The sequence below is a fragment of the Crinia signifera genome, chromosome 3, assembly GCF_055691185.1.
Source record: "Crinia signifera chromosome 3, ASM5569118v1, whole genome shotgun sequence".
Taxonomy (NCBI): domain Eukaryota; kingdom Metazoa; phylum Chordata; class Amphibia; order Anura; family Myobatrachidae; genus Crinia; species Crinia signifera.
In genome coordinates this window covers 13,275,186-13,563,543 of record NC_139219.1, presented here as the reverse complement: position 1 = coordinate 13,563,543, position 288,358 = coordinate 13,275,186, and the positions used below count along the sequence as shown (strand labels likewise).

General features: G+C 45.4%; 2 protein-coding genes across 5 annotated transcripts in view; one reads left to right on the top strand and one right to left on the bottom strand.

The window, feature by feature from the left end:
* The window catches only part of MSH2 (mutS homolog 2), a 95,521-nt gene extending 76,466 nt beyond the window's left edge, over positions 1–19,055 (top strand). The window contains exons 11-16 of the mRNA XM_083175288.1: positions 2,991–3,088; positions 7,359–7,604; positions 8,578–8,782; positions 12,517–12,764; positions 16,910–17,082; positions 18,748–19,055. Coding sequence (XP_083031414.1) covers positions 2,991–3,088; positions 7,359–7,604; positions 8,578–8,782; positions 12,517–12,764; positions 16,910–17,082; positions 18,748–18,918 — 1,141 coding nt within the window. The 3' untranslated portion in view covers positions 18,919–19,055. The remainder of the gene's footprint in view (positions 1–2,990; positions 3,089–7,358; positions 7,605–8,577; positions 8,783–12,516; positions 12,765–16,909; positions 17,083–18,747) is intronic.
* Positions 19,056–85,035: 65,980 nt separating this feature from the next.
* Positions 85,036–219,125, bottom strand: KCNK12 (potassium two pore domain channel subfamily K member 12). Of its 4 annotated transcripts, XM_083175284.1 has the most exons (5): positions 218,542–219,120; positions 217,860–217,905; positions 216,510–217,503; positions 99,727–100,618; positions 85,040–85,598 (listed from the first exon to the last, which is right to left on the bottom strand). In XM_083175284.1, exons 3-5 carry the CDS (start codon positions 216,850–216,852, stop codon positions 85,547–85,549), a joined length of 1,287 nt encoding a protein of 428 aa, XP_083031410.1. In that variant the 5' UTR covers positions 216,853–217,503; positions 217,860–217,905; positions 218,542–219,120; the 3' UTR covers positions 85,040–85,546. The 4 variants fall into 4 exon arrangements, with proteins under 4 accessions (XP_083031412.1, XP_083031410.1, XP_083031409.1 ...); XM_083175286.1 differs by having other exon boundaries at positions 85,036–85,598; positions 100,224–100,618; positions 217,860–219,125; XM_083175283.1 differs by having other exon boundaries at positions 217,860–219,120.
* Between the last annotated feature and the right edge of the window lie 69,233 nt (positions 219,126–288,358).

The following is a 288,358-nucleotide window of genomic DNA, read 5'->3' as shown; positions in this document are numbered from 1 at the left end:
GTTTCCTTTCACAGTTTATCTGAGTGTAATATTATTCTACCTTGTGTTAAAAAAAAAAATTGGTCTAGGTCTTTTGCTTTTCTGTAAAGTAAGACGGAAGCGCTTACCCAGCGTTGTTTAATCAAAAGCAGCTGCTTATGGGAGTAGTCAGCTCCCAGATAGAAATAAATAAAAATAAACAAGAAAAAGCAGCGCTGACTGTCACCAATAATTCAGTAATTATTTCATGACAATTAAACATATTAAAATACTAAAAACAAGAGTTGAGTAAAAAGATAGTTGTTATGGACCCAATTTATAGTCACCAGTTCAAGGATAATAGAAGCAGATTGGGTCCAAACAGTAAGCACCAACGCGTTTTGCAGTACTACTGACTGCTTTGTCAAGGTCAAAGCAGTCAGTAGTACTGCGAAACGCGTTGGTGCTTACGGTTTGGACCCAATCTGCTTCAAGGAAATATCCTTTCCACACCCAAGGACTTGCCCCACCTGCCTACTCATCTGATCGGATTCCCCCCACCCTTGGAAGTCTCTTGCCAGTGAAACTATGGATACCTGACCACTCGCAGTAGTGAGGACTCCCGACAAGGCTAGTTCCAACTGTACCATCGGTTGTAGTCCACTTTAACATCTTCCGGACACCATAAAGTGGCTAATAAGGACTCCTTCAAAATCTTTCCCCAGGATCAGAGCAGGTTCTATTATCCTTGAACTGGTGACTATAAATTGGGTCCATAACCAGTATCTTTTTACTCAACTCTTGTTTTTAGTGTACTGTATTTTAATATATTTAATTGGCTTTTCTGTAAAGTGAAGGTGTATTGCTCTTCCGCTTATTGTGGCCTGTCTGCTCCTCTAAGACAACACAGCATTGTACATGTCAGCACGATCGCTGTGATTTGCCTTTTGAGTGGGCCGGCAGTCAGGTGATCAATTGCTATGGGGCCCACAAAGATCTCGCTACGATCCTAAATTTCAAATGCTGCAGTCATCTAACCCTGGGGTGGTTAATCTCTGTTCTCCAATACTTCTAACAGTGTCCAGACCACCTAGCTGGTGCACAGGTGCATTCATTACTGACTGCTACATTTTGGGCCAGGTGCACTAAGCATTAAAAGTGATAAAATGGCGAGTGATAAACAACCAACCAGCTCCTGTCTGCCATTTTTCAAACACAGTCTGTGTCATGGCAGGTAAGAGCTGATTGGCTGGCTGTTTATCACTCTCCATTGTATCACTTTTGAAGCTTAGTGCATCTGGCCCTTTAAAAGAGGTTAGGTGACATATTCTTAAGTTCCGTAAGTGGCCTGGAAAACGAACGATTAGGAGAGTCCTTGAGTACTGGTTTGGCTAACCACAAGCTAAGCAGTCCGTTAGCGATAAGGATGAAGTACAGTAGCAGGCGGTTTAAGGTAGCCACATTAAATAGGTAACTTTCAGAAATTACGATTTTGATGTGAATGATGTATTTTGTTTTTGGTAAAGTTTATTTTTTATTTTTGTTTATTATATATATATATTTAAAGACTGGGAAAAAAAAGATTCTGCAGCCAATCAGATCAGTGATCTGAGAATTCACCTCATCTCAGCTATTTTTTGCTTTGTCCATTGTATTATATATTGTAACACTTGTATAAATTGGCTTTTGGTATGTTCTTACAGATGTTTTGGTTTTGAATTTTTATTTTATTTTACTTATTACTGAGTTTTTAAGGATAATTTTCAGTCCTTTTGAATGTAGGAAGGATACCTAGTGCTCATTGAATGACATTATTTGTTTTTCAATCTCTATTAGAATAAAATTTGCTGTGGGTTATGGAACTTGTTTTTCACGGTTGCATTTGTTACGCCCATATAACGTCACCTCTTACAATAATTTTACCTGTAATTGCCAATCGTGTTATCACAGCTAATTGTATTACCCCTTGTGTTTTTTTTCTTCAAAAAGCATGATGGTTTATATGGAAAACATGAAGACCCACAAATTAATGTTGGTAGAGGTTAGAAAAACGTAACTATCTTGCAATGTAAAAAAAAATGGTACTTATGTAGTATCTGGGCTGCCGATTTTGTGATTGTATGCCTTACCTTAAGGCATACAATCAGATGCGATGCGATTCGATGCGATTTTGCATAGGATTCAATGTTAAGAAGGTCCTGTTCATTTCCCCACTATCCAAGTGGGCATAGAGTTGATTTTATATAGCGTGGCGAGCGCAGCGAGCCACCGAGCCCGAAGCGTGGCGAGCGAACGCATATTTCTTAAAAAGTATTCTGTGTCCCCTCGCGGGGCTCGCCACGCTTCGGGCTCGGTGGCTCGCTACGCTCGCCACAGGTTTATATCCAACTCCATGCCCACTTGGATAGTGGGGAAAGGAAAAGGACCCCTTTTTCCCATTGAATTCTATGTTAAAATGGACTCAGACCATTTTAACATTGAATCCTATGGAAAAATCTTGACCATCGCATACGATTTGGTCGCATGCGATCCGATCCGATTTCTAAATCGGACGCCCAGATACTACATAAGTACCAAAAAAAAAAATATATATATAATTTTTTTTTTTTTTTTTTTTTTTTCATTGTTATGTTTTGTGAAGTTCAGTCATCTGGAGTAATGAAGGTATCATTGTGTGGGCAATGCACACCAATAGGTAATGATATCGATCCCAAATAAGCATAGGGATGAGTAGCCTTAATGGAACAGTCGCTAACAGGAATGAATATGGTAAGCACTCTGGGGCAGATGTATTAGGCCTTAACAAGAGATAAATGCAAGTGTGATAGAGAGATAAACATCCAGCCAATCAGCTCCTTACTGACTTTTTTCAAACACAGCCTGTAACATGGCAGTTAGCAGCTGATTGGCTGGATGTTTATCTCTCCTGATCACCCTTGCATTTATCTCTTGTTAAAGCTTAATACATCTACCCCTCTGTGTGCTGAGTTATGAGCACCTATAACATGTTTTTTATTTTTTGTCAATCACAGTAAACTGAGTTCGTACAGCGAGGATTATATGAGAAACCGGGAGGAGTACGAGGAGGCACAAAATGCCATTGTTAAAGAAATCATTAACATCTCCTCTGGTGAGTACACTGCTGGTGAGCTGTGTGTCTGGTATTGGACACCAGATAGGATGGTTGGTTGATGGGCATCACATTATGATGCATGTACTGGGAGCAGTTCCCAGTATAACCAGTGAGCTTCTGCCATTTCTGTTATGTTTGCAACCTACAAAGGCAGCCATATGATTGGTTGAGACCTCCTGTCACTCAGGTTTAAATGACTCATTACTACGAGGAGCTGTTAGATGTTGCAGCCCTGCAGCCCTTAAGTAACTTTTCATTCTTCTGAATGATGAAGAAAATCTCAGCAGGTACTAAATGAGGTTATATTACTGCAGCCAACCTTTCTGCCATCGATGTTAGTTTTTTGTGTATGTATATATATATATATATATATATATATATATATATATATATATATCTATATCCTCGCTACAAATTGGCATAAAGATGTTTGGGAGTTCCCTGCTGGAGACGCTAAATGATTGCGATGTGGGAGCTCTCGCACTAATGATCTAACGCCAGCCGTGTATTGAGATGACGGCACAACCCTCCGGCTCTGTTCCCCAGCCCGATATAGCTTTATAATGTGCGAATATCATCACAAATACAACGCATCTTAGTTTTTAGTAAAGTATTGGCAGGCGGTTTTTAAGCTAAAATGCTTTTTTTAAAATATAAGCAGGCCTGGTCCTATTGAGGAATGTGATTTGTTATGAAATATAGAAATGGGATCATTGGATAGACACCAACTAGGACGACATGGGGTTTTTCGCGTTATTTGTCCCGGATGTCGTCAAGGACACTAAAACTTAGCACCGCGTCCCCTCGCATAGCCCGCTGCATTTGCCATGCTTCAGGCACGGTGCCACGCTGCGCTTGGCGCGCACTTTTATTCTCCCACCACACCCTAGTGCAGTGATTTTCAACCTTTTTACCTTGCGGCACACAAAGATTTTTAAATTGCCAAGGCACGCAATGAGATCCCCACAGAGCAAAACACATTGGGCCCCACAGGAAAAAAACGAAACTATTGGCCCCCATATAAAAACCAATCACACTGGTCCCCACAGATAACAAAAAAAGAAAATACGTCGGCCCTTTACATGAAAAGAAGAGACCAGTAAATAACAGTTGGACTGGTGCTGGCTGTAAACTGGTTTGGGCATCTCTAGATCTGGGGGCACACTTGGGAACCGCTCAAGGCACACTAGTGTGCCACGGCACCGTGGTTGAAAAACACTGCCCTAGTGCATGGTAGGGCATGAAAAACCCCATGTCGATCTTTTGACTTTTGACTGTCGACTTGAGTTGACCTTCATGTATGTCAACCTAGTGACTGCATCCCAAATAAAACCAGTGCTGCTTTCCAGGAGGAACGCTTCCTGATCCTCTCAGTAATGACCAAATCATGGCTATTGTTCCTGGGCCAACATCTTTTTTTCTGTAAGATGTTTATAAAACTAAAGTTCAGATACTGTATATACGGATTGTACCTTTTTAGTATAGTTCTCCTTTGCGCTCTGTCTAGGTGGGGCAGGGAGAGGGAGAAAGCCCATATGAACAGGGAGCTTTTGTCTTGTGGGGCTTCCAGTGGTGTTTTCAGAGGAGGAGCTGCAGCACAGTTCAAAATTCAAATAGAGGAGCCACACCAACTGCCATTCCAAACTGACTCGCTGGCAGTGGGTGTGACTCCCGGTTTGAATTTTAACCTGTGCTGCAGCTCCTCCTTTGGAGCCGTCACTACGTGTTAGTCTTTGCTTAATGGTCCATTTGGTTGCTTGTCCTCTTTTCTTAACTGTTCAAGTCGATTAATGGAAGTCTACTATCGTTCTTCTGGACATGAATGGCAACAAATTGCGCTGTGCTGTACGTGAATACTTGTGGTTCGCATCAGTCCCTTCCCCGTGGCCCTGTCTCTTACCATCTATATTCGCTGTGTAAAGCAGCCATTTAACCTTCCAGTATCTGTTATGGAGTGTGGGAGGAAACCGAAGCGTTTATTTGTAATGTAACCTGTGAGTTCACCAATATGGCCGCAGTGCTAACCACCCAGCCACCGTGTTGGTTTTACCTTTAGCAGGTTTTCTGTTTATGTACATGATCTGTAACAGCAAATTTATATCCAATTACTTTGTAAATATAAAGATATTGGCTCTATAAATATGAGAATAAAACTCGTTAAGTGACTTGCAAAAGGATAACTTTAAAAAAAAAAAAAACAATTGTGAAAAGGTTTTCAATTTCCATGGGTGTCGATGTACTAAACCTTAGAGAAAACGGAGAGTACCTACCAGCCAGCTCCTAACTGTAATTTTTCAAACACCTGTAACATGACCATTAGGAGCAGCTTCGTACTTTAACTCTGTCCACTGGTTCTTTTTCCAAGGCTTACTTGGTACATAGACACCCATGTTTGAGAACCGCATACCGTTCCAACACCTTCAAAAATGAAATGCTCCCTTTGCTGTTAGCGGTTGGTGAATGGTCTGTTATTGCCGGTTGGTGAATGGTCTGTTATTGCCGGTTATGTTGAACTAAGGAAACTACTGAACGAGCCCCAATGACACACTATAGAAGTCTGTCTTAATGAAACAGATTCTTTTAACCCATTTTTGGAAAATAATTTTCTAATTGAACTCTTGCCCTAGCACCATCAGCCTCCACAAATGTCCCATAATACAGATCAACCAAATTAATTTAGTTACAAAATGGGCTCAAAGGAGGGTTGGCCAAACTGGTCCTCGATCTACCAACAGTTCTTGTGTTCCAGGCCACCTGTGGATCTGTAGAATGTGTTTGTTATGAATGAATGTAGCACACGTGACTGTTAGTAATGACTGCACCTGTGCACCAGCTAGGTGGTCTGGGAGACGTGACTGTTAGTAATGACTGCACCTGTGCACCAGCTAGGTGGTCTGGGAGACGTGACTGTTAGTAATGACTGCACCTGTGCACCAGCTAGGTGGTCTGGGAGACGTGACGGTTAGTAATGACTGCACCTGTGCACCAGCTAGGTGGTCTGGGAGACGTGACTGTTTGTAATGACTGCACCTGTGCACCAGCTGGGTGGTCTGGGAGACGTGACTGTTAGTAATGCTTGCACCAGTAGTGTACCACCTAGGTGGTCTGGAATATGTGAGTTAGTAATGACTATACCTGTGCCCCAGCTGGGTGGTCTGGGATATGCAACAGTTTGTAATGACTACACCTGTGCACCAGCTAGGTGGTCTGGAATATGTGACTGTTAGTAATGACTACACCTGTGCACCAGCTAGGTGGTCTGGGAGATGCGACTGTTTGTAATGACTGCACCTGTGCACCAGCTGGGTGGTCTGGGAGACGTGACTGTTAGTAATGCTTACACCAGTAGTGTACCACCTAGGTGGTCTGGAATATGTGAGTTAGTAATGACTATACCTGTGCCCCAGCTGGGTGGTCTGGGATATGCGACAGTTTGTAATGACTACACCTGTGCACCAGCTAGGTGGTCTGGAATATGTGACTGTTAGTAATGACTACACCTGTGCACCAACTAGGTGCATACCTCCCTACATGATCCATTCCAGGAAGGACAAAATGCTGTGTTCCTGGACTTCCGTGCTAGTGGAAGTTGCAGATGTCGGGCTGCAGCAGTCACAAAGACAAGTAGGAGAGCCTTACCACCTCACACTTGGCCAAACATTACAGTCCAGGACTCTGTGGCAGTTGGTCTGGCCCCCCTATGTGAATTTTAGGCTGTGCTACAGCCCCACCTTTGCAACTGCCGCTGGTAAGGAAGTCCAGGAACCAAGCATTTTGTCCCTCCCGGAATAGGTCATGTTGGGATCTATGTAAGTAGTCTGGGGAATGTGACCGCTAGGAATGACTACACCTGTGCACCAGTTAGGCGGTCTGGAAGATGTGGACTGTTGGAAAATCTCAAGGGGCAGTTTTGCAAGCCCTGCTCTAGAATATCAATCGTATTCCTTTTCATTCCTCTTAAATGTACAGAACGTTAAGTCGTAGCATACAGTAAGTTTGGATCTAAATCCATAGACTGGAGATATTGGGAACAAGAGTACAGGGGCCGCAGCTTAATGTACCTAGGAGGGGTGTATACCATTATTAAAGGGTGAACTGGTAATAGTTTCACTTGCTGGCCATGTTTTATGGTGATGTCACTGGTTCAGTTACGTTCCTTCAGCCAGCGCACAAACTTCCATTCTTGTGGAGTCAACAGGATCATAGCTATTTCTAGAGACGTTCTACCGATAATGAATACAGCAAGTTTACTTTATACCTTGTGCAGGATACGTGGACCCGATTCAGACTCTGAACGATGTCATTGCTCAGTTGGACGCGGTTGTCAGCTTCGCTTACATCTCTAATGGAGCGCCGGTGCCATATGTTCGCCCCGTCATCCTGGAGAAGGGACAGGGAAGAATCGTGCTGAAATCTGCCAGACACCCGTGTATTGAAGTGCAGGACGACGTGGCGTTCATTCCCAATGACATAATGTTCGAGAAGGAGAAACAGATGTTTCATATTATCACTGGTAATTTGTCAGCGTCTCCAGATCTCATGTCTACAACCTACTAATTAGCATCAAATTTAATTGATTTTAACGTGACCTGCTTCAAAAAAGTTGTATTAAATGTATGATGTTGTTCTGCTGGAACACGTGGTGGTGAAAGTAGATGTAGCGTAAAACTTTATAATGTGGGGGAAGTAAGAACAAGTCTGTTTTAAAAAAGAAAAAAAAATCATGGACAAAAACTCATCTACCTTTTTCATGTCTGCTTTTTCCTGTGTATGTCGACCTTTTACATGTGTCGTCCTTTTAACGGTCTACCTAGACACTGTCAACCTAATGACTGCATCCCGTTTTACATATGGATAACTGGCGGTGGGGATGCTGGTGATCAGAATACAGATGCTGGCGTAACGATGGCTGGAATATAGACAGGGGTCAGATAAGTGTACTTATACTTTACCCTGCCCCTCCTATCTGTGGTTCTGGTTGATAGCTCTACAGTGCCTAGATGGACTGTCAATAGGTCCACAAACATGTAGACACATCATAAAGTTTTTCATGATTTTTTTAAGCCAGCTTTTTCTTGAGGGAGAATATAATGGTGTAGCAAGGCACTGAGCCCGAAGCTAAAAAAAAAAAAGTGGGGAGGAAAAAAATAACCTGATTACCACCACGCGTTCGCACTTGTATAAATACTGAGCAGTAACTCGTAGATCAGCAGGGAGATTGTAGGGGATTCTGCCAGGCCCCACAGAAACTCTGGGCTGGATAAAAGAGCGAATTCATCAATGTGATCGAATGGAAGCTTTAGTTGGTGTTGCGACACCTGGTCCCCGCTGTGCCCGAGCAGTCTCATTAGCACACAAACCTGGGAGCCCGTCATTTTCAGCTGGTTTTAAAATTGCTTTTGATTTTGCGAAATTTTTCGGAAGTTCTGGAAAAATAATGTACTGTAATACCAAAGATTTCCCGTCCTGTTCTTATTTGCTGCCAGGTCCTAACATGGGCGGTAAATCCACGTATATTCGCCAGACGGGAGTGATTGTCCTCATGGCTCAGATTGGCTGCTTCGTACCATGTGACTCGGCGGAGGTGAGCATAGTGGACTGCATTCTTGCACGGGTCGGCGCAGGAGACAGTCAGCTCAAAGGAGTCTCCACTTTTATGGCTGAAATGTTGGAAACCGCCTCAATCCTCCGGTACGTAGGTGTATTTTTTGTGCAGAGACGGACTTTGTTTTTCATTCTACATGCGCTTAAAGAACCTGATAAAGCTAATTTTACACAGTAACTTCAATTAAATTGTGTATTAGTTGGAAGCAGCAGAGTTTTTTTTCTCTAAATCTGTCCAGCTTGCCTTGTTCTTCTGTCCTACAGAGCCGCCATAGCTTGAAGCGATGGTCCTTCTAGATCTTGCAGCAGTAGAAAGTCTGAGGGCTATTTCACACACTCTGGATCCTGCCAACTGGCGAAAACCCGTACGGCCAGGAAGCCGTGCAGCACACAGCAGTTTAGAATCAAGGGGATAGCCACATCCCGGCAGCCGTCCCTTCCAGTGGCGGGAACCGGCTGCAATCGGACGGCCGGGCCGTTGGACACAATAGTGTCCATTAACAACTACTGTGCTTTTGGAGTGTGTGAAATAGTCCTAAGGCAGTGGTCAGGGAACTCGGTCCTCATTACCCCACACAGTGCATGTTTTGCAGGTCTCCTCACAGAATCACAAGTGAAATAATTAACTCCACCTGCGGACCTTATAAAATGTGTCTGAGTAATTAGTACACCTGTGCACCTGCTGGGTTACCAGCAAAACATGCACTGTGTGGGGTAATGAGGACCGAGTTCCCTGATCACTGGCCTAGGGCTTGTGTGATTCGTCCATGCAATCTCTAAAATAACAAATGCCTTGTTCAAGATGCAGATTGGTAGATTCATACACAAGGCAGGTCCGTTGATCAACGATTTCACAGAAAGCCTGACTGACATGAGATGCTTTACATTTTAGCTTTTTGTACCAGGTAGAATTTGAGCACATGCCTAAAAAGCAAAGGTCTGCTGTCTGTAGTGGAATTGGGCGTTTGTTCAGTCATGCATTAATACTTACCAGAGCCACAGTTCTTTGTCATTTACTTCTGACAACAGAAGATTAAGGTTCTTTTAAGCATTAAATGTGAGAATTCCATAGGTGTATCATCCTTGACTCATGATTGGTCAGTGGCAGTAACCCTCCGAGAAGCTTAGAGTGGTGCTGAATGGTAACCAAGGTGGACTGAAGGATATACAATCAAGGATTGTATCCATAGGAGTATCCATTTAGGACACTTTCGCAGTCCATCCCAGAACATGTGATGTGACCACATCGTGGGCATGGTGGGTAGTAGCCAGGTAGCTGGCGCAGTTTGCTTAAGAAGAACACATTAGGCGCCTTTCTTGCTGCAGGGCATCCACAAGCCGGAGAAGGGGGCCACTGGGGCAGCGATGGTAGTACAACCTCGGCGCGGCTTCCTAAGCTGTACACCTTTCTGGCCTTGTATCCATTTAACATGGCACTCGTGTCTGGACAAAGGCCCTTATTCAGGTTAACTCGAACATCGCAGCTTACCTCGCACCTGAGACTCCGCCCGGCCGAATCCCCACCTCCGAATCCCCTCGGTACCATGCAAGGGGATGTGTACAAGAACACATTCCCTCGCTTGCCTCTACTAGCCGGAGAAATCATTCAATGGGCGCTGACCATCGAGTGATTACTCCTGCACTCGCAAATAATTGTCCGTAGAAACAGGTCGCTACCACAAAGACAGGGCTGGCGTTCCCATGGTCCAGCGCTGTCTCCGTCCCTCCCTCTGCGCAACGAATGGCCCGTTGCGTGTGTAAGTCACTGAAACCGTTGATTTCCGGAGTTTGCAAATGCGCTCTTGCGCAGACCCCCAAACATCGTGACTGCGCGATATTCGCCTGTTCCGAGTGAACGTGAATCAGTTTCATGGTGGGATTGTATTTCCTGGGGCTACGATCGCTGTTTTTCTGACCAAAAGCAGTATCTCCAGAAGTAATGACCCTGGAACAGGAGACCAAGAACTGCCTGTTACCCTATAACAGAAGTACAGTCCAGGGCCAGGGGAACTCCAGAGAATGTATAAAATGTTATTCTGGGCAAGGGGACATCTCCAGCTTTGATAAATCGTATGTTACATTGCTCGGAACTGGGCACGGTGATGTATGCTCTGTATAAGATAAATACCTGCTATCATCCCTGAGAGTGAGGTTGATTTGCTATTTAGCTGTCACTCCTAATGCGTTTCGTGTGCTTTTGTAATAATGTACTCAGGGTTCTTCGAGCTGTACGACAGTTGAAAGTCCACAGGTTAATGGCTTACAGGGTGGTTTCAAGATGGAAGTGGAGGCGTATAAATGTATTTTATTTCTGAATCCTTCACTGGATATTCCAAAAGTAACCGTCTGTATAAATCCTTATTACGCCAGATTACTGTACCTATCCTAATTAACTGAAGCTGCTCTGAGCGCTAAAACAGATGTTACTCCCTCGTGGCCAATTGTTCTGTAATATACATATGGCTGATGTCACAACGCTGCTTGTGTGGTTACGTTACAGCCGCAGCGATATCTGCCACCAAGCAGACGGGAGAAAATCATAGCGACGTCTTCTGTGTTATGCGCGTTACAGTACGTCCTGTGCGGCGCAGTGAACCTGCTCCGGGTCTCCTGCCACTTGTCTTACCACAAGACTTCCTCCAGAGTTATTGGCTTGACCTAATTAGCGAGCGGTGGCAGAAACGCCATATCCCGGAACCTCAAGCTGTCACAGCAGAAACCCGTGGGTGAAACAAAATGTGAAATGTTAAGCGAGTCTTTGAGTAACAAAAGCTCGCACAGGTCCAGTCACACCGCTGACATCTCCCAAGATTTATATTTTTTTAATGATGTGTTAAGCGGAGCTCTGGCATTTTATATTACCCTCCAGTGTTTGCTCTTGTCTATAGCTGCCTGTCAGTTTGCCTCAATTAGTACCGATGCCTGCAGCCGGCTAAACAAGGCTACGGGAGATTAGAACTTTAACCAGTTATAGATGCTGAAGAGAAGGTTGACTAAAATAATACAATAAGGACTCGTTTATTTAAGGCCTGGGAATATGAGCGAAGGCGATGCGCGGTTGCGCACGTTGCCATCATTGGGCCACATTTATACTGCATGCGGTATAAAGCGAGTCTCACCAGAGAACAGTGGCCGTGACCGATCGCGCAGCACACATCGCTGGTGTATCGCTGGGTACTGAGCGATTCTAAAAACAGACCGGCTAAATACGCACTGTTCTTGGCTGCATTGAAATGAGCGGAGATGGATTAGTGACTAAACCACCAATCACCTCGTTTTGTTTGAAAGCAAGCAGCAACCTAACGTAATGATTGGCTAAAACGCCCGAGCGGTGGAGGCTGTGCTGGACTTTGCGCCAGTTTACAAAGCAAATGTCGCCTTTTTTCCTTTTCAATAAGAGCTTCCTACGCACAGCAATAGCGTATGTGCCACTAGCGGAACTGAAACTGAAAAGACGCCAATGGGAGGTGATGCAGTTATAATCCCGGCGTTCAAGAATCCCGACCGCCGAAATCCCGACACTTTCTCCACGACACCCACAGAGGGAGAATAAATTAGTGTACCAAGCGTAGCAAGGCACCGGGCCCGCTGCGTGGTGAGCACAGCGAGCCCGCAAGGGGGGACGATCCACGCCCCCCACCCTGTCGGGATTTCAGCGGTCGGGATTTTGAACGCCGGGATTCCAACCGCCAGGATTTCATGTGTGTTCCCAATGGGAGAAAGTGTTCGCCTTATAACTGATCCATTTTTTAGCTTCCCGTCTGTGTCGGGCAGATGTTTACGTTACTGTAACCCCTCTTGGTATTTGTGCCCTATTGCAGGTCAGCAACTGAGGACTCGCTTATTATTATTGATGAGCTGGGCAGAGGGACCTCCACCTATGATGGTTTTGGCCTGGCCTGGGCCATCTCCGAGTACATCTCCACTAAAATCCAGGCGTTCTGTATGTTTGCCACCCACTTCCATGAATTGACGGCTCTGGCTGACCAGGTGGCAACCGTGAACAATCTGCACGTCACTGCGCTTACAACAGATGAGACGCTGACCATGCTCTACCGGATCAAGAAAGGTCAGAGGTTAACAGGCTACTTCTCTAATTGGCTGTTTTTATACGGTCTGTGGGATAGCCACGGTGCACTGACTTTGCTTCTAAGCACAAGATGCCTCCCGCTTTATCGTCCTTGGTGGTGTAAGATAAAACATCAGCCGATCTTATTGCTCTGTAAGCTTGTCCTGCGCAGTGGTGAGGGGGCTGCAGAGAGTGTGATTGGACGGTTGTTCAGGGACCAGCTGTGAAGGCAGCAGATAAGTGTAAGGGAATGGTGGTAAAGGCTGTTGTATGCGGTGTGGTAATGGGGTGGCGGCATGGACAATTTTTTATAGTCAGCTGTCCTCATGCAGAGCTAGTTGTGACTGCATTGCACGCATATATCTATTCAACTGTATAGTATAGTTTTGTGGCATCTTTTCAGTTGAAGTGTCATTAACCTTTTTTAAACGTTGACATCATCAGGTCTCGCTTGCACCCACTTGTATATGGTGCAGAGTCTGTTCCACTGGAGACCGTTTAATACCAAAATCATGTACTTGGGCCTCCTAAATCCAAAGGCTGAATATAGTATTAATGGCACTCTATTGGGAACTGCTGTGGCGGAAAGGGCACTAGGAGTCTCTATTTCAGGTGACCTAAAGGCAGGTAGGTAATGTAACAAAGCAATGAAGAAGGCAAGTCAGATGCTTGGTTGCATAGGGAGAGGAATCGGCAGCAGAAATAAAGAAGTAATAATGCCACTGTATAGCGTAGTGTGCCCAGTTCTGTATAGGTCATTGGTGCGGCCTGATCTAGAATACTGTGTCCAGTTTTGTATAGGTCACTGGTGCGGCCTCATCTAGAGCATAGCACCCAGTTCTGTACAGGTCACTGGTGCGGCCTCATATAGATGCTGTGCCCAGTTCTGTATAGGTCACTGGTGCAGCCTCATATAGATACTGTGCCCAGTTCTGTATAGGTCATTGGTACGTCCTCATCTAGAATACTGTGCCCAGTTCTGTATAGGTCACTGGTATGGCCTCATCTAGATACTGTGTCCAGTTCTGTATAGGTCATTGGTACGACCTCATCTGGATACTGTGTCCAGTTCTGTATAGGTCATTGGTACGGCTTAATCTAGAATACTGTGCCCAGTTCTGTATAGATCACTGGTACAACCTCATCTAGAATACTGTACCCAGTTCTGTATAAGTCACTGGTGCGACCTCATCTGCAATACTGTGCCCAGTTCTGTATAGGTCACTGGTGCGGCCTCATCTGCAATACTGTGCCCAGTTCTGTATAGGTCACTGGTGCGGCCTCATCTGCAATACTGTGCCCAGTTCTGTATAGGTCACTGGTGCGGCCTCATCTAGATACTGTGCCCAGTTCTGTATAGGTCACTGGTGCGGCCTCATATAGATACTGTGCCCAGTTCTGTATAGGTCACTGGTGCGGCCTCATCTAGATACTGAGCCCAGTTCTGTATAGGTCACTGGTGCGGCCTCATCTAGATACTGTGCCCAGTTCTGTATAGGTCACTGGTGCGGCCTCATCTAGATACTGTGCCCAGTTCTGTATAGGTCACTGGTACGGCCTCATCTAGATACTGTGCCCAGTTCTGTATAGGTCACTGGTACGGCCTCATCTACAATACTGTTCCCAGTTCTGTATAGGTCACTGGTGCGGCCTCATCTAGATACTGTGTCCGGTTCTGTATAGGTCACTGGTGCGGCCTCATCTAGATACTGTGCCCAGTTCTGTATAGGTCACTGGTACGGCCTCATTTAGATACTGTGCCCAGTTCTGTATAGGTCACTGGTACAACCTCATCTAGAATACTGTGCCCAGTTCTGTATAGGTCACTGGTGCGGCCTCATCTAGATACTGTGCCCAGTTCTGTATAGGTCACTGGTGCGGCCTCATCTAGAATACTGTGCCCAGTTCTGTATAGGTCACTGGTGCGGCCGCATCTAGATACTGTGCTCAGTTCTGTATAGGTCACTGGTGCGGCCGCATCTAGATACTGTGCCCAGGTCTGTATAGGTCACTGTTGCGGCCTCATCTAGATACTGTGTCTAGTTCTGTATAGGTCACTGGTGCGGCCTCATCTAGATACTGTGCCCAGTTCTGCAAAGGTCACTGGTACGGCCTCATCTAGATACTGCGCCTAGTTCTGTATACTGTAGGTCACTGGTGCGGCCTCATCTAGATACTGTGTCCGGTTCTGTATAGGTCATTGGTACGGCCTCATCTAGATACTGTGTCCAGTTCTGTATAGGTCATTGGTACGGCCTCATCTAGATACTGTGTCCAGTTCTGTATGGGTCACTGGTGCAGCCTCATCTAGATACTGTGCCCAGTTCTGTATAGGTCATTGGTACGGCCTCATCTAGATACTGTGTCCAGTTCTGTATGGGTCACTGGTGCGGCCTCATCTAGATACTGTGCCCAGTTCTGTATAGGTCACTGGTGCGGCCTCATCTAGATACTGTGCCCAGTTCTGTATAGGTCACTGGTGCGGCCTCATCTAGATACTGTGTCCAGTTCTGTATAGGTCACTGGTGCGGCCTCATCTAGATACTGTGTCCAGTTCTGTATAGGTCACGGTGCGGCCTCATCTAGATACTGTGCCCAGTTCTGTATAGGTCACTGGTGCGGCCTCATCTAGATACTGTGCCCAGTTCTGTATAGGTCATTGGTACCTCCTCATCTAGATACTGTGCCCAGCTCTGTATAGGTCACTGGTGCGGCCTCATCTAGAATACTTTGTCTAGTTCTCTATAGGTCATTGGTACGACCTCATATAGAATACTGTGCCCAATTCTGGAGGCCATATCTCCAGGAGGATATCAATACATTAGACAGTACAAAGAAGGGCAACTAAAATCACAGCCGATCCCCCTTGAGCTTCCTGGGCAATACTGCAATCTGCTTACTTGATTTTGCGCCCTCACCTGGACAGTACAGATATATTGAGGTTACAGCAGCAATGCTCAGTAGACTATCAGCCGGACTGTTTGGTTCTCTGTACATTACGTTCTGACTTCTCTCCCTTTCATTTCACTGGCTTTAAGCAGTCCACTGACGATAAAAGGAAAGACGTGCCGCTGCCGTGTTCATTGATCTGTTTGTTTTAGGAACTGCTGGTAATTGAGTTCTCGCAGTACTCCGCTACGGTGTTAGACAGTGCGGAGCACAAGCTAAGATCAAACATTGAGACTCCTTGTTTATTAAAAGTAAAATAAACAAAAAATGCGTGATCACAAATCCCTTATGTTTTTAATTAGAATTTGAGCAGCTTATGTGACGATGCTTTCTTATACATTTAGCCCCAATACGCCATGTAGATGCATTTCGAATGATTAACATTTTAAGGTAGAGATTGAGGGGCATTTAAGGTAACTGTCGGTAAGCACAGATCGCTCAGCACACATTGCTGAAACACTTGCTGTGGACTAGCGATGTGTACGGAGAGATCCGTGTTGACCAGTGTTCTCTGCTGAGAACCCCGGCGATCTGACTAGATCTTGACTACATGTACCTATACTTTTATAGCGAAGTGGCCTCAACAGAGCTCCCTACAGATCCTGCAGTCATACTTTACCATCCATATCAGGGATGGGGGGAACCTTTGACCCTCCAGCTGTTGATGAACTACACATCCCAGCATGCCCTGCAACAGATTTTGCATGACCAAATAGCAAAACTGTTGCAGGGCATCCTGGGATGTGTAGTTCGACAACAGCTGGAGGGCCCCATTCCTGATCTATATGGACACATGGGTTGGGAACGTTGCGTGAAGCGTGGCAAGAGAAGCGCTACACTAATAAGTTGGTCCATATTATCAAATCTACAAATTGACTCGGCAAAACCATGTCTACCTTTTGTACACTTTGACCTTGTCTGACAACCGATTTGATGAGGAAACTTTTCATTGGTGACCTATGAAGGCATGCTGATATTATACTCCTGTGAGTTCTGACTGGATTGGGAAATCTATCTGGTGCCACCTATTAAATGGGGGGATATGAAGCAACGTTTTCTAGTGATTTATATACGGAGTCAGCAGTCTGTGTTTTGTGCTACGTTATCCTTTTCTAGATTTGACTCATCCTTTTCTAGATTTGACTCAATTTTTTTTTTCGACTTTCGACAAATGCTAATTTGTAATTCTCTTCAAGGTGTCTGCGACCAGAGTTTCGGGATTCATGTGGCAGAGCTGGCGAACTTCCCGAAACACGTGATTGAAGCCGCCAAAGCGAAAGCTCTGGAGTTAGAAGAATTCCAGTTTATTGGAACGCAGTCGGATGATGAGGAGGAACCGGCCTGCAAAAGGCGTTACAAAGAGAAGGAGGTTTGTAGTCTTTAACTCTGGGCCTGCTGCTACAAGTGTAAAGGAGGGGGGTGGATCATAATGTAGACCAAGCTGAGGTCGACATGCATGGAGTCGACTGCTTAAGGTTGACAGGCCTTCGGTTGACAGGTGGAAAAGTTTGACATGGCTTAGGTAGACAGGATCAAAAGGTTGACACAAGCATTAGGTCAATTAAGGGACGAAGTTGCCATGGGTTTTTCACGACATTGTCCCGAATGTCGACACCGTTGACATGGACATTGCCATGCTTCGGGCTCGGTGCCTTGCTACACTCAGCACACTATTGTATTCTCCCTCCACAACCTACTGTATGTTAGGGCGTGATATGTCGCCTGTCGGTGAAAAACCCCCATGATGACCTTTGACTGTTAACCTACTGTTTGTTCGGCCTGTCGACCTTTAGTGGTATACCACGCGGGAGGGGGAGGGGGGGGGGTGTATTTAATCTGGGATTCTGACTGTTAGAATCCCAGAAGTTTTTTGTCGGATCGTCAGAACATCGGCAGTCTGTAGTCTGTATTTAATGGATCGAGTGTCGGAAAGTCCACAAATTGTCTGAATCCGCTGCAGATTGTCTGAAACCGGCTGTGAATTCGACAATCCACCGCAGTTTCCGAAAACACAGATCCGACTTTAAAAAAAAGTCAGATCTGATTACAGGTAACTGCACCATGGAATAAGCGAGTGCAGATATTTCCCCTTTTGGGAAATATCCACACTGATTGAATACAACCCCCCCCCCCACCCTACCCCCATAGAGTTGTGTACAGAATGTAAACACTTAGAAAAATCAGAAGTGTTCATGGTGATTGCGTTATCGCACAATAAAGATTGACACTGTATAGTTCTTCCCCCCCGTAATGCATGGTTTCCCTGACTCATCTGAGTCTGTTGTGCACAGATTACCTACGGTCACTGCCTAATCAGGGATCCCTGGTCTCACTCTAAAGAGAGACTGTGTTGGGCTAAAGATGAGACCGCACTGGGAGTCAAAATATTGATTCCAGACATGGATGTATAAGGGGCTGAAGACCTGGGGGGAATTTGGATTGTGCTTAGTTTGAGATTAGGTCTATGAGAATCACCGCATGCATGGTTTAGAAAGGGAAGTCTATATTTTGGTAAGCCGCATGGCACATACAGAATGGGCGTAGTGTTGATCATGGGCGTTGGCAGAACAGGTGTGTATAAACATACAGTACAGAGAACATCCTCTGCAAATACAGCTACATTCCATTCCATAGGGTTTAATGGCCGATTGTCAAGTTACCATTCTGAAACGCAGGTCACCTGTTTTCCTATAAAGCTCCTGAATGGTCTTTGTTGAGCCTTAAAATCACATGGCATACAGATCGGTCCTGTAGCATTTGAGCACTCACAGCATGTTCTCAGGTCCGGTTCCTGTGTGCAAAACAGGTCACCTGAATGTGAAATGTCGGATCCATTAATTAGCATTTCAGTGTGTAAACTCCGCAATTAATGACGAGAACCTCGAGTACTGTTTATTCCACCACTATTATATGTTTAGCGTGCCTTTTGCAGAAAGCTGTATTGCAGTCACAGTACTTGTGAATACCCTTTTCACACATTTAAATAGGAAACGGGTCATATTGTCTGATGAAAGAGCGATTCTCTCTCTTACAGGAAGGTGAGAAGATAATCCAGGAGTTTCTTTCCAAAGTGAAAGCTCTGCCACTTTCCGAAATGTCTGAGGGAGACATAAAGCTTAAACTGAATCAGTTCAAAGCCTCCGTTCTAGCGAAGAATAATAGTTTTGTCAATGAAGTTATTTCTCGCACAAAGGCGTCCTCCTGATCCGCAGCCGGAGAGGTGCATATTCCGGGGAGGGTGAGCGCCATCTCCGGCTCTTCTCTCAGCTGTTTGTAATACTGCAACAAATCTGGAAATGCTTTGTAGATCTTCTGTAGAAAGGAATAAAAGGTATTTTTTTTTGTATTTGTCTGGTTTATCATTTCATCTCCAAACAAACTCAAGCTATTGCCAGGCACGGAACTGCTGTAATTAACGGAGCGCCTTAATTGAAAAGATCTGCATCGTTTTTTCTTTTTCAACTTTCTCTTGCTTTAAAAACAACATTTAGGAAGATCTCTGCAGCGCTGATGGAGAAATGTTTTACAGCAACACTGGGGGGGAGATGGTTTGATTGTGTTACAGCAACATTATTTCCATCGTTAAAAAATAAATGAAGACCATGAGGGTGGCTTTTACCCAGCGGGATGGCAGCCTGGTAGGCAAAGCTTTTCAGCCAACCCAGCAGTAGCCAGTAAGAATCAGGTTGATGCTTATTGGCTGAGACTGTTACATGTGATGTAACAGGAGAGCTTGGTTGACAGGTGGAATGGGTGCAGGCTGGTTAGGGGGCAGTGCCGCTAACTCTGGCACAAAGACTTGGTGGGCAGTCTTGGACCCAGTGTTGGTCCAAGTCTGACTGGGACCATTTTTTTTTTTTTCAAGAATGTTTTTATTGCAAAAAGAGGAGAATTTACACGCAAGAATGTCAAAGTACAATAGTAAAGTCGTTTGCTTACATTTTCTTATCTTCATTTAATAACAATAGTATGGTTACAAAGAATAAATTTTGGACTTTTAGATGTACAATAAAGATATTTCATAAACTAAATTGTCACTACAGTGTTTTCCAATTCTCAGTTAATTGAATATATCATTTGGGTCCTAGTTAATAAAATTTTGCTTTGGTAAATTAAGTCTCTGAAGGACTTCTGTAAATGTTTACAAAACTTTTCGACATAATATTTATCAAATATAGAACTCATATAGAGGAAAAGAAGATGGAGAGAAGAAAAAGGGTGGTGATGGACCGGGAGAGAGAAAGGAAGAAAGAAAAGAACCATGAATGTCCAAGACGTCCATTCCACCATAATGTTTGGCAGTTGGTGGGTCTTGCAAGATAATGGGGACAGTTTATTATAGGGTTTATATTTTTTTTCATTGGGAAGGGGGGGCAATGTTTTTTTTTTCTCTTCCAGTGTGATGCAGTGTGTAATTCTGGGCAAGGCACTCCCTACACCCTGTTTCCTTCCTTTTTTTCGGGCGCATATCTACAGCAAGCCCTAATGCCCCTCCAGGTAGTTCACAAAAGCTTTTCAGTTTTCACATTTTATTGGCGAGGTTATACATGTGATTATTGTCTATGGTTTGATTGTTTTACTCATTTAATATAATAACTAATTTGAATGCCAATTCCTCTGAGAGATGTGCAAAATATCTGCTGAAAATGCCAGCGCCGCTCACATTTGTTATATAAATTCAAATAAATGTGTTTGTAAAAGATTATATTTCCTATATAAGGTAAACATTACAGGTCCAATGTTTGCTTGGCCCCTTCACACCTATTTTGACGATCACTTGGCATCCAAAATATCACTACAGCTGAAAGTTATGTTTTGAAATGTCTGATTAAAGCAGGAACAGGCGTGCAAACGAGATGCAGGGATTCTATTTCTGTGCGTTTTCATAATAGAATACTGGTAATAAAGAATTGAACATTTACTTTCCCAACACTACTGGGGCTCATTCGGTAAACCATGGGATGGTCTCTCGTCCTAACCCGGCACCGTGGGAGCATATATCTTTATTGACCACGCAGGGTGACGGATATTACTGTTATTAGCGGCAGAATTCTATCGCAAATGTTTCACTTTTGGCCGGTTCTCAGGCGTTTTTCCTTACGATTGCATTTCCTTACAGGCGTTGCATCTGACAGGAATCACCACTGTCAGCTGCGTTGATTAATCTTCATTCACAGAAGCATGTTGAAACAATAGACACTAAGAGCATAAGCTGACTGCACGTCCTGGTAACACCAGTGTTCAGACAAGTCAATGCAATAATTTGGCGTATGAATTAGTCAGTTCCCCCCAATAGCACTTTATGCCTGAGCAAGACACCTGCCGATGGTGCAGCAGAATCTAATTAAATCGCTGTATTGCGTCTACTGCACGTGCGCGGCTTTTACTGGTTACCTACAGTTCGAGAGCTTTTATTCAGGCTGATTATGTTCTATTTATGTGAAGGTTTCCATAACTTCTATTCACAACCGTAGAGATGCTGGAACCGAAAGGGAAAAGAATATGGTCGTAGTATCCAATCAGCTTCTATCATTTCTTAGAACACGCAAAATAAATGAAAACTAGAAGCTTGTTGGTTGCTGTGGGCAACAGATTTACTCTTTCACTTTAGAATTTTTCATGCATCTCCTCTATGGTCGGAAGTGCTGTAGCGATGCCTTTTTGCATTGTTACCATCAGGGTGGTTACTTAATGTTTGTGGCAACGTGCTACAGAAAGCATTGCCAAGTCAGGGACTGACAGCTCGTCCAGTATATAATGGCTTTTAGATCATTCACTATGCTGTATAATGCTGCACATGTCACACTGTTCTCCCTTTAGACACCAAGGTCCCCTTTGGTCTCGGTCAGAGGTTCTAAACCAGGGGTGGCCAAACCTGTCCTCAAGATCTACCAACAGTTCATGTTTTTCAGGCAACCTGTGGATCTATAGTAGGAATGAATGCAGCAGGTTTGAAAATGTGACAGTTGGTAATGACTACAGCTGTGCACCAGCTAGGTGATCTGGGGAATGTAGTAATGACTACAGCTGTGCAGCAGCTAGGTCATCTGGGAAATGTGGACCGTTGGTAGATCTCGAGGACCGGTTTGGCCACCGCTGTTCTAAACTAAAACCTCAAGTTTTACTAACAGGTCCTGTTTTAGGGATAATTACCAAGATAGATTGATTAACTCACCTGTGCATGATTAGATTCACAAAAGTGTGAGCTGTTGGTGGTGGTACTTGAGGACCGGAGTTAAGAACCCATGGTCTTGTAAAACCCATGAGACACTATTGATAGACCTCGACCGGCTGGAGATATCATCTGCCATGGTGGACACAAAGGTCAGGATGGATGTTCCCCATGTTGGTATTTGCTGCTGTAACCAAGGAATCAGTGCATATCACATGTAATGGATGTTAAACTGCACGGTTATGTTCTGTGATTCTAATGAAATAAATGGGTGCTGAATGACCGCCCAACAGGAGGGATCCTAACTTACAGGGGCTATTCTCCCTTGTGGAGCGTACCTTCTAAGCAGGCTTTCTGCAGGATGTATTGATAGCCGAGAGTGCTGCTGTCCAATCGTTGCTAGGCCGCCGTCCTGTCCTGAACAGCTGCTATGTGTATTCTCTTGTTTGCTGTTTACCCAGGAAATTTCTGCTAGTCTAATATGCTTCGCTTCTGAACACAGCAAGATGAGAAATGCGATCTCCCTGATGCTTTTGTATATTACAGTCATTCTTTTCATGAAATGCCAACTTTTCTAAGCTTCCCAAACAAGGCCACTAAATCGCACCTCAAAAACCAACCCGCAGCTGAATTGTGGTGGCTTACACCTCATGTAATGCATTTGCAACAACTGTAGATAACATGGTGAAGAAAAAAATTAAATAAATTTGGCTTGCAGTGGTTTGTAATTGGTTGTCTGCAGGCAAAATGGTGGTAGGAGAGCACACAATCCACCTTCATCATCTTAATTATTTTTGCTCAGTATTCCCTACTGAAAGGAAAGAGTGGGAAGTGCCACAAGTTGTAGGGATATTCAGAAAAATGTCATGCCATAGCCAAAGCATGACCACCCTGGCTGGCCAGGTGTGGCCGTGTCCCAGGGGGAGTGGGAACCCCCCAATAAAGGGGTCCCCCTCCAGGACAACCCTGGCTTGAGCTAAAGCCCGGAGCTGTCCCCAGCACCCCTGGGCGGTAGGCTATTGTTTAAAATGTTGAAAAAAGAGTTAAAAGGTATTGTGGTTGAACTACAAGCACCAGCAAGCAGCCATGCCACATCTGGCTTCTTAGCACTAACATTGATTAACGCTTTAGTTCTCATACTGTTGTGCTGTTCTGAGATTTCTGGCTTATGCTGACTTTTGGGGTACTGCACTCTGCATCTAGGGACCCCTGATACACAGAGAAGCTTTGATGACGGCTTGGGAGCTTATTCATATATTTGCAAATATATGTAACCAAGATATCTATGTAGTTTTTACATCTATTTACTGATATTGAGTGTGCTGGGAGAAACTGTATTTTTCTCCACTATTGATCTTATTAAATTGCCTATGGGCAGTATTCAATGAGAATACTGACGACGTGCAGCGAATCCTGTTTAGGATTCGCTGCACATTCGTCGCTGCGTTCCGGAGCCTCGCCGGCTCCAGTATTCAACGAGTCAGGGGCTCACTGCCCCTGACTGGCGAATTTTAACTCCTGCGGCGATGCCGCAGGGAGCCCGAGGACGGCGGCAGGCAGGGAGATGGAAGTCTCCCTGCCTGCCCCAGAACGTTTGTGGGGGAGAGGTGGGCTCCCCGGGTGCCAGGCAGCACAGGCTGCCCCCCGGGGGTGCCAGCAGGGGTCCGGGTATATTCACTACACCCTCATGCATATGTAATGATCGGGTGCAGTGAATATATGAATATCTAATGAGCGGCTCGGCTCCGGCCCCCTGCTGGCTGCTCTGTGTGAAAAAATAATAATAATTTAAATTAAATATATATTCATGTGCTTACTGCACATGAATAAAAATAGCATGCCCCTCCTCAGAATAAAATTCCTGATTTTTTGACACCAAATGTAAAAAACAAAACACTTTATTTTAAAAGTTCACATTCCACTTCACCATAAAAAGATAGCGATTGCTACTCGGTGAATCATGGTGAAAAAAACCTTGAAATGTATTTGCCATGTGGTCATTGAATAGGGTGATTCACCGTTTTAGTCAAAAATTCGCCTTACAGCACAAAATTGCCATAAAAACCTGGCGAATCAGCCTCATTGAATACCGCCCTATATGTTAATCCACACCTAACTAATGAATGCTATAGAGCAGTGGTAGCCAACCCTAGCCCTCGAGAGCTACCAACAGTTCGTATTTTCCAGACAACCTAGCTGCTGCACTCATTAATCACTGACACATTTTAAAAGATACACAGATGGAGCTAATTAGCTCACTTGTGATTCTGTGAGGAGACCTGCAAAACATGCACTGTTGGTAGCTCTCGAGGACCAGGGTTGGCTACCCCAGCTATAGAGCAAGAAAATGAAGGGATGCTGGTTTATTTCATTCTGGCCTCTTGATTCCCCAGCTATTCTGTACTAAGTTTCATTGCACAGTTGGACAACTGCATCTAGAGTTTAGGAGCCAACAAGAACGTGAAGGTGCACGGAAGGTGTACAACCATTGACATCAATAGAAATGACTCATCGTTTGCCTCTGGCAGCAGTTGGATATGATGCGTTGGCTATCAAGCTCCTGCGATTTGTCCTGTGCTATTGTGTAAGGTTCATTTTTAATTGGGCTGAGGCTACCTCATCGCACGTAAAAGGACACAAGGGATCCGTAGATGATGCACAAAAAGCTGATCTATTTCCTCAGGAATGAAGACGGTCTCATCCTGTACTAGCAACAATAAAGTGCACACTGGGCAAGAGGTAGAAAAGTCATTATGATATGATATGGAAGATTACGTCCAGCATCTGCCAAAATGATGGAAAAGGAGAATAAGATGCTAATGAGTAGACGGAACCAAAAAGCCGGGGTAGCTGGTGAACATGATCAATGTCTTCATTTTGTTCCTTTATATTAAGGGGTCATGCGAGATTATTATAAATCCTGTAAAAAAAAAAATGTGGTTGATTTTTGACAACCCATTGGTAGAGAACGCAGAATGAACACTGACCCTGACAGGTCAGCAGACAGAGCTTTCTTGCTGAGCTCGGCAGATCTCTCCGTGTGTAGGCTCCGTTAGATTTGGGGGAGTTATTTTGATTCTTTACAGGCATAATACTGACCGCTTTATTCTTACACTGTCATTTTAATTTCAGTTTGACCCCACCCAAATCTAAAGCCCCGTGCACACTGTGTTACCTGGCCTTTGGCTGAGCGACATGCTGCGACACAAACACTCCGGGACACCCGCTTCACGCACTGATGCTTTGTGCTGAGCGGGGCCTTGCCTATTTTTATAATGGGCAAAGCCCCACGATCTGGGGGAGGCCAGGGCAAGCACTGGCTTACCTAGCCGGTGATGCCGACATGCAGGCCCACGGATCGGCATTGCTGCAGGACATACACACGAAGCGTTCCGTGCTTCTTTTCTAAATGATCTAGATCTGGGGTAGCCAACCCTAGTCCTCGAGAGCTACCAACAGTGCATGTTTTGCAGGTCTCCTCACAAGTGAGCTAATTAGCTCCATCTGTGTATCTCTTAAAATGTGTCAGTGATTAATGAGTGCAGCTGTGCAGCAGCTAGGTTGTCTGGAAAATGTGAACTGTTGGTAGCTCTCCAGGGCTAGGGTTGGCTACCACTGATCTAGATTGTTTAGAAACGGGGCTGAAATCGCCCAGTGTGTATGTCCCTTTTACTCTCCGCACATGTTACATCTGACCCATCTGCAGTGCAGCATGGTTCTGTCCATTTTGACCACAAATTTGCCCTGCAATCAGGTCCGAATTAGGCCCAATCATAGTTACAAGAAGTACAGTATATATTTACCTACTGGTGTGTAATGAAGGGGGCAAACATTGTATGGTCGCTGTATAATATTTACTGCTTGTATTCTGTTCAATATCCTTCAGAAAGCAATAATGTATACGGATTCTCCATGTCTGGGTTATATGGGTGTTGGGCTTTTAGTACCTACATGTTTTGGCTCAAAAAGTGGAAGAAATGAGGCCTTATAAATATGTTGCCTTACTTATAGGAGGACGTAAGTCTCGCTGGGGGGTGACCAAGCTCTGCTGTTCCTCAATGCTCAGACGCAGCAATATGTGGACTGATTGTTAGGGAGCTATTTATTAAAGTGAAACTGAGCGATAAAGTACTAACCAATCTGCACCTTACTGTCATTTTTCAAATAGTAGAAACGAGAGTGCATTATAAATGTTAAATCATAGATAATACATGCAGCTCTGGGTGTTCTAGAACATCGGCTTCACTGTATGCTGTTAATAATGGGTTTAGCCGTTGCTCCGGCGTCACAAGCCGACACCCGCCTCGCTGCACTCTCATGGCCAGTGATGGAATGACCAGAAGCGGTGAAAGTGTGGCAGCAGGATATTGAGTGAGGAATCAGGAGAGGGACACCGGTATCTTGACGTGTTTCTCCGCTATTGGAGTTGCAGCGGTTTTCTCAGAAGAATGTGGAGAGTGCAGCGAGGCGGGTGTCGGCTTGTGTCGCTGAAGCAGCGGCTAAACCAGGGCTGGGCAATTGCGGCCCTCCAGATGTTGATGAACTACACATCCCAGGATGCTTTGCATTAGTTTTGCTATGTGGCCATGCTGAAACTGATGCAAGGCATGCTGGGATGTGTAGTTCATCAACATCTGGAGGGCCGCAATTGCCCAGCCCTGGGCTAAACCCATTATTAACCGCATACAGTGAAGACGCTATTCTAGAACACCCCGAGCCGCATGGAAGTAGTGTGCCCTATACAAATCATCCTGTCACTAGACATTGTACACCGGTATACAGGTACTGGAGGGTGAGCATAGTGCTTAGGATAGGACAACCTGTTTAATATCAAGTGGAGGTCACATACAATTCTATTGTACTTATATCCATCTATTCAGGAACCTCGGATGGGACTCCGTCATTTAACTTTACTCACTGAGCCGATGTGTGGTTTTAATATTGTTTTATTGTGGTTTATGGTACCATTCTTGTGGTTATTGTATTGTTTTAAAATTATATTGCGCTCTCCTGTCTCTACTCTACCTAGTAATAGGCCAGATTACTATTTGGGAGCAGCATTTAAAGCATTATACCTACTGTGCTTTATAGAGCTTTTATTTAGTATTGCTCCTGATACTGTGGTCTTCATTTCTCAAACACCGCCTATAAATTGTAAGGTCGAAGCTGATTGGCTATAGCGTTCACAATTGTATCTATTGCAGCGTAACCGCCCTAACACTAAGGTGTGTAACTTGTGTAACCCTCCCTCCTGGAAAGGATAATTATAGGAATGCTAGTCCCTCCACCCCAGTCAGTTTGCAATGTAGGCGGCTTGGGAAACCTACGTATTCCTTTATACAGTGTAGATGGTTGGTTGATATGATAGTGCGGAGCCAGATGCTCCTCACTACTATTCTTCGTTCGTTTGATGTGGTCTAGGCAACGCCATTCCTCAGACTGCTGTATAGCAGCCTCCTTCCATGCATCGTACAGATCCTGCATGACATTTTGCTGTAAAGCCTGTATAAGCTGATCTATCTTCTTATTTTGTTCCTCAACCAATTTATATAGTTGATTTTCGGGAGGGGGCGCAGTTTTCATTAGTGGGGATAACCAATTTAACTTTTGCTTGCTGAGTTTTATCTCTGATCTATCCTTAAAAACGCTATACAGTACATAAACTTATGCTGCAGTACAAAAAAAGTTACATTTGCTATAATAGCAATTAATAGCAATTAACTGGCCAGTTAAAAGTAAAAACTCATGCAATGAATTGTATTAATATTTAAGTTGGCGCACGTTGGGGCTCATTGTATATTCAGCTAATATAAATACGCTGTTTGGTTTGCCTTTCCGTGAAACGCCTAGCTGGAAGTGTAAAGTACTTGTTTCTGTGCTGTTATTTCCAGACTAAACAGCTTAAAAGCAATGAGGGAGTGGTCTCTAGCCTTGAATTCTGACCAATCTCCTATGAAGGGAGGATATTATTAATAATAATTATTCAGTTCTCACCCTTCTTGCAGCGTTGCTGAACCTATGCTGTCAGGATGCTTTAATATAGTCTATATGTTTTGAGGCAGACTGCCTGAAAAACTTTTGCATGCAAGGCTCTTCCCTCTAATATGGATTTCAATCCCTTTGTCACTCTACTTGGGCGCTGTCTCTTTCTCTCTCTCTGAGCTGTAATTAGCGGTGGGCGGAGCTAAGCTGCGGTCAATGCTCACGGCGGAGGCGTGTAATTGGAGTGGGTCTCGGCAATCTCAGCAGCTCCCAGTGCTCCCCAGCGCCAGTGTGGGTGGCGTCGGCGCCTATGTTAGGCGGAGCAGAGATTGGAGGGAGGCGGCGGATCTCACTTCCTGCAACCAGCGGCAGCAACAGCAATCAGCCTGTCCATAGCCGACTAGACAGGCTCCAATCCCGTAGAATGGAACGGCTTTGTGCAGACTCAGCTACCAGCCACCAACCACAGTAGGTTATTGAGGGTTTGGGAGGTTGTCTGCTACTTCATATATGCCCACTCTAATGTCTACAGCTGTAGGATTATGGCTCTGGAGGGTCAGTCATTGAAGGAGCGAACAGCAGTCTGTCTCTCGCTGGCAATGACAGCGTCTTTCTGCCCCAGAAAATGATCAGCTGACCAGCTCGTGTTGTACTGTTACTGACAGTTTGTTCATGCGACACAGCTGAATCCCCAGTGAGGGGATCCAGAAAGTTCCGCATGGTCACATGAGCACGACAAACAAATCAACAGAGTTGATACATTTTTCCCTTACATACAACCCACAGAGGGTTACATTTGGTGTACAGTAGGGGGCACGTGTACCCTGCCTGCAGATGTGACACAGGTGGCTCTGCAGCTCCAGATACTGCACTCTAGAAAGTGTCTATTGAATATCTCTAAGCCTTGGCCTAAGTTCTGACGCTGTATCGTTACTACTGTAGAATGCTGGAACGTGCTGAACTGCAAGCACCAGCATGCACTGGCAGCCATAGGCAAGCTGGAATTTTGCCTTTTACAAAACAGCATGCTAAAGCCGTCGCTGGATGCTAGATTTGCTGGAACTAGTAGTTTGGCCCTCCCAGCTGTTGTGAAACTACACATCCCAGCATGCCTTGTCATAGTTTTAGCATTCCCTAATAGCAAAACTGTGGCAAGGCATGATGGGACTTGTAGTTTCACAACAGCTGGTGGGGGACATAGTTTGGACATGCATGCTTTATATATAATGTGACCAGCTGTGCTTATTGTCACCTTTTATAATTGAACCCCATTCTGCTCCTGCCATTGTCCAGTCTGGGAACTACCAAAATCCACAGGCCTGAGATGCGTCACAGCTGGTCCATTACTTGGGAGGCTTTAAGTGGAGTCATTTGTCTTCACTGCACAAGGTGTGGATAGTATCAACCCTAGAAGAACGGAAGGATCAATGTGATAATGAAGCAGGTTATTGTACTGCGCTGTGTGGCTGTGACCGTCCATTGGTTGCGCTGCAGTTATAGAAGCGGAGACCATTGACATGGAGCACACAATGTTCTCCTGTTACTTGGCACATGTACTCTGCGGGGAGATGGTGCTTAGCAGAAGGTCCCTGGGGAGGAACTATGTGATATATATAATGGCAATATGGCTTAGCGTCTCTGGTATATCTATAATGGGTGTGCACATGGGCCCTTGGGTCCAAGGAGCCCCACACACCCTGCACCCACTTAGTCATACTCCCCTCTTCCTTGGTCCCGCAGCACAGTGGGAAAAATCACTGGCAAAATGGCTGCATGTGCAACAGAAGTGTCCTTGGGAATGCCGTGCTGGCTCCATGTTCCCAGAGACCAAAACATGACCAGTAAATTCTACTGTAGCATCAGAGAGGAGAGGGCCCAATCAGAGGCTGGGCATGTACCCATACCTCCCAACATGACCCTCTCCAGGAGGGACACATTGCTCTGCTACTGGACTTTCATCTTAATGTATGATTGTCATCACCTGTGGTGAAACACCTTTTATTCTCAAGTAACCTGTTCAATACAGATGAGGATAATCATGTATTAAGGGAAAGTTCAGGAGCAGAGCATTGTGTCCCTCCTGGAGAAGGTCATGTTGGGAGGTATGTGTACCCCTTCCTCTCTTAAATTGCCCCTGCTTAGCATTATCATCTCATCTGTATTTATGCTTTGTCTAAGCTTAATAATGTAACAAAAACATGGAGATGAGACCGGAGCAGTCAGGAAACCGAAAAACATTGGGTAGATGTATGAAGCAGTGATAGGGGAGGAGAAGTGACCAACAACCAATCAGCTGCTCTGTATACTTTTATATTATGCAAATTATAGAAGTTACTTCAATGCTGATTGGTTGCCATGGCCCACATCTGCCTTATCACTGCTTCATACATCTACCCCTGAGGGCCTGGTGAAGTGATAAGGTGATAACGCATCAGCCACTCAGATGTGTTTGAAAACTGGCAGTTAGGGGTTGATTTATCACTTCACCAGGCTTTATACATCTGCCCTAATGTGTTTTTAAACCTTTTCTAGGCCTATCTCAGACTAGATTTACAGCCGTACGATTATTGATAGGCTGCCCCTGTCCTGTGATAAAATCCTGCTACTTTTTTGATTGCTGGCCGCACGCCACAAGTTGATTGACAGGAAGCCGGTGTTTGTGGTTGGCAACCGGACGTTTTTCTGGGAGTGTCATGGAAATCCCAGGCATACCAAGGCGTATGAGGGGAAGTCATGTGACGTCAGCTCCGGCCCGGATCAGACTGTTTCTATCGCAGCCGCTGAGTAGTTCCAGAGCTACAGACTGCACCCACTTGGAAAAATCAAGTGTCACATGAATCAGGCCCTGTGAGGAAAGTTTTAATGCAAAGTTAACAGTTGAGAACACAATGGGGGGAGCGACGCCTGACTCTTATTTGTCCTGTTTCCAATACGCATTGAATGCATTTTTTAATCTGCGAAAAGGGTAAAAGAAAAGTAGATAGGGGTCAACAAGCCCTCAACCTCTCTGATGCATCTTTGTGCGTCCTGCTTTTGTTTTGATCAAATCCATTTTTATCCCCTCCCCCCCCCCCCCACGTCCTTTCAGAAATGTGAGAGAGAATGCGTTTTCCTCTTGGCAAGGCTGTCCGCTTATAAACAGTTACTCTTGTCCATGTGTTTGAGGAACGATTAAGGTGTTTCAGCAGGGAACAGAACATGTGCTTTGAAAGTCAACGCAACCTATTATAATGTTGTGTTCGGTCAACGCGCACCTCGTCCGCTCCGATCAATTGTAGAAAATTGCATTCAACGGATTAGTTTTCCGTATTCCCTTTAAAATGACCGTCACCCCCCACAGAGTGGGAGAGTGGGTTATCACTGGGATGCTCACGGTTGCGTAATCAATTGCAAGTACAGGAGACTGTTGCAAGGCGTCCGTGAAAAAGGGGTGTGTCATGGGCGTGACTATTGAATGATTTCTGCAGCCTTCTGGTCTGAAAACTAAGTCAATAGAAGCCTGCGTTCTATCTGGGTGTGCCGAATTGGCCCCAAAGTACAGTAGCTGTGGCTGTAAATCCGTTTTTCGGGTCGTAACGCTCTAAAATAAATCCATCACATTCTGTCCAATAATATGAATCCTCCTGTGTAATCCTCCGAGACTGTGATGTAGCACAAACACAATGATGCAGTGTACTTTTCTGTGAGCAGCTCTACGTTATATGATATTAGTTTATTTTTTGTGTGTTTTTGGCAAATCAGAAATATTGTTTTTTGTTTTTTATTATTGAGCCAAGAAATAACTGTAAACCGCATTAAATTCACTTATCAATATTGCAGAGGGAAGTATATAGCGGAGTACAGTACAGTACAGAGTACAACGAGGTCTCCGATTCAGCATCAGTATGAGCCAGAAAAAGCCACAGGGGAGAGTCACAATGGGGTAAATGTACTAAGATGAGAGTTGACTTGAACATGGGATGTTGTTCCGTAGAAGATAATATAGAATCTGATTGGTTGCTCATAGCCATGTACCTATCTTCAAATCAACTCCCATCTTAGTAAATATCCCCCAACAATGGAAACCGCTGTCGGGAACACAACAGACAAGACACGATCCTCCCCATTCAATAAAACAAAACGCAGTAGAAACTCCCATTCAGCACGATGGCTAATAGATTACCAGCCAGGGCTAGCTCATGGCAAGCAATATCTACTCCAGATCCCAAAACCGATACCAGTGTGTTGTCCGAGTGAGGGGGGTCAAAGGATATATAGAAGGTAGAGACCATGTTTTCATTACACGCTGGTTACACCCTTAACTGGCACTGCAGCGTTCCTATCAGAATAGAGTAGCTGGCGCAGTGTGGGGTAGATGTAAGAACAGGCGTTATTCAGTAGCGCACGTTATGTTCGCGGAGTCATAGTCTTCCCATGTATGACTGCCAATTACAGGGTCGCTATGTGCCCCGGTCAGTATTGGCACTGCTATCTTTTATAGGGCAGATGACTGGCGGTCAGAATACCAATGCGGGCTTCCCGAAGAAGGGAATCCTGACAGGGGTCGGGTAAGCTTAGCTAACCTCCGCCTGCCCCCGCCCCCCTAACTCTGCCTTCTACCCTTATAGAAGCCCAACCCTTCCCCCTTACAGTCAAACTCTCCTTGCTAGTGCCTAACCCCCGCACCTCACCTCCTAAACCAAACCCATCCCCCGCTGCACGCTACCCGGGTCACATACTTACCAATCGGGATGCAGGCTGTCAGTATTTTGGTGTCGGCAATCTTCTAACTGCAGTCAGGAGACAGGTGCCTGTCAAAAAAAAAAAAAGTGGTGCTCTGCTAAATTATTTTCTTTATAGGACTCTCCAAGGAACCCCTTGGATAAATGGTACACTATATACCAGTGACCTTGACACGCCAGCTGTTGTTAAACTAGACATCCCAGAATAACCTGCTTCGGTTTTACTATTTGGCCATGCTAAAACTGATGCAGGGCATGCTGGGATGTGTAGTTCAACAACAGCTGGCGTGTCAAGGTCAGCCATCACTGGTATACAGTATACAGTAGTCTGTGAGTTTGCCAGCCCCCTACAAGGCACATACTGTATACCATATACAGTATCCGTTATACTGGGAGCTTGCATATGGCAGATGAGCGGAAGCTGAATGTCAGGCTAGTGTCCAGGCAAGTGGCAGATGTCGCTGGTTCCTGGAATACTGCTAGGCCGCATTATGGTTCCAACAAACCCTGTTCCTCTCACTGAGCTGGAACAAAGGCCAAATAAATCTCGCAGGGAAAGGACCGTTAGTCTGAATGCTCTCTGCTGTCACGTATTTGTAATATCGTCCCTAACACACAGTCTATAACCTATGGACAATGCGCTCCGACATCCCTGATCATTTACATGGTATTGATAATGAATGACTGGGGCCAGAGGAGTTAGGGTTATTACAATGCATGAGGAGAGAAATGATTACCCGCCGTGTGTCTTACCGAGGACGATCTGCTGATCAGGTCAATATTCTATTAGAACGAGGAGGATGGATTGTGAGTCCAGGGTGCAGTGATCCCTGCCAAGATAAATGTCACTTTCGTGCGCATCATTTAAGTGGAACTAAACAGAAAACGCACCCGTCACCTACAATAAATGTTATTTCAGCACCATGGCTTCCTGAGCCATAAAAAAAGAAATCAATGTAGAGTAGTTTGTTATTATACATTATTTATTTTATTATTTATGTATTACCAGTTTCTTATATAGCGCACACATATTCCGCAGCGCTGTACAGAGAATATTTGAACACTCACATCAGTCCCTGCCCCAGTGGAGCTTACAATCTATATTCTCTACCACATGTACATGCACACACAGACATTCTAGGGTTAATTTTGTTTTAACCCAAATTACCTACCAGTATATTTGTGGATTGTGAGAGGAATCCGGAGTACCCAGAGTAAACCCACGCAAGTATGGGGAGAACATACAAACTTCGCACAATTAGGGCCGTGGTGGGAATAGAACCCATGACCTCAGCGATGTGAGGCAGTAATGCTATAACCATTACACCATCCGTACTGCCCCGTATATATAACACATGGTGGGGATAGAACCCATGACCTCAGCGCTGTGAGGCAGTAATGCTAACTATTACACCATCCGTACAGCCCTGTCTATATTACACATGGTGGGGATAGATCCCATGACCTCAGCGCTGTGAGGCAATAATGTAACCATTACACCATCCGTACTGCCCCGTGTATATTTAGCACATGGTGGGGATAGAACCCATGACCTCAGTGCTGTGAGGCAGTAATGCTAACCATTACACCGTCCGTACTGCCCCTTATATATAACACATGGTGGGGATAGAACCCATGACCTCAGTGCTGTGAGGCAGTAATGCTAACCATTACACCGTCCGTACTGCCCCGTATATATAGCATATGGTGGGAATAGAACCCATGACCTCAGTGCTGTGAGGCAGTAATGTAACCATTACACCATCCGTACTGCCCCGTATATATAACACATGGTGGGGATAGAACCCATGACCTCAGCGCTGTGAGGCAATAATGTAACCATTACACCATCCGTACTGCCCCGTATATATAACACATGGTGGGGATAGAACCCATGACCTCAGTGCTGTGCGGCAGTAATGCTAACCATTACACCATCCGTACTGCCCCGTATATATAGCACATGGTGGGAATAGAACCCATGACCTCAGTGCTGTGAGGCAGTAATACTATAACCATTACACCATCCGTACTGCCCGTATATATAACACATGGTGGGGATAGAACCCATGACCTCAGCGCTGTGAGGCAGTAATGTAACCATTACACCATCCATACTGCCCCATATATATATAACACATGGTGGGGATAGAATCCATGACCTCAGCGCTGTGAGGCAGTAATGCTATAACCATTACACCATCCGTACTGCCCGTATATATAACACATGGTGGGGATAGAACCCATGACCTCAGCGCTGTGAGGCAGTAATGTAACCATTACACCATCCGTACTGCCCGTATATATAACACATGGTGGGAATGGAACCCATGACCTCAGTGCTGTGAGGCAGTAATGCTAACCATGACACCGTCCGTACTGCCACGTATATATAACACATGGTGGGGATAGAACCCATGACCTCAGTGCTGTGAGGCAGTAATGTAACCATTACACCGTCCGTACTGCCCCGTATATATAACACATGGTGGGGATAGAACCCATGACCTCAGTGCTGTGAGGCAGTAATGCTAACCATTACACCGTCCGTACTGCCCCGTATATATAACACATGGTGGGGATAGAACCCATGACCTCAGTGCTGTGAGGGAGTAATGCTAACCATTACACCATCCGTACTGCCCTGTATATATAACACATGGTGGGGATAGAACCCATGACCTCAGTGCTGTGAGGCAGTAATGTAACCATTACACCGTCCGTACTGCCCCGTATATATAACACATGGTGGGAATAGAACCCATGGCCTCAGTGCTGTGAGTCAGTAATGCTAACCATTACACCATCCGTACTGCCCCGTATATATATAACACATGGTGGGGATAGAACCCATGACCTCAGTGCTGTGAGGCAGTAATGCTAACCATTACACCATCCGTGCTGCCCCGTATATATAACACATGGTGGGGATAGAACCCATGACCTCAGTGCTGTAAGGGAGTAATGCTAACCATTACACCATCCGTACTGCCCTGTATATATAACACATGGTGGGGATAGAACCCATGACCTCAGTGCTGTGAGGCAGTAATGTAACCATTACACCGTCCGTACTGCCCCGTATATATAACACATGGTGGGAATAGAACCCATGACCTCAGTGCTGTGAGGCAGTAATGTAACCATTACACCGTCCGTACTGCCCCGTATATATAACACATGGTGGGAATAGAACCCATGGCCTCAGTGCTGTGAGGCAGTAATGTAACCATTACACCATCCGTACTGCCCCGTATATATATAACACATGGTGGGGATAGAACCCATGACCTCAGTGCTGTGAGTCAGTAATGCTAACCATTACACCATCCGTACTGCCCCATATATATATAACACATGGTGGGGATAGAACCCATGACCTCAGCGTTGTGAGGCAGTAATGCTAACCATTACACCTTCCGTACTGCCCCGTATATATAACACATGGTGGGGATAGAACCCATGACCTCAGCGCTGTGAGGCAGTAATGCTAACCATTACACCGTCCGTACTGCTCCATATATATAACACATGGTGGGGATAGAACCCATGACCTCAGTGCTGTGAGGCAGTAATATAACCATTACACCGTCCGTACTGCCCCGTATATATAACACATGGTGGGGATAGAACCCATGACCTCAGTGCTGTGAGGCAGTAATATAACCATTACACCGTCCGTACTGCCCCGTATATATAACACATGGTGGGGATAGAACCCATGACCTCAGTGCTGTGAGGCAGTAATGCTAACCATTACACCATCCGTACTGCCCCGTATATAAAACACATGGTGGGGATAGAACCCATGACCTCAGTGCTGTGAGGCAGTAATATAACCATTACACCGTCCGTACTGCCCCGTATATATAACACATGGTGGGGATAGAACCCATGACCTCAGTGCTGTGAGGCAGTAATGCTAACCATTACACCGTCCGTACTGCCCTGTATATATAACACATGGTGGGGATAGAACCCATGACCTCAGTGCTGTGAGGCAGTAATGTAACCATTACACCGTCCGTACTGCCCCGTATATATAACACATGGTGGGGATAGAACCCATGACCTCAGTGCTGTGAGGCAGTAATGTAACCATTACACCGTCCGTACTGCCCCGTATATATAACACATGGTGGGAATAGAACCCATGGCCTCAGTGCTGTGAGGCAGTAATGTAACCATTACACCGTCCGTACTGCCCCGTATATATAACACATGGTGGGAATAGAACCCATGGCCTCAGTGCTGTGAGTCAGTAATGCTAACCATTACACCATCCGTACTGCCCCGTATATATATAACACATGGTGGGGATAGAACCCATGACCTCAGTGCTGTGAGGCAGTAATATAACCATTACACCGTCCGTACTGCCCTGTATATATAACACATGGTGGGGATAGAACCCATGACCTCAGTGCTGTGAGGCAGTAATGTAACCATTACACCGTCCGTACTGCCCCGTATATATAACACATGGTGGGAATAGAACCCATGACCTCAGTGCTGTGAGGCAGTAATGTAACCATTACACCGTCCGTACTGCCCCGTATATATAACACATGGTGGGAATAGAACCCATGGCCTCAGTGCTGTGAGGCAGTAATGTAACCATTACACCGTCCGTACTGCCCCGTATATATAACACATGGTGGGAATAGTACCCATGACCTCAGTGCTGTGAGGCAGTAATGCTAACCATTACACCATCCGTACTGCCCCGTATATATATAACACATGGTGGGGATAGAACCCATGACCTCAGCACTGTGAGGCAGTAATGCTAACCATTACACCGTCCGTACTGCTCCATATATATAACACATGGTGGGGATAGAACCCATGACCTCAGTGCTGTGAGGCAGTAATATAACCATTACACCATCCGTACTGCCCCGTATATATAACAGATAGAACCCATGACCTCAGTGCTGTGAGGCAGTAATATAACCATTACACCGTCCGTACTGCCCCGTATATATAACAGATGGTGGGGATAGAACCCATGACCTCAGTGCTGTGAGGCAGTAATGCTAACCATTACACCATCCGTGCTGCCCCGTATATATAAAACATGGTAGGGATAGAACCCATGACCTCAGTGCTGTGAGGGAGTAATGCTAACCATTACACCATCCGTACTGCCCTGTATATATAACACATGGTGGGGATAGAACCCATGACCTCAGTGCTGTGAGGCAGTAATGTAACCATTACACCGTCCGTACTGCCCCGTATATATAACACATGGTGGGGATAGAACCCATGACCTCAGTGCTGTGAGGCAGTAATGTAACCATTACACCGTCCGTACTGCCCCGTATATATAACACATGGTGGGAATAGAACCCATGGCCTCAGTGCTGTGAGGCAGTAATGTAACCATTACACCGTCCGTACTGCCCCGTATATATAACACATGGTGGGAATAGAACCCATGGCCTCAGTGCTGTGAGTCAGTAATGCTATAACATTACACCATCCGTACTGCCCCGTATATATATAACACATGGTGGGGATAGAACCCATGACCTCAGTGCTGTGAGGCAGTAATGCTAACCATTACACCGTCCGTACTGCCCCGTATATATAACACATGGTGGGGATAGAACCCATGACCTCAGCGCTGTGAGGCAGTAATGCTAACCATTACACCAGCCGTAGTGCCCCGTATATATAACACATGGTGGGAATAGAACCCATGGCCTCAGTGCTGTGAGTCAGTAATGCTAACCATTACACCATCCGTACTGCCCCGTATATATATAACACATGGTGGGGATAGAACCCATGACCTCAGTGCTGTGAGGCAGTAATGCTAACCATTACACCATCCGTACTGCCCTGTATATATAACACATGGTGGGGATAGAACCCATGACCTCAGTGCTGTGAGGCAGTAATATAACCATTACACCGTCCGTACTGCCCCGTATATATAACACATGGTGGGGATAGAACCCATGACCTCCGTGCTGTGAGGCAGTAATGCTAACCATTACACCGTCCGTACTGCCCTGTATATATAACACATGGTGGGGATAGAACCCATGACCTCAGTGCTGTGAGGCAGTAATATAACCATTACACTGTCCGTACTGACCCGTATATATAACACATGGTGGGGATTGAACCCATGACCTCAGTGCTGTGAGGCAGTAATGCTAACCATTACACCATCCGTACTGCCCTGTATATATAACACATGGTGGGGATAGAACCCATGACCTCAGTGCTGTGAGGCAGTACTATAACCATTACACCATCCGTACTGCCCCGTATATATAACACATGGTGGGGATAGAACCTATGACCTCAGTGCTGTGAGGCAGTAATACTAACCATTAGACCGTCCGTACTGCCCCGTATATATAACACATGGTGGGGATAGAACCCATGACCTCAGTGCTGTGAGGCAGTAATACTAACCATTAGACCGTCCGTACTGCCCCGTATATATAACACATGGTGGGAATAGAACCCATGACCTCAGTGCTGTGAGGCAGTAATGCTAACCATTACACCATCCGTACTGCCCCATATATATAACACATGGTGGGGATAGAACCCATGACCTCAGCGCTGTGAGGCAGTAATGCTAACCATTACACCATCCGTACTGCCCCGTATATATAACACATGGTGGGAATAGAACCCATGACCTCAGTGCTGTGAGGCAGTAATGCTAACCATTACACCACCATACCTCCCAACTGTCACGATTTTAGAGGGACAGTCCCGATTTTCGGGTCCTGTCCCGCTGTCCCACCCGCGGCAGGCATTGTCCCGCTGTGGGGGATGGCAGTTGGGAGACCCCCCAATCTAGTAGAATAGACGCTGTGCGCATGCGCACAGCGTCTATTCTCGTATAAAAATGAGGTTGCGGCTAATTAGCATAAGCCACGTCCTCATTTGCATACGCCCCGCCCCCTTTTCGGGCGCTCGCGCGGCGTCCCTATTTCATCCGGACACAAGTTGGGAGGTATGCACCACCCATGCTGCCCCATTATGGGGGTTATTCTGGTTTGATCGCTCACCCGCGCGTTCACACTGGGGAGCGATGTTTAGCGCATGAGCATTTATGTGCAGACGCTTGGTGCGAGCGGGCATGGTGAATTGCTTGTTCGTCGCCCCGTTCACACCTAGCAGTGGGGGGGGGGGCGCCCAAGGGAACACCCAGCGTTTCATGGGCGTTCCCATGAAACTGCTGGGCCTTGCCATGTAAATGGGTGGGGGCAGGGGGCAAGCAGCTGACATCAACGGATTTCAACTGCCTGCCCAGGGTGCTCGTACAAATGATTCCCTCACGGCACGTAAGGCTGAAAAAGGTTGAAAAAAACTCCATGTCAACCTAAAGCTTGTGTCTACTTTCTGCTGCTGTCGACTTATTGTATGTCGACCATTCTTAGGTATCAGCCTAGTCCCTGTCCACCAATAGCTGTTGACCTAGCCATTGCGACCCCCATTATCCCAGAACCGGCGGTACAGTTGCGGTATTGGAGCGCTGTGGATGGCTTCCAGTATAGCAGTTTTGTCTGTAGGTATAGTGAGAAACCTGCAGTACTCAGAATCCTCCTTCGTTCGGTTGTTGTGATTAATGAAAGATTATTGCACAGATGAACTAGAAAATTGCAAAGAAGCAGCACAAGAGTGTGTATTATATAGTGATAAAATAACTTTATATGAATGCTGTGGGATTACAAATAAATGTATTACGTAAAGATATTCTTAAAGCCAAACCGTGTGAATAGGTCTACAATATATAATGTCACCCGAGAAATAATTCAGGACATAATGAAGATTACCACCATAGCCACCATCACTATAGTCTGTTACCGATTATTCTCATAAGCTTCCATATCCGGTAACGGATCCCATCGTGAGTCATTGCCGGATCTGATATTCTTATGAAGACCCAACAACTATAACTATGAGACTTCTTGTTCTTAGATTGTTTGACTTTATCGTCCAGCATGGGCACAGCGAAGCTATCACAAGTCCAGTGAGCGATGTCATTGTTGCTATTGCTGTCTGTGAGGAGGGTTATGGTTGGATAAAGGGTTGGCAGCAAAATGGGTGTAAATTCTGTGATGCCCGTACGGTGCCCTTGTACTACTGTAGTATGCTCCTACCACTCCCGACTTAAGGAGTCATGTGGGCAGGTCTGAAATTAGAGAGAAGTGATGGGGATTGGGTGAAAGCCGGAATGGTCTGGACTCTGAGACACCGAACCATCTCCCAGCATTGACATCTGCTGCTGTGGATCTCTCTGTTTATTTTGCTTTATTATGCAATTATGTGATTATATATCAAATGAACACTAATCAAGCAGACGCCTTAAATAGTACAGAGGTGGACGTGCAAACATTGTCTTGAGAAAGTTCCCGGTCTCCTAGGGAACGAAACGCGTTGACGTCACTTCCGCTTTAAGCCCTCCCACTCCTGAGGTCACGATCTCCAATTTGGAGCCGGCGTACGCTCCGTACTCAGCCGAGCCAGCAGCAGTTATCCACAGCGTTTCCAGCTAAAAACGCTAACCCGGACTTACGGCTACAACATCAGCCACAATCCACAGGAATCCCCACTTGGGGTTACTCTACCATCTACTATCTCGGGTCAAGCCGCAGCACATCCAGGCTCCCCGACACAGTCATTACAGCAGAGCACCCGTCTGTGGACACGGCATCACTACGTGCACTGGGTTGAGCCTCCCCACCATCAGGCTCCCTGTTCCGTCCAGCAACTACCAACAAGGAGGGCGAGCATATTACAACGGACTGAGTGTGTCTCCTGACTGTTTTCTCCTGGCGTTGCATGCGCTAACAGGCTTCACGCAGCTTGTCCATTGCTCATATTCACCTGCTTTGACCTACGCCCCCCCTTTTCTCCCCTCATACCCCCTACCAGCTAACTACCTGATTCCTGCTACTAACAGACTGGCTGCTTTACTACTGAGCTTATCTTGCTCTTGGAGATACCCACTTTAATAATTATTTCCAGGTTTGTGGCCTCATTGGAGTGGGCTACCTGCTATAGATCTCAATACATCTTGTTATCTAAACCTAACTGTATTTTGAAATACATCTGCTTTTTTTAAAGTATTTGTCTGTTTATATGTAAAAACTTTAATGTGTTTTATTATATGTATAAAATTTTGCTATAACTATCTCAAGTGTGTCTAGGTGTCCTTTTGTTCAGCACGGTTCACAGGCTATTATACTAGACCCAGCAGCGCAGGTGTAAACCCCCATTTTTGTACCCTTAGTGAGACACTAGCAGTCTCATCTACATTTGCTGCAGCCGGTAACCTAGAAGTCCAAATCAAATAAAATACTTGTATTATACAAGCTACCTGTGAAGCTATACCTATTGCTTCCTTTACTAGCGCCAGGATCTGTGAACAGGGGGGACTTCAATAAGATCCCTCCCCCATTCACAGTCTTTTCTCTTTTTATTTATATAGCGCACTTTCTCCAACAGGACTCAAGGCGCTTTACAGACATTAAAAATAACAATGCACATACTGCAATAGAAAGGGTTATCAGTACAAGGAACAGGCAACAATGGCAGTACAGATATACATCAAACATACAGATATGCACAAGACACATTCTAATAAGGGACACGAACATTGGGAACATATTTACAGAGCTGTGCAGTACCCAGGCAGCCATTCAGCGGCGCCACATGGTGATTGCACAGCCAGTAACAGTACTGATATATATATACTAGATGTACTCTAATGAGGGACACAGACATGGGGAACATATAATTACTGAGCTGTGCAGCACCCAGGCAGCCAATCAGCGGCGCCACATGGTGATTGCACCAGCTACTACTGTACATATATAGAAACATAGAATTTGACGGCAGATAAGAACCACTTGGCCCATCTAGTCTGCCCCTTTTTTTAAACATGTTACCTCAAACCATATTTGATCCTTATTTTTTTTGTAAGGATATCAATATGCTTATCCCAAGCATGTTTAAATTGTACTACTGTATTTGCATCTACCACCTCTGAAGGTAGGCTATTCCACTTATCTACTACTCTATCTGTGAAGTAATTCTTCCTCACATTTCCCCTGAATCTTCCTCCCTCTAGTGTCAGTGCATGTCCTCGTGTTCTGTTGCTCCTCTTCCTGTGAAGAATGTCTCCCAACTGTACCTTCCTCCCCCCTAGTGTCAGTGCATGTCCTCGTGTTCTGTTGCTCCTCTTCCTGTGAAGAATGTCTCCCACCTGTATCTTCCTCCCCTTGTGTCAGTGCATGTCCTCTTGTTCTGTTGCTCCACTTCCTGTGAAGAATGTCTCCCACCTGTACCTTCCTCCCTCCCTCTAGTGTCAGTGCATGTCCTCGTGTTCTGCTGCTCCTCTTCCTGTGACTAATGTCTCCCACCTGTACCTTCCTCCCCTCAGTGTCAGTGCATGTATTCGTGTTCTGCTGCTTCTCTTCCTGTGAAGAATGCCTCCCACCTGTACCTTCCTCTAGTGTCAGTGCATGTCCTCGTGTTCTTTTGCTCCTCTTCCTGTGAAGAATGTCTCCCACCTGTACCTTCCTCCCTCTAGTGTCAGTGCATGTCCTCGTGTTCTGCTGCTCCTCTTCCTGTGACTAATGTCTCCCACCTGTACCTTCCTCCCTCTAGTGTCAGTGCATGTCCTCGTGTTCTGTTGCTCCTCTTCCTGTGAAGAATGTCTCCCACCTGGACCTTCCTCCCCCTAGTGTCAGTGCATGTCCTCGTGTTCTGCTGCTCCTCTTCCTGTGAAGAATGTCTCCCACCTGAATCTTCCTCCCCCTAGTGTCAGTACGTGTCCTCGTGTTCTGCTGCTCCTCTTCCTATGACTAATGTCTCCCACCTGTACCTTCATCCCTCTAGTGTCAGTGCATGTCCTCGTGTTCTGCTGCTCCTCTTCCTGTGAAGAATGTCTCCCACCTGTACCTCCCTCCCTCTAGTGTCAGTGCGTGTTCTCGTGTTCTGCTGCTCCTCTTCCTGTGAAGAATGTCTCCCACCTGTACCTTCCTCCCTCTAGTGTCAGTGCATGTTCTCGTGTTCTGCTGCTCCTCTTCCTGTGAAGAATGTCTCCCACCTGTACCTTCCTCCCTCTAGTGTCAGTGCATGTTCTCGTGTTCTGCTGCTCCTCTTCCTGTGAAGAATGTCTCCCACCCTCTAGTGTCAGTGCGTGTCCTCGTGTTCTGCTGCTCCTCTTCCTGTGACTAATGTCTCCCACCTGTACCTTCCTCCCTCTAGTGTCAGTGCATGTCCTCGTGTTCTGTTGCTCCTCTTCCTGTGAAGAATGTCTCCCACCTGTACTTTCCTCCCTCTAGTGTCAGTGCCTGTCCTCGTGTTCTGTTGCTCCTCTTCCTGTGAAGAATGTCTCCCACCTGTACCTTCCTCCCCCCAGTGTCAGTGCATGTCCTCGTGTTCTGCTGCTCCTCTTCCTGTGAAGAATGTCTCCCACCTGCACCTTCCTCCCTCTAGTGTCAGTGCATGTCCTCCTGTTCTGTTGCTCCTCTTCCTGTGAAGAATGTCTCCCACCTGCACCTTCCTCCCTCTAGTGTCAGTGCATGTCCTCGTGTTCTGTTGCTCCTCTTCCTGTGAAGAATGGCTCCCACCTGTACCTTCCTCCCTCTAGTGTCAGTGCATGTCCTCGTGTTCTGCTGCTCCTCTTCCTGTGGAGAATTTCTCCCACCTGTACCTTCCTCCCTCTAGTGTCAGTGCATGTCCTCGTGTTCTGCTGCTCCTCTTCCTGTGATGAATGTCTCCCACCTGTACCTTCCTCCCTCTAGTGTCAGTGCATGTCCTCATGTTCTGCTGCTCCTCTTCCTGTGAAGAATGTCTCCCACCTGAACCTTCCTCCCTCTAGTGTCAGTGCATGTCCTCGTGTTCTGCTGCTCCTCTTCCTGTGACTAATGTCTCCCACCTGTACCTTCCTCCCTCTAGTGTCAGTGCATGTCTCCGTGTTTTGTTGCTCCTCTTCCTGTGAAGAATGTCTCCCACCTGTACCTTCCTCCCCCCTAGTGTCAGTGCATGTCCTCGTGTTCTGTTGCTCCTCTTCCTGTGAAGAATGTCTACCACCTGTACCTTCCTCCCCCTAGTGTCAGTGCATGTCCTCGTGTTCTGTTGCTCCTCTTCCTGTAAAGAATGTCTCCCACCTGTACCTTCCTCCCCCCAGTGTCAGTGCATGTCCTCGTGTTCTGCTGCTCCTCTTCCTGTGAAGAATGTCTCCCACCTGTACCTTCCTCCCTCTAGTGTCAGTGCATGTCCTCGTGTTCTGCTGCTCCTCTTCCTGTGAGGAATGTCTCCCACCTGTACCTTCCTCCCCCTAGTGTCAGTGCATGTCCTCGTGTTCTGTTGCTCCTCTTCCTGTGAAGAATGTCTCCCACCTGTACCTTCCTCCCTCTAGTGTCAGTGCATGTCCTCGTGTTCTGCTGCTCCTCTTCCTGTGAGGAATGTCTCCCACCTGTACCTTCCTCCCCCTAGTGTCAGTGCATGTCCTCGTGTTCTGTTGCTCCTCTTCCTGTGAAGAATGTCTCCCACCTGTACCTTCCTCCCCCCTAGTGTCAGTGCATGTCCTCGTGTTCTGCTGCTCCTCTTCCTGTGAAGAATGTCTCCCACCTGTACCTTCCTCCCCCTAGTGTCAGTGCGTGTCCTCGTGTTCTGCTGCTCCTCTTCCTGTGAAGAATGTCTCCCACCTGTACCTTCCTCCCTCTAGTGTCAGTGCGTGTCCTCGTGTTCTGCTGCTCCGCTTCCTGTGAGGAATGTCTCCCACCTGTACCTTCCTCCCTCTAGTGTCAGTGCATGTCCTCGTGTTCTGTTGCTCCTCTTCCTGTGAAGAATGTCTCCCACCTGTACCTTCCTCCCTCTCGTGTCAGTGCGTGTCCTCGTGTTCTGCTGCTCCGCTTCCTGTGAGGAATGTCTCCCACCTGTACCTTCCTCCCCCTAGTGTCAGTGCATGTCCTCGTGTTCTGTTGCTCCTCTTCCTGTGAAGAATGTCTCCCACCTGTACCTTCCTCCCCCCTAGTGTCAGTGCATGTCCTCGTGTTCTGCTGCTCCTCTTCCTGTGAAGAATGTCTCCCACCTGTACCTTCCTCCCTCTAGTGTCAGTGCATGTCCTCGTGTTCTGTTGCTCCTCTTCCTGTGAAGAATGTCTCCCACCTGTACCTTCCTCCCCCCTAGTGTCAGTGCATGTCCTCGTGTTCTGTTGCTCCTCTTCCTGTGAAGAATGTCTCCCACCTGTACCTTCCTCCCTCTAGTGTCAGTGCATGTCCTCGTGTTCTGCTGCTCCTCTTCCTGTGACTAATGTCTCCCACCTGTACCTTCCTCCCTCTAGTGTCAGTGCATGTCCTCGTGTTCTGCTGCTCCTCTTCCTGTGACTAATGTCTCCCACCTGTACCTTCCTCCCTCTAGTGTCAGTGCATGTCCTCGTGTTCTGCTGCTCCTCTTCCTGTGAAGAATGTCTCCCACCTGTACCTTCCTCCCCCTAGTGTCAGTGCATGTCCTCGTGTTCTGCTGCTCCTCTTCCTGTGAAGAATGTCTCCCACCTGTACCTTCCTCCCTCTAGTGTCAGTGCATGTCCTCGTGTTCTGCTGCTCCTCTTCCTGTGACTAATGTCTCCCACCTGTACCTTCCTCCCTCTAGTGTCAGTGCATGTCCTCGTGTTCTGCTGCTCCTCTTCCTGTGACTAATGTCTCCCACCTGTACCTTCCTCCCTCTAGTGTCAGTGCATGTCCTCGTGTTCTGCTGCTCCTCTTCCTGTGAAGAATGTCTCCCACCTGTACCTTCCTCCCCCTAGTGTCAGTGCATGTCCTCGTGTTCTGCTGCTCCTCTTCCTGTGAAGAATGTCTCCCACCTGTACCTTCCTCCCTCTAGTGTCAGTGCATGTCCTCGTGTTCTGTTGCTCCTCTTCCTGTGAAGAATGTCTCCCACCTGTACCTTCCTCCCTCTAGTGTCAGTGCATGTCCTCGTGTTCTGCTGCTCCTCTTCCTGTGACTAATGTCTCCCACCTGTACCTTCCTCCCTCTAGTGTCAGTGCATGTCCTCGTGTTCTGCTGCTCCTCTTCCTGTGACTAATGTCTCCCACCTGTACCTTCCTCCCTCTAGTGTCAGTGCATGTCCTCGTGTTCTGCTGCTCCTCTTCCTGTGAAGAATGTCTCCCACCTGTACCTTCCTCCCCCTAGTGTCAGTGCATGTCCTCGTGTTTTGCTGCTCCTCTTCCTGTGAAGAATGTCTCCCACCTGTACCTTCCTCCCTCTAGTGTCAGTGCATGTCCTCGTGTTCTGCTGCTCCTCTTCCTGTGAAGAATGTCTCCTACCTGTACCTTGTTAAAGCCCTTGATATATTTGAAAGTTTCTATCCTGTCCCCCCTTTCCCTTCTCTGCTCTAAACTATACATATTAAGATCTTTTAGTCTTTCCTGGTACGTTTTGTGATGTAGGCCATGCACCATTTTAGTTGCTCTTCTTTGTACAGTCTCTAATGTATTTATATCCTTCTGGAGATATGGATATAGAACACAAAATAACAGTACAAGGTACACAGAACTAGACATAACACAATCAATGCACAATTCTTAGTACACAATAGTGCGCTGAGCGAAGCAAGACCCCAGGCCTAAGCATGCTGGGGTACGGGGGCCGGTGTCGACATCAACATAAAATGTCCACCTTTTCAGGTGTCTATATTTTTTCACAACGACTTTTTCACCATGCCGACCTATGTCCACACCCCAATAATCCTCACCCATCATTGGTTTCGGTTGATAGATCTGCAGTGTCTAGATAGACAGTCAGTGGGACAAAACTACAACCCTTACTGAATTAGGCCCCTGTGCTGGAAAAAATGTCAGTTACTAGCTGGTTGTCTGGGACTTTATCTCTCTCTGAGGCTTAGTAAATAGACTCTAGACCACCTCTATTTGTGTTCCCATTTCATGTGCAGCTATGGCTTCCTGTGAATGAACACCTCTGTAATGCATCCTGCATAACACGTATGAGCATGGTAATGGAAACAGATGAGACTAGTGCCCTGCACAGGATGAGCTGCTGGCTGCACAGCACAGTCGGTATCTGCCGGTGTCATGCACTGCCAGGTTTATGCTGGTGTGTAACCGCTTCCTTCTACACTGGAGGGGGCCGTGAAGGGCAGCTGTAGCCTTAGTATTGACGTTACCCAGACAGATGGTTTACATGGAGCCGCTAGCGCCTGACCTCAGGGCGTTTGAAGTTGTGGAACGGGAAATGTAAAATGAGAAAAAAAAAGACAATTGTTCAGGGATTTAATACACCAGTGTTCCGGTAACACGTTTCTGTTATGGAAATGTTTTACAAAGCACCCGCCATATGTTTCCGTGTTGTGATAATGAGGCTATATGTTGAGCGAGCAGAGAAATGTGCCCGTTGACCAGTTTTTGATATCTCTCATGCTTTTCCTTGTAGCTGGAGATGAAGGTAATAGAAACCTGATTACTGAACAAATGTTTTCTGCTGGGAATCCTGGGTTCAGTGGTTAGATGCGGTAAAACTTGGAGAATCGAGCACAAGGGGAACTGTTAGCTCCTCCGGCGCATCTGCTGCTCCGGCGTCTGCACTTCTTACCTGTCAGAAACTTTCTGATAAGTTTCCAGAAGTTGCAAGGAGTAGATTTTATGCTCCCAGCAGCAATGAGCGATCAGTGTGAGGAAATATTAATGCCTAATGATATCCTGTGGGTGCACCACACAAATACAGGAGCGTAGTACCTGGCTGGGATAGAACAACCGGTGAGATCACAGCAGCACAGAGTGTTTCTGGAAATACAAGCCACAACCTGCTAACATATGTGATTGTATAATTTGGAAAAGAATACCTTCCAGCTATTAGTCAAAATTGGGACCTGCCACCCTGAAGGTGCAATCATCCCAGAATCGGCGGGGCTATGAGTCATGGTCCAAGATAGAGGGGCGTGGCCTAGCACCGCAACCCCAGTTTTAGGCACTTTGAGGACATGTCCAGCGCCCCCAAAGCAGCTGGGCATCCCACGGTTTCCACATGCCATATGAGTAGGGTGTGTGGAAAGATTCCTGGACAGTAGCCCACCCCTATCATGATTTTTTTTAAATCTTTGCTTCAATTCTATTCTTGCTTTTTCACACCGTGAAGCCCATTACACATTATGCCACACACCGTGATGCCCATTACACATTATGCCACACACCGTGATGCCCATTACACATTATGCCACACACCGTGAAGCCCATTACACATTATGCCACACACCGTGATGCCCATTACACATTATGCCACACACCGTGAAGCCCATTACACATTATGCCACACACCGTGATGCCCATTACACATTATGCCACACACCGTGATGCCCATTACACATTATGCCACACACCGTGATGCCCATTACACATTATGCTACACACCGTGATGCCCATTACACATTATGCCACACACCGTGAAGCCCATTACACATTATGCAACACTCTGTGATGCCCATTATATATTATACCACACACCATAATGGCTATTACATAACATAAGTGCTGCTTACCTACACGTTGATTGCCAGGGCCTTCATGCTTGATGCCGGGGACAGGAGGCTGTCCAGGCTTTTCCAGTCACCCAGATTCCTGGAGAATCCCAGAATCCGGGTGACTAGAAAAGCGTCTGGAGGGTTGCCACCTCTCCCAGATTTCTGAGTTTCACCAGGATTTGGTGGCAACCCTCCAGAAGGCTTTTCCCGTCACCCAGATTCTGGGATTCTGTGGGACCGATGTATGAAGCAGTGATAAGGATCCAATCAGCACTGAAGTAACATCTATAATTTGCATAATATACAATTATGCAGAGCATCTGATTGGTTGCCATGGGCCACTTCTCCTCTAGCTCACTTCTCCTCCCTTATCAATGCTTCATACATCTACCCCTGGCCTGTGAGACATATGGTATCTCTTCAGCCATCACTGGCTGCTCTCCGCCACCAAATGTCCCCCCGCCCACAGGACACACTGGCACCTGTGGGAGGGACATTTGTACAATCTCCAATTAGCGGGACTGTCCTGCTGTATGTAACAGCAAAGGCTCTGCCTTACTTCCCTGGCCTTCCTCGCACATTGCTGATTTGTACGCAATGCTGATGTTATCATAATGGAACAATTGTAAGCAGACAGTACATGGGCTGCGGTTGCATTACGCACGTGCCAATGTACCCTTATGATTGCATTCACAGTCATATTTTTAACACAGAGCGATTGGCAGGAAGGATCCGTTTGGGGGTAGTAACTGGGTGTGTCAGAAATACAGGCATGGACGTTTTTTTGGGGTGCGTATATCTGCCTTCAGTTGAGATCATATACATACAAACCGTGGCACCGGTGTCGCTACTGCCGTGACCAGTCTGCGTAGCTGCAGGGCTATCTAGTCTCCTAGTTAAAGCGTATTCCGGCGCATGTGTACAGAGTTGCAAACAAGTTTGTGATGGTTCCGTTGTGCATTTATCATCTTTCCAGGGCTGCAGCGCCAGCGATGATTAGAAATTCTGTAGCCAAAAAAATCGCAGTAACTTTTCATTGCACTTGTAGACACCAAAATGTTTGACATTGGCAGTGAAGATGCTTTTTGGGACTGCCGGCCATAAGGGTGTAATAAGCTGGTCTGTTATATAAAACCAGCATGTGTGTCTGCTGTGTTACTGAAACAATAAAGTTCCTTACGTTTCAATGATCCGTCTTCTCTGCTTCCAATTTCAATCAATGCAAATGAGATTATTTGGTAATCGTGTTATACTACATAACCAATATCTGCTCCTCATTACTATCTCTCAGACACAGTTCATACATAAGTGCTTAGAATCTATTCCTGAATCCATGTCTAATGAATATTAATGGGATATGGTAATTGCTTCGTTTTAGTGCTTATGACAGGGGTTCCCAATCTTTTTTGAATCACGGCACCCTAGAGTATCAGATTTTTTTTTTCACGGCACCTCTAGGCCAAAACAAAATTAATTAGATTGGGTTTATATACGATTACTAGCGTCAGTTATGTGGTAAAGGGCAGGATTTGCTTCTGTTTGTACACATTTTATGATTGGCAGCCACCAGCACTGGTTTTGCTCATAAATAATTAACCATTAATAATTTGAGTTGGTCCTGGACCCCCAACCCAGGGCACCCCTACATGTGTCCAGAGGCACCCCAGGGAGCCACGGCACACAGTTTGGGAACCACTGGCTTATGATATAAAGAACCAGACCGCGGGCAAGATGGAATAGAGTGCAATGTTTTTTTTAGACAGCTAAATAATCGTACCATATTGCACGTTACATTTGCGATTTTTCAACCGATTACACCTGTAATAGGGTTCGATTTTTTTAGACCAAGTCAGAATTCCGATATTTTAGTAATGACAGTGTGCGGATTTGTGTTTAAAATAAAAAAACTGATAGTGATATTTGACGTACCTGTAATTGGGGGGGGGGGGGGTATGTATTTGGTAATAAGTAGCTTCCTGTGCCATGACCAACTGACTGTGCTTTCTCAGTTTCATTCTCAGTTTACATTAACGATCCCAGGAAATGACCAGCAGCATTGACCGTTATACGCAGGTCCTGTCTTCTGTACTCTGTCACGTGTACATACAGGACATTGCCATGTAAAGGTCCCCTGCATGCACAATACCTGCTGGTAAGAAATCCCCTGCTGAAGGTTGGGCTCAGTCCACTGTGAGCGGTTCTGTACTCGCTGTGGAACGCAGCGCTGGCATCTTGTACAGAACATATTTACCGCTCTCATTTCAGCTGTCTGATAATGCTAATTGGCTGTAATTGCTCGAAAGGCTCACTTCATGTGACATACAGTGATTGGCTGCATTCAGTTTGGCCGGGAGGATGATCGCTGCATATCACAGGCTTGCTTTAAGCTAACGTCTTAACCTTTCTTTCTGAACGGCACCAATTCCAACAAAATGTCTAGTTACGGCACTGCTGCTACTGGGCATATTGTGTGTATGAGGCACTACTACTATGGGCATTATACACCCTTTGTAAAGTATGGCAGGGTGCAAATTTATAGATTGGTGGGGGGGGGGGGGGGCGGCGCCGAGCATCCTAGCAACGACCCTGTCTCTCAGCTCAGATTCTGTCTATCCAGGTGACAGGTTACGTTATCATGATTCTGTTACTGACTAAACAAAGCTGCTATCTGTAGTGATATAAAGTGAGGGCCCGGGCTGTGATGTCATTGCGTCATTGATCCCTAGACTGCTCATCTTAAATGCAAGGGCGTAACTACCATAGGTGCAGGGAGTGCAGATGCTATAGGGCCCAGAGCTGAGAGGGGCCACCTTCCCTGTCACAGTTACATGTGTTATATACAGGGGTGTAACTACCATAGGTGCAGGGAGTGCAGCTGCTATGTTGCCCAGAGCTGAGAGGGGCCACCTTCCCTGTCACAGTTACATGTTATATACAGGGGTGTAGCTACCATAGGTGCAGGGAGTGCAGCTGCTATGGGGCCAGAGCTGAGAGGGGCCACCTTCCCTGTCACAGTTACATGTGTTATATACAGGGGTGTAACTACCATAGGTGCAGGGAGTGCAGCTGCTATGGGGCCCAGAGCTGAGAGGGGCCACCTTCCCTGTCACAGTTACATGTGTTATATACAGGGTGTAGCTACCATAGGTGCAGGGAGTGCAGCTACTATGGGGGCCCAGAGCTGAGAGGGGCCACCTTCCCTATCACAGTTACATGTGTTATATACAGGGTGTAACTGCCATAGGTGCAGGGGGTGCAGCTGCTATGGGGCCCAGAGCTGAGGGGGGCCACCTTCCCTGTCACAGTTACATGTGTTATATACAGGGTGTAGCTACCATAGGTGCAAGTAGTGCAGCTGCTATGGGCCCAGAGCTGAGAGGGGCCACCTTCCCTGTCACAGTTACATGTGTTATATACAGGGTGTAGCTACCATAGGTGCAGGGAGTGCAGCTGCTATGGGGCCCAGAGCTGAGAGGGGGCCACCTTCCCTGTCACTGTTACATGTGTTATATACAGGGGTGTAACTGCCATAGGTGCAGGGGTGCAGCTGCTATGGGGCCCAGAGCTGAGGGGGGCCACCTTCCCTGTCACAGTTACATGTGTTATATACAGGGTGTAGCTACCATAGGTGCAAGTAGTGCAGCTGCTATGGGCCCAGAGCTGAGAGGGGCCCCCTTCCCTGTCACAGTTACATGTGTTATATACAGGGGTGTAACTACCATAGGTGCAGGGAGTGCAGCTGCTATGGGGCCCAGAGCTGAGAGGGGCCACCTTCCCTGTCACAGTTACATGTGTTACATGCAGGGGTGTAGTTACCATTGGTGCAGGGAGTGCAGCTGCTATGTTGCCCAGAGCTGAGAGGGGCCACCTTCCCTGTCACAGTTACATGTGTTATATACAGGGTGTAGCTACCATAGGTGCAGGGAGTGCAGCTACTATGGGGGCCCAGAGCTGAGAGGGGCCACCTTCCCTGTCACAGTTACATGTGTTATATACAGGGTGTAGCTACCATAGGTGCAGGGAGTGCAGCTGCTATGGGGCCCAGAGCTGAGAGGGGCCACCTTCCCTGTCACAGTTACATGTGTTATATACAGGGTGTAGCTACCATAGGTGCAGGGAGTGCAGCTACTATGGGGGCCCAGAGCTGAGAGGGGCCACCTTCCCTGTCACAGTTACATGTGTTATATACAGGGTGTAGCTACCATAGGTGCAGGAAGTGCAGCTGCTATGGGGCCCAGAGCTGAGAGGGGCCACCTTCCCTGTCACAGTTACATGTGTTATATACAGGGTGTAGCTACCATAGGTGCAGGGAGTGCAGCTGCTATGTTGCCCAGAGCTGAGAGGGGCCATCTTTCCTGTCACAGATACATGTGTTATATACAGGGTGTAACTACCATAGGTGCAGGGGGTGCAGCTGCTATGGGGCACAGAGCTGAGAGGGGCGACCTTCCCTGTCACAGTTACATGTGTTATATACAGGGGTGTAGCTACCATAGGTGCAGGGAGTACAGCTGCTATGGGCCCAGAGCTGAGAGGGGCCACCTTCCCTGTCACAGTTACATGTGTTATATACAGGGTGTAGCTACCATAGGTGCAGGGAGTGCAGCTGCTATGTTGCCCAGAGCTGAGAGGGGCCACCTTCCCTGTCACAGTTACATGTGTTATATACAGGGGTGTAGCTACCATAGGTGCAGGGAGTACAGCTGCTATGGGCCCAGAGCTGAGAGGGGCCACCTTCCCTGTCACAGTTACATGTGTTATATACAGGGTGTAGCTACCATAGGTGCAGGGAGTGCAGCTGCTATGTTGCCCAGAGCTGAGAGGGGCCACCTTCCCTGTCACAGTTACATGTGTTATATACAGGGGTGTAGCTACCATAGGTGCAGGGAGTACAGCTGCTATGGGCCCAGAGCTGAGAGGGGCCACCTTCCCTGTCACAGTTACATGTGTTATATACAGGGTGTAGCTACCATAGGTGCAGGGGGTGCAGCTGCTATGGGGCCCAGAGCTGAGAGGGGCCACCTTCCCTGTCACAGTTACATGTGTTATATACAGGGGTGTAGCTACCATAGGTGCAGGGAGTACAGCTGCTATGGGCCCAGAGCTGAGAGGGGCCACCTTCCCTGTCACAGTTACATGTGTTATATACAGGGTGTAGCTACCATAGGTGCAGGGGGTGCAGCTACTATGGGGCTCAGAGCTGAGAGGGGCCACCTTCCCTGTCACAGTTACATGTGTTATATACAGGGGTGTAGCTACCATAGGTGCAGGGAGTACAGCTGCTATGGGCCCAGAGCTGAGAGGGGCCACCTTCCCTGTCACAGTTACATGTGTTATATACAGGGTGTAGCTACCATAGGTGCAGGGGGTGCAGCTGCTCTGGGGCCCAGAGCTGAGAGGGGCCACCTTCTCTGTCACAGTTACATGTGTTATATACAGGGGTGTAACTACCATAGGTGCAGGGAGTGCAGCTGCTATGGGGCCCAGAGCTGAGAGGGGCCACCTTCCCTGTCACAGTTACATTTGTTATATACAGGGGTGTAGCTACCATAGGTGCAGAGAATGCAGCTGCTATGGGATCCAGAGCTGAGAGGGGCCACCTTCCCTGTCACAGTTACATGTGTTATATACAGGGGTGTAGCTACCATAGGTGCAGGGAGTGCAGCTGCTATGGGGACAGGGCTGAGAGGGGCCACCTACCCTGTCACAGTTACATGTGTTATATACAGGGTGTAGCTACCATAGGTGCAGGGAGTGCAGCTGCTATGGGGCCCAGAGCTGAGAGGGGCCCCCTTCCCTGTCACAGGTACATGTGTTATATACAGGGGTGTAGCTACCATAGGTGCAGGGGGTGCAGCTGCTATGGGGCCCAGAGCTGAGAGGGGCCACCTTCCCTGTCACACTTAAATGTGTTATATACAGGGGTGTAGCTACCATAGGTGCAGGGAGTACAGCTGCTATGGGCCCAGAGCTGAGAGGGGCCACCTTCCCTGTCACAGTTACATGTGTTATATACAGGGTGTAGCTACCATAGGTGCAGGGAGTGCAGCTGCTATGTTGCCCAGAGCTGAGAGGGGCCACCTTCCCTGTCACAGTTACATGTGTTATATACAGGGGTGTAACTACCATAGGTGCAGGGAGTGCAGCTGCTATGGGGCCCAGAGCTGAGAGGGGCCACCTTCCCTGTCACAGTTACATGTTATATACAGGGGTGTAGCTACCATAGGTGCAGGGAGTGCAGCTGCTATGGGGCCAGAGCTGAGAGGGGCCACCTTCCCTGTCACAGTTACATGTGTTATATACAGGGGTGTAACTACCATAGGTGCAGGGAGTGCAGCTGCTATGGGGCCCAGAGCTGAGAGGGGCCACCTTCCCTGTCACAGTTACATGTGTTATATACAGGGTGTAGCTACCATAGGTGCAGGGAGTGCAGCTACTATGGGGGCCCAGAGCTGAGAGGGGCCACCTTCCCTATCACAGTTACATGTGTTATATACAGGGTGTAACTGCCATAGGTGCAGGGGGTGCAGCTGCTATGGGGCCCAGAGCTGAGGGGGGCCACCTTCCCTGTCACAGTTACATGTGTTATATACAGGGTGTAGCTACCATAGGTGCAAGTAGTGCAGCTGCTATGGGCCCAGAGCTGAGAGGGGCCACCTTCCCTGTCACAGTTACATGTGTTATATACAGGGTGTAGCTACCATAGGTGCAGGGAGTGCAGCTGCTATGGGGCCCAGAGCTGAGAGGGGGCCACCTTCCCTGTCACTGTTACATGTGTTATATACAGGGGTGTAACTGCCATAGGTGCAGGGGGTGCAGCTGCTATGGGGCCCAGAGCTGAGGGGGGCCACCTTCCCTGTCACAGTTACATGTGTTATATACAGGGTGTAGCTACCATAGGTGCAAGTAGTGCAGCTGCTATGGGCCCAGAGCTGAGAGGGGCCCCCTTCCCTGTCACAGTTACATGTGTTATATACAGGGGTGTAACTACCATAGGTGCAGGGAGTGCAGCTGCTATGGGGCCCAGAGCTGAGAGGGGCCACCTTCCCTGTCACAGTTACATGTGTTACATGCAGGGGTGTAGTTACCATTGGTGCAGGGAGTGCAGCTGCTATGTTGCCCAGAGCTGAGAGGGGCCACCTTCCCTGTCACAGTTACATGTGTTATATACAGGGTGTAGCTACCATAGGTGCAGGGAGTGCAGCTACTATGGGGGCCCAGAGCTGAGAGGGGCCACCTTCCCTGTCACAGTTACATGTGTTATATACAGGGTGTAGCTACCATAGGTGCAGGGAGTGCAGCTGCTATGGGGCCCAGAGCTGAGAGGGGCCACCTTCCCTGTCACAGTTACATGTGTTATATACAGGGTGTAGCTACCATAGGTGCAGGGAGTGCAGCTACTATGGGGGCCCAGAGCTGAGAGGGGCCACCTTCCCTGTCACAGTTACATGTGTTATATACAGGGTGTAGCTACCATAGGTGCAGGGAGTGCAGCTGCTATGGGGCCCAGAGCTGAGAGGGGCCACCTTCCCTGTCACAGTTACATGTGTTATATACAGGGTGTAGCTACCATAGTTGCAGGGAGTGCAGCTGCTATGTTGCCCAGAGCTGAGAGGGGCCACCTTCCCTGTCACAGTTACATGTGTTATATACAGGGGTGTAGCTACCATAGGTGCAGGGAGTACAGCTGCTATGGGCCCAGAGCTGAGAGGGGCCACCTTCCCTGTCACAGTTACATGTGTTATATACAGGGTGTAGCTACCATAGGTGCAGGGAGTGCAGCTGCTATGTTGCCCAGAGCTGAGAGGGGCCACCTTCCCTGTCACAGTTACATGTGTTATATACAGGGGTGTAGCTACCATAGGTGCAGGGAGTACAGCTGCTATGGGCCCAGAGCTGAGAGGGGCCACCTTCCCTGTCACAGTTACATGTGTTATATACAGGGTGTAGCTACCATAGGTGCAGGGGGTGCAGCTGCTATGGGGCCCAGAGCTGAGAGGGGCCACCTTCCCTGTCACAGTTACATGTGTTATATACAGGGGTGTAGCTACCATAGGTGCAGGGAGTACAGCTGCTATGGGCCCAGAGCTGAGAGGGGCCACCTTCCCTGTCACAGTTACATGTGTTATATACAGGGTGTAGCTACCATAGGTGCAGGGGGTGCAGCTACTATGGGGCTCAGAGCTGAGAGGGGCCACCTTCCCTGTCACAGTTACATGTGTTATATACAGGGGTGTAGCTACCATAGGTGCAGGGAGTACAGCTGCTATGGGCCCAGAGCTGAGAGGGGCCACCTTCCCTGTCACAGTTACATGTGTTATATACAGGGTGTAGCTACCATAGGTGCAGGGGGTGCAGCTGCTCTGGGGCCCAGAGCTGAGAGGGGCCACCTTCTCTGTCACAGTTACATGTGTTATATACAGGGGTGTAACTACCATAGGTGCAGGGAGTGCAGCTGCTATGGGGCCCAGAGCTGAGAGGGGCCACCTTCCCTGTCACAGTTACATTTGTTATATACAGGGGTGTAGCTACCATAGGTGCAGAGAATGCAGCTGCTATGGGGTCCAGAGCTGAGAGGGGCCACCTTCCCTGTCACAGTTACATGTGTTATATACAGGGGTGTAGCTACCATAGGTGCAGGGAGTGCAGCTGCTATGGGGACAGGGCTGAGAGGGGCCACCTACCCTGTCACAGTTACATGTGTTATATACAGGGTGTAGCTACCATAGGTGCAGGGAGTGCAGCTGCTATGGGGCCCAGAGCTGAGAGGGGCCCCCTTCCCTGTCACAGGTACATGTGTTATATACAGGGGTGTAGCTACCATAGGTGCAGGGGGTGCAGCTGCTATGGGGCCCAGAGCTGAGAGGGGCCACCTTCCCTGTCACACTTAAATGTGTTATATACAGGGGTGTAGCTACCATAGGTGCAGGGAGTACAGCTGCTATGGGCCCAGAGCTGAGAGGGGCCACCTTCCCTGTCACAGTTACATGTGTTATATACAGGGTGTAGCTACCATAGGTGCAGGGAGTGCAGCTGCTATGTTGCCCAGAGCTGAGAGGGGCCACCTTCCCTGTCACCGTAAAGGTGCCCATACACTAGTAAGATTTATCTTCAGATCTGGCCGGTTGGAACAAAAACATTGTTATGGATGAGTGACAGTTTGGCAGTTTTCCAGCATTTCCAAGCAAATGGTCAACTGTCATTTGCTCTCATCCATAACCATGTTTTTGTTCCAACCAGCCAGATCTGAAGATAAATCTGCGTGTGTATGGCCACCTAAGTGTGGCGAGCGCAGCAGATTACTTGACGTGTATTCCGCATCCCTCGCGGGGCTCACTGCACTCGCCAAGCTTTGGGCTCCTTGTACGCGTCCCCTCGCCCTTCAGCCCAGTGATATTTCCCATCATCTGTCAGCATACACGCTGTGTATGGACCTTTACTCAAGAACTGCATGGCATTGTCTGTAAGTAGTTTATGTTTTATACAATGTGCAAAAATAATTATTTTAATTTTTTCCGATGACTGTGACAGTCCTCAGTTTGGACCAACACGAATTTGAAGCCACTAACACAAGCTGCCCTGTCCCTATCCATTCAGAGACATCTGCAGCCATGTTCGACCAAAGGAGCTCAGGATCCTAAATGAGGGGGAGCAGTTCCTTGGCGCGATGTGCTCATAAATCATTGCAGAGGGCACAGGTTGAGACAACCCGCTCAATATCAGCAGCCATGGAGGTCCTAAACATGGTATCCTAAACCTTGACCTCAGGCTATCTCATTGCTAGTACTGCTGGGGTGTTGCTGCCAGCCTAATCTTGGTGGGCACTGGTGAACAGCAGCGGCTTGTTTTAAAGAAAACTGCTCTATGGGTAGAAAAAATTGTTATAAACAAAAGGAGGGGTGCTTGCCCCCATGCCCCCACCCTGAATCCGCCACTATACTTATGTTATTATTATCACTGGTGAATTGTATAGACACGAAAACAATACATACAGATAAGTGTTAATCCTTTATTTATCAACCTATTACATAGGACAGTGGTTCTCAAACTGTGCGCCGTGGCTCCCTGGGGTGCCTCGGGACACATGCAGGGGTGCCCTGGGTTGGTAGTCCAGGACCAACTCAAATTATTAATGGTTAATTATTTATAAGCAAAACCAGTGCTGGTGGCTGCCAATCATAAAATGTGTACAAATAGAAGCAATTCCTGCCCTTTTCCACATAACTGACCCTAAGAATCGCATATAAATCCAATCTAATGAAAATAAATTTGGCCTAGGGGTGCCGCGAAAAAAATTCTTATACTCTAGGGTGCCGTGATTAAAAAAAGATTGGGAACCCCTGACATAGGAGGATCAGGATACAGGTGAAATCAGGGGTGGCACTCATTAAGCTGGTGTCACTTCTCTACTGCATTAAGTAATCAGATTCTAGGTATGAACCCAGGAATAAACAACAGACAGACACCAGAAACATTCACTAGTTATCTAAAATCCACATCTGGAAGCTGTAAGAAAGGAAATGATCTAGATCCAGCTCTGCAGCTGTTCCGGAGACTTTCCCATAACGAAAGCTCTCGCCTCGCAGGCAGCACCCACTATGCAGAACGTCAGTACGGGGATGTATTGCCCCATCCAATGTAATGAAGGCACATTTGGCGGCAACATAAAAAAAAGGAGATATGCTCTCACATTTTATGACCCGATAAAAGGCCCATTCCCATAAGGGAATAAAACTACGCCATCAAGTCCTTCCCATATGCCACGTATATTGTCGTCTTTGGGAAATTGTGAATTACAGTGCATCGGTGTTATCAGGTATGCAGGAATAAGACACCAGAGGACAATGTATTCTGCAAAACGCAATTGCCATTGCCCATCTTTGCCTAAACTCCCCACATCCTGCAGGAGGCTCCCCTTTCAGCCATAAATCTCCTGCTGTCCTGCATTGTAATCCTAATATCCCAGATTCTTCAGATTGTGCCATGGGTGCCGCTAAGGAGTTTATTTGCTAAAAATAGTGATTTTCTGTCGCTATTCAGAAGTCCCTGCTGACGACTCTCATTATCCCCTTGTGGGAATTCCTGGTTAGTATTTTTTAGTATTTTTTCTTTAGTTATTTATTTTATTATTTATTATTTGTTTACATTTATTTATATAGCACACACATGGGCCCTTATTCAGATCTGATCGCAGTACAAATTTGTTCTCAAAATTGGCAAAACCATGTGTATTGCAGGTGGGGCAGATGTAACATGTGCAGAGAGAGTTAGATTTGGGGGAGTTATTTTGTTTCTGTGCAGGGTAAATACTGACTGCTTTATTTTTATAGTGCAATTTAGAGTTCAGTTTCAACACATCCCACCCAACTTTAACTCTCTCTGCACATGCTACATCTGCCCCAACTGCAGTGCACATGAATTTGCCCATTTTGAGAAAAAATTTGTTCTGCCATCAGATTCGAATAAGGGCCATATTTACAGACAATATTTAACCATTCACATCAGTCCCTGCCCCAGTGGAGCTTACAATCTATATTCCCTACCACATACACACATACACACACACACACACACACACACACACACACACACACACATTCTAGGTGCAGTTGGAGGGGGGAGAGGAGGATAGGAGGAGGGAGAGGACTACCTTGCCCATTCTCTCTACCTGCTGCCTTATGTCCTGACCATCCCTGCCATGCTCACTTCTTGCCTCAGGTCTCCTTACCTGCTCCTCATGTCACCTGTCTGTCTCCCCCTCCCTCTAGATTGTAAGCTCCTTAGAGCAGGGCCCTCCTCCCTCCTGTTCTCACAGCACTCTTCTTGCATTTCGATTACAGCTCTCTTACTCACCTACAATCTATACCTGCATCTCTTCTCACTCACCTCCCTATATCCCAGCTGTATTGTGTACTAAGATTGTTGCACCCAATTGTTACTTGTGCTCTGTTTTTGTTATTGTTATCTCTATCGCTGTTATGTCTAGTTCTGTTTACCCTGTACTCAGGGCTATTTTTCAGCAGGCTCCAGCAGGAACTGAGGCCCTTATTCTAGTTCACTATTTCTAACAAAATATTTCTTAATAGCCCTGCCTGTACTGTCCTAATGTGTTCTATATGTTCAGCGCTGCGTACCACTTGTGGCACCGTATAAATAAAAATATAATAATAATTCTAGGGTTAATTTGTTGAGAGCCAATTAACCTACCCGTATATTTAGGAAATGTAGGAGGAAACCCACAGAAGCACGGGAACAATATGCAAACTCGGCATAGTTAGGGCCATGGTGGGAATCGTACCCATGACCTCAGTGCTGTGAGGCAGTAATGCTAACACCGTCCCTACTGACCTGTGTAGTTAAACATATTTGTTTAATTAGAGCATGGGTCTTCAAACTGTGGCCCTAAAGATGTTGTGAAACTACAAATCCCAGCATGCCTTGCCACATTTTTAACACTCCCTTACAGCAAAACAGTGGCAAGGCATGCTGGGATTTGTAGTTTCACAACATCTGGAGGGCCACAGTTTGAAGATCCATGAGTTAGAGTTTGATTTCCACACTGATTTGTCTACTGCTATAATGGTATCGAAAGCAACACATCCAATAAATAGTGCCTACAAGTTGCACACAATAAAACAACATTTAATACACTGAAAACTTACTTATATGGTTAGGGATGAATTCACAGAAGGTTAAATTGCATTTGGAATTAATTGCATGTATTGTATACTGCGCTGAGTGAACTAAAAACAAATATAGCAAATATATGGGTGCAAACAAGAAACCCCATAGTGCAGGCAGCAATGTTAGTATCAATAATTGGAAAATATATTGTTACTAATGTTCTATATAAATATCTGGCAACAACAAGCATTTAAGCATAGACACGCCCATATGTTGTACTAGACACGCCCATATGTTATACAAGACACGCCCATATGTTGTACTAGACATGCCCATATGTTGTACTAGACACGCCCATATGTTGTACTAGACACGCCTTTGGGGAGAGGGTGACACGTCTCCTTGATGGCTTTCAAATGTGGGCAAGTACTGTGTGCTCTTTTCATTGGCTAGCTATGGACCAAGGGCTGAATCCAGATCTGACCACTGACAAGCCACAACTGACATACCTCCCAACGTCATCATTTTTTGTGAATGTGCCATGTCCCACCCACTGGCAGCTGTGTCGCCGAGCAGCAGTGAATAGCCGCTGTGTGCACAGTGGAGACAGAGGGGCAAGGAGCATGGGCAGCCATTCACAGAGCACTGACCATGTCCCCATAGTGACAGGAAAATGAGGGTGTGGCTTGCGATTGTGGCATTGCTGCAAAGTCAAGCCCCTTTTACAGAGACCATGCCCCTTTTTTGAATTTCCAAACCCAGAATTCAAAAAGTTAGGAGGTATGCAACAGGGCACATGCAGAGCGCGAAGCTGAGGTGCACGGAATGCCGATGCCGACGCATAATACCATTGGTAGCTGCTGATAATAATGATCACTGGAAGCATCCAGAACTGTGACCACATTAGGGGCCTTATTCTAGTTCACTCTTTCTGACAAAATCCTTCTTAGATGGACAAAACCATGTGCACTGCAGGTGGGGCAGATGTTACTTGTGCAGAGAGAATTAGATTTGGGCGGGGTTTTACTCCAAAGTGAGATCTATATTGCAGTGTAAAAATAAAGCAGCCAGTATTTACCCTGCACAGAAACAAAATAACTCACCAAAATCTAATTCTCTCTGCACATGTTACATCTGTCCCACGTGCAGTGCACATGGTTTTGTCCATCTAAGAAGGATTTTGTCAGAAAGAGTGAACTAGAATAAGGCCCTATGTGCGTCTCAGAATCAGTGTCGATAAGAGATATATTTAAATGACATCTTCGTCTTAAATGTAGTAAGTGGTGAGATTTCGGCGGTCCAGGCGCTGGATAGAAAGCAGCACATTTACCTCAGAAAACCCATCTCCATCTATACCCTGTCAGACAGTACGTTTGTCCTGTGATCTGTGGTTGCAGATTTTCTGCTGAAGCCGACTAAACGCGCTTCTAATTGTTTGTAACAAATGATAAACTCTTGGCTCAGAGCTGGTAGGATTAATTAGCTGACGAGGAGAAACTCTTAAGGTGCCCATACACTAGTAAGATTTATCTTCAGATCTGGCTGGTTGGAACAAAAACATGGTTATGGATGAGTGACAGTTTGTCAGGTTTCCAGCATTTCCAAGCAAATGGTCAACTGTCATTTGCTCTTATCCATAGCCATTATTTTGTTTCAACCAGCCGGATCTAAAGACAAATCTGCGTGTGTATGGCCACCTTTACTGTCTGGAGAGACCGTCCTGGCCGCATCTCATTACACAGCAGCAGACGACACGTCGTACAAATCCAATGCTCTTAGTGCTGGTTTCATGACGGTAACAAATATCTTGTGGTACTTTGATGTGCAGCCAGCGTCATGTCGTTTACTGAGTCCTTTCTTGTTAGCAGAGGGTTTATTTATAAAGATCACATATAGGGCCTGATTCAGACATGAGCTGACGCCGCGTTTGCCACCCGCATCCCCTAACTAGCATGCGAGGGAATGTGTATGAGATCACATCCCCTCATATCACGCCGAAGGGGAGAGAAATTATTCGATGGTCTGAACTGACTTTTATTTCGGATGGATATGGCAGCCTGCGTTCCCAGGGGTGCCTATAAAATGCTGTGTGTTCTCCTGCTTCAGCCCCGCAGAAACGTGCATGCTCAAACCCCGCCTCCATCGGATAAGAGTTTGTAAAGTCTTCCCCACATTTCATTGTTTGTTAGCTCAATAGGACTTGGCCATCATCAAAGCCAGATTAAGGGGCAGGGGCAAACGCAGGATTTTCAGCATTGTAGACCCCTGGGCATAGCAATGTATTGGGGCCCCTACCGATCTCCCTCTCTCTCTCATTAGTCTAGCAATCTCCCTCATGTCACCTAGCTCACATTATACTGTTACATCATAGTTACCTCCCCTACTGCATTCTGCAGGAGACTCCCTGACATAGCAGCAATCTCGCTCTCTCCCTCATTAGTCTAGCAATCTCCCTCATGTCACCCAGCCCACATTACACTGTTACATCATAGTTACCTCCCCTCCTGCATTCTGCAGGAGACTCCCTGACATAGCAGCAATCTCCCTCTCTCCCTCATTAGTCTAGCAATCTCCCTCATGTCACCTAGCCCACATTACACTGTAACATCATAGTTACCTCCCCTCCTGCATTCTGCAGGAGACTCCCTGACATAGCAGAAATCTCCCTCTTTCCCTCATTAGTCTAGCAATCTCCCTCATGTCACCTAGCCCACATTACACTGTTACATCATAGTTACCTCCCCTTCTGCATTCTGCAGGAGACTCCCTGATATAGCAGCAATCTCCCTCATTAGTCTAGCAATCTCCCTCATGTCACCTAGCCCACATTACACTGTTACATTTTGGTAATAAAAGAATAAGAGATAGATACATTTACATTGAATTATCAGCACCATTTCCCAGCACATTACCAAGTATAGTAGCTCTCACTAACTGCTTTGGGGCTCATCTACATTTGGATATAAGTCATTTTAAATTACACACCCACACTTCTAGGTGCCACGTTCCCAATCTCTTTTCCCAATCTCTCCATATATGGAACTAGATACGTCCTGGGTTGAGCATGATACCCCCCCCCCCCCACCCTCAATGGTGCGCTTTGGAAAATTATATTACCAACTATAATCTCCCTGAAACTAGTTTTCAAAAGTAGGCAAGTACAGATGTGTACACATACATCTTGGTGTTATTGTGCCATGTGTGGCCCAACTTGTGATCTTTCTACTGTGATCTAATGTGCCCACTGTGATCTTTCTAAATATTTCCTTCTCTAATCTATTACTTTATGCAAATTCTACTGCTGCAAATTGTTTTCAGAAGCCATCTACTTGCTACATTTGGAAAAGCAGCTAAGCCGCGTTTTGCATGTTGTGCCAAATTGCGAAAAATAGCCAAGATGTATGTGGACACATCTGGTATGACTCAGATGCGAACTGCGACCGTCTCTGAATCAGACCCATTACCGCTGCTTTGTTGTTCAGGTACGGCCAGCAGACACTTAGCCAACGGGCCAGTTATTCTCGTTCTGAATTGCTCAGACTTTGTATTTCTGTGACTCACATTCACAAAAGGAAGCTTTTATCTGTCTCATTGCAGAGAGAGGTTTTCTGTGCTGCTGAGTGTCATTGTATTGATCAGTTTGCCCCTGAACGTTACCATATTACGTTAATAGATTTACCTTATTTGTGTTGATTTTCTGTACAAGATATGATCTGCGTCGTGTTTAGAGTTTCTCTAAAGTATGGATTTAGTATTGCAATTATAAAGCACTGCGCTGAAGAGCAAATTGCTTGGTATTAATCCAGAATGCAATTTAAGGACAAATTCACATACTGTGGGATAAATTTACTTAACTTCTAAAAAAGGAAAGGATGTGATGTTGCCCGTAGCAACCAATCAGATTGGTTGCTATCATTTTACTATTGCATCCTAGAAAATGATAGACAGATTCTGGTTGCTAAGGGAACATCACTTCTTTTCGATTTTAAAAGCTTTAATAACTGTACCCAGGGATATCTGGGCCAAACAAATTCCCACGGTCTGTCTGGAGGTGTTAGTATATATTTTTAGTTTATTAGTTAGTTTAGATATTAGTAGTGTACTTTCTAAATTATGCTGACTAGCTTTAAAATGTCCATACTGGGCCTAATTCAAGTCAGATCGTAAGGGGCCGTAGGGGCCATGACGTCAGTGCCCGCCCCAGTTTCGGCAAGCAGCGGCTGTAATAGAAGTCAGTTTAGGAGAAATAATTAGCAAATAAACAAAGCAAGTACAGTAACTTTGTATCTGGAATAAACCAGACTGCAACGCACACCCCTCTGTCGGTGCCCCCGCCATCTGTCACCCCTGACTGTGGTCCTGCACTTAAGGCACTGTGTTGTCAATGTTTCTTGGCAGTTGACGCCAATTCCAATTGTAATTGGCTGTTGATAGTGTGGTTATTCACTTTGTTAAAACCCATCCTTTGGTGCTGTGCAGAATCCGTTACAGGTTTATATTCCTGTAGTGTTATACCCAATATCAAAGTGCTTATCTCATGCTCATCTGTTCCTTCATTGTGATATAGGCACAACCTACTGTATACCAGTAATAGCAATGGGAATGCTGTAAGAGAGGAATTCACCATTCTCCCTTGGGGCCAGATGTATCAAGCTTCTAAAAGTGACAGGGGTGAAAGTATGGTGGCACGGGCAAGTACGGTGTATCGTTAATAGATTGGCAGCCGGTACGCCGTCTGCATTGAAAACTTTAAACTTAGTAACCAAGGCATAACAATCTGCTGGTTGGCTGAGAATGGCTGTCTCTCAGCCAACCAGGGGCCTGCTACCATGGTAATGGGCGGTGATGAGGTGGAGAATCAGCGATGTTCCCAGCTGTGCCTGTCCTCGCTCTGAGCCCGGCCCCAGCGTATTCTCTCTCCAACGCTGCACCGCTTACATAGATGTGGCGAGCAGGCAGCGCTAATTAGTGTGCACCTTCCTGCTACCATTGCCCCAGCTCCCCCAGTCCCCCTCTGGGCATTGATAGTACAGCGGCATCATGGCCGTGTGTTGGTCTTTGCTGCTACCGGTGACGAGGAGCCATCCAGCGCTCAGAGAGGGCCGGACCCATGAGAGAAATCATGACAGACTGAGGGACCCCTCAGTGATGGTAAGAGACCCCAAACACATGTCATCTACATGTTTGGTACAGTGATAAATGAATCCACTCCAAAGACACCGACTGTGACAGCACATTGGAATTTCATACATGGAAATGCTAAATTAGTAAAGGATGGCCTCATGTTTGCAGAAAGTAATGTCCACACTGTCCCCCGCTCTGCTCCCTTTGTTCCCCACTCTCCCCCCTGTGGCCCCACTCTCCCCACTGTGGTCTCACTCTCCCCCTTGTGCACCAACTCTCCCCACTGTGTCCCCCACTCTCCCCACTGTGTACCCTATTCTCCCCTCTGTGGCTGATACGCCCTATTTCCCATGACCACGCCCCTTATTCCACGCGACCACGCCCCCTTTCCCCTACTTTCACCACTAAAACGGGATAAAATGGAGAGTGATAAACAGCCAGCCAATCAGCTCCTAACTGCCATGTTATATGCTGTTTTTAAAAATTACAGGTGGGAGCTGGTTGTTTATCACTCCAATCCACTTAATCCCTTTTTGAGGCTTGATACATCTGGCCCTCAGTTCTTACAGCTGCCGATTACCGCCACTTGTAGGAGGCGGTTAACCCATAGTGGGGTGGATGGGAGAATGCTGGGTGCCCCAAAGTCCAGCTCCATGGAGAGATGATAAGTTGTATCCAGTATTTGCAAATGGTGGAATTGGCCAAAAGCATTTACTGACGCGTTTCTCAGCTGTGCAGAAGCAGTTTCTTCACACACGTCTATCTCTTTGAAGAAACCACTTCTCCCGACAGCCGTGATCCAGGCCCGTTTGTGGTTTGCCCGACAGCAAATCGGCAAGCAGGTTTCAATGTCCCGCCTGCCGATCGGCAAAAAGTGGGCGTGTCCACGTAAACGGCCATGGAATGTCGTTCTGCAGCCGGGATCGCGACAATCCATGGCCGTTATAAGCAAAACGGGCCCGACAGCATCTAAAGTCGGTCTCGTTCTGCCGTGTTCCCTCTTCAATGCTGTTGGTAAAGACAGTATTTAATAGGGATCCGCCGCTATTTCCCCCATCGGGAATAGCGGCGGTACATTGAATACCCCCCTTAGTTGGAGTGTTGGAAATGACTATGGGGGTTATTCCTACCTGATTGCTGGGGTGCTAATATGCAGAACCCTGCGATCAGATAGCCGCCGCGCCAGTCAGAGTGAAATCCCGCCCTGTTCAAGGAAATCGGTATGAAATCTCGACGGTCAAAATCCCGAATGGGTCAAAATACCGACAAGGACAAAATCCCAACAAGGTCAAAATACCGACATATAGAATGTACAGGTGAAACATTCAACATGACTTTCAGTCGACAGGTTGTGAAGTCGACATGGGTTTTTTCACTGTCTTTTGACCTGAATGTCGACACAGTCGACATGGACACAGTTGGAAGTGAACTGCAGCCCCTCGCATTGCTCGCTTCGCTCGCGATGCTTCGGGCACGGTGCCTCGCTGCGCTCTCGGCACACTATTTTATTCTCCCACCACACCGTAGTGGATGGTAGGGCATGAAATACCGCCTGTCGGCACATGTCGGGTCAAAAAACAGTGATAAAACCCATGTCGACCTCGTGACCTATCGACTGAAAGTCATGTTGACTGTTTCACCTGTACATTCTATATGTCGGTATTTTGACCTTGTCGGGATTTTAAATGTCGGGATTTTGTCATTGTCGGGATTTTAAATGTCCGGATTTTGACCTTGTCGGTATTTTGACCCCGTCGGGATTTTGACCCTGGGGGGATTTTGATTGCATCCTTGTGCAAGATTGCAATAAGCTTGCGATAAATATCACAGCCCTGGTATTATCTGCAAATCAAGTGATTGAATATACAGTAAAACAGAATAAAATGATTGGTAGAGGGAAAATATATGCAATAAAATATCAGGCTAACGGGTCTATTTGCTACGCATCGGAGAGAGATAAAGTGCATGGTGATAAGGAACCACCCAATCAGCTCCTAACTGCTTTAAACAGTAAGAACATTATTAAGGGAGATGCAAATTTGTTGTGAATTTCATACACTTACTGTCATTTAATCTCCACTTTACATACATTTTACTTAATGCTTTTTACAAGACAATTTGTATTGAGCTGCATGATCTGAGTCATTTGTAAAATGTTTACCACTTAATGTACAATATTTGATTTCCATTTGCAATTTAATCCTCTATCCTTGCATACTAAACAATGTTAATGTACATACAAATTAGCATATTCTTTATCACATTGTTGACAGATTTGCGCTGTAATCAAAGGGAAGGAACATTTTTGACATAAATTAATTCTGTTATTTCTCTCTTTGAGGATTTTTTTAACCATCTTAATAAACGGTAATGGGTAAATTTAATAAGACGGGAGTTCTAATGAAGATGGGATGTAGCCAATAGCAACCAATTATATATGATCTTCTAGAACAGTGGTTCCCAACCTGGGGTACGTTGCAGACCGGTTGGGGGTACTTGAAAATAATATTGATAATGGCAGAAGAAGAGGAAGACGTCTCCCGATGGCGGAAGATGTCTCCCGTTTCCCGTTGTCATGGAGATGAACCACTTTGCGTCACTTCCGGGTCTTTATTTTCAGTGTCTCCGGCTCCAGGCCACAAAATGTATGTGCAACGATGGAGATCAGAGCAGAACAGATCAACATACAGAGATCCATGACTCTTCCCTCCAACTAAACAACAGGCCTCCATTTTACAAACTGTGGGGCAGATGTAGCCTGGAGAAGATATAACTGGAGATAAAGTTGGAGATAAGGTAAAAGGAGATAAAGCATAAGCCAATCAACTCCCAACTGTCATTTTCAAACTAAGGGGCAGATTTATGCTGCTTTCAGACTGCATAACTGACCCTGTATTGGAAAACGTTTCCAAAAACGGGTCTGCCAGGTAAAACCCCTTTCACACCGCATCTCTTAAACGGTATATTACCATTTAAGTGCCGTTTTTTTTTACCTGGCAGACCCGTTTTTGGCAACTTTTCAAATACAGGGTCTTGCCAGTGCAGTCTGACGAGTCCCTGTGGAGCTGCAGACAGACCCCTCTCCCCAGGGCAGGTCTCTCGGTGCTGCCCCCGCACCTCTCCTGTACCAATCTCTTGGCACTGGAGGAGTTAAGGGCATGCTCTGAGCCAGCGCAGTGCATATTTAATGAGCTGGTGCTCATTACATATGTGCATATGTAATGATTGTCCGGCTCATTAAATATGCACTGTGCTGAGGAACAATAGTGTTCACTGCTGCCGTTCAGACAGCAAAAAAAAACGGGTCTGAAACGGGTAGGACCCTGCTTTTTTTAGCGTTTCTAAAAATCTGTATTTTGGAAACGGTAAAATCACTCTGCACCTTTCAGACCGCACACAATACCGTTTTGAAACGGTTAAAAAAATGGCAAAATACCGGATAAAAAGTGTAGTCTGAAAGGGGCATTGTTAAGCTCAGTGAAGTGATAAAAATTTTTTTTTTTTTTTTTTTTTTATCACCGGCCAATCAGCTCCTACCTGTGAAGTTACAGGCTTGGTTTGAAAAATGACAGGTAGGAGCTGATTGGCCGGTGATAAAAACCAGACACTTTATCACTTCACCAAGCTTAATAAATCTACCCCACAGTTCATTGTCTGGTGCTTTATCTCCTTCCACTTTATCTCCAGTTTATCTCTTCTCCAGGCTTAATGCATCTGGCCCAGTGGTTGTTTCCCCCGTCCTTAACCACCCATCCCCAAATGGCACCAGACTCTCAGTGATTGAGGCCTTTTGTCGCGCATGTGCAGAAGGGGGCTTGCAAATGCACAAAGTATTGAAAATCAGTGGCTTATACTTCCGAGTGCACCTATAACGACATCTGAATCAGGCCCAAAGTATAGTAATCCTGAGCTCCTAAAGTCTTTACAATGTCCTCCCTCAACATCATCAACGTTAAATTCTCCTCAAGCACTATCCCAAGCACACTGCCTTGGCAGATCCAGAGATGTGCCCACCCCTGGATCCGCCACTGCTTCACGCTGTTCTGTATGCATCAGCAAGACCGATCATTCTCTCTTGCCATCAGAAGATTCAAACCCTACACTGGCCCCTAATATCCCCTATAGTTCAATTGACATTACTTACCTTTACCTACAGAGCTCATGAACACATCTTATATGTCTTGTTCCTGTATTCATCATTATTGTACAAAATACATTTGTTGCAGAGACTCTTGTTGTTCTCATCAGCAATCTTTGTTTATTCATGTTATCTGGATAGAGAAACGTGCTTTGAACGTCTGCAATTAGTTTTTCTTTTATTTAGTGCATCCTGATTGTGTCTTCACCTAGGCTTAGAGATATTTCTTTTTATCTATTTTTATCCTTTCATAGAAGACGTAAACACCAATTAGTGATGTTATTTTTTATTAGCGTATTATTTTAGGCTTACAAATAGATCAGCTTCCACTTCATGTTCTGTTCCAGCGAGTATCAGCTGGTGATGTTCTCATGTTTTATTATGACTGAGAAAACAAACCAAGAGACAGGATATATATATATATATACACTTGCACCAAATGATCCGGAACTCCAATAGCCTTGGAAACAAATGCGGGTGCCACAGCCAAACAAACGTATACTTCTCAGATGGGAACAGAGGTTCCCCGTGCCTGGCACTCCCCAGCAGCTCAATAAAGAGACCTACAGACGGTCTAATAGACAACGTTTCGGGAACTTTTATTATATTCCCTTCAGGTTGTCCTGACGAAGGGAATATAATAAAAGTTCCCGAAACGTTGTCTATGAGACCGTCTGTAGGTCTCTTTATTGAGCTGCTGGGGAGTGCCAGGCACGGGGAACCTCTGTTCCCATCTGAGAAGTATATATATATATATATATATACTGTACACACAGCAGTCGGAGGTGCGCGGCACTTCATGCCAGGAAAAGAAGATCAGCGGCAACTGGTTAAGGCTGCTGAGATTATTTTCCTGGCTTGGAGTTCCGCACCTTCGACTGCTGCATCTAATTCATTCCTGGGTACTAATGTTAGTTGGGCGCCCAATTAGCATACGTACGGTAACTTAGGAAAATCGCATCCCATGGGCCATTTTAAGGGTCACGCGATGCGATGGGATTTTCCTATGTAATTTATTCACTGCCCTTTTAGCCCTGGGGGATCGCTTCGCATCGCACCTCCCGCAAAATTACATGCGATTTTATAGGGTGTGCGATGCCATTACATTTGGTATACAATATAATGATTGTATGTCCTAAAAAACCTTTTACGCACCCCCCCCCCCCACTATCCACGCCACCCGAAGCGTGGCGAGCGACAGCGGAACGCGTCTATGAGGTCATGCAACCCAGGGGCTGGGTAGGGGGGGGGCATCGCCAGTGACAGCCACGGATCCAGCAAGTGACATACGCGGCGTGTATTATTAGCGGAGGCAAGTCTGCTTAAACAGAGGCAGCAGCCGCACAACCCCCTCACAGTATGTCACCAAATTACTGTCTTGCCCCGGGCGCTGGGAATCCTAGTTTCGGCCCTGCACATTGTCGTTGTATTCCTGTTTACAATGTGACATGCATCAAAACATTGGAACCACTTTGAGTGTACAGCGGGTTTTTTTTAACCCTGTATTGACAAAGATATCACTAGAAACCATTACACTTCTTCAAAATAAGACCTTAGTGCATCGACACACTTCTGCCACCGACTTGTCCACGCTTGGAAGGCGCCCCGGACGTTCTTTCCCAAAAATCCTTCAAGCAGCGCGTCAAAGCCACTTTCACCTCTGCTACGGTCCCATGGCAGCATCCTTTGAGGGCTGTCTTCACTCGGGTGGAACAGAAAAAGTCTGCCAAAGCCAGATCGGGACTGTAGGGGGGCTGGGGAAGAGTTGCGATGCCATTCCGGGCCAGGTAGTCATTGACTACGAAGCAGGACATTGCGGCTTTAAGGCTGTAGCAAAGGACACTGCAGTTTTAAGGCTGTAGAAACAAGAAGGTGAAGCACTTCCAGATTAGTACCCCATAGTGGTACCCACAGCAGGCCTCCGCGTGACAACTTGTGGGACTAGTGTACACGCAGAGCTAACAGCAGAATACCAGGAAGGAACAGGAACTGGATTGGCAAGAGTTAACCAGGAGCAGTCAGAGATCCTTACTGCATGAAGTAACCTGAAGCACTGGCAAGGCACCTGAGGGCTGAACCCCTTTTAACAGGGGAGACTGCACCTGATTTCCTGGAGAAATGCCCTGAGCACCCGGACTCTGCCTCCTAGCAAACACTGTACCGCGGCGCCACAACCACAGCACGCACCTGGTGGAGAGACCACTGGATCCAGAAACGGAGGTAAGCCTCCGAACACTTACACGGTATACATTTGGACACTGTTGGACCAATTTGGACGAAACCTACGCAAAGTGGCTTCAGCGTGGGTCAGGGAACCAAGATATGGAAAAGTTGCTTAACATAGAGGGGTTAGAGGACATGGGGTTTAAGACTAAAAATGTGGTCAGAACCGGGAGCCGACCACACCATGGGCAAGAGGAGCATATTAATGGCCTTCCGCTGGATGGATTTGGATGAGAACCTCAGAGAGGCATGGAAAATGGTCTGGGATGCCTATTGGAGTGGCCAGGACCTCTGTCCAAAGTCAAGTTGTACGCCAGGCAGACATTTGACCTGAGGAGCAGGTTCTGGGCCTTCCACTAGATGGATTTCAATGGGAATCGCACAGATGACAAATGATCTGGGATGTTCTTGGGTTCCTGGTGCGACTTCTACCAATAATTTTTACAAAATACAAAAATTATGTGGGGCCTTAACAGTTATTTGCAGCCATCCCTTAGACAACTATATATATATATATATATATATATATATATATATATATATATATATATATATATATATATATATATATTACATAGCCAGAGAATCAGAGAATTCTACATATGAAAAAGGTACAAAGAGAAATTACTAAATTTAATGAAATAGAAGAATAATAAAACCATGAACATAGAACGGAGGCTGATGCATCTATAATATATAACATATTAGACAGGAGATCAGAGAGCTCTTTAATCCGAAGCTGCCAGACACCCCTCATACATATATTTCAAACACGAACATGAATACCAAGCACACTAAGTAATCTTTATTCTTGCATTAGACGTTCCTTTACCAGCAGCCAGAAGGAAATCGGGGCTGAAGAGAGTCAGAGGAGCTGTATGTAGGGTAAACACTGCGCAATAATCAGACCACATTGCACTTCTCCGCTGTCGGGTCCAAATATTGCACAGTGGGCCTAATTCATGTGTGCAATTGAATTCATAATTGTAAGTTTTTTAGGAACGTATAATCTTAACACGTGAAATATGATAGATCCCCACTGGAGCCTTCACAACTAGGGTGGCCAAGCCCGAGATCGGGATAGGCGGGATCCCAGAATTTGGCCCCTAAAACGCCGGGATTTTGGGTTGACTGTTGACCATATTACTGTCGCTACCTTCTTTACATATATATAGAGGCAGATGTATTAAGACTGGCGAAGAGATAAAGTGGAACGAGATAACGCACCAGCCAATCAACTCCCAACTGTCATATCTCAAACACAACTGATTGGCTGGTATGTTATCTCCTTCCAATTTATCTCCAGTTTATCTTTTCCCCAGGCTTAATACATCTGGCACATAATAAGTAGGAAAAAGAATAAGGACATTCTGTGTGGGGGTAACTCTTCTGTATCAGAGATTAATGTAGTGCTAATACTGTTGATAAGACAATAATTATATTTGATAAGTATTAAAATATTGGTGAATATTCCTTGTCACAAACAGGAGATTTATCTAAAACAAATATGCTGCAAAAATATTGGTAAGATATATATATATATAGGGCCAGCAGTAGGTATTGGTGGTTTATATAGGGACCTTCATCTCACCTATCGCTGTGATCTCAGGATTGGGAGAATGTATAGGATTTAAATCATGGGTCTCTTGTTAGCCAATACAAACTTTAATGAAAGAGGGGAGGGTGATACCTGGGTAGATTGATGCAATTCGGTTTCTAGGAATATCTTATGTCACTATAGATATATGGGATGACAGATGCAGAACCTGCACCTCAAAGGTGTGTCACTTCTGCTGTTCTACTGTCTTGCCCTTGGGTATAGGACAGGGAATGAGAGAGAGACACAGTAGCATCTCTGTGGAATGCTTAATTTGCAAATCTCACTAAGGATTTGCAGTAGTCGTGATATAGAAATTGAGGATGCTTCTGTGGAAGTGCAACAGAATGAGGGGATTTGATGGTAATGAGGATATTGATGATGAGAATATTGTTTGTGTCAAAGTAAGTCATCCACCAGTAGGAACAGTTCTTGCTCGTAATAAAAAGAAGGCCATATCTTGCCTGGTCATAAGACCAAAAAGACACCACTTATTTATTTTACCCAAATCTTGACAATATTTGTGAAGGTATCTGTACCATTTGTGAGGCCAATGTTAATAGACATAGAGATGTTAACCATCGAGGCAGCTCCTCCCTGTTACATTATTTTCAGCGAGTTCATACAAGTTATTTATCAAAAGCTGAAAAAATCTCCATGGCCAACATCCCCATCATCAACCTCCTAAAAAATTATCAGATGTAATTCTTACAAAATATATGGAAAAACTGATCTTCATTAAAATGAATTCCATATTATATCAGTAATACCTGTGCCGCCAATTACAACAAACATAAACTTCTTCTGGAATGGTGCATACCAGTGGGGATGAGCTAGTTTGATGATATTAACAACAGTGAGAAGGGTGACAATGAGTCTGACATGTTACAAATGTGATAATGTGATAATGAATAATACTGTAAGCCACCTTAAGTTCATTGTTAGCTTTGTTTGTGGAGACCAACCAAATCAATCACTTCAGCCACATAAATTGCTGAAGTGCTTGTATTTTGATCAACTGCTTGTCTTTTTTAATATACACCTTTTAGGGTGTGTGGAAGGTTTTAAGGACATTTCTATCTTGGAACACTTGCAGATCAGATTTAGGAGTAAAAACTCTGTATTATTGCTCATACCCAGACTCTCTGGTGCACCACAAATGTACTACAGGGGTGTGTTCCCTATTAGGAAGATGGTGGTGGTGGAGTAGCATGGCCAGCAGGTCAGCCTTCTAACTTGGAGTTTGTAGCTCTGCAGTACAACTGTTCATTTTGTTGACTTCTCTTTCAACCCTTGCCAGGAATCCATTTCTATTAACATTGTATTACTTAATTATTTAAACTAAAGAATGAATGAATGAATGAATGAATGAATCAATGCTTTACCTGCTTGCCACTACATTCTCCACCTAAACAAATTATTTCTATGGGGGCCGTATAGTTTATTAAACTGCAATCTTGTCTGCCCCTGCTTTGCCTAAACGTTTCACAGATGGGTTATATTCTAAAGTAACTGTATGTTGGTGCCACTGTTCTGTCATTTAGCCCGCCAGCCTTTGGTTAATATTGGTGAGCAATATTGTGAGCTGTTCAAAATGTTCTGGAAATAACTAGAAATGAATGGTATCGAGGTTAATAATACTGTAGGGCAAAAATGACCCCAAATTACATAATTTTAACACATTTAAAAAAATATCTGATCCAAAACACGTAAAGAGCGGTTTTGCCAAAACCAGAAAACCAAAACATAGGGATCCTCACAAATCTCTGCTAAATATATAAACAGAGGTAATAAATAATTGAAGACATTTCAGATGCTATTGCTACAGCTCTTTATTACTGTAGTAATTAGATAATTCCTCTGTGTCCGTGTTTATATCATTTGCTGAATGTGTTGTTGATAATTCAATTTTATTCCCGTTGGTGGAGTGGTTTCACCACTTCACAGATGAATGACACAAAAAAAAGTAATTGTCATTTGCCTGGAAAACATTTCATTTGGCAGAAACATTTCCCCGGTAACATTTCCTATGTGCTTGGTGGAAGTATTGAGGTAAACGTTGCTCCTGGAGTCTCTGGCTCACGTCAGGCTGGAGCCAGGACAGCTTTTCCCCAATCCAAGTCTTTGTAATTTTCACACCTATTTTGACAAATTCACTTGGCACTCATAAGCATAATAAAGGAATTTAGATTGGGTGCATGCTGTAACAGAAGACAACAGCGAGGTAGCAGGGCTCCAAACCTCAGCAGCAGAACTGATCAGTGACAACACTTGTGGACTATGAAGATGGAAGTTTTATCATTTTATTATTGCTCTGGGTGTGGCCAAGGCCACCATAGGAAAGGACAGGCCCCAGTACAAAGAGGATGCGGCCATGAGTGGAGGAGCGGGGCCTTGCAGCACTGGTAAGTTTGAACCTCATCTAATTGGGTCACCATATATGGTGCAGCCTTCTGGTTCCATGATCTTATTTTATGTTTAAAACCAATAATGTTGTCCTATTACTTAGCACGTATTCTCTGCTGGTAGAGGTGCTTAGCGTGGAGGTAGTTAGCATTCCGGCGGTCTGGGTGCAGTCAGTCAAAATAACAATGCTGGCATCCCGACTAGAGGGCAGAAAACTGGCACCGAAATGTCTAACTTGATGACGCCGGTATCGTGACTGCCGGCACCTTCATTGTAAGTATGTGGGGCTGGTTAGCTTTAGGCGGGGGGAGTGGAGTGTTAGGTTTAGAGTTAGGCTGTGGGGGGGAGGTGGGTAAAGTTACGTTTAGACTGTGAGGGTTAAGGGGCGGGGGGTAGGTTTAGGTGGCGGTGGTGGTCTGAGTAGGCGGCAGGTCGAGAAGGCTAGGGTAAGGCACTAGTGGGGAGGGTTAGGGCGAGATGTACTAAGCTTGAAAAGTGATAAAATTGAGAGTGATAAACAACCAGCCAATCAGCTCGTAATAGCCCTGTCACAGGCTGTATTTGAAAAATGACAGGTAGGAGCTGATTGGTTGGAGGTTTATCACTCTCAATTTTATCACTTTTCAAGCTTAGTACATCTCGCCCTTAGTGTTAGGCTGCTGGGGGGGAGGGTTAAGGAGGAGCAGGAGGAAGGTAATACTTACCGGAACCATGTTGGAACTCCCTCAGGATGCCAGAGTGTATATTCCGACAGCCAGCATCTCGTCTAATGGTCATCCGTATGTATCCCGCTTAATCACTGCAGAGCGACTTTCTAAACTCCATATACTGTATAATAGAACAAGGCCTTTTGGAAAACTTATGCATCACTTGTTTACCATTATTAATTTGTCTTCATTGGATATAATAGAGGCATTTTGGGGAAAATTTACTAAGATGAGCGTTTTTTTTTTTTTCAAATGGGATGTTGCTATGGCAACCAATCAGAATCTATTTCTTATTTATTAAGCACCATCTAAAAGATAATAGATAGTATCTTATTGGTTGCCCATAGCGACATCCCATGTGGAAATATAACTCCCTTCTTAGTAACTTTTCCCTAATATCTCTCCTGGAAATAAAACATGTTATGCTACATCTAGAACAGGCATGTCCAACCTGCGGCCCTCCAGCTGTTGTGAAACTACACATCCCAGCATGCCTTGCAATAGTTTTAGCATTCCCTGATAGCAATACTATGGCAAGATATGCTGGAATGTGCAGTTTTACAACAGCTGGAGGGCCGCAGGTTGGCTACTACTGATCTAGAACATACAATTTCCTCGCCCCAGTTTTCATAAGACACTTTCAACGTTTCATCCATTCACTTGTGTCTTATAAAACCAATGCAGAGAGGTGAACCAGCTAACTCCATCTTCCGTTACCACCGTACTCCATGTCGTCATTTCCCAGCAGCCTGTCTGTGATTGTGTTCATCTACTCAGATCGCTCTTCTGGTCGCCAAGTGCTCAGACTTTGTTTCTGAATCAGAAATGCCGGATAAGAAGCTTTATTCCCATGATCTGCCCGGCGATGCGCCGCTTGGTCCCAGCATGTCATTCGCTGGCAAGATGTTTCATTACTATGATTATTTCATGAGTGTTTACAGATTTTCTTTCATCGACTTCGTGCATTGTTGATTAGAACATTGTGCGCACTCGTTCTCTCGTAACATCAGAATGACAACAGGATGGCAGAGATGTCGGAGAATGATTCGATTATGGGAGAATAACAAAGTATTCTTTCCTAGTCTACGCGGCACTTATGTTTATCCCAGCTTTTAAATCTCCAGCTCTGGACCCTGGGTGCATTATTTAATCTCCCGCTGCTGGCTGTCAATAAATAAAAATCAGCAGGATGCCGGCGAACAATCTGCACAAAGCCACTAGGTTCATTATATTGTTTATTTTCCAAGCTGTAAGTTTATTACCGGGCATGTGAATGACAGCTGTATTATCAATAGAATAGCATACTTGCCTACTTTAGAAAACTAGTTTCAGGGAGATTATAGTTGGTAGTAGAATACTGCACAGCGCCCCATTGAGGGGGCGTGTCATGCTCCACCCCAAGGGCGTGTTTCTCATTCTTTTTCCCCAAAAATGTAATGTGTAATGTGGGCTAGGTGACATGAGGGGGATTGCTAGACTAATGAGAGAGAAAGGGAGATTGCTGCTATGTCAGGGAGTCTCCTGCAGAATGCAGGAGGGGAGGTAAGTATGATGTAACAGTGTAATGTGGGCTAGGTGACATGAGGGAGATTGCTAGACTAATGAGGGAGATAGGGAGATTGCTGTTATGTCAGGGAGTCTCCTGCAGAATGCAGGAGGGGAGGTAACTGTGATGTAACAGTGTAATGTGGGCTAGGTGACATGAGGGAGATTTCTAGACTAATGAGGGAGAGAGGGAGAATGCTGCTATGTCAGGGAGTCTCCTGCAGAACGCAGGAGGGGAGGTAACTATGGTGTAACAGTGTAATGTGGGCTAGGTGACATGAGGGAGATTGCTAGACTAATGAGGGTGAGAGGGAGATTTCTGTTATGTCAGGGAGTCTCCTGCAGAATGCAGGAGGGGAGGTAACTATGATGTAACAGTGTAATGTGGGCTAGGTGACATGAGGGAGATTGCTAGACTAATGAGGGAGAGAGGGAGATTGCTGCTATGTCAGGGAGTCTCCTGCAGAATGCAGGAGGGGAGGTAACTATGATGTAACAGGGTAATGTGGACTAGGTGACATAAGGGAGATTGCTAGACTAATGACGGAGAGAGGGAGATTGCTGTTATGTCAGGGAGTCTCCTGCAGAATGCAGGAGGGGAGATAACTATGATGTAACAGTGTAATGTGGGCTAGGTGACATGAGGGAGATTGCTAGACTAATGAAAGAGAAAGGGAGATTGCTGCTATGTCAGGGAGTCTCCTGCAGAATGCAGGAGGGGAGGTAACTATGATGTAACAGTGTAATGTGGGCTAGGTGACATGAGGCAGATTGCTAGACTAATGAGGGAGAGAGGGAAATTGCTGCTATGTCAGGGAATCTGCAGGAGGGTAGGTCACTATGATGGGAGGGGGGGTAGTCCAGGGGTAATGCAGGAGACTTCCCCACCTTTCCGGGGTGGGGATTGGGCAAGATGGTTACCCAATTTTCCGGGAGTCTACCAGCCGTTACAGGAAGGCTCGAAAAGTATAAAACCGCTTGAGTGTTATAAGTTTGTCTTTATTAAGTTCAATATTTAATATACAGTCATTATGTTTGGATCAAATTCAGAAATCAGGCGCTCGGAGGCAAAATAGAGGGTAGGGACAGCGGCTTCCCGGAAACCACAGCTCAGTCCAGTTATAACCACTGCAGTGATCAGCAGGGAGCAGGTAGCCGTTATAGATGGATGATTCATCTGTGCCCCCAACCGTGACCGCTTCCATAGCCCACGGCAGGTCCGCCACCGCACTCATGGCTTATATACTACTGTTGTCTGTGTAGACAAAATACTGAAGCATCGTAACCTATTTATAGTTGATTCCAACAAAATATTTTGAGGCTGTCTATTCATGCAGAATATTCATGTTCCTTAATGTGATGTCCTTCTGGTTGAATGTAGATGCTTATTAGGAACAAGGCAGTTTTTGAAAGAGAATTTAACAGATGATTCCGTTCCTCATTATCCGTTGTACAGGGTGATACATATGTTTCTATTGTCTCCTAATCATGGTCCTTGTATATTGCTGTACAATACAATAAACCCTTGGTTAATGTAACATATGTTCTGATTTAATGTAATTCAACTGACTTTTCATTCAAGACACAGTAGAACAGAGGATCTTCATTATTTGTTGTCTGCACAGTTTAAAGCGTCAATCTCACTAGTGGCGTAACAATAGCCCCACAGACCCCGCGGTGGCGGCGTGTGGGAAAGTGTGGGCGCCGGAGGGTCTGCGGGGCTATTGTTACCCGCTGCTGCCTTCCGGGACCTGCCGCTGCCGTCTGCCGGGACCTTGCTCCGAGTCCTGCTGCCGCATTCCAGGTCCCGCAGCGCAGATATCCTCCTGGCTCTGTCTCCTGCAGTTGTAATGAAAAATTACACCACAAAATGGCTGCCCACTAATAGCAGACAGTTTTTAAGGATGCTAGAGGAGGCCGCCGCCTCCTCTAACATTCCTAAAAAACTGTCTGCTGTATGGAGGCAGCCATTTTGTTTGTCATTTTTCATTAAAACTGCAGGAGTGGGAGCCAGGAGGATATCTGCGCTGCGGGACCAGGAATGCGGCGGCATGCAGAGGGGTAAGGGGGGTGCTTAACTTTACTTGGGTGGGCGGGTGGGGGATCTAGGGGGAGGGGCGCTGTCAATATGGCCCAGGCTCCGGGCTACTAGTAACTATAGCCCCGCAGACCGGCGCCCACAGTTACTCCCCGCCACAGCAGGGGCTGCGGGGCTATAGTTACACCAATGCTTGTAGAATAATCATTTCTATCCATTTCTGTCACAGCTCATATGTACACAATACATTATTTTGCTGGATTACTGTTCATTATCCACCAGAATATTGAGCAGAGGGGCCTAATTCAGTCCTGATCACAGGGCACATTTTTGCAAATGGACATAGACCGTTATATATCTCTCCGTGCTATCTCCAAGCTTTGGGAAATCTCCTCGGAAGTCTGTTAGAGCTACTGATTCTGCTAAAGACTTAATTTGTAAAGTGCGTCTGACTCAGGTCTCCGGCGGCGGCAGCGCTCCTGTATTATACCGTATTATACCGTTCCTGGCAGCTGGTGTATCTGGCGGCCTCCAGCTGTGAGGTAGAACATCATATCCACAGCATCAGAATACTGACTGCAGAACAACCCATTTCAGGAGATGATTGTGCTTATCTTGTGGGGGGAAGTGTTCTTCCTGCTTCCTGGCATGTGATGGGGGAGCAGAGGAGTAGCCCCATACACACTAACCGACCCGGACGATATTGTGCGTGCACACTGAATGATATCGGCCATCGACATCGTTCAGCGACATCACCAGGATCTGTTAAATATGCAGGTCATTTGGCTTTATATAATTAAATTGACCCGCATGTTTAGCAGGCATCAATCCAGGGCCGGCGCCACCACTAGGCAAATCTAGGCATTTGCCTAGGGCGCCGGCCACTGGAGGGCGGCATTTCGCCCCCCCCCCCCCGTGCCGCGGGGGTACCTGTCCTGCGGCTGTGTATATAAAGCTTGCGGCGGCGGCGGCGGCAGCGGCAGGTCCCTGCAGTCAAGAAATAATGAGCGTTATCCGCCGGGCTATGCGGAAGCGCTTCTGTTGTGGAAACACTGGGCGCACGCTGATTGGCTGAGATTCAGCCAATCAGCGTGCGCCGTGCGGACAGTGTTTTCACAACAGAAGCGCTTCCGCGTAGATAGGCGGATAGCGCTCATTATTTCTTGACTGCAGGGACCCCCCGCTGCCGCCGCAAGCTTTATATACACAGCCGCAGGACAGGTACACCCCCCCCCCCCGGCACCGGGGCGCCCCCACCCCGACTCGCCTGGGGCGCTCCGGTGCCTTGCACCGGCCCTGCATCAATCATTGTTAGCGAAGCGCAGGAGCGCACATCAGTAACGATATTGAATGTAAACACTAGACGATGTAGTGAACGATATTGCTCAGATGGTGTAATGGTTAGCATTACTGCCTCACAGCACTGAGGTCATGGGATTGATTCCCACCATGGCTTCAACTGTGCGGAGTTTGTATATTATCCCTGTGCTTGTGTGGGTTTCCTCTGGGCACTCCAGTTCCCTTCCACAATCCAAAAATATACTCTTAGATTAATTGGCTCCCAACAAAATTAACCCTAGAATGTCTGTGTGTTGCGTGTACATGTGGTAGGGAATATAGATTGTAAGCTCCACTGGGGCAGGGACTGGTTTGAATATTCTCTGTACAGCGCTGCAGAATATGTGGGCGCTATATAGATAACTGGTAATAAATAATAAATAAATAGTGTGTTCAGGGCTTTATATAGGAAAAGCCGCAAAGACTCCATACAGCACATACCAGTAATGTGAGGCTCTGGCAAACTTGTGTAGATGTGTCCTCACGCACTATGGCTTCAGTCTCGCATCTTATTCAACTCGAAGTGACAAAGTTACTGCTAGATTTCACAATTGGATGTGAGACATTTGTTTATGGGACACATCTGCATATAAAGAAAAGTTTATAATCCAATTTACTGGGAAACAGTGGTGGAGGGGGGGGGGGGGGGGTGTTATCGGTAACCATATATATGTGCTGGATGGATTCACCAGGGATCGGCAGCACTATACAGATCAATTACCAAGGAATCAGCATAAGCCATCCTGTGGGTACCAATGTGATTGTTTTTTTTTCATATGGGAACCAATGGGCTAATTTTTTTGGTACTTGTTTCCTAGCATGGCTTTTGATTGTATCCATCGGGTCGGAAAAATCAGGTTGATCGCATCGCATGACAACCAAATCGCATGCGATGCGATCGACCCGATTTTTACATTGGAATCAATGTAAAATGGTCCCTGAGACCCGATTGTACATTAATTTCAATGTAAAAAGCCCCAAAACCCCCCGTTTTAATACCAAACCCCCCCTCATGTTTCAAATGCCCCCCCCCACCATTGTTAACGCCACCCCACTATTGACGCCAACCCGAAGCATGGCGAGCGCAGCGAGCCCGCGAGGTGCGGCGGTACGCGTCCTCCGACCTTTTCATACCCCTACTATCCACGTCGGCGTGGAGTTGATTTTATATAGTGTGGCGAGTGCAGCGAGCCACCGAGCCCGAAGCGTGGCGAGGGGATGCGGATACCTTCACAGGTATCCGCGTCCCCTGGCGGGCTTCACAGGTATCCGCGTCCCCTCGCAGGCTTCACAGGTATCCACGTCCGCTCGCCACGCTTCGGGCTCGCCACACTATATAAACTCAACTCCACGCTGACGTGGATAGTAGGGGTATGAAAAGGTCGGAGGACGCGTACCGCCGCCCCACGCGGGCTCGCTGCGCTCGCCACGCTTCGAGTTGGTGTCAATAGTGGGGTGGCGTTAACAATGGGGGGGCAGTAAACATACTTTTTAACCATATTCAATGTGAAATGGGCCATATTGGCCCATTTCACATTGTCACCTATGTAAAATCGGGTTGATCGCGTTGATCGCATCGCGGGCCATTATAATGGCCCGCGACCGACGCGATCAACCCAATTTTCACTTTAAAAATAATTTAACATTGTTCCCTATGGGAAAATGCCATTGATCGTGTCGGTCGCATCGCGACCCCTTATTAGGGGCCGCGATGGACGCAATCAACCCGATTTTGTCTTTCACCAGCAAATTAGCTGGTATTTGACACAAAATCGGATCCATCGCGTTGATTGTATGCCTTAAGTGCCTTAAACTTAAGGCATACAATCAACGAGATGGGCGCCGTGTTAGGAAACAAATACCATTTTATTTCCTGTGGGGAGCTAATGTGTTTTTTTTCCTGTGGGGGGACTGATGGCGTGCCTTGGAAATATAAACCCATCTTCAAACTTGGTTTGTCTCTTAAGATGATAAGGTAGTGTGCAAAGTTTGAAGACGATTAGTTAAAGTGTTCAAGAGTTATCGTGGAACATCCATACACGCACACACACACACACACACACACACACACACACGCGCACACACACACAAACATCGTTCAATCATACTTGACGGTTTTCCCAACATGCGATGAAAACCACCGGAAAGTTAGCCAGTAAAACAGTACACTTGCACAGGTTTTTTGTTACAAATATCATTTTTTATCCTTTTTTCTTTTCGCATCTTGGTAATTAGCACTTTTACAGCAATATGTTGTAATCATGCATAAAATAATAACCAACAGTTTAATTAGCATTCTCTAAATTGCATATTCATTCCATCAAGCACTTTGTGATCAGCAAACACAACAAAAAGGAGACAAACCAGGTTTTTGTACATAGGCGGATAACAAAAGGACGATGCAGTTTGGAGAAGAAAAAAAAAAATATTCTGGCTTTTGTACATGTTCCCTTTATACCTCAAGTAAAGATTTTCTTAAAAAAATATACAAAAAGAGCATTGCAGATATTAAAAATGATATGTTGTGCTTTCACATGCCGGTAGTAAGATAATATACACCTGAATATGGAATCCATGTCTAGCATTACAATAGTTTTTTATTTTTTTATGTCATTTTGACATCTTTCATTATAACAAAAAAAGAATAATAATAGTAATAAATGCACAAAATAGGAAATTAAATAAAAATTGCATTCAGTTTCGAGTGGTAGGATGTCCAAAGCACTGGTTCTTGCTGCTTGAATACCTGTTACACAAAGAAATACAGTATGATTCTGGTTTTATGTCTTGTTATGTTCTAGAGTTTTTGAGCGTATACTTTTTACGCACATTTCTGGTACTTCATAACATTTTGCAGGTATTGCTTTTTATAACAGCATGCATTGCTGAGTAAGGCCGGTGTTACAGTTCTCTCTCCAATCCCAGTATATGTGCCAGTGGCGTAAGTTTGTCCCAGTTGCCCGGAGGCAAGAGATATATTGGTGCCCCCAAATAGCTCAGTTAGTAAGGTGTCTGTCTGCAGTAAGTTATGGGCTCATAATACAGGGTGAGACACTTGTTGGGAGGGGGAGTTCGCCACAGAAGCGATACTGATGGCTTTTAGTTGTTTCAAACTCACAGAGGAGGAGTGGTGCCCCCTTGAGAGCAGGAGCCCGGTGGCAGATGACTCCAATGCCTCCCAAAGGTTACGCCTCTGATATGTGCTATGTTCAGTCCAGCTCTAGATTTTCTGTATGGGTATAGATCATCAGGTAACCAGGATGTTGGTCGACATGCATTAAGGTCAACATGCAGGAAGGTCGACATGACTGTAGGTCAACAGGGTCATTAGGTTGACACAAGAATTCGGTCGACATGGGAGTTGGACAACATTTAAAAGGTCGATATGGGGTTTTTCACAATTTTTTTGTCCCGAATGTCGACACAGTCAACATGGACATTGAAAGGTAGCACCGTGGCTTGCTGCGCTCACCATGCTTCAGGCACACTATTTTATTCTCCCACCATTCCCTAGTGGATGGTAGGACATGAAATAATGCCTGTCGGCACATGTCGGTTCATTTTTTTTTTAAAACCCATGTCGACCTTTTGACTGTCAATCTACCCCCATGTCGGCATAATGCTTGCATCGACATAATGACCCTACTGACCGAATCCATGTCGACCTAATGACTTTCGACCAATATGCTGGTGACCCAATGACCGTTTCGCCTTCTGTACAGCATAGCTCACTGTAATAATGAAAGCCATCCAAAAGGATAAACATAAATGATAAAAATAACAAATATTGACCAAAGAAAATTGTACCTGATACTTCATTTTGAAGTATATTAACATAAGGGGTGGTGTCTTGGCAGTGGCGTAAGTTCGTCCCAGTTGCCCGGAGGAAATATAATATTGGTACCGCCCCCCCCCCCCCCCCCCCCCACACACACACACACAAACCACCTTAGATAAATACATGTTATGTATATTATGTTTAAAATTAAGACAGCGTGACATCTATGGTCCTGCTAGGCGGGGGAGTCAGCCACTTAAGCATTATCAACGACTTTCAGTTAAGTGATTCCAATGTGCAGGGGAGGAGAGGTGCCCCCTTGGGAGCAGGAGCCCAGCGGTAGATGACTCCATTGCCTCCCAGAGTTCTGCCTCTGTGTCTTGGTGTGATGTGGCAAAAGTGGTTGTACAGGGGGGGTGACTGCATGGCCACACACCCCCACTATCCAATGGCAACAGTATTGTACAGTGGGGGCGTGGCTACGGTGGCTCACTCGCCGGGTGAGCTCATGTCACTCACCACCGGGAGACTTGCCCACTGTTCCAGCGGGCCGGGAGCACCACCCGATTTCCGGGAGATTCCCGGTCATTCTGGGAGCGAATGTAAGTATGCTCCAGCCTATGCAGTTGGTATGAGAATGAGCTGCCCACCAGCCACTTTTCAAATCCCACCTGCTCTGGTAAAATGTATCATAACATCCAATCAGCTTCCAGGTAGCATCATCGAGTATATTGCATAAAATCATAGGTAGAAGCTGATTGGCTGCTTGCTATGGGTATATGCTCCACTTGTCCACTTCCCGCCCTTGGCACCAGCTCCAACTGGAAATGTTTTCCCCAATGCATATGCCTAAAGTGTCCATGCAACGCCACTCACTTTGGAATACAAAAGAAATGCATATACACCGGCCGCGCCTTATGAAGGGTGTGTTATTAACGCATGTGCAGCCGGTACAGATTACATCGCGGCTTCCTGTCCTCATATCTTCCTCACGTACTGTTATAATGTGGCTGTTGTTGTATAATGCAGAGTATCATTACGTTCTACAATGAGGTGGGGTTTAATGGTTCTACAGTAAACAGACAGGAAATAGATCAACCGCATATGGTGAAAAGGTTGACACAGGAATGGTGGACGCAAGTGTTTTTTTTTTTCTTTTTGGGTGTCATTTTGCAAGTTTCTTCATATGTAACTATTATAATTTATTATAGGGTGCACCCTCGCAAGGATCGATTTGCTTATCATTATTCGGACAAGGTGGCTCGTTTTGCCTGCCAACATCCCATCTTCAATAAACTCCTATCTTAGTAAATTTACATTTGACTATCCAATGCCTGGAACCCTCTTTATTGATAATAAAGTCAGATCTCTTGAATTTTGTTAAAATACTGCAGATACACCAACACATTTGTATGGGAAACCAGTGGCGGAACTTGTGGGGATCCAGGTGCAAAAATATAATTTGGGCCACCCTCCTCCATCCCAAGCCAAGTTCACATATACTGTATACAACATGGCAGTGGGTGTCAGGGAAAGGCAAAGTGTGACAGGGAGAGGTTGAGTGTAACAGGAAGGGACAAGGGGAGAAAGGGTGTGACAGGGAGAGGAAGGGTGTGACAGGGAGAAGCTGAGGGAAACAGGAAGGGGCAAGGGGAAGCAGGGGGTGAGAGGGAGAGGCAGAGGGTAACAGGAAGGGGCAGGGGGAGGCAGGGTGTGACAGAGAGAGGCAGGGCATGACAGGAAGAGGCAGGGTGTGACAGGGAGAAGCAGAGGGTAACAGGAAGGGGCAGGGGGAGGCAGGGTGTGACAGAGAGGCAGAGGGTAACAGGAAGGGGCAGGGAAAACAGATTGCAACAGGAAAAAAACAGAGGGTGACAGGGGCAGCAGAGGGCCCCTTAGTCCCCAGAGCCCCAGTACTCTGCACCAGTTGCAGCAATGGTAGTTCCGCCTCTGTGGGAGCAGTAAATGGCTCTCCGCTTACTTCGGTGTTTCAGAAACAAATTGTGGCAGTTTTTGTTGTTGAAACAACAATTCTGTTTCATAAATATTCAAGACTTAAATAAGATGTGAACTAATTAGAAGCATGTTGACACCTACCAGCTCAGAGAGGGCCTCATTTGCATGAACTGAGATGCCTGGCTGACTGTTAATTATTGTAAGTCTGCTGACTTAATCAAAAAGCTATCACTGGAATATATCTATTATAAATCTTTGTGACATGGCACAAATAGCGTTCATTTCCCTGCACACTTGGAGTTTCGGAAGTCAGACACAGGGGGCATGTGTTGTATGTCATCTGTGGAAGAAAGCAAGATCTGTAGGCTGCTGTACACTGGGAATGACAAGACACATACCCTCCGACTGTAACGCTTTGGCAGGTACAGTACCGTTTTTTTTTTTTAATGGCCTGTAACTTTATTTGGGTCTCCAGCTGCCCATTGTAAGTATAATAACCACACCCCCTTTTCCCATGGCCACACCCCCTTTCCGAATTTGTACCTGTTTTTGCTCTTCAGAAGTTGGCGGTTATGAAGACATATGTATGTAATGATCAGATACACACCTACAGCCTAGGGCCCTTATTCAGATTGACTCGCATCCCTGTGCGTTCGCATGCGCAGATGCATTTCTGCACATTTTGCAGACGCATGGTGCGTGCACCCACAGCAAACAATCTGTTCGCCGGGAGAGGGGCGTGGGACGCCGGCCTGTCTCATTACCATATGGGAACACCGGTTTGCGACCATCAAAAGATGTGGGTGTTCCCCGCAGCATGCGAATGGATGTTTATGTTAAACACACTCTGCGATGGGGGGGGGGGGGGGCTGGGGGGGGGGCTGGGGCGGCACTCGCCCAGCAGGTTTGGTGAACAAGCAAAGCTGCGGATTCGCCCCCTAGATCCCCAATGCAAGTTACAGTTATTAGGGTTGTGGATCATGTTGTCGACCAATTGTAGGTCAACAGTCAACCCGACATGGTCAGCATGTAATTTGAGGGGGTTAGTGCTGCGCCTCTACCTTTGTTTGATTTGCCCAATGACGTGAAAGCTACAAGATGTAAATCTCATACACTCAACCCTAAGAACCAATCAGAGAAGTTTCATGTGAACCAATGAGAAGGGGCACAGCACAGAGTGGAGGGCTATTCAAACACAGCCAGAAACACCAGTATACAGCTCCCTAGAAGAAGTCTTTACACCGAAACGCGTTGGTGAACATCCCTAAATATTGGTTCAGCAACCAGACAGACATTGGGAACAGCTACAGAGAACTGCACAGCAACGGCAGGCGGTGTGTACACACTGTAAGACAACCGGAGGAAGATCGCCAAGCAGGAAGTCCCTACAAGAGGTGAGTACGGAGAAGGGGAAGCGGCAAAGTGGATTGCAGGACCGCTAAACGGGTGATTACAAAATCCGAAGCCGTGAACTCCGTAACCACCGACAGACAAGGAGCAACGTCCGGCCGATCTCTGCTGCACGGGAGGCTGCGTGATACACACAGCTCCCCGTAGCAAACAGACGGCGCACGCGGCCCCAAGAGTCCGGGACCCAAAAATACACAGAGTACCCGTGAGTACCTGATCCGGAAAACTGAAAAATAAAGAGGTACCTGAAGCTATTTAACAAACAAATTTTAATAAGACACTGTAAAAATCATCAAAAAGAGGGACGTCGCTCTAAGACGGACTGATAACTAAGGAACTTTTACTTTAGGAGACGTACACCGGCAAACCGGCACTGGCGTGCCGAACTTGACAGGACAATCAAATCTAGTGTTACAACATTTGTTTTTACACTCCATCTTCTGATTCTTTTTTTTTTTTCGTGTTTTTTTTTTTTGTTTGTTTCTGTTTGAGATTTAAACATATCGGTAATTATTCAATTGCCCCAAAGCATCATTTCTAATTTTGTAAACATATTGATATAATTCACCCAAGCAGAAGTTTATTGTATTCAATTTTGCCATGTTTATGTTTATCAAGCCTGATGTACATACTGCTAATTGCATGCAATTAATGTCAGTTAACAATTACTACAATTAAGGAATTTCATATAAAAAGTGTATGAGATTTACATCTTGTAGCTTTCACGTCATTGTGCAAATCAAACATAGGTAGAGCGCAGCACTAACCCCCTCAAATTCCATGAACCTAACGGAGACAGTGATCCGTGAGTGCGGCTGCAAACCAAACAAATTAAGATTCAGGGCGCAGGTTACCAACCCAAAAATCCATGGTCAGCATGTACTTGGATGACAGGCTCAAAAAGGTTGACAGGATCAGTAGGTCGACAGTAAAAAGGTAGACACTTTATAAGGTCAACAGGAACAAAAGATCGACACAGGTCAACATGAAACTGATAAACACAAAAAAGTCAACACTCTTTTACATTTTAGGGTGTCACGTTGTTTAACCACATTTTACCCCAACATGGCTTTCTTCACAATAGAATTACAGCAGGCAGGGCCGCCACTAGTAATGTTGGGGCCCGGGACTGACCTTCAGCCCGGGCCCCCAGCGGCACCCCCCCCTCGCGCGGCGGCACCCCGCCTCCCCCTCAATTACTTACCAGCGGTGGTGTCGGCGGTGCAGCAGCATCTTCACCTGGGACTCGGAGAACTCACTACACAGTGCAGCCTGCAGAGCGCCGAGCTCCTCTGTATCCTAGGCTCGGCGCTCTGCAGGCTGCACTGTGTATTGTGCAAGCCTGGCCGCTGGGTGGGGGCATGGGTGCGTGGGGGGGGGGTTGCCGTGCCAATGTGGGCAGCTGCCCGGGCTGCCCTCCAGATGCTGGGGGCCCGGGACATTTGTACCCCTGGCACCCCCCTGTCGGCGGCCCTGACAGCAGGATACAGTGAGATTTACAAATGGTCACACCCAGGATTAGAACCTGTGACCCGTCTCACTGGAGGCAGACACCGCACTGATAGAGCTATTTGTAGAGCTATTTGTACATATACAGATTCTGACACTAACTGTTAGTTCAAAAACATTACTATTAGGCAGAGCTATGCAGTGTAGTAACTTCAAATACCTAGAATACACAAACGAGTCCTATGTAGCAGCAAATATCTCAATCAGTAAGGTAACCGCTTCAAGTTGAACAGGTTTACTTCTAATACAGGGTATATTTAGAATAGTGAGTGTGAGGTCTAGGGTCCCGCTGGGAGGGGGAGTCAGCCACAGAAGCGATATTGACCGCTTTTCATTAACAGTTTCAAACTTGCAGAGTAAGATAGGTGCCCCCTCAGGAGCAGGAGCCCGGCGGCAGATGACTCCATTACCTCCGAGATTTACGCTTTCGCATGTTAATCTTTTGTGGTAAACCCAGACACTGTCGCCTAATTACTGATGGTCCGCACCCCTTGACCGCTGAGGGTGGCACACTTATACAATGCCTTATGCAGTATATAGTTCTTACTGAAACTAGTACTGTATGAATGCTCCCATTATACTTACACCTTTCCCGTCACCTCCAATATAAATCATTTAGAACGCCAGCTGTCCTGCCTACCAAGGCCACTTCCACCCTCGCTCCTATGCTTTGCATTATTATGCTAATGTACATTGTATTACGTGCAGATCATACATCAGTGAAATTACTCCATCATATTGCTTTTATGTCCTCTCCATAACGCATTCAAGACAATATTAGTCTTCCAAGAGCCCTTAAAGGAAGGCTAATCAATACGGCAAAGCATTCAGTGGGGAAAACTTACATCTCAGCATTTCCAATAGCCCCTGGGGGGACCCTTCCCGGGAACGCCGGCTCCATACATCATTCTTATTATTGGTGCCAGAAGTTTTTGTTACAAAATCTTTTCTCTTTGTTAGCATTTTGGGGGAAAAAATTACCCCCACCAGGAGCTGTCTCCTTGGAGTTTCAGGGGGGGGATAGGCATAGGGTGACTGATTCTATTTCAAATTCTTATTTCTTGGTTTAGCAACTTGATATGGTTATTAAAATGATAGTACTGATGTCAGTGTGTTAGCCAGTGACTGTAATATTTACTGGTGGAGTGGAATTGATTGCAGTGACTGGTTAAAAATGGAATAATAATAAAACTGTAATAATAATAAAAAGAAAGTAATATAATATTGGTGCTGTTGCTCCCTTTTTGTCCGAACTCTATTAGTCAGAATATATTTTAGCGGTTGCTACAGTAACTGACCGTTGCTATACAGTATGTCTGTGAAAGCTCAAAGTCCAAAGAAATAAATGACTGTACCGTATATGTTGCAGCAGGTTTCTTGTTTCCACACAACACGAAGGAAGTATGTAAGGTGATGAAGTGGGATATGGATAAACTACCAACCAATCAGCTCCAGACACAGCCAGTAACATGAATGTTAGTAGCTGATTGGCTGGTATTTAATCTCTCTCCACATTATCACTCTCCACTGCTTAGTAAATCCCCTTCTATGTCTGTGTATGACATTATTGGTGAGTATCAGGATTGAAAAGAAATTGGGTGACATTTAATAGGATTAGATTTTTAGTCGCTTTCCAAAATCGAACATGATCACTTTTTAAAATCGCATATTTTTTCCCTGGACTGCGCATATTTAATGAGATGCAAATTTGCGGCGATAAATTGTCATAAAGTCCGATTTCTAGTCATGAAAATGCTATTTTTAGTAGAGATGTGCAGGTTCTGATTTACTCTGATTTCAAAGCTGGATCTTATTGGCTATCCCAAATCACATGACAGTTGTTGACAGTTGATCGCCAATAAGATACTGCTTTGAAATCAGAGTAAATCAGAGTAAATCAGAACCTGCACATCTCTCATTTTTAGTCATGAAAATGGGCGAATTTGAGGACATATGCAATTTTGTGTTCAATTTATTTTTTTTTTTAAAAAAGGTCCCCCTTCCTGAGCATAACCAGCCCCGGTTCCAAAAATACAGGGGACAAAAAGCATTGGGGTCCCCCGTATTTCTGAAACCAGCCCGGACTCTTGCACCAGTCCTGGTTCCAAAAATATGAGGCACAAAAAAACCGGGGGTCCCCTGTATTTTGAAACCAGGACCAAACATGGATGATTTAACCATATCAGGCCAATGTCCACAGCCCACGGACGCTGATGACAGCCCCGGGCTTCAGCCCTGGATGGGTGTAGCCTGGGGGGGGATGCCTTTATTGGGGGGGGTCCTCACTCCCCCAGGTACCCTGTCCAAGGCTGACGAGCCACGGTGCTCATGGTACGGCCGGGGGACCTTATTTAAAAAGTGTCCCCCGGCTGTGGCATGACAACGGGCTGTTGGAGCTCGGTGCTGGTTTCAAAATATGGGGGACCCCCAATTTTTTTGTCACCCGTATTATTGGAACCAGGACCGGTCCAAGAGTCCGCAGCTGGTTTTAGAAATACGGGGGACGCCTACGCTTTTTGTCCTCCATATTTCTAAAACCAGGTCTGGCTCAATGATTCCAGGGCTCTTTTACACATTTTTTAAGACAGAACCATGCACAGATCTCAATGATCTGTGCATGGTTCAGTCAAATTGGCCTGTCAGAACCTGGTCTGCATGTGTGGCGATTTTTAGTAACATTTTCCTGAATTCGCATCTCATTAACTATGCGATTTGTATACTTTATAATGGGAAAACATCTGGATGTGAGTTCGGGCGTTACTAAAAATCGTCACCAGAATGTGCGATTTTGCGGCAAAAATGTGCGATTTGTGCGAAATGCATCACATTAATTATGCAATTTTGGGAAAAAGTGCGAAAACGGCAGTTTTTGCCCCAAAAAATAAAAAAAATTGCATCCCATTAAATGTCACCCATTGTTTCTTCTCTGGCTCTCAGATCGTTTTGGGTCCCCAAATTGGAAATCCCATACGGTACCTACAGTACTTTTGGGAGAAATTCTCATGACATCAATCCACCAATAAAAGCCAAGATTTGGCTGAAGCGGCCCTACATACAATAATGACCCTTATCCCAGTTATAAAGTGATATATTTATGTTTTCTGTAGTATTGGTTTAATAAACGAATAAACTTTTCCCGTGTGACAACGATAAAACATTTTTCCTTGAGATGATTTTGTGTTTTCGCCAGCTGTACTGGAAATTGTTATTCATGCAAAATTAATTACAGCGTTGTTTTGTACAATAAAGCGATTGGCTGACATGTACAGAACAATGGGTACGTGACAAGCCGTGCGTGGTCGGCAAGTGTTCTGTAGGAGGTATTCCGAGATAATGAAAACCTGTCCTGTCTTGGATAAATAATGACTATGTATGCATCGTATCATGTTCCTTCCCACTTGCGTGTCATAATGGGACATGAAGGGCCCACCAGGGGAATGCAGTGGTAGGTATGTAGGGATGACCATCGATGGTTTCTGAACCTGATGAATACTTTTGCCATCGATCACGGAGAACCACATTAGTTACTGCCATGGATAGTGTACAACAACCTGATGGTTCTGCTCTTTTTTTACCTAAGATATATATATACAGGGGCAGAACTCCCAGAGACAATGGAGTCACTTGCCGCCGGGCTCCTGGTCACTTCCTCCATTGTCTCCAGTTTCTCCATTTGTCCCCTGTGTCCTTCCCCCAACTAAAGATCTGCCACCTGGAAGAGTGCGTATCATTGTTAGCCGCGCTACTCCCCAGGTTAAAGTGAGGGGGAACGGGGTGAAACTGAGTCCACCACCTCTACTGGTGAGATAGAACATTTTAACCTTTGGGACAGCGTCTTTATCTCATATACAGTAAATATTAATGATAGGTTAAATATACAACATGACACCCCAAATAAGTAAAACAAAACTTACATCTATGTTTTTTGTGTGTGGATCCCCGTCATGTTGACCATGTCGACCTTTATTACCCATTGACCCAGAGTCGTCACCAGGAGCACTCTGTATTGTCACCCCATGTCACGGATGAAAAGGAGACGTGGCCATTTTCAGAACTCCAGGGGCGTGGCTTGCATCCCCGGAGATGCTGGCTTCCCTTGCGGCCTGCAGTGGCCATACATTGGTGTCACTCCTATTAAAGGAGACATACTGGGGAGGCCCCACCCTTACCCATGGTCTACCTTTTAAAGGTCCACCTTTGAACCCTGTTGACATGCATTTTGACCATATAGGGGTCAACCTAATTACTGTCTTACCAAACTGGAGGCCATTCATTCCCCCCTTTGACAATTTTTTTCAATTCTTGTATTTTGTATCAAAGAATCAAATTGGATTTATCTGGGAATTTGTTTCAACGGTCAACACAAAATACTCCGAAATGTCAATAAAACAACAAAAAAAACTAAAGATTTTTCTTAATCACACACAAAAACATATGATAATTAATTGCATTAAATGATCATTAATTGCATTAGTATTCACATAAGTAAACCATGAACCAATCAGATCTCTACCGAGGTCAATCTGTTTACTATTAAAGTGTTTCAATCGATTTAAAAGTCAGATGTATCACAGTCGTTTAGTGCGTTTTACAAGAGCTTCATTATTAAGATTAAAGAACTGTCAAAGCAAACACAAGAAAGGGTTATTGAAAAACACCAAAGGAAGGATGTAAGCAGAATATAAAGGGGTTTAACATCCCCTAGAGAACGGCCATAAAGAGATGGAAAACATTATAGCAGAGATTTGTACGGCCCGGGAACAGGCGTTCCTTCCAAGTAAGCATCTGGGAGCATTTTACGGAAGTCACCAAGAAGAGGATGGGCCTGATTCAGATCTGCGGATTTTCACGGGGGAAACCATTTGCACTTACCATCGAAGTTTCCCCGTGTTTGCAGCGCCAAATAAGTCTAGACTTACTCATCGCTGCGGTGGCTTTGGGGGGGGGGGGAGGTCGCTGCTGATGTTAGAGTCCCTCCATGGGAAGGTTGACGGTAAAAAGGTCGGCATGAGTTTTTCATGGTTATTTTTGAGCCAACATGATACCCTACCATTCACTACGCCGTGGTGGGAGAATTAAACAGTGTGCTGAGGGTATCGAGGCACCGTGCCCGGAGCATGGTGAGCACAGCGAGCCATGCGAGGGGACGGGGTAGACTTGGACGGTGTCCATGTTGACTATGTCGACATTTGGGACAAAAATCCATGCGCTCGGCACACTATTTTATTCTCCCACCACGCCCTAGTGGATGGTAGGGTATGAGATACCGCCTGTCGGCACATGTCGGCTGAAAAAAAAAACCAAGAAAATCCCATACTCCCTGAGACTTGGGGGAACTAATGTAACCAAGTATCACAAAGTCTCTTAGTATACAGCAAAATCCATACTGGAGTGGCAAAAAAAATTTAAAAATTAAAAAAGTCTGTTTTTTGAACTGGTCCAGTCCTCAACCTCAAGGATACATCTGACAAAGGCTGTTCAGCATTAGCTTCCAGTCTGATGGAAACAACTGTGAATAGGGCAGGGTTGCCGACCCTCCCGGAATTTCCGGGAGTCTCCCGAAAATCGGGTACCCCCTCCCGGACCCCGGAAGGGTGGGCAACCCTCCCGGATTCAGGGGGGACCCCCGGATTGCGGCATTAAAATGCCGCAATCCTCGGGTCTCAGAGGAGGGGGCGGAGCTAAAACGGCACAATCGCGTCATTTTAGCTCCGCCCCCTCCACGGAGATCAATGAATTAGCTGCTTTAACAACATGGGGGCGGGGCTTAGTGATGTCACTCGTAAGCCCTGCCCCCTGAGCGGCTGCTGAAACTCTCCTCTCCGGGCTTCTCCCGGAGAGGAGAATCTCAAAGTCGGCAACCCTGGAATAGGGCTCTGTTCAGAGACTGTGAAAGTCTCATAGGGACTTCCCAAATATTCCCACAGCTGTCATTGGTGGGACCTCTTCTTTTACTGTTTAATAGAAGCACCTTCACCTTGTACAAAAAAATATTATTGTATAATTTATGATTAAAATAAAATAGATTCAAATTAGGAGATTTTTGGCTCTATGTACAAAGCCTTGAAGAGCGATAACATGGATGGAAATAAAGTACCAACCAGACAGCTCCTAACTGTCATTTTCAAATACAGCCTGTACCATGGCAGTTGGGAGCTTGTAGGTTGGTAGTTTATATGTGTCCATCTTATGTCCCTACAAGGCTGAGTACAATTTTCCCTTTATTTGCTATCACAGTATGCTGTGTACAGGAATGCCATCATTTGCTGAATAAATTGCAATGTTAATGAGAACAAAAATATTTAAAAAGAAGCTTCTAAACCTTTGCTGCGCCAAACATATGGATATGAGCATTTGATATACAAGTGTTGTATTAAGACTATGGGCCAGATGAAATAGCATCCAAGTTCAGCAGCCGTGCGGGTCGCCAGCAGTGTTCCCTCTAAGCTATGAGCACGTGCGCGCGCACACAACTCGACGACCGTGCGCACAGACATTACAACAGAGTGCACAAAGCAGCAGTGGTCCCTTTTTGCAGTTGTGGACTCAATTAATGTGTGTTTCACCCATTAACTACATTGTGTGCTGTGTTTTGAATGTTTAAATGTTTAATATCATTTTGAAGTAAAGTTAACACACAAAAATTTTAATTTCCTTCCAAAGTTGCACAGCCAAAATCTTTTGCCGCACACAGCCTTTGTAAAATTAGAGGGAACATTGGTCGCCAGGACGTTTATTTTAAAGGGGCAATCATTTAGATGGCAAAACCATGCCTTAAGTTATAAATGATTGCCCCTTTAAAAAAAAGTCTGGGTTTGGCCGGCAACTCACACGACCACTGAACTCAGACGCTGTTACATTCAGCCCTACTGTATATATATATATATATATATATACCATGAAAGAGACAAAATAAGTGTCTACCTTAACTTACCCGGCGGCACGTGAAGAGGCCATGGCCACGCTCTTGGTTCAAAAGACCTCTTTGCTTTTGCCCACAACAAAAATGTTATTGTGACAATAAATGTTACTGCTGGGGGTATGTGATAATATGATTGGGTTTAAATACTCAATTCCAGGAGTTAAGGAACTTCTGCATCTGCCCAATGGTGTGAATATTATAAAATATATATTACGTGAAAGTTTGCATAAGTGGAGAGGATGGCAAAATCAATGTCATTGTATGGTAAGTATGCATTGGGTGGTCTAATAAAGAAAAGGGTGGAATTTATATGGATGAGTCCAGGGCTTAAAGTGGTCCTGGAGAGGTGGAACTGATTTCCCTCTGCCAACTAATCCGCCCCCCCCCCTTCCGCTACTCCCATTAGGCAGAGCCAGGGCCAGTGGTAGGGTTTTTGGCACCCCCTTGCAAACTATAATACTCTTCCGCTAGAATTACATTTAAGTGCCTTGCTACAAAACCGACTTGGGGGTAATTTTACTAAAGCTTCTAGAAATCAGATTTAATTTTTAGAAGCCTTAGTAAATTTACTCCTTAATCTTGGAATTTTTGAAATTCAATTTTTGGATTGTTTAATTCACTCAACAGCAGTTCGGTTTTTGCGGGCCGGCTACATTTTCCCCAAGTGCTGGATTTTATCTCAAGTTATTTCACAACACTCTAGAATTTCACAAAAGCAGAGATAGCTTTGTTTTATTTATTTCATTTATTTGGAATCTGCGAAAAAATGTAATAGCCCTGAAATATAAAATACGTATAAAAGAATTGTTTTGAGATAAAATTGCACACCATCATCATTCAATTTATGTGTTGGCTTGACTCATATTTCCCAACTGGGGCTTTGTGGTACGAAGTGCATGTGCAAACAAAGCCTCAATTTTTGTTGCAATTCTCCCCAAAACAGCCCCAAATTTTTTGTTTGTTTGTATCGCCCGTGCTAAGAAACCTGCAAAATAGCCGCAGTAAGGCTAATGCAGATTGTAGAATATTACAAAGATTTTGGAAACAGAGTGGGCTCGTTTCTCATTGTCAATTTAGGTAAAGGACATAAACATGACATTTGCCCGAGAAGAATAAAATGACTCTTTTTCTTGTACAGTATACATGAGATGTGAACAGATGACAATGGCAACGGGCTAAAAAAATGTAAACAGAATGTGTGGCTGGGCGCGTAGGTTTCCAGGAAATTTACTGTGACGGTTTGACAGCTTTTGTATTAAAAAAATATACAGAAATTTTAGAAATTTGAAAAGACTCTACCTAGAATCACTTGTTTCTGCCAACCTATTGTTCATGATGGCTAAAGCTCCGACACCTCCTGAGAAGCCATTTTGTCTTGTATTGATGCAAACAGTTCTAGGGTAACCATTGGCTGTTTCAGATAACTGTTTTTGTAATATGGCAAGAGATACTTTGTTGGATGCTGTGAGGTCTCTCATCGAGATCATCTCCCCGGACAATCTCCTGCCTTCTGTGTCACTGTCATAATTCCCATCATGCTCCATTGATAGTTGATTCCTACGAAAGCGGGCTCCGGGGGTGATGGCATTGCGGCGTCCCAGGCGGGTATTAGTTTTTTGGCACTTATTACAGCATCGGCACCTACATTTTTTTAGAATCCAGTTTAGAACTTGCTTGATTACAATCGATATGACATTAAAAAGTGAGTAAATGCAACAAACTCCCAATAGTATAAACATGAAATTTCCAAACCTGTATAATCCCTGATATTTGTACTCTGCATTTTGGCTGCTTACCAAATCTCCAAATCCAATGGTGCTAAAGGTGACAAAACAATAATACAAGGAGTCAACGTAGTTCCACCCTTCCACTGGGGTGTACATGGCTGATGCACAGCAAGAGAGGGTAATCGCAAAAATACCCAAAATAAGCATGACGTGGTAGACTGATGGCTTCCACCCAACAAGGCTGTCGACTTCAGAGATGGACGACCCTCTGCGGACAGTTGGGGGTAGAAGCCCGTTCCGCCGAAGTCGTCTTTCATGGCACGCTTTCATAACAAATGCCAAAAGGGATATTATCCTTTCCAGAAACAAGTTAAAAAACAATATGGTTCCAGCACATCCAAAGAGACCGTAGAAGATGAGGAAGACCTTTCCTGCGACAGTGACTGGCGTGGTCATTCCGAAACCTAAGAGAATAGAAGAAGTAATTACTTAGTGGAAATCAGTGAAAGTTGCAATACGTTTTCATAGATGGATTTAAGATTTAATTTATTTTCAAAATTTAAATGAAATCAACTCATTTTTGATTCTGCCTAGCTGACACCATAATCGGCAAATTTTATCATGGCATGGTTAAAAAGTGTGGGAGGTAGTTAATATTCTGGTGCACAGATCGGCTCATAAGGCAGTGTACAATCGCTACCTAGCAAGCCCCCCCCCCCCCCTCCCCGGCCACCAGTTGACAAATCCCCTCAGACCCATGCAAGGGGAGGTGTATGCGAAATACTATCCCTACAGTATCACCCCTTTTTGTCTGCCCCTTCCCTTTAGAATGTAAGCTCTAACAAGCAGGGCCCTCTCTCCTCATGTGCTTTTCAAAGAATATAGCTCTGACCCTGTTAATATTACGTCAGTGTCCACTGTTGCAACTGTCTTTTTTATTTACCATGTACTTGTCCTAATTTGCATTTGTACTGTAAATCTCTATTTTCTTGTATTGTTCTTTGCTCATCTATGTATTGTCTGCGGAACCCTTGTGGCGCCATATAAATAAACAATAATAATAATCGAAAGAGGGAATAGCAACATCGGCCAAAGTCGTTGGTGCTAATTAAAGAGGCGCAGCTGTATTTAGTTGAAATCAATGCATAAATGTTTGTATCTCAAAATAGATAAATAATAACATATTTCTAGAAGTGCACTTCATAATAAAAAAGTATATAAAAAAGGACAAACAAAACATACAACATTTAACACATACAAGCTGGCAATAATTAGATATAGAGGCTTAGGAGTTGGCTTAGTCCCGGTCATGTGATCAGTCTCTTTTTTTTATATATATATTCTTTATTTTGGGTTTTTCAAATAATAAGAAACGATACATACAATTGTGATGTTACTACAAAGATAGGGTGATTGTAACAGCATAGAAACAAAAGTCATTACAGCTCAATGTACATTTATAGGTATAAATTACACAAGAGAGCAAAATATGTAATAAACAGTTCTATTATTAACAATCAGACTTTTTTCTTTTTTTCCTTTACCTTTTGCTATTTCAATTTAACCGCAGTACATATTTGGGGGGGGGAGTAGACAATACAAGGGGGAGCGTGAGGGAGGAAAGTAATGGGGGAGGGGGGGGGAGGGGTATGTGTCCGTCGTCAATTCGGTCAATTGAAACAATTCTAGTAGGTCCGTTGATCCAAGCCGTGTTGGTCGCGCTAAAAATTTACTTCTAGGTCTGCGTCAGAGCCTACTGTGGGATAGATGGGGCCTGGTTTTTGTATGTTGCTGTTAATTTAAATTCTAGCCAGGGTAGCCATGTGGCGGCGTAGTCTGATTGCTTATCTAGGGCAGAGTGATAGATGTCCTCCATAGCACAGTAAAAATCAATTCTCTGGAACCATTCCCAAATAGTGGGAGGGTCTACGGACCTCCAGTGGACAGGGATCACCGCCCTTGCTGCGTTGTTTAAGTGTTTTATTAGTGACCGCTTGTATTTTGCCATGGGTATGTTTGTGTGGGAGAGGAGCCAGAAATCGGGTTTGTCGGGGGTTTGGAATCCCAGTATGGTTGAGGATAGCTGAATTATTGTGTCCCAAAAGGGGGTGATTTTAGGGCAGTCCCACCATATGTGAATCAGGGTACCTCTTTGGGAGTTACAACGCCAGCACAGGGGGGAGACCGACGGATAAAATTTGTGGATTAGGGGAGGGCATCTGTACCATCTGGTCAATAATTTGTACTGTGTCTCCACCACCTCTAGACTCGTAGAGCACTGTGCCATGACGTCACAGTGCTTTTCCCAGTTTATTGTGATACCTTTAGGCACAAGATCCTGGTCCCATGCTTTGCAAAAAGAGGGGAGGTCAGGGAAGTGGTTGTGAAGAACAACTTTGTAAATCGTGAAGATCACATGGGTGGGGTCCGAGGTGTGGGAGCACAGCACTTCAAATGGGGTAGGATTTTTTTTTAGGGCAAGAGCGGTTCTTTTTGACTGAATGTAGTGGCACACTTAAAAGTAGAACCAGGAGTCTGTTTGAGGCAGTTCCCTCTCTGACATCAAGTCCGAGAAAGACCTGACATCTCCCCCCGACAATAAATTTATCACCCTGGTCAGACCTTTTTGCTGCCAGTTTGTTGCTAATCTCCCAGATGCCCCCGGTGGAAATTCCGGGTTATTGATAAAGGGGAGAAGAAGAGAGTCAGGGGAGGAGAGGCCAAGTCTGTATCGGATAGTTTTCCATAGAGTCAGAGTGGGTTCAACTGTGGGGTGTCTTGTGCGGGGTATGGTGTGGAGCCACGGGACCACCTTAAGACTCAGGGCCGAAGAATGTGTCTCAAGGTCGACCCATTGTTTGAAGCATGTGTCGGCTCTCGACCAGTCCAGTACTCTGTGTAGTACCGAAGCCTGATAATATGCCAGCAGCATAGGTAGCTGTTGGCCTCCCTTAGTTTTTCTATGATATAGATAGCAATGCCTAAACCTGGGTCTTTTACCTCCCCATACAAATCGGCTGATTGCCTTTTGGGCTTCTCCTATATATTGCGCCGGTAGTTTTAGTGGAATTGTTTGGAAGAGATAGAGAAACCTGGGAAGGACGTTCATTTTTATGATGTTCATCCTCCCTAGCCATGAGAATCTCTGAGTCGCCCATTGCGACATTTCTCTGCGGATGGACCTTAGTAGGGGGGTATAGTTGAGGGATATTGTTGACTTAAGAGATACCGGAATGGAAATGCCCAGGTATTTGATATGGGTAGGGCTCCAGGGAAAGGGGAATTGGGAGCTCAATGCTTCCTTGGTGTTGTTCGGTAGTGAAATATTCAGTGCGGTAGACTTCGCATAATTTATTTTAAAGTTGGATAGTTTCCCATAGCGAGAGAACTCTGCCATAAGGTTCGGGAGAGTGACTACAGGGTTTGTTATAATTGCCAGAAGGTCATCTGCAAACAAAGCTAGTCTGTGGTTGATTTTCCCTACTGTCAGACCACTTATATTTGGGTTTCGTCTAATCGCCCTGGCCAATGCCTCCATGCAGATGACATATATCAGTGGGGACAGCGGGCATCCCTGTCTCGTCCCGTTGGAGATGGTGACCTGTTTGGACAGGAGTCCATTGATTCTTATTTGGGCCATAGGCGATTTGTAGAGAGCTAAGATTTTTTGTAGGAACCGATCTTCTAGTCCCATGTGACGCAGGGCCATCTCCATAAATTTCCAGTCCACTCTGTCGAAAGCCTTCTCGGCGTCTGTGGAAAGGAGCATGGTAGGGGTGTTTGAGGATTGTGCATGGGCAATCAAGTCAAAGACCCGGATGGAATTGTCCCTCGCCTCCCTCCCGCGCACAAATCCCACTTGGTCCTGGTGTACCACCAGTGGGACTAAAGAGGCCAAGCGGTTCGCGAGTAGTTTCGCGAACAGCTTGACGTCCACATTGAGGAGGGAGATTGGGCGGTAACTGGAGGGGAGTGCTGGGTCTTTACTATCTTTTGGTATGACTGTGATATGTGCGTTAAGCGATTGATTAGAGAAGGGTGTTTCTTGGGAGACTGCATTACATGCTCGCAGGAGGAGGGGTAACAATTTATCTTGGAATGCTTTGTAATACGTAATTGTGAACCCATCAGGTCCAGGGCTCTTGCCCGACGGGGTGGATTTTAGGGCCAGTGCTAGCTCTGTTTCTGTAAATGGGTCGTTTAGGGCTGAGGTTAGCTCCGAAGGGAGAGTGGGGAACTGGATCTCTCTCAGGTATTCTTTAATGTCCCGCTCGTGCGCTAGTGGATCTCTAGTGTGTGTTTCTGAAGAAAGATTATATAGGGTGGAGTAATATTCGTGGAAAATATCAGCTATCTGGGTGTTCGTAGCGCACAGTCTACCCGAGGAATCTTTCATTTCTTTAATGTATGTTAAGGATCTCTGGGCCCTTAGCGCCCTCGCTAGTTGTTTCCCAGGTTTGTTGCCCCATCTATGAAATTTGTGTCTGCATCTGCGGAAGGCTCTACGTGTGTTCTCATTTAGAAGGCTATTTAGGGACATCCTTGCTTCTTGCAGCTCCAGGAAAACGTCAGGGGTTAAGGAGGATTTATGCCGTGTTTCAAGATCTTTTATTTTAATGAGGAGTGCCTCTCTACGCTCTGCTTTTTTCTTTTTTAGGTGGGAGCCTATTTGGATGCATTTACCTCGAAGCACACATTTGTGTGCCTCCCATAGGGTGACAGGTGAAACGTCTTCTGTCACATTGGTGGCTATGTAGTCGTCAATGGCTGCTGATATCTGATTTCTGGAATTGTCATCTCTAAGAAATTGCTCGTTAAAGCGCCAATTCCAGTGGCGTGTCGGAGGGTTTAGAAGCGTCAGGGTTAGGGTAATTGGCGCATGGTCCGAGCCCACAATCTGGCCAATTGAGGCGTCAACCATTAGGTCTAACGACCTATGGCCCAGACAGAGGTAGTCTATTCGTGAATAAGAGTTATGGGGGTGCGAGTAAAACGTATAGTCTCTGTCTTTTGGGTGGAGTAATCTCCACGAGTCAATTAATTGGAAGTCGTGTAGTATGGTTCTAAATCGTCTTAGGTCTCTATTAGGGGAGTTGGTATGGGGGTTTGTTGTGTCCATGGTGGGTTCGATAGCCCAATTAAAGTCCCCTCCCGTCACCAGTACTCCTTCTATCGTATTCTCGACAAGCTCCAATGCTTCCTTGAGGAAGCGTATCTGGCCCTTGTTTGGGAGGTATAGGTTGATAAAAGTAAAGATTTGGTTGGCAATGGTGGCTTTTACTAGGATCCCCCTACCGTCTCCTATGTGGGTTTCCGATATATCAGATAGATGGATGTTTTTAGAGAATAGAATTGCCACCCCCTTAGATTTGGTCTCAGAATAGTCATTGAAGTAGCCTGTCGGGAAGTGGCGGGAGGATAACTTTGGTGCCGAACCTTTCTTAAAGTGGGTCTCTTGAAAGAACACTACGTCTGCTTTTTCCGTGTGCATTGAGTGAAGGAGCTTGGATCTCTTCTCGGGGATATTCAGCCCCTTAGCATTTAAGGAAATTATTTTTAAACTAGCCATTATTTCTATAACCATGCTGTTCTGGGCTCAGCGGACCATGTCTCTTGGGACATTGGGGGGAGGGGGGGGGGGGGGGGGCAAAGGGGGGGGCAGGGAAAACACATAGGGGAATAAGGGGGTATGGTGAACAGATTATAATGCGTAAACAGGAATCATACTCTAGTTTAACTAAAGAACTGCATTTCTAGACGTGGGAGGCTTTTGGCGTCCCACGTTCTACAAGTGTACAGCAGAGCGAGGGGGTTCCGGGGGAACCAAAGCGAACCACACAAATTTAGCTACTAAACGAATAAACATCAAAGTATATGGGCATAGGATGCCAGAACATGAACCAATCTAACTTAAGTGCCTTGAACCAGGGCTATCAACCACCGGCGCCGGAGGGACCTCCTTTGGTCACTTTGCGCTTGGGAGTAAGCACATATTGAGTGAAAACGTAACTTTACTATTTCTCTCACTAAGCAGGTGTTGGGGCGTCTACTTGTTTCGTCAGTAAAGCCTTTGGTAGAAGCAGTTATCTTCAGTATTTCCTCTAGTACTAAATGGAGGCTGCTGTCTCCATCACCAACTCTAATACTAAGACATTCAACATTAACTATCAAAACTGTAATAGGCACCTAAGTGCAGGAGTATAAAAGTCACTCAGAAGGGGGTGGTATATTCACGTGTCATCGACGGAAGCAGCAGGGGCCCCTGGTTGCGAACTCGGGTGCTCTTCCCCTCCAGTAACTCGGTCTACGACCTGCTTCTTCGTCGGGGGTTTCCTCTTGTCTCTCTGGACCGTCTGCCAATTGTTCCTCCTTGGCCCGGGCGGGGCAGACAACTCAGCCGGGTCAAGCCAGTTGGGGAGTAGGGGGGTGGAGAGTCCTAGGGTCTTGCAGAAGTCCTCCACTCCCTCTGGATCTTGAAGGCTGACGGACGTTCCCTTGTGGGTGACCTGTATATTTAGGGGGAATCCCCAGCGGAATCTAATATTGTGTTTCTTGAGCTCATCCGTGATGGGATGGAGCAAACGCCTCTGTTGGAGGGTCGACCAGGAGAGGTCCTGGTATATTTGAATGCTGTGGCCATTGAAAGTGATATCTGGTGAGCGCCTTGCAGCTCTGAGGATTTCCTCTTTTTCTTGGTAGTAGTGGAGCCTGCAAATGATGTCCCGAGGCTTCTCCGAGGTAGCACCTTTTGGTCGCAGAGCTCGATGTGCTCTGTCAAATACTATCTGGTATTCTGGATTGGAATCTAAGAGTTCGTTGAATATTTTTGTCAGGGCGGCTTCAATATTTGGGGGCAAAATTTCTTCTGGGACCCCCCGGACCCTCAGGTTATTTCTTCGGCCTCTATTATCCACGTCATCCAGTCTGCGGCCCATCTCCAACAGCGCCCTAGACTGGCGCGAAACCAGGTCATGGAGGTCGGAGAGCCGGAGTCTGCGTCTTCGCACTGTTCCTCTAAGAGGACCACTCTATTGTCCACGTGTTTGATGTCTGCTTTAAGTGTTGTGATGTGGACCAGCATGGATTCTTGGAGCCTTTGTTCAGTAGAAAGTAAGTCTTGTTGCATTTCCTGGCGTGTTGGAATCGCCTGCAACTTAGCAAGAATTGTGTTGAGGTCAGGTTTCTCCATTATAGGGTCCAGCTCAGAGGTCAGGGGAGGGGGCGACAGAGGGACGCTGGTTTGCTCCTTAGGGGCGTGTAGGTGGGTCACCGATGTCGGTGGGTCGGAGTCGGGGACTGGTGTGCCGAACAGTGAGCAGAAAGCTTGGGTTTGTGTCGGTCTCGATGAGGTCTTCACCGCTGGTGCATTACGGCGTCTTTTTGTCATGTGGAAAAGTTCTGTGTGTTCATGTGTGGCCCCCTGCCCAGCTAATATTACATCATTCTGTGGTTCTGCGCATGGTCCCCCCTACGTGGCCTGGGCCTGCATTACATCTTCAAGCGTCTGTCACGCTCGTGATGGGCATTACCCTTAGTGTGGGTGCTCTATAATATAGGCTCAGGGCACCTCCATGCGTCGGGCGTGCTGGAACAGTAGGTGTTGTGCGGCAAGTGGTAGCCCAGTCTGTTGAGTTTTGTATGGTGGAGGAGTGAGGTGCTCTGGGGGGTGAGCAATGTTTAATGGATGTTTCTTGCTGCAGTTAAGTTGCAGAGCTGCCTTGCCTTTTGTCAGGGGTCCCCTTTAGGTAGTGTCTCTGTGGGGATATAAAAAAAAAAAAAAAAAATAGTGTGCCAGCGCTGGCTGTTTTAAGAAAAACAATACGCGGTTCAAGATACAAATTTACAAATTTATTAATAACAACACTTTAAAAACACTAAGGGCCTTATTTTGGTTCATTCTTTCTGACAAAATCCTTCTTAGATGGACAAAACCATGTGCACTGCAGGGGGGCAGATGTAACATGTGCAGAGAGAATTAGATTTGGGTGAGTAATTTTGTTTCTGTGCAGGGAAAATACTGACTGCTTTATTTTTACACTGCAATATAGATCTCACTCTGAAGTAAAACCCCACCCAAATCTAATTCTCTCTGCACAAGTAACACCTGCCCCACCTGCAGTGCACATGGTTTTGCCCATCTAAGAAGGATTTTGTCAGAAAGCATGGACCAAAATAAGGCCCTATAAGTGAATCACTCTAGATGGTGCTAATAGCACTATATTGGGGCATCACTTGCGCAAGAACATTAGATAGAAATTAGGCTGTATATTACCATCCTTTTTGCACCTGGTGGTTTTTGGAGCCAGGGTATGGTGACAAAAAATTGTCCGTGGTATGTCCTATAATTTCAAGGACTCAAGGTTCCCAAAGATTGGATGTCCTCTGGTTGTCGTCTGGACAGGATTAGGGACAAGGCAGATATCCCAAATGAGATTTTGTAATCCAGGAATTCTTGAGGAACATCTAGGGATGAATGGACTCGTCACTTGTAGAAGGATGGATGTCAATCATACAGCAGGTTTTTTAGTAGTGCTCAACGCGTTTCCCCGGTATCACCGGCTTCTGTGGGGATATGCTGCAGGGAGGAGGAGGTTCAGTGAGAGGCAGGGTGTCAGAAATAATCTTTGATGGTGAGTCTAAAATGGCGGCCACTCGTGGCTGAGGGGGGCTGTGAGGTCTTGGTCTGTTAGGTGCCCGGGGGAGCACTCAGGCAGCCCCCTGGTGTTACTCACTGTAGTTAAGGGGTGGTGAGGCCTCCAGTGGACGCTGCAGCGGTACTTGGCGCCAGGCGCGCCTATTCAGGTGTCCTACCTCTGGTCCTTATTCCGGCCGAATCCGGCGTCTAAGTGCGGCGTTTATGTGGGGGAGGATGTCCCCTACCTCCCTCCCTTCCTCCTGCAGCGGTACAGGCAGGAGATCAGTCGGTCTTGTGTCGCTCCATCCGCCGCGATGACGCGACGGGCGTGAAATCGAGGCCCCGGCTTCTAGTCGCGGCCTAGGCCGCAACCTGCAAGAGCCCTTATAAGGGCTCTCCGGCTCCGCGGCAGCTGCAATCGGTCTCCGGGGGTTCAGTAAAGGACACAGCGGGGTGTTTGAAGGCTCAATTTGGCTTTGGGTAGGAGGATTCCTCAGGAATAAGACGGGTCTGGCAGGAGCTCTATGAAGAAGCGTCCATTCACTATGCCCGCCAGGCCACGCCCCCCGATCAGTCTCTTTTTATCTGGATACAATAATGTCCAGATTGGTCTCAATTACCAGAGATACGCTCCGGAATCCATTGGTGACCATATGATGACATCCACCAAACTGTGGGTGATGAGCAGTGATGTTATCACACGGCGGTGACTGGGCTGCAGTGCTTAATACGCATTTCTGCACCTCTGTTATGCAACTCAGCAAACAACCTGGTTACCAGAAAAACTGAATCTCTTATGATGACCACAGACAGGAGCAGAGTTGTTCCCAGCTCTTATGGTGACCACAGACAGGAGCAGTGTTGTCCCCAGCTCTTATGATGACCACAGACAGGAGAGTTGTCCCTAACTCTTATGATGACCACAGACAGGAGCAGGGTTGTCCTAGCTCATATGGTGACCACAGACAGGAGCAGAGTTGTTCCCAGCTCTTATGGTGACCACAGACAGGAGCAGGGTTGTCCCTAGCTCTCATGGTGACCACAGACAGGAGCAGGGTTGTCCCTAGCTCATATGGTGACCACAGACAGGAGCAGGGTTGTCCCTAGCTCTTATGATGACCACAGACAGGAGCAGGGTTGTCCCTAGCTCTTATGATGACCACAGACAGGAGCAGGGTTGTCCCCAGCTCTTATGGTGATCACAGACAGGAGCAGGGTTGTCCCTAGCTCTTATGGTGACCACAGACAGGAGCAGGGTTGTCCCTAGCTCTTATGGTGACCACAGACAGGAGCAGGGTTGTCCCCAGCTCTTATGATGACCACAGACAGGAGCAGAGTTGTTCCCAGCTCTTATGGTGACCACAGACAGGAGCAGAGTTGTCCCTAGCTCTTATGATGACCACAGACAGGAGCAGGGTTGTCCCCAGCTCTTATGATGACCACAGACAGGAGCAGAGTTGTTCCCAGCTCTTATGGTGACCACAGACAGGAACAGGGTTGTTCCCAGCTCTTATGGTGCCCACAGACAGGAGCAGGGTTATCCCCAGCTCTTATGATGACCACAGACAGGAGCAGGGTTGTCCCTAGCTCTTATGGTGACCACAGACAGGAGAGCTGTACCCAGCTCTTATGGTGACCACAGACAGGATCAGAGTTGTCCTTAGCTCCTATGGTGACCACAGTCAGGAGCAGGGTTGTCCCTAGCTCTTATGGTGACCACAGACAGGAGAGCTGTACCCAGCTCTTATGGTGCCCACAGACAGGAGCAGGGTTGTCCCCAGCTCTTATGATGACCACAGACAGGAGCAGGGTTGTCCTTAGCTCCTATGGTGACCACAGACAGGAGCAGGGTTGTCCCTAGCTCTTATGGTGACCACAGACAGGAGAGCTGTACCCAGCTCTTATGGTGACCACAGACAGGATCAGAGTTGTCCTTAGCTCCTATGGTGACCACAGACAGGAGCAGGGTTGTCCCTAGCTCTTATGGTGACCACAGACAGGAGAGCTGTACCCAGCTCTTATGGTGACCACAGACAGGAGCAGGGTTGTCCCTAGCTCTTATGGTGACCACAGACAGGAGAGCTGTTCCCAGCTCTTATGGTGACCACAGACAGGAGCAGGGTTGTACCCAGCTCTTATGGTGACCACAGACAGGAGCAGGGTTGTACCCAGCTCTTATAGTGACCACAGACAGGAGCAGGGTTGTACCCAGCTCTCACAGTGTTTCCCTGGATGCATTTGCATGTAATGCGATATGTAAGGGTGAGGAAATGTGACTGTAAAGTGACACAGAACTTGGCAGCCAGTCTGAAAGTGCCCTTAGCATTTATTATTTATTGTGCCTTGGAACGCAGCAAATGGCTTAGCAGCTGTAATGAGTTGTGTTTTAGCCAGATCACATCTCTCAGTGGGACAGATTAAAATACAGAGGCCAGAAGGACATGTTTTTAACTATTAAAGAGGTAAAAGTCCCCTGCAAGTGAAAATTTCTGTGTACCTTCTTTCCCCCTTTGGAGGACATACAGATGGAGTCAGCCTCAGTGCGCCCACCAGTGCGACATATCTCGAGCATCGCACGCGCTTGCGCATCCCATTGGTGAGAATGGGACATGCTAGCGTCTTGTTCACACACCACATTTTGGCAGTGGGGGGTGGTGCAGGATGGCGCATAGCACGCCGGGAGTCGCCCTAATGAGACCGGCTGATTCAGGCCCTACAGCAGAGATGTTTCATGTTCGGTGCCTCTTCTCAGTATGATTTCTATTGGCCGCCTAGCGGCCAATCAGGAGCCAAGAAAGTCGGCTCCTGATTGGCCAGAAATCATTCTGAGTAGAGGCGCAGAGGAGGAAACATCTCCTCTGGTTTGGACTGGGGCTGGTTCTTAAAATACGGGGGACCCCTAGTCATTTTGTCCCCCGTATTTTGGGAACCAGGCCCGGACCTGGAGCCTGGGGCTGGTTGTTGAAAATTGGGGAACCCCTATTTGTCGGGTTCCCTGATTTTTAATTACCGGCCCTGGCTCTTTCAGCCTGGTGCTGGTGACAGCTGTGGGGGGGGACCCCACGCTGTTTTTTTATTTATTTCTTTTTTCTATTTTTTTTTTACACCTTGCAGCCTGCACGGATCTGACTGATCCGTGCAGACTGCCTCTACTAATTTGTATTAGCGGCCGTATATACGGCCGCTAATATGAATTACTACGACATCGGAGGGTTACAAAGCAGTCGTATATGACTGCTTTGTAAATCCCCCTCCGGAACACGACTGTGCATACGACTGAAACAGTCGTATGCAGTCGTAGGGAAAATACTAATACGAAAAACTAGGTTTTTCATATTAGTAAATTTCCCCCTAAACTTCCTGCTCGGTATAAAAAAAAAAAGGACCCTCTTTTTTTGCGGAGAAGATGCTCGCAAAGCCATTCACACAGTGATTCGAACCCTAGGAGCAGTGCATAGCATGCTGCGGCCTTAAGTGCTAGGCCATTAGAGCCGGGGATGACATCATAACACCCGCGATTGCATATCCCAGAGGATTATGGGGGATGTAGTTCTATTTTTCACTTTCTGCGGGTATAACTTTAAATCAGTTTTACATGCATTTAAATACTTTCAAATAATCCTAAACATCATTAAACCCTTTGCCTACACCACTATTGGAATGTGGTTTACATTTACATTTGTAATATGTGCATACATACATAAATCATATGTCAAATATATGCGCTCCGGGATTAAAGTGACAGTGCAGACAAAATAAATACAAAAAATGTGCACAAATGTGTGAAATCAGTGCAGTTTAAATAACATGTGCCGTAAACCACCCTCAATTCTATATATATATATATATATATATATATATATATATATATATATATATATATATATTTGTCCATAAAGTTATTAATCAAGGAGTTATTAAAACATAGTTTATATCGGTTTCCTAGGATTGTGTCTCAGTTAGATCTGTGCTAGTTTATTTTATTATTCTATACACCAATGTTACCTTAAATAGAACATCAAATGAGGTCTGCGACTGACACAGTAACATCACATAGGGCCTTATTCTAGTTCACTCTTAGAGGCAAATTCCTTCTTAGCTGGACAAAACCATGTGCACTGCAGGTGGGGCAGATGTAACATGTGCAGAGAGAATTAGATTTGGGTGGGGTTTTTCTTCAAAGTGAGATCTATATTGCAGTGTAAAAATAAAGCAGTCAGTATATCCCCTGCACAGAAACAAAATAACTCACCCAAAGCTAAATCTCTCTGCACATGTTACATCTGCCCCCTGCAGTGCACATGGTTTTGTACAGCTAAGAAGGAATTTGCCTCTAAGAGTGAACTAGAATAAGGCCCATAGTGATAGCGACTTTCAAATAGAGGACTCGACTTTCAAATAGAGGACTCAGATGATCCATCTTCCCTGCAGTCTGCCCCTTTAGGGGTAACCACACGGGACAAGGGAAGCCACCCCCCCCCCCCCCAAACCAACAAGACTTGGCAGTCACACAAAACGTTTACATAAAAATGAAAAAGAAGAAACCTTAATTTACAACTCATCAAAAAAAAAATAAAAGATTATCCTTTATACCCACAAATACACCTAATGAATTCAATTAGACAGTCGAGAATCACAGATTGAAAAGGAACCTGAGAATTAAAGAATTTTCCAAACTAAACAATGCACTGAAGCACCTGAACATAAGAGAATACCACAGCACCCTAAACCACATAGCACGTTTGATCCGTTCTTCACCTAGGCATCAATTAAAACGTTCTCTCTTTTACTGGACAAATCAGTAGATAGATTCAGTCAGGCACAACGAAAAATCTTTCACAACTTATTGCCGGCTGAACAAAGAGCCTTAAATAATATATTAGAAGACACTTCAATCATCATCCGCCCCATCGATAAAGGTGGGGGTATTGTTATTCAATATCTGGTACAGTACAAAGAGGAAATAGAAAAACAATTGCAGGATACTGATACATACGATAAACTCCAAGCCTACAGAGGTATATAAAAAAGAATTACAGGAGGTATTACAACAAGCATTTAATAACTCTTTGATTAATAACTTTACGGACAAATATATATATATATCTATATATATATATATATATATATAGATATATATATATATATATATATATAAATATTGTAAAAGTCCGCACTCAGGTAAACATCCTTTGTTAGGGGGGGTGCTCCCACAGATGATCAAACATCAAGGTATAAGGTAGATGGAAAGGGCACTCACCATTGTAGTAAAATTTCAACTGGATTTTATTCCATATTAGCAAATATAAGCTGACATACCATCGACGTGACGTTACGTTTCGGTCCCAAGTGGACCATCATCAGGATATAGTACAGCCAACCTGGCATCCATCCCAAACAGGAGACAGGAGATAACTGATGCTAATCTTTCGTCCACTGTGTGGGTGGGTGAAGGTGGGACCGGTGTTGAGTGATCTGCATGTAGTGCAGTCACTACACTTATAGCACCCTTTCTTGGATAATGATGTTAGCTAGGTGTCTGATTTGTTACTATAATCAATAACATCGAATGGAAAGAAACGTACCATCTAGTAACCTGCGACGTGGAGGCGTTGTACTCTAATATCCCACACAAACTGGGGATAGACGCAGTAGACCACTACCTCTCAAAAGATGAGGAGATATCAGATCCCCTACGTGCTTTTTTATTACACTCTATTCTGTTCATTTTAGAGCACAATTATTTTTTGTTTGACTCACGGTATTATTTACAAACACGGGGGACCGCTATGGAGACTAGGTACGCCCCGAGCTTCGCCAACCTTTACATGGGAGTGGTCGAGGACCAACATGTGTGGGGAAGCGGGTTTGGGGCGAACCTAGTCCTATACGGACGTTATATAGATGATTTGTTTATTATTTGGGATGGGGATTTAGAATCACTTCAAAATTTCACTGACCAATTAAATTTTAATAAGTTTGGGCTTAAATTTACTAGCAATCACAGCACTAGTCACATTAGTTTCCTGGATGTCGCCCTCCATGTAAAGAATAACACGCTGACAACTGAGACTTACAGTATGTAAAGCCAGTTGACCAGAACAGATATTTGAACTACCAAAGCTCACATGCAGATGGTTGGAAAAAAAACATTCCAAAGGGACAATTGGTTCGCATAAAAAGAAACTGCTCCACGAACGAGGCCTATTTTAAACAAGCAAACATGTTATTAGAATCGTTTCGAGAACAGGGATACCCAGAGACTATCCTTAATCAAGCAAAACAAGAAGTAGATAGAATGGATAGAACGAACCTACTGGGTAAAAAAAACCCCCAAAAAAACAGAGCATAATGAGAGGAGATGGGATGACAGGTCTTTTTGTAACTCAATATAACGGATGTGCAAAAGAAATTAGAAATATAATAAAAAATAATACTGCCATGCTATTACAAGACCCCCTCCTGAAAGATGAGATTCAGCATGACGGCAGAATGATCTTCCGTAAAGCAGATAACTTAAAATCAAAATTAATACACAGTCATTTTTCAAACACAGATAAAAAAGGGAAAAGAGAGGACACGAATAACGAATTAAACTGGTTACCCCCAAAGCCAAAAGGCTACCATCGATGTGGTAAAGAAAAATGGTTGATATGCTTAATGGCACCCAGAAAAACAACTAGCTATAAATCTACCACTAATGGTGAAGTGTTCCAAATAGAAAATTTCATAAACTGTGGCTCTACCTATGTAATCTATTTGCTGTCCTGCGGTTGCGGAAAGCAATACATAGGCCGAACGACTAGAACACTACACGTTAGAGGAATGGAACATAGGAGGAATATACTCAATGGAGTAAAAACACACTCAGTTTCAAGCCATATACACAGATGTCAAAGAGGAAAAGTGGATGACGTTACATTAATCGGGATTGAAATTATAAAGAGTACGAATAGAGGTGGCGACAGATTCGGTAGACTATGTCGCCGTTAAGCATTCTGGATCTACAGAATGGACTCTCTGATGCCAAACGGCTTAAATGATGCAATAGAATTAAATAACATCTACTTACAACCTATTTCTCTGGTGTTGCATCCATTTCTCCACTTTTTATGTATAAAAACAACAAAGAAGTGGGAACATATGACTGTGTATATAGGATTTAACATTTTCTTCCCTCCCCCCCCCCCTGTTCCTCCTCTATCTTGAATTAGCTGTAACTATAATTGAAATTGAATATACTACCCTTACATCAGGCTCATCAATTTCCTCGTCCTCTCCTCCCTTTTTCTTCTGCTCTGTTCCCTTATTAGGCTTCCCTCTTCACGATAACAATGTGAATCAGGTTGTATGCTGGCATTATCGAAATGCGAGTGATGTGGGTCATCGGGACGTCAAATCTGAGACTTCTGCACATGTGGGACCGGAGGTCCATCTGGACCATATGTGCGGAAGCCCGGACGATGTCAGGATGAAAACCAACCAGGCAACCTATGGTCCATATTTGAAAGTATGCTTGGAGCTATGATATAGCTATGACGGAATAACAGTGGGCCATATGGGTTTATATGTGTATCACTGTCTATATGGTTATTAATCCTACATTAGAAGAAAACACACAACAACATAAAAACATAAAAATGAAAAAAGAAAACCCTAGTGGTATATAGGATCGATGGTTTTTGGTCATATTTGGTCCCCTTTCCGAATAACTATGGTACATAGCACACGCTTATACGTATGTAACTTTACCTGTATGTTTAAGTAATTCATTTTGACCACTCTGTGTGGTTTTCTCTGGTCCTTTGTCACACAGAGAAATGGTTGACATGAATTCGCTATTGAAATAAATAAAAAATAAAAAATAATAAATAATAAAAAATAAATTAAAAAAATAAAAAAGAAGATATTATCATCCTAGACACACATCTGTATACTCATATGAGTAGAGACAAAGAAGATGTCTTTCGATAACAATCTGCCTTATACATATCCCTCTATGTGTCGACTATGTGTGTTTATAGTTACCTGAACTTGTGAAATGATGTTTCTTTATGTACACTCTCTAGTTATGTCTATGTAGAGGTACATATACCTATCCTTCTCTAAGTGTTGTACAAACATCTTTTTCCTGCTGAGATACCTGGATCCATGGAATCTGGATATATTGATATATGGATCCATTTATGCCGAGAATTATAGTAATACCTGTTTCATTTCCAACAAATTGTGTATAGAGATTTAATTATATATATATATAAAAATAAATAATATAAGAAAAAGACGTAAAAAAGATATATATATATATATATATATATATATATATGTATGTATACTTTATTATAATTGGTTTGTTCTTTTCCTTTTCATTTTCCTTTTCTTCCATAAAAAAGGTTCTGCGATTAACCAATAATATATATCTAATGATCTTGCCCTTGAGATATGGACTCCTCCATATGTACTAATAGGAAGATGCAAAATGAGTGTCTAGTGATATATAATATATTTATATTGCTACTATTGAGATAAAATGCCCATTGAATGTCTATCGATACATTTATATTGTGATAAAATGCGGTTGGGATAAAGTGTGTAAAAATATCTGTGGCACATTGCATAACAGCTATATATAAGGCATGATGTATCCAAAATGGACTTGATTCGCATAATAATACTTAGAATACATAATGCCAAAAGCACGCTTATTAAATGAATAGAGATTGCTTCCTTGACTTCCCTAAATAAAAATGGCCGCTGCGGACTCTGTAACGTATCAAACAGATATAATCACTTATAGAAATGGCATATTCCCTTAGTGAAAATGGCCGTCACAAATGATATCCTCCAGATATCCAAAACAACTTATGAAGCCGAAACAGAGGGAATACAAAAGACGGACACCTCAATGACGGCCAAATGGAACGCAAAGTGACGCGTTTCCGGTCCAGTGGAACGCACGGACCGGAAACAGAGTAACAAACAACGAAAATCCGGAAACGGCAAGACGGCGCTAAGCCACGCCGCTCAGACCATCCTGAGGTATAAATATAAGACCTGGTAAATGGACATTCACTTGCTACTCTTCCTTTTTTCCTTGAAAAAGCCGCTGAGACCGTTACGGGAGGCGGGGAAACGCGTTGGAAATTTACAAATTCTTTCTGCACCACAGGGGATACCACACAGGCTTACCATCAGCCCACCAGCCCAAAGGTGACTCCAGATATAGTTGGACCAAGACAGGTGATTCAGCACCATCCACTGGGAGACCGGAGGAATTACAGGTGGCAGCTGTAAGGTACCCCAAATGCAATATTGTCTGGCCAGACATTAAAACCTGGACAGTTATATTCACTAATCCATACAAAGACTGTTACCTAAACCAGTGTTCTAACTACAACTAACATACTAATGTGACCGTGACAAGCTAAAGGGAAGCAAAATCTATTTGGTTTTAAACCTATTAATTCGACACGACCGGTTGTGCAATAATCTTTTATATAACCCCCCCCCCCTTTTTTTATGTAACATCATTGTATACATTTTTCCTTTATTTTTTATTTTTATTGTGGTTTAATTTTCTGTGTAGTTTTATATGTGTTTTTTATTGGTACATAAATAAATTGCATGTACTATTTCCCCCTTTATTGCACAGTTCTACTCTGTGTTTTTTTCTGATTTGTTACTAGGCTGTACTAGCGGCCGCATTAGTAGGTCCTTAAGATTTCTTCCACGCCGGTATGCACACATTGGTGGCACTGGGCCACCAAGCCTTCTCCGGTATAAGCCCAGTGCCGCATACCGGCGTGGAAGAAATCTTAAGGACCTACTAATGCGGCCGCTAGTACAGCCTAGTAACAAATCAGACACCTGGCAAACATCATTATCCAAGAAAGGGTGCTACAAGTGTAGTGACTGCACTACATGCAGATCACTCAACACCGGTCCAAATCTTCTGACAAACCAGTTGCTAAACATTTCGCTAACATGGGACACAGTGTGGCAAATCTTCGTTGTATGATCATCGATTTTGTTCCTAAACCAACCAGGGGAGGTGATCGATATTTGATGCTCAAGAAGAGAGAAGCTTATTGGATTTTCGACCTTGATACGATATCTCCTCGAGGACTCAACAAATATAATCCACTCTCGATTTTTTTGAGATAACCTAAGTAACCTCGTGGTCTTCCAAGATCTGTGTGTGTTTTTTTAAGTTTTATGATTAATTTTTGCCTTGTTTCCTTTTGGATTTTTTTGATTTTTGAAGCTAGAGTGGGTGTCTCTGGGCTGTTCTTTTTCTCTTGTTTTGTATTTATGATACTGTCATTGAGATGTTATGTATGGTTTAATGATCATTTTTGTCATCATTGGCACAATGGTATAAACATCGTTTTTTTCCCTACTACGGATGTTGACAGGGACTTGGATCCCCTGTACACCGCGGTTGTGAACAATCCTCAAGTAATTGTATATTAAGTCATCCTTTAGAATAAATTCATACTAATGTATATAAAAACAAAAAACAAAAATACATAAAAATACATAAAAATAAAAATTTTCTAAAAACATTACAAAAAGTAAAAAGAGAAAAAATATATATATGACATTAATTATTGGTTTAGTTAAGATTATTTATCTATTTATTTATTAACCTTGATATTATTTTGAGCACGGTTTATTTGTATATGCTTTCTGATATGACCTATGCCAGTGTGAGTGCTGCCACTCGGGCTGGCTTTTTGTACCATCCCGAGCTATGCAACATTCATCCTCTACAGCGTTAGGATGCTTATTTTAGTCATGTGGAACAAAGTATGTCCATAATGCTTGTTGGGACATTCATACAGCCTGCAATATCAACCTGTGGAACGCATTTCCTAACATGGCGCCTACTGTGACACGCAAGCAGATAGAGCTTGCGCAGATGAATCTAGTGATTTCAGTATGAACGGCTCCACCAGCATGATCTGGACGTGCTTGACACGCCCCTATGCTAGTTCTATGCGCTCCCTGTAGACTGTGGAACGCACAGATGGAACGCATGATGCACTTCCTGTTGTACGCACTTCCGGGTTCGGAGCAGTGCTGCAGCTTGGATTCTGCACTCTCTTAGGTAACTTAGACATGTTATACATTTTGGTTGCTGTATACTGTGTTTCACTTAGATACCGTGTGGTAGTTTGAACAGGACTCTTGTGAGTAGTCCTGGAGCTGTTTAGATGTGATTGCATAGCCTGTGTTAGGTGTCAGGGAGTGATGAGGTCACTTCCTGTAGACAGGTACTTAAGCTGGCCCGGTGAGGCAGTACAGGTGTGCCTCCTGTTTGGGATGGATGCCAGGTTGGTTGACTGATGGACTTGAAAAATGGCTGTTATATAACCTGATGATGGTCCACTTGGGACCGAAACGTAACGTCACGTCGATGGTATGTCCGCTTATATTTGCTAATATGGAATAAAATCCAGTTGAAATTTTACTACAATGGTGAGTGCCCTTTCCTTCTACCTTATATATATATATATATATATATATATATATAGGTACGGTATAGGCGAGCACACCTCAGCAACAACTCACTTGGGGTGCCTTCCCCTGGATGCTCCCGGTCATGGGGTCCACAATGTAATCGATTTGTAGGGCGGCACTCACATCAAATAATGGATACAGATACGGAGCTGGATCAACGTTTCGAAGTTTAATAAATTACTTCGTCATCAGGATACATAAAAACAGTGCATATCATGACAGAATTTATACATACCAGACCCCGCGAAAACAAGACGCCGTCCGCACGTTCTTCCGGGTCACGTGGCGTATAGACGTCATCATCCGGCTGCCGTTGCCATGGTACAGGCATAGCATTCGGCGCTCAGATGGCGCGTCGACGCTGCTGCCCGGAAGACTGAGGAATCGAGCTGATAGGTGTTTGCGCAGTAGCCCGTCGTCATGGATACATGACGCTAGCACGCTGCAGCAATCACCACAGCTGTCACCGTCAGTTGTGCGTCTGGCAGAACTTCAATACAAATACAATAATACCCAATAGAGGTGATACAAAAATAGAGAACATAAGAAAAAATATGAAAAAATATATATAAGTGAAACATTTACACACAAGACTTTGCATAAGAGTGCCTGCAAAAAGATTAGATTAGTTTAATATTAATTCAATATTTTTAATAATAATTTTAATAAGCACCCATAATAGTTCAATATAAGCAATCAAAGATTCAGAACATGAATAAATTTTGAACATGGATAAATTTTAGTAGTCAAGTATAGTTACATAAGATAATGTACTACAGATTTGCATGCTTATAAAAAGCAATGTAGCCCATGGGATTCATTCAGGCCACCTGGAGAGAGGGTGCCTAATCTTTGAATCCAACTGGCCTCTGCCCTGAGTAGTTTGAGGGATCTGTCCCCCCTTCTCAGTGAGACAGGAACATGGTCAATAATAACACTTTTGAGTGAAGCAACGCTGTGTTTAGCCTCAAAAAAATGGCGTGCTAGTGGCTGGTCACTGCCACCTTTTTCAAATGCTGCTTTAATTGAGGATCTATGTCCCGCAAGTCTATCCCTAAGGGTTCTTTGGGTTTTTCCAACATAGTTCAATGAGCATGGACACGTGAGCATATAAACAATATATTTAGTAGTACATGTCACCCGATGATTAATGCTGATTTTGGTGCCTGAATGGGGATGTAGGAAATATGGACCAGACGACATTGATCTGCAGGACGTGCAGTCCAGGCACCTATAGCAGCCATTCCTGGGCCTAAGGAATTGCTCACTATTTTGGTGTCTAAGACCTGTAACATCAGCCTTGACCAAATGGTCTCTCAAATTCCTTCCCCTGGTATAGCAACTCATGAGTCCCGTATCAGTAAGACCCAATGTTGGATCTGATTCAATCATGGGCCACAGTCTCCTGCCCACATTACTGATGGCATTACTTTCAGCATTAAAGTGTTTTACCCAAGGGAGCTTTTTTAATGTTCTATCACGTGGTGTTGGACAAAGGAGTTGGTCCCTGGATTGTTCAAGGGCTTTACTTTTAGCCTTTTGAAGTAAAGGCATTTGATACCCCCTCTGGGAAAATTTAGTCACCATCTTATCAATAGCCTGTTCAGCCAATAGATCACTGCTACAAATGCGTTTGGCTCTCACAAACTGTGAGTAAGGGAGGCCAAACTTAAGGCTTTTGGGGTGAAAGCTGGAAGCATGTAACAGAGAATTAACGTCAGTTTTTTTAGTGAATACATCAGTTGTGATCATACCATCTTGGATGGTAAGCATCACATCCAAAAAGCTGACACAATGTGTGTCCACAGTATATGTCAGCTTAATGGGACTGAGGCTATTGTTTTGACGTGTGACAACAGTAGCCAACTCCTGGGCAGATCCCCTCCAAATAAGAAACAGGTCATCAATGTATCTGGCATAGAAGACCACCATGCCAGATACATTGATGTCCGTGAAGAAGATGTCACGCTCAACTTGCAGCATAAAGGTGTTGGCATATGCCGGAGCAAAATTACTGCCCATGGCACAGCCCGACATTTGGATATAATAACACCCATTAAAAAGAAAATAGTTGTGCGTCAACACCATCTCCAGTAAACTCAAGAAAAAATCAACATTAGGTCCCTTGTACAGGGCATTACCATCAATCAATCTCTTAACAGCCAATAGACCTTGGTCATTGGGTATGACTGTATATAGGCTTGAAACATCCAAGCTACATAACAGGCTACCCGTAGGGACATGATCAATCTCATTAAGTCTCTTCAAAAAAGCAGTCGTGTCACGTAGGAACCCAGTGGTAGCTGTAACACACGGTTGAAGTATAGCATCTATATACGTGGATACGTTTTGGAATAACGATCCACGTGCAGCTATTATGGGTCTGCCCGGTGGGGGCGTAACTCCCTTATGAATCTTTGGAAGTGTGTACAGGAGTGGCACTGTCGGTTCTGGTTGACTTAATGCTTTAGATAGTTCTGAGCTAATTACACCAGCAGATACCGCCTCCTGTAACACACCATCCAATAGTCTCATAAATTGCTCAGTGGGGTCCTTACGCAGTAATTTATACACATTAGTATCAGCAAGTTGCCTCTCAATTTCTGTGACATAATCTGAAAGATTTTGTAAAACAATTGCCCCGCCTTTATCTGCGGGGCGAATAACCAAGTCTGTGTAAGTACCCAGATCCTTCAGTGCACCAGCTTCTTCCTTAGTGAGGTTGCTATGTATTTTGGCACATTTTGAGTTCTTTCCTATTTCTGATGTTACATCATGTGCAAGCATTCTATTAAACGTTTTTATGGTAGCACTGTTGGATAGGGGTTCAAACACAGACTTGGGTTGCAATCTCTGTACTTGACTAGGAATATCATCTTTAATGGGAACATTCCCCCTCTTGTTCCTAGTAAAATATTCTTTAAGCTTTAATTGTCTTGAAAGTTTATATTTTTCAATTTCCCACTTAGTGGGATTAAACAGTGTTGTGGGAACAAAAGACAAACCCTTATTCAAAACACTAAGTTCATGTTCATTCAATATATGATTAGATAAATTGCAGACTAAATTCTCGTGGGGGGGCGTCCTCTGCCCCTTCCTTTTCCTTTGGCACTGGCCACCGCGCCTCGTCCGATGGCGCCGGTGCCAGTCCTCGTTCTTGCCCCTAAAGGGAGAGAACCAGAGGGTGGTCTAGACATGATGTTAGCATTGTCCGAATCACTAGTTGTAGTAGCCTCCGCTGATGAATCGATAGTTCTAGATGATGCGACTGTATTGCGTGTTCTATTTCTATAACCTCTCCGGTTGTAGTTAGGCTGCGATGGCCCTCCGGACAACCAGTGATATACCTTGTTTTGGTCATAGTCATTTTTAACACGGTCCATTTTGTTCTTTTTGAACAATATTAAGTCTCTGCGGTACTCAGCAACCTGTTTAGTCAGCTTGTCAGTCCAATCAATAGTTGTATCAGATTCAAACGTGGCTTTATGTGTTGTCTCAAAAGCCTCAATTTTCTCCCTTGCAATCTGCAGTTCCCTGTTAGCTTCTTCCACAACCAGTAAAATAAGATCAAAGCTGCACTTATTGACAATAGCAATCCAGCGTTTGCAAAATGTTGTGCTAAAACGTCCTATTGTGGGAGCATTTTTAACACGGAAACCGCGTGGGATCAATTTGTTTCTAAAGTACTCACTCAACGTAATGCCATGATATAAATAGTCAATTTCACGTTGTTTGAGTTTAAGTAAATCTTTATACAGCTGATTGGCAGATCGCATCTCAGTCTCCTCATTAAAGCGTTCCTTACTCAGGATTCTGTCAGCATTAATCATCGGGTGACATGTACTACTAAATATATTGTTTATATGCTCACGTGTCCATGCTCATTGAACTATGTTGGAAAAACCCAAAGAACCCTTAGGGATAGACTTGCGGGACATAGATCCTCAATTAAAGCAGCATTTGAAAAAGGTGGCAGTGACCAGCCACTAGCACGCCATTTTTTTGAGGCTAAACACAGCGTTGCTTCACTCAAAAGTGTTATTATTGACCATGTTCCTGTCTCACTGAGAAGGGGGGACAGATCCCTCAAACTACTCAGGGCAGAGGCCAGTTGGATTCAAAGATTAGGCACCCTCTCTCCAGGTGGCCTGAATGAATCCCATGGGCTACATTGCTTTTTATAAGCATGCAAATCTGTAGTACATTATCTTATGTAACTATACTTGACTACTAAAATTTATCCATGTTCAAAATTTATTCATGTTCTGAATCTTTGATTGCTTATATTGAACTATTATGGGTGCTTATTAAAATTATTATTAAAAATATTGAATTAATATTAAACTAATCTAATCTTTTTGCAGGCACTCTTATGCAAAGTCTTGTGTGTAAATGTTTCACTTATATATATTTTTTCATATTTTTTCTTATGTTCTCTATTTTTGTATCACCTCTATTGGGTATTATTGTATTTGTATTGAAGTTCTGCCAGACGCACAACTGACGGTGACAGCTGTGGTGATTGCTGCAGCGTGCTAGCGTCATGTATCCATGACGACGGGCTACTGCGCAAACACCTATCAGCTCGATTCCTCAGTCTTCCGGGCAGCAGCGTCGACGCGCCATCTGAGCGCCGAATGCTATGCCTGTACCATGGCAACGGCAGCCGGATGATGACGTCTATACGCCACGTGACCCGGAAGAACGTGCGGACGGCGTCTTGTTTTCGCGGGGTCTGGTATGTATAAATTCTGTCATGATATGCACTGTTTTTATGTATCCTGATGACGAAGTAATTTATTAAACTTCGAAACATTGATCCAGCTCCGTATCTGTATCCATTATTTGATGTGAGTGCCGCCCTACAAATCGATTACATTGTGGACCCCATGACCGGGAGCATCCAGGGGAAGGCACCCCAAGTGAGTTGTTGCTGAGGTGTGCTCGCCTATACCGTACCTATCTATTGCTGTTTGTGGGAGTGGAGTATCCCTAATTGCTTGGCTTGGAGCACCCATTGAATCGTCTATATACACAGGATCCCTGCCTTATATTGGTTGTTCAGACATGGAGTCTGTCACTGATGTTTTACCTACACGTGGTGATAATGGTGAAGATGGCTTTGCTGGTGAGAATATAGCACTTGCAACTAAAGGCAATATGTTGTCATTTTCCGAAACTGAAGCTGACAGAATCCTGAGTAAGGAACGCTTTAATGAGGAGACTGAGATGCGATCTGCCAATCAGCTGTATAAAGATTTACTTAAACTCAAACAACGTGAAATTGACTATTTATATCATGGCATTACGTTGAGTGAGTACTTTAGAAACAAATTGATCCCACGCGGTTTCCGTGTTAAAAATGCTCCCACAATAGGACGTTTTAGCACAACATTTTGCAAACGCTGGATTGCTATTGTCAATAAGTGCAGCTTTGATCTTATTTTACTGGTTGTGGAAGAAGCTAACAGGGAACTGCAGATTGCAAGGGAGAAAATTGAGGCTTTTGAGACAACACATAAAGCCACGTTTGAATCTGATACAACTATTGATTGGACTGACAAGCTGACTAAACAGGTTGCTGAGTACCGCAGAGACTTAATATTGTTCAAAAAGAACAAAATGGACCGTGTTAAAAATGACTATGACCAAAACAAGGTATATCACTGGTTGTCCGGAGGGCCATCGCAGCCTAACTACAACCGGAGAGGTTATAGAAATAGAACACGCAATACAGTCGCATCATCTAGAACTATCGATTCATCAGCGGAGGCTACTACAACTAGTGATTCGGACAATGCTAACATCATGTCTAGACCACCCTCTGGTTCTCTCCCTTTAGGGGCAAGAACGAGGACTGGCACCGGCGCCATCGGACGAGGCGCGGTGGCCAGTGCCAAAGGAAAAGGAAGGGGCAGAGGACGCCCCCCCACGAGAATTTAGTCTGCAATTTATCTAATCATATATTGAATGAACATGAACTTAGTGTTTTGAATAAGGGTTTGTCTTTTGTTCCCACAACACTGTTTAATCCCACTAAGTGGGAAATTGAAAAATATAAACTTTCAAGACAATTAAAGCTTAAAGAATATTTTACTAGGAACAAGAGGGGGAATGTTCCCATTAAAGATGATATTCCTAGTCAAGTACAGAGATTGCAACCCAAGTCTGTGTTTGAACCCCTATCCAACAGTGCTACCATAAAAACGTTTAATAGAATGCTTGCACATGATGTAACATCAGAAATAGGAAAGAACTCAAAATGTGCCAAAATACATAGCAACCTCACTAAGGAAGAAGCTGGTGCACTGAAGGATCTGGGTACTTACACAGACTTGGTTATTCGCCCCGCAGATAAAGGCGGGGCAATTGTTTTACAAAATCTTTCAGATTATGTCACAGAAATTGAGAGGCAACTTGCTGATACTAATGTGTATAAATTACTGCGTAAGGACCCCACTGAGCAATTTATGAGACTATTGGATGGTGTGTTACAGGAGGCGGTATCTGCTGGTGTAATTAGCTCAGAACTATCTAAAGCATTAAGTCAACCAGAACCGACAGTGCCACTCCTGTACACACTTCCAAAGATTCATAAGGGAGTTACGCCCCCACCGGGCAGACCCATAATAGCTGCACGTGGATCGTTATTCCAAAACGTATCCACGTATATAGATGCTATACTTCAACCGTGTGTTACAGCTACCACTGGGTTCCTACGTGACACGACTGCTTTTTTGAAGAGACTTAATGAGATTGATCATGTCCCTACGGGTAGCCTGTTATGTAGCTTGGATGTTTCAAGCCTATATACAGTCATACCCAATGACCAAGGTCTATTGGCTGTTAAGAGATTGATTGATGGTAATGCCCTGTACAAGGGACCTAATGTTGATTTTTTCTTGAGTTTACTGGAGATGGTGTTGACGCACAACTATTTTCTTTTTAATGGGTGTTATTATATCCAAATGTCGGGCTGTGCCATGGGCAGTAATTTTGCTCCGGCATATGCCAACACCTTTATGCTGCAAGTTGAGCGTGACATCTTCTTCACGGACATCAATGTATCTGGCATGGTGGTCTTCTATGCCAGATACATTGATGACCTGTTTCTTATTTGGAGGGGATCTGCCCAGGAGTTGGCTACTGGTGTCACACGTCAAAACAATAGCCTCAGTCCCATTAAGCTGACATATACTGTGGACACACATTGTGTCAGCTTTTTGGATGTGATGCTTACCATCCAAGATGGTATGATCACAACTGATGTATTCACTAAAAAAACTGACGTTAATTCTCTGTTACATGCTTCCAGCTTTCACCCCAAAAGCCTTAAGTTTGGCCTCCCTTACTCACAGTTTGTGAGAGCCAAACGCATTTGTAGCAGTGATCTATTGGCTGAACAGGCTATTGATAAGATGGTGACTAAATTTTCCCAGAGGGGGTATCAAATGCCTTTACTTCAAAAGGCTAAAAGTAAAGCCCTTGAACAATCCAGGGACCAACTCCTTTGTCCAACACCACGTGATAGAACATTAAAAAAGCTCCCTTGGGTAAAACACTTTAATGCTGAAAGTAATGCCATCAGTAATGTGGGCAGGAGACTGTGGCCCATGATTGAATCAGATCCAACATTGGGTCTTACTGATACGGGACTCATGAGTTGCTATACCAGGGGAAGGAATTTGAGAGACCATTTGGTCAAGGCTGATGTTACAGGTCTTAGACACCAAAATAGTGAGCAATTCCTTAGGCCCAGGAATGGCTGCTATAGGTGCCTGGACTGCACGTCCTGCAGATCAATGTCGTCTGGTCCATATTTCCTACATCCCCATTCAGGCACCAAAATCAGCATTAATCATCGGGTGACATGTACTACTAAATATATTGTTTATATGCTCACGTGTCCATGCTCATTGAACTATGTTGGAAAAACCCAAAGAACCCTTAGGGATAGACTTGCGGGACATAGATCCTCAATTAAAGCAGCATTTGAAAAAGGTGGCAGTGACCAGCCACTAGCACGCCATTTTTTTGAGGCTAAACACAGCGTTGCTTCACTCAAAAGTGTTATTATTGACCATGTTCCTGTCTCACTGAGAAGGGGGGACAGATCCCTCAAACTACTCAGGGCAGAGGCCAGTTGGATTCAAAGATTAGGCACCCTCTCTCCAGGTGGCCTGAATGAATCCCATGGGCTACATTGCTTTTTATAAGCATGCAAATCTGTAGTACATTATCTTATGTAACTATACTTGACTACTAAAATTTATCCATGTTCAAAATTTATTCATGTTCTGAATCTTTGATTGCTTATATTGAACTATTATGGGTGCTTATTAAAATTATTATTAAAAATATTGAATTAATATTAAACTAATCTAATCTTTTTGCAGGCACTCTTATGCAAAGTCTTGTGTGTAAATGTTTCACTTATATATATTTTTTCATATTTTTTCTTATGTTCTCTATTTTTGTATCACCTCTATTGGGTATTATTGTATTTGTATTGAAGTTCTGCCAGACGCACAACTGACGGTGACAGCTGTGGTGATTGCTGCAGCGTGCTAGCGTCATGTATCCATGACGACGGGCTACTGCGCAAACACCTATCAGCTCGATTCCTCAGTCTTCCGGGCAGCAGCGTCGACGCGCCATCTGAGCGCCGAATGCTATGCCTGTACCATGGCAACGGCAGCCGGATGATGACGTCTATACGCCACGTGACCCGGAAGAACGTGCGGACGGCGTCTTGTTTTCGCGGGGTCTGGTATGTATAAATTCTGTCATGATATGCACTGTTTTTATGTATCCTGATGACGAAGTAATTTATTAAACTTCGAAACGTTGATCCAGCTCCGTATCTGTATCCATTATTTGATGTGAGTGCCGCCCTACAAATCGATTATATATATATATATATATATATATATATATAGAAATAGGGTGGGTTTCCCAGAATGCGCCTTTCCTAAAATACAGGATAGTAATTCGGTATATCCAACACTGAGCAGATCTATATTGACAATACAGAAATAATTTTCCTTTTACAATACAAAATCTTAAAAAATCTTTTTTAATTGAAAGATGTCTTCTCAGTGACGATTTGAGCCCAACGCGTTTCGTCAATGAATTGACTTCATCAGGGGCATTTTGACAGCAGAACAATACACACTGTAAATTGTAACAGAACTGTGTCAAAAAAATAGTAGATGCAATATATACACATAATTATTAAAATATATAGTTTAAAAAAATGAATAAATAAATATAAGACATGATGAGGAGGGAGGACAAGATCTGAAGTGAGGGATGATGGAGACGTCACCATACCAAAGAAACATTCTTAATCTTAATTAAGAGAAAAGTATGATAGATGGTAATCAAGAGGTATATGAAAAACGTGAAAGACCTGGACTTTTTTGTGAAATAGCCAATCACCAAATTTAAGACCTGCAAGGTCATCATACCCAGTATATACTCCTTAAATTGGATACAAGTAGCGATCTGTTCTCATATATTGGAAGTAGTCTTGACAATAAGATCTGAGATAAAAGACAATAATCCATGCTATAAACTGTCTTTACTCCTTATGGAGACCAAAGGAAGGAGGGGCTAATGGAGGTTACATACCATTAAAAAAAATCCCAAGTGGAAACTAAGTCCACTGATGAATCCCAAATATCTTCTGAGGGAAGTTATATGACCTCAGGGACAGAATTTGAGGAATTGGCACCGATATGCAATTTTTTATCTATAAATACAAATACAAAGGATTCCATGTAAAAATATACAATTATGTGACAGTGATTAAGCACAAAAAAAGGGTGAAATTGGATTACTTACAGAGTGGTGGTCAAACCGGATGTGCTCTCCTGGATTCCAATCACTGAATGAAATCCTAGGACCTATTGAGCTCTTATATAGGGAGTAGCTTATTGCATCACTTCCTGTTGTACTACTTGCTATGTACGTTTATTAACGGGCTTTCATGCCTCTAAATGAACTGATACTTTTAATGGAATAATAGCCTAGTGCCAGCCTACCCTAAGGGGTACTTTAGTGTGCAATCCTGAATTGATTATAACGATATAAGATGCTTTAACGCCGTGGAACGCATGACTGCAGCGTCCTGCGTTCCAAACGGCGGCCATCTTGCTTCCTATATGCGTCCTACGCCAGGTCTGAAGCGTCAGGAGGAGTTAGAAGCGAGTGGTGCCGTCCTCTATCGTGTCCCCCTGACGGAGGGAACTGCTGCATCTGATCAGCGTTCCTAAACACATTCTAACTACGTGGGAACTATTTTTCTGGTGGATTTCCGGGTGTGTGGAGCGCATAATGCGTTCCATATTATCTAACTTCAATTTGCGCTATGTAAAGTGTACATTTCTCTATTGGGGTGACTATAACTATAACTTCCACTTTAGCCAGCTCTATTTAACTATAATACTGGTATATGCAGTGTGTATACCTAATTAATAATTGCCTGGCCACAATCGAAGTGATAAATATTACTATTATAAAGTGAATATAATAAAGTGAAATGGAAACAATTATATATATATATATATAAAAAATACACATATATTTATAAACAAACAAATATAGCTATATAAATACAATATTAATAATATTATGGGAGTGTACCTTATGATTAATTCTATGTATTAGTCTTATGGTGAGTGCACATTTACATTTTTTATTATTTTTATTTTTTATTATTTATACTGACTAGGTGATTTCGTGTTTATGCAATGATCAGCTTAGATCTGTTATCCTAATGTACATTACATAGGTAAATCCTACCGCCCCCTTTACCGTGCTTCACTGTCACATTTACAAATCTGGTTATCCATATTGGATTTTTACAACACATTTTGTCCAATCAAAAATAGCAATTACTACTTAAACGCGGTATACATACATCAAAAATTCATATCTTTCCGAATGGGAAATTGCTGCTTAAATATGGTGTACATATATCATAAATTCATGTCTTTCAAACAAATTCGTGTATACAATCAAGTACAAATCCATTAGTTAGAGCATCTGTAATTTCATCTATGGTACATTATACTTTTACTCAGACATAGTTTTTCATTAGCTGGTTTTCTTATAGTATGATGTTTAGACAATTATTAGGCATGACCGGATGAAACGAGTGCCATAAGTGAACTAGTGGTATAGTGGACCTACTCTTTACCAATAAAAAAATATCGATATGGGAATCCCAATAGGGTATACTGTATGTTAAACTCACATAAATAAAAATATAAATGTAAATAGTTTGGGAGAGAGGAGACCCCACAACCCTCTTCCCAAGAATACATTGTTACCCTAGTGGGTAGAGACATATTAGCCCCCTTAATAAAAGATAAGAAAGATGAAAAATGTAGAGAAAAAGGGGTTGTTCTTTATCAGGTTTAGAGGAATGCTACTATGTCCACCCCTTCATTCAGTCCTTTCGGAGACAGGGAGTTCATGGTGTATATCCAGTAGCTTTCTTTTTTAATAAGTTCCTTATCTCTATTACCTCCTCTTGAGTTGACAGGTATTCGTTCTAGGATTGTAAATTTGAAATTCTCCTTAGTGATAATTGAATTGTGTTTTTCAGCGTAGTGTCTTGGAACGCTATGAATCTTCACCTTATTCTTTACATTTCTGATATGCTCTTGTATACGCAGCTTGGTTTGTCTTATGGTTTTCCCGATGTAGTTTAAATTACAACTACATGTAATCATGTACACCACGTGGTCTGAGTTGCAAGTTACGGCTTCTTTAATAGTGTAGACTCTTCCGTTGTCCAAGGTGTGATTAAATTGTTTTTTATCAATGAATTGACAGCAAATACATTTGTTACAGGGAGTGATCCCAGGTTTTTTTGTCAAAAAATGTGTATTTTTGGAGACTGAAGTGGTGATTGGTTTTAGTTTACTAGGTGCTAAAATAGACTTCAAGTTTTTTGCTCGGCGAAACACAATCTGAGGTTTTGGGGGGAGATGTTGCCCTAATACAGGATCACGTAAGAGGGTGCCCCAGTGATTTTCTAGGACTTTTTTGATTAAACGATTTTCACAATTGAATTGTGTGACGAACGGTCTACATTTGTATTCAACTTTGGGTCTCTCACGTCTCTGTAGCAGATTGTTTCTTTCTTCATGGTTTGCTTTTAGACGTGCTTCATCAATCTGTTCTGCACCATATCCTCTCTCCAAAAACCGGTCTACTAGAAGTTGGGATTGGGACCAATATTCATTCTCATTGCTACAGTTTCGTTTTATCCTTAGGAACTGAGCATATGGGACACTGTTCTTCCACGCCGGGTAGTGACAGCTATTTGCCGGAATATAGCTGTTGGCGTCTACCATTTTGAAGTGTGTTCGGGTAATAATTTCTTGGTTTGGTTTTTCCCTCTAGTTCGAGATCCAAGAACTCAATTTTATTGGGATCAAATTTGTAAGTAAATTTTAAATTGAGGTCATTACCGTGGATATAAGAAATGAACTCTTTGATACTGGTTTCATCTCCCCGCCAGATGAACAGAAGGTCGTCAATGTATCTTTTGTAGATTATAATCTTATCTTCAAAGCGTGATCCATACACAAACTTCTCCTCCCAAGTTCTCATATGGAGGTTGGCATATGCCGGGGCAAATTTAGTCCCCATAGCAGTACCCTGTTGTTGGAGGTAGTAATCATCATTAAACTCGAAGAAATTGTGGTTAAGTATAAATTTAATACTATCCACAAGAAATTTGGTTTCGGATGCAGATTTCTCTGGGTCCCCTTGAAGGATTCTTTCCACTGATTGGAGGCCTTTATTGTGAGGAATTGATGAGTATAGTCCTTGGACATCTACTGTCAACCAGCAATATTCCGCCGACCAGATCTTTCCTTTTAGTAGTTTTAACACTGAGGTGCTGTCATTCAGGTGTGAGTCATTTTGTAATACGTATGGTTGCAACTTCAGATCTAAATAGTGTGACAAGTTTGAGGTCAGGGAGTCTATGCCTGCTATTATCGGTCTCCCTGGCGGTTCGGATTGATTTTTGTGTACTTTAGGGATATGATAAAAGATTGGCATGATAGGATGTTTAATATTCATGTACTCAAATTCTTCTTTACAGATGACCCCATCATGTAAGCCCGATGTTAACAGGTTTGTTAGTTCAAGTTGGAATTCTGGAGTTGGGTTGGATTCTAGTTTTCCATATGTTGTTTCATCGATAAGAATTTTGTTGGCTTCTATCAGATATTTATGCCTGTCCTGTAGGACCACTGCTCCGCCTTTATCCGCAGATTTTATAATGATGTTTTCATCTTTCCCTAAAGTGCGTAGAGCTTTACTCTCTTGGGAATTGATGTTCTTTGCAAACCGTTTCTTTACTTTGATAGTTCTGAAGTCCTCACTGACTGCTTCAGAAAACATATCTAGGTGGCTGCCTCTAGATTCAACCGGATAAAATTTGGATGGTGGGGCCACTAGAGGTTTATCTCTAGTCATATTCAGTGAGTTTGATGGATGTCTCAGAAAGTGTCTTTGTACTGTGAGATTCCGAATATATTTGTTTAAATCAATAAATAGGTCAAAGTGGTTTACATGACTGTCCGGGGCGAATTTAAGACCTCTGCTTAATACCGCATTTTCTGTTGCAGATAGTTCTTTCTTTGAGATGTTGATGATTCCAGACCCTGGGATGGTGGAATTTGTACACTCTTTTTCTTCTTTGGAGAGTTGTTTGCTCCTTCCGGAGCCTCGACATCCCCGTTTAGTCTTCTTTTGAGACCGTGGGGTGAGTCGAGTCGAGTGTGGAGTTCTTCCCTTACAGTATGGTGAGGGTGATCTGTATCTCATCCTTCGTCTAAAAAATTCTGCTGTTGACGTTTATAAGGGGATGGTGATCGAAACACATCTCCTCGTCCAGGTTGGTGACGTGCGTTATATGAGGGTATTCTTCCTCTGTCGGTTCTTCTTTGGTTATAATTGCCTCTATTTTCTCTCTCATAATTACGAGATGGAGTTCTTCTTCTATAGGGGTTCCTATAGTCATCTTCATTTCCATTAAATCTAGGGTCCTGTCTTTGTGATCTTATTTGCGGACCATATCTGTGCCTATGGTTATTCTGGCCATTTGGATGATTATACTGAGAGCGGTATACATTGGTTTCTCTATCGATGGATCGATGTGAGTGTCTTCGGTGTTTATCCCAGATAGGGATGTTACCATAATCTGGTCTATTTCTCCTCATGGGTAAATCTTGATTTCTGGTCTCATTTGGCCAGATGCGGACATTCCCGGTGATGTAATCTTTTTTATCTCTCAGAATTTTTTTTTGTTTTCTTTGAATTATGTCTCTTTCCAAAGTGTCAAGTTTGGATTGCATGTCGATGATGTCTTTTTTGAACTCCTCGCTTTCATCGAATTTCGATAGGAGCTCTTCTATTCTTCCCATTTCACTTTCGAGTGAGGCTAGTTCATTCTTCCTCTCATTGACCAGAGTTGTCATCAGTTTGACTGAACACTCATCCAAGGCAGTGTTCCATTATATATATATAATTGAGGGTGGTTTACCGCACATGTTATTTAAACTGCACTGATTGCACAACATTTGCACATTTTTTGTATACATTTTTTCTGCACTGTCACTTTAATCCCGGAGCGCATATATTTGACATATGATTTATATATGTATGCACATATTACATATGATTTATAAATGTATCCATAAACTACATTCTAATAGTGGCGTAGGCAAAGGACTCAGTGGTGCCCCCCCCCATCCCACCATCCTGGCGCCCTAGGCAGTAGCCTAAAGCCACCTAATGGCAGAGCCGGCCCTGTGCATACTTCTGCTGTGGATAGCAATGAAGATAAATTGCAGAAGAGGAGTTATTTCCTTTGGCTGAATGCATGCTTGTCTTACTAAATATAGAACATTGATTCTTACTAATGTTATTGGATCAGTAATGCTTTAATTAACTTTGAAAGCTGCAGCAGTCATTTATCCATCATCTCGGTCTCTCTTACTGATAGGGAATCTATAATGAAATATGTGTAATAAAATGAACTATTAAACAGCCAGAGGTATAACATATCGGGCAATATACTGCAGTTTATTGTATTATTTTTATAGTGTAATTATCATTCTCATATCGCCTTGCAATACTACAGACTTGTGATTGCTTTATTCATGGTATTATGTTCCCGATCATCTTGCGTTACTGTAAAAGGACCGATACGGAAAGCTTACACCAGGCATGCCCAAAGTCAGGCCCGGGGGCCAATTGCGGCCCGCGCAGTCATTTCAAGTGGCCCGCAGCCTCCAGCTGGAAGCGGGCAGAGCATCAGATGTGGGAAGCACAGCACAGGACACTAAAGGTGGGGCCCCGGCGAGCGCACCTTTACCTTGCTGTCTGCTGCAGTGAGGAGGTGCCGGCCGCCACAGTCAGATGTGTTTGGCGTCCTACCCCTGCTGCTGCAATCGTATATCACCCTACTCCACAATCACAGTGACAGCAGTGTTTGGGGAGGGGGGGCAGCAAGGGGGAAGCTTGCTCCCGTAACATGCAGAGTGGAGGAGGGCAGCAGCGGGAGCCCAAGCATCTCCTGTCCTTGCAGTGCCTGCTTTGCCTGTCCTTCCTCTGGATCACACAAGGGGCTGGGAAACATACAGAGAAGGGAGGGGGCAGAGTGGGGGACATACAGTGAAGGAGGGTCAGGCTGGGGGACATACAGTGAATGGAGGCAGTGATGGCCATTCAGAGAAGGGAGAGCAGGGGCAGGCTGGGGGACATACAGCGAATGGCGGCAGAGTGGGGTACATAGTGAATGGGGGTCATACAGTGAAGGTGGGTCAGGCTTGGGGACATACAATGAATGGAGGCACTGATAGACATTAAGAGAAGGGGGCAGGCTGTGGGACAGAGTGAATGGGTGCAGAGTGGGGAACATACGGTGAATGGGGGACATACAGTGAAGGAGGGGTAGGGGCAGAGTGGGGTACATAGTGAATGGGGGTCATACAGTGAAGGAGGGTCAGGCTTGGGGACAAATTAAGGCACTGATAGACATTAAGAGAAGGGGGCAGGCTGTGGGACAGAGTGAATGGGTGCAGAGTGGGGAACATACGGTGAATGGGGGACATACAGTGAAGGAGGGGCAGGCTGGGGGACATAGCAAATGGGGCAGAGTGGGGGACCATTCTGATGTGTTATTATAATGCTTCTAAGAATATCGGCCCCCCACATTTTCACCTCACCAAATCTGGCCCTCGTCCCAAAAAGTTTGGACACCTCTGGCTTACACATAAACCATGGTGTCTATGTGGTACAGTACTGACTATTCTATAACCCAGTAGTAGCCAAACCGGTCCTCAAGATCTACCAATGGTCCACGTTTTCCAGATCACCTAGCTGGTGCACAGCTGTAGTCATTACTAATGATAACATTTTCAAACATGCTGCAATCATTCTTTCTATAGATCCACAGGTTGTCTGAAAAACATGAACTGTTCGTAGATATTGAGGACAGGTTTGGCCACCCCTGGTATAATCAGTAGTAGCTCCTCCTTTGCCTGGCTGGGGGTCAGCAGCCTCCCTCTAGACCCAGCACACTCTAAGGATGGCCATTGACACTATTACCATGGATGGCGATAGTGCAAATGACCATCGATGGTAGCATACTATGTGATGTATGACCATTGATGGTTTTAACTATCGATGGCCATCCATTTTATTTAATTAACTGGCCATGTAGGCCAATCAGAACCTGGGGCCAGGGTTTACAGGTGTCAAGGGTGGAGCTATGCTCCATGACCCGGCCCATTGGCTAATAAAAAAAATACTATTTGGTTATGCTTTGACATTGATGACATTTGATATCTCTACGCGTTTCGTCTTGATAACTTCATCAGGGGAGATTCTAGGTGGAGATTCAAAGCAAATATTTTATTAGATTCAATGATTCCAAATGTTCTTCAAAAGTGGGTTTTGTGCTGAAAAAAAAACAGCACAAAACCCACTTTTGTTGGACAGATAAAAATAATATTAAACGGATGCTCCAAACAGAATGTTCGGTGGGGAGAGGCTTTTGCCAAGAAATGACCAGTAGGACTGTGAAATCACAGGGGCCCTTTAGAGTTGCAGCTGGTGGCATTTAGCACACCCAAAGGTACCTTTTAATATATATATAATAACCTGGGAGACCAGAATATATTAAATATATTGAGGTATGTATCATATACAACCATTGGCGGCAATTATTTCTTATAAAAAATAATTTTAATTTATTCTTTCTCTCCTCTCACTCTCTTTACATCTGTTTTCCTCATACACTTTTTTTATGTATAATACTTATTTATGTATTTTATATATGTCCTACATTTCAACAAAATGTTATTGGAGTGCCCTCAAGTATTACCTAATATAACCCAAAATCATGATATAGCCTTCACACTTCATATATATAATGTCCGTAGATGTTCAAAATAAGACATAGAATTCATTAAAGAAAGTAGCCTTTTATTAAAAACCAACGCGTTTCACCATAACGACTTCATCAGGGGCATGTCAAAAGAGACCTTATAATGAGGTCTGTACATCGAAGAATGAGCTTTACACAATAAGTGCTTAAATCAGTTTAGAAACCAGAGTAATGGTGGAAAAGCGACCTAATTTATAGTGGTCATAGGGAGAGAAAATCAAGGTATTTAGAGCCATGTTATATAAAACTGAATTAACAGGGCCAGAATGTGAAGTTTTTTAAAAATACACCTCCTTCTTATTCTAGAGGTAACAGCCACCAAAGGAGATATACCACCACAATGTAGTACAGCATCACTTCCTCATCCACTGACTCTGAGTGTCCTACATCTGTAGGTTTTTGCCTCTGACGAAGTCTCTAAGAGACGAAACGCGTTGGTATTTATCTTTGTATGGTCAACTGCATCAATTTAAATAAATTACTAAAGTTTCATTCCCATTTGAAGGAGCAACTGTAAACTACCAACATGTGGATGAACTTAATAAATGGTGTGAGAAATTATTGTATCTTATCTCATCTTATTTTATTGCCTAATTTTTTTATTAGGAAGTGGAACACTGAACATACTATTGTTTTTCTATCTATTTATCTATCTATCTGTCTGTCTGTCTGTCTGTCTGTCTGTCTGTCTGTCTATCTATCTATCTATCTATCTATCTATCTATCTATCTATCTATCTACAAACACATACATATATCCTAATATATAGCATTTTGATACACCTTCCCTATACTCACCCCACAAACCCACACATACTCACACAACATGTTTGGTTACTTCCCACTCAATTATCCCCAGAATGCAATGTTGATTATAAACAGGAGATTACTGTATTTGTGGCACTTTGTTAGAGTAACAGCTTATTGTTAGCGTCTGACACAAACGCACAGCTGAAAATGACTTCGGAATTCTTTACTTGACACATAAAAACAGCCTGCCGGGATTATGACAGGAAAATTGCTGCTATCAAGTCTGCAAATGCCATAGACTAAAATTATTCATAGTTAAATCAGAACACAAGTTCATGGAAAACTTCAATGATGTTAAGTATCCACTCTGCAGCCTTTAATTAAGGTCTAATGTGCATTTGTGTAGTGATAATTGACAGAGAATAGAAAATTGCAAAAGTGTAATTATTTCTGTGTTCTGTGCAGTAATTGTTTCTCCTCTGTACTTTATACTAAGCACAGAATATGCCGGACGGTGTATGCCAGACCTCAGCGCACAGGACTGGAAGCACCTTCACCAACCGGGATCACTACACGGCACTAGGATATTACACACATTCTCTGGGGTGCTAGCTGTGTGCATGGTTATATGTCCTGTTTCTTCTCCAGCTTCCTATCTCCCTCCATTCCCCATCTCCCCCTATTCCTCACCATCTCCCTCCATTCCCTATCTCCCACATTCTTCCCCATCTCCCTTCATTCTCCATCTCCCCCCATTACTCATCTCCCCCCATTACTCATCTCCCTCCATTCCCCATCTCCCCCTATTCCTCACCATCTCCCTCCATTCCCCATCTCCCCCTATTCCTCACCATCTCCCTCCATTCCCCATCTCCCCCTATTCCTCACCATCTCCCTCCATTCCCTATCTCCCACATTCTTCCCCATCTCCCTTCATTCCCCATCTCCCCCCATTACTCATCTCCCCCCATTACTCATCTCCCTCCATTCCCCATCTCCCCCTATTCCTCACCATTTCCCTCCATTCCCAATCTCGCACATTCTTCCCCATCTCCCTCCATTACTCATCTCCCCCCATTCCCCATCTCCCCCTATTCCTCACCATCTTCCTCCATTCCCCATCTCCCCCTATTCCTCACCATCTCCCTTATTCCTCACCATCTCCCTCCATTCCCCATCTCCCTCCATTACTCATCTCCCTCCATTCCCAATCTCCCTGTATCCCTCACAATCTCCCTCCATTCCCCATCTCCCCGTATTCTTCCCCATCTCCCTCCATTCCCCATCTCCCTCCATTCACCATCTCCCTCCATTCACCATCTCCCTCCATTCCCCATCTCCCCATATTCCTCCCTATACACTATGGCCCTTATTCAGATCTGATCGCGGTACAAATTTGTTCTCAAAATGGGCAAAGCCATGTGCACCGCAGGTGGGGCAGATGTAATATGTGCTGAGAGAGAGAGAGTTACATTTGGGTGGGGTGTGTTGAAACTGAAATCCATATTTCAGTGTAAAAATAATGCAGCCAGTATTTACCCTGCACAGAAACAAAATAACTCACCCAAATCTAACTCTCTCTGCACATGTTACATCTGCCCCACCTGCAGTGCACGTGGTTTTGCCCAGTTTGAGAACAAGTTTGTACTGTGATCAGATCTGAATAAGGGCCTTTGTGGGGGGGGGGGGGGGGGGGGATTACAAAGATGGGAGATGTATTTCACATGGGATGTTGCTATGGGCAACTAATCAGATGATATCTATTATCTTCTAGAAGGTGATAAATACATACTGTAGGAAGTAGATTCTAATTGGTTGCCGATAGCAACATCCCATGTGATATAAAACTCCCATCTTGGTAAACATCATGCTGGCCCTCTGAGACAGAGCATTGCACACGCTGGCCCTCTGAGACAGAGCATTGCACATGCTGGCCCTCTGAGACAGTGCATTGCACATGCTGGCCCTCTGAGACAGAGCATTGCACACGCTGGCCCCTCTGAGACAGAGCATTGCACACGCTGGCCCTCTGAGACAGGGCATTGCACACGCTGGCCCTCTGAGACAGGGCATTGCACACGCTGGCCCTCTGAGACAGAGCATTGCACACGCTGGCCCTCTGAGACAGGGCATTGCACATGCTGGCCCCTCTGAGACAGAGCATTGCACATGCTGGCCCTCTGAGACAGAGCATTGCACATGCTGGCCCTCTGAGACAGGGCATTGCACATGCTGGCCCTCTGAGACAGGGCATTGCACACGCTGGCCCTCTGAGACAGGGCATTGCACATGCTGGCCCTCTGAGACAGGGCATTGCACATGCTGGCCCTCTGAGACAGAGCATTGCACACGCTGGCCCTCTGAGACAGGGCATTGCACATGCTGGCCCTCTGAGACAGGGCATTGCACACGCTGGCCCTCTGAGACAGGGCATTGCACATGCTGGCCCTCTGAGACAGAGCATTGCACATGCTGGCCCTCTGAGACAGGGCATTGCACATGCTGGCCCTCTGAGACAGAGCATTGCACACGCTGGCCCTCTGAGACAGAGCATTGCACATGCTGGCCCTCTGAGACAGGGCATTGCACATGCTGGCCCTCTGAGACAGAGCATTGCACACGCTGGCCCTCTGAGACAGAGCATTGCACATGCTGGCCCTCTGAGACAGGGCATTGCACATGCTGGCCCTCTGAGACAGGGCATTGCACATGCTGGCCCTCTGAGACAGAGCATTGCACACGCTGGCCCTCTGAGACAGGGCATTGCACACGCTGGCCCTCTGAGACAGGGCATTGCACACGCTGGCCCTCTGAGACAGGGCATTGCACACGCTGGCCCCTCTGAGACAGAGCATTGCACACGCTGGCCCTCTGAGACAGAGCATTGCACACGCTGGCCCTCTGAGACAGGGCATTGCACACGCTGGCCCTCTGAGACAGGGCATTGCACACGCTGGCCCTCTGAGACAGGGCATTGCACATGCTGGCCCTCTGAGACAGGGCATTGCACATGCTGGCCCTCTGAGACAGTGCATTGCACACGCTGGCCCTCTGAGACAGAGCATTGCACACGCTGGCCCCTCTGAGACAGGGCATTGCACACGCTGGCCCTCTGAGACAGAGCATTGCACACGCTGGCCCTCTGAGACAGGGCATTGCACACGCTGGCCCTCTGAGACAGTGCATTGCACACGCTGGCCCTCTGAGACAAGGCATTGCACACGCTGGCCCTCTGAGACAGAGCATTGCACACGCTGGCCCTCTGAGACAGGGCATTGCACATGCTGGCCCTCTGAGACAGAGCATTGCACACGCTGGCCCTCTGAGACAGAGCATTGCACACGCTGGCCCTCTGAGACAGAGCATTGCACAAGCTGGCCCCTCTGAGACAGAGCATTGCACATGCTGGCCCTCTGAGACAGGGCATTGCACACGCTGGCCCTCTGAGACAGAGCATTGCACACGCTGTCCCCTCTGAGACAGAGCATTGCACATGCTGGCCCTCTGAGACAGGGCATTGCACACGCTGGCCCTCTGAGACAGAGCATTGCACAAGCTGGCCCTCTGAGACAGAGCATTGCACATGCTGGCCCTCTGAGACAGGGCATTGCACATGCTGGCCCTCTGAGACAGGGCATTGCACATGCTGGCCCTCTGAGACAGAGCATTGCACATGCTGGCCCTCTGAGACAGGGCATTGCACACGCTGGCCCTCTGAGACAGAGCATTGCACACGCTGGCCCTCTGAGACAGGGCATTGCACACGCTGGCCCCAGTGGCGTATCTATAAATTTTGCTCCCCCCTGCCAAAAAGTTTGTGGCGCCCCCCTGGCTCCTCTCCAGCGTGTTTCCCCAGTGTGTGACGTGATGACGTCACATGCATAATGAAGAAGCTGAAGCAGGAGAGAGGAAGAGAGACCATCATACACTGCTACTTCCCTTGGCTCAGACACATCCTAGGCCGCCCTAGCATGCCCATCCTTCCGCTCATCCTGTACACAGTAGCCAATAGCTGGCTCTGTGTACAGTCAATTAAATCAGTGGGAGGACTTGTCATCTCTGCCATGGCCGCACCCGCACTGTGGCTGACTTGCCTCCAGTGCTCAGTCAGTGGGCAGCGGCAGGCAGCAGCATTTCAGTGCATTGTGTGGGTGCCAGCGCCCACATAGACCCTGCTGCTGCTTGCTCCCCCAAGCGGCAGCTGGGGCTGCCTTACAGTAGTTACGCCACTGGCTGGCCCCTTTGAGACAGGGCATTGCACACGCTGGCCCTCTGAGACAGGGCATTGCACACGCTGGCCCTCTGAGACAGGGTATTGCACATGCCGGCCCTCTGAGACAGGGCATTGCACATGCTGGCCCTCTGAGACAGAGCATTGCACACGCCGGCCTTCTGAGACAGGGTATTGCACATGCCGGCCCTCTGAGACAGGGCATTGCACACGCTGGCCCTCTAAAACAGAGCATTGCACACGCCGGCCTTCTGAGACAGGGTATTGCACATGCCGGCCCTCTGAGACAGGGCATTGCACACGCTGGCCCTCTGAGACAGAGCATTGCACATGCCGGCCCTCTGAGACAGAGCATTGCACATGCTGGCCCTCTGAAACAGGGCATTGCACACGCTGGCCCTCTGAGACAGGGCATTGCACATGCTGGCCCTCTGAGACAGGGCATTGCACATGCTGGCCCTCTGAGACAGGGCATTGCACACGCTGGCCCTCTGAGACAGAGCATTGCACATGCTGGCCCTCTGAGACAGGGCATTGCACATGCTGGCCCTCTGAGACAGGGCATTGCACATGCTGGCCCTCTGAGACAGGGCATTGCACATGCTGGCCCTCTGAGACAGGGCATTGCACACGCTGGCCCTCTGAGACAGGGCATTGCACACGCTGGCCCTCTGAGACAGGGCATTGCACATGCTGGCCCTCTGAGACAGGGCATTGCACACGCTGGCCCTCTGAGACAGGGCATTGCACATGCTGGCCCTCTGAGACAGGGCATTGCACACGCTGGCCCTCTGAGACAGGGCATTGCACACGCTGGCCCTCTGAGACAGGGCATTGCACACGCTGGCCCTCTGAGACAGGGCATTGCACACGCTGGCCCTCTGAGACAGGGCATTGCACATGCTGGCCCTCTGAGACAGGGCATTGCACACGCTGGCCCTCTGAGACAGGGCATTGCACATGCTGGCCCTCTGAGACAGGGCATTGCACATGCTGGCCCTCTGAGACAGGGCATTGCACACGCTGGCCCTCTGAGACAGAGCATTGCACATGCTGGCCCTCTGAGACAGGGCATTGCACACGCTGGCCCTCTGAGACAGGGCATTGCACACGCTGGCCCTCTGAGACAGGGCATTGCACACGCTGGCCCTCTGAGACAGGGCATTGCACACGCTGGCCCTCTGAGACAGGGCATTGCACATGCTGGCCCTCTGAGACAGGGCATTGCACATGCTGGCCCTCTGAGACAGGGCATTGCACACGCTGGCCCTCTGAGACAGGGCATTGCACACGCTGGCCCTCTGAGACAGGGCATTGCACACGCTGTAGTTTTCATCTCTAATATATGGTAATTGCTTTTCTATTTTCCCCTTAAACTAAGAGGGAAATGTCAGAACGAGGAGGTATGCCATATATATATACGAGGAGGTATGCCATATATATATATACGAGGAGGTATGCCATATATATATATACGAGGAGGTATGCCATATATATATACACGAGGAGGTATGCCATATATATATATATACGAGGAGGTATGCCATATATATATACGAGGAGGTATGCCATATATATATACGAGGAGGTATGCCATATATATATACGAGGAGGTATGCCATATATATATATACGAGGAGGTATGCCATATATATATACGAGGAGGTATGCCAGCTTTATGCAGAACATTAAGAAGGCTTAACGCCCATAGGCCTAAGATGTAAGCTTAATAACTCACTGAAATGTGCCGTACATCACGTCGCCCAATCACTATCATAACCCCTATCGCCCAACTTCCATAAATACTCACATGCCATAATACGTCTTCTGTGCAGACGCGTGATCGATAAAGTTGTGAGGGTTTTAAATGGCAATTAGGAGTGGTGCCAGCAACTACATCTACTAAGTATTCAGTGTCTCACTACCCTGCTTCTAGCTACACACTGGCTGCCTAACTAGCATCTGGCAAGCTAGATGGCAGCCACCTTTTTGGAGACAGATGGGTGCTCCTTCACCTCTAGCGTCTGACATACGAGTGCAGGACGCCCAGTTCTACCCGGAAGTGCAGATACCGGTAGTGCTGAGCATGTAATCCCCCTGGCCAAGGAGCATGTAACCCCCTGTCAAGGAGCATGTAACCCCCTGGCATGGAGCATGTAACCCCTTGGCAACAGGCTTGTAACCCCTGGCCATGAGCATTTAAGCCCTGGCATCAAGCATGAAACTTCTGGTAACAAGCATGAAGGTAAGCAGCACTTATGTGGCATGGTGGTGTGTGGCATAATGTGTAACGGGCATTGCAGTGTGTGGCATAATGTGTTAGGGGCATTACTATAATGTGGAAATATGACAGATAATGCCAGGGCATGAATCAGAAATGAAAGCATAGTGCTAAGTATTGTTTGAGGAAGGGGGGAATGGTTTCTTGCCTAGGGGTCTATATCCAGCTCTGCTTGTAGCTGTGCTGTATGCAGGGAGGATACATATGATATCCCAGCACTTAGAATGCCAGCGGCCAAAAGACTGACCCTGGCTTCAAACTCAAGAGAATCCTTAAAGAGGTTCTGTAGCACCCTAACCCTCCCCCCCTAATTCTCTCTGTACATGTTACATCTGCCCCACCTGCAGTGCACATGGTTTTGTCCATTTGAGAAGGAATATGCCTTTGCGAGTGAACCAGAATAAGGGATTAGGTTACCTAATAAACTTGACCTCCAGATACCAGAATTCGCCTCTTTGTAAACCCGCAAATCACGGTGTTTGTCTGGAATGGGGGTGTGATTTGATTACGTTAATCCCGTTCCCGCACTTTTAGAGAAGTGGAAAAAAAATGTAGGTGAACAAAAGGCTTTGATGACTCCATGGGCAACATTTAATAGAGTGCTATTTTATTACTTTTGTGATATTTTCTCAATAAATGTCCGTATTCGCACATTTTACGAAAATCACACATTTAATAGGATGCGAATTGTGCTAAAAATCGCACCTTTTGCCGCGAAAATCGTACATTTTCGATTCACACAATCGATTTTTTTCTCACACTTCAATTCGCATCCCGATGTTTTCTCATTATAAAGTATACAACTCACAAATTTAATAAGGTGCGATTGTTGGTAAACGTTACCCAAAATTGCAAAAAAAAACCAGACCAGGTTCTGACTGGTGAATTTGACAGAACCACGCACAGATCATTGTTATCTCTGCGTGGGTCTGTCTTAAAAAATGTGTAAAGTGTAAAATGTAAAAAAAATAATAAAAAAATTATGTGGGGCGCCCTCTCCTGAGCATAACCAGCCCCAGGCTCAATGAGTTGGACCTGGTTCCAAAAACCCGGGGCACAAAAAGCGTAGGGGTCCCCTGTATTTACAAAACCAGCCCCAGACTTTTTGACCGGTCCTGGTTCCAAAAATACAGGGGACAAAAAACTGGGGGTCCCCGTATTTTGGAACAAGCACCGGGCTTCAACAGTCTGCGGTTTCATGCCACAGCTGGGTGACACTTTTTACATAAAGTCCCCCGGCCGTACCATGAGCACTGTGGCTTGTCAGCCCTGGAAGGGGGAACCTGGGGAGTGGGAACCCCCGAATAAAGCCACTGTGCGGTTCGCACATTTTCATGACTAGAAATCGCACCTTATTGCATTTTTGCCACAAATACGCATCTCAATAAATAGTCGAATTTTTCTCCCAAAAAATGCGATTTTGAAAAATGCGATAAGGTGCAATTTCGGAACTTTACAAAAAATTGCATTCCATTAAATATCACCCCAGGTGTGCTTGTAGCCTATGGCCCGGATCATATTAAACCACCACTGATTTTGGTGCATCATCGTATACCTGAATAAATATATTTAACTAAATCTTTTATATACCAAATTCATTGCTCTAATTGTTTTTCCGGTTATGCCTTTAGACAACCATGCACAGATTCAGATGAAACCAATGCGAGGTGGTCCAGTGGGATCCTGGTTAGGTTTCAGGGAAGTCGGACCTCACCCTTGAAGAACTTTGAACAAGAGTTCCTGTTCTGGGCCCAACACTCGATGGGATTTGAAGAAAACTTTTCAGAGTGGTAACATTGGATTCCAGAAGACATACTAGGGGTTTGTGGTCCCATTGGTGTATGCTGGCCAGAACTTTGACCTGGGGAGCCTGTTCTGGGAATGCCACTGGATAGATTTGGATAAAAATGTCACAAAGTGGTAACACTTAGAAGACACACTAGGGCGTTGGTTGGAGCTCACAGTGAAATGCGCCGGTGGAACTGGGTCGCAGTGAGCCTGATCTGGGCCTTCCTCTGAATGGATTTGGAATAAATTCACGAAGTGGTAACACTGGATTCCAGAAGACATTCTATTGTGTTGGGTTCCCAGTTGGACCTCCCAATGGTGTATGATGGCCAGAACTCTGGCCCAGGGAGCCTGTTACGGGCCCGCCACTGGATGGATTTTGATGAAACTTCACAGAGTAGTAACATTGGATCCAATAATACATACTAGGGTGTTGGGATCCCGGTCGGACCTTGCATTGTTGTACGCTGGGCTAAACGTTGTCGCAGGCGCCTTCCACTTCATGGATTCAGAATAAAATTCACAGTGTGATAACACAGGTTCCCAGAAAGGGATTGGTTCGAAATCCCGGCGGTCAGAATACCGGCGGTCAAAATCCAGACGCCGGAATTCCGACCGCCGAAATCCCGACAAGGTGGGGACGTGGATCGCCCCCCCCCCCCCTTGCGGGATCGCTGCGCTCGCCACGCAGCGGGCCCGGTGCCTCACAACGCTCGGCACACTAATTTATTCTCCCTCTATGGGTGTTGTGGACACCCACAGAGGGACAAAGTGCCGGGATTTCGGTGGTCGGGATTCCGACCACCAGGATTTCAACTGCATCCCCCCAGTAAGCATACAAGGGGTTGGGGTCCAATCGTTGGTGTACGCCGGGCAAAACTTTGACCCTGGGAGCCTGTTCTGGGTCTAACAGAAAAACTTCGCAAAGTGCTAACACTGGATTCCAGAAGACATACTAGGGGTTTGGGGTCCCAGTCAGACTTCACGAGGAGGGAAGACAAAAAGTGTTGTGTACCCAAAGTCTCGGTAACCGCAACATTGATAACAGAAGGAACATTTTAAACCCACCTTGCAATGGAAAATGGATCACAAACCTGGGGTGTCGCCAGTAACCCTGATACCCAGCTTTTCATTATGTTCAGTTTTCCATTTTCCATTGCAAGATGGGTTTAAAATTAGTTTTTATTTGTATTATTTGATACATTTAGAAATCTTCTGTTTTGTTTGTGTATGGTTATGAAGTAAGGGTATTTATACATAATTGTATAGCTGCACACTCTCACTTACTTTAATATATTACAGCTGACTTATACTTACTGTAGTATTAAGGCCTGCAATATTGTTCACAGCCAGAGGCGGCCTATGGTTTTTAGGGACGGAGTGTAATGCTAGGGCAGTGGTCTCCAACCTTTTTTGGGGCGGGAGCTACTCGCGGCAAAATAAGCCACCCGAAGAGCTACCAAAATTAAAAAAAAGAAAGAAATCTGCCTAATGACCAAATAATGCCCTTTACACATTATTCCACACACTGTAATGCCCCTGACACATTATGCCACATACCACAATGCCCCAGACACAATATGCCACACACTGCAATGTCCAATATGCCGCATATATACCTCCCAAAACTGGAGGCAGAGGATAATGGACATCTGCGCGAGCCGAAGTCACGCGCATGAAATTAGGGGGCATGACCTACTATTGTGGAACTCCTACGAGGCCACAGCCCCCATTTTTTTGCGCTATGGGGGCATTGCCAGTGCTCTGAGAGCTGCTGGCCATGCCCCCAGCCTCTCTGAACAGATGCTGTGCCATATATACACATGCCACCAATACCTGCACTAATGCCATAAACACAATGCTCCCCAGCAGTGCCAGATAAACAATGGCTGCCTAATTTTGGTGCCATTGTAAATAAATACTCTGGCGGTACTGTGTGCGCGTGCCATAGGCGCGTGCCAAAAAAATAGGTGTAGCCACATGCGGCCAATGAAAGTGGGGGTGTGATACACATATGCCCCCAATAGTGCAGTGCCAGATACACATATATGCCCCCAATTGTGACTGTTTGGGGGGGAACGCACTAGTTATTTTTATTTAACAATAACTTTTATTTGGTTATTTTTAAGATTTCCTGTTTTACAATGCAGGAACTAGATCAACAGTGAAAAATAGAGGTAAAATCACATACATAGACATATACATTCAGTGTGTTTGTACAGAAAGAAAGAGTAGTGGCCAGATACATACATGCCTCCAATATAGTGCCAGATATGCCCCCAATAGTGCAGGTATGCCCCCAATAGTGGCAGATACACATATGCCTCGAATATAGTGCCAGGTATGCTGCCAATAGTGCCAGGTATGCCACAATAGTGCCATGTGTGCTCCCAATAGTGGCAGATACACATATGCCCCCAATACAGTGCCAGGTATGCACCCAATAGTGCCAGGTATGCCCCTAATAGTGGCAGATATAGGTATACCCCCAATAGTGCCAGGTATAGGTATGCCCCCAATAGTGGCAGATTTACATATGCCCCCAAAAGTGCCAGGTATGCCCCCAATAGTGCCAAGTATGCCCCTACAGTCCCAGCAATACATATACCCCCAGTGCCAGAAACACATTTGCCCCAATTTATTTCCGAGCACCGTTGTTGCTCCTGCTGCTGCCGGGGAGAAGAGGTAGTGAAGGAGGCCCTGGGAGCTGACCCACGGTCCATTGAAGCAGCACCGACGATGGAGTGCAGCACCAGCATGTGTCCTACGTACTGTAGTCGAAGGCGCGCCGCAGCCAGAGATCTCGCACCGCAAGAAAGTGACCTCCGGCTGCAAACTTGAGTCACTTTACTTACAAATTAAAAAAAAAGGTTTACACAAATCCGCACACTACCATGTCTGAACAATTGCACATTATCTTTACTAAAAATCGCCAGACATCACATTACTGTGCGTAGTAATTTGGAAAATGGAAAATCCTTCCACCAAAAAAAAAAAATATATAACATTTTTACAGTGAAATAAAAAATACAAAAATTCTTCTGATTTTGCTTTTGTCTGATGTTTTTAAAAAGTGCAGCTTTGATGAATCCTGCGGCTGCCCTATGTGTATATAAGTCATAGCAGGTTGTCTATTTCACGTATTACATTGATGCATGTTGTTGTTATTAATGCGACTTTGTAGCTATGAAAGGTTGTGTGTGTGACTCAGTGTAGCTGCAAACAAATGATGAAAAAGTGCAAGAACAGAGAGTTCTGCAATAAAACCAACGTGGAAGCTATGCGGATGATTTGTTCTTTTTCATAATTCATCAAATTGTGGGTAATTATGGGACATAAATTATACTGTAGAACAAACAAGAAATGTTTCCTGATAGAGATCAGCTGTAACAACGTTTGCTTACGGACACAGCAGAAATTTGTTGTAGGTAAACCTGGGGTGACAACGAGACTCCTTCCTTATATTTCACCGATAAAGGACTGACTTTAACGCATACTTAGAGACTTTCAGGCTGTCCCCCAACTGCAATGGTGAATCAGAGGGCGTGACCCTATATTGTGTGGGCAGTACAGGGGTGTGTGTTTGTGATTGAGTCATATTAGTCCCGCCCCCCACTATTCAGTGCCATATTACTGCCATTGTCAACCTATAGCCAGTTGACCTAGACCAGTGGTAGCCAACCCTAGCCCTCAAGAGCTACCAACAGTTCACATTTTCCAGACAACCTAGCTGCTGCACAGCTGCACTCATTAATCAGTGACACATTTTAAAAGATACACAGATGGAGCTAATTAGCTCACTTATGATTCTGTGAGGAGACCTGCAAAACATGCACTGTTGGTAGCTCTCGAGGACTAGGGATGGCTACCCCAGACCTAGACACTATTCGACCTATTGAACGGATAACGCACCTAAAAATCTGATTTTTAGTATTTTAGTATTAAAAATGCACATGTGACATGGGGGGTGATCCTATCACTAATATAACATTTTACTAACACAACTGCAAGAAATCCATAAAAAAAAAAAATGTTCAGGGCCCCTCTGGGGTTTGGGATCCAAAAATCCCCGGATTTGGCCACAAAAATCCCGGGATTTGAAATCCGGGATTTCAGGCCATCTGGCTTCCAGTTGCACCACCTGTACTGCATGCCTGGGTTCTGCACCACCAGCCTGGCCTCCGCAATGCCCTCCTGGCTCCTGCACCGACTGCCTGCTTGGCTCCCGCCCGCTCAGCTCCCACACCAGCCCGGCTCCCAGCCGCCAAGTACAGAATGGGTTATGTGTGCATCCTATGTAACAGGTGCGGTGTCCTTATAGCGCAGGATGGGTTATGTGCGCATCCTATGTAACAGGTGCGGTGTCCTTATAGCGCAGGATGGGTTATGTGCGCATCCTATGTAACAGGTGCGGTGACCTTATAGTGCAGTATGGGTTATGTGCACATCCTGTGTAACAGGTGCGGTGACCTTATAGTGCAGGATGGGTTATGTGTGCATCCTATGTAACAGGTGCGGTGTCCTTATAGCGCAGGATGGGTTATGTGCGCATCCTATGTAACAGGTGCGGTGATCTTATAGTGCAGGATGGGTTATGTGCGCATCCTATGTAACAGGTGCGGTGACCTTATAGTGCAGGATGGGTTATGTGCACATCCTGTGTAACAGGTGCGGTGACCTTATAGTGCAGGATGGGTTATGTGGGCATCCTATGTAACAGGTGCGGTGACCTTATAGTGCAGGATGGGTTATGTGCGCATCCTGTGTAACAGGTGCGGTGACCTTATAGTGCAGTATGGGTTATGTGCGCATCCTATGTAACAGATGCGGTGGGTGACCTTATAGTGCAGGATGGGTTATGTGCGCATTATATGTAACAGATGCGGTGACCTTATAGTGCAGTATGGGTTATGTGCGCATCCTATGTAACAGGTGCGGTGACCTTATAGTGCAGGATGGGTTATGTGCGCATCCTGTGTAACAGGTGCGGTGACCTTATAGTGCAGTATGGGTTATGTGCGCATCCTATGTAACAGGTGCGGTGACCTTATAGTGCAGTATGGGTTATGTGCGCATCCTATGTAACAGGTGCGGTGACCTTATAGTGCAGGATGGGTTATGTGCGCATCCTGTGTAACAGGTTCTGGTGACCTTACAGTGCAGTATGGGTTATGTGCGCATCCTGTGTAACAGGTGCGGTGACCTTACAGTGCAGGATGGGTTATGTGCGCATCCTATGTAACAGATGCGGTGGGTGACCTTATAGTGCAGGATGGGTTATGTGCGCATTATATGTAACAGATGCGGTGACCTTATAGTGCAGTATGGGTTATGTGCGCATCCTATGTAACAGGTGCGGTGACCTTATAGTGCAGTATGGGTTATGTGTGCATCCTATATAACAGGTGCGGTGACCTTATAGTGCAGGATGGGTTATGTGCGCATCCTATGTAACAGGTGCGGTGACCTTATAGTGCAGTATGGGTTATGTGCGCATCCTATGTAACAGGTGCGGTGACCTTATAGTGCAGTATGGGTTATGTGTGCATCCTATGTAACAGGTGCGGTGACCTTATAGTGCAGGATGGGTTATGTGTGCATCCTATGTAACAGGTGCGGTGACCTTATTGTGCAGGATGGGTTATGTGCGCATCCTATGTAACAGGTGCGGTGACCTTATAGTGCAGGATGGGTTATGTGCGCATCCTATGTAACAGGTGCGGTGACCTTATAGTGCAGGATGGGTTATGTGCACATCCTATGTAACAGGTGCGGTGACCTTATAGTGCAGGATGGGTTATGTGCGCATCCTATGTAACAGGTGCGGTGACCTTATAGTGCAGGATGGGTTATGTGCGCATCCTATGTAACAGGTGCGGTGACCTTATAGTGCAGGATGGGTTATGTGCGCATCCTATGTAACAGGTGCGGTGACCTTATAGTGCAGTATGGGTTATGTGCGCATCCTATGTAACAGGTGGGGTGACCTTATAGTGCAGTATGGGTTATGTGCGCATCCTATGTAACAGGTGCGGTGACCTTATAGTGCAGGATGGGTTATGTGCGCATCCTGTGTAACAGGTGCAGTGACCTTATAGTGCAGTATGGGTTATGTGTGTATCCGATGTAACAGGTGCGGTGACCTTATAGCGCAGTATGGGTTATGTGCGTATCCTATGTAACAGGTGCGGTGACCTTATAGCGCAGGATTGGTTATGTGCCCTTATAGCGCAGGATGGGTTATGTGCGCATCCTATGTAACAGGTGCGGTGACCTTATAGCGCAGGATTGGTTATGTGCCCTTATAGCGCAGGATGGGTTATGTGCGCATCCTATGTAACAAGTGCGGTGACCTTATAGTGCAGTATGGGTTATGTGTGTATCCGATGTAACAGGTGCGGTGACCTTATAGCGCAGTATGGGTTATGTGCGTATCCTATGTAACAGGTGCGGTGTCCTTATAGTGCAGTATGGGTTATGTGCGCATCCTATGTAACAGGTGCGGTGACCTTATAGCGCAGGATGGGTTTTGTGCGCATCCTATGTAACAGGTGCGGTGACCTTATAGCGCAGGATGGGTTATGTGCGCATTATATGTAACAGGTGCGGTGACCTTATAGTGCAGGATGGGTTATGTGCGCATCCTATGTAACAGGTGCGGTGACCTTATAGTGCAGGATGGGTTTTGTGCGCATCCTATGTAACAGGTGCGGTGACCTTATAGTGCAGTATGGGTTATGTGCGCATTATATGTAACAGGTGCGGTGACCTTATAGTGCAGGATGGGTTATGTGCGCATCCTATGTAACAGGTGCGGTGACCTTATAGTGCAGGATGGGTTATGTGCGCATCCTATGTAACAGGTGCGGTGACCTTATAGTGCAGTATGGGTTATGTGCGCATCCTATGTAACAGGTGCGGTGACCTTATAGTGCAGTATGGGTTATGTGCGCATTATATGTAACAGATGCGGTGACCTTATAGTGCAGTATGGGTTATGTGCGCATCCTATGTAACAGGTGCGGTGACCTTATAGTGCAGTATGGGTTATGTGTGCATCCTATGTAACAGGTGCGGTGACCTTATAGTGCAGGATGGGTTATGTGCGCATCCTATGTAACAGGTGCGGTGACCTTATAGTGCAGTATGGGTTATGTGTGCATCCTAAGTAACAGGTGCGGTGACCTTATAGTGCAGGATGGGTTATGTGTGCATCCTATGTAACAGGTGCGGTGACCTTATTGTGCAGGATGGGTTATGTGCGCATCCTATGTAACAGGTGCGGTGACCTTATAGTGCAGGATGGGTTATGTGCGCATCCTATGTAACAGGTGCGGTGACCTTATAGTGCAGGATGGGTTATGTGCGCATCCTATGTAACAGGTGCGGTGACCTTATAGTGCAGGATGGGTTATGTGCGCATCCTATGTAACAGGTGCGGTGACCTTATAGTGCAGTATGGGTTATTTGCGCATCCTATGTAACAGGTGCGGTGACCTTATAGTGCAGGATGGGTTATGTGCGCATTATATGTAACAGATGCGGTGACCTTATAGTGCAGTATGGGTTATGTGCGCATCCTATGTAACAGGTGCGGTGACCTTATAGGCCCTTATTCTGATTGACGCGTACTTTACCGCATACTTTCGGATCGCGTCTTTACGGCGTCTGCGCATGCGTGGAGAACGCAACGCGCATGTGCCACGCCTTGACTCCGTACCTGTTCGGCCAAATCCCGTCCAAAACTGTTCCCCGCAATCAGTCGGGAAATATGGGCGTATTATGGGCGTCATGCGGAATGACACATGGGCGTAGTTTCAAAGTGGGCAAAACGGGGCGGAAACATGGGCGGACACGGGGGAGTACACTTATGTTGGGGGGCGTACATTCGGATACCACTCCGAATGCACGCGATCAAAAAGGGAAGAAATGTGCGGTGTCCACAAGTGTACTATTGCTTTGCGGACACCACTCGTTCATGCGGTAGGCGAACGTACGCCTAATGACTACAAGCATTAACACCTGAACCCAATAGAATCGACTCCTTTACTCATTACTCACTAATAGGACGCTTGTCAGTGCTTTAATTGAAACCATTGCACTTCAATTGCTGTAAGGGTTAATGTGTGCAATGCATGTGTTAGGCATGCTTGTAAGGATATATTGGCATCTAATTGATTCCAATTCCAAATAAGAAGTTTTTTATGAGGATAGGTAATTGAATAAGTGGGTCATGTGATGTATTGCAGAAGATACATAATAGTGGGTTGTTTGGCGTAAATACTCCGCTTACGTGCGGTAGCACCGCTTGGCTCCCGTTCGGATGCGGTATTCCCGAGCATACCGTGCAGAATCGGAGTGTTTCTCCCGCACACGCAAGATTTGTATGTCGTCCGTAAACACGCCCTGTTCTTAAAGAGTGAGTCCGTCCGAATGCGGAGGACCCGTGGGCGTTTCTACGGACGATGGCCGCTCGCGGCAGAACACCGTGGCGTGCGGACCGCTCCGTAAGAATGCGGGAATATCCGCACCAACCAGAATAAGGGCCATAGTGCAGGATGGGTTATGTGCACATCCTATGTAACAGGTGCGGTGACCTTATAGTGCAGGATGGGTTATGTGCGCATCCTATGTAACAGGTGCGGTGACCTTATAGTGCAGGATGGGTTATGTGCGCATCCTATGTAACAGGTGCGGTGACCTTATAGTGCAGGATGGGTTATGTGCGCATCCTACTGTATGTAACAGGTGCGGTGACCTTATAGTGCAGTATGGGTTATGTGCGCATCCTATGTAACAGGTGGGGTGACCTTATAGTGCAGTATGGGTTATGTGCGCATCCTATGTAACAGGTGCGGTGACCTTATAGTGCAGGATGGGTTATGTGCGCATCCTGTGTAACAGGTGCAGTGACCTTATAGTGCAGTATGGGTTATGTGTGTATCCGATGTAACAGGTGCGGTGACCTTATAGCGCAGTATGGGTTATGTGCGTATCCTATGTAACAGGTGCGGTGACCTTATAGCGCAGGATTGGTTATGTGCCCTTATAGCGCAGGATGGGTTATGTGCGCATCCTATGTAACAGGTGCGGTGACCTTATAGCGCAGGATTGGTTATGTGCCCTTATAGCGCAGGATGGGTTATGTGCGCATCCTATGTAACAAGTGCGGTGACCTTATAGGGCAGTATGGGTTATGTGCGCATCCTATGTAACAGGTGCGGTGATCTTATAGTGCAGTATGGGTTATGTGCGCATCCTATGTAACAGGTGCGGTGACCTTATAGTGCAGGATGGGTTATGTGCGCATCCTATGTAACAGGTGCGGTGACCTTATAGTGCAGTATGGGTTATGTGCGCATCCTATGTAACAGGTGTGGTGACCTTATAGTGCAGTATGGGTTATGTGCGCATCCTATGTAACAGGTGCGGTGACCTTATAGGGCAGTATGAGTTATGTGCGCATCCTGTGTAACAGGCACGGTGACCTTATAGTGCAGTATGGGTTATGTGTGTATCCGATGTAACAGGTGCGGTGACCTTATAGCGCAGGATGGGTTATGTGCGCATCCTATGTAACAGGTGCGGTGTCCTTATAGTGCAGTATGGGTTATGTGCGCATCCTATGTAACAGGTGCGGTGACCTTATAGCGCAGGATGGGTTTTGTGCGCATCCTATGTAACAGGTGCGGTGACCTTATAGTGCAGTATGGGTTATGTGCGCATTATATGTAACAGGTGCGGTGACCTTATAGTGCAGGATGGGTTATGTGCGCATCCTATGTAACAGGTGCGGTGACCTTATAGTGCAGGATGGGTTATGTGCGCATCCTATGTAACAGGTGCGGTGACCTTATAGTGCAGTATGGGTTATGTGCGCATCCTATGTAACAGGTGCGGTGACCTTATAGGGCAGTATGAGTTATGTGCGCATCCTGTGTAACAGGCACGGTGACCTTATAGTGCAGTATGGGTTATGTGCGCATCCTATGTAACAGGTGCGGTGACCTTATAGTGCAGTATGGGTTATGTGCGCATCCTATGTAACAGGTGCGGTGACCTTATAGTGCAGTATGGGTTATGTGCGCATCCTATGTAACAGGTGCGGTGACCTTATAGTGCAGGATGGGTTATGTGCGCATCCTATGTAACAGGTGCGGTGACCTTATAGTGCAGTATGGGTTATGTGCGCATTCTATGTAACAGGTGCGGTGACCTTATAGTGCAGGATGGGTTATGTGCGCATCCTATGTAACAGGTGTACAGGTGCAGTGACCTTATAGTGCAGTATGGGTTATGTGCGCATTCTATGTAACAGGCGCGGTGACCTTATAGTGCAGTATGGGTTATGTGCGCATTCTATGTAACAGGTGCGGTGACCTTATAGTGCAGGATGGGTTATGTGCGCATCCTATGTAACAGGTGTACAGGTGCAGTGACCTTATAGTGCATTATGGGTTATGTGCGCATTCTATGTAACAGGTGCGGTGACCTTATAGTGCAGGATGGGTTATGTGCGCATCCTATGTAACAGGTGTACAGGTGCAGTGACCTTATAGTGCAGTATGGGTTATGTGTGCATCCTATGTAACAGGTGCGGTGACCTTATAGTGCAGGATGGGTTATGTGCACATCCTATGTAACAGGTGCGGTGTCCTTATAGTGCAGGATGGGTTATGTGCGCATCCTATGTAACAGGTGCGATGACCTTATAGCGCAGTATGGGTTATGTGCGCATCCTATGTAACAGGTGCGGTGACCTTATAGTGCAGGATGGGTTATGTGCGCATCCTGTGTAACAGGTGCGGTGACCTTAGAGTGCAGTATGGGTTATGTGCGCATCCTATGTAACAGGTGCGGTGACCTTATAGTGCAGTATGGGTTATGTGCGCATCCTATGTAACAGGTGCGGTGACCTTATAGCGCAGGATGGGTTATGTGCGCATCCTATGTAACAGGTGCGGTGACCTTATAGCGCAGTATGGGTTATGTGCGCATCCTATGTAACAGGCGCGGTGACCTTATAGTGCAGTATGGGTTATGTGCGTATCCTGTGTAACAGGTGCGGTGACCTTATAGTGCAGGATGGGTTATGTGCGCATCCTGTGTAACAGGTGCGGTGACCTTATAGTGCAGTATGGGTTATGTGCGCATCCTATGTAACAGGTGCGGTGATCTTATAGTGCAGTATGGGTTATGTGCGCATCCTATGTAACAGGTGCGGTGACCTTATAGTGCAGGATGGGTTATGTGCGCATCCTATGTAACAGGTGCGGTGTCCTTATAGCGCAGTATGGGTTATGTGCGCATCCTATGTAACAGGTGCGGTGACCTTATAGTGCAGGATGGGTTATGTGCGCATCCTATGTAACAGGTGCGGTGACCTTATAGTGCAGGATGGGTTATGTGCGCATCCTATGTAACAGGTGCGGTGACCTTATAGTGCAGGATGGGTTATATGCGCATCCTGTGTAACAGGTGCGGTGACCTTATAGTGCAGTATGGGTTATGTGCGCATCCTATGTAACAGGTGCGGTGACCTTATAGTGCAGGATGGGTTATGTGCGCATTCTATGTAACAGGTGCGGTGACCTTATAGTGCAGTATGGGTTATGTGCGCATCCTATGTAACAGGTGCGGTGACCTTATAGTGCAGGATGGGTTATGTGCGCATCCTATGTAACAGGTGTGGTGACCTTATAGTGCAGTATGGGTTATGTGCGCATCCTATGTAACAGGTGCGGTGACCTTATAGCGCAGTATGGGTTATGTGCGCATCCTATGTAACAGGTGTGGTGACCTTATAGCGCAGTATGGGTTATGTGCGCATCCTATGTAACAGGTGTGGTGACCTTATAGCGCAGTATGGGTTATGTGCGCATCCTATGTAACAGGTGCGGTGACCTTATAGTGCAGTATGGGTTATGTGCGCATCCTGTGTAACAGGTGTGGTGACCTTATAGTGCAGGATGGTTTATGTGCACATCCTATGTAACAGGTGCGGTGACCTTATAGTGCAGTATGGGTTATGTGGGCATCCTGTGTAACAGGTGTGGTGACCTTATAGTGCAGGATGGGTTATGTGTGCATCCTATGTAACAGGCGCGGTGACCTTATAGTGCAGTATGAGTTATGTGCGCATTCTATGTAACAGGTGCGGTGACCTTATAGCGCAGTATGGGTTATGTGCGCATCCTATGTAACAGGCGCGGTGACCTTATAGTGCAGGATGGGTTATGTGCGCATCCTATGTAACAGGCGCGGTGACCTTATAGTGCAGGATGGGTTATGTGTACATCCTATGTAACAGGTGCGGTGACCTTATAGTGCAGTATGGGTTATGTGCGCATCCTATGTAACAGGTGCGGTGACCTTATAGCGCAGGATGGGTTATGTGCGCATCCTGTGTAACAGGTGCGGTGACCTTATAGCGCAGTATGGGTTATGTGCGCATCCTATGTAACAGGTGCGGTGATCTTATAGTGCAGTATGGGTTATGTGCGCATCCTATGTAACAGGTGCGGTGACCTTATAGCGCAGGATGGGTTATGTGCGCATCCTGTGTAACAGGTGCGGTGACCTTATAGTGCAGTATGGGTTATGTGCGCATCCTATGTAACAGGTGTGGTGACCTTATAGTGCAGGATGGGTTATGTGTGCATCCTATGTAACAGGCGCGGTGACCTTATAGTGCAGGATGGGTTATGTGTACATCCTATGTAACAGGTGCGGTGACCTTATAGTGCAGTATGAGTTATGTGCGCATTCTATGTAACAGGTGCGGTGACCTTATAGTGCAGTATGGGTTATGTGCGCATCCTATGTAACAGGTGCGGTGACCTTATAGCGCAGGATGGGTTATGTGCGCATCCTGTGTAACAGGTGCGGTGACCTTATAGCGCAGTATGGGTTATGTGCGCATCCTATGTAACAGGTGCGGTGACCTTATAGTGCAGGATGGGTTATGTGCACATCCTGTGTAACAGGTGCGGTGACCTTATAGTGCAGTATGGGTTATGTGCGCATCCTATGTAACAGGTGCGGTGACCTTATAGCGCAGGATGGGTTATGTGCACATCCTGTGTAACAGGTGCGGTGACCTTATAGCGCAGGATGGGTTATGTGCGCATCCTATGTAACAGGTGCGGTGACCTTATAGTGCAGGATGGGTTATGTGCGCATCCTGTGTAACAGGTGCGGTGACCTTATAGTGCAGTATGGGTTATGTGCGCATCCTATGTAACAGGTGCGGTGATCTTATAGTGCAGTATGGGTTATGTGCGCATCCTATGTAACAGGTGCGGTGACCTCATAGCGCAGGATGGGTTATGTGCGCATCCTATGTAACAGGTGCGGTGACCTTATAGTGCAGTATGGGTTATGTGCGCATCCTATGTAACAGGTGCGGTGACCTTATAGCGCAGGATGGGTTATGTGCGCATCCTATGTAACAGGTGCGGTGACCTTATAGCGCAGGATGGGTTATGTGCGCATCCTATGTAACAGGTGCGGTGACCTTATAGCGCAGTATGAGTTATGTGCGCATCCTGTGTAACATGTGCGGTGACCTTATAGTGCAGTATGGGTTATGTGCGCATCCTATGTAACAGGTGCGGTGATCTTATAGTGCAGGATGGGTTATGTGCGCATCCTATGTAACAGGTGCGGTGATCTTATAGTGCAGGATGGGTTATGTGCGCATCCTGTGTAACAGGTGCGGTGACCTTATAGTGCAGGATGGGTTATGTGCGCATCCTGTGTAACAGGTGCGGTGACCTTATAGTGCAGTATGGGTTATGTGCGCATCCTGTGTAACAGGTGCGGTGACCTTATAGTGCAGTATGAGTTATGTGCGCATTATATGTAACAGGTGCGGTGACCTTATAGTGCAGGATGGGTTATGTGCGCATCCTATGTAACAGGTGCGGTGACCTTATAGTGCAGGATGGGTTATGTGTGCATCCTATGTAACAGGTGCGGTGACCTTATAGTGCAGTATGGGTTATGTGCGCATCCTATGTAACAGGTGCGGTGACCTTATAGTGCAGTATCGGTTATGTGCGCATCCTATGTAACAGGTGCCGTGACCTTATAGTGCAGTATGGGTTATGTGCGCATCCTATGTAACAGGTGCAGTGACCTTATAGTGCAGTATGGGTTATGTGCGCATCCTATGTAACAGGTGCAGTGACCTTATAGTGCAGTATGGGTTATGTGCGCATCCTATGTAACAGGTGCGGTGACCTTATAGTGCAGTATCGGTTATGTGCGCATCCTATGTAACAGGTGCCGTGACCTTATAGTGCAGTATGGGTTATGTGCGCATCCTATGTAACAGATGCGGTGACCTTATAGTGCAGGATGGGTTATGTGCGCATCCTATGTAACAGGTGCGGTGACCTTATAGTGCAGGATGGGTTATGTGCGCATCCTATGTAACAGGTGCGGTGACCTTATAGTGCAGGATGGGTTATGTGCGCATCCTATGTAACAGGTGCGGTGACCTTATAGTGCAGTATGGGTTATGTGCGCATCCTATGTAACAGGTGCGGTGACCTTATAGTGCAGGATGGGTTATGTGCGCATCCTATGTAACAGGTGCGGTGACCTTATAGGGCAGAATGGGTTATGTGCGCATCCTATGTAACAATTTTTGCGCCCCCCCGCCGGATGATATCGGCGCCCCGCTCCCTCCATAAATATAGCGCTGTTCTTACCCTGCCTCCCCCGCCGCATCTATATTCAGCTGGGAGTTGGGACTGCATCTCCCGGCGCCTGGCTCCTTGAGTAAAATGTCCATTACAAAATGGCCGCCTCCTTACAGCAGACCATTTGTAAGATGCTAGAGGAGGCCGCCGCTGCCTCCTCTAGCATCTTAAAAAACGGTCTGCTCTAAGGATGCGGCCATTTTGTTATGTACATTTGACTCTAAGGAGCCAGGCGCCGGGATGCATATTAGTAGATATGCGGTCCCAACTCCCGGCGATACAGACACGGCGGGGGAGGCAGGGGCACAGTAAGTAGATGGTCGGAGGGCAGTGGCTGGTGCCAGCACCCGGCGCCCACGCAGCCCCCGCTCCCCCAAGCAGCAGCGGGGGCTGCCTTACGATAGCTACGCCCCTGCTTATAGGGCAGTATGGGTTATGTGCGCATCCTATGCAACAGGTGCGGTAATCTGCGTCACCTTGCGGGGCTCGCAGCGCTCGTCACATTTCGGGCTTGTTTTACGTGGTCCCTGGCAGGTCTCGCTGCACTCGCCACGCTTCTGGTACGATTTTTTAGCAATGGTAGCGAATTTCCGTTCTAATTTTGAAAAAAAAAAATGGCGTGGGGGCCCCCTCCTGAGCATAACCATGGGCTCATTGAGCCGGTCCTGATTCCACAAATATGGGTGAAAAAATTAGTGGGGATCCCCCGTATTTAAGAAACCAGTACCAGTCTCTTGGACTGGTCCTGTTTCCAAAAATACGGGGGGACAAAAAGACTGAGGTCAAAAAATGTTTTCAAATGCAATCTTTGGTAATGTGCGATTTTTAGGCAAAAAAACTGACAAAATCTGACCTGGCGGTATTTTGATTAGGTTATATCTAATATATTGGGGCAGATGTATCAAGCTTCAAAAAGTGATAAAATAGAGAGTGATAAACAGCCAGCCAATCAGCTCCTACCTGCCATGTTACAGACTGGGTTTGAGAAATAACAGGTAGGAGCTGATTGGCTAGCTTTTTATCACTCTTCATTATATCAATTTTGCATGTTTCAGAAAGGGCAAAACGGGTAAATATAGTGATAACAACGTATTATTTTCTGAAGACATTAGACGGCAGGTTGCATTTGATTTGATGTATTAACGGCTTGAGGAAAAGGAACGTGTAAAACATTTCTGTGATCTACCGTATGTGTAACACTAGCGATACCTTTAAAGCATCATTTACAAAAGACACATTTTGCTTTAGCATTGATAAGATGTTTGTTATGTTTGGATCGGATAAATCCCGGCCTCACCTCCTGATTTATCCTCCGGGGCTGTGCAGTCTATGGAAGATTTAGTCAAAGGCCAATTAAGCCTCCAATATATCTCTGCAACACGACAGAAAACCAACAAGCACACAGAAATAATATACAATCTCAGATAGCAATCAGAAGCCTAGCGCTGCACGATGACGATGCTGGCCACTGTGCATCCATGCTGTCTTAGCTAGTACCTAGACAGCGTATCTCCTTTATGTGACTCTAGGACTTGGTCTAATTCAGGCATGGCCAAACTATGACCCTCCAGCTATTGTGAAACTACAAGTCCCATCATGCCTTGCCACAGTTTTGCTATTAGGGAATGCTAAAACTATGGCAAGGCATGCTGGGATGTGTAGTTTCACAACAGCAGGAGGGCCACAGTTTGGACATGCCTGGTCTAATGGTGTAGACTTTGCCCCTGGGAATTGCAGCATTCCGGATGTACTATTATGGAACTGCATGGTGGCAGGATCAATGCTGCTGTATGTTACACCGAGAAGGCAGAAATACAACCATTACTGATATGTCAAGTATCGATCCACAAGACAGCGAACAAATAAAACGTACAGTAGTGAGACATTTACCAATTACTGGAGAAAGTGCCTTTCGCCCCAGGGATAGCACTCTGAATGTGTCAGCAAATCAGATTAATTGGCACATCAACCAGCCTTTTCTTCTAGGAAGGGTGTTGCAGATATTGCTAAGGAGGATACAATAAGGCTCTAGAAGTAGTATAGAAAGTGCATCACTGTTATTATTTTGCTGTCCATAAGGATTGTGGTCATTGTCTGCTCACCCCTAATTACTTCACTTAAAGACTCGGCTGACTTAATCAGGTCTTAATTTAGAGTTGCGCACAGATGCTAAAATATGCTAATGACTCAGCTGATGTCTTGTGCACAGAGAAACTTCTCCTCAGGTACATAAGCGGGAACATCGGACGCACATTGGTCGGACCTCAAGACACTGGGGCAGAGGCGGATTTTTCACAAGGCAACCTTGGTGTCTGCCCAACAGGCCACATAAAGGGTTACGGTATAGATGATAGACAATGTCTATGCATACTTACCTACTTTCTGGCTGCCCTTTCCGGGAGAGGGCAGGCAGCTCAGGGGGGGCGGGGCTGCGGGGAGTGAAAAGGGGTGGGACGGGGGCAGAGCCACACTAGTGGCAATTTGGGTACTCTTTACCTAGAAGGGCGTCCATCGCGGCCATCGCATGTACTAAAAAATCGCATTTGATGCGACCGACGCGATGACTGCGATTTCCCATGGGGAACAATGTTAAATGTCCCAATTGACCTGATTTTCCATAGGGAACAATGTTAAATGGCCCACAGAGGCCAAATAGGCACCCTGAAGTGTAAAATGGCCCCCCCAATTGTTAACGCCACCCCACGATCAACGTCAACCCGAAGCGTGGCGAGCGCTGCGAGCCCGCGAGGGGCGGCGGTACGCGTCCTCCAACCTTTTCATACCCCCACTATCCACGTCGGCGTGGAGTCGAGAATAGAAAGTGTGGCGAGCGCAGCGAGCCACCGAGCCCGAAGCGTGGCGAGCGCAGCGAGCCCCGCGAGCCTTCACAGGTATACGCGTCCCCTCGCGGGCTTCACAGGTGTCCGCGTCCCCTCGCGGGGCTCGCTGCGCTCGCCACGCTTCGGGTTGACGTTGATCGTGGGGTGGCGTTAACAATTGGGGGGGCCATTTCACACTTCAGGGTGCCTATTTGCCCTTGTACATGACTCCATCAACTGACACTCCCTTTAAACTGTCACTGACCTTCTCACCTGACACTGGTCATGTGACCTGCTCCTGACCTCTTAAGCAACTCCCGAGGATGTTGGGAGTTCACAGTGACAGGCGTAATATATTGCTGAGCAGGGTGTTACACATGCTTTAGATTGACATGGACATGGTTGACCGGAATAAGGGGTTGACCGAAATATTCATCAGATTACTCACATATCATTATGCGGCTTGTGGCCCCCATTGGTTTATTTAAGCCGCTCGTTGCAGATGCTTGTAAGGGGCCAGGAAAACTAGGTCCAATGATGGCAATCCTTGCACCTCCCCCCCCCCCCCCAAGGGGCGGTGACACACCTCCATTTTAGAAATTCCAGGCAATCGCCACCCACTGCCCACCCCAACTGGCATCAGACTGTCAGTCACTGATATTCTGATGCTGGACTGCTTCCGACATCTCAGGACCTGTTCACGCATGCATAAAGTACCGATAATCGGCAAGACATAGTACTGATAATCGGTCCTTGGAGAGGAAAGCAGGAACTCCATCCACATCTGAATAACCCCCATTGTTCCATGTACCAAGTGGAGGTTTGCAAAACCTCACGTCAAGTCGCCGCTAAAGAGTCAAAATGAAAAGATTTGATTCTGACACATGTATTTCAGATACTGAATGTCACCTATCCTTTTTAAAAATAGCAATTTGATTAAAAGCTAGGCAGCCTATCAGAAGTGACGTTTTGTATCACTCAGCCAATCGCAAACAGACTATCATTAAATTCTATGCTCTATTGTTACGTTACTGCGCATCACATTGGGCGCTTCTGCGGTGACAAACGTGTGCCTCAGTTTCTGATGACAATTGAATCTTTCCTGATTCTGTGTACACCTTAGCTCAACATTCAGCTGCTGCAAATGAATTTTAAAACCACAAAGTACCCACAGACACGCATCAAATATTGTACACAGTAACGAAGATGACATTCAAAGATTTGACAGCAGTTATTGCAAGGAAAGAGCTCCGTTTGCTGGTGACACTCTATTACACTTGGGAGATGATGGGATCAGCCTGCCCAATCTAATAGATGTGGTTACAGCATTTAGGAAGTTTTACTAATTGAAACAAGACACCACAGCTGACTCTCACATCTATATCAATTATGTTTTATACAGTTCACATGGCATATCCCCTCCCCCACTGTTTACTGCTACATTCATATGTTCCCTAGTAGGATCCTTCTGCATTCTGGGACTGCCCCTTCAGCCGCCACAACATATATATGGGCCCTTGTGTTTGAGCCAAAATTATGCATAGCACCTAAATGATCTGGTTAATCTGATAGGCAATGTTTATACTTTACTGTGCACCTGCATTTTCTTTTTTTCCTGTGTGGAACTAGCATTTGATTTGGTACTTGTGTATTATCTAGGCTCCCCATTTTTTCATCGCATGCCACTACTTAAGGCATGCGGTGGTGTTGATAGTGGTGTGGCGTTAACAATGGGGGGCCTTTTAACATAGTCATTAACCATCAGGGTGGGTGTATAATCCAAAATCGGGTCTGGGGGGGGGGGGGGCATTTAACATAGGAATCAGGCATCTGGGTGCCTGTACAATAAAAAATCTGGTCCAATCGCGTCTCATCGCATGCGATGCGACCGATTTTTTGTTGTACAATGCCCTAAGATTAAAAAATCGGGCGCCCAGATAATACACAAGTACCTTTGATTCTACTTGTGTAAAAAGCGTTCCCGTCTGATGATTAGCATTTTGTCTTTAGGATTGCATTGGAGAACATGTGGGGGCATTGACACACCCCGTCTCGGAGATCATGATATTGTGTTGGCTTCGTATTACTCAAGGCAATAGTGTTGAACTAAGTTACTATTTAGGCTTGCTGAATGAAAAAATGGACCCTTAAATAAGATTCCACAGCCCCCCAAAAAGACCCATAGCTAGAATCTGATTGGAGCTTTAGTGAATTTATTCCATAGTTTTTATTTTTAAGTCATATTCCAAAGTATTTTTTTTTTCTTCAAAGAAAAATGATCTGAGATAATAACTGAAATAAACCGGCACAGATTTATCTGTGGAGGGACAGTCGCGTTATTCTGTGACTGGGCCAATAGCGCTACAAAATGTTCTGTATAAAAGATACAGTATGTGGCTAATGGATGGGTCACGGATTAGTGGGAAGGGTTGTGTGTCTGCAAGCTACAGGGAAGCCATCCCCGGCCTCGTGTCATCTCCAGTTTGCAAATGCAAAAAGGCAGAGACTTTATATAATTTCTGCAGAATAATAATAAAATATAATAATATAATACTTAGCACGCATTTCCATTTCAGTGAAGATAAAGTTTACTGAATCGCTGCCGTAAGTGATTGCATCAGTGCGTGGAATATAAAAGTATCTCATGTATTGAAAATAATGTATAAAAAGTCTTCATAGTTTTTCTTTTGTTTAATACGTTCTGATCCCCGTTAAATTACATTATGCTGAGCAAAGAAAGTTTCATAAATTCTTAATCGCGTTTGAAAAGTGAAATCAAAATGTGCAGTCTTTGGGAAAAGTTAATAGTCCGTAAAGCTTTTTGCCAAAGTTCTTATATCAGAATTAAGAGCTGGTTCTAAAATAATATATATTTTTTTAAAAAGGACATAATTAATCAGGCAATTATATTTAAATAAAAGGTACTTGTGTATTATCAAGGTGCCCGCAAAATCAGCCGAAAATCGGGCGCAAATCGCATGCTAAAATGGGATGCAATTTAGCGGCTGATTTTCGGCCGATTTTATGCTATTCCATCCTTGCACACCCCCACTATCCAAGTTAGCCTGGAGCGTGGCGAGCGGAGGTGGTACGCGTCCTCCCGACCTGTTCATACCCCCACTATCCACGTCAGCATGGAGAAGATTTTAGCACGAAGCGTGGCAAGTGCAGCGAGCCCCGCGAGGGGACACGGATTACTTGACATGTATTCTGCATCCCCTCGTGGGGCTCGCTTCGCTCGCCACGCTTCGGGATCGTTTTCCGCCTCCCCTCGCGGGGCTCGCTGCGCTCGCAATGCTTCAGGCTCAGTGGCTCTCTGCGCTTGCCACGCTTTATAAATTCAACTCCACGCCGACGTGGATAGTGGGGGTATGAGGTCGGGACGCATACCGCGTCCGCTCGCCACGCTTCGGGCTGACTTGGATAGTGGGGGTGTGCAAGGATGGAATAGCATGCAAATCGGCAGGAAATTGCAGAAAATCAACCGATAATCGGCCACGAAATCGGCCGCGATATTGCCCTGTGGATAGCATCGGTCGCGAATCAGTTGCAAATCGGTTGCAAATCGTATACGATTTAGAAAAAATCGGACGCCGTGATAATACACAGGTACCAAAACAATATATTGAACTTTCAGATACATAGGGTTAATAATCTTCAAAGTATGACCCTTGAGCAGCAGTTTCACCATTGCCAGCATGTCTGTCAAGCTTGGTACGCCTCCTGGAAGGCATAAATTAGAACTTCCTTCATTGCCCTTGTTGCAGCCACTTTCACTTTGTCTGTGTTCTGAAAATGGCATATTAACAGGCCACGTTTGATCCGTTGGAACAAAAGAAGTCAGCCGAGGCCAGATCCGGACTGTAGGGTGGTTGAGGCAGCGTTGTCATGTTGTACTTGGCCAAAAACTCTCAAGGATTCCTCCCTGAAGGCCTTTTCCTGTGAAGCATGGCAAGCATCTCGGTACCCGATTTCATGAGTTTAACAACAAACTAGATCGCATATTGTTGCTCGATGGTATGCTCCATTTCATACCTTGACCAAGGTATAAAAGGACACTTAATTTACAGCTCCATCCGTACACTGTAAAGGCTCTCAGGCAACTGCCGCCAATGGGAATGTGTTTCTGAGACATCCCTCCACCCATCCCACCATCACCACGATCCCCATCCCCTTTCTCCCTCACCCCATTAACCACTTGAGACCACTGCGGCCACCTGGCAAGAACATAGGTCCCAGGTTAAGGGACCAATGGTTTACAGGGGTCCCTAAAATACATCCCCACACCTCTTAAGGGTATTCATCCTGCTTAACTGAGCCCAGACCACTCATACCCAGCAGCCCCTTCGCACACCTCTAGCTTTAGCGCTGCGACCACTTCCTCTTTTTGAAAAATACAAAATAAAAAGACATAGCAGGTAGATATACTAAAGCTTCTAAAACAAACACATGTGACGTTGTCCATAGCAACCAATCAAATGCTGTCTTTCATGTTCTAGGATAAAATAAAGAAACGTTAGTTAGAATCAGATTGGTTTACCAATCAAAGCAATGCACCCCTGGGACCAGAGATGCCGCTGAAGAGGATACTCAGATAAGGGATACTCAGCCTGTATATTTTTATATATATATATATATATATATATATATATATATATATATAATATTAACTCGCATTTCCATTTCAGTGAAAATAAAATTTACTGAATCGCTGCCGCAAGTGATTGCATCAATGTGTTGAATATGAAAGTATCTTAAGCATTGAAAATAATGGATAAAAAGTCTTCATTGTTTTTACTTTGGTTTAATGTGTTCTGATCTCCGTTAAATTACATTATCCTGAGCAAAGAAAGTTCCATAAATTCTTAATCGCGTTTGAAAAGTGAAATCAAAATGTGCAGTCTTTGGGAAAAGTTAATAGCCCTTAAAGTTTTTGCCAAAGTCTTTAGATGAGAATTCAGAGCTGGTTCTTAAAAAGGAAAAAGAAAAACATTGAGAATGATTGATCCGGAAATTATATTTAAATAAAACATTGGGAAATGAAGGTACATAGTGTTTTGAAATTTAAATGTTAAAAAAAGAAAATTATGTTTAAATTTGAATACATTATATTTTAAAGGCACAATTTGCAAGTGACGGTTAAATTCTATCTTAACCCCTTCCCGACATTTGACGTACATTTACGTCATGGCCGGGATGTACTTCCCGACACATGGCATAAATGTACGTCATGGCTTTAAACTGTCACCGCGTCTATAGACGCGGTGACAGTTTAAACATGTCTGCTGTCCCTGACAGCAGACATGTCCCTGCATGCCCAGGGGGGGTGGCGATGCCTCCCCCCCGTCGGCGATCGCTGTGATTGGCTGTTCAAATGTGAACAGCCAATTACAGCGTTTTCTGTGTACCGGCGAATAACGTTCGCCGGTGACACAGGGATCGGTGGTGATTGGTGCTGTAAAGTACAGCACCAATCACCACGGGGTGTAAGGGTGACACTGGTGTCACACCACCTCACCCCACCCGCCCCCAAAGGCCGTGATTGGTTCGTCGGACCGACGGACCAATCACAGCCATGGAGGGTGATTTAAACTAACGGTGACTGCACTGCAGACGCCATTCTGGTCTGGAATTGCGTGCAGTGCGGTCATCGTGCCTATCTGCCGTGATATACTGACCTGATCCTTGCAAATACTTACCTGATCACCTGATCACTGCTTGTAGCGTGCTGGATGCTTCCTGGATCTGACTTCTTGTGACTTCCTGCTGCTGCTGCAGTGTGATAGAGTTATAGATAGAGAGATAGAGAGAGATAGAGAGAGATAGAGAGAGATAGTGACAGAGAGTGCTATATTTTGTGTCTGCTACCCCCCCTTTTTGGGGGTGCAGGTTTTTTTTTTTATATATATAACTGTCAGTGCTGCTGCTGCAGTGTCATAGAGTGATAGATAGTGATAGATAGTGAGAGATAGAGAGATAGAGAGAGATAGTGACAGAGAGTGATAGAGAGTGCTATATTTTGTGTCTGCTACCCCCCCTTTTTGGGGGTGCAGGTTTTTTTTTTATATATATAACTGTCAGTGCTGCTGCTGCAGTGTCATAGAGTGATAGATAGTGATAGATAGTGAGAGATAGAGAGATAGAGAGAGATAGTGACAGAGAGTGATAGAGAGTGCTATATTTTGTGTCTGCTACCCCCCCTTTTTGGGGGTGCAGTTTTTTTTTATATAACTGTCAGTGCTGCTGCTGCAGTGTCATAGAGTGATAGATAGTGATAGACAGTGAGAGATAGAGAGAGATAGTGACAGAGAGTGATAGAGAGTGCTATATTTTGTGTCTGCTACCCCCCCCCTTTTGTGCTGATCAGTATATCTGTGCTGATCAGCAACTTTTTGGGGGTGCAGGTTTTTTTTTTATATATACCTGTCAGTTGCTGCCAGTTGCACTGTCAGTTGCACCAAAGGTTGTGCACCTGCTGCCCCTCACTGGTAATCAGTGTCGCATCAGTGATCACCTTTTTTTTTTTTTGAGGGTGCTGTGGGGTCTTTTTTTAATTTTTTATTTTACACACACTGTGATTTTGTGGGTGTCCTGTGGCCACTGTGCGCTGATCAGTGACGTACATCACTGATCAGCTTTTTCGGCACAGGGTTGATCTATTTTTTTTTTTTTGATCAAATTCCTGTTGCCTTTGAGCGCTGTTCAGTGACGGACGTTACTGACCAACATCTGTGCTTAATTTTTGGCGCAGGACCTTTTTTTTTTTTTTCTGCACTACATACACACTACACACTACATACCCCCCCGGATTGAAATAAAGTTTGTACCCCCCCTACACTATACACGTGTTGAAACATTTCACTACCAGAAACACAAAAATAAAAATGGCATCCCAAATGTCATCCCAAATGTCATCCCAGTCATCCAGAAGAATGTATTCAGCGGAGGAGGCATATGCCATGCTTGCCTCTGACTCTGACACAGCCAGTGAGGCAAGCGGGGAATTTGAAGGATTCATCTTAAGCTCCTCTTCCTCCTCTAGTGATGAGGGACCCCCTCAAAGACGCCCCCGTAGAGCAGCTGAGACCCCCCCCCAATAATTGATCTCGTATGGACCCCACCACCAGACAATTTTGAGCCCCAGGTTCCTGAGTTTTTGGCCATCCCAGGAATCCAATTTGATTCCACAGGTCTCAGAGAAATTGACTTTTTCAAATTATTTTTCTCTGATGATTTTATAAATTTAATGGTGGACCAAACTAATTTATATGCCCAGCAGTTTATTGCTCAAAACCCCACGTCATCATTTGCTAGGTGGACCCCTGTAGATGCAGTAGAGATGATGACGTTTTGGGGTCTGGTGTTTCATATGGGCATAGTAAAAAAGCCAGAAATTAGGCAATATTGGAGTACAGATGTTCTGTACAGCACCCCACTTTACCGTATGGCCATGACCCAGACTCGTTTTGAGTTAATCCTTAAATTTTTGCATTACAACGATAATGCACAGTGCCCACCCAGAGATGATCCCACCTTTGACCGGCTATTCAAAGTCAGGCCGGTCATTGATCATTTCAGTGCCAAATTTGAAGAGATGTACATCCCAGATAAATTCATTTGCATAGACGAGTCCCTTATACATTTTAAAGGAAGGGTTAAATTCCGCCAGTACCTTCCCAGTAAGAGGGCAAGGTATGGCATAAAAATGTATAAGCTGTGTGAAAGCACCTCAGGGTACACCCACAGGTTTAGGGTATATGAAGGGAAGGATTCAAGAATTGAACCACCAGAATGCCCCCCCTCCCTCGTAGGTGTTAGTGGAAAAACTGTCTGGGATTTAGTGCACCCCTTCCTGGATAAGGGTTATCACCTCTATGTGGATAACTTTTACACCAGCATCCCCCTGTTTAAGGCCCTTGGTTCAAGAGGTACAGCAGCTTGCGGTACTGTGCGCAAGAACCAAAGAGGCCTCCCAAAAACGCACATTGCCCAAGTAATGAGAAGGGGTGAAAGCAGGGCACAATCCACCGAAAATATGTTGTTGGTCAAATATAAGGACAAGAGGGATGTCCTTATACTGACAACAATTCACGGAGACAGTACCACCTCCGTCCCTGTACGAGGTACCAGTACCCACACCTCAAAACCTAATTGTATCCTAGATTACAATAAGTACATGGGCGGAGTGGATCTTTCAGATCAGGTACTGAAGCCGTACAGTGCCCTGCGGAAAACAAAAATCTGGTACAAGAAGCTGGCCGTGTATATCATCCAGATGGCACTGTATAACGCTTACGTGCTATTCCGTTCTACCAGCCAGAGGGGGACATTTATGCACTTTCAAGAGGAAGTCATAAAGAGCCTAATATTTGGGAACCAGCAGGCAGATGGCCCCAGTACTTCTAGTACTGGCCCCCGTATTGTACCAGGGCAGCATTTTCCTGATGAAATCCCCTCCACTGGAAAAAAGGGCAGGACACAAAAAAGGTGCAAAGTTTGCTATAAAAAGGGAATAAGAAAGCAAACTATTTTCCAGTGTGACACTTGCCCCGACAAACCCGGCCTATGTATAAAGGAGTGTTTTAAAATATACCACACATCTATGGATTATTAGGTTCATCATTTCACCGTGCTTCGGGGGTCTTGCTAATGCCACATAGCACCCACCATTCATTCCACCAGAATCTGAGCCGCAAAATCCAAAAATCACTCCTTCCCTTCTGAGTCCTGCCATGCACCCAACTGGTATTTTTTGGTCACATGTGAGGCATTGCCGTACTCGGGAGAAATTGGGGCACAGATTTTGGGGTGCTTTTTCTCCTTCATACCTTATGAAAATGAAAAATTTTGAGCCAGAACTGCATTTTTGTGTAAAAAAATGTAATTTTTCATTTGCACAGCCCAGTTGTATCAAAATTGGTGAAACCCCTGGGGGTTTGAAATGCACACTATACCCCTAGATGAATTCCCTGAGGGGTGTAGTTTGCAAAATGGGGTCACTTGTGGGGGGCTTCCACTGTATTGGTGCTTCGGGGGTCTTGCTAATGCGACATAGCACCCACCAACATTCCACCAGAATCTGTGCTGCAAAATCCAAATATCACTCCTTCCCTTCTGAGTCCTGCCATTTTTTGGTCACACATGAAGCATTGCCGTACTCGGGAGAAATTGGGGCACAGATTTTGGGGTGCTTTGTCTCCTTCATTCCTTGTAAAAATGAAAAATTTTGAGCCAGAACTGCATTTTTGTGTAAAAAATTTAATTTTTCATTTGCACAGCCCAGTTGTATCAAAATTGGTGAAACCCCTGGGGGTTTGAAATGTACACTATACCCCTAGATGAATTCCCTGAGGGTTGTAGTTTGCAAAATGGGGTCACTTGTGGGGGGGTTCCACTGTATTGGTGCTTGGGGGGTCTTGCTAATGCGACATAGCACCCACCAACATTCCACCAGAATCTGAGCTGCAAAATCCAAAAATCACTCCTTCCCTTCTGAGTCCTGCCATGCACCCAAATGGTATTTTTTGGTCACATGTGAGGCATTGCCGTACTCTGGAGAAATTTGGGCACAGATTTTGGGGTGCTTTGTCTCCTTCATTCCTTGTGAAAATGAAAAATTTTGAGCCAGAACTGCATTTTTGTGTAAAAAATGTAATTTTTCATTTGCACAGCCCAGTTGTATCAAAATTGGTGAAACCCCTGGGGGTTTGAAATGTACACTATACCCCTACATGAATTCCCTGAGGGGTGTAGTTTGCAAAATGGGGTCACTTGTGGGGGGGTTCCACTGTATTGGTGCTTGGGGGGTCTTGCTAATGCGACATAGCACCCACCAACATTCCACCAGAATCTGAGCTGCAAAATCCAAAAATCACTCCTTCCCTTCTGAGTCCTGCCATGCACCCAAATGGTATTTTTTGGTCACATGTGAGGCATTGCCGTACTCGGGAGAAATTGGGGCACAGATTTTGGGGTGCTTTTTCTCCTTCATACCTTCTGAAAATGAAAAATTTTGAGCCAGAACTGCATTTTTGTGTAAAAAAATGTAATTTTTCATTTTCACTGCCCAGTTGTATCAAAATTGGTGAAACCCCTGGGGGTTTGAAATGTACACTATACCCCTAGATGAATTCCCTGAGGGGTGTAGTTTGCAAAATGGGGTCACTTGTGGGGGGGTTCCACTGTATTGGTGCTTGGGGGGTCTTGCTAATGCGACATAGCACCCACCCACATTCCACCAGAATCTGAGCTGCAAAATCCAAAAATCACTCCTTCCCTTCTGAGTCCTGCCATGCACCCAAATGGTATTTTTTGGTCACATGTGAGGCATTGCCGTACTCGGGAGAAATTGGGGCACAGATTTTGGGGTGCTTTGTCTCCTTCATTCCTTGTGAAAATGAAAATTTTTGAGCCAGAACTGCATTTTTGTGTAAAAAATGTAATTTTTCATTTGCACAGCCCAGTTGTATCAAAATTGGTGAAACCCCTGGGGGTTTGAAATGTACACTATACCCCTAGATAAATTCCCTGAGGGGTGTAGTTTGCAAAATGGGGTCACTTGTGGGGGGGTTCCACTGTATTGGTGCTTGGGGGGTCTTGCTAATGCGACATAGCACCCACCAACATTCCACCAGAATCTGAGCTGCAAAATCCAAAAATCACTCCTTCCCTTCTGAGTCCTGCCATGCACCCAAATGGTATTTTTTGGTCACATGTGAGGCATTGCCGTACTCGGGAGAAATTGGGGCACAGATTTTGGGGTGCTTTGTCTCCTTCATTCCTTGTGAAAATGAAAAATTTTGAGCCAGAACTGCATTTTTGTGTAAAAAATTTAATTTTTCATTTTCATTGCCCAGTTGTACCACAATTGGTGAAACCCCTGGGGGTTTAAAATGTACACCATACCCCTAGATGAATTCCCTGAGGGGTGTAGTTTGCAAAATGGGGTCACTTGTGGGGGGGTTCCTAACTTTTAGCATCTTATGGTGCCTAGAATCCTACATGGTGCCTAAAAAATAATCTCATAAAAAGGAGGCTCCAAAATCAAGTAGGTGCTCCTTCTATTATGAAGCCTGTGGTTTGGTCAACGTGCACACTAGGGCCACATATAGGATATTTATGAAAACAAAAGAATTGGGGGAATCAATTTTTAGTCACATTTCTCTAGTAAAATCTACTGTGTTCCTTAGAAAAATGTATTAAAATTGCAAATCTGCAAAAAAAATGAAATTTTGAAATTTCACCTACACTTTGTTTTAATTCCTGTGAAACACCTAAAGGGTTAACAAACTTCCAAAATGCTGTTTTGAATACTGTGAGGGGTGCAGTTTTTGAAATGGCATCATTTATGGGGGTGTCTCACATACAAGTCCCTCAAAGTCACATCAGAACTGAACTGGTCCCTAAAAAAATCAGTGTTTGAAATTTTCTTGAAAATTTGAGAATTTGCTATTCATATTGTAAGCCTCCTAGTGTCCAAAAAAATTAAAAGGAAGTTGAAATAATGATGGAAACATAAAGTAGACATATGGTCTATGTTAGTTAATAACTATTTTGAGTGGTATGATTATTTGTCTCACAAGCAGAAAATTTAACATTTTGCAAATTGCTAAATTTTCCATTTTTTTACGACATTTTGGTATTTTTCACAAAAAAACACAGACTGTATCGACCCAAATTTACCACTAATTTGAAGTACAATGTGTCACGAGAAAACATTCTCAAAATCACTGGGATAAGTAAAAGCAAAAAAAAGTTATCCCCACTTAAGTGATACATGTCAGATTTGAAAAAAAGGGCTCTGTCAGGAAGGCAAAAACTGGCTGTGTCAGGAAGGGGTTAAACATTCTGGCTTTTTATTTGATTTATTATTGATGATTGTTGTCAAACCAGCGAGAGGTAATCTAAGCAGAACAGAGTGTCCCCAAAGGGACAGTCCATTTGGCTGTGACTGATGAAAAATCCACTGCTATGTCCAATTTAACAAGATAGGATGGCTTTTCACAAATCGCACCAAATACATGGGCGATATGCTTAATGAAATTAGTATCAAACCTTGTAGAGTGATATAACAGTGTAAAAAGATAAAATACTAACCAATTAGTATCTTAAGGTGCGTACACACGGGGGCGATTTTGTCCAAAATCGCGGGAAATATGGTCGCTGAGCGACCATATTGCCCGCAATGGGAGTGTGCACCGGCGATATATCGCCGGGTGCGCGCTCCCGTTTTTGCCCCTGTGGTGATCGCTGGTCGCAGGAACATGCTCCTGCGACCAGCTGATTACCACTGCCGGGCTCCCCCCGGCAGTTTCTTTTTCATCAGCGACCATCTCTGGTCGCTGATGTAAAGTAGAAACTGAGCAATATATCTCCCCCGTGTGTACACAGCATAACTTCCAGTTACAACCTGATTGGTCGGTACTTTGGGGCCGATCCAGACCCATTCGTTTGGGTCTGAAGTTCGCACGGGGGAACGATGTTTTGCATTTCTGCGCATGTGCAGATGCAGGGTACGAGCGGGCATGGCCAACCTAGCAGTGCGGCTGGTGGGAGTTGGGCGGCAGCAGGGGGCACAGCCCATGGGAACTCCCAGCGTTTCATGGCGTTCCCATGAAAACGCTGGGCATTCCCATTGTAATCGGCCAGTGACGCGGGTGAAGGTGGGGGGGGGACTGTTGTCAGTGGATGTCAGCTTCCCGCCTGCTTCCCACACAGGGCATAGAGGTGTCTCTGATCCATGATGGCCGCTGACCATCAAATGTTTTTCCCCGGCTGCGAATGGATGATTATGCAAAATCATCTATTCACAGCTGTGTGGCGGATTTGCCCATCCGAGAGGGGGCGGCTAGCATTGTGGGCGGTGTTTGGTCCACACGCAATGCTGCGAAATACGCAGCATTGCGTGTGGACCAGAATAAGGTCCTTTAAACACACTGCTTTGTAGATAAGCCTGGATGTCGCTAATGAGAAGCCAGTAGTTATATTCAAAGGACGTGGAAAGAAGGGTATATTACTCAAATAGATACAGCACAAAATAATGAGGCGCTATTTAAGGCGGTGTCAGACTTCTCCCAAATAGCCAATGAGATTAAATAATTCCTGCCACATACCTCTCAACTTTATCCCTTACAAGGAGGGACACCCATTTGTGCGCGAAGGTGCGCCAGAAATTTTGGGGCGTGGCCTAATAAAAGGGGATGTGGCCTACACTCAAGCCTTCCCGCAAGGCCACACCCTGTTTTTGATGCTGTGGGGGCTTGCCCAGGGGGGACTCCGAACTGCCCCTCCCCCGCCGCGGGACACTGCGGGCGCGGAAGGGACACTGGAACGTCCCAAAAAACACCCGGGACGTTCCCACAATAATCTGGACACTTGGGAGGTATGCTGCCATGTGGTCAATCACCTCCATACTGTACCACAATTTTAAATGGGGTCCTTATGCAGTACTTCCAGGAGTGATCCTACTATTTGTGACATCATGATGTCCCAGGTGTAGGAGGTGGAGGTCAATATTTATTTATAACCAGTAATTTATATAGCGCACACATATTCTGCAGCGCTGTACAGAGAATAGTCATCACACACACCAGGCCCTGCTCCAGTGGAGCTTACAATCTATATTCCCCACCACATGTGCATTCATTCATTTTGTTGGGAGCCAATTAGCCTACTGGTATATTTTTGGATTTGTGGGAGGAAACCGGAGTACCCCGAGGAAGCCCACGCAAGGACAGGGAGAATATATAAACTCCACACAGTTGGGGTCATGGTGGGAATCGGACCCATGACCTCAGTGCTGTGACGCAGTAATGCTAACCATTAAACTGTCCGTGCTGCCCGATGGGGTGGTATAAAACACTGTTCCATCCCTGGTTTAATATTTTATATATTTATTAACAGTTTCTTATGCTGCTGCGTGGCAGGTTCTTTTGCACTTTACAATTAGAAACATGAATAAAACAAACTGGGCTGTTACAGACAAATGGTAGGAGGGCCCTGCTCGCAAGCTTACTATCGAGTATGATATGTTGACCCACCAAAGTAAGCCAGGGGTCAGGAGAAAAATAAGAGCACAATTGAGTATATTTGTGCTGTAAAGTAAGGATGTATGTAATTATATGGGTAAGGTTTTCAAAGGTAATGTGGGCGCTTCTGTAATTTGATAAGCTGTCTGAAGAAGTGAGTTTTCAGGGAAAACTTGAAGGTTTGGAGAATAGAGGAGAGTCTTATGTGTGGTAGGGAATTCCACAGAGTGGGCGCATCCCAAAGAAAGTCCTGAAATCTTGAATGGGAGCAAATAATGAGTTTGGATAGTAGAAGTAGATCTTGTCAAGAACTAGGAGGACGAGTTGGGAGATATTTTGAGTTAAGAGAAAAGGTGTACATTGGTGTACATTGGTTTATGGCCTCTGGTTTATGGCCTCTTGTGTTACATTACACCATTGTACAGTAATCCAACCTCAACCCACCACTGCATGGCATATAACAGGACTTACTGCCACCAGTTTTATGATTAACACCAAACCCACAGCAATATCACAAACACAGTATTAAATATTATAAATAACTGTTGAAAAGCCCCATTTGTCCAACACTCAGAAAGGAGCCTCATTCAGTACCTGAACCTTCACAAAATGTCCTCTTCCCAAACCCAAAACTGTAGTTAAATTTGGGTGTTATGCATGTTGGTCTGATTTTATCTATAACATGATCTGTCAGCTATACTCGCCAATAATCAGTATAAAATAAAGGTACTTATGTAGTATCTGGGCTGCCGATTTCTAAATCGGGTCGAATCGGGCACATCGCATCGCATCGCATGCGACCATCGATGCGATGCGATGCGATGCGATGCGATGACCCGATTTTTCCATAGGAATCAATGTTAAAATGGACTGAGTCCATTTTAACATGGAATTCAATGGGAAAAAGGGGTCCTTTTCATACCCCTACTATCCAAGTGGGCATGGAGTTGGATATAAACCTGTGGCGAGCGTAGCGAGCCACCGAGCCCGAAGCGTGGCGAGCGTAGCGAGCCCCGCGAGGGGACACAGAATACCGGCCCCTCGCGGGGCTCGCTTCGCTCGCCACGCTTCGGGCTCGGTGGCTCGCTACGCTCGCCACAGGTTTATATCCAACTCCATGCCCACTTGGATAGTAGGGGTATGAAAAGGACCCCTTTTTCCCATTGAATTCCATGTTAAAATGGACTCAGTCCATTTTAACATTGATTCCTATGGAAAAATCGGGTCATCGCATCCGATGGTCGCATGCGATGCGATGCGATGCGATATCGCATCGCATCGCATCTGATTGTATGCCTTAACTTAAGGCATACAATCAAAAAATCGGCAGCCCAGATACTACATAAGTACCAAAATAAATATATACTGTACAATAGTTGACAACACTGGACTAAAACAAAACAAACCATGTGTCCTCATCCTATATTATACTAAAGATAAGCAAGCGCTACTCTGACGGAATGAAAAAAAAATAAAAAATTAGCATCATATGTAGAAACTATTTTTAAACAGCGAGGCTGTTATCTGGTCTTAATTCCCAGAACACGGCATCCTCTTCCTCTGGGGATGTAAATTGGGCTCACAGTTGATGTTTGTTATCATCCTGGACCATGAAAAGAGCGGAAGAAGCCGTAAGTAAGGATTTTGTCAAATTGTAAGCATCTGATAAAATATTCAAGGAATAAAAGGCAAGAATTAAACCTCCGCACACGGCATTAAACTTGTTCAGAAAAGCTCAGACAATGAAAGTAATGCTGCGGCATTAACGAAAAAAGAGTGCAACAAACTTTGATGTATTCAAACCAAAAAGATCACAGAGACATACGAGGTGATAAGTATTCCGTTACAGAAACTCTATAGACATTTAAAATGTGTCCAAGAAAATGTTCTAGGGTTGGTGTCCCAGCTTGTATATATACTGTATGTGTGCTACTGGAGGGAACGGGTGTGGATTAGCCTACAGACATTATCTAGGTAGACCAGGCATTCCCAACCACGGTCCTCAAGGCACATCAACAGTGCAGGTTGTAGTGATATCCAGGCTTCAGCACAGATGGATTAGTCAGAATCACTCAGGTACTAATTAAGTCACCTGTGCTCAAGCCTGGATATCACTAAAACCTGCACTGTTGGTGTGCCTTGAGGACGTGGTTGGGAATGCCTGAGGTAGACGGTGAATAGCGTGACACCGAAGGTCAACATAAAGTAGGTTGATGCTAGGTCTTCATTGACAAAATGTTGACATGTACGTAGCGACAGTGACTCAAGGCTGACACAATTGAAATGTCCACATGGAGGAAAAGGTTTACTCATGGACATGGTTTTTTTTTTGGCACCAGTGACACTGGGGGGCTGGGGGGGTTTGCTGGAATAAGCAGGGTCAAATGTAGGGTTTCTAGTGGGGGTTTCCAAATGCTTGATATTGGCCAGTGTGTGTGACCAGTATATGTAATGCATCAGATATACTGTATATAGGTCCAGTGATCACAGCAATCCATTAGATGTGTCAGTAGTGCCATCAGGCAAGGGTGTGACTACTATTGGTGCAGGGAGTGCAGATGCTATGGGACTTACAATTAAGAGGGGCCACCTCCCTGTAACATTAATATTTTCACCATTTTTCACCATTGGATGGTAGGTAGGGGCCCTTACAAACTTCTGCCTTGGGTTCTACAATAGATCTAGTTTTGCCACTGCCATCATGTCTGAGCTGAATGGATTTATTTTTTGGATGTGGGCACTCTGCGGATCATCGGAGTAAATCCAAGAATCTGAGGGAGCTGCAGAAAAACCTAACATGGGCTTTGAATATTTATGTACACATTGGTCTCCTTATACACGGTTTAAGTAATACAGTATTAATAATCTGTAGTTTCGCCTGTAGGGCAGTTGGTCAGCCTTGGATGGGTAAAGCCTGGGGGGGACACCCCTTTTTTGGGGGGTCCCCACCCCTCCGGTTACCCCGTCCAAGGCTGACCACCCACGGTGCTCATGTTTCGGCCGGGGGACCTTATATAAAAAGTGTCCTCCGGCTGTGGCATGACACTGCGGCCTGTTGGAGCCCGATGCTGGTTTCAAAATACGGGGGACCCCCAGTTTTTCTTGTCCCCCGTATTTTTGGAACCAGGACCGGTCCAAGAGTCCGGGGCTGGTTTCACAAATACGGGGGACCCCTACGCTTTTTGTCCCCCGTATTTTTGGAACCAGGTCCGGCTCAATGAGCCCGGGGATGGTTATGCTCAGGAGGGGGGACCCCACACCATTTAAAAAAACAAAAACACATTTACACATTTTTTTACACAGGACCATGCACAGATTACAATGATCTGTGCAGGGTCAATTTGCATGTCAGAACCTGGTCTACATATGTGGTGAATTTTAGACACATTTTCCCGATTTTGCATCTCATTAAATATGCGAATTATATATTTTCAATGGGAAAACATCTGGATGCGAGTTCCGGCGCAACTAAAAATCGCACTTTCAGAATGTGCGTGTTTTTTGCCGTTTTTTGCATCTCATTAAATATGCCAATTCGGGAAAAAGTGCGATTTCGGACGTTTTTGGCGAAAAAATTGCAAAAATCACATTTTTGCATTCTATTGAATGTCACCCCTCATGTCTGAATTACCAGATTTTAAGTGAAGCTGATTAAACTGCAGGTGTTTGTTGTTTACATGGCTCTATAAAAGGGTCTGATTATGCCTAGGCCTGCCACTGGGTTATCGTGTATTTTTAGTGCTGTACAGCAGCACAGTTCTTACCTCAGGAGAAATTGATACCTTATCATATTAACATGTATCCTGTCATCTTCAGTATAACCTCCTCTGGTTGAAGCCAACATGTGTAATAACCTCCTTGCTCACATCCACTACACAACAACTAACTTGTAGGCATCTGCAAAAACATGTCACCGTCTTCTCTGAAAATAAGCACACTTACAGTATTTCCCTTTGCATGGTGCAGAGGAAATTTGGCGGCGGCGGTGGGGGGGGGAGTTTTAATGGGCGGCGTTAATCCGCTCTCTAAGCAGTGTATGGTACTGATACAGGCCCTGTTTTCTCTCCTGGCATACAGGGGTAGATTTATTAAGCTTGGTGAAGTGATAAAGTGTCTGGTCTTTATCACCGGCCAATCAGTTCCTAACTGTCATTTTTCAAACCAAGCCTGTAACTTTGCAGTTTAGAGCTGATTGGCCAGTGATAAAGTACCAGCCACATTATCACTTCACCGAGCTTAATAAATCTGCCCCACAGTACTTTAATACAGTGATAAATGCCCATGCAGGAGTCAAAGATTAATGGCATCAAGAATCTCTGACCCAGGAAAAATGCCCATTAGGACTATTACATGGCAATTGTTGCATGTTGTTTATTTATAAAATGAACACATTTAAATTTGTTGTAAGTGAAAGTCCTTCTTACGGGCTCACGGGAGACATCTACCTGCTGAAGTCACTTTTAAAATTAATTAAGGTGATAAACGATGCCGCGTTGGTGAAGAAAATGCTGCCCAAAGATAATAATTTAGTCTGTTACTAATCAGATGTGGATTAGATATGACATAAGTTAGGGGCTTTTGTGATTTCAGGCGCATTAATGACGATTATGAAATATATGTCACATTGTAATTGAGTTTCCAAGAGATGTGAACTAATATGTCTGCGCTATTCTCGTCTGACTTCCAGGACGCCTGTGCGCAGCGCAGCTAACGGAGGTATATTATAGATAACTGCGGAGATCTATATTACTAAGATACTTTGTAGAGGTAAATTGTAATACCAAGAAAAAGTATTTTTCTTTACCAATAGTTTCTCACCTTAATTAACACCTTAATTAACATAAAGGGGGTTATTTTACTTTGATTAGTGGACCGGTCTTTTGCATCTGTGCATGCGGAGTTTTGCGCATGTGCAGACGTTTGGAAGAGCGTTCCCATGGTAATGGCCCGGTGACACGAGTGCCGGGGGGGGATTTGGGCAAGCAGCTGACATCAGCTAATGTGGTGTCTCAGATCCCCTAGCGCCCTGTGCGGGAAGCGTGTGGGCAGCTCCCGGCTAGCGGCACCAGGAAGTGCACAGCTAGCTGTTGCAGCAGCGGCGGGTTCCGGCGACCATTGAGAGCAGCAGCCATATTTGTTAGGGGCAGCCAGCAGCCCCATTCTGAGGCACCTGGCACACCGCAATACACTGTATAACCAGCCGTGCTGCGCCCAGACCAGCACTACCGCTGACGGCTTAGAACTTTCAGCAGCGGCGCTTATTGTCGGATGTCTCTGGTTTGGATGCCCCTAGGCAATTGCCTAGTTTGCCTATGCCCAAGGCCGGCTCTGCATTAGGTCACTGATGATGGACACGTAGTTGGACTGTTTTCTGTTCCCTAAGAACCCACACATAGCAACCTTGAAGTAGGACTAAGCAGCAGTCCCAATTGAGGGAATCCTGACAGGGGTCAAGTAAGTTTACTCCGGGTGTGAGAGGGCATTTAGGTGGGGTAGAGAATGGGCAATGATATGCCCCATACTGCATTTAACATTAGTGAGGCACCATGTGGCATCTACGCAATTCAAAATTACTCCCCTCAAGGTGTTTAGTTGTTGCAAATTGTATCAACGTGCAGTATGTATGTATACATGTGTGTGTGTGTGTGGTAATCTGGGAGGGCTCCCCAAAATGTGGGCATCTGCGGGACATTCCAGGAGGAACTGTCCCACTGTAATTGAAGACTGTCCCACTGTCCTTCCCGGGCGGGGGGGTGGCAGTTGGGGGAAGCATAGCAGGGAACAGGGAGGGGGGCTGGGCGCTGCCCAGTTGCTAGGATAGCACGCCCAGGAAATTATAAAATGGGTGACACTGCACTAGGCCTTTCCCCCTGTACACAAGGCCTCGCCCGCTCTCCCATTAGCCCCACCCACTGGGGGAATAGCAAAGTTGGGAGGTATGACAAGTCTAAGGCAGACCTGTCACCTCCACTGATCGGTGTATGACCTTCAGCTCACTCCAAATCACAGTCATGTACCTCAACCCCCGTACACAGCAGATGCTGACGCAATGCTGTACAAACGAAAGCACTAACATCAATGTCTACCTGCCCGTTCTATGTATACTGTATATGTATAATTAGAAACAGAAAATTCTACTGTTTTTCTACTTGAGCTGATCTTTCGGATACGGCTGCTTCAGTTTTATCCTCATTGCTGTCCTTATTAGATAAGACAAGTGTATGATTCCACTGAAGCCTTGCCAGCACTGGTAACTGTGTCACTGCTATCCCGCAACAAAGAGAATCCCGAGGCTAGTTATCCTGTGCCAGAGTCTCTACCTCCTTTACTTATCCAGCCAGAGAGGAAGCAAGTCAGGGAGATACAGAGTGGAAAACACGTATTATGTATTATACATAACTATACAGGAGTCGCCCAGCGCCGGTTACACAAGTGACAGCTCCTGTCATTAGTAGACAGTGATGACCATTTATATACAGCACAGCTCACAGAATCCTATAGTTGGTGAGGGGGGCCACTTTGTGAAAGCGGACTTAGGGCCTGATTCATGACAAAATCATGCTGCACTGCAGGTGGGGCAGATGTAACTTGTGCAGAGAGAGTTACTATAGATTTGGGGGTGTTATTTTATTTCTGTGCAGGGTAAATACTGACGGCTTCATGCTTACACTACAATTTAGATTTAATTTTGAACACACCGCACCCAAATCGAACTCTCTCTGCAGATGTTACATCTGCCCCACCCAGAGATAAAGCGGAGAGTGTTAAAGTACCAACCAAAAAACCCTAACTGCCATTTTTCAAACACAGCCTGTAAGTTGACAGTTAAGAGCTGATTGGCTGGTACTTTATCTCACTAGATTTGATCACTTTTCAAGGCTTAATACATCTCCCCCATAGGCAGATATCAGTGAGGGTGTATGGTCGGAGCTGCAGGCTAAACAAGGTAAGATGTGTGCGTAAACCCGTCTGTTTCCAGGCTTAGGGGTTTATTTACTAAGATGGGCGTTCTATAGAAGATAGGATGTTGCTATGGGTAACCAATCAGATATGATCTAATATCTTCTGGAAGGTGCTAAATAAATCTTACTAAATAATCCCCTTAGAATTTTTTAGGAAGTATTGGGCTGTTGCAAGTGTGCTCAAACCATTTCTCAAACCTTCTAAAGAGAACAAGTGGGATGTTTCCCCATAGCAACCAATCCAGGGTTGCCTATTTTCTGTCTGCCCTCTTCAGGAGAGGGCAGCCAGTTCTGTGAGGCAGGGGGCGGGGCTTCTGATGGGATGGGAAAGGGGTGGGATGGGGCGGAGCTTTGGAGGAACATCAGCATCCTGTTTGAGGGCATGGCAGGCATAGTGGCCGGTATTTTAGACAATGAACAGTGATGGGTGGGGCTACAATGAACCCAATTGGCATAATTTGGTCCTACCACCGAGGGGGGTCACAAGAGACTGCCAGCACTCCTGGAGACTTTCCTCCCTTTCTGGGGGGCCGGGAGGGGGACCCTTTTCTGGGACTCTCCCGGCCATTTCAAGGGGGTTTTAAAGCTTTCATTTTAGAAGATATAAAAGATAGATATCTAGAATCTACTTGGTTATAATGGGCTGACCACCTCCACTTTTTTAGGTTAGATAAATGTTCCCCCTAAGCATTGCAACTGGCAGCCAGCGTACCACAGATATACAGTATGCACCTCTCAGCAAACAGGTGAATATCCGGATTTGTAGTTTATTGCAGAGCTTCAGGAAAGCGGCTGTGCAATAACATACACCATACCTCCCAACTGTCCCGATAAATGTGGGAACGTCCCGGTTTTTGGCGACGTTCCCGTGTCCCACCCGTGGCCGGCAGTGTCCTGCTGCAGGGGGGGGCAGTTTGCATAAGCCGCACCCTCATTTGCATACACCACGCCCCCTTACCGGGCGCGAAGCTGCTATTCTTCAATTGAAAAAGTTGGGAGGTATGATACACAGAAAATGCAGTAGGAGGCCTCTGGTATAAGACGCCTCCTGCATGCTTGTGTGATCTGACGCTGTGCTGGAGAATGATGTATCAGATCACTCTGTGTGACCATCAGCCGGCTGAGCAACCTTCAAGTCCCACAGACTGGTCGCTGCAGCTCCGCAAACGAGACCAGGAGTCGGCAGACGCACACTCTGGAATGGGCTCAACAAACCCTGTTTTCAGAAACACTGTCCGCCACGCCCCCGAGCATAATCGCAGGACTCGTTCTACACATGAGCAGAATATCGGATTTACGTACTAATCTGAATTAGGCCCTTAGCTCTCTGAATGCAATGCAGGTACAATTACAGCAAACTCGTGTTCTGCTCAACGTCAACTTTAATAGGTCCCATCGTTACCACCGCAGTGATATGGAGAGACTGTCATCCTTGATAACCGATGATGTCAAAGAGCAACATCATCAGTGTCTACAGACTTGTGAATTTCCTGAATTATAGTCCTATCTTATACAGTGCAGTAGTGAATGTGGATCATCCAGGAAAATAAATCTTGATTAAAAGTTCTAATAATGTGCTTTGGGGACTGACCGTATTGGTGTAATTGAAACACTGTAGACAGGAAACGTTCCTGCAGGGAATTCCACTTCGCCTTTTCCTGGTCATAGCAGAGTTGTTTTGATAAATTCTAATTGCGCTTCCTTTCAAGCTTGAGAAGACGGAAGGTACAGAGCAATATTTACTGCAAAATACATGATTGGAACAAACCACCTTACAGAGCGAGGAGGAAGCGCCAGTAAATCCTGTTTATAATGGCAAAATAACCTACTGGAGACTATCATTTGTTGTAATCTCTGAGAGCTGACACGGTACAGGCAGATATACCAAAGTTAGTTTCTTCTAAGCAGCTATTGTGCATGATTACAGATAAAGACTATCATCCAGACTCACCGGCCAGATGTGGTTCCTGGCCCTACCGGCTTTGTAGCTACTCTAGTAATCTTCTGGGAACAGCAAGATTATCAACAGGTTCCTGCCGTGACCACCATGTGTCTGTCGGAAAACAATTTGTACCACAACAACCTTCTCATCCCATACACACAAGCGAACATAAGCATTTGTGCTATTGCAACGTACTGTACATGGGCACCGATACCGATCTGATCACTGCAGTATGAATGCGGACGATGATCGATACACTGCGCATCAAGTCAAATTATTTGAATAATTTATTGTCACTACAACATTACAAAAAATGCATAATGCCCCTTTCCCACTGCAGGTCTTAAATGGTAAATTGCCGTTTTTTCCCCACTATTTACCGTTTAAGGCTGCAGTGGGAAAGTGCCAGAGATGATTTACCATTTAAAGATAACCGGTATTTCAACACGTTTAAAAAGCAGAGTCCTGCACGTTTCAGACCCGTTTTTTTGGCAGTGGGAACGGGTTTGAAACGAGATATAGGACCCCAACACCAGTCAACCCCCTCCCCTGGTACCTGGATTACAACCCCCGTACCTGTCCATCCTGCACCCCACCCCCCCTTCCCCTGGTACTTGCCAGCTCGCTGGATCATGCAGCGGGGTCCGTTCATTGAATCCCTGTGGGTGACAGCTCCTGACTGATCTCTGCTTGCAGTCAGGGCTGTCTTGGGCAACCCACCCCCCCGTGACCCAGTGACCCCCTGCCATGTATGACCTCCCGGCCGGGCAATGCAGGGACATAATGGGGATTGACAGCACAGGAACAGCAACCCCACTGCTTATCACTCTCCCAGCAGCAGTCCCCTTACTACAAGCGCTGAGCATACAGCAGCCTCGGAGCACAGGTACCCGGGAGCGCAGGGATGCTCTGTGCTGGCTGCACATGCGGGCACCCGGCATAGCAATCCTGACCTGCAGCCTAGTATGCGATCTATAGGGGGGACTTGGCACAGGTGCGTCCCAGGAAAGCGGAACATCCATCCCATACACACATGCTACCGGGAAGCACGCACTTGGCTATAGCAGTAGCGGGGATGAGGGCTGGCCGTAGCCGCCGCAATACCCGGCACCCCCTGCTGTGTGGAGCCCCCCCCCTGCCCAACTATCAGATCCTGCTGCCAGCATACACGATGGTGCAAGCATGGGGGGTGATACAGCCAGAGCTGTCACCCACTGGAATTCAATGAACGGAGCATGATCCGACGCACTGGCAAGTACCAGGGGAGGGGGGGGGGGTGTGTGTGTGTGCAAGATAGGTACGGGGTTTGTAGTTTGTAGGCCAGGTACATGGGGAGGGAGGGGGGTGCAGGGCAGGTACCAGGGGAGGGAGGGGGGGTGCAGGGCAGGAAAGACATCTAGTGCAATGTGAATGCTAATACCGTTTTAAAAAACGTTTACAAATACCGGTATTTTAACCGGCTCTGCAGTGGGAAAGCAGCATAAGTGAAATGACATAGTAGCAGAAGAATACTCACAAATGACACTATGTTATTAACATTTGAAACTTAAAATAACAGAGGGGATAAACTATTGTTAATTTTTCATATGGACTGGCTTTAAGCCTCCCTTAAAGGGCTCCTTAAGGTGAATACACACTGTACAATTTTTTGGACCAATTTCGTTGAAAGACATTTCCCTTGAACCCAGTGTCCTCCAACACTGGATGTTGACAAAAGATTTTGATGAAAGACGAAAGATCTAGCTACAGTTTATAGGCTTCTTTTGAAAGATATCCAAATTGAGCTGCATGCACAGCTGACGAACAAACACGATAAACAACTGGCGGGTATTAGCATCATCATTCGTTGTTTGTCGCATTCACACTGAAAGATATTTTGACCAATTTCGTTCAGAACGGCCGAAATGAACGAAATTGGTCAAAAAAATTATGTCACAAAAATTGTACAGTGTGTATGCACTTTAATTACACTTGTGAGATTTTGTCAGATTTAACCCAATTCAGATGGATTGGGCCAATTTATCTGACAAAATCTGATGTGCCTGTTTGACCCAATGCACAATCCCGTAAATCTCAAGTCAATCAGGTCCAACTTGTAGGACAACAACAGTAGCAAACGCAGGATTTTCAGAAGGAGGTTTCCAGAGGAGTGGAGCAAAGCACGGAGATGGACACTTAGGTGACCCAGTATATGCCGGGTCAGTTAAAGTATTATAGATAGACCAAATGTATATAAATAATAATAATAATAATAATAAAAAAAAAAAAATAATAAAAAAAAAATATATATATATATATATACATACATACATACATACATACATACAGGGGCTTCAACAGCAGTGTAGACCCCTGGACATAGCAATGTATTGGGGCCCCTACCGATCCTCAGCGGTAGGGGTGGGGGAAGCTTTGATGTCCTGCGGGTGGTAGGGGGTATAATATCAACCGCTCTGCATGTAATTTCCACTAATTACCCCCTTACTGCACAGATGTTGGGAGATGGAGTGGGAGAAAGGGGCATTGGGCTGAATGAAGGGGCCCTGATACATAACTTCCAGGGTGGTAGAGGATGTTTAATATGCAGAGGAGGGGTGTATAGTGGAGTGGGCTTATTATTCATAATTTTCTGGTGGGAGGACAGCTTGCTTGACTGCAGATATCTCAAGTTACCGGAAATAGATTTCTTAGATTTTAATGGAATTAAAAACTAGAGAATCCCACCTACCAAATGATACTGGGGACTAGGGGATCTGAGTTCAGGAGGCAGAGCAATCTGCCAACGAGTATATAAAACTACATACCAGGTGTGTGGAGCTGGAGCAGTAACCAGCTGTTGGAAGGCTGATATCTCTGGTTCTGGGAACAGTAGAGACAAGCTTCTAGTGTCCGTCAAAGGGGGAGAGTCCCAGCTTTTGGAATATACCCTCAGAAAAACTCTAAGTCAGACAGAACCTGAAATATCTGACTGGGAATAACAATTAATAGGCTTGGATGGGGACCACTGTTTGAAGTCAGATATCTCTGGGTCCCAAGGGACGATTTTTACAATTCTTGTACCCATGGAAAGAGGGGACCCTCAGCTTTTAGGTGAGGGCCCTTAGACTACTGGGGGGGTTTCTGGGTACTCAGAACCCCCCCCTGCATGCGCTACTGAACAAGTTGGACAAGTGTAAGGGGGCCTTAAAAAAGAAACTTAAACAAAAAACCTTTTTGATACATGGGGTAGTTTTGTTGACCTTCTACTACAGGTCGAGTATCCCGTATCCGAATATCCGTTATCCAAATTATGTCACAAAAATTGTACAGTGTGTATGCACTTTAATTACACTTGTGAGATTTTGTCAGATTTAACCCAATTCAGATGGATTGGGCCAATTTATCTGACAAAATCTGATGTGCCTGTTTGACCCAATGCACAATCCCGTAAATCTCAAGTCAATCAGGTCCAACTTGTAGGACAACAACAGTAGCAAACGCAGGATTTTCAGAAGGAGGTTTCCAGAGGAGTGGAGCAAAGCACGGAGATGGACACTTAGGTGACCCAGTATATGCCGGGTCAGTTAAAGTATTATAGATAGACCAAATGTATATAAATAATAATAATAATAATAATAATAAAAAAAAAAAAAATATATATATATATATATATATATATATATATACATACATACATACATACATACATACATACATACAGGGGCTTCAACAGCAGTGTAGACCCCTGGACATAGCAATGTATTGGGGCCCCTACCGATCCTCAGCGGTAGGGGTGGGGGAAGCTTTGATGTCCTGCGGGTGGTAGGGGGTATAATATCAACCGCTCTGCATGTAATTTCCACTAATTACCCCCTTACTGCACAGATGTTGGGAGATGGAGTGGGAGAAAGGGGCATTGGGCTGAATGAAGGGGCCCTGATACATAACTTCCAGGGTGGTAGAGGATGTTTAATATGCAGAGGAGGGGTGTATAGTGGAGTGGGCTTATTATTCATAATTTTCTGGTGGGAGGACAGCTTGCTTGACTGCAGATATCTCCAGTTACCGGAAATAGATTTCTTAGATTTTAATGGAATTAAAAACTAGAGAATCCCACCTACCAAATGATACTGGGGACTAGGGGATCTGAGTTCAGGAGGCAGAGCAATCTGCCAACGAGTATATAAAACTACATACCAGGTGTGTGGAGCTGGAGCAGTAACCAGCTGTTGGAAGGCTGATATCTCTGGTTCTGGGAACAGTAGAGACAAGCTTCTAGTGTCCGTCAAAGGGGGAGAGTCCCAGCTTTTGGAATATACCCTCAGAAAAACTCTAAGTCAGACAGAACCTGAAATATCTGACTGGGAATAACAATTAATAGGCTTGGATGGGGACCACTGTTTGAAGTCAGATATCTCTGGGTCCCAAGGGACGATTTTTACAATTCTTGTACCCATGGAAAGAGGGGACCCTCAGCTTTTAGGTGAGGGCCCTTAGACTACTGGGGGGGTTTCTGGGTACTCAGAACCCCCCCCTGCATGCGCTACTGAACAAGTTGGACAAGTGTAAGGGGGCCTTAAAAAAGAAACTTAAACAAAAAACCTTTTTGATACATGGGGTAGTTTTGTTGACCTTCTACTACAGGTCGAGTATCCCGTATCCGAATATCCGTTATCCAAATTATGTCACAAAAATTGTACAGTGTGTATGCACTTTAATTACACTTGTGAGATTTTGTCAGATTTAACCCAATTCAGATGGATTGGGCCAATTTATCTGACAAAATCTGATGTGCCTGTTTGACCCAATGCACAATCCCGTAAATCTCAAGTCAATCAGGTCCAACTTGTAGGACAACAACAGTAGCAAACGCAGGATTTTCAGAAGGAGGTTTCCAGAGGAGTGGAGCAAAGCACGGAGATGGACACTTAGGTGACCCAGTATATGCCGGGTCAGTTAAAGTATTATAGATAGACCAAATGTATATAAATAATAATAATAATAATAATAATAATAAAAAAAAAATATATATATATATATATATATATATATACATACATACATACATACATACATACAGGGGCTTCAACAGCAGTGTAGACCCCTGGACATAGCAATGTATTGGGGCCCCTACCGATCCTCAGCGGTAGGGGTGGGGGAAGCTTTGATGTCCTGCGGGTGGTAGGGGGTATAATATCAACCGCTCTGCATGTAATTTCCACTAATTACCCCCTTACTGCACAGATGTTGGGAGATGGAGTGGGAGAAAGGGGCATTGGGCTGAATGAAGGGGCCCTGATACATAACTTCCAGGGTGGTAGAGGATGTTTAATATGCAGAGGAGGGGTGTATAGTGGAGTGGGCTTATTATTCATAATTTTCTGGTGGGAGGACAGCTTGCTTGACTGCAGATATCTCCAGTTCCCGGAAATAGATTTCTTAGATTTTAATGGAATTAAAAACTAGAGAATCCCACCTACCAAATGATACTGGGGACTAGGGGATCTGAGTTCAGGAGGCAGAGCAATCTGCCAACGAGTATATAAAACTACATACCAGGTGTGTGGAGCTGGAGCAGTAACCAGCTGTTGGAAGGCTGATATCTCTGGTTCTGGGAACAGTAGAGACAAGCTTCTAGTGTCCGTCAAAGGGGGAGAGTCCCAGCTTTTGGAATATACCCTCAGAAAAACTTTAAGTCAGACAGAACCTGAAATATCTGACTGGGAATAACAATTAATAGGCTTGGATGGGGACCACTGTTTGAAGTCAGATATCTCTGGGTCCCAAGGGACGATTTTTACAATTCTTGTACCCATGGAAAGAGGGGACCCTCAGCTTTTAGGTGAGGGCCCTTAGACTACTGGGGGGGTTTCTGGGTACTCATAACCCCCCCCTGCATGCGCTACTGAACAAGTTGGACAAGTGTAAGGGGGCCTTAAAAAAGAAACTTAAACAAAAAACCTTTTTGATACATGGGGTAGTTTTGTTGACCTTCTACTACAGGTCGAGTATCCCGTATCCGAATATCCGTTATCCAAATTATGTCACAAAAATTGTACAGTGTGTATGCACTTTAATTACACTTGTGAGATTTTGTCAGATTTAACCCAATTCAGATGGATTGGGCCAATTTATCTGACAAAATCTGATGTGCCTGTTTGACCCAATGCACAATCCCGTAAATCTCAAGTCAATCAGGTCCAACTTGTAGGACAACAACAGTAGCAAACGCAGGATTTTCAGAAGGAGGTTTCCAGAGGAGTGGAGCAAAGCACGGAGATGGACACTTAGGTGACCCAGTATATGCCGGGTCAGTTAAAGTATTATAGATAGACCAAATGTATATAAATAATAATAATAATAATAATAAAAAAAAAAATAAAAAAATATATATATATATATATATACATACATACATACATACATACATACAGGGGCTTCAACAGCAGTGTAGACCCCTGGACATAGCAATGTATTGGGGCCCCTACCGATCCTCAGCGGTAGGGGTGGGGGAAGCTTTGATGTCCTGCGGGTGGTAGGGGGTATAATATCAACCGCTCTGCATGTAATTTCCACTAATTACCCCCTTACTGCACAGATGTTGGGAGATGGAGTGGGAGAAAGGGGCATTGGGCTGAATGAAGGGGCCCTGATACATAACTTCCAGGGTGGTAGAGGATGTTTAATATGCAGAGGAGGGGTGTATAGTGGAGTGGGCTTATTATTCATAATTTTCTGGTGGGAGGACAGCTTGCTTGACTGCAGATATCTCCAGTTCCCCGAAATAGATTTCTTAGATTTTAATGGAATTAAAAACTAGAGAATCCCACCTACCAAATGATACTGGGGACTAGGGGATCTGAGTTCAGGAGGCAGAGCAATCTGCCAACGAGTATATAAAACTACATACCAGGTGTGTGGAGCTGGAGCAGTAACCAGCTGTTGGAAGGCTGATATCTCTGGTTCTGGGAACAGTAGAGACAAGCTTCTAGTGTCCGTCAAAGGGGGAGAGTCCCAGCTTTTGGAATATACCCTCAGAAAAACTTTAAGTCAGACAGAACCTGAAATATCTGACTGGGAATAACAATTAATAGGCTTGGATGGGGACCACTGTTTGAAGTCAGATATCTCTGGGTCCCAAGGGACGATTTTTACAATTCTTGTACCCATGGAAAGAGGGGACCCTCAGCTTTTAGGTGAGGGCCCTTAGACTACTGGGGGGGTTTCTGGGTACTCAGAACCCCCCCCTGCATGCGCTACTGAACAAGTTGGACAAGTGTAAGGGGGCCTTAAAAAAGAAACTTAAACAAAAAACCTTTTTGATACATGGGGTAGTTTTGTTGACCTTCTACTACAGGTCGAGTATCCCGTATCCGAATATCCGTTATCCAAATTATTCCGAAAACCATACATTCCAGAAAGTGAAGAATTTTTTTTTTTTTTTTAATAAAAACTCACTGGGGACATATGTAACAGCACTACTGAGGACATGATATGTAACTGGCACTATATATGTACAAGAAAATGATTGCTTGCCATTCAAATTCAGTATCTGAGATAGTACACAAATTTTGTTTCATGTTTTGAAACCTTGTTTTTTGAACAAATAAAATATATTTGTGTGTATTTTATGTGGTCATAAAATATATATGTGTGTATTTTATGTGTTTATACAGCATAAATGCAAGATACTTCAAAAAACATCATTGAAATATTAAAATATTCCGAAATACGGAATAATCCGTTATCCAAAATTCTCCTGGTCCCGAGCATTTTGGATACGGGATACTCAACCTGTACTATCCTCTAAACAAACCATATATCGCTTATTCAGAGGTACTCTTTGGTCATACTTACCTACCCTCCCGCATTCAGCGGGAGGCTCCCGACTTTTGCCTGAGCCTCCCGCTGCCCCGCAAACCCCCTCAACCCTCCCGGTTTTTGTGATCCCTCCATGTCCATCCAGACTGCGCATGCGCGCATGTCTGGAAATGGCAGGGGTCGGCGTGAGGTCACAGCCGGGTAGCGGAGGCCGTGCTGCACGCACGCACAGGAAGTCTCTGCTCCCTGCATCAGGACACTGACAGAGGGAGAGAGCCGGCAGCCGGGGCCCCGCCCACCACACACACACAGAGCAGGCTCTAGCTCCGTGCATCTGCAGATCAGGACTGCCCTGCTCCTCTCTCTTCTCAGCTGCCTCCCTCACCACACAGCCGGGTCCCTGCACCTCCTAAGAAGACAGAGCAATACAGAAAGGTATAGACTGGGGGAGGGAGGGCTCTGCTTAATGTAAGGGGGGCTGTGTGTGATATAGTGGTGTGTACAGGCTGTAATATGGGGGGGGGGGGGTAGCTGTATGTACTGTGTAATATGGGGAGAACTGTTTTCAAATAGTATATAGTGGTGTTTGTACTGAGAGTAATATGGGGGGCAATGTGTATTTTAATATGAGGGGTGCTGTGTGCTATGTTATATGGTTTTGTGTGTGTGCTAAGAGTAATATGGGGGACTGAGTGTATTGTGGGGTGCTGTGTAGTGTAATATAGTGGTGTGTGTACTGGGTGTAATATGCGGGGGCTGTGTAATGTAATCTGGGGGGGCTGTGTCTAATATAATGGTGTATGTCAGCGTTGCCTACAATTTGTGAATGAGCCACCTGCTGCCCCGCTCTTTAGTTGACCCGCTCAAATCTCCCTGAAAATGATTTTCAAAAGTAGGCAAGTATGTCTTTGTATTGTATACCACAATCACACGTTATTTATGAACTGTCTGTATGCCATCTACTTTCCACAGGCCTGCCTTCCCTTGCGCTGTATGTATTACTTTCATTATTTTGTCATGTTTTAAAGCTTTGACCAAATAAAGTTTATTTAAAAAAAAAAAATAACAGAAGGAAAGAAACTGTTCCGCAATCAGCAAGTGCCTGATATAGTACACAAACCTTGTTTCATGCTCAAATAAAATATATTAGTGTGTATCTCATAACTTCATGCAAGATACCTCAATATACATAATTGAAATAGAAAAGTATTCCAAAATACGAAATAATCCTTTATCCAAAACACTTGGATAAGGGATACCCAACCTGTAGCAGATTCTGTTCGTTGGGTGCATGCACACAACACAACGGGTGGGGGGTGGAGAGGGGCGTTGGCCTATTAGCATATGGGAACGCCCAACTTTTCATACTGGGCGTTCTCATGCTAATGCGGCATGACGGACAGGCAGCTGACCTCACCGGATGTCAGTTGCCCGCCCACTTCACCCTGAATGTGCACAGATATGTAAGGTTGCTCAGAGCAACCGTACATATGCGTGCACCTTCCACATCTTTCAATGGTCGGCGGCAATCGAAAGATGTGGGAGGTTCCCCCTGGCCTGTGAATAGATGGAACTGTGTAACAGCCATTCGCATGCCCTGAGTGCGAATCGTGCTTGCGAATGGGTAGTGCCAGGCAACCATTCGCAAGGTGGGTTTTGGTGGACTCACAAGTCTGCGAAGTTGCAGCCTTGCAAATCAATTAAATAACCTCCCAATGCTTATGCTTGTGGGGACCCCTGGACTACTATATCGTGGGGCCCCTCCAATAAAATGACAATATCTAAATCAAGTGACCAGGATACTAGGCTTACGGCACCATGGTTAATTGTATGGAACGGAATGACGTTCTACGCCAAGTATAGTAGGCGGGGCTTAATAGCCATATGTCACTATGGTCCCTGTACATGGAGCGATCGCCCAAGGAAATATCAATCTTTTCCAGAAGTCAAGTAAACGCCTTTATTGTGTGTACTGTGAGGAATGAAGAGGCAGCAGGTTGCAGACTTCCTTCCTCTGCCCTTACACACAGTATTACTGACAGGCAGGCAATGAGTCAGTGTGCATTGTCCTTGGAACCCCGTCGGTGAGCCGCGATTGGCTGCCAGAGATCACAGAACGCATCACTGGCAGCATATGTTATATAGCTAGTTCAGCAGCTGCGGGCTTGGTAGGTATATCATGTACTTCACAAGGAGGCGATAAAAATAGTATCAATTCTACACAAAAGCTTTATACGTGATATATACTGTCGTTGCTGGAACGCGGGCCCCCTTGTCAGACTCTCCATATACATACATTGCAGTATGAAGGAACATTACAGGGATGAGATTTATCTGTAGGATGGCTGCAGAAATAAGTGAGCAAAATTGGTGCAACTCTAATTTGCAGGAGAACATCTTTGTCCTGGCTTGGAGGTGGACGTAGTTGCAACTGCATCTTTGGACAAAGCCGCTAACTGCGACACACCTGCATCTGGCTAGCCCCTTACCCCTTTGTTACCACCTAGAAACATCTACCAAAAATACATCTTTGTGCTTGTCATTTCTGATCCGAGCGATAAACATCGGAACACATGTACAGACGGAAGGTATCTGACATATGAGCAGCATGAAAACATTGGACACATGAGCAGCCTTGAAACATCAGATGTATGAGCAGCCTGAAAACATCAGACGCATGGGCCACCTGAGAACATTGGAGGCACGAGCAGACTGAGAACATCACTTGTTTGTGTCCGACATCGCCGCTGCTTCCACCTCTGCATCAGGCCCATTGCTTTCTGTCTTTTCCTGTCTCTGTGTCCAGCACTCTCTGAGCTCCCCCCTCATGGCCAGTAGCCGCCTCCCTCCTACTGTAAGGCAGGAGCCACCACTGGTGTAGGTCAGACAGTAAGGAAGCATTGTGGAATGGTGTTCCCGGATTGTGACGGGAAGGTGACTACAAGTGGTGCATTCAGTGGGCGTGTACTGGGCATGACAGTACCAGCCTCTGCGTTCCATGACAGTCACACAGCTTCAGGCATAATGGGTCATCGCCATCATTCCATTGGTGTAAGCGATGGTGGTGTATAAAGACGCACCAATAATATTACAGCCTGCGTGCTAAAACCATACTTACCTACTTTCTGGCTGCCCTTTCCGGGAGAGGGCAGCCAGCTCAGGGGGGGCGGGGCTGCGAGGAGTGAAAAGGGGTGGGGCGGGGTCAGTGTCACACTAGTGGCTATTTGTTTGTGGGCGTGTACAGAGTTATTGTGCCGTTTTAGCCATGCCATTTTTAATGAATTGTACACGGTGGGTGGGGCTAAAACAGCACGATTCGCGTTATTTGACCCGCGGATCCCCTGCCGAGGGGGGTCGCGGGAGCTGGGCAACTTTGCGGGAGGGTTGCCCCTCTTACCGGGGGGCCGGTAAGAGGGGCACCCGATTTCCGGGACTCTCCTGGCCATTCCGGGAGGGTAAGCAATCATGGCTAAAAGAGAGTGTCTCAGTCTTTGCATATTTGGCAGCACGGGTGTACACTAGGGAAGGAGTATATAGCAGCATACAGAAAACTGCAGACAGGAGGCCGCCAAGAGACGCTGCTGCCGTTTAAATGTTAAATTTGACATTTTTTTCACCTTTATTTTTACGGTGTCCCTTTAAATATAAACATGAATCATGTTTCTAAAAATGGTAAGAGGACTCTGAGAACGTGGTAATGAGATTTATAGTTCAGACCGCAATTGGCAGGGAATAGGGAGTCATATATTTTATATTCCATTAATAAAATGCACAATTAAATTGGCTCACTCTATCTTGATAAATTGTCTCTGATCGGATACTGAAACTATGATGAATTCATTTCAGTAATGATAATATTGTAAGGTTGACGTAATCCCTTCATATATATTTATAGTTATCTTTGCACAAGCTTCTAAAACCCCCAGTAATATATTACTGCTATGAGATGCGTGGGGGTGTGGCTTGGCGGTCGTCCTGCCCCCGCTTTACCTGACCTTTAAAAAAAATTTGTTGAAGAGACCACCTAGCACCTGAAGCCTCTGTGCAACATAAAAAAAACCTTTCTCCCTCCCTACAGTTCCTAGAACACCTATCATAGGTGCGGGGAGTTCAGATGCTATGGGGCTCACAGCTTCTATGGGGCCCTGAGCTGGAAGGGGCCCACCAAACTTCCACCCTTTTCTGTTAAAGTTACATGTATTAGCTACATTTTATATTGGGGTCTAGTTATGCCCCAGGACCTGCTCATTGTAATGTGGTATAAAATAGGGTGTGCCCCCAGCCATTTTTTGCGTTTTGGTTTTGGATACGTATTTTTTTCCGAAAAACAAAAACAAAAAAACAGCTAAATACACAGAAATGCAAATTCTTTTTTTTTTTGTTCGTACAGTATTATTAACCTCTATAAGATTAATTACCACTGATTTCCGATCGACACACTAGGCAGCACCTCTGGACTTATAGGGTACTCTGGGCAGCACCACTGGACTGATATGGCACACATGGCAGCACCCCTGAAATTATATGGCACACATGGCAGCACCCCTGGAATTACATTGCATACATGCCAGCACTCCTGGAATTATACGGCACACATGGCAGCACTCCTGGAATTATACAGCACATTTTTCAGCACCTCTGCTTTAAAAAATAAATTCTTTAATTAAAAAAAAAAGGGCAGCACCCTTGAACTGATAGGACACACTAGGCAGCACCTCTGGACTTATAGGGTACTCTGGGCAGCACCACTGGACTGATATGGCACACAAGGCAGCACCCCTGGAATTATATGGCACAAATGGCAGCTTCCCTGGAATTATATGGCACATATGGTAGCACCCCTGGAATTATACAGCACACATGGCAGCACCCCTGGAATTATACGGCACAGATGGCAACACCCTTAGAATTATACAACAGACTTAGCAGCACCCCTGCAGTAATTAAAAATATATATTTTTTTATTTTAATAAAAAAATGGCAGCACCCCTGGACTTATAGGGCACACTGGTGGCTCATCGGGTGCACCAGCGCACCATGGAGATGGTTTTGGCACGCGGCTTTTGTAGTGTGCTCAGATGCGCCAAGCTGATGCACGCCATACAACATCCATGCAATACACAATGTCACCACTGGGTAGATAATGCTTCACTAATCCGGCGTCGGATTGATATACAGATGGAACCGCGTCTTTCACCAACAATGGGACGCGCTTGCATGTGAGACGCTCGTGCATCTCATTCCCGTGAACACTGCTGCTGCTCCAACTGTACCCTAGGCAAATTATTCCAGAAACATTCTGTAGCGCCCAGCAGTTCCTGTAGCCGGTGCTGAATACTGTGAATGGGAGGCTCTTGTGTTTGAGGAGCTGGAACGTCTCATTCTCGGCAAACGGCGCTACGGCTCCGTCTTCATAGACATTACATAGACTCCAGTGACGTGCGATGAGGTCAGTGGTTGGTGAGGCACCTGCATCCACCCCTCCACCTTTTGGAGCCGCAGTGGCGTAGCAGACACCTTATGGTCTGCTGTCAGGGGCAGCCATTTTTATGAAGGTAATTTTTCATTAGGAGAATCGCTGGGACCGCAGACATGTAGATCTGTGGGTCCCGGCCACAGACCCAGCAGCGGGGCCAGGCGGAGGGGTAAGACAGGGGGGGGGGGGGCTGATTTTATAGTTACACCACTGTGGAGCCGGCCCTGGTTCCCACATGCTATGAACCATTCTATGTACCAGAGCCATGGTTCCTCAATCCTGTGCATTCCCTATTCACTCTGCATGCTTTCTGCCCCTGGCAGGGTGTGCTGTGGCATGGCCCACGGTGCAAAGCTATTAGGGGTCAAGGGTGCAGGTGGAGGGGGAAGAGGAGGATAGGAGGAGAGAGAGGACTACTTTGTCCATTCTCTTTACCTGCTACCTCGTGTCCTGCCATGCTCACTTCTTGCCTCAGGTTTCCTTACCTGCACCTCATGTCACCTGTATGTCTCCCCCTCCCTCCAGATTGTAAGCTCCTTAGAGCAGGGCCCTCCTCCCTCCTGTTCTCACTGCACTCTTCTTGTATTTCAACTACAGCTCTCTTACTCATCTACAATCTATACCTGCATCTATTCTCATTCACTTCCTTATATCTCAGCTGTATTGTGTACTAAGAATTGTGCTTTAATTGTGTTATGACTAGTTCTGTGTACCCTGTACTGTTCTTTTGTGTTCTATATGTACAGTACTGGCTGGTGCAATCACCATGTGGCGCCGCTGATTGGCTGCCTGGGTGCTGCACAGCTCAGTAATGATATGTTCCCCATGTCTGTGACCCTCATTAGAGTACATCTAGTATATATATCAGTACTGTTACTGGCTACCTAGCTGGCTGTGCAATCACCATGTGGCGCCGCTGATTGGCTGACTGGGTGCTGCACAGCTCAGTAATTATATGGTCCCCATGTCTGTGCTCCTCATTAGAGTACATCTAGTTTATATATATCAGTACTGTTACTGGCTGTGCAATCACCATGTGGCGCCGCTAAATGGCTGCCTGGGTACTGCACAGCTCGGTAAATATGTTCCTCATGTCCGGGTCCCTTATTAGAATGCGTCTTGTGCATATCTGTATGTGTGATGTACATTTGTACTGCCATTGTTGCCTGTTCCTTGTACTGATACCCCTTTGTATTACAGTACAGTATGTGCATTGTTATTTTTATTGTCTGTAAAGCGCCTTGAGTCCTGTTGGAGAAAGTGCGCTATATAAATAAAACTTACTTACTTACTTACTTACATGCGAGACTGAATGTGACAGTGCATGAGGTAAATCACATATGGTAAGACACTTTGACATGATTTATTGGCCCTCTGGGTCAACATTGTGTGAAAAAGGTACAAGTGTATGGGCACGTTTAGGGGGAGGAGGGAGGATTTTAAGATCCTTAGGGGCAGATTTATCACCAATGACATTTTAAATGCGCTTGTGACGTTGTGGTGGGAAATGGAGGGATCCATAATTGTTGCTCCTGGGGACGATTCGATTTTGCAGGGTTTATCCCAAAAATGGCTGCATGATCGCTGCAACTAACACGGCTCTAAATAACATAATTGCATTTTGTGACATGCCTGCAGTGCAGAAAAGAACTGTTTTTCACGTTTTTGGTGTGTTTGTTGACGTAGGTCGGCATGGACACGTATAACTGTACCGCGTCCGCCTTGCCTGGCTCGCTATGCTTCGGGCACACTATTATACCCTCCCTCTATGCCCATTGGGATGATAATGTATAAACAAGTCGATTTTAAAAAAAATCATGAAAAACTCATGTCTACCCTTTCCTATGTCGACCTTTTTCACACTAACAATTTGCTTGTGGGACCCTTTGACCACGTCAACCTTTTTCATGTGTCAACCTTTTGACCAACAACCAATAGTGGTCTACCTTTTCACTGTCGACCTGTTGACCGCATACCCCCCTCCCCCCTTTTGCCCCCCCCCCCCCCCCCCGATTACCCCTTCATCATGTGCTGGTCACACTTGTTCTAAAATCAGGCATCTGGACACCTCTGGAAATCCCGCATTGTCCCCTGACTTTATTGTTTGTTATCAGACAAGAAAAGAAAATCTCCTTAGACAGAAGGCGACGGCTTCTCTGTGGTGCCGTTACATTGTTATTTCCCCAATAGAAATGCCAGCAGCACAGAGGGAATTCAATTACGTTTAAACTACATTTTACCAGGGTCACATGTCGGTCAGCGGAGAAGTACTTATACAGCGATAAATAGATGGAAACTCAGCATTGCAGCAGCCAGTGTGACTCCTGTCCTTGTCTCTAGATCAGTCACGGCGGGATCAAGTCACACAGGGTTTAATTCCAGTGGATGAAACTCATCGAGGCTCCGACGTCTGTGGAAGAAGTTGTGCCCAATTGTACAGTTTGCAAACATTGTAGGGGAGGGGGGGGTTGAGGAGGCGGTCTGGGGGTATGTTGATGCACTGCAAAATCAAACTGGTTTTGCAGTGTAAATGATTACCGCTTTAAAAAACTGGGGATTGCTTACCGAATCTCTCACGTTCTGAATTGCTCATCCTATTAAAATTCACCCATAATCTTTGAGGTCAACGTTGCTTTAAAATTTTAAAATACAAATTCGTATTGGCTTCAGCCTGCACGGATCAGTCAGACCGGGACTTTGCCCCACCCGCCAGCCAATCATGATCCGGGAAAACCCCCATGCTGGACCATGATTGGCTGGCGGTCCCGGTCTGGGGGCGGTAAACAAACCCTCCCCCAGACACCGTACTGAATTCCGGAGGGTCCGGAGAAGCCCCGAAGATCAGCGTGGTGAGTATAATTTGCTTCTACAGGTACCCCACTATGGATTCTACTGGAGAAGGGGAACGATCTTCTATCAACATAGGTAAGTATGGATGAATGGGCTCCGTGTGAAATAAAGTTTTATTTTTCATGTGTCAGTGTGCTTTTATTTAAGTCCCAGCAAGCCCATACTGGGACTTGTGGTTCTACAAGTCCCAGTATGCGTTCCAGGCTTGCTGGGACTCATAGTTCCACAGCAAAACCCTATGGTTATTCTATTTTTACACCTTTAATCAGCTCGATGCCCACCGCCCAGGGGCATCGAGGACAGCACCTGGGCAGGTAAGGTGTGGAGGGGGGACCCCTTTATTGGGGGGGTCCCCACCTCCCCAGGACCCCTGCCCAGGCTGACTGGTCGGTAGGGTGAATGCTTTGGCTGGGGGACTTGTATAAAAAGTCTCTTCCTGGCTGTGGCAGTACCCTGCTGGCTGGTTGGACCGGGGATGGTTTTCAAAATACGGGGGACCCCTACTCGTTTTGTCCCCCGTACTTTGGGAACCAGCCATGGTTTTAAAAAATTTGGGGAACCCCTATTTGAATGTTTTTCTGATTTCTTAAAACCAGGCCCAGCTCTTTGAGGAGACCCCACGCTGTTTTTTTTTAATCATTTATTGATTTTTCTTTTTTTTTACACACTGAAGGCTGCACGGATCTGACTTATGTGTGCAGGCTAAAGCCAAATACGCCAGGAAATTGAAGTCTATTTTCCTGGCGTATTTGGCCCGCCAGTACAGCCGATTTACACTAATTAGCGGCCATATTGAAAATATGGCCGCTTAGAAAATTAGGAATCACCATTCTTTTGAATGGTGATTCCTATTCGTATTGTCTGATTTTTTAAAAACCAACTTGTTTATAATTTACCAGCCTATTAGGCATAAATTGATAATATAATAGTGTGCCAAGTGCAGCGGGGCTCCATGCCTAACGCATGGCACAAACTAACTCTCTCTGCACATGTTACATCTGCCCCACCTGCAGTGCACATGGTTTTGTCCATTAGAGAGTGATTGTGCCTTTTGCGAGTGAACCAGAATAACCCCCGCTGCCTGTAATTTGCACCACTAGAAATGTAGAGTTATTTTATCCTGTGCTGGTTATCTGAGAGAATGTAATATGCGCTACATTTGGAATAGTTCCGTACCAGTTCCTAACAAGATTTTTCCATGAGTCCTCTAATGAATTTCTTTGGTAAAATACAGATATAACTAGATAAGCAGGTCCCAGATGTGCATGCTTGTCTCCAGACGTCTCATGGCATTCCCCCGCGGCAGTTCAGTGATTTGTGGCTCTTTGTAGCTATGAATTTAGTAATCGGAGATTGATAATAAACTGGGAACCTGGTTCAGCTTTGTTAGCAAAGCAAAAAAGCACAGAAATGGGCAAAACCATGCAGCTCAGCACAGAGATTAGATTTGGTTGGGGTGTGCAGTGGCGCACGCAGGGGGGATTTCTGAGTACCCATAAACCCCCCCCCCAGGAGTCTACGTGCCATAGGCTAAAAGCTGAGGGTCCCCTATTTCCATGGGTGCAAGAATTTTTAAAATCGGCCCTTGGGAACCGGAGATATCTGACTTCAAAGCAGTGGTCCCCATCCAAGCCTGTTAATTGCTCTTCCCAGTCAGATATTTCAGGTTCTGGGCGAGATGTATTAAACGGAAAATGCGGTAAAACCCCTGTTTTACCGCATTTTCCTATGTATCAAAACCCGGCCGCACCGATACCGCATTGTAGGGTATCGCTACTTTTGGGTGGCGATACCCTATAGAAGCCTATGGGCTTCTTTTCGCCACCCGCCGCCTCCGACGCAAACTCGCCGACTCGCCGACCCCCCCTCCGGCTTATTATCCTGAAAGGTCCTCCTGGACCCCGGAAGGTAAACCCCTCCTCCCCCTAGTGAAGCAGCCGGACATCCTTCCGGCTGCAGGAGGGAGGAGGAGGCGCCGGGGACAGCCTGCTTAGCTGTCCCCGGCGGGAGGGGAGCAGGAGGCGGCAGGAAGGTGACGGAGACCACCCGCACACCAGAATACAGGTATCGCGGGGGGGCTCCGTCACCGCACTGCGATGCCAGCCGCATATGTTAGTACATATGCGCTGGCATCGCCACGGGTGGGCGGCGAAGGGCGGCAATGTATTTTAATACATCCCGCCCTCTGTCTGACTTAGAGATTTTTATACTCGTTGGCAGTTTGTTCTGCCTCCTGTACTCTGATCCCTAGTCCCCAATACCATTTGGTAGGTGGGATTCTCTAGTTGTTAATTCCATTAAAATCTAAGAAATCTATTTCCGGGAACTGGAGATATCTGCAGTCAAGCAAGCTGTCCTCCCACCAGAAAATTATGAATAATAAGCCCACTCCACTATACACCCCTCCTCTGCATATTAAACATCCTCTACCACCCTGGAAGTTATGTATCAGGGCCCCTTCATTCAGCCCAATGCCCCCTTCTCCCACCTCATCTCCCACCATCTGTGCAGTAAAGGGGTAATTAGTGGAAATTACAGATCCAGGCCCTACATGCTGAGCAGTTGATATAATACCCCCTACCACCCGCGGGACATCAATCTTCCCCCCCCCCTACCGCTGGAGGATCGGTAGGGGCCCCAATACATTGATATGCCCTTCATATCATTTAAATGTTCTCTCTTTAGTCCACTACACATAACCTACACCTATAAGAATAGATGTTGTCAGAACCATCCCAAAATGATACAAGGCTATTTTTATTAGAGGGGTATTAACACAATTGCGCTGCTGAGTATTAAGAGGACTCAGCAGCGCAATTGTGTTAATACCCCTCCAATTTTTCCTTTGTATATGAGCCAGGCTAGCTCATTTAACACGTGCAGCAGCTGAGTATATAATCAATTATTGGTGCATACTATAGGCACCTAAAAAAATATATATTTATATTTACCTACCTCGGGATTGTGAATTGATTGGTCCCAATTGGCACCAACCTAGATTCACATTTTTTCTAAGGCTATTTTTATGTATTATACTACAGTCATAGATGCATTCAGAATAATAGGCTAAATGTGAGTTGAATTCCTTTTTGGATATGTTAGCTGTATCTGTACGGCTGTATCTGTACGGCTGCATTCCAGTCACATACAACTGGATCAGCATGCTATACATAGCAAAAGGGAAATGTGGTCACAATGCCATTGTACAAGGAATTCTCCCTTCCTGGAACAGACAGTAATAGGCCTCATTGGGTTCCATGCATTCCTCAGGGTGACCTGGTCAGGTAGATGGAGGATAGAAACTGTAACAGCGGAATTTGTTGAATGCTCAGCCTGTATCATTTTTTACCAATTGAAATACAGTAGTTACAGTCATGGAACTTGTGGGTGGTGAGTCCAAGTGCAAAAATATGATTTGGGCCCTTCTCCTCCACCCCAACCCAAGTCCACAATATGCAATATGGCAGTGGGTGACAGGGAGGGGCAGGGGGTGACAGGGAGGGGCAGGGGGAGGCAGATTGGGACAGGGAATAACGGTGGGGGACAGGAAGAGGGTGACAGAGGCAGCAGTGTGCCCCTGCACCTGATGCCCCAATGGTAGTTCCGCCTCTAATTAGTTATGTACAGCAACTACTATGTGCAGGGTCATTACTACACAATTTGGCTCCCCCTGCTAACAGTAAAAAATGTGATCTCCCTTTCCCCATGGACATTTTAAAAATTAAATATTAGCATGCGAAAAGGGGCATGACCTTGGTGCAGTGAATTGGCCTTACATTATGTGTTATGTTCTTCTCCTTATAGTAAAGCCCCTTACACATTATGCACCACATCAATATGCCCCTTATATCATTTACACCTTATGCCCAACACAATAGTGCCCCTGGGATACATATGATATACAGAATACTGACACCCGCATCCTGATGGAAGGAATCCTGACAGGGGTGAGGTAAGTACAGTATACTTACCCATTCCCTGACCCCCATCCCTCCCTCCCTGCAGCCTAACCATAACCCTCCCCCCACAGTTTGACCCTAACCCTCCCTGCTAATGCCTAACCCTTACCCCCGTACCCTGCCTTCTAAGTCGGGATTCTGGCACCGGCTTCGTAATTGATGTTGGGATTCCAGCAAGGTCTCCCGATGGTAGTCAGGATGCCAGAGTCTTTATAGTGAATGCCATCATCCTGGCCACTGGGATGCTGAATGCATTCTGTGCCACCATTTTATGCCCCACACAGTAATAACCCTTATACAATATTAGCGTTGGGATGACAAATATGCTACATTTTCCCTGGGCTGCCCACTAGTGCATCAGACAGATCTGCATTCAGTCCAGTAAACAGCTATAGACCTTGCACTCAGTATGTGGCGGTTAATTCCTCTTTGCCTGATTTCCACACTGCTGCTATGCTTGCTGGGACTCAGAAGTGCCTGTATGCTAGTGCTGGGAAACACACAAATAAGATACCCCAGAAGAAGCCGGTGATAGTTATAAAGGATGCTAGAGGGCCAGCAGTACTACTGTTCTCCTAACATCCCTTGCAACTGTGTCCTTTGAGGCGGCGGCCATTTTTGGTAAATACATTTTCAGCTATTCAGCAGGCGGACAGACTGATCATAATACTGATGCTAGTGCACTGGTGCCGCGTGTTAGTACCGGCTCGCCCGACACTAAAAATAGCCCTGCTTATGTGTAACAGTATAAAACATTATTATTTCTTGTAATACAGTATGGATGGTGTTATGGTTAGTATTACTGCCTCACAGCACTAAGGTCATGGGTTCAATCCCCACCATGGCCCTAACTGTACAGTTTGTTTATTCTTCTCATGCCATCCAAGGGGCATGAATTCATTGGAAAGAGGCATCGCAAAAGAATAGATCCAATTGAAATTACATTACACAGTAATATCCATTAGTCACCTTACTGAACACTGTAGTGTTCTTTATGCATATTACACCATACAGTAGTACCCCTTATACTGACTACACCACACAATAGTTCCCCTTATACATAATATGTCTCACAGCAGAGCCCACTATGCACTTAACACCACACAATAGTACTTCCAGCATGGAACGGCTCCTGTGAGCGCGAGCCCCCTTCTATCGGAGGATGGCAGATGGCGAATAAGAGCTGCTCCTTCTGTACACAGGTGGCTCACAGGTGGAGTTCCAGGGACAGGGCATGTGTGTTCTCTGCAGCTGCACCACCCTACTTACGGTAGGTACTCAAGTTTCCACCCTCAATACAAAAATATACCGGTAGGTTAATTGATCTGTGTTGTTACGGCAGACTATATGGGCCAACTGGTTCAAATCTGTCTTCAAATTCTATGTACCAGTGGAACAATAGGTTATATCAGAGTGTAGCTGTGGAAATGAATGTACTTTACACAAAACAATAATGACACCCAGAGCAGATGATCTCTTCTAGATGGATCATCATTAAAGAGGTCTAGACACATTTACAGTAAAACTGAAAGCCGGGGATTCTGTGCTGCTGAATGACAATGTGCTGCGTTCTCTACCAGAGGGAGGGGCGGTGAATGCGCTCAGGCAGCGGGAGCTGTAGATCACACAGTGTTTCACTTATAATGGTATGCAGCTTATCAATATGTTGTGGCTGAGACATGGAGCTGCAATAAATCAGGAAGGAGCACGGTAACGATGTTCAAACACATTAGGAAAATCCCCATTTACTGTATACTGCCTGTATTTATGAATTTTTGCCTTATTTTTGCCTTCAATTATTTCCCAAGATCTCATTATTATTATGAATATTCATTTTTTATTTTCAGTGGTGGCTGCAGCACCAATCATGGAGTACATGGGAGTGTGTGTGTGTGCGCGTGGGGGGGGGGGGGGGGCTCCTCAGGCTGCCACCACTCTGAATGGTGGATAGCTCCAGCAATCTTCCAATCAGCTTCCTGACAGCCATTCATTGTTTGGCTGCAGTAGGGAGGCAGCTAGCTGACTGGCTCCTCTGATTGGTGGATAGCTCTAGCAATCTACCAATCAGCATGCTGACAGTCATGTGAAAATAATAATGTATAACCGCGCTATATCTAAACACATCCAATCACCTTGAAAAAGCTGTAAAGCGAAACGCATTGGTGACTCCCTACACGGACACCCTCCATTTCGATTACAAATTTACATTCACTGCTGGGACCGGACCAGCCTTCCTCATTCCCTTCAGCCATACTTACATCAGGCTTTGAACAAGCCAGCTCCTCCTAACGAGGGGACCCCTCAATCCAGGCGTCCCTGTGGCTGGAGAGCGCAGTCTCTCCTCAAACAATCCTCTATTTGGCTCCAAGAAAGTGGGAACACAAAAAAAGGAAAGCAACCTAAGAACGGATCCGTGGCAGTATTTCCATCTGGACATTTGGGTGACTATATCCATGTTTCACACTCGCCGCAGGGGGCGGGCATGGGGTGGGAGCTGCTTTGGCGAGCGGCTGACGTCACATGACTTTTATTTAAGAGCAGTGGAAATATCATTCGAGCGTAAGGATCCATCGAATGATTTCTCCTCCGTGCACCCGCATGCGTGCGGAGGTGTAAGTGCACACATCCACTTGCACACTAGTGCGGGAATTCGCTCGGAGGGGGGGGGGGGGCGTGCATTTAGGGGGCGGTGTGTACATGCTTGCTCGGCAGCGAATTTACAGTATACTGCCTAGTGATCAGGTCACACCCTCTGTAGGGGCTTACGCAACTGGGCGCTGCAGATCGTTTGTGGCACTATATTAATAAAATAATAATAAACGTCTTGGTACATAGATTTGCAGAAGAAAATATTGGCGTTGCAATTGGTTGCTTCATTTTGGAGTTATGTGGCAAAATGTCTGCCTGCCATAAAAGTGCATCACCAATGTGCTCTGGAAACTGTGACAGTTGGAGAGCTCTCCCTGTGCACCTGCTGGGTGACGTGGAACATGTGACCTGCTGGGTGGTCTGGAAACTGTGACAGTTTTTTGCAGCCACCAACTAAGCAGAGATTATTAGAAATTCGACACCAAAGGAGGTGAAAGGGGGTAAAATGTCCTACCCAGGAAACCTTTGCCTGATTAAATCAGCGTATTATTATTATTATTAATAAAATAATAATTATTATTTTTATTATTATTAAAATTATTATTGTAGCATAAGCCTGATTCTATCACAACCATTGAGTAAGTCCTGGGCTACGCACAGACTGCACACACTGGGGAATCATTACATGGTGTCGGGTGTGGCCAGGTGTGTGAGGGGAAGTCATGTGACGTCAGCTCCGCCCCCGATCAGCCTGGTTCTATCACAGCTGCTGAGTAAGTCCTGGGCTACACTCAGACTGCACACACTGGGGAATCATTATATGGTGAGCGGCTGTTATCTGGGAGTGTCAGGTAATACGCAGGCATGGCCAGGTGTGTGAGGGGAAGTCATGTGATGTCAGCTCCGCCCCCAATCAGCCTGATTCTATCACAGCCACTGAGTAAGTCCTGGGCTACACTCAGACTGCACACACTAGGGAATCATTATATGGTGAGGGGCGTGGCCAGGTGTGTGAGGGAAAGTCATGTGACATCAGCTCCGCCCCCGATCAGCCTGATTCTAACACAGCCGCTGAGTAAGTCCTGGGCTACACACAGACTGCACACACTGGGGAATCATTACATTGTGACGGGCGTGGCCAGGTGTATGAGGGGAAGTCATGTGATGTCAGCTCCACCCCCGAGCAGCCTGATTCTATCACAGCCGCTGAGTAAGTCCTGGGCTACACACAGACTGCACACACTGGGGAATCATTACATGGTGAGGGGCGTGGCCAGGTGTGTGAGGGGAAGTCATGTGATGTCAGCTCCACCCCCGAGCAGCCTGATTCTATCACAGCCACTGAGTAAGTCCTGGGCTACACACAGACTGCGCACACTGGGAACATCATTTGATGGTGAGCGGATTGCGGATTGATTTGCAGCTATCGGCAGGACTGCTATATATTCACAAGCCGTAGTTTGCAGGCTTGCATGGGGAGGCATTTCCCTCTGGTAGAGCGGCATATACTTGATCACTGGGCTCTGAATATTGGCAGCTTTGTGATCAAGTCTGAATCAGGCCCCAGGGGTGAAACATAATAGGATGAGAGATTCAGACAGTGAGAGATTTGGTAAGAAATCTCCCGGGTTTTTTAAAGCGGCAATCATTTACCAGTTTGATTTTGCAGTGTAAATAATTGGCGCTTTAAAAAACCCTGGAGATTTCTTACCAAATCTCTCACTTTGTGAATCTCTCATCCTATTACATCAGAGCTACAGCTGGAATACGCTGAGTAGAACGGAGGATTAACAGGACAATAAATAACCCCCTAGGTAATTACGCTGAAAAAAAGGAGAAGCCATTATTGATACAGCACAATATATTGCTTCGCTAATTATTCTATTATATTACAGCCACTTAGTCCTTTGTGTGCCAATGAATGGTACAATATCCATTCTATGTGAAAGTTTCTGTCATCTAAAGTCCCCTTCTGCGGTGATATATTTCTGCCATCCTTAATGTGTTTCACAAGGCAAATCTGACCCCTTGCTCATCATTTTTCAACATGTAGGTGACTTCAGGGGCAGTAATTCCAATGGAACCTCACCTCTGCTGATCGCATTTCGAAGCACTTTACAGTTTAGGGAAAGTTGCACACAGAGTTCCCAGTCCAATCTGACAAGATTAATAACCGAGCCGTAAGGTGAGAATAGAAGCGATGTGGTGTCATAGCAATTAATGATCCTGAGGCCATCTTCAATTTTGAAAAGCTATTCAGTTGGTGTGGGTTTACTGTCCTGAATGTGTGACATATTTCTTTGAAAAGATCTGAAGGAGCAATTTGTAGTAGAGATGAGCGGGTTCGGTCATTTTATTGGCTCCCCAAAACACATGGCAGCCGATAGCCAATCAGAAAAAATTTGGAATTGTGATAATTTGGTGATAAGAACCGAGTAAATCTGAGTAAAACTGAACTCGCTCTTCTCTAATTTAAAGACAGAAGCGGTCAGGATGCCAATGTTTACTATAACCAATACCGGCATCCTGACTAGCGCCAAAAGACTGTAAGTATGCCGGGATGGGTTAGGGTCAGGCTAGGGAAGGAAGGGGAGGAGTAGGTTTAGGAACTAGTGTGGGGACTTCAGGGCAGCCGAGAGGTATGATGGGCCCCAGTAAAATTTTGGGGGCGTAGCCTAATTGTGGGCTTGGCCACCTCCCACAATTAGTCTACACCCCAAAACGTTTAGGGGGTGAAAACACACTTTAAATTCAAAGGGGCGTGTTATTGTTTTATTGTGCCCCCCCCCCCCCCCCCCCCCCTGCAGCACATACCTACAGCATGTGCTGTGCTGACAGCAGGCTCAGCATGAACTCTCTGCCGGGCCCCTCCAGCAAGCCTGGGCCCAGGCAATTAGTACCCGCCACCCCCTCTAGGCGGCCCTGGGGGACTTGAGGTTAAGTTGTGGGCATTCAAACTATAACAAGCCATAAATGATTTTGAAGCGTAAGAGTAAGTGTTTCTTCTAGGGGCAGTGGAAACAGGGCAATGCTGTGGGGATTTCTAAGGAGATTAGTCAACCGAGTCGTTATTGATCTATAAAGGGAATACGTTATAGAGAAGGTCTTTGAGGTTCTCATTAGTACAATTTAGAACATAATCAGTATTGCTTAGGGTGCAAACAATTATCAGATCCTACTTGACAAACAAACTAGATTGGAGCTAAATTGGATATCTGTTCAGATGTAACTGGGACGGTTAAGGAGATAAAAACCCTAAAAATACAGTTTGTAAAAAATACCTTCATATGTTCCACGTTTGTCTGCCTGCTCCCTATTCATAACGTAAAAGAGGAATTACCTAAATGAGCTGGGTTATGTCGGTGTGATCTAATATGTAGCAGAAGAGGATGGCGTCAGCCTACATTATCCTTAATTTCAGGTCAGACGGAGCCTCATGATCCTTCGTTCTTGAATTTTAAGCAGGAGATTTAAAAAAATATATTCTCTGTCCATCTCGTCACCAAACCTCTTCCCACTACTGTGGTATATTTTGTCAATGTTCATCATGTTGACATGAAAATAGTGACATGGTCGTAATATTGACGTGCAACATACAAACATGTTGCTCATATAAAAAAGTTGTCATTTCAACAATTACAAAATTTCGACATGACTTATTGTTGACTTATCTACTATGGCAGGAAGTTCCTATAGCAACTCCCGGGTCCAGCTGTGACGTCCTGATAACTTTTGACAGACAGGGCCATCTTAATATATATATATATGTCTAGGGTCTGATTGTGTGTCTCCGAAACACTGCCATCTGTTGGCAGAAAGTGAAACTACATCTCTTTCTCTCTCACACATGCACAAATGCAGAGGAAATCACAAGGTAGCAGACTAGCTTTCGAAGCATATGACTCAAGCAGGCTTACTAGTCTTAACATATGGGCTTAATGGTCCGCTGCCCAAGGGCACTCGAATTCTAGAGGCCTTTGAGCAGGGGAAGTTTGGGCAGTGAGCATCTGCCTCCTGAGCTTCTTGGAGGCAGTAAAGAATGTCACAGCGACCAGGCAGCATTCTCATTGTGCTTCCCAGCCAGCAGCCAGACAGTGAACGGCTGTCAGCATGTTGATTGGTTGATAACTGGTGCTATATCCACCAATCTGAAGGCAAGATTCTCTTCCTGCCTCCCAGCCTACATCCAGACAGTGAATGGCTGTCAGCATGTTGATTGGTTGATAGCTGGTGCTAGATCCACCAATCAGAAAGCAAGATTCTCTTCCTGTCTCCCAGCCTGCAGCCAGACAGTGAATGGCTGTCAACATGTTGATTGGTTGATAGCTGGTGCTATATCCACTATCCACCAATCAGAAAGCAAGATTCTCTTCCTGTCTCCCAGCCTGCAGCCAGACAGTGAATGGCTGTCAGAATGTTGATTGGAGATTGGTGGATGGCTGTAGCTATCTACCAATCAGAGTAAGCGGAGAGATGGTGCAGGACTGCAGGAAGGGCGTGTTATTATTTGTTACATTCCTGTTACTGGGTTGGTGGGGTCACAGTGCATTGCTTTGCCCAGGGCCTATAATACTGTTATGACAGCGATACTGACAGACTCTTTGGCGCTTTCAGCAGTGTGTCATTAGCCCTGACCTCTAACTTACTTTCCTGAACTGTAACCCTCTGTTGCAGCAGCCTAACCCTAGCCCTCTGGTCTTTCAGAATGTAAATATTTTACATGTCATTAATACATTCTGCAGATTCTGACATGCTCTTTGTTGACAGCTCAGCAATGTCAACAATGTGGTGTCAATGTTGTAAATCATTATGACTACATCCCATAAAGAAGATGGCGGATGACTGAGTGGCAAAACCATCAGGCTTCTTATCGTTTATGAGTGCGAAGTGTATCAGGTCACAGCAGGAGGCACTAGAGAGAGGATAGGGGTATGATGGAGGTCCATGGAGCCATCTGGCATAACCTTCCACCTTTCCCCAGTCAATGCTTCACAGTCCACTGATGCAGAACAAGGTGACTAAGAGGACAATGGCTGTGGTACAGAGAACAGTTAAGTAAAAAGGATTTACTTAATCAATGTATCTCCTCTGATTGCCCTTTTATTCCACCATTCACACTAAGGGACTGACCTCATGGCATTTTGGCTAAAAAGGAACCAATGTAGATTGGTCTATAACCTTCACTCTCACAGTGCGGAGAGTCTCTAACTCTGTCATTGTGGAGGCCCAATGCCATTGAAGGTGACATTCACAGTGTTAGAACCGGCATGCAAGCGCCTACAATTTATTACAGTAAGATTACAACTGAGGAAAAAATAAATAAATGACCTTAAATTTTGCTTTGAGCAATTGAAATTAAATGGTGCATTGTGCCCCCCCCCCCCCCCCTGTCATTATAACCCAATAGGACCAAAATATAAAGTTTGAACATTTAGTGGTTTGGCAAATTTCTAATCCTTCAATTTTGCAGAGATCATTAATTTCATTAAAAGACATGACTGTAGTTACAGCAATAAATATACATATAGTTTTTTTTGTTAAGTTATATTATTGTACCGTTACTTATAAATCAAATTTACCCTTAAATATCACTGTCCCAAACATCTAATGACTTGTCTGGATTATTAAACGGGCCCAATCTGTATCTTTATTATACTACTTCAGACTATATTTTACTTGGCTATAAATTGGATTGGGGCCTCAGTTGTGTTTAAATTGTTCAAAGTATGAAATAAATGGTGTAATAATTTCTCTGTGTTTTAAATACATAATCATATTGCCCAAACTACTAGAGTTTTGCCAAAGTAATTGATCTCAGTGAATTGCAAAGATGTTTAATCTTATCTTTTACCTAAACAAGACAGCTAACCCCAAGAGAAGGGCGAGTACGGTGTTGTAAGTGATGGGTGTGCATCATATTCAGTCACTGAAGCAGACAGTGTCATTGTTTAATTGAATTTAAGGAATCAGGGCTGTGACAGAAACAGCAACTATATTATGTGTGTGTTTCTCTGTCACACACACACACACACACACACACACACACACACACACACACACACACACACACACAATCACTCCTGCTTAGGGTGCGTTGGTGCGTTTACTAGTCCAATTGTCACACAGTACACTGCATGAGGTGTAGAGATTTCATAACAGAATATTCCCCTGCCAACCAATAGAGGGCACCTTTGAATTGTGTTCCTCTCTCCAGTTGCTATAACAACATTCAGTAAAACATGCTACAGTGTGCATGCATGTTTTTGCTGAATTGTAACTTTTAGTATACAGTATTAAACACGCTGAAGAAATACAGTTACATATACATGTCCTGTCTGTATATACTATATATATGTTCTGAAATATTCCATTAACCACAGCACATAGATCCACCATATCAGGGCTTCTTTTATGATCAAATAAAATAATTCAGGCACTTTATTAACACAAGAGCAACGTATTATGTAATGTAATAATTATACTGACCTTCATACAAAACCATAAGAAGTTATTGGGACGTAAGAGGGGACTTACCAATAGTTGAGACGACTGTTCCTACAAAGTACAGAGCTCCAGTGAAGTCCCACCTTGGTCTAAGGGCATCGGCCCTAATTCCAGCAGCCATGGCTGTTTCATAATCTCTAAGGAAGGACCTGATCTCCGGGATGCTGATGTTTAAGGACTGGCTAAAGTTTTTTAATATCCTATCCCAACGATCATGGGCCACTGTTTCAGATGGCTTCTCTAGGGTGGAGAAGATCGTGGCTCCAGCAATCAGGTAGAGTACAATAAAAATGGCTAAAAGAAGGAATCTCCCGTTGTCTTCATTTACTGGTAGCAAGCAACAACAGCTTTTAGTTCCTCTGCTAGACATCATCCAAATTTCAGCACCACTGGGCGGCTGGACAGCAACCAACACCTCATTGGATAAAGAGGCATTGGATCACACTTCATCAGGAAATAATCCACAGGAAAAAAAACCTTAATTCATCTAATTTTAGACAAGTTCCAGAGACAGCAGATAAAATACTTGAGCACTTTGTACTTTCTCATGATATATATATTAATAGCATGCTTGTGACACTGCAAATCCACCGTCTGGGAAATGCCCCTTGGGAGCTTCAGCATGTGGTGTCTGTTTTATAATTTGCTTGTGCTGATTTAAAAACCAGTTATCAGCCGCACACCACATTGCGTGCCTTGGTTCCACATAGCAACTGAGACCTTCAGCATCTCTGCTCGCACTGGATATAGAATGCATATATTCCACTGTGACTTTAATGGCAATTCCTCATGCTGCACATTATAGTGGTACTGCACTGGTTATTTTGTGCACTGTGACACTGCTCCACACGTTGTCATTGTTCCCCCAAAGGTTATTCCATATGAATGCTACACATTTATATCCACTGCGTCTTGATTGGATTATAGGAAGCAAAATACATCCATGGTAATTATCTTCAATACAGACCGATATCTGTGACCTCTGCAGATCCTAGCAGTCTGTCCCTTCTGGTCTTCCTGTACCCTACAAAGAAAGACGGTGCTTGTAAACTTTTGCATGGTGTGGTTACAAAGACAAGGGCACAGACACAATGGTGGCTGACAAAGTTTCCCATTAAAAAAGCACAGTTTAAAGCTAATGCTTTATAATCACGCTACACACATGGACATAGGCTAATAAATACACTGAATATATTAGGAATTAACCTACACCATGTTCAGCAAGTGCAAGGGTTTATCCACTTACTGTAGAGAGAAAACAATCTATACTGAAACAAAAGGATACATAGCACCAATAATTCCAACCGTTCTCTGCAAAGGTTTAGTCAACGCAAGGATAGTTAGTGGCACAATATGGGGAAAGCAATCATGCTTATTTACCTTTGTGTAGCCTTGTGCCTCAGTAGGATTCTTACTGCAGCCAAAACTGTAATGCATCAAGCGAGGGAAATACATTAAGGCGCTTTGTCTTAGTGGAGACAATACTTGTATCTTCATGAAGGCAGAGCCGCGTTGTCTCCCATTTGTCTGCTTGCTGTTGCATAATCAGCTGTGTAGTTCCCCGTGCAGTTTGGAGGCTCAGCTCACTTCAGCACCTTGGAGAGCGCGGCCATACTAAATAGCGAATTGCTGTACACTTCAGCACCTTGGAGGGCGCAGTCATAGTGCCCTGTGCAGTACAGTGCATTTCCCTGGAGGGCGCAGTCATCGTATCCCAGTTCAGCGCCACGGAGAGCGCATCCCTACTACACTTTGCACCTTGGAGAGCGCATAGTCACTACACTGGGCACTATGCTTCCGCACCTAAGAAAACGCATCTCTACTACAATGTACTACAGAACCTCGTTGAGTTCATCCCTACTACACTTTGCACCTTGGAGAACGCATCCCTTCTACACTGTGCACTACACTTTAGCACCTTGGAGAGCGCATAAGCCCCGTCACTGTGCACTAAAATTCAGCACCCTGGAGAGCGCAGAACCCCTTCACTGTGCATTAAAATTCAGCACCTTGGAGAGCGCATAACCACTACACTTCAGCACCTCGGAGAGCTCTTACCTACCTCATTGTGCAGTGTGCTTCAGCACTTTGGAGAGCGCATCCTACACCGTGCACTACACTTCAGCACCTCGGATAGCACAGCCACTGATAAACTGCTGTCTAGAGTTCAGCACCACGAAGAGCGCAATCCCAATACACTTCAGCAGTGCAGAGAGCTAGTCCTGCTATACAGTGTGCATTTAAACTTCAGCACCTTGGAGAGCGCAGTCCTGCTACACTACTGCATTTCAGCACACTGGCGAGCGCCGCCTTCATCTACTTCAGCAGTGTGGAGAGTTCAGTCCCGCTACACTGCGCACTGCTCTACAGAGGTCAGCGATAACATTGAGGGAGGCGGGGAGCTGGATCCACGGCTCCGATGCTGTAGTACATGCTGCACGCTTGTTTAAGTGCTCTGTTCAGTCGAAGGGCTGGTCCTCGAGCATTATCTCACAGCAGCACAATCCGAATAATCAATCATGGGAAAATAAAGACACGGGCGGGCGCATACAGTAGGTACGGTTACTTCTGCTAAGAACGTGGTAGGGTGTCAGATTCGGATAGTCTGAAACCCAATGAATAATTCCTGCATTCCAGAAAATGCACCAACGATACTGTAGACGCAGTGTAGAACAGAGTCCAGCAATTCTATCTCACTCGCTGTAATGCAGCTGATATCAACGTATGCTGCAGCAATGTACACAAAAGCATATATATATATATATATACAAAGATAACACAGAGTGTGTTGCGTTACGATCTTTTACAACTCAGTCTTCATGAGCAATTTCAATCTGTCCAATGTAATCGATGCCTCACAATTGTATTTTTAGCCCTTTAACGTTCAGTAACCTATACTGTTACAGTCATTCATTAACAGCGATTGATCTAATGTCATTTAGAAAATGAAAGTCCCGCTGGTTGCTATGGGTTACTAAATGCCTGCACTTTTGTTTTGTAAATAACCCACATAGAACATTTCCAAATGCACAGTGTCAGTTAATTCTGTCATGTTAGTATATAGAGTTCTACACAATCATTGTAACCACAATGCACCTGGGCAACGACCTCTAATTTACGTAATGAAGAAAGCCACATTAATTTGAATGACGTTTAACTGGCGAGAGCACACATTTTATGTTTTTTTTTCTATAGGTGGGAGTTTTTAAGTCAGTGTATATAGATTTTACAGGCCTGCAGTATACTGACTGAGCAGATGGTGTGGGATACTGGTTGCATTTATGTTCTATTTATGGGTACAATTATAGTTAATTTGCAGTATGTTCAACCTAGGACCATAAAGTATCTCGATTAATGTACAGTCAGCAGCCATTGGTATCAGTATATATTTATCTTTTTAAATCTTGTTGTGTAGTCTATATGATCTAATGTGTGTGTGCTGAGCAATCTGCACTGTTAAATACTATGCATTGTATATTGCTAAATATTGCAAGCTGCATGTACTGTATAAACGTTAATCATACCTCCAGCTTATTTTGCTTGGGCACAGGGCTGTTGAAAGGTTTTTCAGCACCCTGGGCAAAACTTCAGCTTACTGCCCCCCTCCACCAACCACACACCAATACCAACTTTCCAGAACCACAGGTGGAATTTTGGAGATGGCGTCTTAGACGTTCAACACCTACTGTATTAAAACATTCAAACTTAATCTCTGTGTTTCTGATTTCTTATAGACCTTTTCTCCCATCATCACACTGACCTTGCCAGTACAGCCCTTCATAATAATTCTACAAGTAGACATTTCCTTACCAGGAGATCTGCAAACTGGTCTTCTGATACAGCTTTTCTATAGCAAACATTCCAATCATCTGATTGGTTCAAGGTTGCTCTATTCCAACTTATTCAAAACTGCAGACCTGGATATTCAATGAGAGAGATTTTACAGAATTTCCAAAGAAAACACGTGGACGGGTTGCCTATGGCAACCAATCAGATCCTGGTTATGATCTTACAGAAAGGACTACTTGCTTTGCCTGCTCTTTAAACTGACATTTTTTATGACATACTGATGATACTGTATTTTTTCCTGTAATCAAAATTGTTATAGTCCAGGTCATACTCAAATTTGTAGATGCACCTACAGTACCTGGCCAATACATGCTATCATATTTCAAGTTGCACTAATAAAAAATACCATGGTGTTACAGATGCAAAGGTATTGAACTCATACGTGTGAAAATTGCTAAGTAACAATGAGAAATTAATAAATAATATGTACATACAATGCTACACCTTGGGGTACTCTGCTTGGAATAGGTGGTAGAGGGGAGGATGGGCCGGTCTCAAGGAGACTGAGTATAAATCTGGCCTGTCTATACAAATTGGTCCATCAGTACATGCCTCTCAGGAGGGTGTATTTTGTACTGTACTGTCATCTAGGGTCATTGCTTTGCCGGGGGCTATCCTATTAGCCCTAATAACCCGTCGTGAGCTCCAATTTATCAGGGATTTTGTTTCACACGAAATCCCTGATGAGAGCCAACTTTTTGGAACTCGAGCAGTGAAGACACATAGGTTTCGCTAAAGTGTTTTGTGCAAAAAAATATATTTTTTTATGGGAGATCTAACTGGATCCCCCATAAAATTGTGAAAACTTACCCCTTGACAACCACAAAAAATCCTAATTACGAACAGCGGGAAAATTCTAACTGGCGTGGGGTAGATGTATATAGCAAAGATATTCAAACTGAGGGGTAGATGTATGAAGCAGTGATAAGGGAAGAGAAGTGATAGTGGGGTTTATTCTAGTTCATTCTTTCCGACAAAATCCTTCTTAGATGGACAAAACCATGTGCACTGCAGGGGGGCAGATGTAACATGTGCAGAGAGAATTAGATTTGGGTGAGTTATTTTGTTTCTGTGCAGGGAAAATACTGACTGCTTTATTTTACACTTCAATATAGATCTCACTTTGAAGAAAAACCCCACCCAAATCTAATTCTCTCTGCACAAGTTACATCTGCCCCACCTGCAGTGCACATGGTTTTGTCCATCTAAGAAGGATTTTGTCAGAAAGAATGGACTAGAATAACCCCCAAAGTGCCTGGTACTTTATCACCGGCCAATCAGCTCCTGACTGTTAAGATACAGGCTGAGTTTAAAAAGGGACAGATTGGCCGGTGATAAAGTACCAGGCACTTTATCACTTCTCCTCCCTCATCACTGCTTCATACATCTGACCATCAGTTTGAATTATGAACAGTGGGAAGAGTCTAACTGGGACTTGGTTTGCCTTGGATCTCCTCAGGGATATAGGACCTTATTCTGGTCCATTTGCAGGGGGCCGATGTTTGTTTTTTGTGCATGCGCATTTGTGTGCATGCACTAGATGCATGCAGCCATTATGAACAAACTGTTCGCTGGGTGCATGCACACATCCTTGCGGGCATGGAGGGGGGGTGGCATTAGCATATGGGAATACCCAGCATTCCATGGGTTTTTGTGCAGGCTGCGAATGGATGTTTATGTAAATGTTTACGTTCAAGAACACATCCCCCCCCCCCGCATGCGTCAGAAGGAGAGAGAAATCATCTTCAGAAATAAAAGTCAATGTGACGTCAGCCACCTGCCCTGAGCCGGCATCGGCCCACCTGCGTTTCCAGGGGAACGCCCAGCGTTTTCATGCGGACGCCGATAAAACGCAGAGCGTTTCCCTGCTTCAGCCTCGGAGCGAACGGCATGGCGAGTGTGAAACCCGGGTGTGCGCATGCACATAAACACGTATGCATTAACCCCAAACATTGGGGAAGGGGCCGGAAGCGGGACTGAATCGGCACCTAAATGAGAGCAAACACAGCAAAAACATTCCGCCTCTTTCGGTTACACTCATTAAGAGCATTGGGACAGATGTACTAAGCCTGGAGAAGAGATAAACTGGAGATACAGTGAAAGGAGACAATGCAGCAGCCAATCAACTCCCAACTGTCATTTCAAACACAGTTCATTGGCTGGTGCTTTATTCCCTTCCACTTTGTATCTTTTCCAGGCTTAATACATCTGCACCAATGATATAAAAATGTATTACGCAGTCTCTTGTCTCCACATAAGATGAGTGACACGTATCAGCATCTAATGCAGTCAGTGGACATTGATGGACGACCGCTATCATGCAGCGTTATTGTTGTCAAATAAACTATTGTGCATGTAGCAATGGAAACATATTTAGTAGAATATATAGCAGGGGCATATATCCATTATTGGTTAGAAGAAATATAAGAGTTACTGTATGCTACGTGTATATGGTGCTCTACCGCCATTACCGTGCGAGAAGCGATGTATCTATTGATCAAGGCCGATCTTCTCTCCCTCATTCCTGGCATGTTTGCTATTAGTGAAATGGTCTCACCAATGTAATGACGCCTGAGTTGGCCAAGGGTGCAGGTTCCTGGACGAACGCAGACATTTTTTAAAGCACAGATCATTAACAGAGCATGGGTTTTCATTGTGAAGAAAAAAAACAGGGTAGTAACTAGATTTTCAAGATTTTCACAACTACATGGGGTGCACGTCCCTTTAATTCAAAACATATGCACCCATAAATGTCCAGCACTTGTTGAGAGTGTCCCTGTCTGCTCCTGTCTGTGGCCCTGGTAATAATGTTCCCAGTTGTTAGATAGCCTGAATGTGGTAATCCCAGGTACCTCTTTTGGTGGCTTTAGGGGAGGTGGCGTTCCTCCTGATTGATGCGGCAAACAGTCCTCTAGTAGTCCTGGAGCTAGATGTCATGTGGCAGAGGAGCTTCTGGTTGGCATTATTCCACAGGCTGTAGGCTGGGCCGGATTAAATGGGGGCTCAGTACCCCTAATCTAGGAGCCCCCTAAGATTGGCACATTTTTTTATGTGAAGGTTTTGTACATGGGAGGGGGGTAGTGCTGCAGCTTCACCTATCTGCCAATGTGACAAAGATTAATGGTGCTGAGCATAGGGGGTGCCAAGGCACACTGAGTGCACAAGTGTGCAGTGTATTACTGGGAGCTGACTAAGTCCCATGAGACTTTGCACAAGGGGTCAGAGGCTGAGAGGCTTGTGCTGAGCTCTGATTGGTGGAGCTCATTACATGCAAGAGATGTGCAAAATGGGTCAATAAGAAGAGCTGAGATCAAGCGATCAATCCGCGAAAAGATCCGGATCTTTTAGACGGGTCCTCGCCTCACTTTGGAAAAAAAAGGATAATTTGATAATAACGAAGCATAATTTGTTTTACAATCATTTATTGCCATTTATTTTTTTTAAAACAGTGAGCTGAACAAATAAGAACATACATGAGCGAGTAAAACACTGATCGATGGCTGGGTGCAGAATCCCCATCGATGCCAGCCATCAATGGTGTCTGCACCTATGGCCATCCCTAGCAGCAGCAGCCTTGTTATTCTTTCTCTCACTTGCAGTCGCAGCACTGAACTCAGTCTCCAGAGTTAGTACATCTCAGCTGCCACAGGTGGCAGTGCTGAGATCAGCCAAATGCATTGTAATGAAAAACAAAACTGAAAGTAAAAGAACGACGGTTCACCTTTTTGGGATCAGTGGCTCCCTCAGTCTTTTATGGGATCCGTTCAAAAGATCTGCTTCGTTCGCAAACGACCCATCTCTATTACATGCTTCTCAGGCCAATGGAGGACAGCAGCAGCACAGTGTAGTATTCTCCTCTGCAGTTTGTGGCCAGTAATAACAAGAGAGAGGGGCCCCCCCTGTCTCAATTGACCCGGACACCCCGAAAGCTTAATCCAACCCTGGATGTAGGGATTTTGTTTACTGCGCTCTGAGATATAAGCAGCTCCACGAATAATGGTTACATGAGATAGGTGTAAGGAGCGCTATGGGCATAAATTATCAATAAGAGTATGTACCTGTAAAAGAATTTGAGGTTAAAAAATTCCCCAGTCCCCAGTTGGTTTAACTATCTCGCCCTACCTTCCGGAGGTTCGAGGTGCAACTCTGCGGCTATGTTTTTCACTTTGATCTTCTCTCCGTATGCAGCGGGGGGTGGCGGGAGGTGGAGTACGCCTTCTAGATATATCTGTCGTGACTCAGCGGCTGTGGTGTGAACATTCAGCTGGGGCTTCCTCCTTTAGTGGCACTGGACAGCGGGAGATAAGTAATCTACCTTGACCTGGGGTTACCTGGTGCCAGCTTGAGCACTCTCCCTCCTGCCCGTCACGCACACCAGGAAGGAACGTGGGATGTGGCAATAGGAAACACCTGCCCTGCTAACGCGTTTTGCTGCCAGCTGCAGCTTTTCCAAGGGTGGATGGGTTCGCCTAGTACCAATGAATTGTAATTAGCATCATTGCTCTCTCCTCATCATGTTCACAGTTCCGCAATCCATTGATGACATAGGTACTGTAATATCTGAATATAAGACTCTGCGTACTGGAATAAAATCTACTGTTCTGTTAGTTAGGGAAGGGTAAGATTTCAATTAAACAAAAAGGAGACTGAAGGTTAAATGTAATATGTTCTGATTTCCTGGAACCGGCATAATTGGGTTGATGTAGAAACTAAACTTAAAGTTGGTAGTTATAGTGCATTCGATTAAACAGACAAAGCACTTAGATTTGGAGGCGAACTTAGTCGGGTCGTGTTGTACTGACAGGCGCTATAGAGAAGACCAATTTCTTAGACTTTATAATACAGCGCAGAACAATGGCTATGACAGTACAGTAATGATATTAAGCTTAATGGTGATGTCATGCAATGCTTAGGGCGGGATGTATCAACGCTTACCGTCGCGCTGACATCCAGTTTTCACTTGCGCAGAGTGTTCGTGTGATGTATCATTAAAGTTTCGTATTCTTGTTCTTGAAAAAACATTGCCGGGTTGAAATATCGCGGAGTTTCCGGCGCTCAAGATGATCCCATTGTAACGTTTAGCAGCTGAAGCGCTGTGTTATGTATTAACACTTGCAGCGCTCAGCTTTTTTTGCACATAATTCGTATTGCTGGTCACCTCACTGCCTCTTGCCTAGCCCTGATGATCTGTGCCTCACACCTTCCAAAAAAGAACCAATCTTGCCTCCCATACAACAAGTAAAATACATCCCACAGCGCAACCTGTTTTCATACGGTAAATACAATACTGGAAATACATTATACTTTAATAATTGAACTGTCACAACTGCAGTTCGCCAGCAAGTCAAACAAAAGCTGAGCACTGCGAGCCGGGGAAACCCAGCCAGCAGCAGGACGCATCTGCGCATGCGCACAAAAAAAAAAAAAAAAACCCGAAAAGATTCCGATGGAGGTCTGCATTACCGCAGACCTAAGAACAGAGGGAAAAAATCATACATAACGCGGAAAACTCCGCAAAAAGCCAGCGAAAACACCATGAAAAAAAGGACTCCACCTCACTACATAAATGCGAGTATTGATACATCCCGCCCTTAATGCTTGATCAAATAATATATAAAACATGGGGCCCGATTCTGCTGCTCTCTAGCCAGTGGCGTAACTATAGCACCGCAGCCCCCGCCACCGCGGGGGGGGCGCTGTGCATGTGGGGGCGCCGGGGGCTGCGGTGCTATAGTTACACCCCCCCAATCCCCCGCAGACTTACCTATGTCGCTGGTCCCGGTGGCTCCGTTCTTCTGCTGAGGACCACCACAAAATGGCCGCCCCCATATAGCACACAGTTCTCTGAAACTGTCTGCTGTATGGGGGCGGCCATTTTGTGGTGGTCCTCAGCAGAAGAAGAACGGAGCCGCCGGGACCAGCGCGATAGGTAAGGCTGCAGAGGATTGGGGGGGGGGGTTGCATGGGCGGCGGGGTGGTGGGGGATTGGGGGTGCTTGGCGGGGCGGTGGGGGGCGCCCCCGCTAACTGCGGGGGGGCGCCCAAAACTTAGTTACGCCACTGTCTCTAGCAGATTATCGCCGCCCCGCCGAAAACATGTCACAACCGCCGCCTGAATCCCCTCACTTAGTAAATTTCCCCCACTGGACAGAAGTTTTATTGCACACGGGATGTTGCTATGGGCAAACAATCAGAATAAAAAACAAAAAAACATACGAAAGCAAAAAAAAACAAAAACAATATATGTAAAAAATCCCTGTAAGGTCATAGTTCTAATTAGCAAATGTAACAATGTTGGCAGCACAGGACTGTGTTAAGAGTAAGGGTTTGGTTTCTGATAGCGACAGTGTCAATATGCCAGGGTATACTTAACATTAGCAGATGTTCCCCTAAATCAGGTGCTTTGTAGAATTATATAGGAAATATTATTTGATTCATTAATTCCTAAATCTTAACCATTTTTCAATCTGAAATCCCAGGATTGAAACAATGTCCCATGGTCAGCATCCCTAACTACAGCTGTGCACCAGATAGGTGATTTGGAAAACATGGACCATTGCATTGCTCTATTCCTGGACTTTACTCTTAATGTAGGATTTCCATCACATGTGCTGAAACACCTTTCTTATCATTTAACCCAGTGTTTTACAACCACTGTGCCGTGGCACACTAGTGTGCCTTGAGCTGTTCTCAAGTGTGCCCCCAGATCTAGAGATGCCCAAACCAGTTTACAGCCACCACCAGTTCAACTGTTATTTACTGGTCTCTTCTTTTCATGTAAAGGGCCAATGTATTTTATTTTTGTTACCTGTGGGGACCAGTGTGATTGTTTTTTATATGGGGGCCAATAGGTTTTTTTTCTTCCTGTGGGGGCCAATGTGTTTTGCCCTGTGGGGATCTCATGGTGTGCCTTGGCAATTTTAAAATCTTATTTAGTGTGCCACAAGGTAAAAAGGTTGAAAATCACTGATTTAACCTGTTTAAAACTGTCTGAGACTGCAATCGTAAATGAAGAGGGAAGTCCAGAAACAGAGCATTGTGCCCCTCCTGGAATGAGTCTTGTTGGGAGGTACAGTATGTATAGGCTATGTTATAAATTACTGCACATCGGGTCACTGCCTTAGAAAACAGATTTTTATTAACTTGGTGCGTGCACTTGTATACAAGAGAAATTTACCCTTTTAATGATGAACCATAGAGGATCCACATCTCATCCACATTTAGTGTGCGTACTAAATCGTTCACGTCATTGCAATCAATGGTTTGTTTTGTCGAATGTCCAAAAGATTGATTGACAATAGAACTGCTCATATATGTAACAATGAGTTCATATACTTCAAGAGGACAATCGATAGATTGGACATCTTAGTTATATTACACAGAGTTTGAAAAACTCTATAGATAGATAATGAATTTAAAATAACATAATTACAAAATGTAATCTACAAATGCTGGTACTTTACTTAGAAGATAATATTAAGACTCAACTCGGTCGTTCCATTACTTTATAATATGAACACGTGAAATAGGAATACAGTGTGTACATATTAATATTACTAATTGAAAATGTATGGGGAACAATTGTGCATTGTAATAAGGAAGAGTAGAACATGGTATAATGTATCCCCCCCTGTAAATGATAAGGATATTAGGTACTTGTTTCCTAGCACGGCCACACCGATTTGTATCAGGGTGATCGGGTCGGAAAAATCGCGTCGGTCGCATCCGATGGACCCGATATTTACATTTAATCAAATGTGAATAGGGTCCCTGGGACCCTATTTTACATTGTATTCAATGTAAAGTAGTCCCCAGAACCCAAATTTTACCCCCTCAACTGCACCCCACGATTGACGCCAACCCGAAGCGTGGCGAGGCCAGCGAGCCCGCGAGGGGCGGCGGTACGTGTCCTCCGACCTTTTCATACCCCTACTATCCACGTCGGCGTGGAGTTGAGAATATAAAGTATGGCGAGCGCAGCGAGTCACCGAGCCCGAAGCGCGGCGAGCGGACGCGTATAACTTCACAGGTATACGCGGCCCCTCGTGGGGCTCGCTGCGCTCGCCACGCTTCGGGCTTGGTGGCTCGCTGCGCTCGCCACACTTTATATTCTCAACTCCACGCCGACGTGGATAGTAGGGGTATGAAAAGGTCGGAGGACACGCACAGCCGCCCATCATGGGCTTGCTGCGCTCGCCACCACGCTTCGGGTTGGCGTCAATTGTGACGCTCACAATGGGGTTGCTTAACTTTTTAACGATGACGGGGCCATATACAATGTGAAATGGGTCATATTGGCCCATTTCACATTGTTTGCTATGTAAAATGGACTTAATCAAGTCCATCTCATCTTGTGCCATTATAATGGCACAAGACCGACGCGATGCTCCCGATTTCAATGTTAAAAATATTTTAACATTGAAGCCTATGGCAAAATCGCGTCCATCGCGTTGGTCGCGTCGCGGGCCATGTTAATGCACGCGACCGACGCAATGGTCCCGATTTTGCCTTTGCCGGCAAAATGGACCTGATTTCAAAGGAAATCGGGTCCATCGCGTCCATCGTGTACCTTAACTTTAAGGTACACAATGGACAAGATTGTGGCCATGCTAGGAAACAAGTACCGGATATTATATATTACCATTGAATTTCGGTGAACACTGATGGGGAAATGTATCAAACCTTCTAAAGAGGACTGTTTGAATCCGATTGGAACCAATCCGATTTCAGCAATTATTTTATTGATACTAGACACATGTTACCTAGAACCTGATTGGTTCATATGTTCAACATCTTAACCTGTAGTCTTTAGATGGTGAGATAAATCTCAACCACAGCAAAACACCCGGCAAACACTGTTATCAACAGGTCCTGGCCAATTGGTTTTAGCAAGAGCTCCATTACTTACCCAACATAAGGGTGATCTGCCGATCCTGCTGGGCGCCCGCATTGAGAAATAGCATAGACGTTTGACTAAATGTCCTGTGCTTGGGGCCAGCTCTGATTACTGACTGGCAAATACAGACTAAAAGTCACTTCCAGAAACTGACCGATATAAAGTTCTTTTCTGGATGCCCTTCAGGAGCCACACTGCCAAAGGTATAACTTTGTTTCTGCAACCTTGCCCGCAGTGCCCTAAAATCTGCAGCATGATTGGCATACTGTTAGCATCTGGGTGCGGTGAGTGTTCTAGATAAAAGGTGGAGTGATAGCCAGATGCTAAAGACCGCTCACAGCGGACCACATGCTCAAGAGGATTCCCAGTACATACTGTGCCACACACAAAGTTCAGTTCACATGTGCCACAGTGCCCTCTACACTGGTGATGCAGCTATGCGTGGCAGAGGCTGGTGGGCCACCCCATGTGCCCTGTTGTTAATCCGACTCTATCTGAATTGATTACTCATGCCTTTGGTGCTACAATATAAAGCAAATATGGAAAGAGGAATGGATTCAACTAAATATCAATGACTTCCTGGCAGCTAATGTCCCGGTGATAGGGAAGAAATTGAATCTGAAGAGAGATTGGATATTTCAGAAAAACAGTGATCCAAAATATTCCAAATCAATCATGAAGTTCTCACAAGGAAGAAAGATTAATGTTATGGAATGGCCTTCACTCAGACATATATTATCGGAAATCTATGTAGAGACCTCCAACAAACTGTGCACGCAGAATGCAGCTAGACCTGGGAATATCTATAAGCTGGGAGGAGGAGGAGGAACAATAGTTATCACGCAAGAACAGAAATACACTGTGGGGCTGATTCATAGATGTACGCATTGTAGTCATTGGACCAATTTGTAGTCACCGCGCATCACTCAGCCGCTGGGATTACTATTGCCGCTAGTGGGCGTCTCATTACAAATTGCGCATTTGCATATTTTACCCCAATCACTGTGTACAACATTGGCAACTGTGGATGCATTTGCATACATCTCTGTATCAGTACTAGCTGACAGGGTACCCAAACTGTTGTGTATGCTGGGCATTCCCATGGGCGACACCCTGAAACTGCGCCCCCATATAACCCCCCCACACCCGTACTGTCCCGTGCGAACAGATTGGCTACTATGCAAGTGGCTGAGTCTGTTCGCCCAGGGACCATGCACATACATTAGTATGCACATGCGCAGACTGAAAACATCGCTTCCCCCTGCGAACGCGTGGGAGAGCGATTCATTCAGAATAACCCCACAAGCATCAAAAGTGATAAAATGGAGAATGATTAACAACAAGCCAATCAGCCCCTACCTGATGTTTTTCAAATACGGGGGGGGGGATGCTCTAGCATCCGCGCCTCCTTACCGCCGCCCATCGCTGGCTACCGCTAACATAATTATCGCATATGATCTAACATATGCGATAATTATGACAAAAGACAGCTCTTGTGTTAAGAGCTGTCTTTTGCGGTGACCCGGCGATGAATGGCGGGTCCCGGCGCCTCCCCCCTACCTTTCTTACCTGGCTAATTTTGCTGCTGCAGGGGGGTCTGGCTCTCCTCCTCCCTGCACCAGGAAGAGGATGTACAGCGCAGGGAGGAGGTCACAGGTCCGGGGCAGCACAGCTCTGTGCTGCCAGGACACAAGTGAAGGGTGGTCGGTGCGGGGCGGCGGGGGGTTGCGTTAGAAGCCCATAGGCTTCTATGGGGCATCATACAGGAAAAAAGAGAACAATACTGATGCACACTCTAGGTGCTAAGAGCACTGATAGTAAAATTTATTTTGATAAACTCTAACAATTATCATGGAGTATAATTGAAGTTCTTAGCATCAGCATTCTATGGGGCATGACCAGATTTTTCTGGCGATGCCCCCGTTGCTGTAGCCCAGCGGGGGATGCTTAGAGCATCCCAAAATGCAGGTAAAACCCTGATAACAGGGTTTTTACCGCATTTTTAGTTTAGAGAATCTCCCCCATTGTCTGTGCAGGTAGCAGCTGATTGGTTGGTTGTTTGTCACTCTCTATCTTATCAATTTTTGAAGCTTAGTGCATCTGGTACCATTAAGTCTCCTGAATTGGAGGTGACTCTCTCGGGAGTGGAGTCCATACCTGCCTACTATTTCTAACTTGAGGAGTTGCAGCTGACCACTGAGGGGGTGGAATCAGTTGCTTTTTGACATTAAGCCCCACCCACATTGTGGCATTGACCGGCAAATCACGGTAGGGCAAAAAAGACATGATTTGCTGACCCCACATCCACCATACAAACCTGCAATTTGCGGTATTATGACCCCATTTTGTACAATCCCCAGAAAGTAGGTGAGATGTGTAAGGCCTACCCACGCTACTGGTGACTACCCCTCCATGAGCGTAGTCAAATCTCCCACTTGAAAAACGACGAGGGACAACATATAGTTCCTGTCTCTAGTCACCACCTGGGATTTACTGTGACAAACAAGTTCAGTGCCAACATTTATGCTTTTTTCCGAAGTCTCCCACTTGCCACAGTGCACTTCCTGAGTGAAGCGGGGCGACTGATGCTCTTGATCTCGTGATTTGCTAGGTCCAAGGCCCGGGCTTTGCAGTACTGAGAAATGCAGTTTTTTATAGTCTGTGTGAGGAGGCGGGGTTTGTGGGGGGTGTGGTACTTGATGCAAACACAGGACTACACCCCTTGCAGCTCCCACCAGGCTGCCTGCTTCTGCAATTTACTTTTTTACATTTCTACAATATTTCAAAACTGTGACTTTATTGAGCTTTCCGCTCTACTTAAGTGGAATTGTTACTCTGTGGATAATAGTCCCTTTTTATGGATCACTATTATTGAATGTTTGATTGCAATCTGGAACTCCAGCAATAGCTACATTTTCAATACTTATCAACAGAGATGAAATAATAAAAAACACTACTACAGGTTGAGTATCCCTTATCCAAAATGCTCGGGACCAGAAGAATTTTGGATAAACGGATTATCCTGTATTTCAGAATATTTTTATATTTCAATGATGTATCTTGAGGTATCTTGCATTTATGTTGTACAAACACATGAAATACACACACATATATTTTATTTGACCTGATACAAGCAATCATTGTCTTGCACATATTTATTGCCAGTTACATATCATGTCCTCAGTAGTGTCAGTTACAGATGTTACCAGTAGTGCCAGTTACATATCATGTCCTCACTAGTGCCAGTTACATATCATGTCCCCAGTAGTGCCAGTTACATATCATGTCCCCAGTAGTGCCAGTTACAGATGTTACCAGTAGTGCCAGTTACATATCATGTCCTCACTAGTGCCAGTTACATATCATGTCCCCAGTAGTGCCAGTTACATATCATGTCCCCAGTAGTGCCAGTTACAGATGTTACCAGTAGTGCCAGTTACATATCATGTCCTCACTAGTGCCAGTTACATATCATGTCCCCAGTAGTGCCAGTTACATATCATGTCCTCACTAGTGCCAGTTACATATCATGTCCCCAGTAGTGCCAGTTACATATCATGTCCCCAGTAGTGCCAGTTACAGATGTTACCAGTAGTGCCAGTTACATATCATGTCCTCACTAGTGCCAGTTACATATCATGTCCTCAGTAGTGCCCGTTACATATCATGTCCCCAGTAGTGCTGTTGCTTTTAGCGATAACATTTATTTTTTCACTTTCTGGAATGTATGGTTTTCAGAATAATTTGGATAACGGATATTTTGATAAGGGATACTCAACTTATACTGTATTCAGAAATGGATATTTTAAATGCCATGGATATGGTCATAAAGCAAAAATACTACCAACTGACTGCAGAACTGTGCATAATTTAATCATTTCTCCATTCGTTGCACTTAGATTAGTCCTGATTAGTAAGTCATATTGATAATACCGGTTCATTCAAGTTTCTTTTACTGGGATTTGTTGCAATGAAGTAAAAATGAAGCAGGAAATGTGAACACATTAATACTACTGCATATTACTTCTCCACCATTCAGGGCCGGTGCTACCCACTCAGCAGCTCCTGCAAAGCAGGGAGGCGCCATGCTGAAAAGGCGCCTCCCTGCTCTGCTAAAGCTGCCCAGCACTGCCTCCTGCAAGCCGCCCGCAGTTCCTGTCTGACAGCGGGCGGGCGGCTCCCTGCATCACGCACACACTGTCCTCCTCCTGTGACCTGCCCCCTCTTCATCACAGACACTTGCGCTGTCTGTGAATGCCTGGATGACATGTCATGTCCGGATCCGCCCCCTACCCATTGCTCCCTGCGCCTGTCAGCTGCCAAACAAATGACGAACAGGCAGCAGCGCCGCCCTTCCTTCCCTCTTCTCAGTGTGCTGTGCCAGTGCCACTGCCAGTCCTCAACACTCCGCCCCCTTTATCTCCTCTCCTTTTCTTCCATCTCCTCCTTCTCTCCCCTCCTTTCCCCCTCAGTCACGGGAGGGGTGTAATGGCGTCCTCAGTGTCCTGCCTACGCAGATAGAAGAGGAGGGACTGCACAAGAGTTAAACAGCAAAAGAACAGTGAGTCTTTTACTATACATGTTTATAACAATTTTTTAAATAATTGTAGATTTTTTTATATTAATTTAGACACTTTTTAAATAATGGGCTGGGTTATGGATTTTGCGGACACAGCACTGAGATGGTGTATGTATACATGTACATGCACCCGAGATCCTCCATAGGATCGCATGTTGTATACGCTCCCACAATCAGGTTGCAGCTTGTTGCAATGGTTGCAGGAGGGCGCTGGACACCCTAGCACCGGCCCTGCCACCATTCAGCTGTTCATCCCTGGAACTGACAATTAAATAATGTGTATAATATGGAATATCCCTGCTTAGCCACAGGCTGGCGGAGAATGGGTCTTCACCAGTCTGTAGGATGCTTTCTATATTGTATGTTAGTCACTTGGAGGCATTTTATGGTGGTCACTAGGATGCTAACTGTATATAGCATTCTCTAAAATGCTATCTGAATTGTATATCAGTCCTTAGAATGCACTCTGTATTGTATGACCCTAGAATGGCCTGTACTGTAAATTGGTCAATAAGATGCACTTTGTATTTTATATCACTTGGTTGCTCTAGGTTTTAGATACAGGTAGGAAGAGGCAGTGTGATTTGTGTACTGTTGTATACTTCTAGAGGAAACATATGAAATTTGTGTTTGCCCCATTTACAGTTGAGTTGAGTCCCTACCGCAAGGTCTCTCACCAGCAGGACTTGCAATTAAGGCGCCAGTAATAATGAATGTGGGAATATTACTGTGTTATACGCACCTATATACAACAGAAAATTAATTAATCCAATTTGTATTTTATTAACTTGTAAACTTTTACTGTGGGCAGTTATTAGGTTGTATGCAGCAGCGTTATTAAAGTATTTTTATTGTCTTTTTAATGCTGATGGTTATTTTTGTAAATGATGCCGCGTATCTGTTTTTCGTTTGTTAGATATATTCTCTAATAGGTTGTATCTAACATTTTCTCTATGATGGCGGGTGGGCTTCAAAGGTAAAGGAAAACCGCATATGGAAACAACTAATGCAGTGCACTGAAACTTTTTATTTAGTTCGTTTCGACTTAATTTGTGTAATTTCCTGATTTGTTTCATATCCAAAGAGAGATTCGGATTTCTTGGCTTTTTTCCCTGGGTTATTTTAGGATAGTCAATGGGGCTACCTTACACAAGAACATGGTCTGTATATTTCCTTAAAAACCGTTTATGTATATTACCGAGGTTTCAGATCGTTTTTCATCTGTAATTATATCCGCTGGGCTTCTGCCACCGAATTAAGTAATCATGATATTTTACCGTGCTTTACAATGACTATATTTTGTTATTGGATATTCAGTAAAACACATAGCGAGTTCTCATTATCTGCTGCTATAAATCCACAGGAAATGTACTCTACTTTTCTACCTTGTTTGGTTTTATTGCTGTTGGTCACAATTGGTATCCTGCTTGTATTATGCATCTTATACAGTGAATAAACATTAGGGATAACAAACACATCTTCTAGAGCATTGGCACTCAGTATAGATTACCGTGACAGTTCAGTGGTGGTAGAAAAGAAGACTTAAGGTGGCCATACACATGCAGATTTATCTTCAGATCTGGCTGGTTGGAACAAAAACATGGTTATGGAGGAGAGCAAATGACAGTTGACTATTTGCTTGGAAATGCTGAAAAACTGACAAACTGTCACTCATCCATAACCATGTTTTTGTTCCAACCAGCCAGATCTGAAGATAAATCTTACTAGTGTATGGGCACCTTTAGGTGATAATCATAGGCGAATCTAGAATTATGGTAATGGGTGGTCCCAGAACTAGACACAATAGATGGGGGACCTTTGCGCGGCGTAGGAGCAGAAGCTGCAGGGGTGACAGTCATTGACAGCTGGGCAGAGAGCAGGGGGCTGCCCGGCTGTATTCAGAGCACTGCAGGTCACGGCTGTTTGAAATAATACCCCTTTCACAGCAGAAAATGCAGGGATTTACCCGGGAATATGGTCCCAGGATCATGCAGGGACATTCCCAGGCTGACCCCTTTTACACCAGCCTAGTCCCTGCATTTTCTGGTGTGAGGGGGAGAGACAACCACTCCCCTCTCCCTACCCCCCCTTTAACCAACCAGCTATATCTTCGGAACCAACTGACCCAACTTTTGAGTTGGCTTCGAAAGATTTTGGTCCCGTGAAACTGGGCTGTTTGGTTCCAGAGAAATCTGCCCTCAAAGAACATAAACAGTCATGAAATTACATTTAAGAAAAAGAGTTTAACCTCAATATCCCTGGAACCAATTAAGCCATATGGATCTAGCCTGGTATCAGATTGAAGGCCCAGCGATTTGGGTTCGACTAAGATCAACCTCGAGCTTCAGTGATGCCGAAGGGGGAACTGGCAGCCGTTGAACTGGTTGGGGGTCGGAATTAGCTGTCCCATGTTATCCTATAGGGAAAACGTTCCAGCTTTTCCTGTCCGTATCTCCGGTTCCCATGGGGCTAGAGACACAGGGCTGGGCTCGTTGGAAAGCCCCATATCTCAGCTACAAAATGAGCTAATGGGTGGTCCTGTGCACCCCCGGACCACCCCCTAGATTCGCCTATGGTGATAATGTATATAATAAAGTCTATGCTAGCATCTAAGTGGAAGCTCGGACTATTTCCCCCTTTTTTCTGTATATAATAAAGTCGACTGCTGATAGAAATGATGTAATCACATTGGAATGTAATGACAGTTGGATAACCCCTCCAACCCAACGCCAGATATGTTACTCCTAGTGAGTTCCAGTTCTTTTGTTATTTCTGAACTCCACTCATCACCCGTCCTCATGCTGACATCTCATATACTGATGATATCACCCAACAACATTGCATAAGCGGTAACCAATAATATATAACTGTGCAAATGAAGAGGTCACATTCAGAAAGGAAACTCTCTGCCAAGTAGAAACAAGAGAGGATGACGCAAAAAGTACAGTAGTAAGGAATAAATTAACTAAAAAAATAAATAAAGAAAAGAAATGCTACAGTAAGGCAAAAATCTACATAACAACATCAAACACTGATAGATTAAATAGATAAAAGGAGAGACGGATGGGTCCTAGGGTCTGTAGCACCCATGCATCATTTGTCCTTATAATACAATGGAAAAGTGTTTATCCATGTAAAATAAAGCATGTTACAGGCTGTGTTTGAAAAATGCCATTTAGGAGCTGGTTGGTACTGTATCACCCCAAGGCTGTGAGATATGCATGCAGGGCCAGATCAATGTTGTTTCCCAGGGAGATTACAACAAATTTGTAGCACTGTCTCAATGGTAAAGTACCAAACGAGAAAATGTCTGTTTTTGATTCCAAAGTTTGTTTAGAGATAAAGGGGGTGCGTACCCCATCTGGCAGAGAAATTGGTGATATTCAACACATTAAGGCATCCTTAGCATACCGCCCAACTGTCCTAAATTTCACAGGACAGTCCTGTTTTTTTGTGGTCCCTATCTAACCTGTGGTCCGCAGTGTCACGTGGTGGGGGGTGGCAGTTGGGGGTCCCCTGGCCAAACACTGCTCTTGCTAGCAGTGCAGCAGGGGATAGACGGTGTGTGCATGTGCACAGTGTCTATTCACGGGGGGGGGCAGAGGGACAGGGGACATGGCCAGCAGATCAGAGCCCGCAGCAGTGAAGCCAGGGGCACAATTACAGACATTCTGAAAAGCCATGCCCATTTTTGGGCCTGTGCGCTGCGCGCCGCATGGGAGTCCTGATTGGGACATTAAGAATGTTGGGGAAATGCTTCAGTCACCACACAGGATTTAAATCTTCAATGCATACACCAACTCACAATGGACCAGATGTATCAAGCTTCAAAATGTAATAAAGTGGAGAAACAGCCAGCCAATAAGCTCCTGCCTGACATTTTTTAAACCCAGCCTGTAACATGGCAGGTAGGAGCTGATTGGCTGGTGGTTTATCACTCTCCATTTTATCACCTTTTGAAGCTTAGTGCATCTGGCCCAGTGTAATGATAACAATCAGATAATCTGTAAAACCCCTTGCGGTTAGGCGTATGGTTACCGAAATTCAGGATTCGGACGGTCGATTCTCTGACATCGGAATCCCAATTGTCAGGAGTCTGACAGGGGTGTGAGCGCATTCAAGATCCTTGCGTGCTCGCTTCACTCACCACGATGCGGGCTCTGTAGCGTGCTACACTTTCCACCTATACTATTATCTCTCTATGGTGAAAATAGCTTGTGTACAGTATGTCCGGATTTCGAGTGTCGGGCTACTGACAGTCGGGATTCAGTTGTCGGAAAAAATTACCGCCGGAATCCCGACTGTTGGTGACTCATCCGGCACCCCTGGCTAGTAGGATATGCCTAGCAGTACTCCCGGGAAGGTGCGGCACACAGTGTCTACACCAAGGACACCCTGTGGTACTTTAATTATATCCTGCAAAGAAAAATCGTGTTTATCTTAATTATTATAGTCACAAAAAGACTAAAATAGTAACATACAGGTTGAAAGTGGAAAGCTTAGATAATATATGGATGATAATAATGAGTTTAGTGTTTGAGTACATGCAAAGCCAATTACCCCTGTTCTGTTTGTTGTTCCTACAATTATAGCCTCTGTGCATACATTGTTAATATTAGGGGAAAGGATATTTGACTCTTTTGTACATACAATTAATTGTGTCAGTTTCTATCTAAGATTACCATAAACTGGGCATTAACAAGTATTGGCATAAACGAGTTAATGGAAGCACATTTCTAATACAGGGAGCTGTACAATACTCCAACGTCTTTTGTTCTTTAGTGACAGGTTAAAGATGTTCTAAACAGGTCCAACATCAACGATTGTGGGCCAGATGCACTGAGCTTCAAAAGTGATAAAATGGAGAGTGATAGACAGGCAGCCAATCAGCTCCTACCTGACATGTCACAGGCTGTGTTTGAAAAATGTCAGGTAGGAGCTGATTGGTTGGTAGTTTATCACTCTCCATTTTTAAACATCCTAGCATCTGATGTGTGTGACCTCTAGCATGTGTATACATCACATTTCAAGACTTACAAACGAAACCTGAAATAAAGGGGGAAATTTACCAATATGAAAAACCTAGTTTTTCGTATTGGTATTTCCCCTACGGCTGCATACGACTGTTTAAGTCGTATGCAAAGTCGTGTTCCGGAGGGGAAATTACAAAGCAGTCATATACGACTGCTTTGTAACCCTCCGATGGTGTAATGATTCGTATTAACGGCACATATATACGGCCGCTAATACGAATTTTTCTAGCAGTCTGCACGGATCAGTCAGATCCGTGCAGGCTGCAATGTGTAAAAAAATAATAGAAAAATAAATAAATTAAAAAAAAAAAAACGGCGTGGGGTCCCCCCCACAGCCGTAACCAGCACCAGGCTGAAGGAGCCGGGGCCGGTAATTAAAAATCAGGGAACCCGACAAATAGGGGTTCCCCGATTTTTAACAACCAGCCCCAGGCTCCAGGTCCGGGGCTGGTTCCCAAAATACGGGGGACAAAATGACTAGGGGTCCCCCGTATTTTAAGAACCAGCCCCAGGCCAAACCAGCCAGCAGGGTAATGTCACAGCCGGGGGACACTTATAATATAAGGTCCCGCAGCCAAAACATTAACCCTACCGACCAGTCAGCCTGGCCAGGGGCCCTGGGGGAGTGGGGACCCCCCCAATGAAGGGGTCCCCCCCCTCCAGGACTTACCTGACCAGGCTGAAGCCTGGTGCTGTCCCCGATGCCCCTGGGCGGTGGGCATCGGGCTGATTATGGTGTAAAAAAAAAGATTAAACTATTGTTTTTACTGTGGCACTACAAGTGCCAGCAAGCCTCCCCAGCAAGCTGGGACTTGGAGAACCACAAGTCCCAGCCTGCTGGGCATTAAAGGGCCCGCTGGCACTTGTAGTTCCACAGTTAAAAAAATAGTACACAAAACACACTGACACACATTTAAAATAAAACTTTAATACATACAAAGCCCGCACATACTAATACTTACCTATCTTCTTCCCGTAGGTAGCCCTGGTCCTGATGTCCTGTGTCGTCTTCGGGATCCATGTCGACGTCCTTCTTCATGTCGACGTCGCTGTCGGCGATGGCGTCCCCGTCCGGATCCGACGAAATCCATGGAGGAAGCTGTGGAAGGAAACCATACTCACCTGTCCCAGCGCGACGTAGTCCAGGTAAGTGTCTTGTCAAAAAAACAAACCGACACCCCGAAACCAGCCGGACAGCAGAGAGCCGCACGGTACTCTGTGTACATCGTGCGGCTCCGCCTCCCGAATGCCGCTATTGGCCGCCTTGCGGCCTAGCGGCCAATCAGGAGCCGCTAGGCCGCAAGGCGGCCAATAGCGGCATTCGGGAGGCGGAGCCGCACGATGTAAACAAACACCGTGTGGCTCTCTGTCCGGTCTGGTTTCGGGGTGTCGGTTTGTTTTTTTGCCAAGACACTTACCTGGACTACGTCGCGCTGGGACAGGTGAGTATGGTTTCCTTCCACAGCTTCCTCCATGGATTTCGTCGGATCCGGACAGGGACGCCATCGCCGACAGCGACGTCGACATGAAGAAGGACGTCGACACGGACCGCACGTGTATTTTTCACAGAATACGCCTCCTCCATCTCAGGGACCCTCCCCCATCATTCGATGGTCGCAGACCATCGAATGCAGGACCGAGTGCTCCACCAACTCCCGCAACCTCAGACCACACGGACATTTTTCCGTGCAAAGCAGGGATCTAGGCGGGCAGCTGACATCCGGCGATGTCATATGTCCGCCCCCTACACGTGCGTCACGGCCGCATTACCATACGTACGCCCAGCGTTTGCATGGGAACGCCCATGAAACGCGGGGCGTATGCATATGGTAATGAGCTCAAATAGCCCTTCACGCCCCTCTCCACCCCCTGTTCGGAGTGTTCACATTTCATGCGGGATTTGGCCGTACGCCCCGCTCGCACATGCGCAGAGATGCCTCTGCACATGCGCAGACACAAAACATCGGCGGCACGAACGCACGCGGATATTACCGCACCGATCAGAATAAGGGCCATGGTCTGGAAACTGACTTTTTTGTGAGGGCGGTGGATATATAGGCCCTTATTCTGGTTGGTGCGGCCAGAGCCGCACACGGGGCTCCGGCCGCACAAACCAATCCCCGCCCACCCTACGGATCGCCACGGCCGTCCGTACACGGACGGCTGGCGATCCGCATAAAAATGGTGGAGGCGTACGCCTCCACCATGGTGGGAGCTGCCCCCTGCATTCGATGGTCGTCGACCATCGAAGGCAGGTCCGCACGCCCCGGCAGCTCCCGCAAGCTGAGACCACACGGACAATCGTCCGTGTGGTAGCTTGTATGGGGGCTGAAAGCTGACATCCGGCGACGTCAGCTTTCCGCCCCCATGAGTTGCGTCATGCCCTCATTACCATGCGTACGCCCCGCGTTTGCATGGGAACGCCCATGAAACGCGGGGCGTATACATAGGGAAATGAGGGCATGAAGCCCCTCACTCCCCTATACGCCCCCTTTGCGGCGTACTAACGTTATGTGCGGCGAATTCGCCTGCACATGCGCAGATTGACCTCTGCGCATGTGCAGACGGAAAACATCGGCGGTACGGCCGCACGCGGGCCGTACCGCTCGAAACAGAATAAGGGCCAAAGAGAGAGAAAAGTGAGAAGAAAAAGAAATAGAGCAAGAGAGAAAGAATGAATGAACGAGAGAGAAAAAGAGAGAGTGATAGAGAGTGATAGAAAAATTAAATAAGGATTGCAGAGAGCAGGGAAAGAGAGTGAGTGGGTGACAGGGAGTGTGAGAAATAGACAGTGAGATTTAATAGGATGAGAGATTAAGAAAGTGAGAGATTTGGTAAGAAATCTCCAGTTATTTTAAAGCAGCAATCATTTACACTGCAAAATTACACTGGTATCGCAGTGTAAAGGATTGCCGCTTTAAAATAACTGGATATTTCGGTACTCTTTACCTAGCACGGCGCCCATCGCGGTCATCGCGGGCATTGAATGCACTAAAAAATCGGGTGCGACGCGACCGACGCGATGCCCGCGATTTCCCATAGGGACCAATGTTAAATTTCTCAATTGACCCGATTTTTCTGTTCAATGCCTCAATTGACACGATTTTTCCATAGGAATCAATGTTAAATGGCCCACATAGGCCAAATAGCCACCCTGAAGTGTGAAATGGCCCCCACAATTGTTAACGCCACCCCACGATCAACGTGAACCCGAAGCGTGGGGCGGCGGTACGCGTCCTACGACCTTTTCATACCCCCACTATCCACGTCGGCGTGGAGTTGAGAATAGAATAGTGTGGCGAGCGCAGCGTGGCGAGCGCAGCGAGCCCCGCGAGGGGACGAGGATACCTGTGAAGCCCGCGAAGGGACGCGTTTACCTGTGAAGGTATCCGCGTCCCCTCGCGGGGCTCGCTATGCTCGCCACACTATTATATTCTCAACTCCACACCGACGTGGATAGTGGGGGTATGAAAAGGTCGTAGGACGCGTACCGCCGCCGCTCGCCACGCTTCGGGTTGACGTTGATCGTGGGGTGGCGTTAACAATTGTGGGGGCCATTTCACACTTCAGGGTGCCTATTTGGCCTCTGTGGGCCATTTAACATTGTTTCCTATGGAAAAATCGTGTCAATTGAGGCATTGAACAGTAAAATCGGGTCAATTGAGAAATTTAACATTGTTCCCTATGGGAAATCGCGGGCATCGCGTTGGTCGCGTCGCGATGCCCGCGATTTATTTTTTTACCTGCGATGCCCACGATCAAAATCGTGGGCGCCGTGCTAGGTAAAGAGTACCGATATTTCTTACCGAATCTCTAACTTTCTTAATCTCTCATCCCATTAAATTTCCCCCAGAGTGTGTGTTTGAGTAGAGAGAGAGAGAGAGAGAGAGAGAGAGAGGAAGAAAGTGGGAGAGTGATGGAGTAAGAAAAAGAGATAGAGAGAGTATGGGTGACATTTATTAGAGATCGATGTTGGGTTTTTGGCGATTTTTATCGCAAAAACGGCCGTTATCGCATTTTTTTTTCAAATCGACTACTTAATGGGTGGCGATTTGCGGCATAAATCACACTTTTTGCCGCTAATTCGCACTTTCTGAAGTGGCGATTTACAACATCGCATCCAGATGTTTTCCCATTGAAAAAGATACAAATCGCTAATTTAATGGCTGCCGCATTTGGAAATAGACCAAGTAGAGGGTGGCGATTTCCTCAAAATCGCCAGCGTTTGAGCGTAGAAAACGTTAAATCTCACACAGGTGACCCACATAGCAATTACTAAGTCCCCTACATATACCCCCACATGATTATGGACACCTGTGAGGCTGTTTGAGATGGAGATGTTGCAGAGTGGACTGGAGGTGCTAGTGTGTGAGCTGGGGCGTTTGGAGGATCTACGCAGGAGGGATGATGGTGGCCACCAGATCCAGGTACCCCGACCACTCCGTGGTTCTCGTCGGTACCGTGCTAGGGTGTACCTGGACTCCCTCTCTGATCAACAGGTGGTGGACATGTTTAGGTTGAACCCACAGAACCTGTTGAACTTATATGAGCAGGTGAGAGATGATTTGGACCCTTGTGGGGGGCCAACTATGCAGTGTCTGGGCTGCAGAAATTAATGTGCGCCCTCCACTTCTTTGCCACAGGCTCCTCAGTCTGTGAGCTCATGGGCCTTGGGGGTGTCACAAGCCACTTTCTCTAAACATTTATCTCAAGTGTTAAATGCATTAAAGAAGCTGTGGCGCACATATATCACATTCCCACGTTGTGAGTCAGAGTGGCAGGACCTGAAGGTGGCATTCTATCGGCTCTCAGCATTTCCAAATGTGCTGGGAGCCATAGACTGCACCCACATTGGGATTCGGGCCCCGCACGTGAGGGAGCATGTCTATGTGAATCGCAGGGGCAGACATTCCCTCAATGTGCAGGTGGTCTGCGATGCCAACCTCAGAATTCTCAGTGTGGTTGCAGGCTATCCCGGGAACTGCCATGATGCCTATATCCTGTGGCACTCAGCTCTCTGGGACCGTTTCCACAACCACACCACGCCAGAGGGCTGGCTACTTGGTAAGTCACTTACCACTGTTTACATGCTGTTTGCTTACCTATGTCTTTACCTTTAACATCCATGTGTGCAACCTTCTATTCAAGAGTCATTTCTGTTGTAATTGTTTATACCAGCCCAAACAATATAGTATAGGCTGCTACTATTATGTGCAAATTACCCACATGATATGTGACCACACAAATCCCTTTACATGTTAGGTGACTCAGGATATGGGTGTCATTCGTGGCTCATGACACCTCTGCGGAACCCACAAAGCCCTGCACAGCACCGATACAATGCTGCACATATTGCTACCCGCAATGTAGTGGAACGCACCTTTGGGGTGCTGAAAAGCCGATTTCGGTGTTTGGACAGGTCAGCAGGTACACTGCTATACCACCCTGCCAAAGTGGTTTTGGTTGTCCAGGCTTGCTGCATGCTGCATAACATAGCTTTGGGTCAACCAAATTATGTAGATGTGGCCCCTGCAGCAGTCGTGCAGGAAGCTCAAACTACTGATGTTGTAGTGCGAAGTACACGGAGGGGGGATGTGGTTCGTACACAGATGATACTTCAGCATTTCACAGGTCATTTTGTTGTGTACAATGAATAGTAAAGGGGAACCTGTAACACACATACATTGGTAACATTAAATTTTTCCCTGTCCATGTTAATTGCCCAGAAGCAGACAAACAATAATGGCCAACACCTGCAAGCTGCCACACCACAGCATACTTTATGCCTGGCAACATAACACCTATAACAATGTCAAGTAAGTACTGTACTTTTCTGTTTCTACAAATGTTTGCAAATGCTAATTAACATAGGCAGTGGCATAAGTTTGTCCCAGTTGCCCGGAGGCAAGATAAATGTTGGTGCCCCCGTCCGATAGGTTGATAGATAGATATGTGAATTGATGATGCTAGTGCAGCAAGTACCACAAAGTATGGCTGTGAGAGTAGAGGTTAGGGGATAGGCTAGAGTAAGGCTGCTGGAGGGGAGAGGTTAGGGTAAGGCTGCAGGAGGGGAGGGGTTAGAGGATAGGTTAGGGTAAGGCTGCAGGAGGGGAGGGGTTAGAGGATAGGTTAGGGTAAGGCTGCAGGAGGGGAGGGGTTAGAGGATAGGTTAGGGTAAGGCTGCAGGAGGGGAGGGGTTAGAGGATAGGTTAGGGTAAGGCTGCAGGAGGGAAGGGGTTAGAGGATAGGTTAGGGTAAGGCTGCTGGAGGGGAGGCTAGGGTTAGGGGAGAGGTTAGGGTAAGGCTGCATCAGGGGAGAGGTTAGGGGATAGGTTAGGGTAAGGCTGCATCAGGGGAGAGGTTAGGATAAAGCTGCATCAGGGGAGAGGTTAGGATAAGGCTGCAGGAGGGGAGGCTAGGGTTGGGGGAGAGGTTAGAGTAAGGCTGCAGGAGGGGAGAGGTTAGGATAAGGCTGTAGGAGGGGAGGCTAGGGTTGGGGGAGAGGTTAGGATAAGGCTGCAGGAGGGGAGAGGTTAGGATAAGGCTGCAGGAGGGGAGGCTAGGGTTAGGAGACAGGCTGTAGCCCACTCCCTGCTCCTCCCCTGCTCTGTATAAGCTCCACTACATGTGTAATGTCACTGACCTGTGTGAGCCATAGCAGGGGAAGTGATGGGGAAGGTGCTCCTGGCTGTGGCTGGTTGTAGCTGCTCACAGTGAGGAGTTTCCTTCTGTGCCTGCAGGGTAGTGGCTGTTGAAAGTTGCATTGGGTGCTGTGTGCTGGCTGGCTGGGGGGACCCATTTCCTGCTGCTGCTGAATATGTCTAGAACGACAGAGGAGCATGTGCTGGGCTCCCCTCCAATCACAGCTCAGCACATGTTCCTCTGACCCCACTGCAGTGCCTCCTGGGATTTTTTTACCCAGTAGTGCACTGCAGATTGCTGTGTGCTGCCCCGACCACCCGGAGGCTGCAGCAGCAGAGGTAATCGCCGCCGGCAGAAGATGGTTCCCTCCTGCTCCTCTACTTCGAGAGGGAGGGATGCAGGGCTGTGAGTACAGCGGAGCCGGAGGCAATGGAGATGTGCCCCCTCCACGCAGACGCCCGGCGGCAGGTGACTCCATTGCCTCCGGCAGTTCCGCCACTGAACATAGGCTTAATTGATGGAGGTGACATGGATCATTGATCTGAGGTGGTTGAAATTTACCAAAACAAGTGGCGCCTACATACAGTATGCAATTCCCAATGCTTATCCCCCTCAAATTTCACTATTTCCTGACAATTCCATGACAAATAAGCACACACAACCCAAAGTCACGTGTCTGCTAAAATGTCCCTATTTGACACGGGATGCAGTTAAGATCCCGGCGGTCGGGATCCCGGCGTTCAGAATCCCGACGCCGGAATCCCGACCGCCGAAATGCCGACACATTCTCCCTCCTGGGGTGTCCACGACACCCCTGGAGGGAGAATAAAATAGCGTGGCGAGCGCAGCGAGCCCGCAAGGGGGGGCGATCCACGTCCCCCCCTTGTCGGCATTTCGGCTGTCGGGATTCCGGCGTCGGGATTCTGAACGCCGGGATCCCGACCGCCGGGATTCAATACTGAATCCTTTGACACTACATAAAAGAACAGTGTGGGTAATCATTTGTAAAGAATTACAACAAGTTTGCTGGATGCAAATAATTTTTACTTTCTGAAACATTAAGGCATAGGCCATACCATAGAAAAATTTCACATGAACATTCACTGCATGAGTGTTGGAAAAAAACCAGCACATGATACATGTAAATGCACACGACATTAATCATTTTTGGCTAGCGCCCGGGTATTAGCACCCTTACCACTAGTGGCACCACCACCCCTAGTACGGATCCTATGCCGTGGGGGAGTAGTGGGGGACCCACTCATGGGTGTGGAGGACACACTACTACTTTGCGTAGATGTGGTTTGGTGCTGACCTAACAAACAAGTTGCACTGAGGCTGAGTTGCGTTTGTGTGGCCATTAATAGCTTGGGTCTGTTCAACCATATTGGCATTTAGTGCTCTAAAATTAGTAGTTTGGCCCTGAATGGCTTGGCCAATTTCTGATAAGCGTGTGTCTAATGTGGAGACAAGACGAATTTGTGTCCCTACATTAGCACGCACACTTTGGGAAATTTGTCTCATTTGCAGAGCTATGTTACGCACATACCCCTTAATGCTTTCTAGTTGGGTGGTCTGCACCTCCATAAAAGATATTTGTTTCCCCTTGAAAAGATGGATGGATTGCGCCAACTCCTCCACACTAGTGGGAGTGTTGATGGCTGCAATGATTGGGGGCTGCTGCCTATGTGACTGCGTATAGGGGGCCTCATTGACTGGGAGTGATTGGTTTTGTGCAGGTTCCAACGATGGCACCGGCTCTAGGATGATTTCACTCATGTCGTCCATATTTTGCATGGGATCCGTGGGTTCTGGCATCGGTTGTGAAGGTCCTACAAATGAGATAACAGTGGTAAGTATGCTATGCAGATTGGTGTATGGTGGGTCATGTTACCTTAGTTGGAATGGTGAGGTGTTGCTCATTCATTATGCATTGGCACAGGCTACTGTGGTGGGGACAGGCATGTGTGTTTTGTGCAATGTGTGTGTGTAACACTATGATATCTCACCTGCAGACTGGACATTGTGAACAATCGGATTTGGCTGATGTAGATCAACAGCAGGCTGGGACTCCAGAGATGGAGCTGTTTGAAAGAAGAAGACATTTTCCATTATGAACATTTGCACCTAACTGGCACTTTTTCAAATATGCAGATAAAAACTTTACCAAAAACAAAAAAATTTCCTCTGATATGATTACATAAGGAATTTGATGACTTTGAACTGAAGTGGTTATTTCAGTATTATGACTGTGAACGATATTTTTAATCCACTTGCTAATAACAGGAAAGATTACACATGTAAAAGTGACTGTAAAGTGCTTTTCCAACTACCCAGAGGATTGATATGGATTAACAATCAAGTACACTGCAGCCCTACAGTGATTAGGACAGCACACATTATTTGGATCTGTGGAACTACATAACCCAGCAAAATGCACAGTCCATTATTTAACAATGAAACCTAGCAAAATGTGTTTTTGCTGGGATATGTAGTTCCACACACAGCAATCTTTTGGACACATAAAGCATACCACCATAATAGCATGCGCACATGACATAGCAAAATGTGTAGTTGACATGTGTGGACACTTACCAGTTGGCGGTGGAGTGGGGGGCCTATCTGTGTCGGCAATGTGGATGCCGGGAAGCACCTCTGGTGGGATGATTCGGCGTAGCAGCCTCTCATAGACCTTAAAGCGGACCTCCTGCCTAGGGCCACCTCCTGTGCGACAGGCCTCTTTCTTCTCCAGGGCAAGCTTGGCTTTGAGGAGGCGCTTGATGTCATTGTATCGTTTTTTTGACGTTGCGCACACTCCTCTTGTGTGTGCTAACTGCATTTACTGCGGAGGTGATATTGTCCCACATCCCCTTCTTTCTTGCCACACTTGTGCGGTGATGGTGAGGACCAAGTAGGCGGTCATACAGGGGCAAGAGTGCACGCACCAGGGCCATATTCTCCTCATAAGAGAACCTGACTTTCCTCCCACTAGGTGTACGAGCTGCATCATCCTCCTCCCCATTTTCAGCCTCACCCTCTTCCTCCTCCTCCTCCTCCTGTCCTGCTTCTTCCCCCAGCACCTCCAAGTCTGCTTCATCTGCCTCCTGCACAGGCCAGTCCACCTCTGAGGAATCCCCCTCTTGCAGCTCCTCCTCTGTGTGCCTGGCACTCTGTTCCTCCTGTGAGGACACCTGGCTTGTGCCTGCTTCCTCCTCATCCTCCATAGACACCTGCTCAGCTTCCACCATGTGGCCTCTCCCTGGCGCAGCTCTTGCTGGGAGCATGCTGGCTCTCCCTGTCCTGCCTCTGGCAGTGCTGGCTCTCACTCCCCTACCTCTCCCAGTGGTTGGGGTATTTGGGCCCAAGCTGGCTGTCCCTCTGCCTCCTCTGCACCTTACAAAACCTCCTCTCCTCTCCATCTCAAACGCCTTACTCCCTTTCAAAGGGTAAAATGGCATCTGCGCCCCTTTATATAGGGGGTGTGATGCGTATTGCAAGGGACTAAGGTGGGCCAATAGGTTAGCATGTTGTATGGGCTGATCAGGTGTATTGGTGTAAATCGCATTCCGGTTGGCCGCAAATACGCACATGACCTAACCCGGAAATCGCACTTTTATGGCGTATTACATCGACTCAATTCGCACAATATCGCTGTATATCGCCATATATCGCACTTTTCATGCGGCATTACGCCAGCCATTAAATACGAGATTTCTGTAAAAAAAATGCGATATAAAAAAACAGCGATATAGGGCGATTTGAGAAAAACTCGCAATTTGCTAAAAACGGTAAACCCACTAAATCTCGCCCTATGTGTGAGAGAGAAGGAGTGAGAGAAAGAGAGAGATTGTAATAGAGATGGAGAAAGAGAGAATATGTGTGTGAGAGAGAGCCTGAGAGAGTGTGTGAGAGAGACTGAGAGAGTGCGAGAGAGAGAGTGCGTGAGAGGGATTTAGAGAGAGGGAGAGAGAAAGTGAGAGAGAGACTGAGAGAGTACGAGAGAGAGAGAGAGAGAGAGAGAGATCGTGTATGTGGAGGGAGAGAGAGTATATCATCCTAAAGCTAATGACTAGATCTGTTTATTTGGATTTTCTCTTGAATCCGAGGCTATTTTTATTGATTTTGTTCTTTGAGAAATGAAATCAGCCCATTTGCATCTGTTGTTCATAAGCAGACGTTATTCATTGGCAAGAAGACATCCCAGATTAATTCCAAAATCCACACGTCTCCCAAGAAACCGATTAACAAACGGACAAGTACATATTAAGAGACATCAAAAAGACAAAAAAAACAAGGTAGACTTTGGAGAACATTGTGAGAAGCCGACGTGGCTCCTACATTGTTCCTTCTACATTGAGCGGTGTCCATGTATCACAGACAGCTGCCTCGCTCAGCTGCAAATGGGGATATAATATATGCTGAAGCACCGCCAGCATTAACAGTGATCCCCCTGGAGGCTCCGAGTACAGCAGCAAATCGAACAGTGAGATGTTCTATGGGAACGCTCGTCTGATGAATGTTATTGTGGTTCAAGATATCGCAGTTACAAACTGCTCATTACTCTCGTCAGAATCGCCCATCGCCAGTTCTTGTAAATGCAGTGAGTCCTGTGCGAGTGTCCTGGGATCTTCTTCACTGTCAGTAGTTTTAATACAGTAAAAAGTCGGTTTCAAAATTGTGGTGGAAACCGAAGAGCCTGATTGGACGCGGTGGCCATGGCGGACATAGCGGATAAGTGTTTTCATTTTGCGCAAGCGTCTTTGTGGCTCTGAACCCGCATCCAGATTCTGTGCGGTAAATTTACTAAGATGGGAGTTCTATCGAAGATGGAATGATGCTATGGGAAACCAATCAGATTCTTGGTTGCTACGGGCAACTCCCATCTTAGCAAATTTACCTCTGTGTGCACAGAGGGGGTCGGTTCACACAAAGCCGCACGCCCGCATGCCTGAACCCCCCCACCCCACACATGCCGATTTCCCCGCACGCCGATTTCCGTGGTTGCCGACCATGAAATGATTTTGCAAGCGAATGCAGATCTAAGACACCTCCCTGTGCGGGAAGCGGGCGGGCAGCTGACTTCCGCTGATGTCAGCTGCCCGCCCCCCGCACCTGTGCCACGGGAAAACTTCCATGGGAACGCCCAGTGGTTTTATGGGAATGCCTGAAAATCTTGGCGTTCTCATGGGCGCGACAAAGGCCTGCCTCCCGCACTGCTAGGTGTGAACGGGCCGGCTGATTCGCCGAGCCTGCTCGCAGCAAGCGGCTGCACATGTATGTGCATGCGCTCTCACAAACCGTCACTACCCTGTGCGACCGCGCATGGAAGCGCATGGAACAGAATAACCCCCAGAGTCACATAGCTCTATTTACTAAGATGGGAGTTCTACTGAAGATGGGATGTTGCCCTTAGCAACCAATCAAATGCTACCTATTATCTACTATACGGTACTAAATAAATAAGAAGTAGAATCTAATTGGTTGCCCGTAGCAACAGCCCATCTTCAGCAGAACTCCCATCTTAGTAAATTGGACCCACAGTTGTGATGGAATGGGATCATTTGGTCTACAGCTAGTTGGTCGACAAGCATTGGGTTGACACCATTAGGTCGACATGGGTCAATTCGACATGGTTCTAAGTCAACATGGCTTTAGATCGACAGGTCATTAGGTAGATACAAGCATTAGGTCGACATGGTCTAGGTCGACAGTCAAAAGGCCGACAAGGAGTTTTTAACTGTGTTTTGACCCTAATGTCGACACAGTCAACATGGACACTGGTTAAAGTGCACCGCATCCCCTTGCATGGCTCGCCATGCTTCGGGCACGGTGCCTCGCTATGCTCGACACACTATTTTATTCTCCTTCCACGCCGTAGTGGATGGTAGGGCATGAAATACCTCCTGTCGGAAAAAGCCCCATGTCGACCTATTGATCTGTCGACCTAATGCTTGTGTCAACCTAATAACCTGTCGACCTAAAGCCATGTCGACCTTGACCCATGTTGACCTAGAACAATGTCGACATATCCCCATGTCGACCTAATGGTGTTGACCTAATGCATTTTGACCTTCATGCTGTAGACCAAATGACCGTATCCCGTGATTGAGGGTGCACGGGATAAATACGATCACAGCTATATATATACTTTCATGCTTGTCTTTTTGTTTATATTGTAAGTGCAACTTGTTAATTAAAATTGTATTTGATCAAATTGAATTGAACTATATACGATCTCTTTTTGATCTCCCTATTGTTGGTACCTAAAGGTCCTATGGAATGGGAGAATGAGTTTACAGACAATGTACAACAGTCTACCGTCCTGAATGGCCATCTAGTAGCAGCAATGCCTGGGGACCTTTCTATATAATACCTATCCATTCATGAAGATTGTAAGTGCAATTGGTAATTAAAACCTTGTGGTTTCCCCATTGATTTGCACTATCTATTGGTTTTCTCCGCTTTTCCTATTGTATATATTTAATGGTTAAATGAAAGGAGAGACTTGAAAGAGAATGAAACTTCCTCTCCTCTAACCTTAGGGGTGACCGCGTGTCCTGTCAACACTGCCCTGTGATGTCTACAGAAGCCCCTCTCTCATTAGCCAGTCAGGTTAGGTGAGGTGTTTGTAGGTTGGTCTATTTCTATCTTGTTCAGTATCATAAGATCATGAAGAAGTCAGTATATATTGTATAAATTGTTGTTTAACAGTATTCCATCCCCTAAATGAGGTGATCGAAGAGATGCATAAAATACATCAATATTCCTCTCACATTACAAATGGGTTATTCGAAGCGGGTCTGTCCCAGGTGAGATCTGGGATTTGGGATCTTTAACCCCCCACAGCGACCCAGCAATAAGCCTGGTCACTGCCGTCAGACGGGGGCGGGAAAGAGCGGTGGCGCATCAGCTCGGAGCTGATGCTGTCTGCCTCCTGCGTAGTGTGAAAAGGAACTTGCCATTGCATATTGATTGCTAAGATCTTATAATTGAGTGTGGTCCTATTTGTAAGATTGACACAGTTGTTTCCATCTCAAACATGAACATAATAAGGGCAATTTATGTAGTTCTAGCACATAGGGAAAATTGTATATGAAATTGAGGCAGATATTGTATATAATATATATGTAAATACTGATTGGTGTAAATACTTTGTTTTGTCTGTTTTTTTGTCATTTTCTTTGTGACCTATGATTAAACCCTTATCACTTGTCTAAGTGACACCCATAATATCAATGGTGTATGATTGATGATAGTCACCATTATTTAAAGTAAAATTGACAGACAGGCGGGGTATTAGCAATACCAGCACGCAATCTTGTAGATAATATATTCGCAGAACAAAAGCACACAGCAATATATCTATCTTATTTTCAATTATTCATATTTTGTTGTTCTCTCACAATTATTTGTATAGTAATATACACAGAATGTATGCACAAGCAGACCAAAAGTAAAAAACAAAAAAATAAATATGTAAAAAATACTAATTCCCTCAGAATAATTTAAATAGGGGACATTGAGTGCACCCCACCCGAGTTTCTTTTTTCTCCCCCCGTGTCTTTCAGATAGTGTGAAAAGGACCCGGATCGCTGGACCCGGCTTACCTGTTCACACTGCACAGTCACCTGGGTCCAACCTGTGATTATCCCTTCTTTCAACCCGGCTTGGAATGCCGGGTTGCTGGACGTGGGAAATTCAAAAAGGCCCTTTCACATCGCACAGAGGGCCGGGTTATTTTTGCACATATGAAAGGGGTAATAGTTTTACATGGGAAAAAAAAGTTTAATTTTATCTGCTGAGGTTATTGAGTGCAGGAGAGGTGACCACTAACCTATGTAACATATATTGATATATATATATATATCTCAATGGCATTTGCCCATAAGTGTATTACACGGCACAGCAGAATGAACACACCATATACCCGATGTGGCCTTTTCATTGACTAAAAATTCAGCTAAATGCAAATGACCTTAACGACTGTGCCCTTCTGTACCGCTGATAGCCTCCGATGACTTTGTAATATAATTACAGGCTGGCCTCATACCTATCTATCACGCTTCAGATCAATACAGTCAGGCATATATCATTAATAACTATATGTCTAGTCTCTCCGAGGACATACAGAATATGTCAGCCGTGGTTCTGAAATACTGGATGAGAAATGCGAGCGCAGTCATTATATTTTTATAGTTGAATTTCCATGAGAAGCCCATGAAGATAACGGACACCCCGCTGACCCAAAGCCCCTGTGCCCTAGTGCTATTATTTATGTATGATCATATTTTATTTATAAGATTTACAGAACAATGACTATAGGAGTATGTACAGTATACGGCTATATGTGAGCACTAACCAGTTGTTCAGGAATTTGTCTGTGCTGAACCCCTTCAGTGGAACGCACTCCCTCGCTCCTCTAGACTCTCCCCGACTTTGCAAAGCTTCAAACAGGCACTGAAAACTCGCCTAATCATCAAAGCGTACCCTTCCACTGCATAACCTAGTCCTGAGGCTGGTTCTTTGACCCCTGCCACACGCCTTGACCATCTCTGCCTGCTTACATCCTGCTATCTAGCCACCTCCTACTCGCTTGCACCCAGTAGCGCACGCAGGGGGGGTTTCTGAGTACCCAAAAACCCCCCCAGGAGTCTAAGGGCTGAGGGTCCCCTCTTTCCATGGGTACAAGAATTTTAAAAATCGGCCCTTGGGAACCGGAGATATCTGACTTCAAAGCAATGGTCCCCATCCAAGCCTGTTAATTGCTCTTCCCAGTCAGATATTTCAGGTTCTCTCTGACTTAGAGTTTTTCTGAGGGTATATTCCAAAAGCTGGAACTCTCCCTCTTTAACAGACACTTGAAGCTTGTCTCTACTCCTCCCAGAACCAGAGATATCAGCCTTCCAGCAGCTGGTTACTGCTCCAGCTCCACACACCTGGTGTGTAGTTTTATATTCTCATTGGCGGATTGCTCTGCCTCCTGAACTCTGATCCCCTAGTCCCCAATACCATTTGGTAGGTGGAATTCTCTAGTTTTTAATTCCATTAAAATCTAAGAAATTTATTTCCGGGAACTGGAGATATCTGCAGTCAAGCAAGCTGTCCTCCCACCAAAAAGTTATGAATAATAATACCACTCCACTATACACCCCTCCTCTGCGGATTAAACATCCTCTACCACCCTGGAAGTTATGCATCAGGACCCCTTTATTCAGCCCAATGCCCCCTTCTCTCACCTCATCTTCCACCATCTGTGCAGTAAAGAGGTAATTAGTGGAAATTACTGATCCAGGTCCTACATGCTGAGCGGTGGATATAATACCCCCTACCACCTGCGGGACATCAAAGTTTCCCTCACCCCTACCGCTGGAGGATCGGTAGGGGCCCCAATACATTAGTATGCCCAGGGGCCTACACTGCTGTTGATGCCCCTGTATGTATATATATGTGTGTATATATATATAATTAATATTTATATACATTTGGTCTATCTATAATACTTTAACTGACCCGGCATATGCTGGGTCACCTAAGTGTCCATCTCCGTGCTTTGCTCCACCCCTTTGGAAACCCCCTTCTGAAAATCCTGCGTTTGCCCCTGGCACCTCATGTAATCTGTCTGTCTCCCCTTCCTACTAGATTGTAAGCTCTTCAGAGCAGGGCCCTCTTCCCTCCTGTTGTCAAGCCCTCTTCTCTTCACATTTCACTCACAGCTCTCCTATACTCACTCAGCAACCATCTTCGTCTGCATAGGTTTGGCTTTTTGGAAGTGCAAGGTGTGGTCCCCTTGACAAATGAATACAGTTTGTATAGCACAGCAATCTGGCAGTCACCTTAAGAATTTTACCCCCCATAGTACATCGGGATTAACATTCCTTATCCATATATGTGTATGTTCCTACAGACTGGGACACAGTCTACCTGTTCCCCGTACATCTGGGTTTGGAACCGTCTGTGCAACTTCTCTGTGCCGGGTATCTCTGCGTTGATGGGAAACCGGTGAAATAACTTCTATACAGATTCTAAACCAAATGCAATTATTTTAAAAGCAATCATTTTGATATTTCTAAACCCACATCGGTGACAGCGTTCCGCACTTCAGCAAATTCCCCACGTTTCAATTCGTGGAACCTCTCACAATGTTGTGACAGCAGCTCTTTGTACACCTAATTAATGCACAAAGTGTATTGCTGACTCAGACTACAGTGATTTAACAAGACGGCTCATGAAGTTGTTGATGATGTAAATGTGTTATACTGTATGTGTCGCTCCCGTTCCATTTGTACAGAAGATGTGCAAAAATAACATATTTAAAATACAAACTACAACTTATTTTTAAATTATATGGAGTAAGTAAAAATATATATCTGGGGCTTACTAAGGGTGTTCCTAAATATGATTTTAAGCAGCTACAAAGTGACATCCATCCCTGTGTTAAAATGTGCATGGTCATGGCTTCGATTCCCACAAGGCACTAACTGTGCAGAGTTTGTATATTCTCCCTGTGCTTGGGTGGGTTTACTCGGGGCACTCCGGTTTCCACCCACAATCCAAAAATATACTGGTAGGTTAATTTGCTCCCCGAAAATAATTACCCTAGTGCAGGGGTTCCCAAACTTTTTTTAATCACGGCACCCTAGAGCATCAAAATATTTTCAAGGCACCTCTAGGCCAAATGCTTCTTATTGAGAAATTCAGAAAAAAAATATTAAATTAAGTGCATTGTGTTTATACTGTATGTCACAGTTATCTGGTGACGGACAGGATTTGCTTCTGTTTGTCCACATACTGTAAATTATGATTGGCAGCCACCAGCACTGGTTTTGCCTGGTACATTGACCATAAATAATATGAATTGATCCTGGTCCACCAACCCAAGGCACCCCTGCAAGTGTCCTGAGGCACACAGTTTGGGAACCACTGCCCTAGTGTGAATTTGTGTGTGTGCATGCGGTAGGGAATATAGATTGTAAGCTCCACTGGTGCAGGAACTGATGTAAATGTTCAAATATTCTCTGTACAGCGCTGCGGAATATGTGTGCGCTATAGAAATGTTTGGTAATAAATAAATAGTGTGTACTGTATAAGGCTTTAACAATGGGACTGATAGGATTACAGCTCCAGGCCTCAACCTATAAATATTTCAGGCTCAGCAGTGTGTTTCTGAGATTTCAACAGGCACTTACATATATGTCAGTAAACTGCAGCAAATATGTTCCGGTATATTACTTTTTGCAATGTGTTTTTTTTAAATTTATAGTAAAATTGCAATAATGGTTTTAATTGTTTTTCTTTTTTTTTTCTTTACCACAGCAGGTTACATAGATAATAGATGAATAATTAATTCAAACTCACTTAATTGAATTTACAGCATGTGTAATAATAATTTAGTAGAGTAATAATGTAGATGAATCAGAAAACAAGACTGCGTGTCCTATTTGTGTCCTAGCTGATTATATAGGTGGAAACATTGCGTCTCTTTCTGCTTTGTCCGCCTGTTTCAGCAGGTCGATACATCCACAGCAATTTATCTTCATAAGAGTGGAGAACCGGCCTCTGAAACGTTTACCACTCTCTGATGCATTATAAATATCTCTCTCCTTCTACTGGGCTCCATCTGTAACAGTTTATGGTAAAACGTTCTCTTGTGTTAGAACAATGGAACAAGACAGAATTGAAAAAAAAAAAAAAAACACGAAAACGGAAATGAAAAGGAAATCGTTAGCTGCTAAGTGTCCTGGTGTGGATTAAAAGATTGACATAGAGGGTTTGCCGCTGATGGATCGACTTTCAATAGGTCTACCACTATTGGTCGACACAAGCAATGGGTCAACTTTAAAAAGGTTGAAATGAAGATGGTTGAAGTGTTTTTTCCTTTTTTTCCCCATGAACAGGTGGTTTTTCATACTTAACTATTCACGTGGACATAGAGGTAGAATATAATAGGGTACTTGTTTCCTAGCAGGGCGCCCAGATTTCCTACGTACGTTAACGTAGTGAAATCGCATTGCATCGCATGGGCCATTTTAGTGCCACGCCATGCGATGCGTTTTTTGAATGTCATTTATTCACTGCTCTGTATGCCCCAGCAAAATCGCATGCGATATTATAGGGTGTGCGATGCCATGACATTAGCTATACAATAATATCATTGTATGATATACAATAATGTTTTACGCACCCCCCCCCCCCCCACCACTGGACCCACCAGAAAATTGACGAGGCTACATTGATGCGGTTGGTGGGCTAGTATTTCTTGGCCAACAAATATTCCAAGAACCTCATTTTATTGCTCTATATGAGATAACAGAGCTTAATATTATAGAGTGTGCATCAGGCACCACATGTCTTTGTTATCTAGGGGACAGCCTACTTGCATTGATATCTATCTATCTATCTATCTATCCTTTATAAGGTAAGCTTTCTGCATTATTTGTTATCCCTGACGAAAAATCTATTAAAAGATTTGAAATGTTGGTAACAACAAGGCTGGGTCTGGTCATTATTTTAAATCACTTTGAGTGCCGCCCGGCAATACCGTATATATATATATATATATATATATATATATATATATATATATATATATATATATATTTATTTACTAAAAAGTTGCTCAAAGCACATGCTTCGACAGTTACTAGATGTAGTTTCACTCACTGCCAACAGATGGCAGTGTTTTGGAGCCACACAGACACTAGAAATATATATATTTGGATGATATATATACTGTATATATATATATATATATAGATATATATATATATATATATATATATATCTATATATATATATATATATACACACATTTCAGTTGTATTATTTCTAGTGGGTTGTTATATGTATTTAAGTACTTGCATTTTTGCTGTGATAAAATCTGTGTACATTAAACTAAGTCTGCGGCTATATTATGTCATTTAGCGCTATTTGTATTGATTGTTTAGAACCATTTACAGTATTTGGATTATTTACAGCTGGTTAGCGCTGACCTTTCAATGTCCTTTTTTAGCTGTAGGTCATATTATATTCCCCCAAGAAGCTTCTTATTTTACAGGTCAGGTCTTTCTAGACACTGGTTTATTTACAGTCAGAATTATGTTGCCCCCTTTTCATTGTGCGGCTAATTCTGCTGTAACCCATCTTACCATGTTTTCCATCTTTCGCTGCTGGTCCAACTGCGATTTTATGCTAATGCCAGTGTTAAACCTTCCTCTGGTGGACATCCAGGTGCCTGAGTACAGAAGGTCTGGAACGCCACATTGCGCATCTGCAATGACAACCATCGGAACATCAAGATTAGCTTCCCTAACAATTACAGGTCCCGGGCCAGTGGTGGCTGCCATCATACCCACAAGACCTCCTTACAGCTGACTCACGAGTCAACGACTCTACACCAGCGTCTTCCAGGGACGTGCAGTCGGGGGAGGCAGGGGAGGCAGAGCCTCCCCTGTCATAATGATGAAAATAATAAAAAGAAGATATTTATATATCTTCTTTTATTATTTTCATCATTTCTCCCTCTCAGGCTGCCTCCCACCCTCTTACACTGCTGCATGTGAGGGTGGGAGGCAGCGGGAGAGGTGCCTTCCGCTGTTTACATTGAAACTCCGGGCAGCGTGGGGCGGGAAGGGGTGGGCAGGGGGGCAGGGTGCAGCAATGGGCTGTAAAAGCCCATTGAAAATGAATGGGGAAGCGGCACTTATACTGGTGCCGCAATGACAGGGGCACCAGTATAAACGCACGCCCCCAGATGTGATTGGGCCAGCAGATCCAGTGGTGGATCCGCTGTCCAATCACACATGCAGGACCCGTAAGAGGATGCAGCAGCGCGGGGCGCGGGCAGCGGGGAGTCCGGCGCCTGTTGGTAGACGGACTGCCGTTGACACCGCCGTGGAGAGGACCGGCCGCCGTGGAGAGGACCAGCCGCCGTCACTGCCGAGAAGACAGGTGAGTTCGCCGGGTGGAGGGAGGGCAGGTGGGGCGCGCGTGTACCGGCGGGGGGGGGGGGGGGGGGGGGGGGGTGCAGAACAGTCCTGTAGTGATAGCCACGTCTGTCAGCATGTCCCACTCAGACCACCCCAGCAGCAACGGGGTTAATTCGGGAGACTCAGACACCTGCAGTGCTTTAAACAGAGAAATGTACGTATGAGACTACCCTGTGCCTTCCATCCCAGACGCTTCATTTCCATATTCACAGCCAGGCTATGGAAATTAACCCCGTTGCTGCTGGGGTGGTCTGAGTGGGACATGCTGACAGACGTGGCTATCACTACAGGACTGTTCTGCACCCCCCCCCCCCCCCGCCGGTACCAGTGACGTGCGGTGAGGTCAGTGCCTCCCCAGGCAATGACCTCACCGCACGTCACTGGCGTCTTCAGCTCTGTTAGCACATGGGCATCCTGCTAGAAACTCCTTAGGGTTATTTCACACGCTCCAGCTCCTGCCGGGCGGCGAAACCCTGTACGGCCAAAAGCCGTGCCGCACACAGTAGTTAATAATGGACATGATTGTGTCCATTCACATGGGACGGCCACGGCCCGGCCCCCCTGTTGCAGCCGGATCCCACCACTAGAAGGGATGGCTGTGGGTTGTGGCTATCCCTACCATTGTAAACTGCTGTGTGCGGCACCGCTTCCTGGCCGCGCGGGGTTTCGCCGCCCGGCAGGAGCCGGAGCGTGTTAAATAGCCCTTACTGTGCTAATCACACTCTAGACTCCAGACACTTGGGCAGTCCCAAGGTGATGGGCGGAGCCTTCATTATACATTTTACCCATGGCAAATGCCTCAAATGAGATAGTCCTGTCCGGATCTTACGGATGTGACCAGGGGAATTGCCTTATGACCCACGGGGAGCTGTATCAAGACTTCTAAAGCATAACGTGGAGAAAATCCCATAAATATCAGTTTAGAATTTATCAAGTACATTATATAAAATAACTCTAGTTAAAAGCCTATCAAAATGACGGCTTCCGCAATGTACTTTCGCTTTGAACTGTGACAGTTTTTATCCCACAAACTCTCCACCCCACCCCCTATCTGCTCCTACCCCCAATCTCTGTCTTCACAGCTCCCTCTCTCCATATCCAGCAAGTTTGAAATGGATCAGTGTCCCTGCAAAAATTGCTTTCACTTTTACAAAGGAGTCATTCGAGTGGCCTCTAGTGGTCAGTGACGGTACTTAACTTCATAGTGGTGAGAAGCCTTTAATATATATATATATATATATATATATATATATATATATATATATATATATACAGTAGATAGATGATAGGTAGAATCCGCTTGGTTGCTATGGGAAACTTTTTGCACTGTCCTGTAACAGACCTAGCATGGGAAACATGTCTCATACCCAGATATTACCATATGTATCGTATGTTATTGATAATTAAAAAATGCCAAACGACATCTGTGCGCAATGTTCATTTGCAAAATGTTTTAATGAAATGAATATTATGAATTTCGAGCAAAGACATTTTTGTATTTTATATTCGGTGAGCGATTTATTAAGGAGCAAATATTTATAAATATTTATTAAATGGAAATAAGTGTATTTGCTTCACTTTTACACCATAAAACATTCAGCGCTATAACATCTGCCCCTCAGCAAATGCAGCTGAATCCTTTACGTTTGTTGTACAATCAATTATTTTGCCAATAATGAGACATTGATAAATTATTTATTAACATGCTCATAGGTTAAATAATATGTGCCTATGACAATAAGGAAAAAAAAAGGGGGGGGGGGGGTGAAACCGCGCTTATCTGAGAACATGCAACAGGTATAGATAATAATAATAAGCAATATTTATTAAAATATAGGTCTTTTAAAAAATTTATATAATCCATCATTGGATATCCCATAAAAATTAATGGTACCACAAAAAAATAAGTAAAAAATATTGAGAGCATGGATAGTCACCCACAGTTTGAATGTGTAGTGTCCTGTGTCCGTTCCTATAGATTGGTTCTGTGTTCTTGTCCCATTTAGAGAAGATAGGGGGAGGGGCCCTAAACTGCACACCCTGGACATATGAGGTGCTACCTGCTGAGACCTGTAGTGCAGCAAGCAGGAGGAGGAATTTGCAGGTGCACACTAAATATATATGCTAGACCTTTTAATATCTTTGCTATATTGCATTGGAGGTTATTAGCATAATGATGGCCATTATTATGGGCTTGTCCACCACGTCCAGGTTACCTCAATAGGACAAGTCCCTAACACTACTCTGAGACAGGTCCAGGGCACAGGCCCCCCAGGCCAGCCCAGCAGAACCACCCCATGGCATCACATTAGTGTGAAATTGAAGTGATAGTAAAAGGGATAGGGGAAATTATATGTGATAAGACTTACCATTTAGAGAAGCCAATATGCAAAGCGGATTTATTCGGGAGAGATGCTTGTCTCCAACACAGGGAGCGCCTGTTGTTTTATGGTGCTCTACCTGGTGTCCTTGTTTTGTATTGTCCCGATGATTTTGGCTGTAGGGATGGTTATGGAAGCTGGTCCAGTCACAGGGAGTAAATATAGATTGAGTGTCCAAGTGCAGGGTGTCCAGGCTCTGATCCACCAACGCGTTTCGCTGTGAAGCTTTTTCAAAGTGATGTTCTTAGATAAGCGCGGTTTCACCCCCCCCCCCCTTTTTTTTCTGTATTCTATATATTTAAGTTTGACTCCCCAATTCGGAAACCGCTGCTTCAGCAAGCATGTTCTCAGATAAGCGCGGTTTCACCCCCCTTTTTTTCTGTATTCTATATATTTGGGTTTGACTCCCCAATTCGGAAACCGCTGTTTCAGCAAAACTAACTCGTTTCAGGCGCCCTCTAAGGACACTTTTGTGTCCTAACCCCTCTACGCCCATGACAATAAGCCTGGTAAAATAATCACTCGCACATAGGGGGTGACTCTACAAGTCATTTTAGCGCTGCCGCACTCACCGTGAATCTCCCCGCACTCATGCGAATGGGAGTTTTCCTAGCGTGCGAGGACGAAATCATTGGATGGTTAGCTGCCCGCCCCCCCCTCCCCCCCCGCTTCACAGGTGACTTTCCATGGGAACACCAAGCGGTTTCATGAGAACGCCCATGAAACGCTGGGAACTCCCATGGGCGCGACCACAGTGAATAATTAATTTGCCATGCACGCTCGCACAAAGAGGCTGCACATGGGAATAAATGCTTACGCACATGGGCAGTCTCTAAAAATCGCTCCCCTGTGGGAATGCGCAGGGGAGAGAATCAGTTCAAATCAGAGCCATAGAGGGCCTGATTCTGGTTCACGTGCAAAAACAAATTCTCTATTTAATGAACAAAACCATGCTGCACTGCAGGGGGGCAGATGTAACATGTGTGTTCTGGTAAGGCTGCTGGAGGGCATAGTTAGGCTTAGGCACAGGAATTAAAGTCATCCTGGAGAGGTGGTGGAACTCATTAAGGTTAGGCACAGGACATAAAGTCATCCTGGAGAGGTGGTGGACAAAACTTTGTCCTAAAATGGACAAAACCATGTGCACTGCAGGTGGGGCAGATGTAACATGTGCAGAGAAAGTTACATTTGGGTGGGGTGTGTTGAAACTAAAATCTAAATTGCGATGTAAAAATAATGCAGCCAGTATTTACCCTGCACAGAAACAAAATAACTCACACAAATCTAACTCTCTCTGCACATGATTACATCTGCCCCACCTGCAGTGCACATGGTTTTGCCCATTGTGAGAACAAATTTTTACTACGATCAGATCTGAATAAGGGCCAATGTTACATGGCGTAATGCCCCGTGCACGATTCGGGGAGGCCGCTGCACAAAGATTATGCACAAGAATAATACGCCTCTGCTGGGACTTATTTTTCATATATTCCCTATCTCTCTCTGAATTGCTTTCTGTTGTAATATTAAGCTATTATTTGTTTTCTATACTGTGTTTCTCAGTCTTACGCAGTTGACCTGTACACAGAAAGCCGAGGTATTTGCTCACTGGTTTGTACCATTAATTAAACGTACAACAGTGACTTTTTTGTTTCTTTTGACATTAGGGGAAAGGTGACATTAAAATGATCTTTGTCCTCGAATGAGATGGTGGTAATTACTCCCAACAAGTAAAATGAACTTATTACCTGTCCTTTGAGACCAATTAGGATAATGGATGTTATACAGTACAACTCACAGGACCCGGCATGCAGATAAATGGGTAGTCATTAAAAAGTTTGCAGTTTTTCAAATCATAATGTTGTTTTCCAAGGGCAGGACAGAAATGGATTTAGCCACTAAAATCTTATGGAATAATTCATATGGAATTGTTGCGTACCTGTATTGATATTGGAGCCGATTTATCACCATCTGCTTTCTCAGATCCGGATGTGCTGTGATAACATCGGCTCAATTCGCAATGTGATAATTGATTGCATTGCACAGATCAGTATCAGTTATTCCATGCATGGACAGAGCTTACGAGACTCCGCTGTTCCTAGGGTTACCACCACCCATCTAAGATGACTTTGGACAGTCTGGTAATTAAAACCTGAGTCCGGAAGGGTGGCGTTCCTGGACTATACAAAGTCTGGGAATAGCTGCCTATTCCTGGACATTGTATAGTCCAGGGACACCACATATCCGGACTCCGCTCTTAATTACCGGACTGGAGTAATCCTGGATGGAGGGTAACCCTAGCTGTCCCTGCGATACCACTCCGCAGCTAAATTGGGCTTTTCTTCATGAAAAATACCCTGGTTATGCGCCACCACCCAACATCATCACCACTGCCACCAAGTCCCTAGATCGCCAGTCCAGACTGTGATAGCAGAAAACTGTTCAAATAGGAAGCCACTCCCCTGCTATTAGTGCAGCGCTACCTGTCATTGAGGGGGCTGCAGCTAATGCAGCCTCTGTAAACCGGCTTATTGGTGTGTGCATGTGCCCAGGATCATGATCCTGCATGTTCCCACATCCATCCCCTCAACAGCTGCCACAGGAACATCATTGCCTTGGTGCGATAAGGAGAGATAAGACATTTGTAGACACATTATGATTGCACATTCTGGCGCATTGTTCTGGTCATTTCTACTTGGTAGACTTAAAATAAGCGAGATTTAAATAAATGTTCTAATACTTCAATCATTGGGCTCCTCTAAGGAGCTGACTACAGACTTTAGAATAAAGATAACTGATTATAGTGCTGGGTATTGCTATGGAAAGATATCGGAATGCTTTCAGCTCTGATTTACACTGTCAGAAACATCACTAGGAAATGCAATCTAGGGGAAACTGGATGTGAAAGAAAAATCTGTGACAGAACTAATTGTAAACGGGTTAATTATGTAAATTGAAATCCACATAAAACTGCAAAGGCCGAGTCCTAGAGTAGTGGTCCAACAATCCAGTGCAGAAATGTTGGCCCTTATTCTGGTTTACTCGCAAGGCTGCGAATTTTGCAGCCTTGCGAGTCTAACAAGAGCCGTCCACCGCCCATACAGCTGCAAAGGCGCTGGGGACCGATTGAATCTGAATAACCCCCGATCTGCAAAGACATACAGTAGAATGACTGGCGATATTCCAGACTATTCTGGCTTTATACTTTGCATGTTGTGCTATGAATTGTGAGCACAAACAATATGCTTCCTTATTTGTGGTGTTATTATGGGGGTTATTCAGTTTGGTACGGTGAAACGTACAAACGATCCGTCACACCGTACGTTTCCCATACGCTCACGTGAGCGTAAGTCCGCCCACAGAACAGCCGCACACTGACGGTCACAAGCACCGACAATGGGGAGTGGCGTATACTTGAGCGTACGCCACCGTGTACGGACGGATCTCTCTCTTAGCCACCGATACCTTGCGTACATCAGAGCGTACGCCACAGTGCACGGATGGATCTCGTCCGTTTTCCCACCGACACCTTCCATATATCTGAGCGTTCGCCACATGCAAACATGTTCTACTATTGTTCCAAATAAGACTTTAGAGTGTGATAGGCAGATGTTGGGATCCTTTGTTAGAGATATGTGATTGCAATAATCTGCTTGGTGGCATCTTACAAAATAGAGGCCATGGCATTTGGAAATCGCTCCACCATTGCAAGTAGAAATTGAGTCCAAAAACATCATTGTTGGTCTTAGATGTGGTTTATGTGTTTTTTTCATAATAAAAAACTGGTATGTTTGTGTTACAGTGAAAAAGTTGACACATGTCGACTCCTGTGAATTGAGTGTCCTGCTTTTTAACCCCTTCCCGACATTTGACGTACATTTACGTCATGGTCGGGAAGCACTTCCCGACACATGGCGTAAATGTACGTCATGGATTTAAACTGTCACCGCGTCTATAGACGCGGTGACAGTTTCAACATGTCTGCTGTCCCTGACAGCAGACATGTCCGTGCATGCCCAGGGGGGGCTGCGATGCCGCCCCCCCGTCGGCGATCGCTGTGATTGGCTGTTCAGTGTGAACAGCCATTCACAGCGTTTTCCTGTGTCACCGGCGAATAACGTTCGCCGGTGACACGGGATCAGAGGTGATTGGTGCTGTAAAGTACAGCACCAATCACCGCGGGGTGTAAGGGTGACACTGGTGTCACCCCACCTCACCCCGCCCGCCCCCAAAGGCCGTGATTGGTCCGTCGGACCGACGGACCAATCACAGCCAAGGAGGGGGATTTAAACTAACGGTGACTGCACTGCAGACGCCATTCCGGTCTGGAATAGCGTGCAGTGCGGTCACCGTACCCCCCTGCCGCCATACTGACCAGAACCTTGCTCCATACTTACCTGATCGCTGCTTCATCACTGCTTCCTGGATCCTGTTGCTACTTGTGCCTTCCTGTGCTGTGAAATTGTGCTGCTGCAGTGTAATAGCTAGATAGAGAGATAGATAGAGAGAGATAGAGAGAGATAGAGAGAGATAGAGAGAGATAGAGAGAGAGATAGTGTCAGAGAGTGCTATATTTTGTGCTGCTGCAGTGTGATATAGTTATAGATAGAGAGAGAGAGATAGAGAGAGAGAGAGATAGATAGAGAGGCCTAGTGACAGAGTGCTATATTTTGTGCTGCTGCAGTGTGATAGTTATAGAGAGATAGAGAGAGATAGAGAGAGAGAGATAGAGAGAGATAGTGACAGATTGTGCTATATATTTTTTATATAACTGACTGCTGCCCCCTCCTTTTGTGCTGATCAGTATAAATTAACTGATCAGCAACTTTTTGGGGGCGCAGGTTTTTTTTTATATATAGATATACCTGTCAGTGCTGCTGCTGCAGTGTCAGAGTGATAGATAGTGAGAGATAGAGAGATAGAGAGAGATAGTGACAGAGAGTGATAGAGAGTGCTAAATTTTGTGTCTGCTGCCCCCGCCTTTTGTGCTGATCACTATATCTGAGGTGATCAGCAACTTTTTTGGGGGTACAGAGGTTTTTTTTTTTTTATATATACCTGTCAGTTGCACCAAAGGTTGTGCACCTGCTGCACCTCACTGGTAATCAGTGTCGCATCACTGATCACCTTTTTTTTTGTGTGTGTGCTGTGGGGTCTTTTTTTAATTTTTTTTTTACACACACTGTGATTTTGTGGGTGTCCTGTGGCCGCTGTGCGCTGATCAGTGACGTACATCACTGATCATCTTTTTCGGCACAGGGTTGATCTATTTTTTTTTTTTTTTTGATCAAATTCCTGTTGCCTTTGAGCGCTGTTCAGTGACAGACGTTACTGACCAACATCTGTGCTCAATTTTTGGCGCAGGACCTTTTTTTTTTTTTTTTAACCCCTTAAATTTTTTATTTTTAACCCCTTCATTTTTTTTTTTTTTATTGGTATAAAGTATTTTTTTTTTTTCTGCACTACATACACACTACACACTACATACCCCCCGGATTGAAATAAAGTTTGTACCCCCCCCTACACTATACACGTGTTGAAACATTTCACTACCAGTAACACAAAAATAAAAATGGCATCCCAAATGTCCTCCCAAATGTCCTCCCAAATGTCCTCCCAGTCATCCAGGAGAATGTATTCAGTGGAGGAGGCATATGCCATGCTTGCTTCTGACTCTGACACAGCCAGTGATGCAAGCGGGGAATTTGAAGGATTTGCCTTAAGCTCCTCTTCCTCCTCTGGTGATGAGGGACCCCCTCAAAGACGCCCCCGTAGAGCAGCTGAGACCCCCCCCCCCCCAATAATTGATCTCGTATGGACCCCACCACCAGACAATTTTGAGCCCCAGGTTCCTGAGTTTTTGGCCATGCCAGGAATCCAATTTGATTCCACAGGTCTCAGAGAAATTGACTTTTTCAAATTATTTTTCTCTGATGATTTTATAAATTTAATGGTGGACCAAACTAATTTATATGCCCAGCAGTTTATTGCTCAAAACCCCACGTCATCATTTGCTAGGTGGACCCCTGTAGATGCAGTAGAGATGATGACGTTTTGGGGTCTGGTGTTTCATATGGGCATAGTAAAAAAGCCAGAAATTAGGCAATATTGGAGTACAGATGTTCTGTACAGTACTCCATTTTACCGTATGGCCATGACCCGGACTCGATTTGAGACAATTCTTAAATTTATACATTACACCGATAATGCACAGTGCCCACCCAGAGATGATCCCACCTTTGACCGGCTATTCAAAGTCAGGCCGGTCATTGATCATTTCAGTGCCAAATTTGAAGAGGTGTACATCCCTGAAAAATTTATTTGTATCGACGAGTCCCTTATACATTTTAAAGGAAGGGTTAAATTCCGCCAGTACCTTCCCAGTAAGAGGGCAAGGTATGGCATAAAAATGTATAAACTGTGTGAAAGCACCTCAGGGTACACCCACAGGTTTAGGGTTTATGAAGGGAAGGATTCAAGAATTGAACCGCCAGAATGCCCCCCCTCCCTCGTAGGTGTTAGTGGGAAAATTGTCTGGGATTTAGTGCACCCCTTCCTGGATAAAGGTTATCACCTCTATGTGGATAACTTTTACACCAGCATCCCCCTGTTTAAGGCCCTTGGTTCAAGAGGTACAGCAGCTTGCGGTACTGTGCGCAAGAACCAAAGAGGCCTCCCAAAAACGCACATTGCCCAAGTAATGAGAAGGGGTGAAAGCAGGGGAATATGCAACGAAAATATGTTGTTGGTCAAATATAAGGACAAGAGGGATGTCCTTATACTGACAACAATTCACGGAGACAGTACCACCTCCATCCCTGTACGAGGTACCAGTACCCACACCTCCAAACCTAATTGTATCCTGGATTACAATAGGTACATGGGCGGAGTGGATCTTTCAGATCAGGTACTGAAGCCGTACAGTGCCCTGCGGAAAACAAAAATCTGGTACAAGAAGGTGGCCGTGTATATCATCCAGATGGCACTGTATAACGCTTACGTGCTATTCCGTTCTACCGGCCAGAGGGGGACATTTATGCACTTTCAAGAGGAAGTCATAAAGGGCCTAATATTTGGGAACCAGCAGGCAGAGGGCCCCAGTACTTCTAGTACTGGTCCCCGTATTGTACCAGGGCAGCATTTTCCTGATGAAATCCCCTCCACTGGAAAAAAGGGCAGGACACAAAAAAGGTGCAAAGTTTGCTATAAAAAGGGAATAAGAAAGCAAACTATTTTCCAGTGTGACACTTGCCCCGACAAACCCGGCCTATGTATAAAGGAGTGTTTTAAAATATACCACACATCTATGGAATATTAGGTTCATAATTTCACCGTGCTTCGGGGGTCTTGCTAATGCCACATAGCACCCACCATTCATTCCACCAGAATCTGAGCCGCAAAATCCAAAAATCACTCCTTCCCTTCTGAGTCCTGCCATGCACCCAACTGGTATTTTTTGGTCACATGTGAGGCATTGCCGTACTTGGGAGAAATTGGGGCACAGATTTTGGGGTGCTTTTTCTCCTTCATTCCTTGTGAAAATGAAAAATTTTGAGCCAGAACTGCATTTTTGTGTAAAAAAATGTAATTTTTCATGTTCACTGCCCACTTGTATCAAAATTGGTGAAACCCCTGGGGGTTTGAAATGTACACTATACCCCTAGATGAATTCCCTGAGGGGTGTAGTTTGCAAAATGGGGTCACTTGTGGGGGGGTTCCACTGTATTGGTGCTTTGGGGGTCTTGCTAATGCGACATAGCACCCACCATCATTCCACCAGAATTTGTGCTGCAAAATCCAAATATCACTCCTTCCCTTCTGAGTCCTGCCACTTTTTGGTCACACATGAGGCATTGCCGTACTCGGGAGAAATTGGGGCACAGATTTTGGGGTGCTTTGTCTCCTTCATACCTTCTGAAAATGAAAAATTTTGAGCCAGAACTGCATTTTTGTGTAAAAAAATGTAATTTTTCATTTTCACTGCCCACTTGTATCAAAATTGGTGAAACCCCTGGGGGTTTGAAATGTACACTATACCCCTAGATGAATTCCCTGAGGGGTGTACTTTGCAAAATGGGGTGACTTGTGGGGGGGTTCCACTGTATTGGTGCAACATAGCACCCACCATTCATTCCACCAAAATCTGTGCTGCAAAATCCAAAAATCACTCCTTCCCTTCTGAGTCCTGCCATGCACCCAACTGGTACTTTTTGGTCACATGTGAGGCATTGCCGTACTCGGGAGAAATTGGGGCACAGATTTTGGGGTGCTTTTTCTCCTTCATACCTTCTGAAAATGAAAAATTTTGAGCCAGAACTGCATTTTTGTGTAAAAAAATGTAATTTTTCATGTTCACTGCCCACTTGTATCAAAATTGGTGAAACCCCTGGGGGTTTGAAATGTACACTATACCCCTAGATGAATTCCCTGAGGGGTGTAGTTTGCAAAATGGGGTCACTTGTGGGGGGGTTCCACTGTCTTGGTGCTTGGGGGGTCTTGCTAATGCGACATAGCACCCACCAAAATTCCACCAGAATCTGAGCTGTAAAATCCAAAAATCACTCCTTCCCTTCTGAGTCCTGCCATGCACCCAACTGGTATTTTTTGGTCACATGTGAGGCATTGCCGTACTCGGGAGAAATTGGGGCACAGATTTTGGGGTGCTTTTTCTCCTTCAATTCTTGTGAAAATGAAAAATTTTGAGCCAGAACTGCATTTTTGTGTAAAAAAATGTAATTTTTCATGTTCACTGCCCACTTGTATCAAAATTGGTGAAACCCCTGGGGGTTTGAAATGTATACTATACCCCTAGATGAATTCCCTGAGGGGTGTACTTTGCAAAATGGGGTGACTTGTGGGGGGGTTCCACTGTATTGGTGCAACATAGCACCCACCATTCATTCCACCAAAATCTGTGCTGCAAAATCCAAAAATCACTCCTTCCCTTCTGAGTCCTGCCATGCACCCAACTGGTACTTTTTGGTCACATGTGAGGCATTGCCGTACTCGGGAGAAATTGGGGCACAGATTTTGGGGTGCTTTTTCTCCTTCATACCTTCTGAAAATGAAAAATTTTGAGCCAGAACTGCATTTTTGTGTAAAAAAATGTAATTTTTCATGTTCACTGCCCACTTGTATCAAAATTGGTGAAACCCCTGGGGGTTTGAAATGTACACTATACCCCTAGATGAATTCCCTGAGGGGTGTAGTTTGCAAAATGGGGTCACTTGTGGGGGGGTTCTACTGTATTGGTGCTTGGGGGGTCTTGCTAATGCGACATAGCACCCACCAAAATACCACCAGAATCTGAGCTGCAAAATCCAAAAATCACTCCTTCCCTTCTGAGTCCTGCCATGCACCCAACTGGTATTTTTTGGTCACATGTGAGGCATTGCCGTACTCGGGAGAAATTGGGGCACAGATTTTGGGGTGCTTTTTCTCCTTCATTCCTTGTGAAAATGAAAAATATTGAGCCAGAACTGCATTTTTGTGTAAAAAAATGTAATTTTTCATGTTCACTGCCCACTTGTATCAAAATTGGTGAAACCCCTGGGGGTTTGAAATGTACACTATACCCCTAGATGAATTCCCTGAGGGGTTTAGTTTGCAAAATGGGGTCACTTGTGGGGGGGTTCCACTGTATTGGTGCAACATAGCACCCACCATTCATTCCACCAAAATCTGTGCTGCAAAATCCAAAAATCACTCCTTCCCTTCTGAGTCCTGCCATGCACCCAACTGGTACTTTTTGGTCACATGTGAGGCATTGCCGTACTCGGGAGAAATTGGGGCACAGATTTTGGGGTGCTTTTTCTCCTTCATACCTTCTGAAAATGAAAAATTTTGAGCCAGAACTGCATTTTTGTGTAAAAAAATGTAATTTTTCATGTTCACTGCCCACTTGTATCAAAATTGGTGAAACCCCTGGGGGTTTGAAATGTACACTATACCCCTAGATGAATTCCCTGAGGGGTGTAGTTTGCAAAATGGGGTCACTTGTGGGGGGGTTCCACTGTCTTGGTGCTTGGGGGGTCTTGCTAATGCGACATAGCACCCACCAAAATTCCACCAGAATCTGAGCTGCAAAATCCAAAAATCACTCCTTCCCTTCTGAGTCCTGCCATGCACCCAACTGGTATTTTTTGGTCACATGTGAGGCATTGCCGTACTCGGGAGAAATTGGGGCACAGATTTTGGGGTGCTTTTTCTCCTTCATTCCTTGTGAAAATGAAAAATTTTGAGCCAGAACTGCATTTTTGTGTAAAAAAATGTAATTTTTCATGTTCACTGCCCACTTGTATCAAAATTGGTGAAACCCCTGGGGGTTTGAAATGTACACTATACCCCTAGATGAATTCCCTGAGGGGTTTAGTTTGCAAAATGGGGTCACTTGTGGGGGGGTTCCACTGTATTGGTGCTTGGGGGGTCTTGCTAATGCGACATAGCACCCACCAAAATTCCACCAGAATCTGAGCTGCAAAATCCAAAAATCACTCCTTCCCTTCTGAGTCCTGCCATGCACCCAACTGGTATTTTTTGGTCACATGTGAGGCATTGCCGTACTCGGGAGAAATTGGGGCACAGATTTTGGGGTGCTTTTTCTCCTTCATTCCTTGTGAAAATGAAAAATATTGAGCCAGAACTGCATTTTTGTGTAAAAAATTTAATTTTTCATTTTCACTGCCCAGTTGGACCACAATTGGTGAAACCCCTGGGGGTTTGAAATGTACACTATACCCCTAGATGAATTCCCTGAGGGGTGTAGTTTGCAAAATGGGGTCACTTGTGGGGGGGTTCCTAAATTTTAGCATCTTATGGTGCCTAGAAACCTACATGGTGCCTAAAAAATAATCTCATAAAAAGGAGGCTCCAAAATCAAGTAGTTGCTCCTTCTATTATGAAGCCTGTGGTTTGGTCAACGTGCACACTAGGGCCACATATAGGATATTTATGAAAACAAAAGAATTGGGGGAATCAATTTTTAGTCACATTTCTCTAGTAAAATGTACTGTGTTCCTTAGAAAAATGTATTAAAATTGCAAATCTGCAAAAAAAATGAAATTTTGAAATTTCACCTACACTTTGTTTTAATTCCTGTGAAACACCTAAAGGGTTAACAAACTTCCAAAATGCTGTTTTGAATACTGTGAGGGGTGCAGTTTTTGAAATGGCATCATTTATGGGGGTGTCTCACATACAAGTCCCTCAAAGTCACATCAGAACTGAACTGGTCCCTAAAAAAATCAGTGTTTGAAATTTTCTTGAAAATTTGAGAATTTGCTATTCATATTGTAAGCCTCCTAGTGTCCAAAAAAATTAAAAGGAAGTTGAAATAATGATGGAAACATAAAGTAGACATATGGTCTATGTTAGTTATTAACTATTTTGAGTGGTAAGATTATTTGTCTCACAAGCAGAAAATTTAACATTTTGCAAATCGCTAAATTTTCCATTTTTTCACGACATTTTGGTATTTTTCACAAAAAAACACAGACTGTATCGACCCAAATTTACCACTAATTTGAAGTACAATGTGTCACGAAAAAACAATCTCAAAATCACTGGGATAAGTAAAAGCAAAAAAAGTTATCCCCACTTAAGTGAGACATGTCAGATTTGAAAAAAATGGCTCTGTCAGGAACGCAAAAACTAGCTCTGTCAGGAAGGGGTTAAAGTAGAAAAAAACACTTTCTGAATGGGTGTAAATGGTTATAAAATAACTAGCTGGACATATATAACCAGAATAATTATTAGCTAAAATGAAACCAACCTTTACATGTAGAGAAGTGTAGAAAGATAAGCTTCCAATGTGTTTGAGTGCTGTGTGTGTCTTGCAGGTAGTGAAATAATGGTTTGGACTTAATAGCCTGCAGCATTGGTTATTACATTCAGGTGTATGTGTTTGAGTAGTAATCAGCGTTAATTAGCAGACCCAGGCGTCCGCTCTCATACGGTATCTCTAGAGGTGGTCTGGAGCAATCTTTGGCGTCCGCCTGTTTTTGGTCCAAAATGCACGGTGCGTTCGCTGATCGAGGCGGTTGTGGCACCGTGCATTTTGTGTGCACACCCCCGTGTACGCCCATGTTTACGCCCTGTTTTCCCTCATTATTCCGGCCGCTTCCATAAAAACGCCCCTATGCCGCCCACAATGACCGTGCTCTTGCGGACAGGTTTTTTCGCACGGAGAGACCCGTCCGTGAGCGGTGTGCGGTCGCCGCACCTGCACATTGCGAAAGCTACGCATGCGCAGATGAAATAAAATCCCGATCCACCCGTATACGGTCCCACCGCACCGAGCAGAATAACCCCCTATGATATAATATTATTCTTTCCTTTTATTCCGCATGTATCTACAAGTGGAGCTTCAGTAAAGGCAAAATCATGCTTTGGGGAAAGAGATGGCCAGAATCTATAGGCTAACGGATGTGCCTGTATTTTACATGAGAACCAGGAAGGGAACATCGATAGGGGAGGGGAAATCTGAGTGGTATTTGGGATCTGGAGCACAACATTCAGTTTTCCGCACATAAAGGTTTAAAAACTTAAATATATCATACAGAACATTACCATACCTCCCAACTGTGCCGATTATAGCAGGACAGACCCACTATTTGGAGTCTGTCCCGCTGTCCCTCCCACAGGTGGCAATGTTTCGGGGAGGGGGGGCGCCGGGGGCAATTGGGGGGAGCAGGAGATTTCAGTGATCACCGGAGAGATGCCATGCCATCTGAGGAGGGAGGGAGAGCAGGGAGGGGGCCAGGGACAGGTTTCGATGCCAGCTTCCTAACTCTAGCCCGATACAACCGAACAAGGAGAAGACCAACCCCAATGATCCTTTCTGCTGCCCTCACTACCCTTTGGAGTCTGTGTCTGTCACTGGCTGGACCAAACCAAACTATAATCAAGGAACATAACACAGACGCGACTATTGCAGAATAAATGAGAAGTAACAGTGTCTGAGGGACGTTCTGAGTTGACTCAAAAAATGACCACCCCTGCTGCACCGTCCTGACAATAGCATCAATGCTGGACCCCCATTTAAGATCCCGTGAAATTTTAGACCCTGAAAACTTATAGGAGTGCACCATAGACACCGTCACTCATCACAAGCAAGGACACAACCACTGATGCCTCCTACAACCCACCAGCATCTCCAACTATAGGTGGACTCATCCCCATCCTTGATCAAACCAATGACGTGGTGTCATCTGGAAATGATTAGATTAGATAGATAGATTAGATGGATAGATTAGATAGATAGATAGATTAGACAGACAGACAGACAGACAGACAGACAGACAGACAGATAGACAGATAGATAGATAGATAGGGGATCGTCTATTTGCTGTTGTGAATTATACCACTGAACTTTTTATGGTCTGAAACAATCACCACTGTTATGTGGAACAAGAGACATTTTAAATAAATTTGTATGAACTTTGGACTTTACTTTTATTGTTCTGAAATTTGTCAAAAGGCTATACAGACCCAATCACTAAAGGTCTAAATAAGGGGCGCCAACTTTCAACTGCTATCCAGATAGATAGATAGATAGATAGATAGATAGATAGATAGATAGATTAGATAGATATTGGTACCTGTGTATTATAGCGGCGCCCCCGATGTTGGTCGTGCGATGTTTTTATCGCATCGCATGCACCCGATGGCATGCGATGCGACGCGATTTTTGCCCCCTATACAATGAAAAATTGTATAAGCACCCTAATGGGTGCTTACAATGTTAAATGCACCCCCACGCCACCCCCCCCCCCCACTATAAACGTGAACCCGAAGTGTGGCAAGCACAGCGAGCCCGCGAGGGGCGGCGGTACGGGGTGCATTTAACATTGTAAGCACCCATTAGGGTGCTTATACAATTTTTAATCGCATCGCATTGTATGGCATTGTATGCCATATACAATGTCATACAATTTTAAAATTGTATGACATTGTACAACATCGCGCGATATCGCATCGCATACCATCGCATGCCTTTTGGTATGCGATGCGATGGGCGCCGCTATAATACACAAGTACCGATATTTTGCACTTTAATTAATAATAGAATAATAGGATTATTTGGTTGCGGTTCTGTAGAGAGAACTGAGACGTGCAGGAATATTCCTGGTCATAAATAGAACTTCAACATGTTTTTATTAAATATGAAACATTGTGTTTCAAAACAAATGAATTCTATGAGTGAAGCCCGTTCCCCAGACAGAAGTAGTTTATCATCCGCCTCGGGGCAACGAACGTTCTTTATGATATTGTTCTCATTCACTTTACACTGCAGCCGCCAATCTCATGGAACAAACAAAAGAAAAACCATCACGTATACAGAAACAAAGCTCAGCTTACATGGTACATGGTCCGACAGAATGCTTTGTACGCATGGTCATTCTATTCTATGGCCATGTACTGAATTATCATTCACAATAATACTGTCATTACGGTTATGGTATATATGGTCAACGGTGTCAACAGCCACTAGTTTCACCACTAATGGTCAACATTAAGTAGGTTGACATCTAAGTATGGTCGACATACACTAGGACGACATTGACAGGAGGTTGACACAAGAAAACGGTCATGAAATGGTTGATACATGTTTTTCATGTTTTAATGTCTATGTTGACATAGACACCATATAAGTGTCCCACCTCCCCTGCGCTCGCCATGCTTTGGGCACGGTGCCTCGCTGAAATTGGCACACCTATACTCCCTCTATGTCCAATGGGATGGTAAAAGATGAACAAATCAGTTAAAAAAAAATGTGGCAACCATGTTCAAGTTGATCTTTTTGCTTGTGTCAACCTTTCATCAATGTCAACCCAGTGTATGTCAACCATTTTTAGGTGTTGACCTACTCACTGGTTGACAGGGTCAAAAGGTCAACTGGGTCAAATGATCGACAGTCAAAAGGTTGATAGGGTAAAAAGGTCGACCTTGACAGGAGTTTTTCTTTTTTTAATGTCGACATGAGGTTTTCATGTGTTCTTGGTGTCTGTGTTGACATAGGTTGACATTGACAGCGTAGAAGTGTAAGCTTTGTGCACAGTATCCTGCTGTACTCAGCATAAAATTATAATCTAACTCTATGCCCACGGGGATGGTAAAGTAAAAACAAAAAATCATAAAAAAACATTTTGACTGTTGACCTTGTGACCGTGTCATCTAATAGAAGCATGGATACCGTGCAGGACAGATCCTACCTGTGCGCTCTTCGCACACTCACACTCGTTTCTCATGAGATGTGATGGATCTTTGGAAACCAATGCTATCTTAAACGCTGAATACTTAATACATTTATATTAAACTTCCAAAATATTAGGCAACTCCTACATGGGCCCCTGGGTCCAAGGGGGCCAACACCACCCAAACTGCACTCATTGTTTTTTTACTTACCTTTCCAGAGTCCATAATACTTCCGATGCTGAACAAATGTTTTATTACTTACCTTTCTGGGGTCCAAAAAAACCCGACGGGGATGAAAAAAAAATCCCAGCTCAACGGCTGCCGCGCATGCGCTGAAGGAATTTTGGAGTATTTTTTTAAATTAAGATGGGAGTTTTATTGAGGATGGGATGTTGCCCTTAGTAACCAATCAGATTCCATCTATTATCTTGTAGAAGGTGCTAACTTAAGAAGTAGAATTTGATTGGTTGCTATGGGAAACATTAGCACAATGCCAGTTTACTGCACCATGAAGAGGAGCAGCGTAATTGTAGATATAAATGATGTCAGAATATTTTCTACTTGTTTTCTTTGTATGAAGATGTGGAACCATTGTGCCATCAGGTTGAGTATCCATTTTCCAAATATCAGTTATTCAAATTATACCGTATACCATATTCTCCATAAAATGATAAAAACCTACTAGGGAAATCTGTAACTGGCACTACTGGGGACAACTGTAATTGGCACTACTGGGGACATCTGTAATTGGCACTACTTGGGACATCTGTAATTGGCACTACTTAGGACATCTGTAATTGGCACTACTGGGGACATCTGTAGTTGGCACTACTTGGGACATCTGTAATTGGCACTACTTGGGACATCTGTAACTGACACTGGTGGGGACATGATATGTAACTGGCACTACTGGGGACATCTGCAACTGGCACTACGTGATATGTAACTGACACTACTGAGAACATGATATGTAACTGGCACTACTGGGGACATCTATAATTGGCACTACTTGGGACATCTGTAATTGGCACTACTGAGGACATCTGTAACTGACACTGGTGGGGACATGATATGTAACTGGCACTACTGGGGACATCTGTAACTGGCACTACGTGATATGTAACAGCACTACAGAGGACATGATGTGTAACTGGTACTGGTGAGAACATGATATGTAACCGGCACTACTGGGGACATGATATGTAACTGGCACTACTGGGGACATCTGGAACTGGCACTACTTTGAACATAATGTGTAACTGACACTACTGAGGACGTGATATGTAACAGCACTACTGAGGATGTGATACAGCACTACTGGGGACATCTGTAACTGGCACTACTGGGGACATGATGTGTAACTGGCACTACTGGGGACATGATACAGTACGTAACTAGCACTACTGGGGACATGATATGTACCTGGCACTACTGGGGACATGATACAGTATGTAACTGGCACTACTGAGGACATGATATGTAACTGACACTACTGGAGACATCTGTCCAGCACTACTGAGGATATGATGTGCAACTGACACTACAAATGTGCAAGAAAATAATTACTTGGCATTCAAATTCTGTGTCTGAGATAGGACACAAACCTTGTTTCATGCACAAATAAAATATATTTGTGTGCGTTCTTTGTGTTTGTACAACATAAATTCGAGATACTTCAAGATACATCATTCAAAGATAAAAATATACCAAAATACAGAATAATCCGTTATCCAAAATTCTTCTGGTCCCGAGCATTTTGGATAAGGGATACTCAACCTGTATAAATAATAAAAAAAAACAAATATTTTACTTACTGTATTTACTTCTATTGAAGCACTGAAATGTTCAGTACAGTAGGGAAGGCAATTCATTGTTCATGGCAGTGGGATACAATAAAACACGCATAAATATGAATAGGTTAATTAGCTCGCTTCACCTTTACATAAAAACATCTATTGTCAGAGGCCAGGTAACCCCTGACATTACATGGATAGTAAATACATTTACAAAGCAGGTAATTAAAACAAGAAACTCAGAGCTGAAATAGGGGAATGACATATCAACCACTGAGATGAAACTGGGATGAGGCCGTGCGGGACCGGTACAGCAATGGAAAAGAACATAAAGCATCCCACAGGATCAGGGCCGGTGCAAGGCACCAGAGCGCCCCAGGCAAGTCGGGGTGGGGGCGCCCCGGTGTCTGCCGCCGGGGTACCTGTCCTGCGGCGCTGTAAAGCTGGCGGCGGCAGCGGGGGGTCCCTGCAGTCAATAAGAAATAATGAGCGCTATCCGCCGGGCTATGCAGAAGCGCTTCTGTTTTGGAAACACTGGCCGCACGGCGCACGCTGATTGGCTGAATCTCAGCCAATCAGCGTGCGGCCAGTGTTTCCAAAATAGAAGCGCTTCCGCATAGCCCGGCGGATAGCGCTCGTTATTTCTTATTGACTGCAGGGACCCCCCGCTGCCGCCGCCGCCAGCTTTTACGCACATATACGCCGCAGGACAGGTACCCGGGCGGCAAGGGGGGGCGAAATACCGCCCTCCAGTGGCCGGCGCCCTAGGCAAATGCCTAGATTTGCCTAGTGGTGGCGCCGGCCCTACACAGGATTAATAGCTATATTTGTGGGTCTGGTCTTGGCTGCCAAAACCGATAGGATCCATTTTTTTGCTGCTTTGATTCCATTTGGTAGAAGTGGAACGATAAATTTTAGATCTGTTTCTGAGACCACTGTTGGTATAGAAGCATTGCATTTTTGGCAAATGTGGTTGTCGGATATGACTATAAATACTTTATATGGCAATTTTATACCGCTTTCACACTGCCAAAACGTTTTAAAAAACGGTATTATGAAACAGTATTTAAAACGGGTCTGAGCCTTCACATTGCAGTAGATTACCGTTTTAAATACCGTTTAAGTACCATTCACATCAGTCAATCCGTTTAATCCCTTGAACACGTTTCAAGGCAGAATGCAGGGGACAGCCTATCACAGGTCTGTAGTCTGTTGATTTTACTAAATACCATTTCAGAGCCATTCTCACTGCATAAAAACCGGCTCTGAAACGTGTAGGACGCTTTCCCACTGCAGCCTTAAATGTTTTGAAATGGGAAAAAAAACGGCAATATACCAGTTAACAAGCGCAGTGTGAAAGGGGTATTAGATGTACAGTATGCTATATATTGCTGGGCCGTTTGCAGCGGGGAGGGGGAAACGGGGACAGTGATGGTACTCCGGCGTTCCCATGGGATTGCGGGCGGGACGAGGTGTGGAGATAGATTGTTGGTATTTATGAGAGATGATTAGATTAGAGCTCTTCTAAGGCATTATTCCAGTCCACGTGCTCTTGTCAAATCAGTCATTATCAGTATGGGTGGTGTAAGGTTACCATTAATGCCTCACAGCACCTTGGCCCTAAAGCCCCAAGCACATTAGACGCAAGAGTAAAAAATATCGCTCAGACCCTATATAACCTAGTACAGGGGTGGGCAATTATTTCAGCTGGGGGGGGGGGGGGCACTTCACACTTCCAGCAAATATTCGAGGGCCGCACTCCAGGAATCGGGGGTGTGGTCACTCAAAAGTAGGTGTGTCTTTAATTGTATTGTAGCACACCCTATACCCCTTTTACACATCATGTAACAAAATATTAGGCCCCATATACTGTACTTGACCCTTACATATTATTCTGCAAAACTTAAGCCAAAAGTGACATTATGCCACACGGAATGAGTCAAAATTCACATTATTCATAACAGAATAAGCCAAAATTCACATGCACGGAGTCAAAATTCACATTACTCCACACTGAATATGCCAAAATTCACATTATGCCACATAGAGTAAGGCAAAATTCACATGGAATGAGTCAAAATTCATGTCATGCTACACAAAATGATCCAAAATTCACATTATGCCACACCGAATGATGCAAAATTCTGTTATTGTTTTCCATTTTCCATTCCCTCTCCCCCAAGGACCCAGATATTAGCATCTTCTACCTCCATTTTACATCCCCTTTCCCTCAGGACCCAGACAGCAAACACGGCACAGGTTGGGACACATTTGTGAATGCTAAGTGTGCATTTAGTTTGCTGTGATTGACACATGTGAGTGTGGTCACTAACAAGGGGCTTGCTGAAGCTGGATACTTATGCATTCAACTGTGCGGGTATTTTACTGTACATGTGTCTACTGGTAGTTCTAGATATAGTCCTAGGGGTATTTGTGCAATAGACTGTACACCAGGAATAGACGCAATTTATTGTATAAATACAAAAACGCATCAAAGCAACAGCAGAACAAATGCATAAGTAAAAGGAAAGCCTATTAAACATGTTCCAGCTGTGAGAATCTGGTAGCTGCAGAAAATAAGAATAAAATACTTTCCAGGATAAAAAGTTAAAATACAGTGAAATACAGATATTGGGGTATGTGCACAGGTTGGTTTGCAAAAGCAAACTCCTTCTTTAATGGATAAATCCATGTGCACTGCAGGTGGGGCAGATGTAATGTGCAGAGAGAGTTACATTTGGGTGGGGTGTGTTCAAACTGAAATTTAAATTGCAGTGTAAAAATAATGCAGCCAGTATTTACCCTGCACCTGTCATCTCCAAACACCACCCCCTGCACTTGTGTGCAGTGTAAACGGTGCCGGCCCGGGAATATTGCTGGTCGGCACTGCAGTGTAAACCGTGTTCCAAATACCGGGTCGGATCAGAGATTTTGATGTAAAAGTGGTATAATTGAATTAGCACATAATGAGGATTAACTACGAGAATCAAAATCACATAGTAGCAATAAATTGCAACAATGTAACTACTACTTACCTATAAGGTGAAGTAAAGCTAGTGACCACTTGATGGGCCAAATTATACCCCTTTCACACCAGAAAATGCAGGGACATTCCCAGGAATATTGTCCCTGGATGATGCAGGGACATTCCCGGGTTGGCCTCTTTCACACCGAGCTAGTCCCTGCATTTTCTGGTGTGTGGGGGCAGCCGATGGTGGGGTCCGGGCAGCGGGTGGTGGGGTCCGGGGTCCAGACTGCGGGGATCCGGCAGCTGAGCACTTATAGCGAAATTCAGTGGCGCAAGTTCATTCCAGTTGCCCGGAGGCAAGATATATATTGGTGCCCCCCCCACACACACACACACACAACCCTATATAACCTTATATGAAATATATATTTCTGTTCAGATGGATAGATAGATAGAAAGATACAGAAGCAATATCGTTGGCTTTTAAATAACTGATTTAAACTTCCAGGGGGAGGCGAGGTGCCCCCTTGGCTGCAGGAGCCCAGCGGCAGATGACTCCATTGCCTCCCAGATTTCTGCCTCTGGCGCTATTTGCTGGGCAGCGGGGCAGGAGAACTTGAAAGCATTTTGAAAAGACTGGCCGGACGCTGATTGGCTGAGAGCGTCCGGCCAGTCTTTTCAAATCCAGCAGCAATTCCCGCCCGGCTGCCCGGCAAATAGCGCTACAAGTGCACAGCTGCCTCTGCCGGATCTCCGCAGTCTGGAGCCCTGGACACCGCCACCCGGACCCCGGATCCCTGGACCTCACCGCCCGGACCCCACATGGATCCCTGGACCCACAGACCCCGCCGCCTGGAACCCGGAACCCGCTGTCCAGATGGAAGCAAGCCAGGATGCCGGGTAAGTACCTTTCACACCCGCCTGTTTTCCGGGCTGGTCCTGGGAGCAACCCTGCTATCTAGCAGGGTTGAATTCCTGGGACATTTTTATGGGAATTCAGGCTGGTGTGAAAGGGGTATTAACACAAATTGAAAGCAAAATTATCTGTTTCAAACTTGTTGGATGTGGAGAGAGGGAGCTGCAAAGACAGAGATTGGAGATAGGGGCAGATAGGGACTAAATTTACTAAGATCAAAAAGGTCGGGGTTCCCCTGGAGGGACTCCTTTATTGGGGGGTCCCCACTCCCCCAGGGACTAAGCCAGGGCTGACCAGACATGTTGCTCATGCTTTGAACGGGGGACCTTATGTAGAAAGTGTCCTCCGGCTGTGGCATGACACTGTTGGCTGTTTTAGCCAGGTGCTGGTTTCCGAAATATGAAGGACCCCTACTCCTTTTTCCCCATATATTTTGGAAACCAGAACTGGGAGGTGGTGGTTTTAGAAATATGGGGGGATCCCATTTAATTTTTTCACCCTTTATTTCTGCTACCAGGACTGGTAGAATGAGCCCAGAGCTGGATATGCTCATGGAGGGGGACCCCATGCAATTAAAAAATATATATATATTTTTCTTATTTTTACACAGATCGCACGAATCTGACTGATCTGTGAGATGCTTCAGGCTCGTCCATATTTGGCTGCCGGGAATCTCAACAGCCAAATACGAATCATTTCACCATCGGAAAATACGAATCTGGAGAATACGGCAGCTTAGTAAATTAGCCGTATTCTCAGTTCGTATTTTCGGGCCGATTTTAGCCAATGCCGGTCCTACCTGTTCGTACACAGAATTGGCTTTCTCAGTACATTTCCCCCTAAGCCGTCATTTTGACGGGCTCTAACTAGTATCTAATAAAAAGAATTTAAAGGAAAGAAAATAATAATTTACTGAACAAAAAGGGAGACTTTAGACGTCCTCAAAGCGCTGTAGAAATATGGAGATAAGGATGAAAAATATATGTATATTGAATTCTGTGACTCATTACTGATTACAGTTTCCACTCCGTACCCTTATGACTACACATTTTAATGAGAATTATGGACTAAATTAATTGTAAGAACAAGAGTCATTTACAATGATTAGACAAATAATGATTGGCTGCCGGTGGCACAGGAGTCATAAAGAAAACTAGAGCGGATTCCAGACACATCTTCATTAAGGCTCGGAGACGGTTATCAGTAAAACATAAGCTGAACTACACCATGGTAAATTACCATTGGTAATACGTTACAACATTGCCAGCGACAGTGATTATGTAGCAGTAACTCAATCTAGATTGTGTCACAATCCTGTGTAGACTTAACCATGCCTCTGCCATTCAGGCTGTTATCAGGTTTGTCCTGTTTACATTGATTTTGAAGGGAGAATATACCTCAAACACGAAGTCTTTATGGAGGAATAATGTATTTTATGATAACAGGGCTGCCTATAGGGGGGTGTGTGGGTACAGCCGGGCAGCAAATCAGAGTGGCTGCCGGTACGCAAGCTTTGATTGGCTCACCAGCCGGTGCTGCATTTTAATTGCCCGCCGGCATCCTGGTTGAAGAAGCCTGCGCTCTGGGATGTCCGGGCTGCAGTTCTGCGGAAAAGGAGATGGGGGAGCAGGAGCCGGGTTACGGGAAGTCAAGTGAGGAGGGAGGGGGGGGGGGGGGGGGCAGACTGGAAATGAGTCCTGTGCCCTAAAATTCCTGATGACAGCCCTGTATAATAAGATCACGGTTGACAACTTTCCGGCTGCCCCTTTTTGACAGAGGGCAGCCCAGTTGACACAGTGGGGAGGGCAGTGAGGGGTGTGTGGGGGGGTGGAGATCTGTCATAGGGGGCAGGACAAGGCATAAGAGGCAGCGCAGGGCGTGATGACACTATCATTACCACACCCCCTGCTATTCTAGCCATAGATTATAGAAGTGGTGTGGCTACGATTACGTGTTTCTGTGCACTCCCTACCGGCCGCAACGAGCAATGGGGGGGGTGTCATGCTACAGCAAAGCATTATGGCTTACGCTAGCAATACCCTACGTTATTCTGCATGTACACATGACTGATGATGTCACTGATGATGTCACTGATGATGCGCAGTGTGTGTACACGCTAGACAATATATCTATTTTGTCATTCTATCACATCAGAAGCGGCAAAATGTTTAAATGTCGTCCAGTGTGTACCCAGCGTAACTTGTTCTGTGGTGCTGGGATCACGGAGAGCGGCAGCCCCCCTTCCTACAGTGAGGTAGGAGCCATCACTGCTGTACATATAAGGTATGGTTCTGAGATGTGAGCAAATCAAAGAAGAGAAAATACAGTAAGTGTGTACCTGCGTAGAGACAGGTGGGGAAGAGACACATGGGGCAGAGAGACATGGGGCAGAGAGGCAGGTGGGGCAGAGAGACACATGGGGCAGAGACAGGTGGGGCAGAGAGACAGGTGGGGCAGAGAGACAGGTGGGGCAGAGAGACAGGTGGGGCAAAGAGACACATGGGGCAGAGAGACAGGTGGGGCAGAGAGACATGGGGCAGAGAGACAAGGGGCAGAGAGACAGGTGGGGCAAAGAGACAGATGGGGCAGAGAGACAAGGGGCAGAGAGACAGGTGGGGCAGAGAGACATGGGGCAGAGAGACAAGGGGCAGAGAGACAGGTGGGGCAAAGAGACAGATGGGGAAGAGAGACAGGTGGGGCAGAGAGACAGGTGGGGCAGAGAGACAGGTGGGGCAGAGACACATGGGGCAAAGAGACACATGGGGCAGAGAGACACATGGGGCAAAGAGACACATGGGGCAGAGAGACACATGGGGCAAAGAGACAGATGGGGCAAAGAGACAGATGGGGCAGCGAGACAGGTGGGGCAGCGAGACAGGTGGGGCAGAGAGACAGGTGGGGCAGACAGACAGGTGGGGCAGAGAGACAGGTGGGGCAGATAGCCAGGGAGGCAGAGAGACAGGTGGGGCAGAGACACATGGGGCAGAGAGACACATGGGGCAGAGAGACACATGGGGCAGAGAGACAGGTGGGGCAGAGACACATGGGGCAGAGAGACACATGGGGCAGAGAGACACATGGGGCAGAGAGACAGGTGGGGCAGAGAGACTTTGATGTGAGATAGGTGCGTACAAACTAAAACCTAAATTGCAGTACAATATCAATGCTGTTCATCATTTATGGTCTACATGCAAAAGCAGTCCGTATTTACCCTGCATGCAAAATATAATAAATACATTTTCACACCTCATATAGCAACATGCTCCCATCTCAGAATCATCTCCATAGTATTCAACACACCAACCGGTTTGGGATTAAGTGGGGCTATTAATGTTGTCTGACCAACTTTCCTGTAACTGAGGCCACTGTTATATTGTACAATTACAGAATGGGACGTTCGCTACAACAGGCCGTCAGTCGGTTTATTCATCAAACATCTCAAATCTATCTGATGGCTGCCAACAATGGCCGTGGGGGGTAATCAATGACTTATTAAGGATACCGCAACTGTCTTTGGAACCATGGGCCTAATTCTTGTTGGCTTGGCAAGCAGCAAAGTTCGCTACTTACCGAGCACTAAAACGCTACCACGCCGAATCCCTTTGGTACCACGCGAGGGGAAGTGTTCGCTAACAATATTTCAGGAAATGGTGTATAGCAGGATGTTGCCTGTAGCAACCAGATTGTATCTACAATATTCCCTTCTAGAAGGTGAAATAAAATAAAGAAATAAATAAGTTAAATTCTATTAGTTGCTATGGGCTATCTTCAATAGAACCCTATCTTAGTAAATGTACCCCTGTGCCTGCTACTATAGGGCATATTTTGCATCCCGGCCCTTATTCAGATCTGATCGCAGTACAAATTTGGGTACTTGGTTTCCTAGCATGGCGCCCAGATTTTCTACGTATGGCACTGTAGGGAAATCGCATCGCATGTGTCATTATAGCGGCATGCGATGCGATGCAATGCAATTTTTTTCATGTATTTTTTTTTAATCATTGTACACCACTACATGCGATGGCATGCGATTTTATAGGGTTTGCGATGCCATGACATTAGGTATACAATAATATGATTGTATGTCCCAAAAATAGATTTAACGCACCCCCCACTATCCACGCCACCCCGAAGCATGGCGAGCGGCTGCGGAACACGTCCTCCGACTTTTTCATTACCCCACTATCCACGTCGGCGTGGAGTTGACCTTATATAGTGTGTCGCTGTATTCCACGTCCCCTCGCAGGGCTCGCTGCGCTCACCACACTATATAAAATTAACTCCAAATTTGTTCTCAAAAGGAGCTAAACCATGTGCACTGCAGGTGGGGCAGATGCAACATGTGCAGAGAGAGTTAGATTTGGGTGGGGTGTGTTGAAACTGAATCTAAATTGCAGTGTAAAAATAATGCAGCCAGTATTTACCCTGCACAGAAACAAAACAACTCACCCAAATCTAACTCTCTCTGCACACCTGCAGTGCGCATGGTTTTGTCCATTTTGAGAGCAAATTTGTACTGCGATCAGATCTGAATAAGGGCCACTGTGCCTTCTGAGATTATGGGTGAAATTCAATAGGATGAGAGATTCAGACAGTGAGAGATTTGACAAGAAATCTCCAGGGTTTTTTTAAAGCGGCAATCATTTACACTTCAGAATCAAACTGGTTTTGCAGTGTAAATGATTGCCGCTTTAAAAAAACGGGAGATTTCTTACCAAATCTCTCACTTTCTGAATCTCTCACCCTATTACATTTCCCGGTACTTGTTTCCTAGCACGACGCCCATCGGGGTTGATCGCATGCCTTAAGTTAAGGTAGTCCGAGCCCGAAGCGTGGCGAGCGCAGCGAGCCCCGCGAGGGGACGCGTATACCTGTGAAGTTATCCGCGTCCCCTCGCGGGTATCGCTGTGCTCACCACTCTTCGGGCTTTGTGGCTCGCTGCGCTAGCCACACTATATACAATCAACTCCACGCCGACGTGGATAGTAGGGGTATGAAACGGTCGTAGGACGCGTACCGCCGCCCCTCTCGGGTTCGCTGCGCTCGCCACGCTTCGTATTTGGCGTCAATAGTGGGGCGGCGTTAACAATGGAGGGCCATTTCACCCATCAGGGGGGGTTTGCTATCAAATAGGGGGGTTTTGGGCTTTTTACATTGAAATCAATGTAAAATTGGGTCTCAGGGACCATTTTACATTGATTCCAATGTAAAAATCGCGTCGATCGCGTTGCATGCGATTTGGTTGGCATGCGATGCGATCGACGCGATTTTTGTGGCCGCGATCAATACAATTAAAACCCATTTCCCCCATTGTTCCTCCTGCTATACTGCCCTATCCTGTTGACATCAGACACACGTAAATGAAACTCCATGACATCACAAAGCAGTAAGTTCTCTCACCTGTGTCCTCTGACCTTTACAGCATCCGAATCTTGTTTGTATGAACGCATTGATTTATGTAGGCCAGATTTTGTAGTAAAACGTCCACCCAGAACACATTTCTACATGCATTATTTAAAGGGTGTGCAAAGCCATTAGCGAAGGTGAACAGCCCTGCGGAAGAAGTTGGCGCTTCATAAATAAGTAATAATAACATTGGGATAAAATGCCAGGTTAACAAAAGAAAAATAAATGAAAGACTTA

Excerpts from the sequence above, each read along its gene's own strand:
- KCNK12 (XM_083175283.1), bottom strand. The coding sequence starts at position 216,852 with ATGATGTCTAGCAGAGGAACTAAAAGCTGTTGTTGCTTGCTACCAGTA. Across the intron at positions 100,619-216,509 it reads AACAGTCGTCTCAACTATTG|GTTTCGGAATGACCACGCCA; the intron begins GTAAGTCCCCTC and ends CTATTCTCTTAG. Across the intron at positions 85,599-99,726 it reads GCAGAAACAAGTGATTCTAG|GTATTCAAGCAGCAAGAACC; the intron begins GTAGAGTCTTTT and ends TTTGTGTAACAG.